The sequence below is a fragment of the Asterias amurensis genome, chromosome 19, assembly GCF_032118995.1.
Source record: "Asterias amurensis chromosome 19, ASM3211899v1".
In the NCBI taxonomy this organism is placed as follows: domain Eukaryota; kingdom Metazoa; phylum Echinodermata; class Asteroidea; order Forcipulatida; family Asteriidae; genus Asterias; species Asterias amurensis.
In genome coordinates, this window is record NC_092666.1 from 4,168,753 (window position 1) to 4,457,110 (window position 288,358).

At 39.5% G+C, this 288,358-nt stretch overlaps 14 protein-coding genes, 1 long non-coding RNA gene, 2 other non-coding genes and 1 pseudogene across 29 annotated transcripts in view; 9 read left to right on the plus strand and 9 right to left on the minus strand.

The window, feature by feature from the left end:
• Positions 1-4,827, minus strand: part of LOC139951244 (uncharacterized) — a 9,256-nt gene extending 4,429 nt beyond the window's left edge. Inside the window, exons 1-2 of the mRNA XM_071950025.1 lie at positions 4,682-4,827; positions 1,218-1,333 (exon numbers count right to left, since the gene is read on the minus strand). Coding sequence (XP_071806126.1) covers positions 1,218-1,333; positions 4,682-4,739 — 174 coding nt within the window. The 5' untranslated portion in view covers positions 4,740-4,827. The remainder of the gene's footprint in view (positions 1-1,217; positions 1,334-4,681) is intronic.
• An 8,431-nt stretch (positions 4,828-13,258) lies between these two features.
• LOC139951819 (gamma-aminobutyric acid type B receptor subunit 2-like) lies at positions 13,259-29,402 on the plus strand. The gene is made up of 18 exons (XM_071950885.1): positions 13,259-13,540; positions 16,145-16,163; positions 16,341-16,462; positions 18,616-18,783; positions 19,320-19,427; positions 20,387-20,455; positions 21,114-21,311; positions 21,700-21,930; positions 22,583-22,646; positions 22,748-22,828; positions 23,492-23,642; positions 24,271-24,403; positions 24,753-24,866; positions 25,507-25,629; positions 26,471-26,648; positions 27,331-27,494; positions 28,251-28,367; positions 29,330-29,402. Exons 1-18 carry the CDS (start codon positions 13,259-13,261, stop codon positions 29,378-29,380), a joined length of 2,373 nt encoding a protein of 790 aa, XP_071806986.1. The 3' UTR covers positions 29,381-29,402.
• A 3,109-nt stretch (positions 29,403-32,511) lies between these two features.
• On the minus strand, positions 32,512-33,459 carry LOC139951820 (galanin receptor 2b-like). Its single transcript, XM_071950886.1, has one exon. The coding sequence runs from the start codon at positions 33,457-33,459 to the stop codon at positions 32,512-32,514; it is 948 nt and encodes a 315-aa protein (XP_071806987.1).
• Positions 33,460-37,692: 4,233 nt separating this feature from the next.
• Positions 37,693-91,709, plus strand: LOC139951313 (DNA polymerase epsilon catalytic subunit A-like). The gene is made up of 49 exons (XM_071950139.1): positions 37,693-37,848; positions 39,074-39,200; positions 40,337-40,417; positions 41,791-41,928; positions 43,233-43,387; positions 44,038-44,173; positions 46,212-46,289; positions 47,830-47,937; positions 48,692-48,888; positions 50,087-50,206; positions 50,664-50,910; positions 51,615-51,827; positions 52,261-52,368; positions 54,720-54,848; positions 55,348-55,450; positions 56,328-56,474; positions 57,663-57,808; positions 58,908-59,056; positions 59,511-59,603; positions 60,899-61,043; positions 62,023-62,180; positions 64,420-64,615; positions 65,351-65,476; positions 66,290-66,481; positions 67,077-67,157; positions 67,580-67,702; positions 67,842-68,090; positions 69,574-69,780; positions 71,276-71,411; positions 71,656-71,752; positions 72,311-72,449; positions 73,016-73,122; positions 74,193-74,321; positions 75,354-75,435; positions 76,003-76,087; positions 77,185-77,345; positions 78,153-78,328; positions 78,957-79,071; positions 79,616-79,770; positions 80,940-81,029; positions 81,826-82,114; positions 83,141-83,254; positions 84,285-84,359; positions 85,129-85,328; positions 86,037-86,175; positions 87,191-87,405; positions 87,534-87,666; positions 88,618-88,727; positions 89,227-91,709. The coding sequence occupies exons 1-49, from the start codon at positions 37,793-37,795 to the stop codon at positions 89,297-89,299; spliced, it is 6,828 nt and encodes a 2,275-aa protein (XP_071806240.1). The 5' UTR covers positions 37,693-37,792; the 3' UTR covers positions 89,300-91,709.
• A 1,959-nt stretch (positions 91,710-93,668) lies between these two features.
• LOC139951407 (uncharacterized) lies at positions 93,669-97,848 on the plus strand. Its single transcript, XM_071950288.1, has 2 exons — positions 93,669-94,121; positions 95,847-97,848. Exon 2 carries the CDS (start codon positions 95,885-95,887, stop codon positions 97,328-97,330), a length of 1,446 nt encoding a protein of 481 aa, XP_071806389.1. The 5' UTR covers positions 93,669-94,121; positions 95,847-95,884; the 3' UTR covers positions 97,331-97,848.
• Positions 97,849-100,515: 2,667 nt separating this feature from the next.
• LOC139951425 (vitamin D3 receptor B-like) lies at positions 100,516-142,939 on the plus strand. Of its 4 annotated transcripts, XM_071950311.1 has the most exons (9): positions 100,516-100,642; positions 103,713-103,827; positions 125,458-125,517; positions 133,361-133,641; positions 133,799-134,073; positions 134,351-135,443; positions 137,901-138,131; positions 138,912-139,027; positions 141,918-142,939. In XM_071950311.1, exons 4-9 carry the CDS (start codon positions 133,374-133,376, stop codon positions 142,035-142,037), a joined length of 2,103 nt encoding a protein of 700 aa, XP_071806412.1. In that variant the 5' UTR covers positions 100,516-100,642; positions 103,713-103,827; positions 125,458-125,517; positions 133,361-133,373; the 3' UTR covers positions 142,038-142,939. The 4 variants fall into 4 exon arrangements, with proteins under 4 accessions (XP_071806412.1, XP_071806413.1, XP_071806411.1 ...); XM_071950312.1 differs by lacking the exon at positions 103,713-103,827 and having other exon boundaries at positions 100,547-100,642; XM_071950310.1 differs by lacking the exons at positions 100,516-100,642; positions 103,713-103,827; positions 125,458-125,517 and adding an exon at positions 127,019-127,113.
• On the minus strand, positions 142,826-142,898 carry Trnan-guu (transfer RNA asparagine (anticodon GUU)). Its single transcript has one exon. It is a non-coding gene; the product is annotated as a tRNA-Asn (tRNA).
• Positions 142,940-143,085: 146 nt separating the features above from the next.
• On the minus strand, positions 143,086-153,731 carry LOC139951451 (anaphase-promoting complex subunit 13-like). 2 transcript variants are annotated; one of them, XM_071950356.1, is made up of 4 exons: positions 153,605-153,731; positions 152,310-152,434; positions 151,129-151,278; positions 143,086-150,766 (listed from the first exon to the last, which is right to left on the minus strand). In XM_071950356.1, exons 2-3 carry the CDS (start codon positions 152,406-152,408, stop codon positions 151,150-151,152), a joined length of 228 nt encoding a protein of 75 aa, XP_071806457.1. In that variant the 5' UTR covers positions 152,409-152,434; positions 153,605-153,731; the 3' UTR covers positions 143,086-150,766; positions 151,129-151,149. The 2 variants fall into 2 exon arrangements, with proteins under 2 accessions (XP_071806457.1, XP_071806459.1); XM_071950358.1 differs by lacking the exon at positions 153,605-153,731 and adding an exon at positions 153,357-153,553.
• A 626-nt stretch (positions 153,732-154,357) lies between these two features.
• On the plus strand, positions 154,358-155,740 carry LOC139951583 (histone H2A-like). Its single transcript, XM_071950543.1, has one exon. The coding sequence runs from the start codon at positions 154,482-154,484 to the stop codon at positions 154,887-154,889; it is 408 nt and encodes a 135-aa protein (XP_071806644.1). The 5' UTR covers positions 154,358-154,481; the 3' UTR covers positions 154,890-155,740.
• Positions 155,417-165,284, minus strand: LOC139951582 (histone H4 transcription factor-like). The gene is made up of 10 exons (XM_071950542.1): positions 165,094-165,284; positions 164,147-164,371; positions 163,205-163,434; positions 162,195-162,303; positions 161,480-161,632; positions 160,917-160,994; positions 159,937-160,057; positions 159,031-159,166; positions 157,707-157,831; positions 155,417-157,579 (listed from the first exon to the last, which is right to left on the minus strand). Exons 2-10 carry the CDS (start codon positions 164,325-164,327, stop codon positions 157,147-157,149), a joined length of 1,566 nt encoding a protein of 521 aa, XP_071806643.1. The 5' UTR covers positions 164,328-164,371; positions 165,094-165,284; the 3' UTR covers positions 155,417-157,146.
• A 7,483-nt stretch (positions 165,285-172,767) lies between these two features.
• LOC139951409 (uncharacterized) lies at positions 172,768-197,393 on the minus strand. Of its 3 annotated transcripts, none has more exons than XM_071950291.1 (4): positions 197,301-197,393; positions 175,909-176,149; positions 174,811-174,903; positions 172,768-174,411 (listed from the first exon to the last, which is right to left on the minus strand). In XM_071950291.1, exons 2-4 carry the CDS (start codon positions 176,023-176,025, stop codon positions 174,187-174,189), a joined length of 435 nt encoding a protein of 144 aa, XP_071806392.1. In that variant the 5' UTR covers positions 176,026-176,149; positions 197,301-197,393; the 3' UTR covers positions 172,768-174,186. The 3 variants fall into 3 exon arrangements, with proteins under 3 accessions (XP_071806392.1, XP_071806394.1, XP_071806393.1); XM_071950293.1 differs by lacking the exon at positions 197,301-197,393 and adding an exon at positions 189,639-189,708; XM_071950292.1 differs by lacking the exon at positions 197,301-197,393 and adding an exon at positions 181,723-181,837.
• Positions 197,394-203,462: 6,069 nt separating this feature from the next.
• LOC139951657 (uncharacterized) lies at positions 203,463-226,957 on the plus strand. Its single transcript, XR_011787816.1, has 3 exons — positions 203,463-203,565; positions 204,166-204,335; positions 226,754-226,957. It is a non-coding gene; the product is annotated as an uncharacterized lncRNA (long non-coding RNA).
• On the minus strand, positions 204,976-205,048 carry Trnan-guu (transfer RNA asparagine (anticodon GUU)). The gene has a single exon. It is a non-coding gene; the product is annotated as a tRNA-Asn (tRNA).
• LOC139951656 (mitochondrial potassium channel ATP-binding subunit-like) lies at positions 205,421-232,235 on the minus strand. The gene is given in 17 exon segments (XM_071950632.1): positions 205,421-206,774; positions 207,283-207,371; positions 208,147-208,268; positions 209,411-209,483; positions 209,486-209,525; positions 220,984-221,055; positions 221,727-221,860; positions 222,755-222,827; positions 223,447-223,566; positions 223,876-224,054; positions 225,208-225,391; positions 226,294-226,510; positions 227,098-227,243; positions 227,796-227,951; positions 229,176-229,375; positions 229,898-230,049; positions 232,098-232,235. Coding segments are annotated over 17 exon segments (2,121 nt in total). The 5' UTR covers positions 232,184-232,235; the 3' UTR covers positions 205,421-206,696.
• Positions 218,042-219,508, plus strand: LOC139951794 (microfibril-associated glycoprotein 4 pseudogene; annotated as a pseudogene).
• Positions 232,236-232,578: 343 nt separating the features above from the next.
• Positions 232,579-234,925, plus strand: LOC139951250 (uncharacterized). The gene is made up of 2 exons (XM_071950041.1): positions 232,579-232,666; positions 234,210-234,925. The coding sequence occupies exon 2, from the start codon at positions 234,212-234,214 to the stop codon at positions 234,923-234,925; it is 714 nt and encodes a 237-aa protein (XP_071806142.1). The 5' UTR covers positions 232,579-232,666; positions 234,210-234,211.
• A 5,577-nt stretch (positions 234,926-240,502) lies between these two features.
• LOC139951249 (uncharacterized) lies at positions 240,503-245,855 on the minus strand. 3 transcript variants are annotated; one of them, XM_071950039.1, is made up of 6 exons: positions 245,283-245,855; positions 244,190-244,384; positions 243,046-243,238; positions 242,445-242,563; positions 241,356-241,551; positions 240,503-240,645 (listed from the first exon to the last, which is right to left on the minus strand). In XM_071950039.1, the coding sequence occupies exons 1-6, from the start codon at positions 245,289-245,291 to the stop codon at positions 240,506-240,508; spliced, it is 852 nt and encodes a 283-aa protein (XP_071806140.1). In that variant the 5' UTR covers positions 245,292-245,855; the 3' UTR covers positions 240,503-240,505. The 3 variants fall into 3 exon arrangements, with proteins under 3 accessions (XP_071806140.1, XP_071806141.1, XP_071806139.1); XM_071950040.1 differs by having other exon boundaries at positions 241,425-241,551; positions 244,184-244,384; XM_071950038.1 differs by having other exon boundaries at positions 244,184-244,384.
• On the plus strand, positions 244,887-281,368 carry LOC139951248 (ammonium transporter Rh type B-A-like). 5 transcript variants are annotated; one of them, XM_071950037.1, is made up of 13 exons: positions 244,887-244,911; positions 248,811-248,887; positions 253,644-253,846; positions 263,407-263,590; positions 272,154-272,304; positions 273,557-273,701; positions 274,533-274,696; positions 275,359-275,496; positions 275,964-276,097; positions 276,724-276,902; positions 277,220-277,293; positions 278,346-278,357; positions 279,274-281,368. In XM_071950037.1, exons 3-13 carry the CDS (start codon positions 253,648-253,650, stop codon positions 279,364-279,366), a joined length of 1,473 nt encoding a protein of 490 aa, XP_071806138.1. In that variant the 5' UTR covers positions 244,887-244,911; positions 248,811-248,887; positions 253,644-253,647; the 3' UTR covers positions 279,367-281,368. The 5 variants fall into 5 exon arrangements, with proteins under 5 accessions (XP_071806138.1, XP_071806135.1, XP_071806133.1 ...); XM_071950034.1 differs by lacking the exon at positions 244,887-244,911 and adding an exon at positions 246,039-246,056; XM_071950032.1 differs by lacking the exon at positions 244,887-244,911 and adding an exon at positions 247,069-247,412.
• Positions 281,369-288,358: the final 6,990 nt, after the last annotated feature.

Here is a 288,358-nt window from a genome sequence, read left to right on the forward strand (position 1 = left end):
TCGATCGCGCAACATTCGGCAACGAACATGCGCGATCAACCGATCGTGCGGGAATGGCTCGGCGCGATCGGCCGATTGTGCAGGAATGATTTTGCGCGATCGGCCGATTGTGCAGGAATGGTTATGAGTGATCGGCCGATTGTGCAGGAATGGTTTTGCGCGATCGGCCGATTGTGCAGGAATTGTTTGGCGCGATCGGCTGATGTTCAGGGGCCGAATTCACAAAGATGTAACATTGTTTGTAACTGCAAATCAATCGTAGTATGACGTCACTATATAAATCACTATGGTGATACTAAAAATTTGTCCTGCTATGAATTTTATTGCTTTGAGAAACTGCCCCAAGGAATAGTTTACCTGCACGATCGGTCGAACGCGCAAACCCATTCCTGCACGATCGGTAGATCGCGCAAAACTTTTCCTGCACGATCGGTTGATCGCGCAAAACTTTTCCTGCACGATCGGTTGATCGCGCAAAACTTTTCCTGCACTATCGGTCGATCGCGCAAACCCATTCCTGCACGATCGGTAGATCGCGCAAAGCCTTTCCTGCGCGATCCGCTGATAACGGGAAAAAATACTCGTAGCGCAATCGGTCAATCGCGCAAAGATGTCATTGCGCGATCGACCGATTGTTGCGCGATCGACCGATTGCTGCGCGACCAATTGATCATAATTTGATCGTTCAATAGCGCAGCGCGATCGGTTGATCGCGCAGATTGACCGATCGCGCCCAACAGCAACATTATGACAAACGGCTCCCTCTGAAGTAACGTATTTTTTTAGGAAGATGTAATTTCTCACTGAACTAATTAAACAATTTCAGGCTCCAAGTTTGATCGCTAGCTAGACCAGCATGCACCTCATTCAGCAGTTTGCGCGTGCGCAATGGGCATTTGCACAAAGATCCATATAAAACATGCACACTGCATCGTACAGAGGACCAAAAGTGCAGCTGCCAAACATCGCCTTGGACCAATCAAAACACACATATAAAGCTCACGTCACTGCACGGTTATGCAATGAAATCAATGTATCCAATGAAATCACTGGTTTTGTAAGACCAACACATTGTATTTAGGGGAGCAGCCAAACGTCACCTCGGACCAATCAAACCACATAGAAAGCTTACGTCACCGCACGTTTATCCAATGAAATCACTGGTTCTCTAAGGCCAACACATGCATTATAGGGGACCAGTCTAATAATAGGCTTACCTCAACACCAGCGTCGTTAACGGACCCTTGCAGAAGTGTAACTGTGTCAAGGCAATACGTACACGCCAACTGCTGCCCGTCACACACAGGCTTCTCTGCTAACTTGGTGCTGAGACCTAAATATCATAAAAGCAAAACAAACGAAGTATAAACATTTAAGGCAGTGGACACTATTGGTGATTACTCAAAATAATTATTAGCACAATTTTCCACGAATTTGATCTCGAGACCTCAGATTTAGAACTTGAGGTCTCGAAATCAAGCATCTGAAAGCACACAACTCCGTGTGACAAGGGTGTTTTTTTTTTCAATATTATCTCGCAACATGACGACCAATTGAGCTCATTTATGCATACGTTGAGATACAGAAACAAAGAAGACTGGTCTTTGACAATTACCAATAGTGTCCAGTGTCTTTAATACTGCAAACCATGACATTAATGACCGAATCACACTTTCTTGATTTGTGCGGTTCAAACTCACAGACGTTAAAAGAACGTTTACAGAATAGGTTAGAAAAAAGAAATCGTGAAGATCGCAGGTTTACATAAAACCTATATGGTTAAATGATGATGATAGTAGAAATCATCACTTGAAATATTTCTTTCTGAAATGTCATATTTCGATGAGAACTAAATAATCTAATTTCGCATTTGGAGTTGATCGCTCAGTGAGCGTTTTATTAATTTTTGTTTTGAAGCAGATGTCAGATGGCCGATCGATCTCAAACTTCTACTTAGGTTTGTATGCAGGGTGATAATTCTCATATTGCTTTATACAATCGAAAGCTGATATAGGCCTCTTTATAACCAAGTATGTTTTATTGCCATCAAAGCCATTGGACCCTTTCGGTACAGAAAGAAAAAAAAATGTTCACAGATTTACAAAATAATAATTTACAGGGTTTACAGAAGGTAATGGTGAAAGACTTCTCTTGAAATATTAGTCCATGAAATGCTTTACTTTTTGAGAAAACGGTAAAACAATATAAATTCTCGTTAACGAGAATTACGGATTTGTTATAAACACATGTCATGACACGGCGAAACGCGCGAAAACAGGAGTAAGTTTTCCCGTTATTTTCTCCCGACTCCGATGTCCGATTGAGCCTAGATTTCCACAGGTTTGTTATTTGATATAGAAGATGTGATACACGAAGTGTGGGCCTTGGACAATACTGTTTACCGAAAGGGTCCAATGGCTTTAATTAACATTAAATAAACAAATACAAGTGGGCACTTATCAGTACACCCGACGTTTAAAAAAAAACACGCGATTTGGTGCACCAAGTTTCCCTATATTAGCGCCCACGGACGGCAGCGCCCCGTTCCTTCACCCCCTATACAATAAAGTATACAGCACGGGTAGCGGCATATATAGCTCCACCACACGGGATCAGGTGATGGATACAACAGCGTACTCGGCGTATTGAGAAGCTTGGCGTAATAATTATTCATAACGTCATAATTATTCATATCGTTCGACTGCTTTTCGGCCAATCGGAAAGCGGGAAATCAGCCTGCACCACGCACGTTCGACCAGGGTCGCGTTTTCCCCAGAAACTATTTCTTTCATTGGTCAGTGATGAAGCAAAGCCAACTAAATCGAAACAGTTTATTGGTTAAGACCTCGAAATGACAAACATCCCTGCTTCGTTCTATATTATATACTCAATGACTACTCAAGTATTAAATCCTTTGTGGAATTTTAAAAGACTGCATTGTAGCTAGTCGAAGGTCGTATTTAGATTGCTGACATGCATAAGGGTAGCAAACAACAGACGATTTCGTCCATTTGTAAAGAGTTTAGCTTTTTGTCGCATAATATACTTAATAATAACCGTATTTATAACGCGCCCTTTGCCAAAGGATACAAAGTGCCAGGTATTATTACTGCAAGGAGTGGGGCGAATTTTTGAGATATAAGACCTAATCCTTAAGCATTATGTAATGGTTTACAAGGTGCTGTGGCGCAATATGCTGCCGATCCAGCCAGGAACACCGGGGCGAACCCATTCTCTTGTCGATAAGTGCACTGGGTTCTTTTACATGCGTTTACACAACACATGGGACCAACGCCTTTACGTCCCATCCGAAGGACGAAGCATTGGTTAAGTGTCTTGCTTAAGGACACAAGTGTCACGGCTGGGGATTCGAACCCACACTCTGATGTTGAGAAACACCAGAGTTTAAATTCGGTGCTCTTAACCGCTCGGCCACGACACTCCCTTTTCAAAACCAACACTGATAGTGGATACTGTCCTCGTTATCGCGCATTGGTGATTTTATTGCTGTGACATCTTTATAAAGGCACACTTGACACGTTTGGACTCATTGGTCATCGAGTTGCGCCAAGTTTGTGTTCTTTCAGATGCCTAAAAAGGCTTCAGCTGAAGTCTTTTATCATTTGAGTGATATTACCTCTTTCTAAAAAAAAACTAAAAAAGAAATACGTTACTTCAGAGGGGGCTGTTTCTCACAATGTTTTATACTACCAACAGCTCCCCATTCACTTGTTACCAAGTATAGTTTGTATGCTAACAACTATTTTGAGTAATTACCAATAGTGTCCAGTGCCTTTAATACAACAGTGCTCAACAATTGAAACATTTTTAAACATGTTGAACAAACAGAATTCAGAGCAAGTCCGGATGTACCCGCAAATTTTACATTTATTTTGAAAAGATTTCTTCCGACCTATTCAGCTTAAGAATTTATCAAACAACAAACTGTTGGGTGTTCAAATGAATGTATTCAAACTTCACACATTATAAAATGTTACCCGCAAATTTTCATTTAATTTTGAAAAAATTTCTTCCGACCTATTCAGCTTAAGAATTGATCGAACAACAAACTGTTGGGCGTTCGAATGAATGTATTGAAACTTCACACATTAAGTCGGATTTTCTTTTTCAAATTCAATTTGTTCCCCCATTCATACATTTCGGTTGCCTGCAGCAAGAACAAGCACCTTAAGTTCATGAAGTAAACTTGTTTGCAGTCTCTTCACCACCCTGGGGTTAATGGAGTTAGGGTGAACTTTCAACTGACGAACGCTAAAACAAGTTTCTTTTTATGGCAAGAAAGTTCTGGTTCGTTCTTGTTCAGAAGATTAAAAAACAAAAACTCCTGACTCCCTATTTAAAAACTATTTGGTAATTAAGTCAGCATGCACAATGTAAATTAGACATTTAAAATATTGAAACTAACTGCCCACACAAAACAAAGAACAAAACAAAAATATTCAGTCAATTGCTAGCTCATGACTCTTGTATGTCTATTTTTTGCGTCTTTGCCCTGTTTTCTTTTCTTTTTCGTAGTTAAATTTTGAACTAAAAGTTTGTGAATATTCAACTGACGAATGCAGTTGATCTCAAAATGGCTAAAAACGAAAAATATAGAAAGCAATCAATTTCAAGAACAAAATATCAACAAAATGAGAAAGAAATGATTGCATTCACTTACCCTTTCCATTAGCACCAAGAGCCAGAATTGCAATCGCGAACACTAGAGTCAAACCCATCTTGTTTTCTTGGAGTTACCTTTCTTGCAAGACAGAAGTGGGTAGAAGTTTTTGGTTGTTGGTTCTCTCGCAATCTGCGCGGCAAGGAGCTGCGCCTCAAGTTATTTATACGCTCAGATGTCTTTGTAAACATGTCAATCATTTCATAATTTTAAGTGGCGAAACGACGGTAGACCACGCCCCTCTGTAAATTGGACCAATCACAAGTGGCGAGACGACGGTAGACCACGCCCCCTCTGAAAAACCGGACCAATTATAAACGCCGGATTTTACCCAAGGCGCGGAACTGGTCTTGGAACGTGACTAACTATGGTGCAATTTGCGCAAGTGCCATTTTGTTATTAATGGCGACCATTGGGCACAATGACAATTGTTTGCTGTGGTCTTAGAGAAAAGGACGCTCTGACCTATTGTTGCATCAAGGAGTTCCTTGCTGAAACAGAAGTGGCAAGGACGCTTTCTGAAACGAATGGCATGGACGAATCCTAGCTCAACGAGAAAGGCTGTTCTCGGAACTTTCAAGGTTAACAAACAGGTTTTCAAAATTAATTAAGTATTGACAGGAAACCAGTGGAAACTTTTCTACATCGCTTTGTTTAGAACTTCCCTCAATACTCACCTAATGAGGACTGGATAAGAATTCACTTCTTTTAAAGTGTCCACATGTGCCTTGAGCATCTTTAAAGACACTGGACACTATTGGTAACTGTCAGAGACTAGCCCTCACAGTTGGTGTATCTCAACATATGCACACAAAAACAAACATGTGAAAATTTGAGCTCAATCGGTCATCGAAATTGCGAGACTATATAATGAAAGAAAAACACCCTTGTCACACGAAGTTGTACGCTTTGAGATGCTTAATTTCGATGCTTGAGTAAGGTTTTATGCTAATAATTATTTTGACTAATTACCAATAGTGTCCACTGCCTTTAAAGGCACTGGACACTACTGGTAACTACTCAAATTGTAAGCATACAAACTTACTTGTTAGTGATCAACTGAGAGCTGTTGATTGTGAGAAACGGCTCCCTCTGAAGTAACGTAGTTTTCGAGAAAGAATTGTAATTTTCCACTAAAATATTTGAATTTGATTTTGAGACCCCAAAATTAGATTTTGAGGTCTCGAAATCAAGCATCTGAAAGTACACAACTTCGTGTGAAAAGGGTGTTTTTTCTTCCATCATTGTTATCTCGCAGTTTCGACGACCAATTGAGTTCAAATTTTCACAGGTATGTCATTTTGTGCATATGTTGAGATACACCAAGTGAGAACACTGTTCTTTGACAGTTTATCAAAAGTGTCCAGTGTCTTTAAAAAGATGGGTACGGTCACATTATAAGTGGCAATTGTTATCTCTAGCGGCACACGCTAGATGTATATAGTGAGTGGTATAGTAACTCTGAAATGTTCTAGCTTGCACCAGAAACCATCTTATGTTTTATTTACAAGGGAACGATTTCACAAAGGTAACTTATGACTAGTCCTTGGAGTTATAACAAACTTAAGGCCAGTACCCGATATAAGATTAACTCTTTGCGAAGTCCACCCCATCAGGGCTCTGAAACTGTAGCACGGACCCCACGCCGTAACGGCTTTGCGTTCGCTCATATTCTTCCAGTAGAACTAGAAGTAAAATGCATGTGCTATACATGCAATTGAATCCTAGCTAGAAACGTGTTGCACACATTCGTGTGGTCTTTTTTATTACTAGAGTGAGAAATTACCCCTTTCTCAAAAACTACGTTACTTCAGGGGGAGCCGTTTCTCACAGTGATTTATACCATCAACAGCTCCCCATTTCTCGTTACCAAGTAAGTTTTGATGTTAACAATTATTATTAGACCAATAGTGTCTAGAGTCTTTAAACTGCCGCCCCTAGAGCGTGCAACGCTCTGCCGATGTGCACATTGATCTGTATGCACTGAGGCTCTACATGTGGTCTGTCCTTGTTTATAACAATAAAGTTTGTCCTTGTAGAATCACAAAGAGCGTAAAAAGATCGTATGATTTTTTTACCCGCCGGTCTTTGTCCCCTGTCCGCCCCCTGTCTGCCCCCTGTCTGCCCCGGCAAATAGGCATCCCAGGGAAAAGCAACCACTGCTCCGGAGAGAGTCCTTTTCACACCACTCCATTCACCGGGGTTTCCCCCATGGGAATAACGGCAAGCATTTCCCCCGTCTGCCCCTTGTCTGTCCCGGTCCCGGTCAATGGGCATATCCCGGGGAACCCTGCTCTGGAATAGGGATAAGCAGTTTAACGTTGGGGTATACTTTAACGTGCAGCCGGTGTCCCAAGAGATTCGCCTTTTTTTGGGGGGGGGGGATAGAATCTCCGGGGGAACAGAGGCCGTGTTCGAATTGGCGACTTTGGCTACAGCTACGGCTAGATCAGCGCGTCTGTCAGTGTTGAAGAATAGGCAGACGCGCGCGATCTAGCCGTAGCTGTAGCCTAGTCGCCAATTCGGACACGGCCAGAATCTCTTTGCAAACCGGAACCCCAAGGAATAGACCTTTGTCATGATGCCTCCATCTTGCTCATGTTCCTCATATCAATTAACAATAATGTATGCTATAGTAATCATGTTGCAAATAGAAACCAGACTATTTAGTTCTTCCAGCCTCGGTTTGGTAACAATGATATCAATGGGAGAAATTCAAGACGGCTGTACCGTGATGAAGGTCTATAAAGGACACAGTGTGAAGGTGTGCCGGGGTCAGATAACATTAGTCACGGGGCCTGTCCTGAGAAATAATGATTGTTTTTCACAGAACTCGCGAAAGTATTGAGTACAAGTGCTATTAAAACACATCGGTATGATACTATATATGGGTAAAACCAAAATTTACATTCTTTATCCCCGATGAAAAGTTACATTTATTAATATTCACGTTCAGTTTAGATAAAATTAAATTTACCGTATAAAAAGCAAATATAAGCTCGCCACTTTCATATGACAAAACCCACACTAGCTGGTTATTGCCGCACTTAAAGGGACACGTTACCTTCTATCGGTCGAGTTGGTCCATGCGTTAATTGAAACGGGTTTTTATTAATAAAATGCACGTGCTTGGAAAGATGTTTTAAAAGTAGAATATAAAGATCCACACAAACATGCCTCGAGTTTGCCTGGTTTTCCTTATACTTTGCGAACTAACACGGTCGGACATCTAAAGGAGTCAAAAACTTGACCCCACAAATTGGCCGATCGTGTTAGTTCACGACGTATAAGAAATACCATGCAGGTTCGAGGCAAATTTGTGTGGATCATAATATTCTAGTTTTAATAAAACATCTGTGCATTTTAAAACAAACGGTTTCAAACGCTTTTCTTAGACTAACTCAACCGATCCAAGGCAACGTGTCCTAATGTGTTTATTGGAAAGGATGCTCTTTTGAGTATTTTGTTTGTCATTATAATTTTTAAGGTGGGGGACCCCCGCTAAGATCCAGACACAAAACATTTCCAAGGTTGAATTTATAATCTGTTGGCGAGATAGACCATGGACAGACCTGGACGCTGGACAGTCGTCCCCATACTATGCCCATACTGTGGTTTGCCCGTACACAGGACAAATTTTTGCAGGATCTGCAGTCGATTTCACCAAACTCTTCCTAACTTAGGATTAATCTTAGGACTTATGATGAGTTAAGTTCCGTATTCAAAAGCGTTGGACACATTGAACCCACCCTAACTTAGGACGGGTTGCTCATCATATTAAACTCGAGATTAATCGATAATGGCGTTTCGTGAAATCGGCTGCTATGGATAGTCAATATTCTCAACGCTCTAATTAGAGCCAAGCGAGCAGAGAAGATGATGACGAAATTTCAGTTTTAGAAAACCCCAGAAAACTATTCAAGGTTAAACCAGGCAGTCTTAGGTATTGAAAATTCAATCTACATAGTGCCCCTGGTGGGATTCGAACCGGGGTCCCAGAGGTGGAAGGTGAAGCAAGACACCACTACGTACCCTACAACTGACTGTCTGCCTGTGATCTCATCCCAGCCTAAACGTGTAATCACGTCAGGCAACCAGACGAATCAATGCGAGTACCACACAGACAACACACCGGTTATTTGTTTCGCACCACTTATTTTAAAGGAACGGTCGAGTTGGTCTTTGAAAAGCGTTTGAAGCCGTTTTTTATAAAATGCAAATGGTTAGATAGATCATTTAAAAGTAGAATATGATAATCCACACAAACATGCCTTAAAATTGCACGGTTTTCCCTTTACGTCGCGAAGAAACACGGTCGGCCATTTTGTGGTGTCAAAATTTTGACTCCAAATCGTCCGATCCGAGGCAACGTGTTCCTATAACTACTGGATTTGTTATTATTAGGACCTATTTTCCTGATCTATACCATGGATTAGACGCGGCTTTCTGGATAATCACACGATCCTATTATTAATCCATGGTTTTGAAGCTCCTAAAAAATCCAATAATATTACGTAAGAACATAAGGTAAGAACCGGTCCTGCATAAAGGCCATGCATACAAAGGCCATGCAAAACTGTTTGAAGGTCAGCAAACAACAAGTTTTCCAAATTAAACTCGTACAGAACAACAGGCAGCCAGTGCAGACAACGTGTGCCATACCTAAAGTAACCAAACGTCACTGGACACTAAAATTGGGAATTACTCAAAATAAATTGTTAGCATAAAAATCTTACGAGGAATGAAGAGCTGTTAAAAGTATAAAACATTGTAAGAAACGGCTCCTCTGAAGTAAAGTAGTCTTTGAGAAAGAGGTAATTTCTCACTCAAATAGTAATCAAAGACTTCATCAGGCTAGGCATCTGAAAAGCGTACACATTTAACAAGGTTGTTTCTATTCCATTGTTCCCATTCAACTTCAATAACCAGGGCCCAATTTCATAGCGCTGCTAAGCACAAAAATATGCTAAGCATGAAATTTCTTGATAAAAACAGAGGATTACCAACCAAATTTCCACTTGTTGCATATATTGCTTGTTACTGGTATTCAGCTGTCAATTTGGTTGGTAATCCTGTTTTTATCAAGGTAGAAATGTCATGCTTAGCAAGTTTTTGAGCTTAGCAGCTCTATGAAATTGGGCCAAGTTGAGTCAAAATGTTCGGGATACAACAAGTGCGAATTGACCAGACGTGTTCGGTGCCTTTAAAGCGGTGGCTGGCGTGTGCAAATGGCATCAACCGGCGTGTAGAGGTGTCGGCCAAAACTTATTATAACCACTGTATTTTACTATTGGGATAATCTAATTAAAGGCACAAGGACGTCTGGTATAATTGTCAAAGACCAGTATTCTCATTTGGTGTATCTCAACATAATGCATAAAATAATAAACTTGTGAAAATTTTGACTCAATTGGTCATCGATGTTGAAAGGGAAAAATGAAAGAAAAAAAAACACCCTTGTTGAAGTAACTTTTGCGCTTTAAGATGCCTAAAAATGGCTTCAGGCCTGAAGACTTTTCTCAGATTCAAATAATTTGAGTGTTAAAAACTCTTTCTCAAAAACTACGTTACTTCTCACAATGTTTTACAATCAACACCTTTACAATAAATTGCTCGTAGGTTGTTATGCTAATAACTATTTTGGGTAATTATGAGTGTCTGTGCTTGTGCCGGCCTTTAGAAGGGACCGATTTTCCCACAACTGAGTTGATCCTTTTTTCTGTATGGTAACAATTTTGAGTTGTTTATTTGTTAAGATCCTATTACGCAACATCTGGGCCTTTTAAGAAAGGTAATTATGGAGCTTCGAAGGTCGACAAACAGTCAGCTTAACAAAATAACCACGTATAACGCACGCAATCATTGACGAATATAATGCGCGTCCTGTTCTATAAAACCTGCGTGTATAGCTTGGCCCCGCGGATATTTTGACAAATATTGCGCTTGCTGGGAGCAGGATATAAAACTAAACATGGTACTTTGGCTGGTGAACTTATTTTGCTAAGCACAATGTTGTTATGATAAGCTTATTTTTGTGCTTTAAGCAGTTTTAGAAAATTTGGCCAAATGCTAAACAATATATGTTGTGGCCAGTAACTTTATTTTGGTAAGCAAAATATGTTGTAGTGCCCAGCTTACTTGTGTGACACTATTGGTAATTACTCAAAATAATTATCATCACAAAACCTTTCTTTATTACCAGTAATGGGGAGAGGTTGATAGTATAAAACTTTGTGAGAAACAGCTCCCTCTGAAGTGCCATAGTTTTCGAGAAAGAAGTAATATTTTACGAACTTGATTTCGAGACCCCAAGTTTAGAACTTGAGGTCTCGAAATCAAGCATCAGAAAGCACACAACTTCGTTTGACAAGGGTGTTTTTTTTTCTTTCATTATTATCTCGCAACTTCTACAACCGATTGAGCTCAAATTTTCACAGGTTTGTTATTTTATGCATATGTTGAGATACACCAAGTGAGAAGACTGGTCTTTGACAATTACCAATAGTGTCCACTGTCTTTAAAGCAGCTCTATGAAATTGGGCCCAATGCTAAACTATATCTTTTGGCTATTAGTAACTTTATTCTGGTAAGCAAAATGTTGTTGTGCTAAGCTTATTTGTGTGCTTAAGCAGCTCTGTGAAATATGGCTCAGCAGTGCTAAACTTTACAATATATTTAGCACGCACGACGAACGCACAACCTAAGCGTCAAGGCAGCTTTGACCCTTCGCCTGAGGACGTGACAGATAGTTGTGTGCTTTCAGATGCTTGATTTCGAGACCTCAAAATCTAATTCTGAGGTCTCGAAATCAAATTCGTGGAAAATTACTTCTTTCTCGAAAACTACTTCTTTCTCGAAAACCACGTCAATTCAGAGGGAGCCGTTTCTCACAATGTTTTATACTATCAACCTCTCCCCATTACTCGTTACCAAGTAAGGTTTTATGATAATAATTTAATTATTTTGAGTTATTACCCAAAGTGTCCACTGCCTTTAATATAGGGGGTCGTGCTTAACATATGGGGGTGCCGCGTGCGCCTTGACTACAGGCTAAATATAGAGCAAGTTCGATCACAAGCTTAAGTTCCCCTGAAGACGATCATCGAAACATGGAGTCGTTAACCACCGATTCTTTTCAGAACCAACACTACCAAAAAGAAAGGGGAAACAAAGAGATATTCGCGTGGTGTTGCCGCACACCTCTCTTATAACTTATGATGAGACTGAAATAATCTGAAAATATGTATTATTATTCGGCAACATTTATTTCATACTGACTCAGGGTAATGGTACAATTCAATGATAACAGATAGCTAATTGAACAGTAAATAATTGGATTAAAGTCACCTGGAAATATAATATTTTTTTTCTTCAAACAGTAGAGTATATGTTTCTGAACAATAAAAATTTTTTTTGAGTAATTGTTTTTAATGATTTATATGTTTAAAAAAATAAATAAAGTTGTGTAGGGGTGACTCCGCCTACCCCTTTTGTGACGTCAATCGAGGCAGACTTTGCCTCGATCGAACATCGAACACACGTACGTGCAAGTACATTCAAGTCCTAGTCGTGAGTTTTACGTTCCGAAAAGGTGTTTTTGCATTTTTCCGGCAATGTCGACCAGGTGTATTGCTGCGGCAATACAACTAAAAATGGGGTCAGTTTGCAAAGTGGTCCGGTCCGACGTCTTTTCCAGCGCTGTGCAGCAAACACTTCGAGCCGTCGTGCTTCGAGAATCCAGAACCACATTTTGACATGCTAAAACAAGACGCCATCCTAAAATAAATTCAAATGTTTGACTCCCTAATATAAATGGCCGACCGTGTTAGTTCGCAAAGTAAAAGGAAAACCACAAAATTTCGAGGCAATTTTGTGTGGATCATTATATTCTACTTTTAAAATATCTTTCTAATCATATGCATTTTATAACAAACGGTTACAAACGCTTTTCAAAGACCAAATCGACCGATCCAAGGCAACGTGTTCCTTTAATAGTAAACTCTGCTCGTATGAAGCCAAGGGTTCCCAGAAAGGCAAATTTAATTGCCATACTAGCCAAGAACTAAATGATAGGGAGAAAACAAGGAAGGAAGTTTTAGGTGAGATGCAGGAGGAAATTTGATTTTTTTTACTAGTTCGACTATACAGACATTGGCTCAGAGGACTCAATAATTTTAAGCTACATCTCGTGCACGATTTCGTTCCCTTTTTTAGCGGACACACCCCGTTCCGAATTCAATCAGACATGTTTCCATCTGTTATGCCTACTTTGGGGTCTTTGTCTTCAAACATTTCTCTCTGTTTATCGTCTCCGATCGTGCTGTAAAATTTCGTGACATTACATGCATTTGCCATCCGATGTCCAATTAAAACAAACCACTCACTTTTGTTTTCGGCACATGGAGGTCTTCGCATATCAACAATACTCTGACCTTAATGCAACTGATCGTGCCGTCAACGAAACTCAACCTAATATAAAAGTTGAAGTCATTCTCTAAAATTATCAGTTGAAAAATGTGGAGCTTGAGTTCAAGTTTTACTGCTTTGTCCACTATGTTTTTATCGGTTTAAAGAAACATGAAAGGCTTTAAGAGATACGAACTCCGTGTTGCGTCGCTCATGCTGCTTGCTCTCTCCGCGGTGCTAACGACGCGTTTCACGGCAGCATCATCCAGCCACGGACCAAACGGGACAGTTAAAGATACCAACAACATCCATGATCTGTACATAGGAGGTTTCTTTTCGTTTCCTTCTTTAGACTACCAGCCTTTGGTGGCTCAGACGGCCATAGATCACATTAATAGCTTACAGGGAATCTTAGATGGCTATCATTTGGAGATGAGATGGAATTGGACTGGGGTAAGTCTATTTGTTGTGCCTCTTAACTTTTACTTCACGGTATCATTGTTTTAGCAAAACAGTTAATGAAATTAGTTGAAGCTTCAACGCAGTTAATCAAACACGGATTCGGCATGTTATACGTTGCCTAGAGGTTTAATAAGAGCACTGGGACGCAAGCTCTGGGGTTTCTGATCAGTAGAATGTGGGTTCGAGAGTCGTGACACTTGTGTCCTTAACACTTAGGTGTTAAAACCACTATTGCTTTGTCCTTCGGATGGGACGTAAAGCCGTTGATCCCGTGCGTTGTGCAATACACGTAAAAGATCACAGCAACACTTGTCGCTAAAAGAGAAGGGGTTCGCCCAGTGTAACTGGCAGTGGCTGATGGATGCGCCATAGCACCTTGTAAACCCTCCGATCCTCAAACCCTTGCATGCACGTCATCTTACGCGGCGACTGTGCCGCGCTCGCCATTTTGGTGTGGGCAAAGGTTTACGTATAAACGCCGTGTCGCCTAAAAAGCCGCTTCACTGAATAACGCACAGGAGTGCACCCCATGAAAAAAGGTGACTGAATCACGGGCCGAGCCTCATCAATAATTTGTAGACCCTCAACATTTTCTGTAAATAACAGACTAGTTAGAAGGCCAAAACTTTCAGGGATTGTTGAATGTAACTGACTCACAGTTTTGAGCTGTTTGGGTGAGCCAGGCCCCGACAAAATGGTCCGATTTTGTTCACAAGCGTAGGACCCCTTTCCCATGACGGCTGCTTCTGTGTTTCGAAGTAATCATCTCGGTGACGGTTTTTTTTCTTTGCGACGGCCGTAGCTCAGGGGGACCCCGGACTACCCCCATAACATAGAAAAATAAAAAACTGAAGTTCGGATTTCACTGCATTTTTGTGTTTTTGTTTTGAATGACTGAGGGACTTCTAAATATTTGTTGTGTATTTTTGAATATGTAACATTAAGCGTTGGTTGGATAGGACTTTATTTACTGGGGTGCACCCAAATTGACATTGGCCACCAAATTGGTGCATCCAACATTATTCTGATGATGACGTCAGGTGAATAGGGTCAATAACCTATCTTTATCAAGGGGTCAATAACCTAGATCTTTCTTTTAAAATGTATCTAAGCACTTAGTACCTTGTTAAGGTCTGTTACACACAGTGTGTAGTGGGTATTTGTTTTAATCATTCTAATAAATACAACAACCGATTAAGACTATTGATTTCGTATAGTGGTTTTGTCTGCGTGACAATGTGGATTAAGCATTTTAAAATAATAGGACTTTAGTTTTGATAAATTTCATTTTACTTGGTCTTTTAATCTGGACTATTCACTCTGTATTCAACAATGAGTGCCGCGTTTTGGCGACCCCAACCAGAAACATTGGTCATCGGCTGGGCGTTTTCGCGTGTTCGGTTAATTGAGCGCGGTGACGATGCTGTTCAGACGAACCGGTAACCGACTCGTTACGGGTCGGTTCCGGGCTTTGGTTGGGGTCACCAAAACGCACTCAATGACAACTCCTCAAAACGCTTGTCCCAGAGTGAAAATAATCACACACACACAAAACAACGCCATTTCAAAAGACAGTCATACAAACGGAAATAGACCTTCAAAATACGACCATAAAATTGTCAAAAGCTTTTCAACACACAGTCATATTAAAGACTGCCACAATTCCGTCGGGGTTATACTCAAAAGTAACAAACTCATTTAATTTCTCATTATTCCGAATGCATAGAATTCGGCCAAAGGACTTCGACTTTTGTCGACTGTGGAAATAGTATAATAAAGGGCTTGTGTACTTTTTGTACGACACGCAACACAAACGTACACAGATTTATACTAAACATACTCGGTTTAAAGATAATGATGGTAGTATACTATACATTGTTTTGTAAATAAAAGGCATCCCAGCCTACAATAGTTTGCTTAATAATGGGCCATCCATGCCCCCATACAGTTTTCAGTTTTGTAAAATATCATTGTTTGTATTTGTAGCATGACAACGGATTTACACGACTCTCCTGAAAACAATGTTCAGTGTTTTTCACTCGGTTTTTTACCTGAAAAACTTGCCAACTTATGCAGTTGAAACGGCTATACAGGTATCACAAACATCTGCAGTCATATAGTGAGTATAGGCCTATAAAGACTTTTTTTTACGGTGCAGCCATCTTGAATTTCTCCAATAAATTGATATCAATGTTACCAAACCGAGGCTGGAAGATCAAAATAGTCAGGTTCCTTTTTTCAAAATGATTATTAGCATGCGTTATTGTTATTCACTACGAGGAACAAGACCAAAAATAGAGGCAACAGGATAAAGGTCTGTAGGGATTTATGTCATGACCAAAAACTTGATCTACAAAAAGTGACAAATTTCAAGTGACATTAAATTGTCATTATTACGATTGTAGAACACCAGTCCAGCCCGAGGACTTTCAACTCTTATTTCTCACAAACTTTTGCAAAATTATGAAGCTGAATCTGCTACAGGTCACAAACATCTTTATCCACACTGAGTAGGATTTATCGCATGGCCAACATTATCTATACAAAATGTGACAAATTTTAAGTTACACTCATTTGTCATAATTCCGATTGTAGAATGCCAATCCAGCCCAAGGTCTTCCAACTCGTATTTCTCTACAATGCAGCTGAAACTGCTTCATGTAACAAACATCTTTATTCCTAATGGTAATAGGGATTTATCATGGCCAACAATTTGATCTACAAAAAGTGACAAATTTTAAGTAACATTCAGTTGTCATTATTCCAAATGTAGAATGCCAAACCAGCCCAGGACTTCGACTCTTACATACACTTGTAAATGCCGAACCTCCGATTGTCATGGCTTGGGGACCACTGTACTCCATTGAAGCTACGATATTGAATCAAGTTGCTGGGAGGTATAACCTTGTGCAGGTTAGTATATACACTGGCTTCCAATGGAAAAACGCATGTAATGGGAGACTTTCATGACGCTTGGTGGCAGCAGACCTACCAGGTAAAATCCATTGTTCTCACTAATGTGCGCACGCTCAGAACTACGTAAACAATGGACTTTTAAGTCTGCTGCCACCTAGCGCCTCAACGTCTCCCATTCAAAACTCTTCTAAATGTTTTTAAATGTTTGAATGGCATTGCTCCACCATGATTCTGTCTGATATGTTTTATCTCCGCCAAACCCACCGTCAAGGACTCTGTTCTTCTTCCGATAAAACTCGGCTTAACACTCATGAGTTCAGATTAACTTTATGGCAAACACGCCTTCTCACACTCAGCTGCTGAACTTTGGAACAATCTCCCAATTAATGTCCGTAAATCTTCTCGTAGTGTTACTTTTAAGAAAATATTTATCTTTCTTTAATAGTATAGATTAATAACTTGTATAGTAGATTAATGGCTTTATATTCTGCTGTCAGCTTCATGAAATTGTACACTGAATGTTTTCGATGTTGGCAAAGTTTGCACTATAGGCTATCAAATACTATAACGACAAATTACACAATTTCAACAAGAGAGAATTTTGTTTACTTTTCTCCTCTCACATAAGGACTCTATAATTTGAATATATGGTCATCACAAATTCATTTTCATTTCCCTTCATTTTTAAAATGTAGATAATTCAGCCCAGTCGTTTACGAATTAAAGGCAATTAATGTAAGCTAGGGTCCAAAGGTTACTTACTGGTCCTTGCTCTTTAAGCTTATTGTATATAAAGTAAAGGAGAGTTTTACACGTTTTTAATTTTACCTAGCAGTATAAGCCTCCAATTTTATTACTGCATTTAAACCTTGAAGTCGATTGTTCAAGTGTGAAGTGCTCAAGGGAACAGGAAGCCATTAACAAACACATGGTTACTGTAGCAACTTTGCTTTGTTTCTTTTACCTTGAAAGTTTCGGCTTTTCATCTATTTGGTTGATGTTTGTGACCGGTCGAAATTACAGAGAGTAAAAAAAAAGACCACATAAAAACGGCGATATCGGAAAAACAATATTAAACCATGTATGGCATGTTTAAGGCACCTAATTCATTGTGTAAAACGTCGAAGACCAGTTCTCACTTGGTGTATCCACAAAAAATAACAAATCTGCACAAATTTGGACCAATTTGGTCGTCGAAGTTGGACTATGGAGCAATAAGTGCTCCATGGTTGCAAACAGAATAATGAAAGAAAAAAACAACCTTACTGCCCAAAATGTGTGCTTTCAGATGCCTTTATATGGCTTTTAATATTTGAGTGGGAAATTACCTCTTCCTGAGCCGTTCCTCACAATTTGTTATACTTATATATCCATCTAAATGAAACCGGTGGCAACAAAATACTGTGATGACTTCGATCGTCGATTTTTATTTGGTACTAGCTGTGTATGGACCTTATTAACGTGACATCATATTAGTAGGGCGCCCTCATCTAGGGGTAAAAAGACGGTCGGTCATTGATCCATCCTGTGCGCACGCTGGTCCATTGTTTAAAGATTAAAGGAACACGTTGCCTTGGATCGGTCGAGTTGGTCTTTGAAAAGCGTTCTGTAACCGTTTATTGTAAAATGTATATGGTTAGAAAGATATTGTAAAAGTAGAATACAATGATCTACACAAGTATGCCTCGAAATTGCGTGGTTTTCTTTTTACCCTGTCGACTAACACGGTCGGCCATTTATGGGAGTCAAAATTTTTACTCCCATAAATGGCCGACCGTGATAGTTCCCGACGTAAAAGGAAAACCGTGCAATTTCGAGTGATACTTGTGTGGATCATTATATTCTACTTTTAAAATATCTTTCTAACCATGTGCATTTCATAACAAACGGTTTCAAACGCTTTTAATAGACCAACTCGTCCGATCCAAGGCAACGTGTTCCTTTAAAGATTAACAAATATTAAAAAAGAGGGTTCTATCAGAAGTAGTTTGTAGTTTATTGCTCCATGTTTGTACACACCTCACTGTATGTGGGGACAGAATATCTGGGGGACAGAATATCTGGGGGACAAAATCTCCTGCCACACCTGTAAAACCTTTAATTGCACCGTGGGCACTAACCTTGGTCATCTCGTTTCTTTCCTCACTGAGGTTGGCCTTGCAACCAGCGAAGCTTTATTGGATCGCTCTGTGTACCCATACACCGTCATGGCCCTTCACAGGGACCGGGAATTCAAGGTTGCACAGGTGGCTTTCTTCAAACGGGTCGGATGGCGAAGGGTGGCGTTTATCTACGAGGAAAGTGCAGCAGATCAAGAAGTAAGTAGCCTCAGAACAAACAAAAACGGGTGAAAAATGTAAGTTTGGCAATAGAATGTGAAGGAGAACTTCATTTAAAGGAACTGGAAAGAATTGGTAGGAAAAAAAACTCGTCTAAAGGCCATGCCACACGAGGCAATTTACTGGCAACCAGTTCCAGGCAATCTCCAAAAAGAAAATATTGAATGTTAATACATTTTTCTTAGTATTTTTCTTAGGAACACTGCACCTCCAAGTTGCCTGTAAAATTGCCTGGCGTCACAAGGCCCATAGATCACAGTTTCAAACAAAACTTACACAGTCATTCTAATGATGATAGTAGAAAACATCCCTTGAAATATTTCTATCCGAAAAAGTCATATTTGATAAGAAATAAATGAAAATAATTTCCCACATAGGCCTATGACTTACGGACTCGGAATCCCCAGTTATGGAAAACACTTTCTACTGAGGCTTGTGCACAAAAATACTGTACAGTTTACAGCGTACACACTTACTAGAATAACGACTAATTATTGAGTTTGGTTTAATTGCAGTACGTTGATCATTTCCGAAAGCTAGTGGAAGCTGCTGATGGGCAGATCGTTGCAGAAGAAGGAGTTGAAGATATGAATAATCTTGACTTTCATCTTCTCAATCTAAAGGTGCTCTTTCATTATTTTTAAATGAACGAAAACAAAAATCAATTTCAATTCAAACTCACATTTCTGACCATGCTTTATGAAAACAAATAAAAAGCCGTAGTCCCAGCCAATTTTCAATCCTTCCGCACGGGTAGTAGTTAATAAACAGGACAGTCCTTTTCAGAACTGAGAAGTCTCCAGAACATCCGATAAATCTACTCCGCGGTTACTAGCATAAAGACAGACAAAACTCTGCCTGGCAAGTAGATACACACATGGTGTTACCGCAAACCAAATACATTGATAGCTTACCATGCAATGCATCAAATCCTAAGAACAAAGCCAAACAATAATTTATAAAGACAGAGAATATATTTGTAAAGTCATCATCTAGAAGCCGAGGCTTGTGGGGAGATGCCTGATGGACAGACAAACATACACAGGAACAAGAACGTACAGACAATGAATGGAATGGACAGACAATCAGAAGAAACACAAAAATGATGAAGATATAACAATGATGAGAATAATAATATAAACAACAATAATGATACAATCCTGAATTGAGTACTATCAATAATAATAATAATATCGAAGTCTTATAGCGCACGTATCTACCAAATAAGGTACTCAAGGCGCCGAGTATATGCAAACTTTCAGAAAGATGTCTTTTTATTGAAGTAATGACTTCTGAGTGAATTATGTCGCACCATATAAGGGTTTTACAATGTGCTAGAGTACTAAGCAATAGTAAATTGAGAACGAGAAAACGATGTCAAATACTGGGAGAGGAGAGCTCCTAAAGCGCATTTAAATCGATCCACAACTTATCTTGAATCAACCATCAAGGCTTCGTACAAATATAAAAACCTCACTTTACTACTACTACAGACATAGCCATTACAGTTTCTTTTTATGAATGACGTTTACTTATTGATGCCACCGAACTTATCACCCGTTTGTTTGGTTTTCACTTTTAGCGCCAGGACGCAAGAATCATATTGTATTCATTCAACAGGGAGCGTCACTTTGTACAGCTGTTTTGTCAGGTAATGTAGGGGAGTTTTTTGAACGACCCTTTTTTATAGTTCTCACCAGTATAAGACCTATGCACGCACGCTCAGAGCCACATACATTAAGTTCTTAAAGATGCCAGATTTTTGGCCCCAAACATTAAAAAATAGAAGAGTATCACCCGCTCTATACGAACAAAAGTTTAACTTTTACTTTTAATGGTCAGGAACCATGACACAAATTTAAACCGTTTATTATAAAACACATAAGAATTGGCCACGTGATATATTGTCGGGATCCAGACAAAAACTAATTTTGAGCACTTTATTTCACTGCTACTAATAATTGGCGGACTTTTTCGAGCAATGGCTCAAATGAAAGCTTTTAACTTTCTCGACCCCCATCAAAATATCTATTGAATTTTAGATCAAAATTTTTGGGTCAAATCGGCCAAAAATCTGACATTGAATCTTTAATATTTATGTGCCCAGAGCCACGACAAAAGGACCGTTATGCCTGCTGTTGCCAGGGTCACAAAGGTCTCCCATTGCAAAGTTGTCTTTCCTTTGGAGTCACGATGCACGACTACATTACGAGAGAATGCTTGACATTCGTAGAGCACTTGAATTGGATGCACCGAACGGTAAACTCCCTTATTGTTTTAAAAAATCTTACTTTATTAACTTGAAATAGGCATATCTGGCTGGAATGTATGGAGCTAAGTACGTGTGGATCCGAAGGGTCGGGAAAACCTCTTGGTGGTTAGACGCTAAACCAGACGACCTAGAGCCATGTACGCAAGAACAGCTCAATACAGCCGCCAATTCCCAAATGGTTTTTGACGGCAACCAAAGACAGCCTACAGTTCTGGACTTGAACTTCAATGGAGTGGTACAGTACTTAACAAATTGCGTTTCAGAGTAGGTGTTCTGTCGTGACATCCTTAAGCAAGGCACTTAACAATGATGCTTCGTTCTGCGGATGGGACGTAAAGCCGTTGATGCCGTGTGTTGTGTATAGCGCACGTAAAAGAACACATTGCACTTTTCAAAGAGAGCCCCGCGGTGTTCCTTGTTTGAATGGCACCATATTGTGCCACAGCACATTGTAAACCAATACATGATGCTAAGTAAGGAGTGTCTCATTTATTTCAAACATAGTCCCACATACCTTGCAAGGAAATACTGAACGTTAAAAAGCCCCGAGCGTCACTGAGTGACAGATAAATAAGAAGCCATTATTGTTATTATTTATTCCCGCTTAACATTATTCTCTGCAGAAACCGTTGCCAGAACATTATGTTTACTACAATCAAAGCATTCATCCCGGTATCCTTGCACCCTACATCTATGACGGTATCATAGCCATAGCATTAGCTCTGAATGCTTCCATAGCTGACCTGCAGCATCTGGATCCTCCAAGACGACTCCAAGATTTCAGCTACTCCGATGACGAGATGGCTAGAGTCATCCTGAAGAACGCTGACAACCTCGACTTCACCGGATTACTGGTAAAAGTCCTCTTTTGTGTTTTCCATTCAAGAATATTGAGGAAGGTCGGAATAAAAAAATGTATAAAATAAGCAATAATCGTAACGTTGAGACCAATTTAAGAACTGACTCCGCGGTAGTACAGTAATCAAGATCCTATAAGCTAAAGTAGTAATAGTTAAAAAGCCGGGCAGTTCTTTTCAGAACTGAGAAGTCTCCCGAACCCCCGAACATCTACTCCGCGGTAGTAAAATAAAGAAAGACAGTTCTCTATAAGAACAAACTCTACCTGGCAAGTAGATACACACATGGTGTTACCGCAAACCAAATATACATATACAATTTTTGTTTTGCAAGTTCGCCCCAAGCAAGGCTAAAAGAAAAAGAGGAAATACTGGTAAATTCATTCGAAGTTGTTTTACAATATTTATTATAGGAAGAAACTGCCCGTCTCCAGGAGAAGACGAGCAGAGTGTACTGTTAGAAACGTCTTGACCAAACCATTTCTTTTCAGAGCCAAACACTCCCTCAAAAGAGAAGTATTACACGGTTGTACCCGCAAGTTCACTTTTACTGATAGTTTATTTTCATCCTTCACATCAAGGAAAGCTTCAAACATCACTTATTATTTACTTTAATTACCTCTAATCAAAACTTCAACCTTTTTCTCAGGGGCGAGTTCTGATAAAGGACGGCCAAAGACAGACGGAGAATATCTACGTGGAACAGGTTCACGGTGAGTTCAAAAAGAGACTTTGGGACACTAGGTGGCAGCAGACTTGTACCAAGTATGACGTTGCTGAATCTGGATTATTTTGTGTATTTTATTACATGCAGGGGACAAGTTTGAGAATGTCATGATTTACAAAGTACAGACACAAGAGTTTCAACCTGGAGGAACAGAGCTTATGTGGGCAGGTAAACAGTTGACAATGATGAAACGGCCGTGTTTATAGTTTGCTGTAAAAACAAAAAAAGTGGTGGTCGTTTACCCGCTGGATTTTTTACAACATAGACTGGTCCGCTGTCTCAAATAATTTTCCGATTGACTCATACACAAACGAGCCTTATTTATTATAGTCTGGTAACAATATTGATTGGCACACCTGGATCTAACATGCCTAACCTGTGCAGATATTCATGGGTCTGCTCCTGGAATGTTGAAACACAATATTTAGACCATCTGAAAGACTGTGGGTTTGCTATCAGCTTCTCTCAGTATATGACCAGTGTGTTGAGATAAGCATTGCCAGTTTTGCACCCTTTGCGCACTTGAAGGTTTTAAAATGTGTTCAAAGGAGATCACAGGTTTACTTGATGATTACACACATTATAATATGCACACGCAGCAACATACAGTAGAAAGTTCAGTTAACATGTGGTGTATGTGACTGACAAGCTACGTCACTACCGAGCAGACCAATCATAACGCAGAATTTGAAAGCTTACGTCACTGCAAGTATATCCATTTATTGGGCATGTAAGACCAGTGTCTGTCTTATGGGACAGTATCTGTGACTTTAACATCGCTTGCACCATTCGCACATTGACGGAATAACAGTCTTATGTTTATGTTTCCAGGAGGTCACATCCCAGTTGACGGTATTACTAGACGGACATTGATCCAGGAGATATCTTCAACAGCTCGTATCACGCTCTTCTCTCTCGCCTCACTCGGCTCTGTCATGGGGTTGACGTTCCTCTTCATCAACATCAAATACAAACATAAGAGGTAGTATAGTGGCTTGTTATGGCGCTCATACCCGTCACTCAGTGACGCTCAAGGTGCTTCAACATTCAGTATTTTCCTGCAAGGTGTGGGACCACGTGTTGAGTTATGAGATATATTCCTTTTACATAGCTCCATGTTATCATGGTTTACAAAGTGCTGTGGCGCAATATGCAGCCAAGCAAACCAGGAACCAGAAGATGTCTCTCCTTTGAAGATGTCTCTCCTTTGTAGACACACTGAAACGAGACACCGGCTTGACCAGCGCTGAGGAACTACGCTCCTGCATTCTGAACCGGAACATCTGGAGAAAAATCACTGAGCAGGCTCGAGCTTCTAGATGACGCTCGACTTGATCGATTGAAACCAGGAACACCGGGCAAACCCCTTTGTGATATTAGGTGCACTGGGTCATTTAACGTGCGTTGTGACACAACACACGGGACCAACGGCTGTATGTCCCATCCGAAGAACGAAGCATCATGGTGAAGTGTATTGCTTAAGGACACATGTGTCTGCTGTTAGGACCAGGACCCGGTAGACCGTATATTAGGTCAATGTCATTTTTAGGTAGCTGCTTCAGCATTTCACTTCGTTGTTTCAATTCCGTAGTTTTTTCTTTCAATTCCAGAGCCATCAAGATGTCGAGCCCTTCCCTGAGTAACCTGACTGTAGTCGGTTGTCTGCTTCTCTACGCATCGGTCTTTGCCTTAGGATGGGATAAGACAGACCTGCCTGACTCGGCCATCGTCATCAAGTGCCATGTAAGCAATCATGCAGTATTATAACTGTTCAAACTCTCACTTAATCAAACAAACTAAAGTCAGTTTCTGGTGATGACATCAAGACTTGTCTCTTTAGCTCCAAAAATGACGTGTCTTGCATATTATGATCACTATTATTAATCAAAACAATCTGAAGCTTTACCTTGAAACAAACCAATAGAGAGAAAACCGAGAGAGATACAGATTGAAAAACTATACTTTCGCCACCGCTTTGACTCCCTGGACCTACATGTCAATGAGGGCGCTATACACACAAAGATTATTTTGGCATGCACTATAACCACCCATAAAGCTGTTGATATTTCTCGATGATTCCTCGCTGTTTCAGGTCGAGAGGATGCTGATATCTCTTGGACTATCTCTTGCCTTTGGTTCTGTCTTCATGAAGACATATCGGATACACGCAATCTTCGCTGTCGCCGTCAAGAAGTTCAAACAAATTGTAAGAGGACATAACAACACATAGAAATAATGTAAAACAGAAACTGTTTTAGAGACAACGGCAAAACGTTCCCCCATTTTTTGTCATCGGCCTCTAAAAATATTATCCACTGAGTAGTAGATAGAAAGCAACCAATCGGGTTACGTATGATGAGCCTGAGCACAAAATGTTGCGAGAAAACAATGGAGTCTGCTGCCACCTAGTGTTTAAAGCTTGTCTATTAATGGTTGTACACTAGACACAATTCATCACAAGGCAGCGTTAACCTAGACTGGCCCCCTAAATTCCTTATCCGCGACAGGTATTGGTTCATGTATATATACACTATGACGTTAGATTTAACTGCAAATCTCCATAACCATGATGAAAAACCACGTGTAATAATGATGCGAGGTCGGGTGCAACGGCAGATCTCTGGCAGGTATTGGTTCATGTATACACATGTACGTCAGATTTAAATGCGAATCTCCGGAATCATGACAAAGGCCAGATGATTATGTTAGTGATGGGCTCAACGGCAGAACTCCGACGTAATTCACGTAATTCACGAGCCTCGAAGTGTGACGTCAGATGGTTCAGGCAAGTGACATTCCGTCTTGTACCTGATCGCTTTTCCAATCATTTATGTTCAATCACTCAGGATCTACCAGACTGGAAACTTATCAGCGGCGTGTTGATGATTTCTGTCATTGATTGCGTCATTTTCCTCCTTTGGATTACGTTGGACACGACGTACGTGAACCAAACATTCTTAGAGGCACAGGTAAGTTTGGCTGGAAGAGAGACTAGCGTGAAACCAGACTTTCTGTTACTTCTCACCCAATTACACTTTTTATGTGCTGAGTTGTAGACCATGAGCTGTTCCTCATGCAGGCTGTATTCCACATACTGTATCTCTTTGGAAACGACTCCCTGCCTGGTGCATCCCTCCATCCTACAATTAGACTGTTTAAAGAGGAATATCAAATCCTACCTTCAACTCCCATGAGTTATTTTCTCAACAAATATTGTTTCTTCTTAAACCCCCATACCAAGAGTGGCTTTTAGCCTTGTTTGGGGCGATCATGCATTTATATAAAAAAAATATTTAAAAAAATAAATGAAAAAACTGTGAGCTAGTTGGTGTGGTGTCCACACAAAACTTTATGGAGGAACTTTCAGGTTTAAAATTATGGGAAGAAAACCCCCACAGAATTATTCCAGGGAATACCAATGCAGTCAGGTATATGGACTGAAAACCCACTCCACTAGTGCCCCCGGTAGGATTCGAACCAGGGTCCAGAGGTGGAAGGCGAATAAAAATACTACCAAACGCTGACGTTAAGACGGTCCAGAAGCAACACTTGTTGTTCATGACATTTAACATATCAGACATAAACGCAAACAAACGAAGCCAACGTCCCTTGTTCGAAAACAAAGTCAAGGAAATGGTTTGCTGAATCCTTAAGACCAAAGTCCTAAATCAATACCAGTTTGGACGAGTACAACTCTGACACCATTTGCTGATGACATTTTAACAGCAGACACAACCAACCCCATAGTCCCTTGCTTGACAAAAAAGTCCTGTAGATTTGTTATCAATGCAGAATCATTCTTTAATACAGCTTGATATAACAGAGCCCGAGAAGGAAATATTCAACGTCCCTGTGGTAAGGTACTGCACAAGTGATCATGCGCAGTACTTCACAATGGCCCTCTACGGCTTGAAAGGTGTTCTGTTGACTTTTGGCCTCTTCTTAGCCTGGGAGACGAGAAACATTTGCATCTCACAGCTGAACGATAGTGAGTAGTCTTGAACTTATCATTCGAAAATACAATACATAAATCAAAAGGGAAACCGATATCCGACTAACTTAGTGTCAGTTGTAGAGTACAGGGTGAGATATAAAAAAAAATTAAATGACACTCAAAACCCCAGTGAAGCACAATTTAAACAAGCATTATTCCCGCTCATTAGAAAAAGACAAAAATATGAAACATATTGATAATTACTAAGAGAAGTTATGCCTGTTTAAGTGAAATGCTCATGTTTGTTCATGTGTCCATGCAGCTGTCAATGGATACGTTGCCTTGGATCGGTCGAGTTGGTCTTTGAAAAGCGTTAGTAACCGTTTGTTATGAAATGTATATAATTGGAAAGATATTTTAAAAGTAGAATATAATGATCCACACAAGTATCACTCGAAATAGCGTGGTTTTCCTTTTACCTCGACGACAAACACGGTCGGCCATATATGGGAGTAAAAATTTTACACACATTTTTCTATACATAAACAACTCGACCGATCCAACTTGTTCCCTAAATCTAATCATTTAAAGTAGAGGGTATAAAACAGTAACTTAAATCTTTTGTAAAGTATTCCGTGGATAGCTTGCAAAATTAGTACCTTATTTCAAACAGAATGATCATTTTCTTTTTTAATGTTCTCATGTTTTGTTGTTTCTCTCCAATCATCATTTTTAGGCAAGTACATCGCAGCCTCTGTGTACATTGTCTCACTGACCATCGCTCTGACCGTTCCAACGATGACCATACTGGGTGATGACGTCAACATGACGTATGTGATTCCCTCAGCAGCCATTGTGTTGGTAAACACAGTTGTGCTGTGCCTCAATTTCATACCAAAGGTATAGACTTAGTTTTTTTGTTCTTCCATTTTTAGTTTATAAACAAAATGGCTTCTAGACCCTCAAAGAAATTACTGTTGAAAATCATATGTTCTATTTTACTTTAAACAGAATAGTTTATCTTACATAAACTAGATTTAAGTAGATAGATTTTACGTGACAAATGCGAAATGGTAATCATCCATAAACAAAATTACTCAACTGTAGAAAAGTCACAATTAAATGACATTTCCAGTTGAATTTAAAAAAAACCAAATTGTGATACAACTTTGTTGAACAATGTTGATGACAATCCTATACTATCAACATTTTAATTTAAATTCTCTAATTGTATTGCCTGTGGGTCCACCGGCTGTATGAGTGGCAAATCAAGTTCAATAGATCACATTTGCACCGAGGATAACAAACATTAATTTTGGTTTTACCATTATACACTGATGTGTGCTAGCACTGTACACTCCGTACTTTCCAGAGCCATGTGGAAAAAACAGACGTTTAGTGGGATTCGAGTACTCCGGTACTTTCCAGAGCTATGTGGAAAAAAACAGACATCTGGTGGGATTCGAACCCGCAACCTTTGCAACTCTAGAGCAGTATCTTAGATATCTGAGATTGCCCAGTAGCTAGAGGCAGTTTAAATCCAGTGTAATTACAATTTACTCTGACCCCTGACCTAATGACCCCTGACCTAATGACCCCTGACCTGATGACCCCTGACCTGGTGACCCCTTCAGTTCGTTTTTAATTGTTTTACAGGTTTATCTGCTGGTAACTTTAGATGATCAAGGCATGCGTGTGAGTATGATTAATCCCCATGGTTACGGCAACACGTCAAAGAAGCAGGTTTCGGACCTACGATCAAAACTCGAAAAGGTAAAACAAACCCTCATAAGATAAACTTCGCGCAGCCTTTCTGCAGACTGTTAATTACAATTTTGCCAAAAGCTCTCTGCGATTTAAAATGGTAGGGACCTCTCTTTGAAACAATTTTCCCAATAATTTACAATTTGGTCAAACTTAGCAAATATTTCATTGAAACTACTGTAAAAGTCCCGTTATATGAGCCTTTCTTCATGCTGGGTCGTAAATCTGTCCTGTGCCACACCTTAATTACCAGGGCCCAGTTTAATAGAGCTGCTAAGCACAAAATTTTGCATAGCATAATATTTCTTCCTTGATAAAAACAGGATTACCAACCGAATTTCAATTTGTTGCATTTTCCTCGTTACTGGTATTCAGCTGTTGTTTGCTTTTCCTGAAAGTCACGATTGGTTGGCGACCCTGTTTTTATCAAGGAAGAAATTTCATGCTAAGCAATTTTTTGTGCTTAGCAGCTCTATGAAATTGGGCCAAGGGTTCATATTCAGCGCTCTGCTTACCGCTGAATTCTGCGCTTACGATCACGATTCCCCGCTTACATGCAAGCGCCGAATTTCTGTGCTAGCCTTATCAGCGTAAAAATGCCAAGCAACGTTGAGTATGCATGCGCAGAAGCCAAATTTCGCTGCTATAACCTGTAAACATGCTTGCCATAAGCGCCGATTCTGTGCTTAGGGTAAGCAGAGCCATGAAATCGGGCCCAGTGCTTACCAAATTAATGTTTGAATTGAACAAACAAGCAGTGTTCATTTTGGCTCCCTATACATTGTTTACCCTCCCCTTTTTCTGTGCACTTCACTGCTGAAATGTTTACACTTAATTTTAAAACTATCATTTAGCCTTTGAGAAAGATTCTGCTAGGGTGGAAACGCCAGGCCATTCACTTGTTTTGTGCAAAAACGATAATGCTAACAATTAGTCTCAATATTGTGTTTTTGTCTTATTATTTAATTCAGAGGCAGTATGAACTGCAGATGCTATGTGCAAGGCTATCCAAGTGTGACTGAATGAAATAATTGCTACACCAACACGAGTGCAACAATTTCCTTGAAATTTGAGGGTCGTAACTAAAAGACACATGCACAAGGAACTTAAAGCGAGAAATCTAAACTGTAATAATCACGCACATTATGTAATATGTATAATAAAGACTTTCTGGGATGATAGGTGGCCGCAGACTTAACACTAACAGGGTAAAGCCATTGTTCTCAGAATTATGCGCATGTTCAGAATAACATAATTCCATAAAAAATGGAAATCTACCCGGTATTACTATTAGTCTGCTGCCACCTAGCGTTGGAAAGTCTCCCATTAGGGTTTTAAAAGCACATGTACAATATATTTACTGGTCTGGTATTCAGCTAATCTTTTCATGAACAGCACGTTGTCTGCTTAATTTAAAAGCAACATATTAACTTAAGTAACTCTGCAAACATGGGCCCAGTGCTAAGGTGTTACTGCTAAGCATGCCAAGTGAATTACTAGCTTGTGCTGCTGTATGACCATGACCAAGGCTCATTTTCAAATGCCTCGCTGTCCCAACTTTAATGTACGTGGTTAACATGTATTTTATTATCTGATTCTGGCTATAAAAGTATTGTAACTCGGCAAAAAGGTGTCACGAGCGTTTACAGAGGTTTTGAAAGTTGTGTGGTACAAAAAACAAAGGAAACTGAACTGAAGTTATTGCTTACCAACGACCAGAAAATGTTGATATCAACGACCGAAAATGTATCGTTCCGAAAGAGGCCCAATTCTGAACGTTACATAATCTGCTCTACAGATACAATACATACTTCTAGAAACTATAAGGCTCGTTTCTAGAGGTACACTACATACACAACCGGACCAGTGACAGCCAAAACAACTTGGAATTTGAGGCTCACGCACGGCACGGCACGGGCGGGAAACTTCCATTTTTCTAGTTTCTAATAAATTCTAGGATAGGAAGTACGTTAGTCGTAACAAATTCAAGTGAAACTTACCGAATTCCCGCCCCAGGAACTTCCAGACGAGTCGAAGCTTCCTTCACCTCACTGTTTCCCTCGTATTCCCACAGCAAATGCCTCCACAGAATTTTTTTTGACAGTCCGTGCACTTTGAGTCTCATGGGGGCCGCCATCTTTAATGATCTGAAGCGAGATTCTCATATGAATTATTCATGTTATTTTGGTCACGTGTACGCATACGTCCCTGGATTTTAGCAAATTTGCATTGGGCGTGTCTTTATTACGAGTTCTCATTGGTTAAATAGTGACTTCGTTGTAAAAGAAGGCGTGATTCACCAACGGAGTGGGTGACGTCTCAACCTCGTCCCCTAGGGGGTGTGTCGATCAGTACGAAGTTGACATGACCGCTACGTTCAAATTGGAAACAATGTTGAAAATAAAGAAAACCATGAGGACGAGGTTGGTGACGTCGGGCTGTTTTTATCGGTGTGTGTGGAAGACGAGGGCGAGATAAGTGTTCATTAAAAACCATGTTATCAAAACATGAATTTAAAAGAATTATGTTTTGGTCGTTGTGATTTAGGTGAATAATCAGTGATATTTTGGGGGCCGTTCAAGTGCATATTTACATAGCAGCTTTTTTAATTTAAGCCCCGCCCCCCCCATCCCACAACAAAGATAAAATTATGTGTCAAGTACATGTTTTAAAAGTTCACCTATGAGGCATCCTTGGTTTCATTACCAGAAATATTACCGTATAATAAAAAAGGAGATGAAGCAGACCGTATTGTTTTAATCTTTGTGCTTTAATAGACAACAACAAAACCAGTGCAATATAATAATTAGATTCTGAAATTTAAAGATCGTGATTTGTTTAAATAATTGTTTATTTAATAGAGTTTAAAGGCACTGGACACTATTGGTCATAAAAGCAATGGAGAGCTGTTGATAGTATAACACATTGTGAGAAAAGGCTCCCTCTCAAGCAACCTAGTTTTTGAGAAAGTTGTTTTTTCTCACACACTCGAAATATTTGCATTTTATATATAAAAAATACTTCAACCCTGCAGCAGTTTGTAGGCAGCCGAAAAATTAAATTATGCGTCAAGTGTTTTTCTTTCATCTCAGTTACGATGACCATTATTGAGTCCAAGACTGGTCTTTCCAATTACCAATAATGTCCAGCGCCTTTAAGAAACACTTTAAAAGGCGGACAGGATAGTATAAAATATTGTGAGAAACAGCTCCCTCTGAAGTAACCTAGTTTTTGAAAAAAAGAGGTTAATTTCTCACCCACTCAAATGATTATTTGCATTTTGATAAAAGACTTCAGGCCTGAAGCAATTTGTAGGCATCTGAAACCCCACAAGTTAACGTGTGTGACAAAGGTGTTTTTCTTTCATTATCTCCTGCAAATAAGCCAAACTTTTCACAGGTTTATTATATCGTGCAAATGTTGGAATACACCAAGTGAGAAAACTGGTCTGGGACAATTACCAATAGTGTCTTGTGTCTTTAAGAAACACTTAGAAAGGCGGACAGGAAATAAGTATATTATTTCGCAACAGATCATGCTTTGTTTTAATAATTGTTTATCTATGAGAGATTAAAAGAACTTGACACTTGGTAATAATACACAAATTATAATATTTGCACAAAAAATTACTCCGGGTATCGGACAATGGGAAGCTGTTGATGGTATAGAACATTGTGAGAAACGGCTCACACTGATCGAAGTAACATAGTTTTTGAGAAAGTGGTAATTTCTCACCCACTCAAATATTACTTGCATCTGAAACGTTGTGAGAAACGGCTCCCTCTGAAATGCAGTTTTCTAGAAAGAAGTAATTTTCCACGAATTTGATTTCGAGACCTCAGATTTAGAATTCGAGGTCTCGCAATTAACCATCTAAACGCACACAACTTCGTGTGACAATGGAGGTTTTTTTTTCATTATTATCTCGCAACTTAGACGACCGATTGAACTCAAATTTCCACAGGTTTGTTATTTTATGCATATGTTGAGATACACCAAATGAGAAGGCTTGTCTTTGACAATTACCAATAGTGTCCAGGGTCTTTAACAATGACAGTTGTGACCTCACACGAAGTTGTAAACTCAATGGAACAGCTCATTTAGTTTGTATGTTTTTAGGCAATAAAGTTCCAGTTGAAAAGTCAAAAAGTCTTTATTCAGTGCCATTTGTTGTAATCAAAGTGTTATTGACATCTCGTCTGCCAAACAGCGCCCTCACCGCCTTTCTGAATTGTTTATACTTGATGGCGTAAATCAAGGGATTCAAACAGCCATTAACCGCAACCATGGCAACGGAGATGATATAAATAGTGGATGTAAAGTCAATATTCAAACCGAGGTTGAAAAGAAAGAAGATGGCTTCATTCGGTGTCCAACAGACGGTGAAAGTAATAAAGACGATCAGGAGGGTCTTAAAGGTGTTACGTCGGGCTCTCATCAGTGACTCCCTCTGGTCGTCGAGAAGGCGCCCACCAGAGACCGAAGCAGGTGCAGGTCCAATCCTCCCAGCTCCCTTCTTCAAGACGACCGAGATATGGATGTAGACAATCAGCATCACACTAACAGGTAGGAAGTACGTCACGGCAAACACAGCAACCCCGAGAACTTGTGGATTAGCTACAAGTTTCTGTTTACACTGACCATCCTCGAGGTAATAAATAAACAGGCCATAGCTGTGGAAGAGGAAACCCGCAACCCAAACACAAGTTATTGTTGCAGTAACGGTTTTCGCAGTTGCTAGATTCTGGTACTTGAAGGGGAATACAATTGCTAGGTATCGCTCCAAGGTAAGAGCCACTAGGTTGAAGGTGGATGTGATGAATAACCCCCACACGAAGTAGTTTGAGATCCACAGATTACACAGGAGAACTCCACCAACTCCAGAAGGGATGGGGTCTGGGATGGCTATCAAACTGCTGAGTAGAATCAAAAGCGATCCGAAGAAATCAATCACAGCTTGGTTGAAGATGAAGGCGTTCGTAATTGTGTGCATGAACTTGACTTTGGCTATCACTACGCACACCAGACAGTTACCACAGACGCCGAGAACGCCAACTGCAATACGGAAAATGTTGAGGGGTACGTTTTTTTCAACAGCCATGGTTTCCTCCAGGTGTCAAGGAAGATGCTGAATCATGGGAGCTTGAATTGTGTATCCCACTTCTGACACCGAATGGTATAGTAACTAGGTTTGAGATGTGTTTTAAGTTGCAAGACTGGAGACTTGTTTTAAAATAATGCACGGTGATTTATTAACAACTTGAGAACTCTGGTTGTGAGACTATTCACTAGATGTTGTGTCTAAAGCTTCTGAATAAAAATAGTGTGTAGACTTGTACCAGTCCTCTGTAGTATTATCAATACACCTCACGGAATCCTTTGAGCTGGTCTCAGTGACTCTTCTTTGCTCCTTCCATCTTATTTATAGGTTTGGTGAACAAAGCAGCAAATCAGCAAGCTCACGTCAGTGACTTTCTACTTTGTTTAAGATCTTTAGATGGACAAAACAGCCAACCAGAAAGCTTGGTCAGTGACTTCCCACTTTGTTTCGGCTAATCTCATTCCTAGGTTGGAATTGAACTTATCAATAATTTCGTTCAAGCTAATCTGATTCGTAGGTTTTATTTGACCAGACCAGCCAATCAGAAAGCTCTAAAATACCAACCTGAGTCGAAAGCAAGTCAGAGATGAAGTTCATTGAATTTCATCGACAGACGACGATTTCAAACAATACTCAAACACATGTTTTCTTTAAAACTTGATTTAAAAAAAGACACAATGAAGTTGAAATGTGATTGAATTTCAGTGCATAAACAAACTCTCCCAAAGGGAAAAAAATCAAATCAATTACTCATTACTTTTCAGATTGAAAGGGTTCTCTCCCTGTCAAACAATTTAGCTAGAAAGATAACAAAATCATTGTCAGGCTAGGTGTTGTAATCATTCACTTCGTGTAGTTGCGCCAGCACTTAAATTACACTATTGTGCATTTGTATTATAGAAGAACAAAAGTTGGCGCTTGTTAATTTCCACAGTGTTTATTTTGTATTTGAGTCCCAAAATGGCTGGCACTGCCAGGCCGTTGGTAAAATTAAAGGAACACTACCGACTGGTAGGAAACAAACTCGTCTAAGATCACAGATTTACATCAAACTTACACATTCATATGATGATGATACCTTTTATAATTTTTGTCTGAAATGTCATGTTGATGAGAAATAAATATAAAACTAGTTTCCCGTTTGAAGTTTTTAGCTCAGTGAGCGTTTTACTTGTTGTTTTAGATTGATGTCATGCAAAATGTGTTCTAAACAAAAATCGGTTTTTCACTATTTTCTTGTCACCCAGATGTCTGATTGATCTTAAACTTCTGCAGGTTTTGTCAGTTTTGTATATGGGTGAACAATTATGGTAAATCATATAACGAGCAACTGTTTGGTTAGCAAAAAAAAAAATAATACAATCCTGTAGTGTTCCTTTAAGCGAAAGGCATGCAGGAGGAAGGCTTTGTTTTTGAGAGAAAAACAACTTCTTCTTGTTCTTGTGTCTACTGCTCCAATGCTATACCCATTTTAAGTTGGTACACTGAATGGCAGTATATGTAGCCTAAGCAAGGGCCTAATTTCATAGAGTGGTATCAACTTTAAATTGTTATTTGTTTACACAACTATTGATTAAAAAAATGCTAAATAAAACAAAGAATCAAATCATCCTAGACACTAGCTGGGGCATGTAAAAACATAATTTTTTGTAAATAATAACTGAGAAATGGACATTCAACATTTGTAATTATAGCTTGGATGATATGAATATATAAATATTGTACTCCATATAGATATGATAAGTGGGAGGCTGACACGCCCATAAGGGCTAAATCTTTTATTATTTCCTAATGTAAACGTATTATTGTCCTACTGACCAATTTCATAGACCTGCTCTTTGACTTTGAGCAAAAGTAGCTAAGCACAACAACATTATGCTTACAAGAATGGTTGCCAGCCAAAATATTATAGTCCAATTAATATAAAATTTTTGACTGGTATCCTGCTCTGGGCTGTATGTATGCTGAGCTGAACTTTTTGCCTAAACGACTTACCAGCTTTACAAAATTGGGTCATGTTCATCATTATATTCTTATAATATGTCATTTTTATGGATAATGAAAAATTCATTTAACTTATCAATCATGCTTATTGGAATTTAAAGCCAATAAAAGGTACACTGGACACCTTTGTTAATTTGTCAAATACGAGTGTTCTCACCATGCTCACTGGGTGTATCCAAACATTAATACATTTACAACTAATCTGGAAAAACGTTTACTCAATTTGGTCATCGATCGATTCGAAGTTTAACTTTAATATATTATATTTATAATAATTAATAATAGAATAAAATATGAATAAAGTAAAGTAAAAAAAAAAACAAAAAAAACTACCCCTATATAACTATATCCTCTGCTTACCAGTTATCACGCTATTATGCCTTTTTCTTTGAATTGGGAAAAAAATAATGATGCCTTATATCAACCGATGCCCTAATTATCTTCATTTGTTAATACGAAGTGTGCAAACATGTATTAAAACTTGATGGACATTGAAATGTTCACACCACACACCGATCTTGGATGACTTCAAATGGCCCCATTTGTTTTGAGTTTTTCCTGTTTTCACGGCAAACGAGAAAGTATGGTTTCCCGGTGAAGCCATACATGGAAGAAACATCTGCAGTGACTACAAGTGTTCTTTGAGACTCTGTGTATGACTGTATAGCCAGCAGTTGCCTTCATTTTATTCAAAATATTTTTTTATTAAATTTTTTAAATTACCATGGTAACTTGCACAAAATAAAAAAAAATAAAAAAAATATAAAAAGTGTGAATAATTACTGGCTTCAAAATCTGATTTCTATTTATTTTTGTTCTATTTTTTTTCTTAATATTTATAATAAAGTATATACATAAACAGTGATAATTGAATCAACAAGCTGATGTTTAAATTTTGATATAAATAATAGTATTGATACGAGGGTTACAAAATAAAAATCTCCAAAAATATTAGAAAATGATATAAGGCACATGGGTTCTTTAAGCCTCGGTATTTTTTTTCAAGAATGCTCAGCAAAACATTCTGTCACATGATTTTGATCATCATGAATTGTGAATTGAAATAGCGTTTGATGAAACTTTTTCGGTGGGCAAATATTTTTATATGGCCTCAACATTATGACATATTTTTGTACCTTGTAGAAATGCCTAAAATACCAAACTTTTTGCATTTACAAGTGCAAATGACCAGTGGAGCCTTACATGTTTCTAAGTTTTTGTCAAAGAAGAGGAGACTCTTTGCTTGGCATATAAAACCACACAATTTTTATCTTGGGACTGTTTACATCGCGCACAGAGAGGTAAAAGATTTGCAACGATAATAGGGACACCGCGAAAACAGGACCTCCTACGGTTTCCGATGCCCTACTATAGGGCCACACGGGCTATGTTTATTGTTATTTCAGAGGGAGTCGTTTCAATATTAATACCACAACTCTCTCACTGCTCGTTACTTAGTAAGTTTTATGCCAATTCCGCACTCAGTCATGTCATTGTCACACTGTCAGTATTACACTAACATTTATTAATTATTTTGAGACTACAAAAACTACAAACCTCAAAAACTTGATGAACAAAAATGTGAACACTTCTCGAGTCTTTTTTAACTATCTTGAGTGGCGTAAATAATTCTTGGCAATCAAATTATACTCATGGAAAATAGTGCCCACATGTGTATTTTATGCCAACGCGTAAAGTTTTACAAACAAAATCTTACCGTATTTGCCGCCAAGTCGACCGAAATCACAAACTTTTGGAGAAAAGTTAGGGCGACCTCAAGAGAGACTTGAACTACTTTTAGATGAAACTATTATACGTGGAGGGGTGGCTGGAAATTATGTTGGTAATGTTAAGCACATAAAATGATGAACCATCTCATTGCTTCCTTTTCCCCAAGTTTTTTCTACTCATTCTTGTGTTCATTTTGGATAATAATTAAAGCTCAAAAGATTTCGGTAAAGACCACTCATCTCTTCAAAAAGACAGGAGCGTAAAGTTAAAAAACACACCCGTGGCCCAAATAGCGTCTCCACCGTCAGCCGTTTTCGAAACTACAGTCTGGCCATGGGCTTCTGCGTGAGCTCATACGCTTGACTGAAACGCATGTTTTGAATACTGATGCGGTTTCGAAAACGGCACACTCTCGACCGTAAAACTGGTCGCGCGCCCTCGCTTGGTGAAAGGATCGTGAGCGATATTGCGCATGCGTTCATGTGTTAGAGTCGACGGGTCGCGCCAAAACTGAATGGTTCCCGCGGAATAGAAATGCACCGATAAATACCAGATTTTGTATTTTTTTAGCGTAAGTGGAATCTTATAAAGTGACAGGATGGTTCTACAGAATAGTGGAAAATATAGAGCTGACAAAGATTCATCAGGACCGAGGTAAATATGTGTTAAAAATCGTATAAATGAGTTGACTTGTTTGACACTTTTCGTCACTCGTTTGTTCACACACACACAAAAAGTTGTTGACAATGACATGCCTGCACAGCAATGCAATGGTGTGGTGGTTGAGATTTGTTTACACTTTTCAAAGACGAAAGTTTTGTGCTGTAAAGTTTAGTGAACAGTCGGGGGAAATTCCTAAATTCTATATCCTGCCACCACTTTTTCATTCGTTATGATTGAAATGATGTGTATTTGTTTAACAAGAGATATTTTCGGGGTCAAAATTAGTGGAGAAGTTGTGCAATGTTTAGTAGTATTAGTAGGCCTAGTTAGTAGTTATAATAATTGTTGTTGTGTGGCACTGGCAGGATTGTTTTATAATGTGAAAGTCTTTCCAAATCCAATTATCTAAAATACTTACTAACTAGTCATGTGCTAGTGGTGACGGTTGCCATGGTTGTTCTGGTGAAATAATAATATGGCAATCATGTACTGCATATAGATAGCCATATCTATCTGTACTTCCTTCCATTTTTTTAATTTTGTCTTGTTTGTTGTGTGCAGGGGCTTAACTTAAAGCCATTGGACACTTCTGGTAAACAGTATTGTCCAAGGCCCACACTTCGTGTATCACAACTTATATAGTTCGTATATACTCAGCGCCTTGAGTACCTTGCTTGGTAGATACGTGCGCTATATAAATTATAAGACTTCGATATTATATATAAAATGGAAAACCTGTGAAAATTTAAGCTCAATCGGTCATCGGAGTCGGGAAAACCCACCCTTGTATCCGTACATTTCGCCGTTTCATGACATGTAAAATAAATCCGTAATTCTTGATAGACGATATCGAGAATTGATATTGTTTTACTGTTTTCTCAAAAAGTTAATGTTTTCAAAGAATAATATCTCAAGAGAAGTCTTTCACCACTACCTTCTGTAAACCCTGTAAGTTATTTGTAAATCTGTGAACTTTTTTTTTTCTTTTTCTGTACGGAAAGGGTCCAATGGCTTTAAACTTTGCCTTTGTCTTTGTTCTTTGGGTAAAGTTTTTTAGAAAATTATGTCTAATCTGATCCAAACCTCTTTGAAGTTATGCTGATCTTAGATTCTTAATAAAATTACATCTATAGTCATGTGTGGGTGTGTAGCCCGGTCTATTTTAACTAAAACAATACACCATTGTACTTATCATTTTTTCCCCACCATCTTACAGACCTGACGATTCCTCTGAAGCGCAACTCCAGAGGGCGATAATCAACGATGAGTTGGACGCACGGTTTGGTTTTGATCGTTACAAAGATCCTGCAGAAAGAGTGGGATGGCTCATCAATATGCACCCAGTAAGGACATTTTTTCACAATAATTTTTGTTTTTTTGGTATTCCCCTGGTCATTGCCCTCATGCCCCTTGAATTGTTGCAATTGAAATTTACTCATAGTGGTGCCCTTTATTAAAGAGAAAACACATTGGTGCCATCAATCAATGTCCTTTCAAGAATGGAACATCGGGGCTCAGGCCCATGTGTAAAGCTTGGTTCATATTTCCTGCGAATGAGGTACGAATTTTGACAACAAATAATTCACAACAGTTGAACTGTGCTCAACTCCTGCGAAACATTCGCTGACTACAAAAACAGCCATGTATTCGATTCACAGAGAGTATGATTATGAAGCGGGTTTTAGTCTGAGAGATGTCTGGGTGTCTTGTGGACACCCTGTTTTAAATTTGTTCGCCCTGTTTTAAAGACAGTGGACAACCAACACTATTGGTAATTGTCAAAGACTAGTCTTCACAGTTGGTTTATCTCAACATATGCATAAAATAACAAACCTGTGAAAATTTGAGCTCAATCGGTTGTCAAAGTTGCGAGATAATAATGAAGGAAAAAACACCCTTGTCACACGAAGTTGTGTGCTTTCTGATGCTTGATTTTGAGACCTCAAATTCTAAACTTGAGGTCTCGAAATCAAATTCGTGGAAAATTACTTCTTTCTCGAAAACTACATCACTTCAGGGGGAGCTGTTTCTCACAATGTATTGACAATAGTGTCCACTGCCTTTAAAGGCAGTTGGACACTATTGGTTTTGGTTATTACTCAAAATAAATGTTAGCATAAAAAGCAACGGAGAGCTGTTGATAGTATAAATCTCTGTGAGAAACGGCTCCCTCTAAAGTATAGTTTTTGAGAAAGAAATCATTTTCCACGAACTTGATTAATAAGAGAATTAGATTTTGAGATCCCGAAATCAACCATCTGAAAGCACACAACTTCAAGTGACAAGGGTGTTTTTTCTTCCACTATTATCTCGCAACTTTGACGACCAATTGAGTTCAAGTTTTCACAGGTTTGTTATTTTATGCATATGTTGAGATACACCAAGTGAGAAGACTGGTCTTTGGCAATTACCAAAGGTGTCCAGTGTCTTTATATTTGGACAACCGACATTCATTGGATTGCTTGTTTCTTATCTTCAGGCTGACATCTTAGATGAGAACAAGAAGCTGATCAGCGCAGTGGATTACTACTTCATTCAAGATGATGGTGCAAAATACAAGGTTAGTTTCTGTCTCATTACTCCATTGGGTCATGCTCTTGTTCTTCTGATTTTTATGGAAAGGTTTGCAGTAACACCATGTGATGACTAGGCCTGGGCGAATTATTAGAATATCCGGTTAATGGCGAATAGGTTTTCCTATCCGTAACCGCGAATGCCTTTTTTTTCTTAACCGGATATCCGCATAGGGCGTGAATAACTATTTACAAACCGGATAGTTCTGTAATTACAACCGAGTAACCGGATATTCTTTAATATCCAAATATCCGCGGACGTCGGGCGACAACTGATATGAATGTTTTGTCTGAATCCTTATGAAACTTCTATTAAGACAGCATAAAACAGCATAAATTAAGTATTTAACTATGCTCACCTCCGTGAAGAGTTAAAACAATGACATTTCTGACGTAGTTTGTTCAAAGATTACAAAAGTTTTCCTTCACGTAGAGTCAATCACGATCAAAAGAAAAAGCAAATCGCCATCTTTAAATTAGATCCGGTCATTTTTATGAATGAACCGAGTGACACTCTCTAAAACTAATATCAATCCGCCCATAAGATCTAATTCACAAACGAACAGCGCCCTCTAGCGGCAAAAAAATAAATAAAATAACAAAATTTCACTATTCGCCCAGCACTAGTGATGACTATCTCTAATGAGTTGGGGTGGTTCTGAAAAGAACTGAGGGATTCAATGTGTGTTGAATCTGTTTTCAACTAGTGGTTTAATCCCAACGAGGCCTGGTTCTTGATTATTATTACCACGAAGTCGAGGTAAATTATCAAGAACTAGGCCTCGTCAGGATTAAACCACTAGTTGAAAACCGATTCAACACACTTTGATTTACATTCATAAATACCTTTTCAGTAAAAAACCACAACACTTTTTGGTCAAAAAGTAAAATAAATGCAAAATTGCTCAATGATTTCTTTCAACACAACACCCCTCCTGCTATGAAATGGTAAGGCCCTCCACCGCCCTCGGGTAAACAACTCCTTATAAGGGAATGCTGTGGGCGTTGCGCATATCGTGATGTATCAAATCCTACTTCTGATTTTTGTTTTCTTTTCTATTACACTGTTTGTTTCTCTCACATCACTTTATTGGGGTATTATTCTTCCACTTACATTATATATACAAAATGATCAAAGGCGCAGAACACATGTTAAAAAGCACAGAGTAGACATAGAAAAAAGACTGGTCACCAGGCCAGTGCCCAAACAAAAGTATGGGGATACGTCTGTCCCGCCAACAGAGAACTAATAGTTACTTTTTACATAGGCTTATCCCTATGTCACGAGTTCTCATTGACTGATTTTGTTGTGTCTGTTTTCTTTGGTTTGTTTTGAACACCTAATTATTTTGATCTGCAGGTTTCCTTACCCTTCAAACCGTACTTTTATGTGGCAACTAAAGAAGGAACAGAACGAGAGGTTTCATCGTTTCTGTCCAGGCGATTTACAGGGACAATGGCATCCATAGAAACTGTCGCAAAGGAAGATCTTGATTTGGTGAGTTTTTTATTTTATTTTTTATTTTTTACTTTGATCTTCCCGTCAAGGGAACTCGGCAAACTCCCACAAGGGGATATAAACACCAAGCTGGCAAAAGCCAATCTCTCTGTGGTTCAACATCTATGATTATGAATTGCACAAATTAAGAAATTAAGATTCAGTAAGTTGATGACATTAGTTGACATTACCGTTCTAGTCATTGTGAGATTCGCAATTAGTTTGGTAGGGTTTAAACCCACAAAGTTGTGACTGCAAGTCCTGGGGTGGATTTCACAAAGGTAGTCCTAACTTAGGACTAGTCCTAGGCAATGCTAAGAAATAGGACCAGTCCCAAGTTAGGATGAGTTACTGGTCCTAACTTAGGACTGGTCCTATCTCTTAGCATTGCCTAGGACTAGTCCTAAGTTAGGACTACCTTTGTGAAATCCACCCCTGCAGTCTAACCACTGGACCACTGTGTCTTAGTTTGTAAAAGACGATTTTAAAATTAGGAAGGCGACAACATGAAGTTGGGCTCGAGGGTTTGTTGAGGTTTTCCAGGGTTAGGCCAATAAAGTTTATCACTAGAACCTTTCTCCTTAAAAAAAAAAGTTTTTTAAATTTGGCGGTTGCATGTTCCTTAATTTATGTCTGATCTACATCTGAATGTGTGTTGGAATACAGGCCTGATACTTCACGGAGGCGATTGCCTCCGTTGCCCCTGGTCATTGCCTTGGTGCCCTTGAAATGCTCCAGTAGAAATTTACAATTTTCTCATAGGGTGCCCTTTGCCAAAGAGAAAATGCCTTGGTGCCCTTGTCCTTTCAAAAACGAAGCATACAGCCCTGGGAATATATAGTAATAATATTGATAATTGTGCCTTCTTATATAGCGCACATGTCCGTCACTCAGTGACGCTCCTGGCGCTGTAACATCAGTATTTCCTGCAAGATGCGGGACTACGTTTGAATTATGAGACCTAATTCTGATAGCACCATGTAATGTTTTACAAGATGCTGTGGCGCATTTTGCTGCTGATCGGACCAGGAACACAGGGGCAAACCCCTTCTCTTTTTGATAAGTGCACTGGGTTCTTTTACCATACGTTACATAGCACATGGAACCAATGGCTTAACGTCCCATCCGAAGGACAAAGCAATGGTGAAGTGTCTTGCTTAAGGACACAAGTGTCATGGCTGGGGATTCAAACCCATACTCTCTTGATGAGATATACCTGGTTAGTCTGCAGCCACGTAGTGTCCCAAAGGCTTCCATTGATTTTCAAATATTGAAATTCTTGTCTTCTGTTACCATGGTTACAGCCCAATCACTTAGTCGGTCTGAAGAGGAAGTACATGAAGCTTTCGTTCGCCAGCACCAACGATCTCATGAAAGTCCGACGGAGTCTAATGCCGGCTGTCAAGAAGAATCAAGAACGGGAGAAGAACAGCGATTCTTACAGCTCAATGCTCTCAAGGTAAACTCAGTAAAATACAGTGCTAACACACATCGGTGTATGGGTAAAAACCAAAATTAGTATTCTTTATCCCTGATGCAAATTTAACCTCTGTTATCAGTAAATTTCATTAATTGCTGTCTTTTTTATTAATTAAATTATTACTACTTTATTACTATAGGGTTGGTGGAAAAACTAAGAGGGCCGCTAAAAAGTCCTATGGGAACATCTCCACGTTGTAAACCTATCGCCACCATGCTATAAACGTTGTGGGATATAAGTCAAGGGCTCAATTTGATAGAGCTGCTTAAGCAAACAATTTTGCTTATGCAAAAAAATCCTTGCTTGGTAAAATCAGATTACTGGCCAAGACTCCACTCATTTGTTATTCTAAGTAAACAAAAGCTAAATACCAGTCACAAGCAAAGTATATGGCATGACATGTTGGCCAGTAACATGTGTAAAATAAGCGAGCTATTTTTCGGCTTAAGGAAAGTTTTTGCTTAAGCAGCTCTATGAAATCGGCCCCAGGTGGGAACACACGGCAGAAATACACCAAAGCCAATCACGATAACTTTCTACCTGGCAGCGTATGAAAAACTCCAATTTGAAACTGGATTTACATAGGACCTACGCCTTAGTTTTTCAATGAATGTGACTTTTCGTTGCAGCCATCTGATGGGGGGAGACGACGGCTCGATGACTCATCAGAAGAAACTTGCCGATCAGATGGATAACCTCATTGATATACGAGAATATGACGTCCCGTATCACGTCCGCGTTGCCATCGACAGAAAGATACATGTGGTAGGTTGAGGTTTGACCCTTAAAGGCACTGGATGCTTTTGGTAATTACTCAAAATAACTGTTAGCATAACAATTTACTTTGTAACGAGTAATGGGAGCTGTTGATTAGGCCTGGGCGAATTATTCGAATATCCGGTTAATGGCGAATAGGTTTTCCTATCCGTAACCGCGAATGCCTTTTTTTTCTTAACCGGATATCCGCATAGGGCGCGAATACCTATTTACAAACCGGATAATTCTGTAATTACAACCGAGTAACCGGATATTCTTTAATATCCGAATATCCGCGGACGTCGGGCGACAACTGATATGAATATTTTGTCTGAATCCTTATGAAACTTCTATTAAGACAGCATAAAACAGCATATATTAAGTATTTAACTATGCTCACCTCCGTGAAGAGTTAAAACAATGACATTTCTGACGTAATTTGTTCAAAGATTACAAAAGTTTTCCTTCACGTAGAGTCAATCACGATCAAAAGAAAAAGCAAATCGCCATCTTTAAATTAGATCCGGTCATTTTTATGAATGAACCGAGTGACACTGTCTAAAACTAATATCAATCCGCCCATAAGATCTCATTCACAAACGAACAGCGCCCTCTAGCGGCAAAAAAAAAATATTTTTAATTTTTTTTTAATTTTATTTTTTTTAAATAGCGCCCTCTAGCGGCAAAAAAAAACTATTCGAATATCCGGTTAATTTCGGATAGTTGGCCAGCGGTATCCGAATAACAAAAATTCACTATTCGCCCAGCACTACTGTTGATGGTATAAAACATTGTGAGAATGGCTCCCTCTGAAGTAACTTAGTTTTCAAGAAAGAAGTAATTTTCCACTACAATATTTGAATTTGATTTTGAGTTCAAATTTTCACAGGTTTGTTATTTTGTGCATATGTTGAGATAAACTAAGTGAGAAGACCGGTCTTGTGTCCAGTGTCTTTAAAATAATTGTCACTGTTAGTACTTACTCAAAATAATTATTATCATAAAACCTTTCTTGGTTACGAGTAATGGGGAGAGGTTGATAGTATAAAACATTGTGAGAAACAGCTCCCTCTGAAGTGACGTAGTTTTCGAGAAAGAAGTAATTTTCCACGAATTTGATTCTGAGACCTCAAGTTTAGAATTTGATCTCTTGAAATCAAGCATATGAAAGCACACAACTTCGTGTGACAGGGGTGTGTTTTTCTTTCATAGTTATCTCTCCACTCCGACGACCAATCAAGCTCAAATTTTCAGAGCTTTGTTACTTTATGCATATGTTGAGATACACCAAGTGGGAAGACTGGTCTTTGACAATTCCTTAAAAGTGTCCACTATCTTTAAGAGTCCATAGCGACCGCAAGCATGTTGTACCGAAATGCTGAGAGTGGCGACAAAGGGCCACAATATATGGTCAATTTTTTCTAAAAAAGGAGGGTTGAAGAAAAGTTGTGGTACCAATTGGAAATGCCTCAATGTTTCCCACGTTAACATAGAAATGTACAACTCTAAAACCAAACCGTGTAATTATGTTTCTTGATTTTGGGGGTTGAACAAAGAATTGACTAGAGTGAGGTTTGAACCAATGACCTCCGGATTACCATGCCGGCGCTCTACCAACTGAGCTATCTAGCCCTCTATGGCGGTGTCCCTATTTTGTCAATATCTTTGTTCGGGGGTGCCAGTCAGAAGCCATACAACTGTTAACTGCTGTGTAGCCAGGGATCACACCCAAATTACGATACAACCTGGGAAGCGGCAGCCAGGGGATCACCTTAATGGGATGCGACTTTTTGTTTCAGATATCAATATAAACCACAAGGGAAACTGACTGGGTCAATTTTGAAATGATTTTTGGGGTTGAACAAAGAATTGAGTAGAGTGGGATTATGTTTCTTATTGATTTTCCTGAAATGATTCCTGAAAACAGCGGGGGCAAAAAATGAACAAGATAAGCAATACTGTGATACCTCAATAATGAGTTATATTGAACTATGAAGTGTGTGGAAATGTTCACCACTAACTTTTCTCTTTGTATTTTGATTGGAAGGGTCACTGGTACTCGGTACAGGGGCGTGGTTCAATGGCGCCCATCATTACTCAACGAGATGATCTACTTGAAAGACCGGTAAGTGTGAAGTAAAATCTATTTCATTTCATTTATTCTGGTTGTGAAGCCATTACCCAAGGACTCTCAAAAAAGTGAACTTGATCATTGTACTAGCCAACAATGGAGAGAAGACAGTTTCAGGAAGAAAGTTTCAGTTTTAGATGTGGTAAGAAAACCCTCGAGTCCAACCTCGTTCCCAGGGGTGATCGATCTCACCGCGCCTTTTTTTCCCAGCATGCCTTGCTCGATCATAACCCCTGGAATTGGCAATTAAATGAGCCATGAATGAGCGTAGATATTCATTATTCAATGTTTTCTACGCGCTCATGCATGTCTTTCGTCTTAAAGAATATTTTTGTTTTTGTTTTAAAAAAAAAATGTGTTTGTGTCATAAAAAACGCAGGCGTGATCAACATGCAAATATCTGAAAACTACGCACGCACGCACTTGACATGTAATACATAACCAATTTCCTGAGCCAATCAGCATTGTTTCCCAGTACATCCCTCCAAGTGACGAGAGGTATCGACACGGTGCGCTGCCCATGGTAGCGAGGCTGCCTTGAGTCAGGCATGGACTGAAAATCCAATCCACGTTTAGTGCCCCTGCAGGTTCCTGGGTGAAGAGAAGCAATTAAATAAAGTAAAGCATCTGGGGTTACAGTGTCACGGTCCGAGTGGTTAAGAGCTTCGAATTTAAGTTCTGATGCCTTATAAGTGAACTTAATCACTGTAGCTCCCAAGCCCGAGGAAACCTGTAAACAAGGGTGCTTGCTATGTATGGTGTCATGACCGAGTAGTTTAGAGCATCAAATTCTGATGCCAAGTCACCGGAGTGTGGGTTCGACTCCTGGTCGTGACACTTGCGTCCTTGAGCAAGATGCTTTACTACACAATAGCTTCTCTTAACCCAGGGGTATAAATGGGTACCTGCGAGGGTAGCAGTTAATATTGTGAATGAAAAAGCCTTCGGAGCGCCACAGCAGCTCGCGGCTGTATTCTCCCCCGTAGGGAGTTGAGAAAGTGTTATTGGCCCAATGACCAGGGGACTAAATGTGAAGCGCATTGATACAGTTTATTGTAAAATGCGCTATAAAAGAATTTGTTACTATTTTATCTTGCTCGAAGACACAAGTGTCACAACCAGGATTCAGACCCACACCCCAATGACTTCAGCCCGGTTCCTACTTCCAGCGTATGCGATAGCGAAGCGAGTTTTGGTGACGCAACAATCGGTACGCGCTCCATTTCCCTTTTGTGACGTAATGAAATTCGCGTGGCACAAAGCATTCGCAGGAATTATGAATCGGGCTTTGACCACCAGAACTTGAGTTTGATGCTCTAAACCAGTCAGCCATGACACCCTATACTAAGTTTGTTCAATCCGTGTTATTTGCTTATTCAATTCTGTCAATGTATCTAATGCAATAATTCCCACTTGCACATCACAGGGACTTAGTTCATCATGTTAAAAAGCTTGGAGAGAAATCTATTTTGTTTATTGTTGTTGGATCGTTTGTTTATTATTGTTTGAGTTTATTTATTGTTGTTGTTGACAGGATCCTGTTGTGTTGGCATTTGACATCGAGACAACAAAGCTGCCGTTGAAATTCCCAGACGCGGAGATTGACTCTATTATGATGATCTCGTACATGATTGACGCTCAGGTATGGATCCAGTTAAATTATAATTAAAATAATAATAGCAGCGCATTTTAGTAAAGAGCCTTTTCCAGCGGTTGCAAAGCACTACAACAAAACAAATGAAAATCACAGAAGAAACATTAAACAAACGAGTGAATTTTAAGATGCTTTTTAACTGGGAAACGGAATTCACATCGGCTAAATGATTGAGGTGACGATTTCCAGAGTGTAGGAGTAGTGCATGGGAACGGACAAAATAAATTATAATGCCCTGTAATTGTTTTGCTAAGCAATTTTCCCCTCAAGGTTACACATCAAATCCTGACACAACAGACCTTTATCACGCTGTCACAATCTTGTTAATGTTCCCTATTTCCAATAACAGTAATGAATGCTAACATTAATTGCGCATGGCACCAGACTATTATTTCGTCCAGCCTCAGTTTGATTACAATGAGTTGGAATGGAGTAAAATCAACATGACCCCATCATGATAAAGGTCTATACCACAGCAAGTTAATCCATATCAACTATTACATGTATCTGCAAGTCAATATTTTACACTGCAGTTAACGGTTGTATGGCTTCCGACTGGCTCCCCAAACCAAAGGATATTGACAAAATAGGGAGACACCCCCTCACCCCCCCCCCAACATAGCTCAGTTGGTAGAGCGCCCGCACGGTAACCCGGAGGTTGTTGGTTTGAGTCCCACTCTAGTCAAATTTTTTGTCCTCGACCCTACACTGTATATCAAGCCAATATTTTCTCCATTCACAGGGATTCCTGATCACAAACCGTGAAGTCGTCTCAGACGACGTGGAGGACTTTGAGTACACCCCTAAGCCCGAGTATGAAGGACCGTTCACTGTCTTCAACGAAGCGGATGAGGCTAGTCTACTCCAGCGATTCATGGATCATGTTCTGGAGGTCAAGCCTAACATCATCGTGACTTACAACGGAGACTGCTTTGATTGGTCAGTTTACAAATCAACTCTCGGTTTTTGAGGTCAAATCAATTCTTAATTTTGAGGTCAAATCCATTCTTAGTTTTTAGGTCAAATCAATTATTTGTTTTGAGGTCAGTTTCATCCTCTGTTTTGAGGTCAATTCATTCTCTGTTTTAAGGTCAACTACATTCTATGTATTGAGTATAATTTCATTGTCCAGTTCTATAAGGTCATTTATGGCAATTTCATACTCATAATATTCAACAAAATTATTCATGAAAAATGTTTATAAATTTGAAGAAAAAACCCCCAAAACCAATCAACAAATAAATGTTTTACTGAGAAAACGAATGCTTCTTTTTGCCAAACAAATACTATGGGAGACCAATCTTGATCAATGAACCCATTTACTATGAGCTTCAAAATATGCAAAGTCAACTTCATGAAATTAATGAGCAGACAATTGGTTTTTATCTTTACACTGATGTGTGTAAAGCTCTGTGTACTGTATTTTCCAGAGTTCTCTTCAAAACAAAAGTTTTCTTCAAATGTTGTTTCAGCTTACCTTTGCCAAGACATAAGCTGTCGGCCATTTTGTGTTACTCTAAGGTCAAACCAGCTTAAGGCTGTGTCCGAAATTGGGACTTCGGCTACAGCTATGGCTGGATCAGTGCGTCTGCCAGTGTTGAAGAAAAATCTTGGCCTAATAATAATAATAATAATAATAATAATAGACCTTTTTTTATACAATATAGAACTTTTCACGCCCGAGGGGTGTCTCAAAGCGCTTCCGACATTATTACCCCTGGTCACTGGGCCTTGAATCATTCCTTAAACCATCTCAGCTCCCTGGGGAGTATACAGCCTATGCGCAACATATGCGCTACTCGGCTAAACCAATCACAAGAACCATCTCTGCCCTCACAGGTACCCATTTACCCCTGGGTGGAGAGAAGCAATTATAGTTAAGTGTCTTGCTCAGGGACACAAGTGTCACGACCTGGATTCAAACCCACACTCTTCTGAACAGAAGCATCAGAGCTTGAGTTCGGTGCTCTTATTATCCACTCGGCCACGACACCCCATGGCCTGAGGCTTGGACGAAAAATAGTCAGAAACTTTGGTTGGTCCGAACACAATCTCATTTATTGTTAGCATTGAAGTCAGGGAACCATACGAATTGCCTTTCTGAAATGCTTGTTTTTTTTTTTAATTTCATTCACAGGCCGTTTGTCGAAGCTCGCTGTAAATTTCACAACATCAATATGTTCCGTGAGATTGGATTCCAGAAGGACTCTCAAGGCGAATATAAATCTAGACATTGCATTCACATGGATGCATACAGGTACAGTAATGAAGATCACTAGAGTAACAATATTGCTTATTGTCTGCTAAGCAGAAACTAGCAGAATACCAGTCACAAATTGTACATGTGACATGGTAGTTTGGCTGGTTGTGCTAAGCTACTTTTTGTGCTTAAGCAGCTCTATGAAATTGAGCCCTGATCTTATTGCTTAAAATACTTTTCTGAACTTCAAATTTGTTAAACTAGAATATTTATTCAGATGGGTGAAACTTGAGAGCAAATAGTATTCCTCTTTCCCTGATCTTATCACTTGACTCGTACATGCGTTTCAGACGGGCAAAACAGAGTCACAGGTCTAGTGCGACCAGTGGCTTCTAACTGTTTCAGATGCCAAACGTTTCATGTACTTAATTCAGAATTTTGGTTTGGCTCGACTGTCTGAAACGAGTGTTACTTTTCTAAACTCTAAAATGTTCAAACTTGACGCTTAATTCAGATGGGTGAAACGTGACAGCTACCTCCCAGTCGGTAGTCAGAACCTAAAAGCTGCCACCAAAGCCAAACTACGCTATGACCCCGTGGAACTAGACCCGGAGGAAATGTGCCGCATGGCGTCGGAGCAACCGGACGTCCTCGCTAACTATTCCGTGTCGGACGCTGTGGCTACTTACTACCTGTACATGAAATATGTTCATCCGTTTATCTTTGCCTTGTGTACGATCATCCCCATGGAACCGGACGAAGTAAGTGTTCGTTAAAAGATTAAAGGGTTTGGGTACTTTTTGTAACCCAAAACACAATGTCCACAGATTAACATTATACTTAAATATTTTGAAGATAATGCTAGCAGAAAGCTGCCCTTAAAATATTACTTGCTGAGGTGCTGTAATTTTAATCCTTTAAACATAAATATTTGATGGGTTAAAATTCTTAAATATATAAAAAAAATTCATTCTGCATTATTAACACAATTCACTTGGGCTATTTGACTCTGCTTACCACATGGAAATGTCATTGCTTATTCTTGGTTGTGCCATTGCGTTGGGAAGCCTTTCCCCTCGTCCTCTTTCCCCTTTTGGTACAGAAAAAAAAATTGAAAGTTCACAGATTTACAAATAACTTACAGGGTTTACAGAAGGTAACGGTGAAAGACTTCTCTTGAGGTATTATTCCATGGAATGCTTTACTTTTTGAGAAAACATTAATACAATATAAATTCTCGATATCGAGAATAACCGATTTATTTTAAACCCAAGTCATGACTTGGCGAAACGTGTGGAAATGAGGGTGGGTTTTCCCGTTATTTTCTCCTGATTCCAACATTTTCACAGGTTTGTTATTTTATATGTGATACACGAACTGTGGCCCTTGGACATTACTAATGACCGAAAGTCTCCACTGGCTTTAAATAAATGAATTAAAAAAAAAATTCTTGTCTCCCGTAAAGGTCCTGCGTAAAGGCTCCGGCACCTTATGTGAAGCTCTCCTCATGGTGCAAGCCTTCCACGCTAACATCGTCTTCCCAAACAAACAAGAAACTGTTTACAACAAGCTGACGAAAGATGGCCACCTCTTGGATATGGAGACGTATGTAGGGGGTCACGTTGAGGCTCTGGAGTCTGGGGTGTTCCGAAGTGATCTCCCTTGCAGATTCAGAATGGTACGTTTTTCCCTCTTTTTTGTTCTTTCATATCACTTACCAGAGTCCAATTTTGTTTAGCTGCTCAAGCAGTAACTAACAACTCTCTACTAAGCAGGATACAAGTTACAGTGTACATTCAAAAAATTGTTTTTAGCTGACTACCTTAATTATTCTGATAAACATAATTTTTGTTATGCAGCCCCCTTGGGCCCATAAAGTTGCTTAGACAAACGCACACAACTTCGTGTGAGAAGGGTGTTTTTTTCTTTCATTATTATCTCGCAAGTTCGATGATCGGTTGAGCTCAAATTTTCACAGGTTTGTCATTTTATGCATTAATGTTTAGATACACCAACTGCGAAGGCTATTCTTTGACAATTACCAATAGTGTCCACTGCCTTTAAGGTCTTTTAATTTTAAGAGTTTTAATGTCTGATTCTAAAACCTAAAGGTGCCTGAGGCTTTCCAGACGCTGATGGAGAATGTTGAACGAACGATGCAGCATGCCATCAAAGAAGAAGAGAAGGTACCTCTGGAGACTGTCACTAACTTTGATGAGGTAAGACAGGGGTTGCCCTTAACTTTTTTTTCAACTGGCCAGCAGGACCAGTTGGCTTGAATTTTCACTGGTCCGCCAGGTTTTTGACTGGTCCGTCAATTTTTTTTATATCAATTTTTTATGTCAATTTTTATATATTTTTTTTAACTAATAGTATACTGTTGTATACCAACTGCTCGATATCCGATCGTCGCTATTTCAAAATTCAACATGAATTGCAACGTCAACTTGACTGCACTGGAAGCCATACTTTATTTTTGTGTACCAAGTTATTGTGTTTGTAAGGGGGCTCTCTAATTTGAGAGTATTTTTTCTTTAAAAATTGAATAACAATAATATTGTTAAAATTAAATTAAAAACAGGTCAAATTATTTGTCAGAGCAAATTGGAAAATTTAACATGATCTTTATTTAGGTAGTTTTTTTTAGTCCACGGTTTATTGTAAGCACTCGACATCGAAGTATTCCCAAGTAAAAACCTTTTTTTATGGTAAAAAATTAGCGTTTTACTATACAAACAAAAAAAACTTAAAAACCGACTGTTAAAATATCATTAACTTTTTATGTATTGTCTTCAAATCAACGGTGGGGAGGGTTACGTACAATCGCTCAAGTTATTTTATCATGTATAAACACTGCCTATTATTGTTGTTCATAAACATTTTTAATACATCGTACCGATAATCAAAGTTCCCAAAATCTTCCCACGTTCGTCCTGAAAAAACCCCAACAAAAAGTAGACATCAAAATAGTTGCAACATTCATGAAGAAGCATATGAGTTTTACGGTATTTTTTCAATTATGTGTATGGAATGGTCGGTGCCAGCGTCTGTTTTGTGAACAAAGTTTTCATTTAAAAGCAGCAAAAACGACCGCGCCTTTGTTTAACCATGGAGGTTTTGCATTCTAGAACCAAAGTCTTTCTTGAAACCAACCCGCAAAAAAACCCTAACAACCACGCATTATATTTGACCAATAAAGTCATGGGGCAAAACTAGATCGCCACCAATCGCCCGCAAAAAAAACAAAAAAAAACAAAAAAAAACCAAAAACAAAACAATTAAGCAAAATCAGGACGGAAGAACCTTACTAAACACAATTAAATACTCCTTTTTGTTCATCCAGAGTATCCTAACTTGGTAATTTTTGTTGAATGAAGCCTGCCCGTCTCGCTCGTTTTTCGTAAACACGCTAGACTCTTATTCTCACACGGAAATCTGCGACCATGCTGCTGACAGAATGTGTTTTGCTTTGTGGTCTTTTGTCAAGGCGATTGCAGCTAGTTTTGTAAGCTATTGCGTACTTTCACCAAAAGAGGGCGTCTATTCTCACGCTATCGCTATCGAATATTCTGAAACGCCCTCTAGCGTTCAATGTTTCTTACACTTTTTGATACACGTGAACTAATACGAAGACTACAAGCCTTTGCGTTGCATGATGGGATTTTGCGCTGTGTGTGTACATGTGTATGGATGCGTGATCGTCGGAAGTTTGCCAGCGTTCAGCGGCACTTCGCGTGATTTTTTTACGTTTTATCCAAACCTTGAGTGAATGTTTTTAGGTTTTATTCGAGCCTAAAAATATTTAGAAAATAGCCATAGTTCTGTAGTACCGCTGCCGACATTTTTGACTGGTCAGCCGGACCAGTTGGCAAGGTGTTTCAGCTGGTCCGACGCGATTTCTACTGGCATTTGGCCAGCGGACCAGCGTTAAGGTCGAACCCTGGGTAAGAACGTGAAGAATTTATCCTTGTTAGAGAGATAGCAGGATGTTGTAGCCGAGCGGATAAGAGCACCAAACCCAAGCTCTGTTGTTTCTTTTCGGTAGAGTGTGGGTTCGAGTCCTGGACCCAATTTCATTGAGCTGCTAAGCACACAAATTTGCTTAGCATGAAATTTCTTCCTTGGTTATATTATGATTACATTGTTGCATATTGCTAGTTACTGGTATTCAGCTGTTGTTTGCTTTTACCTGAAAACCATGTAGAAATTTGGTTGGTAATCCTGGTTTATCAAGAAAGAAATTTTATGCTAAGCAATTTTTTGTGCGTAGCAGCTCTATGAAATTGGGCCCTGGTTGTGGCACTTAAGTTCTTAAGCAAGACACTTATTGCTTAATCTTAAAGCCAAAGGTCTCGCGTGTTGTGTAATGTATGTACAAGAACCCAGTGCACATATCGCAGAGAATGGGTTTGTTGCGTTGTTCCTGGTTTGATTGGCAGCATATTGCACCACAGCACCTAAGCTACTACATGGTGCTTTAAAGGAATAGGTCTTTGATACACTCCTGGGGTTTGATAAAACGCTTTATAAGAACCGAATAATAACATTATTATTATTGTTGTTCTTTTAGGTATGCGCAGACATCAAGGAGAAGTTAGCCGCTCTGCGAGACACACCGGCTAGATTGGAGAACCCCTGTATCTATCACTTGGACGTCGGCGCTATGTATCCTAACATTATTCTCACCAACAGACTGCAGGTATTTTAGGGATGTGATTCCTCTGATTTTTACTGGAACTCCCTTTTTTCTAAACCCCATGCTTAGCGACCGATTTTTTGCTTACTGGGCGATTTCCATTTCATAGCGCTGCTAACAGTAAGCACACGAAAAGGCATGCTAACCTTCCGGTGCTTGAAAATAAGCATGAAAAAAAATGACGTCACACTGCAAATTCATGGTAAACGCGCAATATGGCCGCCCAATTTTTCTGCTAATCTGTGAAATACACTTGCACCTTAGCAATTTTTTCTGCTACAGTAAGCACGCAGAGTGCTAGGCCCGGACCCTTCAAATCATTATACACAGTAAAATGCCGCTTCAAGAGCAAAGTTCAAGGCTCGAATCATGTCCTTTTCTTGAAGCCTGATTTCTCTTGAGGAGAGGAAATTGCTAATGGTGCCATGGTTTTATTTCGAGGCCTGAAGTGTAACCAAATTCGTCAGCGTGGTGTTCATTTTTGTTATTTCTGTATCAACAGCCTTCCGCTATGGTGAACGAGGTCACATGTGCAGGCTGTGATTTTAATAAGCCTGGAGCTCGTTGTCAACGCAAGCTACCGTGGATGTGGAGGGGAGATTTCCGTAAGTGACTTGCATTGTCTTAATTCCCAACCTTCCTCACCCACTATGCTGATGTCGCATGAGCACATGAGATAATTGTTTCTTATAATTCTTCAAGAATATCAGAAAGATACAACTATAGCCCTTTTCACACTACTGTATTCCTGGGGGAACCCTAGAGACTAGCCTTTTCACTTTTTACCCCTGAGTAGGGGTAAGCGATAAAACCCTGGGGTATTAGTCTTGAAACATGCAACATGAACCGTGTGGGTAGGGACCTAGATGGGACAGTGAAAATGCACCTGGTAATCGTGGGGTACAAACATTTAGGGGCCCCCCGAGGGGGCTTTCCAGGGCTGTTTTACACCAGGATAAGGGATACAGTGTGTAAAGGGCTTTAGAGACCTTGTCAAAGTTAGTCGAGGACCACCAGCGGAAAGTGTCGTCCAGGACACATTTTGTTTACCCCCCCCCCCTATTGTTAATTCACCTAGCTTGAAATTGGGTGTTGGCGAAACATGGGAGAAGTTTATAATGCCTGGGGTTACATTTGTTTACAAATCACAGAGACTTGGAATGCTATATTGTTGCAATATTTTCTGCCTAATTAGCTCTATGAAATTGTGCCCTGAGCCCAATTTCATATAGCTGCTAAGCACACCAATTTGCTAAGCATGAAATTTCTTTCTTGATAAAAGCAGGATTACCAACAAAATTTCTATTTGTTGCATATTGCTTGTTACTAGTAATCAGCTGTTGTTTGCTTATCCTGAAAATCGCATGGAAATGTTGTATAAATCAAGGAAGAAATTTCATGCTAAGCAGATTTTCGTGCTTAGCAGCTCTATGAAATTGGGCCCTGGTAAAGTTAACTGGTTCTCAATGCTTGTGATTCTAGTACCAGCAACCCGAGGTGAGTACCAGCGTATTAAGCAGCAGCTTGAGATGGAGAGAATTCCACCGGTGAATCCTGGCGAGCCTCCGAGAGTCTTCCACGAAATACCGAGAGAAGAACAAGCGGCCATGGAGAAGAAACGACTATCAGGTAAACTCCTAATGACTCTAGTTTAAAGCCATTGTACACTTTCGGTAAAAAAAAAAAAAAAGTTCACAGATTTACAAATAACTTACAGGGCTTACAGAAGTTAATGGTGAAAGACTTCTCTTGAAATATTGTTCCATGAAATGCTTTACTTTTTGAGAAAACATTATAATAATATCAATTCTCGATATCGAGAATTACAAATTTATTTTAAACACATGTCATGACACAGCGAAACGTGCGGAAACAAGGGTGGGTTTTCCCGTTATTTTCTACCAACTCCGATGACGGATTGAGCCTAAATTTTCACAGGTTTGTTGTTTTATATAGAAGTTGTTATACACGAAGTGTGGGCCTTGGACAATACTGTTTACTGAAAGTGTCCAATGGCTTTAAAGACACTGCGACCGATTTTACGAAACGCTAGGATTAATCCTATCTCGAGTTGGGACGAGTAACAGGATTGGTTCAATGCGTCCGTGGAAACGGAACTCAACTCGTCCTAAGTCCTAAGATTAATCCTAAAGTTAGAAAGAGTTTGGTAAAAAGCAGGATAGTTCTTTTCAGAGCTGTGAAGTCTCTTGAACTCCGAAAAATATCAGAATATAAGCAATAAAATTTTGTTTATAAGTACATAAATAAGGGAATCAATGTGTGTTGAAGAGGTTTTCAACTAGTGGTTAAACCCAACGAGGCCTGGTTCTTGATAATTTTACTGAGACGAGGTCAAGGTAAATTATCCAGAACCAGGCCTCGGCGGGTTTAAACCACTAGTTGAAAACCGATTCAACACACTTTGATTCCCATTCATAAATACCTTTTCGGTCAAAAAACATCAACATTTTTGGTCAAAAAGTAAAATAAATGCTTTGAACAACACCCCTCCAGCTATGAAATGGTAAGGCCCTCCACTGCCCTCAGGTAAACGACTCCTTATTAGGGAATGCTGTGCGCATTGCGCGTATTGTGTGATGTGGTACAACTGTCCCGGCCGTTGCTCTTGCCCAATAGGAATGAAGAAACTGTTTTATAAGCACAGGTGCAAGCTCGCGTGTCACGCCCATGTTTTTAACACTTTTTACTGGTCATAAACAAAGGTTTATACACACCCACGTGACGCGCTCTCCACCAATAGGAATAGTTAAACTGTCTGAGGTTTTTATGAAAATTTGTTTATTATTTGCTAATCAGATTATTGTCGGAAGGCGTACAAAAAGACAAAAGTTACTCGGACCGAAGAGAGAACTACGACAACTTGCCAAAGGGAGAACTCTTTCTACGTCGACACCGTCAGAGCTTTCCGAGACAGACGCTATGAATTCAAAGGATTACTCAAGGTATGATGGCAGAAGATGATTTGAGATTGATCATTCCACTTAAAAACTCTTCATCTTTTGAATGGTTTGAATCCGAGTCACACTTTGTTTTCAATACTATAATATGCCCTCATAAATGAGGGTCTCCCACATCCTGTATTTGTTTGTAAATCTTTTCTGTTTTATCAAATTTGTTTTCCCATTTTTGCCATCATTGTTTTGTCATCTGTTAGGGTTACTCTTTTTTAGCTGGTTTATTCCATAGTGGGGTTTCAATGTATAAGAGAGTTCCCCTTACACCCTGTGCATTTTTTAGTGTCTTTTAGTGGTTTATCTAATATTTATTTTTATTTATTGTCGTCTTCTACCCCGTGGAGGTGCAATTCTATGTATTTTGTCTGTGCAATTTTTATCAATATTTTTACCTTGTAATGCCACATTATTCAGCTTTGTGCTGCCAGTTGGTTTTTTAGTAAAAATGAATGAATGAATGAATGAACAAAAACGCTAACGATCACGGCGCAAAGAGAACGCATTCTATTGGTTGAATTGCTCCACGCAGAATATGCACACGCTCATTCAACCAATATAATGCATTCTCTTTGCGGTGTGATTGTTATCGTTTTCGTTTTCGCTGTAGTGTGACTCTGCCTTTAAGCCTGGCGATTAAATCACAATCATTTGTGAAATGACTTAAATGCGCTTATAAAAAAGCTCTTCTCTTCCAGTATTTGACATTGTTGGTTTCTCATTCTCATTTTACTATTGCTTAGTTGTCAGCAAATGCTTAAGTATTATTTCTGAATCTATTAATATTGGTATCATTATTGTTGTTTATATTGTTATTCTCATCGTTGTTGTCTTCATCATTTCTGTCTTGTTTTTAAAATTGTCTGTCCGTATGTTCTTGTTACTGTTTTTGTTATGCTTGTCTGTCCATCGGGCATATCACCACATCTCACCACAAGCCTCGGCTTGTTGATATTTTTATTATTAAAGCAGTGAGCGAGTTTGCTCTTTCCATTGTGGTTTTGTGAGTTAAAAAACCTTTTTAATGAAGGATGAATCAAATAAATAAAAAAGTTATGACTTTCAATGTTTATTAATTTTTGGTTTCTAGGTTTGGAAGAGGAAAGTTGCAGCAGCTATAGAGAAAGGCGACGCAGCGGAAATCAAGAGCGCTAAGAACACAGAGATTTTATACGACTCTCTACAACTTGCTCATAAATGTATCCTGAACTCGTTCTATGGCTACGTCATGAGAAAAGGGTAAATTTGTTTCCTTATTGAGTTTGATTTGACTGAAAGCTTACAAAGGTTTTTTAACGAGAACTCATGAGTTTGTGAGTGAAAACTTATTAGCTGTTTTTAATGAGAAGTTGTTTTACTGAAAACTTTTTGTTTTTTCTGAAAACTCAATAGGTGTTACATGACAAGTTGTGAGTTTATGACAGAAAATGCTTCAGATTTATACTGAAATCTCATGAGATTTTGACTGCAAATGTGTGAGTTTTTGATTGAAAACTACTGAGATTTTGAATGAAACCTTTTGATATTTTGACTGAAAATTTATGAGTTTTTGACTGAAAATTCAAGAATTTTGATTGAAAACTCCAGAGTTTTGATTGAAAGTTGATACAGCGGAGATCAAGATCTAATGAGATTTTGACTGAAAGCTTTTGTACTGAATCTTATGAGTTTTACTTCTGTTGATTCTTTTCAGCGCTCGTTGGTACTCCATGGAGATGGCAGGCATTGTATGTTACACAGGAGCGAGTATTATTACAAGAGCTCGGGAGATCGTCGAGCAGATTGGGTAAGATTTAGTATTGTCTTGAGTAAGTTTGGAGCGTGTTTTGGCCGAGTAGTCTAATAGTGGCTTCTTATATAGGGCGCATATCCGTCACTGAGAGTCGCTCAAGGCGCTTTAAACTGCAAGGGATATGGGACTACAAATGTACGTTGGAATTATGAGATCTTCTCCTTTAAAGGGATGCTGCAGTGAATTCAAATAAAACAGTTAATTTTGCTGTCATTTATTTCTGATATATGTATTGAACATCAATAAAATGTGTTTTGTTTATTCCTGACATATCTGACTTGCGTAATTATTGAATAAGTCATGCCCCCCCCCCTTTTGTGGATTGTTACCACCCCCTACCATCGACGTCACGTTGGGAATTGAAACATATCGTCGGCAAAAAGAGACTGGTCCCTAACTACACGCGCCTAGGTACCAGGCCACACAGTGCACACGTCTCTATATGCACACAGCCAGGGGGCCCGGCGGCTCGGGTTACCGACATGACGTCACGTTTATGCCAATGAAGGCTTCCCTTTAGGGGCAGGTTTAAAAATTCATGTTTAAATGAATAAAACAACACTGCAGCCACCCTTTAACATAGCACCATTTAATAGTTTACAAATTGCTGTGGCTTTAAACACTACCAATCAAACCAGGAACACCAGGGTCAACCCCTTCTCTTTTTGATAAAGTGCATTGGGTTCTTTTACGTGCATTACACAAAACACAGAACCAAAGGCTTTCTGTCCCATCTGAAGGACAAATAATCATGGTTAAGTGTCTTGCTTAAGGACAGGACTGGGACTCGAACCCACACTCTGCTGATCAGAAACACCAGAGTTTGAATCCGGTGCTCTAACACCTCTAGGCTATGACACACCTAGTCTTGGTTCAAGACTCTCCTGGATTTGTAACAAGAGAGCACGCTATCACCCCCAACGCGCTATCAACCACGAACCGCTATCACAGGAGAAACGCTATCACAGGAGAGTCTTGGCACATTCGCTAAATCTCCCCCCAAAATCGGGGGGAAACATAATGCGCGTGCGTAGGTTTCCCGCATAGCCCGCCCCTTTTGGGGGGGGGGGTAGATTTAACAAATGTGCCAAGAATCTCCTGTGATAGCGGTTCTCGGGTGATAGCGGTTCGTGGTTGATAGCGCGTTGGGGGTGATAGCGCGCCCTGTTGTGACAAATCCAGGAGAGTCTTGAACCAAGACTATGACACACCACATACATGTAGGGTGGATAACAACAAAACTGTTTCAAAGATATAACTCCTTTCTTGTTTTGTTGTTGTATTTGTAGTCGGCCATTAGAGTTGGACACTGATGGCATCTGGTGCGTTCTACCAGCGAGCTTTCCTGAGAATTACACCATCAAAACAACCAACCCTAAGAAACCTAAAGTCACTATCTCCTACCCAGGTGCAATGCTTAATATCATGGTTAAGGTAAGGAGGGAGTTATTTTAACTTTCAACCTCTTACCCATTAGGAACTTTTTTTTATTTGTGTTATAATGACAATGATCAGTTCTTAAAATTGTATGTAGAGATCGGTTAATTATGCTGCCCCCTCATTATGGAATGACTTACCGGATCAAATTAAACTTTCTCCCTCATAGCTTTGTTCAAAGTTCCCTCAAGACTCACCTAATGAGGACTGCATAAACATATTATATTGTTATACATTGGTTACAAACTGTGAAGTTTGATTGGTCGAGAACCAATCATGTGACGTGCAACAAAAATGCATGTTACATGGCTCGGGGGTCGGGTAACATGAAAAGTGATGTACACCGGTGTACATCACCTTGATCGTTCCCAGCGTCGGTCGATGTCCAGCGCTGTGTACGAAACAACTGCGGGTTCGAGGGAATTGTTTCTAGTCCGTCGTAATAATGTTTGAAGATGACAACAGAACTTCGAGAAGAGGAATAACAATTATTAAAAGGTATAACAAAACAATTGTTGCACGCTGTGACTGGGGTCCATTGGTTTTGTACACCCTCGAGGGGAAATGGCACCCTCGGCTTCGCCTCGGTGCCATGGACCCCGTCACAGCTGGCAACGATTGTATAATGTGTCAGTGTGCCATGAGCGACTTAAGATGGATACAGGCGCTTTATAATTGCTCATTCTAACCATTTTCACGTCCGTCAAACACAGGACTGTGATTTCTCTGTTTTTTAACCGGAAATCCATAATTTTTAAACTCGAGATCAAAATCATATCAAAATAAAGATAAAACCATATTGAACATGCAACATATGGATTTCAGACTAGGGCTTTCAAAACCAAAGATAAATTAACGTAAAAGCTCGCTCCGCACTCAGAAGCTTTAGCGCACACAAGCTTTTAGGCTTTTCTCTCATAGTTCAGTTTGTCACATCCTTGTCAATTTCATCGTCCATTTTTTATTTTGCACGTAGGATTTCTACACCAATGACCAGTACCAGGAGTTGGTTGATCCAGGAAATCTTACCTACTCACAGCGGAATGAAAACTCAATCTTCTTTGAGGTTGACGGACCGTACCTCGCAATGATCCTACCAGCCTCTAAGGAGGAAGGCAAGAAGCTGAAGAAAAGGTTGGGACACTTCCACATGAAGAGCTTACACACGTTTCAGACAAGGGCGCCAGAGTCGTGCTGAACCAAATAGATTAGGAGCGACTCTAGGTCGACCCAAAAACTTTTTGTTTCAGAAAGGCGAATTTAACATAATATTTACATTGGCTTGGCCCATTACAAGTTCGTTGCTAAAACCAAGGCGCTCCAGAGTCGTTCCGAATGACTGCAACAGTTCTTTCGACTTCTAGTGCATCCAGTGGCTTCTAACTGTTTCAGATGTCTAACTTTCATGTACTTAATTCAGAATTTGATTCGGTACGACTCTGGAGCGCCTGTCTGAAATGGGTGTAAGATTATCAAAGAGGCCCCTGTTTATGCGCTATATAAATGTCTTAAACAGAGTTCTGCCCACATTGGTCGGTTCCGGAAAACCCGCCTGGCACTCAGGATTCCCCAACCATCACTAAAAGAATTTCCTGTTTCTGACCGCCACAAATTTTTCCAAGGTTTAAAACTTGCAATTTCCTCTCAATGGTTGCCAACGAAATGTAAAATTGTTTTTTTTACCAGTAAAAATGGTATCCAAAGGCATTATTTTTGAGCAACTTCTTTGATTTGAGTCTAATTGTATGATCTACCATGTAACTGATCCATCTTGCAATGGTGTCCAGGGAAATATTTTTCCACCACTCGAGAAATCCTGGGCAGAACCTTGCTCATATTATTATTAAGATTGATTTTAACTGTCAATCACTTATTATTACTAGGCAACGTGCGATGTCATTATACAAATCAACATGGTTACTTAGACAACTTATCTTTAGATAAATCAATTTGCTTTGTGAAATGGAGCACAGAGATTGATTTCGCAAAGCGGTAAACAGGTAGGCACTGAAACCCGATCTAAATGCAAGGCCTCCGGTCTGAGGTTTGATTTGAAATGGGATCCACTGGCAGGCAAAGCCCAAATAGTAAATTTTGTTTGGCATACTTCTCGTCGTAGTATTTATCTTTATTTTTGGAAACTTATTCTAAGAAATAATCATCCATATCTGATTAATTTCACAGGTATGTTTCTGAAATCTTGCACATTTTGGTGAGCGTTTATTTCCACTACCAATACCCTCTTATTTTGTTAAATTGTTGTATACATCGCCTAACTTGGTATGTAAGAATTTTATTCTTAAAGTCTTGTGTTTTGTTTTCTTGTGAAATATTTGTATCTGCCTTTTGTAACTTTTTGATATTTGTGGTGCCTTTTAAATTTGTGTGGGCAATGTAATTTCTTCTTATTGGGTTCGAAACCCGAGCCGTGACACTTGTGTTCTTAAGCACGACTCTTACATAACCATTGCGTCGTCCTTCGGATGGGACGTTAAGAAGTTGGTCCCGTGTGTTGTGTAACGCACATAAAAGCACTTAGAAGGGGTTCACCCTGGTGTTCCTGGTTTGATTGGCTGCATATTGCGCCACAGCACCTTGTAAACCATTACATGGTGCTATGTTTAAGGAGTAGATAATTCAAAAACCCACAGTCCCACATACATGTACCTTGAAGGAAATACTGTATGTTTCAGCGCTTTGAGACGCCCTTCGGGTGTATATTTGAAGTGCTATTTGAATATCGACTATTATTATTATATAGGATTTGAGGCATTGAATGGTGAGGTAACAATGTATATTTGGTTTGCGATCCTATAAGCTAAAGTCCAGTCTAATTTCTATACCATCCGCCCTGGTAATAGTTAAAAAGCAGGACAGTTCTTTTCAGAACTGAGAAGTCTCCCGAACCTCCGATTATCTACTCCACGGCAGTAGAATAAAGCAAGACAGTTCCCTAAGAACAACTCTACCTGGCAAGTAGATACACACATGGTGTTACCGCAAACCAAATATACATTATTATTATTATTATTATTATTATTGGAAAATAATAAAGTGTCTTATTCCTTTTGTTTATTAACATGTATTACTTTGTTTGCAATACCTGCTGCAAAAACATGAGGATTCAAACTGCCTCTAGACACTAGGCAATCTCACTGGTCTAGTTGGTATGACACTGCTCTTGATACAAAGGTCGTGAGCTTGAATCCCACGCGAGTAATATGCCTATGATTTTTTTCACAGAACTTGGGTAAGTACCGAGTAAACAGTGCTACCACACATCGGTGTACATGGGTAAAAACCAAAATGAATATTCTTTATCCACAATGCAAATTTAACATCTATTAAATTATTTTGTCTTGTTTATCATCAGGTATGCCGTGTTCAACCATGACGGTTCCCTGGCCGAGTTGAAGGGTTTTGAAGTGAAGCGGAACGGTGAGCTCCAATTGATCAAGATCTTCCAGGCTTCGGTGTTTGAAGCCTTCCTTAAAGGTACTACGCTGGACGAGTGTTACGCCGCTGTCGCCAAGATTGCAGACTACTGGCTGGACGTGCTGTATAGCAGGGTGGGTCTCAAACTATGTATAAATCCTGTGATTACGATCCTATAAGCTAAAAAAGAAGTCCCATACCAGCCAATTTTCTATACCAGTCGCCCAGGTAGTACACACACATGTAGTTCAAAAGCAGGACAGTTCTTTTCAGAACTGAGAAGTCTCCCAAACACCCTATAAATCTACTCCGGAGTTGTAGAATAAAGAAAGACAGTTCGCTAAGAACAAACTCTACCTGGCAAGTAGATACACACATGGTGTTACCGCAAACCGAATATAATCCTGTGAAATTAGTTTGGTTTGCGGTAACACCATGTGTGTATCTACTTTCCAGGTAGAGTTTGTTCTTAGAGAATTGTCTTTCTTTATTCTACTACCGCGGAGTAGATTTATTGGATGTTCGGGAAACTTCTCAGTTCTGAAAGTATACCAATCTATAGTCGGGTGTCTTGCTGAAGGAGTGTCACAACGATGAGTCGAACCCACACCCTGCTGAACAGAAACCACTAGAGCTTTGGTTCGGTGCTCTTATCCATTCGACCACGGCACCCCACGAATTGTGTTAATCATACATTTTCTTTTCACATGCATTTTATTTTGTCAACTACAGAGTATAACATAGAAATGATTGCCTTTAGATACTGTCGTTTTTAAAATTTCTAAAATGATGCAAAGAGTTGCTAATCATGCTACTTGAATGGGATTTCAATACAAGTTTTCTATGTATTTTTTCAACTTTATATTTAGGCTGCAAACTTGCCCGACTCTGAGCTGTTTTTCCTTGTGTCGGAAAATCGCAGCATGTCTCGGAAACTGGAGGAGTACGGAGCGCAGAAATCCACATCCATCCGTACCGCTAAGAGACTAGCTGAGGTAATGAACAAGCACAAGGAGAAGATTTATGTCATTTTTCACAGGACTCGGGGGAGTTTACAGTGTATGGGTAAAAAAATAAAATTAGTATTGATTATCTCTTGTATTGTGCGGTACCGGCTGCCAAAATATAGGATTCGAACTGCGTCTAACTACCAGGCAGCTTCGGTAGTCTAGTTGATAAGACACTGCTCTAGAATTGTAAGGGTCGTGGGTTCGAATCCCACCCGAGTAATATGCCTGTGATATTATTTTACAGGACTAGTATACAGTGCTACACACATCGGTGTATAGGTAAAAAATCAAAATTAATATGTCATTGTTGTATGGGTAGTACTCGACTCGACACAATTGAAAGATATTTGTAATTATCAGTTTAAAATAAAAAAGCAGTGTTATTATTCTAAAACACAAGACCGTGGGACTTGTACAATTGACAGTTTACTGGCCGTAAAATCACTGGCCTTGACCCTGTGATCCAGTGTAAGTTTCGAGACCCGGGCCAATTTTCATTGCTCTGCTTACCATAAGCAAAGAATCAACGCTTACAGAAGCAGGTAATATCAGGCTTACATTAAGCGTATTTCAAAGGTTAGCAGGGAAATTTTGCTTGTGCGCATACGTACTCCACATTACTAGGTATTCTATGCTTACACAGCTAGCTAGCACAGAAATTTGGCGCTTGCACAATAAGCGGCGAATCATGAGCGTAAGCGCAGAATTTGGCCGTAAGCAGAGCCATGTAACTTGGCCCTGTTTGTACAGTCCAGTCACCCTACATAGAAATGTTAGCAGTTTTTGTGTCTTCCGTAGTTCCTTGGTGACCAGATGGTGAAGGACAAGGGATTGGCTTGTAAGTTCATCATCTCTAAGAAACCAGAAGGAGCTCCGGTGACAGAGAGGGCAATCCCGCTGGCCATCTTCCAGTCCGAGCCTAGCGTTATGAAACACTACTTGAAGAAATGGCTGAAAGATCCTCTTAGGACCAACTACGATATCCGAGGGGTGAGTTTGTTCGGATTATCTTCAAGTAAACCTTTTCAGTGCCAAACCATGTGCGATAATAATAGTGGCTTCTTATAAAGCGCATATCCGTCACTCAGTGACAATCAAGACGCTGTAACATACACTCAGTATTTCCTGCATGGTATGTGGGACTGCGTATGAGATTTGAGACCTACTCCTTCATGAACATAGCACCATGTCATGGTTTACAAGGTGCTGTCGCACAATAGGCAGCCAATCAAACCAATACAATGGGGGAAACCCCCTTCTCTTTTGGAAAAGTGCTTAGGGTTCTATTCCCTTTGTTACACAACATATGATCGATATTATATATTCTGAAAGCACCAAATCGTACATATTTGATGTTTTTATGTACTCAATCGTAGTTACATGTGATGACGAGAGAGCAATATCACTCAACAAATACTATTGGCTTCGGGATGTACCAAGTCAACACACATCAGCAGGGTGTGGGGAATTATTTAAATGATCTTCAAGTCTAGTTAATGAACACTTAAATTTTGTTTATTCCGACTCTCATTAAAATGAACCTAATTATTGTACTTGCCAATAACGCATTTATTTCATTTCACAGATTCTCGACTGGGAATACTACATCGAGCGCTTCAGTAGCTGCATACAAAAGATTATCACCATCCCAGCTGCTCTACAACAGGTAACGTGATTGGCTGAGAGATGTCACATGATTGTTCTCCTGCTCTCTGATTGGTTTACTATAGAGTTAAATAGAAATTTTATTAGTACAATCATTTAAAGTCAACAAGCATTGTGATTGGCTTATGGCTGTCACTAATGTGTTGCCATGGGACAGATTTTTTTTATTTGGCTTAACTAAGCTCATCGAGTCACAAGTGGTCCCATGATATAAAAAAAAAAAAAAAAAAACACTGCCAACATAGAGGGCGTTGGTTTTTAATCCAATTCTAGTCAATTCTTTGTTCAACCCCAAAAATCTTTTAAAAATGTACCCATTCAGTTTCCCTTGTGGTTTATATTGATTAAAAAAACCACAAACGCATTTTATCAATTCTAAGTTCAAACCCCTTTATAACCCTGCATTCTGATTGGTCCATCCAGGTAGCCAATCCCGTACCCAGAGTCCGACATCCTGAGTGGCTCCATAAGAAACTACTGGAGAAGAACGACGTCTTCAAGCAGAAGAAAATCAGCGAGATGTTTGCTCCTCTTCAGAAGAAACAGGTATGAATTCTACAAAATATCTAGAAAGGTTAAGGAGGATTATATCTCTGAAACAATCTTGCTCTTCTTCTTCGCCAAGCCTCATCCGCTAGTTTTTTTCAAGCAACTACTCAAAACTGACTTTTTTATCCTTTATCAGGTTGACGATGAGGAAGAAGCTCCTACCAACCCCGCCCCTGTCCCTGCCCCGATTGGCGACTTGGAAGACTACGGACAAAGTGGACCCAGTGGACCGAAACGTCCGATGGTGACAAAGAGGAAGAGGGGGCGTGGCTCCATGGAAGGGGAGAACCAAGGCGGCAAGTCAATGGCGGAGATCGAGGAGGAGGAGATGACCAAGTCATGGCAAGAAGTGCTGGGTCCTCAACCCACGATGGGAGATACAAAGGTAACCAGGAAAGACGTTGAGGAGTATAGAAACTTTATATAGGATTTGAGGCGTTGCATGGTGAGGTATCAATTGGTTTGCGGTAACACCATGTGTGTGTCTACTTCTTAGAGAACTGTCTTGCTTTATTCTACTGCAGGGCTTGGGGCCGATTTCACAAAGAGCTATGAAGATTTATCGTAACCGCAAATCGATGGACCCTTCCCATTAAATATGCTAATAACACTCACGCATGCGTACAGACCTTATTGGTGGCAAACGGCATAGAGTTATGCACTAAGCAGACGTGCAATCACGTCTGTGTCACGCAGCCACTAGTTGGTACAAAACAGCGTGATGTACCTTCATTTTGTCAACCAAAATGTTAGTGGGCAATAAACATGTTTCATGGGAAAGGTCTATTGTAGTTGCTTAGTAAAGTGTGATGTAACAATGTAAATCACCAAGGTGATACTGACAATTGTCTTACGATGGGGATTTTATTTCTTCGCTGAAATCGACCCCCGGATAAATAGGAAGAAACTAGGTTCAGCCAGAACAGCATACAGTTCCCATTGCTGCAACTGGTACATCCTCGGTCATTTCTTGCTTAGCAGAATTTTCTGCCCAATAGCTTCATGAAATCAGAACCATGTCAGAACTGTGTATTGAGAGAGTGGCGACAACTTGTGATTAGAAGCCATTTTCGGTCCAAAAGCTACATGTAAGCACACTGGGTACCAGACTAGACTGCACATTGGGTCATGCTGCATTTGGACCGAAAATGGCGCCATGCAACCATGTAACCAAAGAAAACTGGGCCCAATTTCATGGCTCTGCTAACCGCCGAATTCTACACCTACGCACACAAGCCAAAATTTCTTGCTAGGTTGATCACTCTAAATAAAGTATTTAAAGGCAGTGGACACTATTGGTAATTACTCAAAATAATTATGAGCATCAAACCTTAATTGGTAACGAGTAATGGGGAGCTGTTGATAGTATAAACCAATGTGAGAAACGGCTCCCTCTAAAGTGACCAGCCGTCGATTTCACGAAGAGTTAGGACTCGTCTTATCTTGAGTTAGGACGAGTAACTCGTCCTAACGTAGGATTAATCTTAAGGTCTGCATGCTACAGTGCAGGGTTGGGACTCATCCTAAGTTATAAGATTAATCCTAAGTTAGGAAGAGTTTTGTGAAAGAAGCAATTTTCCACGAATTTGACTTCGAGACCTCAGGTTTATAATTTGAGGTCTCGAAATCAAGCATATGAACGCACACAACTTCGTGTGACCAGGGTGTTTTTTCTTTCATTACTATCTCGCAACTTTGACGACCAATTCAGCTCAAATTTTCACAGGTTTGTTATTTTATGCAAATGTTGAGATACACCAAGTGAGAAGACTGGTCTTTGACAATTACCAATAGTGTCCACTGCCTTTAAGTCATTAGAATATTTTGCTTATACAAAACTCATTTCCTTTACCTTTTCTATACTACAGGAAGCAATGCAAGACTGGCTTGCCTACCATAAGAAGAAGTGGGCCCACCAAGCGCGGCAGAGAGCCGAGCGTCACAAGCGTCGTCGCGTTGACACTGACGACTTCTCTCGCAGTGGAGCCATCCGAGTTGGACCTTCAAATAGTCTCGGGCAGTTCCTGCGTCGAACAGCAAGGTCATTGCTGGATATGCCCTGGCAGATTATTCAGGTGAGAAAGATTCCCTTGTGGTTTATTACTTCTTAGTATCAACATTATCACAAGCATACAATCTGTTCGTTGGGAGGGAAGTGGTTAATGCCTGCTGTACGCTTTCGTTTTCTGTAAAAATAAGGGAATCAATGGGAGGTGAAGAGGTTTTCAACTAGTGGTTTAATCCCAACGAGGCCTGGTTCTTGATAATTTTACCGAGACGAAGTCGAGGTAAATTATCAAGAACTAGGCCTCGTCAGGTTTAAACCACTAGTTGAAAACCGATTCAACACACTTTGATTCCCATTCATAAATACCTTTTCAGTCAAAAACATTGTTTAATGATTTCTTTCAACACAACACCCCTCCAGCTATGAAATGGTAAAGCCCTCCGCCGCCCTTGGGTAAACAACTCCTTATAAGGGAATGCTGTGCGCGTCGCGTGTATCGCGTGATGTGGCACAACTGTTTCAGCCGTTGCTCTCGACCAATAGGAACGAAGAAACTGTCTTATAAGAACAGGTGCAAACCCATGTTTTAACACTTTTTACTGGTCATTAACAAAGGCTTATACACACCCACGTGACGCGCTCTCCACCAATAGGAATAGCAAAACTGTCTGAGGTATTTATGAATGTTGAACTATAAACTATAGCTTCTTGACCCTTTTCACACCATTAGATAGGATGCTTTATTTTTATTTTTTTACAGATGAGCTGCGTCTTGAATTTGGACGCAGGAAATTTTGACATTATATGTCAGTCTAACACGTGTACCTTCTTTATATGTTTCTTTTATCAGCTGTGCGCATAATAAACAGTGTTTGCATCTTACTCACATTCAAGTATCTCTTTGTCGAAAAGTGTGAAGAAAAAAAAACACATTTTCTGTGTACACTTTTAGGGGGTAGGGAGGGAGGGGTATGGCAAAAGTGTACGGTTTGTATGCTCGGAAAATGTTGATAATTGTGAATGGCACCTCAGATGCACTATAGCAGGTTGCATGACGCGTTATGTAGTGAACATTAAAGGAACGCGTTGCCTTGGATCGGTCGAGTTGGTCTTTGACAAGCGTCCTGGAACCGTTTGTTATAAAATCAATTTGGTTAGAAAGATGTTGTAAAAGTAGAATACAATGATCTACACAAATATGCCTCAAAATTGCGTGGTTTTCGTTTTACCTCGTCGACAAACACGGTCGGCCATTTATGGGAGTCAAAACTTTGACTCCCATAAATGGCCGACCGTGTTAGTTCGCGCTGTAAAATGTAATTTTGAGTGATACTTGTGTGGATCAATAATATATTCTACTTTTAAAACATGTTTCTAACCATATGCATTTCATAACAAACGGTTTCAAACGCTTTTCATAGACCAACTCGTCCGATCCAAGGCAACGTGTTCCTTTAATCTAAATGTGACCCGACAAGATTGGTCACATAAATATTTCCATGGCTTGTCACCAAATGTAAAGGCAAACTTGGCAAAGTTTCTTTGTTTCTTTCTTGCTGTAGATTGCAGAGACCGGCCATCCTGGTTTGTACAGATTGTGGTCATTAATCGGTAATGATCTTCACTGCATAAAGCTGCTGGTACCCCGCATCTTCTATGTCAACCAAAGACAACCCAAAGAGTCTAACGAAGGCCCAAGTAAGTTAACTAAGTCAAATTTGTATGGTATTTTCTTTCTGTGTAGTGTGGCGGAGGGTCAACCAAACATTTGTTATTTATTTGACAACATAAATTAAAGTCAAATTTTAAGGTATTTTCTTTTCTTTGTAGTGTGGCGAAAACTCAGCCAAGAATTTTGCATTTGTTTTATTTTAAAAACGGAAGTTATTGAAAACTTTAATTCAAGTCAAATTTTAAGGATGTTTCGTTTCTTTCTTTGTAGTGTGGCGTAAAGTAAATCGAGCCCTCCCTCGTTCCAACCCGTCTCTAAATCTTTATGAGTATGTCGTACCAGAAGACATCTTCCAAGAACACTCCAAGTAAGTTTTCAACTTATTTTGTTCAGTCTATTTTACATACATTGACCCAATTCACCTGACATCATCAGAATAATCCTGGATGCCCAATACTGGTGGGCAATGTCACTGTACATTATTCAGTGAAGTGCGCATTTTAGGTGACGCGGCGTTTACACTTAATTTAAACCAATTTACCATCAAAATGGTGAGCGTGACACAGTCGCAGCGAGTGACGTGCATGCAAGGGGTCAATACCCTGTGTTATTGTTAATGGACCCCCTACCCTACAATTAGTCCTATAATTCATTAACTAGCAGCAAATTACTGACAACATTTATAAGGTTAACAAGATGCTTTTGTTCCCTTACCAATGGACAGACAAACATTAAGTACAACCATGGTACATGTACAAACAAGGTACGGCAACATGGACAAATGAAGCAGTCATTAGTGTGAGACAAGACCAATAACTTACGATACCCTGGGTAAAGGATCTGAGCTCTTTAAGTAGTCAACAAAGTTTCTACGATACTACAGTTCATTATGCAGTAATTCCTTATTTTCTCAACCCCCCCCCAGTGAATTGAATGCAGACCTGTCAGCCCCTGAGATAGAGGGTGTGTACGAGACTCAAGTCCCATTGGAGTTTAGAGCCTTGATCAAGCTGGGCTGTATTTGTATGGTCAATAAAGATAACGCTAGATTCCTCGCTGGAAAGGTAAGGCAGCTACATTATTTCCACACAGTTAAATATTTCAATTCACCTCCTTTTGTTTATTAATTTGTTATTGTGTAGCCTGTACGTGGTTTTAGTGTCTGCTGTATTTGTTTGTGATTTTAATGTTGTTAGACCCGCAAACCAAAGTGAATTTCACTGTATACATGTATATACTTATTGTTGTATGTGACATTAAAACAGACTATTGACTATTGAATATTGACTTACTTTTATAAACAAAATACCAAATTACTAGGTAGCCAAGGACTCTTACACAAGTAAGCAAAATTATTGTACTAACCAAGAACCCAATGAAGAGAAGACAAGGAAGGAAGTTACAGTGTAAGATGTGTGAGGAAAACCCCATAGTATTATTCCAGGCTGTCAAGTTGGGACTGACAACCCAATCCACGTAATGCCCTGGTGTGATTCGCACCGGGGTCCCAGAGGTGGAAGGCAAGGCAAGACACCACTACACCGACCTGACCGCCCATTAAAAAGTTTGATTTGTTTCGATTATCATCATTTCCTCTCACTTTATTTCCTTGACCTTACCTTCATCACAGGAGTTGGAGACCTTTGACCTAGGTCAACTAGAGTTCAAGACATTAGCCCAGTTTTCATATCTACAGCCAGGGAGCCTGCGCAGGATTTACCTTTATCACAATGTGACGTGAGTAACGGCCTACAAATATTGGCATCAATTTGATAAAACGGGTCTAAATTTAAAGACAATGGACACTACTGGTAGTTGTCAAATACCAGTCTTCTACCTTGGTGTTCCTCAACATATATATAAAATATCCAACCTGTGAAAGTTTGAGCTCAATTGGTCGTCGAAGTTGTGAGATAATATAGAAAGAAAAAATACCCTTGTCACACGAAGTTGGGTGCTTTCAGAGAATTCAAAACCTCAAATTCTAAATCTGAGGTCTCGAAATCAAACTCGTGGAAAATTACTTCTTTCTTGAAAACTACGCCACTTCAGAGGGAGCCGTTTCTCACAATGTTCTGTACTACCAACCTCTCCCCATTACTCGTTACCGAGTAAGGTTTTATGCTGATAATTATTCTGATAATTACCAATAGTGTCCACTGCCTTTAAGATAATGTTGGACAGCCAGACACCCCTCCGGCTATAACACTATGACAGCCTCGTCTCTTTCTAAAAGTGACATGTCTGAAGGATAAACAATTGTTGGTGTGTCTTCCGCAAGAACACAAGTGTCAAGACATACCCGAACCAAAGGGGCGAGGACTCAAACCAACCTTCTACTCATTGAAGAGTCGAAGTTGCAAGATAATAATGAGAGAGTTTGGCTACTTTTTGTGCAACACAAAACACAAACAGATTTTACACTAAACCTACACAGTTTCAAGATTATGATGATAGGAAGCTTCCCTGAACACGTTAATTGCTGAGGCGCTGTAGTTTTTAAAAAATTAGTAAAACAATTTCACAAGAATAATGTTAGCATGTACAATGGATATACTTGACTCTCCTGAAAATATTGCTCTGTGATAGTCACTTGTTTTTTAAAAACTTGAAGACTACCTGAAACTGCTACAGAGAAATTGTATTACAGACATCTTCATTAACAGTTAGTGTGGATTCATGTCTTTGGCGATAACCTGATCAACCTGTTTCCAGTACGACGTTTATGTTTTCATTAATGTATTCAACTTCACAGTACTATATTTATGTTTACGGTAAGCATTTATTTTAATAATTTTTTCTTTCAGAGGATCGAAGGCCATGTTTGGTTTATTTTTCTCCAACTCTCCCAAAGCGGTGGTCTTTGCAGCCGACACCGTACGCACCAACCAGATGCCAAATCTCACCTCGATGTATCAAACAGAACGACAGGCAAAGTATGTTCAGCATTGAAGATACATGTACATCACTTGTAATACCATACGTTATTGTAGTATTTCTGGGAATGGCCAGAAACATTGGGGTTATTCTCTACTCTTTAACGATAAGTGTTCTGGATTCTTTTATATTTCTGATAATGAAACCAAGGTTGCCTCATAAGTGAACTTAAAGGAACACGTTGCCTTGGATCGGTCGAGTTGGTCTTTGAAAAGCGTTTGTGACCGTTTGTTATAAAAAAGGATATGGTTATAAAGATGATTTAAAAGTAGAATACAATGATCCACACAAATTTGCCTCGAAATTGCGTGGTTTTCCTTTAACTTTGCAAACTAACACGGTCGGCCATTTATGGGAGTCAAAAATTTGACTCCCATAAATGGCCCACCGTGTTAGCCGACGAGGTAAAAGGAAAACCACGCAATTTCGAGTGATACTTTTGTGGGTCATTATATTCTACTTTTAAAACATCTTTCCAATCATATGCATTTTATAACAAACGGTTACAAAACGCTTTTCAAAGACCAACTCGACCGATCCAAGGCAGCGTGTTCCTTTAATCGCTGTAGCTTGCAAGCCTGAGGAAACCTGTAAACAAGGGTGCTTGCTATGTATGGTGTCATGACCGAGTAGTTTAGAGCATCAAATTCAAGTTCCGGTGGTTAAGTCATCGGAGTGTGGGTTCGAATCCCGGTAATGTCACTCGTGACCTTGAGCATAAAACTCGACTACAATTGCTTCTCTTCACGTACCAAGGGGTATAAATGAGTACCTGCAAGGGTAGAGGTTGATTTTGTGTATGAAAAAGCCTTTAGAGCGCTACTGTTGCCCAGGTTGTATACTCCCCAGGGAGCTGAGAAATATTAAAGGCAGGCTGTTGGCCCAATGACCAGGGCACTAATGTAAAGCGCATTGAGACGTACGTTACTGTGAAATGTGCTATATAAGAATAAGTTGTTATTGTGTGACAAATGTTTGAATCTCTTTATACAATCATAGTTGTCAATGGCCATCGATGTTTGTTTTTTCAGGATTGCCAGAGGAACCGAGGAGGAATTATTGCCGCCAGATACTCACACCTTTGAAGTACAGGTGGAAAAAGACATGACAAAGGTAAGACAAATTTACTATAGAGCGGGATTTGAACCAGCAAATTCCGGATTAACGCTTAGCCCACATTTAATATGCAGATTAACTCTTCCTGATTTTGCAGAAAGATCCCTAAAAATAAACCAATCTTTCCACATTCCGGTTAACAAATTTGAAAATCTTCCAGATTATGGAAACTATTTCCTCACTATATATTTCTGGGATTGTAATATTTCTGGAGATTGATATATTTCTGGGGATTGATTCGAAATGTTGGATGTTAGTACTAAATAGTGAACGTCAACAAATTGTGTTGTTTCTGGGTGACGTCGCCACTTCGGGTTTATTGCATGCTCACGTATGACGTCTGCGAGCACTTACGTACCTGACGTGAAAAATGGTCACTTCACGTATGCTTAAAACGTGAGATATTAACGACACAATTTTCTGACGTTCACGCGGAACGTGCAGCTTAGTAAACCTCCCTTTTTATCTCCCTGATTGCAAGATGCAAATGTTGGCAGCTCTGTATAAAACAACCCTGACTTTACTAATGAGGTTACACTGTACACCTTATCTCAACTGTAACAGGTGTATAAAGCAATTAACCGTCTACTGTCTACATACAAAGACGAGAGAAAAGGTCCAACATTCATCGCTCTACAGTCTCCCATGGGTAGGTGTAGTTAATTCATTTAAATAGTTTTGTATGACACAAAAGTGTTACATTTAAAGGCAGTGGACAATATTGGTAATTGTCAAAGACCAGTCTTCTCACTTGGTGTATCTCAACATACGCACAAAATAACAAACCTGTGAAAATTTGAGCTCAATTGGTCGTCGTAGTTGCGAGATAACAATGAGAGAAAAAAACACCCTTGTCACACAAAGTTGTGTGCTTTCAGATGTATAATTTTGAGACCTCTGAGGTTTCGAAATCAAATTCGTGGAAAATTACTTCTTTCTCGAAAACTACGTCACTTCAGAGGGAGCCGTTTCTCACAACGTTTAATTCCTTCAACCTCTCCCCATTACTCGTTACCAAGTAAGGTTTTATGATATAAATTATTTTGAGTAATTACCAATAGTGTCCACTGCCTTTAACTTACAAGATTGGAAGATACTGATGGAAGAAAGCTTCCCTTAAAATATTCCTATTATTATCGTCTCAGTACCATGTACAAGGGATTCATGTGACTCCTAAAAACCATTGCTCTGTGATTTTCACTTTTTTTCTCAAATACTTGACGACTAATGAAGCTGAAACTTCTACAAGTAAATTATATTACATACATCTTTATGTACATTGAGTACAGATTCATGTCATGGCTACTGATCTAAAAAAGGTACCAAAAGAAACACTGATTGATTAGCTAATTGATTGATTAGCTAATTGATTGATTGATTGATTGATTGATTGATTGATTGATTGACTGATTGATTGATTGCATAGAGTTACAAAAGAACTAGAGGGCGCACAAGCCAAGATACACGCTCCTTTTCTAAGTTGCTAAAGCAGCATCGCATAGCGTTATCATAACGCACACACCATTTTGTACTTTGTGTTCAACGTGCATACAAAGTTCATCTTACAAAATGGTGGGCGTGTCTCCTTGTGGTCCCGTTGGGTTTGTGCACACAGCATCACCAGTAAACCCTCTAGTTCTTATATAGAACTGTATATGATTGATTGATTGATTGATTGATTGATTGATTTATTTGGGATGGATGTATTGACTAAACAAATATCTATTCTGATATTGATTGATTCAGGTAACACCGAGCTGACCAAACACATTCCGATACTTGGTGACTTCCCGGTAGTACGGCTACATGTAAATGAAAGTGAGAATCTATACAGTGTTCTGGATTGGCAGAGACAGGGTTCCAGACGGCTCCTTCAACACTACCTAAATGTGGATTACCTCCTACTGGTATGGCCTTCCTCCTTAATTTTTATTTTTTATTTTATGAGATCTGAGTCTCAGTTCGATTATAAAACAAATAACTTCCATCCTTCTTTGTTTTACCTCCACGTATGTGAGTTTACTTACTGGATCCCCCTACTCAGATGTCTCAAGGCTACAACATTTGCAAAACGCTTCTGCTTGTATCATAACTCGTACCAAAGTCCATGATCATAATATCTCTCCAAATTTGTATAACCTTCACTGGCTGCCTGTCCACTTTCAAATACGTAATATAATAATGCGTTAAACGTCAAGCTCCCACCTATCTGCAAGAACTTGTCGTTCCATATACACCAACTGTTAGGGTGGCATGGCTGGCTAGTGCGTAAAGTGCTCGCCTCTCACCAAGGTAACCCCGTTTCAATTCCCGGCTAGGGCCATATGTGAGTTGAGTTGTGCGTTGGTTCTCTGCTGTGCCACAAGGGTTTTCAAGACCATTCAGTTTTCCTCCCTCTGGAAAAATCAAACACTTTCGATCTTGGCTGTGCTCCGTGGTCATAATGGGTTGATGTGGCTGGCAGCCGAAGGTGCCCTTGCATGCCAGCGAACTATTTGTAGCCGCGCCCTTTGCAATTCAGCTCTTAGCTGCGAGTAAGGATGATTAGCTCCCCAATTTTTTATAAATTATTATAAATTATTATAACTCGACAACTTAGGTCAGCTACCCACAACATCATCATCTAAGGTTCTCCCACAGTCATGTAATGAGCACAGGTTCTCCTCTGTTAATATTTTAACTGTCAAACACTCACATTACTGTTTGATTTTCAGAGCTACCTTGAGCAGAGTCGTTATTTCCACATCCCCGTTGGGAACCTTCCGGAAGACACAGGAATCTTTGGTGCTGACTTATTCTACGCTCGGCATCTTCAGAAGCACAGCCATGTTATGTGGGTATCACCGACAGAGAGACCGGACTTGGGAGGGAGAGAAGCAGATGATAGCAGGTTGGTTCGTCCTTTGGAATATATGAAACACATTATTCAGAGTGAATGTTTTCTTGTCTGTAAAGTTGGAAGGGTTCTCTCTTATTAAGGGAAGGTATAAGTTTGCTAATCACTCTTAAAGGCAGTGGACACTATTGGTTGTTACTCAAAATAATTATTAACATAAAACTTTTCTTGGTGACGAGTAATGGGGAGAGGTTGATGATATAAAACACTGTGAGAAACGGCTCCCTCTGAAGTGCCATAGTTTTCGAGAAAGAAGTAATTTTCTATGAATTTGATTTCGAGACCTCAGATTCAGAACTTGAGGTCTCGAAATCAACCATCTAAACGGACACAACTTTGTGTGACAAGGGTGTTTTTTCTTTCATTATTATCTCGCAAGTATGATGAACGATTGAGCTCAAATTTTCACAGGTTTGTTATTTTATACATAGTCAAGATTTGCGCGTCAAGATTTCCATCGCGCGACCATCGCGCGACCGACTATAAACCGGCCTTAAAACTGCACGGTTTTGTGCCTGGTGCCCTGAGTGAGTTTTCGCTGGTAATTTTAGTGACATGGAATAAAAGTAAGTTTGTCTGTTGGTCACTCTGTTTGCTTGTCTGTGGTTTTCTTTCCGTGAAGGTTGGTAACCGAGTTTGAAGAGAGTTCTAGCATTGATGTGAACCAGTCGGGATGCTTTCGTACAATCTGCGTCGAGTTGGATATGGCTAGTCTTGCTGTCAATACCCTGCTTCAGGTACGATGATGATACTAAAATATTTAAAATTATGTAGATTCTAATTGATGGAAATTTGCATCGGGGATAAAGAATAATAATTTTGGGTTTTACCCATATACAGCGATGTGTGTTAGCACTGCATACACAGTACTTTGCCGAGTTCTTTTGGAAAAAACAGAGAAGCATATAAGTAGAATGGGATTTAAACATGCGACCTTTGCATCTAGAGCAGTGTCTTACCAACTCAACCACCTCGACTATCCTGTAGCTACTGGGCAATCTCAGTGGTCTAGTCGTTTAGACACTGCTCTAGAATTGCAAGGGTTGTGGGTTTGAATCCCACCTGAGTAACATGCCTGTGATTTTATTTCACAGAACTGTGGAAAGTACCGAGTATTTACAATGCTAACACACATCAGTGTAAATGGGTAAAACCAAAAATTAATTTTATAGGTTTTCACATTTATAAATGTAATCAGTTTCATTTCATTGGAATGTTGATTGATCTTTTGATCTCTATTGACCATCACTGATTATTCTATTGATCTTTATTGATTACCAGTCTCACCACATCAGCGAGATGGAGGGAAGTGCAGGGAGTATTGCGTTTGACGCCACACCCCAGGTTTCACTTGAAGATATGGTAACAGGGAATGCTGGTACAGCTACGTTGTTGTCAAGCTACGATGAAACCGCTCTCTGCTCCGTTGCATTCAGGTAGGTAGTACATTAGACTCCAAAGTTGCTTCTCCTTTCATGTTAATTACTTTGATTTATACAGCAGCCCTTTATGGGTCAATCAATCAATTAATCGTAACATTTTTATGGCGCCATACTCCAATGATCATTGCTCATGGCGCCGCACAGTACACTCTTGTACACATGTGAGATTTGAGTGACGTCTTAAAAGTCTGTATTGTACATAGAGTTATATATAAGAACTAGAGGGCGCACTGGCCTATATACACGCCCCGGCATGCGCGCAGGCGGCCATTTTCTAAGTTGACACAACAGCCATCTCACAGCGTGTGTTTGTGCGGCCATTTTGTAAGTTAAACAAACAGTATAGCGCGAGCATTCAATAAAAATACTCAAATGTGTATTTCATATCCAACACGCGTACAGAATGGCGCTTTTCATATTGTGCAAGCAGCATCACCAGTGCGCCCTCTAGTTCTTATATATAACTCTATGGTATTGTAGAGAATTGTCTGATTTTGTTAGAAAGACTGTTCTATATCCTGGAGGCCACAACAGTAAAGTAACAGTAAGAGCTGTCAGAACTGGAGCACAAGTTATGAGATGTTTTATGTACGGTCAGTAAGTTGGTCCAGGTATGCTGGACCACAGGAATTTAGACATCTGTGTACACAAGCATTTTTTTTTCTTCGCCTCGTTCGACTTGAGAGAGGGAGAGAGAGAGATACACAAGCAGCATGACTTTGGTTTCAATTCATAAAACTGAATACTTTGTTAAAGGCAATGGACAGTATTAATAATTGTCAAAGACTAGCCTTCACAGTTGGTGTACCTCAAAATATGCATAAAATGACAAACCTGTGAAAATTTGAGCTCAATTGGTCATTGAACTTGCGAGATAATAACAAAAGAAAAAAACACCATTGTTATGCAAAGTTGTGTGCATTTGGATGGTTGATTTCGAGACCGCAAGTTCTAAATCTGAGGTCTCGAAATCAAATTCGTGGAAAATTACTTCTTTCTCGAAAACTATGGCACTTCAAAGGGAGCCGTTTCTCACGATGTTTTATACCATCAACCTCTCCCCATTACTTGTCACCAAGTAAGGTTTTATGCTAATAATTACTTTGAGTAATTACCAAGTGTCCACTGCCTTTAAATATATACAAAATCTTTTTGTCTTTCAGAATTATGAAGAGCATGGTTCACGGCTGGCTGCGCGATGTGACAACATACAGCAATGTCTTTGCTGATCATCAGATCGTTCATTTCTATCGGTAAGTTTGGTTGGACTCCGGCCAATTAATAACTTGCACTATTGTTGAACTCTCTGAAAAGCCTTTCACAATCCCCCGGCCCAATCTCGTAACTCTTCTTATTGCCTAAGATAAGTTTCAAAATTTCTGCTGAAGAAATTATAGGTAGTGAACCAGTCCAGACTAGTTTAAACTAATTTACTCCGGTTCAGTTTAGTTCAGACTGGTTTACTCCAGTCCAGACTAGTTTGGACTAATTTACTCCGGTTCAGTTTAGTTCAGACTGGGGTACTCCAGTTCAGACTGGTTTACTCCAGTCCAGACTAGTTTGAACTAATTTACTCCAGTTCAGTTTAGTTCGGACTGGTTTACTCCAGTTCAGACTGGTTTAATTCAGTCCAGACTAGTTTGTATTAATTTACTCCGGTTCAGTTTAGTTCAGACTGGGGTACTCCAGTTCAGACTTATTTGGACTAATTTACTCTAGTTCAGACTAAACAACTCCCACTGTTGTTTTCAGTGCAAACAATTGAAGATTTTTCTTTCACTTCTAAATGGTCACATTTCCACTCACAGTTTCCTACGTAATAGTTATTTCAGATGGGATTCAAACTGGATTTGAATTTAGGATTCGAACTGCCTCTAGCTACCGGACACCTTAGTGGTCTAGTTGGTAAGAAACTGCTCTAGAATTGCAAAGGTCGTGGGTTCAAGTAATATGCCTGTTCATGTACAGTGCTTAAACACTTTCGTGAATATGGGTAAACCAAAATAAATACTATTTATCCCTGATGCAAATTTCCATCTATTATTTCAGATGGTTGCGTTCCCCGTCCTCCCTACTCTACGACCCCGCTCTAAGACGCACCCTCCACAACCTCATGAAGAAGATGTTCATGCTCCTTATTGCGGAGTTCAAACGCCTCGGTGCGACCATCGTCCACGCCAACTTCAACAGCGTGCTCCTCTGCACGAAGAAGCGTCGTGTGATTGACGGCGTGGCGTATGTAGATTATATCACCAACACAATAAAGTCGCGTGATCTGTTCCATGGGGTGGATCTTGCGTATAAGCAATGCTGGGAACTCTTATTGTGGTTGGACCCGGTAAGTTATAAAGTAAACAGGGAAGAGATTGTTCAGACCTTTGGCTGAATTCAGGCTTGTTATGTTGGCCTGGTGAAGAAAATCAGACAATACTCCCAGGTTGTATCGTAATTTGGGTGTGATCCCTGGCTACACGGCAGTTAACGGTTGTATGGCTTCTGACTGGCACCCCCGAACAAAGATATTGACAAAATAGGGACACCGCCAATATAGGGCTAGATAGTTCAGTTGGTAGAGTGCCGGCACGTTAATCCGGAGGTCGTTGGTTCGAATCCCACTCTAGTCAATTCTTTGTCAACCCCAAAAATCATTTACAACTTTACCCAGTCAGTTTCCCTTGTGGTTTTTATTAATAATATTTTTCCACACATAAATGTCTACTTCTCTACTGTTTCCAAAAGCTCCTTGGAATCTACAACCCAGGCGTTACCAAATGGTAGAAATGCCATCATTTCAACAAACCTTTGCATTTGTACCCAAGTTTCAGACTTTTTCGTTAGTAATGACTCTCACCCCTGAGTAAAGTCTTGGATGCAATAACGATATTAATAATCATACAGGTTTTCAACAAAACAGAAACACCACGCACCAATTTCATGAACCAACTTCCAAAGTTTTATTAATGTACCTCACTCGCATTTTAAATAGAGCCTAACTGGTTTTGTTTTTATCGTTTACACATTTAGCTGGTCCATTTTCATGTAATTTCTCTCGTGGTAACTGTTGTAACTTCTGTGTTTTTTAATTTTTTATTAAAAAATAGTTATTGTTTTTTCTTGGTGTTCCCTGATTTCGTTGTAGGTCTTTTTGTGGCCTTTGTGCCTTTAATTTAAATTTTAAACTTATTTATTCTAATAATTGTAATTCAAATTTAATTTGGCCTCTGGCTGTGACGTTTGAATTTGTTTTTAATAAACCAATAATAAACCAAACAAAATTCCAGTAATTTTAATGCCTGGCTCATTCAACTTCGTTTGAAAATGAATGCTTCGTTGAATATCAGTTTATATCTTGATTTATTTATAGACTAATCACGGCGGTGTCAAAGGTCGACTCCCAAAGTCTTTATTGAATGAGGAGTCACATGACCCAGATGGAGAGGATGAGTCTGAGAGTTTGACTCCGAATGGAGAAGATGAGGTAAGCACATAGAGATAATTCATATATATTAGAACGAGAGGGCGCACTGGCCTATATTTGAGCCCAGCGGCCATTTTCTAAGTTGACAAAACAACATCGCACAGCGTATGTTTAGGCAGCCCAGTGTGCAGCCATTTTGTAAGTTGACAAAACACGATCGCGTAGCATTATAAAACACAATCTCCAATTCAACGCGCGTACAAAGCCGCGCGCTTGTCTCCTTGTAGCCCCGTCGCGTTTGTGCAAGCAGCATCACCAGTGCGCCCTCTCGTTCTTATATATAACTCTATTGGTTAGCACAACAATACATTTAGCCCCATGCTTAGTGTTTCATCTTGGAGAGGGCAAGGCTATTTTCATTTTGCAAAAGGCACTTCCACGGGTTTCTATGGGAAACATTTGAAGGGGCACCAAGACCAGGGCAACAGAGTCCAATGACTGTGTAAGCCAAATACCATCCTCTTTTTCCTGTGTTTTTATTGTTTATTTTATATTTTGTTTGTGCAAGTCGCCAGACACACAAGGCCTGAAGGCCACTTCAAGGTGTGGGCTACAATTATTTTTTTCCAGAGGCCATTGCCACCTACTCCTAGGGCTGAAACAGGGTTATCCCTTTTACAGTCCATACGGATGTAGGCTTGGGTATCATCAGTCCGAAGCCTGGCCGGTAGAGCAGAAAGCACCACCTCCCCAATTTTATTGAATTGTCATTAAAAGTTGCATCCATCTCCTCTGATGCCACTTAAGTTCACATATAGTGTCTAAGTTAAATATCATACCTACTATCACTATACTTGTCAATGTCCATGTTAATCCATTTGTGTTTTTGTTTGTCTGGGCATGCCCCCCACAAGCTTTGGCTTTTCTGGTTATGCCCCATTTCCAATTCTCCTCAATAACTGTTGTGATTGTTATTTTGATTATTGGAATGGAAATGAATGTCTTGAAATGTAATTCCATGCCAGGAGGCCAATGATTTGTAAAAAATTTGTTATCATTTTTTCTTCTTTTCTCTTCACTTTTTTTTCAGAATGAGGAGGTTGAGATGAACTGGAATGTCATGAACTATTTGCCGACAGCCGCAGCGTGTCAGAACAACTTCAATGTAAGTTAGAACTCTCTCCTTTAGAAAGCACTAATTTCTGTATAATCACCGGCATCAATAACACTACACAAGCAACGTTTATCGGACAAGCAACTAGGCATGACACTCGCTCTCTCCATACTCCTGTAGCCGATTTCACTTGCGTAAGTCCACTTGCGCAACACGTACGGCGCAAGTTGCTCCATTAATGTTGCGCAAGTGGACTTACGCCGTAAAGTTTTGTGAAATCGGCTGCTGGACTTTAAGTCCCAACCTACAAAACCGTGTTGTAGAGGTAGAGCACTCATGCACACCTACCAACAGCAACTCTCCGATGACTTGGTGATGGTTGGTATTGGAATAAAGCAACTTCCCCTAGCCGTGCTCAACGTGCCGGACAATGGAAAAGAACAGTTAACAAAACAAACCGTACCAAAGAGGTGGAGCTCTTATGCACACCTACCAACAGCCCCTCTCTGATGACCTGGCGATGGTTGGTATTGGAATAAAGCAACTTCCCCTAGCCCTGCTCAATGTGCCGAACAATGGAAAAGAACAATTAACAAAACGAACTGTATCGTAAAAGTGTAGCACTTATGCGCATCTACCAACAGCAAGTCTCTGATGACCTGGGGATGGTTGGCAATGGAATAAAGCAATTTTACCAAGCCACTCAACATGCCGAATAATGGAAAAGAACAATTATTTGTAATACACAGCTTTTGGAATTTGCGTATTGCCTTTGAGAATGCAAAAAAATGTACTTTTTAATTTACCAATCTTTTTCCAGATGATAATAGCAGGGTACATCCTTGCCATCTATCGCAACGCTCAGGAGGAGCAGCGACATGCCACGCCCGGGGCCACACCCATCCGTCGCCGTGGCAACACTCAAGAATCACAGATGGTTCCAGACGAGACGACAACGCCCCGTGCTGTGACCTATGCACAGGGTCTGATTGATGGGGAACTGTCACAGCGTCTGTTTTCGTGAGTTCATATATTTTGACATACACCGGTCAACTTAGAAGACTAGTCTTTGTAAATTACCAATAGTGTCCAATGTCTTTAAAAGCCATTAGACACTTTCGGTACAGAAAAAAAATTAAAAGTTCACAGATTTACAAATAATTTACAGGGTTTACAGAAGGTAATGGTGAAAGACTTCTCTTGAAAAATTATTCAATGAAATGCTTTACTTTTTGAAAAAAACATTAAAACAATATCAATTCTTGATAGCGAGAATTACGGATTTATTTTAAACACATGTCATGACACGCCGAAACGTGCAGAAACAAGGGTGGGTTTTCCCGTTATTTTCTCCCGACTCCGATGACCGATTGAGCCTAAATTTTCACAGGTTTGTTGTTTTATATAAAAGTTGTGATACACAAAGTGTGGGCCCTGGACAATACTGTTTACCGAAAGGGCACAATGCCTTTAAGTGTACTGGACTCGAGCTCTAGTGTTTCTGATCAGCAGTGTCCTTAAACAAGTCACTTAATAACTTTTGCTTTGTACATCAGAGAGGATGACATAGTTGTCATCATTCTTTGTGCCATATGGATATGGGTAACATCATCAGGGAGCCCCCTACATGTAAATCATTGCAGCTCAGTCGCCTGCACGTGTACATGTACATCCCGATAATATGTGGAGATTGTGCAGTAATTCACCAGAACTTTCTTTTCTTTACAGAATTACGCAGAAAATCCAAAAGAAAGTGTCTGGAAAGCGAAGCTCTGGTCTAGACTCCTCGTCAGACTTTCCTCAGCTTCCAGGGTCTTATCTTCCGCTAAACAACCCAGCCCTGGAGTTTGTTAAGGCGGTCTGTAAGGTAAGAGGGCCAGCGACATGATTGGAGTTATTTTTGTATAAATCTTCACTCTTTGACATCTGTGTTTTGTCTGTATGTATGTAGCCTGCATGTTATGGCTTAATCTTGACTTGAAATTTGAGTTGTTGTACTCTCGTTAAAGCATTGCTGCTGTCCTGGAGAGTGTTGGGTCGCAAAATCCATTTGTGCTTTGTGCTTATGCTGTCAATATCGTGCTTAAAAGACAATGATATTGTCAATCTGTTCTGAGAGAGGTTGGAAGCTCCATCCCTCTTTAGTTCATCAACGTTCTGTCACATGAAACCTATCCAGCGTCAACTGAACTGGCCGCCCATCAGGTCCCGGATTGAATACAATTTCTCCGTCTCACCTTCAAATGCATTCACGGTCTAGCTCCTCCCTACCTATCTGAACTTATAACTATCATGCAACCATCCCGCTACTCCCTTTGCTCCTCTCGAGGCATCACGCTGAACCACCCATCTCCCAAGATGCTACCCACACTTGGTGTAGAGCCTTCACTACTGCCGCTCCCAATAAACTCCCACTATCTCTTGGTAATCAACAATCTGTCGATATGTTCAAAACACTGCTCAAAACTCACCTGATCTGTTTAACATATATCTCTGTCAAGCGCATTTGAACATGTACATGTGTATGGACAATTTATAAGTACATTATTAGTATTATTATTATTATAGCTGGCAATGCTTCTTTTTGGGACCCTTGCAGATTTGTTGCTGTGACTGCAGCCACTGTTAGTGTTCCAAAATCAAACAGCTCTTTGGAAAGGGCTATCCCAGTGCATACTGTCTGCAAATGCGATTAGAAATTTGACGTCACAAATTTGAAACAACTATTTCGCATCAGTTGAAACTGACTCAACTCCTGCGAAATTTTGCAGCGAAACAGCCCTGTTACGTCAAAACTCGCTGTGCCTTCACAGGAAGTATGAACCGAGCTTTCCATCATTAGAAGTTTGAAATTCAACTCCTGTTCTTTATCATTCTTGCAGATTTTATTACTTGACTCAGACGTTCACAACCAGGTGAATCGGCTCCAGCGTAATCTCCTTCGGCTGATCGGCACGGGGGAGTTCTCAGATGAGGCTCAGTGGCGCGATCCCTGCTTGTCCTACATCTTACCTGAGGTCATATGTCGTGTCTGCAATCACTGCCGAGACCTTGACCTCTGCCGCGATCCATTGCTTATCCAGGATGGCAATTCTGTGTAAGTTTTTTTCTGTGGTTTTTGCATATATATAACATATTCATCATCAGTGAGTTCCCACCATTGATATATTTTAATTTGCACGATATAATTGAATAAACCATTATTATTTTGATGATTCTCTGCAGCGCCTTATGGCAATGTGTCCAGTGCAATACAGATTACGATATCGTTACCATAGAGCAGTCATTAATTGAAGCGGTTCAAAGGTCATCGATGGCATACACGCTTCAAGATGTTATCTGCCCAAAATGCCAACAGGTATAACTCTCCCCCCACCCAAGGTGTCCCACCCCCATCCCACCTCTACGGTCAATCTTATTCACACATAAGAGTAAATATTCGTATAAATATATGAATAGTAAACTTGCGGGTATACAACCGCAAGTAAAATCTCTTTTGAAGGAGTGTTGACTAAAAGAGTCGGTTTGGTCTCGACGTTTCGAACAGTATACCCTGCTTGTCAAAAGGATAAGATTATACTGTTCGAAATGTCGAGACCGAACCGGCTCTTTTCAGAACCACCACGTCTTCAAAAGAGTTTTTACTCACGGTTGTACCCGCAAGTTTCCTATTCATATTCATAGTTACTCTTATTCTCCACACCATGCAAAGCTTCCAACACCATTTATTCACACATGCTTATGTGTTAAAGAGGGAGCCCCTTCCCCCACATGCTCCTACATGTATACTCTAAAAGCCCACTTCATACTCCCTGCGAATGTGAAGCGAACTTTGACCCCACCAGGGCTGTTTTTGCAGCTAATGTTCCCATTCATTCAAACTTACATTTACTTCCATTGTTTTTAAAGGAATAGCCAATGAACACAGCCATTTAATGAGGTAGAGAAAAACTAAATGAATGGAGTATGGAGGCATCATCTGGAAGCCAAGGCTTACTCAGGGATGCCTGGAGACAGACAGTAAACAGGGACAAAGACTGATAATAAACAGGGACAAGAACGTTTGGACAAGGTTCAACTGTTGCAAACTATTTGTTGTAAATTTTGTGGTGTAAAAATTTGCTTCACATTCCAGGAAGTATGAAGCAGTCTTTCCACACTATTTTCTTCTTGTAGTTATAGAAAGAAACAATTAAAAGGTTTAGGTTGAAAGAGTTGACAAGAGTGAACTTTTAATTCGGTTTGGGAGAGTGTTCCAGAAATGTCATCCCTGATGGAGTTCTAACTTTTGTCTTATATTTCTCTGCAGATCAAGATGCCCAATATGTCAACGTACTGTGAGTGTGCTGGTAACTTTGTGACTACGTTAACCGGCACAAGTTTCATCAACAAGATGAAGACGTTTAGCAACATAGCAAGGTAGACTTCTTTCTTGGCTTTTTGTTTTATAACTCACATTTTAGACAAGGGCTCTAGAGTTGAACTTAACCAAATTATTTATTAAGTACATGAAAAGTTTCACGTCTGAAACAGTTGGGAGCATTTTGATTTGCATTTGTTCAATAGTAAGAATATTTTCATTCGTTGAAAGATAGAATTTTCCATTCAACGCGGCTCCAGTCGTTTAAACAATTATTTACTGAACTGAACTAAACTAGCCTTAATTATATGTGACTGAACTCAACAGCACCTGCCTTTTTAACAAGAATAACACTAAACAGTAACAACCAAGAGAGGGCGCTATACAGAAAAGAGACTTTGCAAATTACTGATGCAGCCTCGTTGAAAAGAACATTCCATTTTTCAACTCATGAAAATATTTGCACCATTGCACACATAAACATTTATTATTCCTATTTTAACAAATGCACAGAACTTCTTTGCATCTCAAGATTGCTTACTATTTTTGTTTCCTCAGACATTACAAGATGCCTCTCCTCCAACATACAGTCGACTGGGTCATTCAGATGAATCCAGTTTCAGCTTGTTAAAACGTCTGGAAGAATCTACTGCCATCAGAGGGGTCTAGGTGCGACCCCGACCCCTACAAACCCTGTGGTTAATGAGTGTCTGTAACACCCCCCCCCTCCAGACAATAGACTGGGTCATTCAGATTAGTCCTATCTCAGCTTGTTAGAACATCTGGAATAATCTACTGCCATAACAGGGGGGACTGGTTGCTACCCGTGACCCTACAAACTCCTTGGCAAATGAGTCTCTGTAGCCCCTCCCCCCTCCCAGACAGTAGATGAATCCAGCCTCAGCTTGTTAGAACATCTAGAAGAATCTACTGCCATCACAGGGGGACTAGGTGCTACCCCAGTTGAGATAAATGGAACAGTCCAGTCTAGGATAACAATGACTTTGGTGAATGAGTCTCTTGAAGACATCACCACCCTCCACTGATGTGTTTTCTTCTTGAAACAAGGACAATCTTTAAGAGCATCATCACTTAATACGAAAAAGTTTTCTTTCCTGGAGGAGAATGGTACAAAATTCTTACCTAGAAGGAAATGGAACAGTCCTAAATTTCAATATTGTTTCAAATGTATTGGTCAGATTTTCTCTGAGGTATTACAGGATTGGTAGAGCTGACAAAACAGTGGCAGACAGTATTCATGCTTTGTGTGATCAACCCTCAGAGAAAATAGTGAAAAACCATGCTTAAAATAAAGGGAAGGTACACGTTTGGTAATTACTCAAAACAAATATTAACTTAAAAACTGACTTGGTAATGAGCATTGGGGAGCTGTTGATAGTATAAAACATTGTCAGAAACGGCTCCCTCTGAAGTAGCATAGATTTTAAAATAGAGGTAATTTCTCACTAAAATAATAAAAGACTTCTAGCTAGAAGTCTTTATTCCAATCTGAAAGCACACAAAATTCGTCCAACAAGGGTGTTTTTTCTTTCATCATTTTCTCCCAACTCCGATGACCAGTTGAGCTCAAATTTTCACAGGCTTGTTATTTAATGCATATGTTGAGATAAACCTAGTGAGAACACTGGTCTTTGACAATTACCAAAAGTGTACCTTCCCTTTAAGGTTCAGCATTCTAATTTTGTTATCTTTAAACATTTTTGAACAAAAGTGTATGAAGTAACTGAAAACTTATTGTACAGTAAAAAAAAAAAGTTAAAATAACTATGGGTAAAAACCAAAATTATTATTCTTTATCCCGGATGCAAATTTAACATCTATTGTATATCGTTGCGGTACCCGCTGCCAAAACATAGGATTTGAACTGCCTCTAGCTACCGGGCAACCTCGGTAGTCTAGTTGGTAAGACACTGCTCTAGAATTGCAAGGGTCGAGAGTTCTAATCCCACCCAAGTAATATGCCTGTGAGATTTGTTCACAGGACTTGGGATAGTACTGAGTATACAGTGCTAACTCACATCGGTGTATATGGGTAAAAACCAAAATGAATATTCTTTATCCCCGATGCAAATTTAACATCTATTATTTAAAAAAACTAGTTTGTATAATGCTATATAAAAAAGTGCTTTGAAAAAACTTTGTTTAAAGAAGAAAAAAAAATAATCAAATTAAACTTAACAAATTAAACCAACAGTCAATAAATTAAAAAATCTGTATTTGAACCCCGGCGAAACATTGAGGCCATCTTTAGAAAGATAAAACAAACTAAAAAGCCACATGCAAAACAAAAATTCAACTGGAATTGCCTGTCACACATAGCAAGGGTCAGAGCTGTTGACTCAGTAAACAACATTCAGTTAAAGTTAAATATATAAAATTGATAAAGACATTTAATTGTTTGATTTTTGATATTGGCAGGACCATATCATATTGACAATAAAAAGGTATGTCAGTCAATTAAGTATTTGTTGAAACTTGATGAAGGTTGGTTACAATTTTGAAAAGCATCATTTGTTTCCTATTTTGATTGTTATAATGGGTTTTTTTTTGTTGGGGGTGGGGAATGTCAAAATAGGCCATAGGTTAAAATCTCATTTTGTCTTTGTTTTTCAACCCAAAATTAAAATAACTGGTTGACAATTGTTGGTTTATCAAAACAAATACGCTAGTTGGGTTGTACTACTTCAGGATTTTTTTATTTCCCCCCCCCCCCCCCCTCTTTCCCTGCATTTAATTGTTTATTTGTGAGGGGGTGTCTAACCATGGAGGTAGAAATATATTGACCGGCATATTTTCTCTGTTTTTGTCAAACAAAAATTACATAATTTGCTCAATTGTTAATTATGTTGGACCTAAATTATATCATGTTATGTTTTCGCCTCTGTTACACCCAATATATTATGACTAAAATGTACTTTATTTGTTGCTGAGTTGTTCGGCATATATATTTGTATAGAAATGGTTACCATTTATTTTGGAAACCATACTTTGTTTTTTGAGAAGAAACAAGTTGAAAATGATTACCTGTGTATTGTCTGTATTTTATCATGTTTACGACTTGCTTACTGATGAATATTTATACATTTTTTGGAAGTGACCAGTTATTTTTCTGGTCGGGGCCCAATTTCACAGACCTGCTAAGCAAACAAATTTGCTTGGCATGAAATTTATTCCTTGATAAAAACAGGATTACCAACTAAATTTCCACGTGATTTTCAGGATAAGCAAACAACAGCTGAATACCAGTAACAAGCAATAATGCAAGAAAAGTTGGTTGGTAATCCTGTTTTTTTTTTAAAGGAAGAAATGTCATGCTTAGCAGCTCTAGGAAATTGGGCCCCAGTTTCATCCCCCAAAACTTGTGTCTGGAAAACGTTTTTGTCAGATACGTTTCTCAGATTGTGTATTAGGGTTTAAAGTTACTCTCTACCTCCATGCTTGGACATAACCGCTCTGGATTTTCGGCAGATATTACAAAAACGCTTGTTTTGGGTTTTTTTTTTTTTTTTTTCACTTGCTAGTTTAATTGGAATTCGGGTCATCTCGTACCCGAGTCAACTCGTACCCGAGTCAACTCGTACCCGAGTCAACTCGTACCCGAGTCAACTCGTACCCGAGTCAACTCGTACCCGAGTCAACTCGTACCCGAGTCAACTCGTACCCGAGTCAACTGTGTGGACCATAACTCTCACTTGATGTATCCCAACATAATGGATAAAATAACACCTCTGACAATTTAGGCTCCATTGGTCATGGAAGTGGGGAAGAAAATGATGAAATAAAAAAGTTTGTGCGCTTTCAGCTACGTAAAAGTCCAAAGTATTTTCATATTTAAGTGAGAAATTACCTCTTTCTCAAAGTACAGAACTACTTTACTTCAGCGGGAGCCGTTTCTCACAATGTTGGTTACTATCAACAACTCTCCATTACTTGTTACCAAGTAAGTTTTTATGTTAACAATTAATTTGAGTAAAAACCAATAGTGTCCAGTGGCCTAGTTGGAGTGTACTTGTAGGCGAGTTACACGGCTGTTGTAAATATATAAATATACAACACTTTGTTATTCAAATCAATTAAAGGTTATTTATCAGGATGCTGAGACCAAACCTTATCCGAAAGGAAAACACGCTATTGTTGGATTACAGATCGCCTTTATACCTCGGACAATGGTGGGCTTAGTGGAGGTATGTATGGAGCGCCCAATAACGATAAATAGTCCGACTGAAAAATCTGGTTCGTTTTGATATGCTGTATTTATAACGTAAACACACTTAAATATTTATATTAAAAAAATGCGATCACAATATAAAAAGTATGGTTATAACAAGTATGCAACTTTTTAACTGATACGCTGAATTCCTCTTCAAAAATGTGTCATAGAAAACTGAAACCCCTTGTACAAAAGTTAAATGTGATCGGCCTTTTCCTCTTTCTTTTTTTTATATTTATTTTTTTATTGGAAAGTTGAATGTCTGTTATTAGTAGGATTTGAAACTATGCATGGTGGGAGTGTAATTGGGTGAGGTTTGTGGTAACACCATGTGTAAATATTTGTTGAGTAGTTGGTGTTGTCTGAAAACTTCCTGAAGATGATCAGACGTACTGATGAAAACGTCACGGTTATCCAACGGTTCTTTTTAGAACCTACACTACCCAAAAGAGATGTTTACTACAATACAAACCAGCTTCACACTACAACAAGTGTTTTTTTTCTTTAATCTTGCAACTTCGGTGACCAATTGAGTCAACATTTTCACAGACTGTTATTGTATGCATATGTTGGGATACACCAAGTGAGTAGACTGGTCTTTGACAATTACCAAAGGTGTCCAGTGCCTTTAAAGTTTGTTTCCACTTTGCCCGCCATATCTCACCTTGTTCCCCATTCATAAAACCACCCCGTAGACGGTTGCTAGCCCCCGTTGCCTACGACGCTCAGCATGCGGGGTTCTTTGAGTCAATTGAACCCACTGCAGTATCAACACACAGCAAACATGTCATCTACATGATCCCAACTCTATGCAATAATATAACCATTTATCATAAAGTATATTTACCTAGCAGTTGACATCGGCTCGTGAAGTAACAGGTTGTATGAAAGGTCAAATTCTGCGGATGAAAATGATCGTTGTTTTGTAGCAACCACGGGGGAAATTCAGTCCGGAGGTTTTTGAATGACTTCTTTGTGATCGTAAACTCATCTACGGAAATTGAGTAAATTGGATGTTTTGTGATTGGGAGAAAACTATCCTGCGTAATAATTTAGGAAGCTGTTTAGAGAGTCTTTTTTTTGTGGAACGTTGTCGACACGCACTTAGCAACCTGGTCTGCGCAGTTTGTAACAACCCAAACCCTGAGTACTACGTGGGGAACTTCAGATTGGAATATTTGTTGCGGTGTTGTACGGGTGAAATGGAGTTCTACTTATATGGGTGAGTGTTAAGGGGTAGGGTTTCGGTATTTTATAAGCAGATAACTTTTGGACGAACATGAAAATAATGTGGGAAGAAACTATAAATACATAGCAAACTTGCGGTTGTGGAAATCCCTTTTGGTGGGTTTTGGCTCTGAAAAAAGAGCCGGTGTGGTCTCAACGTTTCGAACAGTACACTCTGCATGTCTTCAGGAAATGAAATATGTGCTTCCGAAAGTTATTTCCACTGCTGGGGTTATCAAACTTGTTGGTGTACGATCACTTCGTACCTACTTCGTTACCCTACGCCCAATTTCATAAAGCTTTTATAATATAAAAGGCAGTGTGATGAACACTATTGGTAATTTCTCAAAATAATTATTAGCACAAAACCTTACTTTGTTACAAGTTATTGAGAGACGGCTCCCTCTGAAGTGACGTAGTTTTCGAGAAAGAAGTAATTTTGAATTAGATTTTGAGGTATCGAAATCAAGCATCTGAAAGCACACAACTTCGTGTTTATTTCATTTTCTCGTAACTTCGACGACCAATTATGTTGAGCGCAAATTTTCACATGTTTGATATTTTTTGTGGCTATATTGAGATATACCAAGTGAGAAGACTAACTGTCTTTGACAATTTACCAACAGTGTCCAGTGTCTTTAAGCAGAAAAAGGCTGCTCAGTATATATGTTTCGCTGAAGAGTTGAGTTTGGGTACCAGTCGCAGCTGCAATGTAAACTACATGTATAATGGTTTTTCATGTTTTTGCTATGTAAAATATTTCTGTGCTTATAGCAAGTTTTTATGCTTACATGCTTTATGAAATTGTACCCATGACATTTTGGTACCTTTTGGTTAAGACGGACGTCAGACACTTCGTATACCTTTACCAGTTAAAATGTGCATAATCTTTTCCCAATGTTTCTGTAAGTGTCTTAGAGTTTCTCTTAAAATACTTGTATCAAGCCATTAAAACAAATGTATGTCAAACCATAGAGGAAGGACAGAGACCATGGAGAATTCCTCCATGGCGAAATTCCTCCATGGTCAAACAAACACTTCGTATACAACCTTGTGTGACTTTATAAGTGGGTTGAAAGGGTATTGCTTTTTAAAAACGGGGGGGGGGCACTTGTTATCCAACAAAAAGATGTTTGAAGTCGGGATTTTTAATATTATACTTATGGTCATGAAATAATTTTGCTTCAGACTGATAAGCAGAATTGATACTTCTAAGAGGCAGAAGGCGATTGCCTCTATGCCCCATGTCATTTGCCTCGGTGCCCTTGAAATGCTCCCGTAGAAAAATTCCTCATAGGGTACCCTTTTTACCAAAGGAAAACAATGCCTTGATGCATGCCCTGTCTAAAACAAAGCATACAGGCTTGTGCAAGTTTATACTTAAATGGGAAGGTTTGCGGTATGCGTAATGACTATCTCTAATGAGTTTGGGTGGTTCTGAAAAGAACCGTTGGTTTCAACTCGGTTTATACTGTGGAACTAAAAAGTGTCCCGAAAATCTGGTGCCGAAAATCTACTCCGTGGTAGATTTAAATATTATAGCAAGACAATTCTCTAAAGAAAAAATCTACCAGGTAAGTAGACACACACATGGTGTTACCGCAAAACCAAATTAATTTTTATAAATTGTTTTTAATACAAAACCTAACTTTTGTATTGTTTAATAGATGTTATGGGTAAAAACCAAAAATTAATATTTTGTATTGTTCTTTACATGCAGAAAATGCCCTGCCTAACTTCCTGAACTGAAAAGCAGTGATGCCTGCTCCACCGAGCAGTGTCATGTTGGATGTAGACACCATTTTGGGCATACACCGGCCCACCAAGAAACCCTCAAGCCTTAAAAAACCTCGTCAGCCCCCACCGCCAAAGTACATCAATAAGGAACGGGCCCTCGCCATCGCGAAGAAGTTCAAGATCTCTCAGATCGGAAAAGTCTCTGTGCGAGCCGGGAGGAATGGTGGTGACGACATCCCGAAAGTTAGTCTACAGTCCGAGAAAGTCCTTACGCGACGGATACTCCTCGACCGTGAAAAGGGGCTGGAGACGGCGAGGAATACTAAGGACAGCGCGGTCGGGAAGTGCATCCTCGGAAGAAACGATTACGAAACGAGGAGATTGGGTGTTGAGTTTGATCAGCTGAACGAGGATGTTGAGAGGCGGAAGTACCAGCTCCTGCGACGGAAAAGTGTGTTTGTTCAAAAACGTGGTTTGACGCTCACTCAAAACGGTATTGTGTTCGACTCGGCTGCTCCTTCTGGGGCTGTGCCAGGTTCACATCCCAGCAGACGCGCAAAACCTCTCCCGGATATTCAAGAACCAGACAGAAAGCTAAGGGATAAATCTCCCTCCTACATGCGCCCTCTAAGTTGCGATCGTACCAGGTCGACGGATTCACAAGTTGCTGAAGTAGAGAGGTTTCTAGCGAGCCCAACAATGCAGCAGTTCACTAAAGGCCCGGATGAAGATAGCACTTTGCTTGCCTTGCAGACGGTAAGCGAAGCCAACGACCTGGAAGCAGCATCCAACATGGCGCCTACTAATTCATCACCAACACGTCGGGTCAAACAACACGAAATGAAACATTCCGACCTCCCTGAAATTGCAGAGAGTGTCTCGTCTGATGGATCAGAACTTGATGTGTTTCACGACATAGATGATGACGCAAAGAAAGGGTTACCCAATTTCCCCATTACCAAACCCCTGAGTAGAAGTACGTCAGTTCAAATCACGGAGGCAGAAACTGATGATGTCAAGAGAAGACACTCGACCGCTTATTCGGGACTTCGGCGATCTGTCGGTAAATCCGAAAGCGACCGACCTGCTGGACCTGAATCGGCAACAGTTCGCCCGTCATCTCGCAAGCGTTCCCGTCGTACATCCTCAATTCGCTCAAGAACTCACTCGGGTTCCCGCCCAAAATCACACGGGAAATCCCGAAGTAAACGTGTGTCATTCTCGCAGAAGCCGAACCCTACCCGCTTCAATGTGTCAAGCCCCTCGAAGGACCCGAGGTTTACCGAACTCACTTCGAATCTCATACCCGATTCGGCGAAAGCTTTCGATCTTTACCGATCCATGGGTAGGTTGAGTGTATTGGACAAATTGCATAAGGAGACCGAGTCGAACGTTTCCGATGGACTTCGTACGAAAATGGAAAAGATCGGTCCGATTCGACCGGTCGGCAACATCAAAAGCATTTGATACTTTGTCGATAATTTTTGGAGCATAAACCGATAAGAAGGGCGCCCTCTTTCACTACTGTTGAACGGATTGTACGTCTTATTCTGCGATTCTACCTGAAACTTTATGACCGTTTATTTAATATCACACACACCTTTCTACCGAAAAAGTTTGAATTGTTCAGCGTCGGTTTCACATAAAGATCTAAGATAAATCTTAAAGAAACTTCACAGAATTGGTAAGAAAAAAAGAAAAAACATAAAACGTAACGGTCTAATGATGATGATACATTAGAAAACATCCCTTGAATATTTCTGTCTGAAATGACCAAGATGGCCGATTTATCTCAAACTTCTCAGTTTATGAATATAAAATGGTGAAATACATGAAGTAACTCTTTTATTGAAAAAAAAGTAATCAACATAGAGAATTATATTGTGACATCACACTTTGCTTAAAGGGACACGTTGCCTTGGATCGGACGAGTGGGTCTATTAAAAGCGTTTGAACCCGTTTGTTATGAAATGCATATGGTTAGAAAGATGTTTTAAAAGTAGAATATAATGATCCACACAAGTATCACTCGAAACTGCACGGTTTTCCTTTTACGTCGCGAACTATCCCGGTCGGCCATTTATGGGAGTCAAAATTTTGACTCCCATAAATGGCCGACCGTGTTAGTCGACAGGGTAAAAAGAAAACCACGCAATTTCGAGGCATATTTGTGTAGATCATTGTATTCTACTTTTACAATATCTTTCTAACCATACACATTTTACAACAAACGGTTACAGAACGATTTTCAAATACCAACTCGACCGATCCAAGGCAATGTGTTCCTTTAACAATAAAGGTGGATTATACCTGTGATATCCAAGTGCTTTGTGAAATCTGATTTGCCGTAAAAGTTGAAATTTTCTAACCTTTTGAAGTAATTCCAAGAGTTATTAAAATGGACTAATTTACTGTTTAAAAGTTGTCCCTTCCCATAAATTCTTTGTACGAGTTGATTACTCAACAGCAGACCAGAGTGTTTACTCTGCTGCACGAACACCTTCAAATAGTTTTAACACACACAGTATAAAACAATGATTATGGACATACAAAGTACAAAATAGAAAAAGTAGAAAACACGAAAGAAAAACTGGACATCCAATGAAAGCACCATGTTTCCTTTGGGGGTCCTTAACAAATGTAATAAAGGAACACGTTGGCTTGGATCGGACGAGTTGGTCTAAAAGAAGCTTTCGAAACCGTTTGTTATGAAATGCATTATGGGTAGAAAGATGTTTTAAAAGTAGAATATAATGACCCACACAAGTATCACTCAAAATTGCACGGTTTTCTTTTTACCTTGTCGACAAACACGGTTGGCCATTGGGAGTAAAAATTTTGACTCAAATTAAAACTAATGGCCGACCGTGTTAAGTGTACGAGGTAAAGAGAAAAACGCGCAGTTTCGAGGCATGTTTTTTTTAAAATCATTTTTATTATTCTACTTTTACAAAATCTTTCTACCATAGAATGTTTCTACTAACCATTATGCATTATAACAAACGGTTACAGAACGCTTTTCAAAGACCAACTCGACCGATCCATGGAGGTAGATTTCTACCTCCATGACTGGTCCATGGCAACGTGTTCCTTAAAGCCACTGGACACTATTGGTAATAATTACTCAAAATAATTATTAGCATAAAACCTTACTTGTTAACGAGTAATGGGGAGAGATTGATGGTATAAAACATTGTGAGAAGTGTCTCCCTCTGAAGTGCCATAGTTTTCGAGAAATGAGTAATTTTCCACGAATTTGATTTCGAGACCTTAGATTTAGAACTTGAGGTCTCGAAATCAACCATCTAAATGCACACATCTTCGTGTGACAAGGGTGTTTTTTTCTTTCATTAATATCTCGCAACTTCGACGACCAATTGAGCTTAAACTTTCACAGGTTTGTTATTTTATGCATGTTTAGATACACAATGTGAGAAGACTGGTCTTTGACAATTACCAATAGTGTACACTGCCTTTAAGGGCATAGGCCTAGATTGAGCTCTGTGATTTTCAGTCAGACGTATCCGCAACGTTTAAACAACCAAGCTTTATTTCCCACCATGACTTCAACTGCCTACCCATATCATCCCATCCCCAAATTTTAGATGAAGTGTCTTACAAACTTCAACAAGTTGAGGCACCAAACCTTTAACAGGGGCTGTACTTGGCCATCGCCGGGGAACGCTGATCTAGTTTCAGTAGTTCCCTGCGGAAGGCTACGGTATTATACCCGATGGGGACAATTAATAGTTCCCTGAAGAAGCTAAAAGACAGATTTCATCTTTGCTAAGGATTTGATAGATGTGTGTGGTCCGTAAAATTATGATCGAAACTATGCATAAGTGACAAAAATTCCATTGCGCTTCCTCCTCGTGATGACAAAATCTAAGCGGAATTAAATATTCCAAACCAGACCGTGCGCCCTCTTTATGACATGTATTCATGAGATTTGCAGTTGTATCCGATGTACATGTGATTACGTAAAGTCTTAAACTATGCATGTGCCGTTAAAGTTAAGGGGCGCCCTCTTTATTTGGGGTGACCGAGCTCGCTTGACCGCACTCACCCCTTCAGCACGCCCCCCCCCCCCCCAAAAAAAAAAAAAAAAAAAACTCAAACAACATCACCTTTTACGTCACATCATTCACACATGGACTGCATGACCTAGGGACTCCGACATACAAGTACATTTTTTGTGTATGTTTACATAAACCAATACCCGTCCCAATCCTTGCGGACAAGTACCTGGTGACCAGTCTACCTTTCATGCGGGGGACCGTTAAACTTAAAGGGCGCCCTCTGTATTTTGCGTGGCGGAGCTCGCTTGACCGCACTCATTCCCCTCCCCCCCCCCCCCCCCCCCCCCCTAATCACCTTTTACCTCCCATCACGTCTTCACATGGCCTGCATGAGATTAGGAATCCGACATTCGCGTGTTTATGTTTACATAAATAAACCAATAGGCCTACCCGTCCTATAATCCTTGCGGATACAGACCGGGACCTGAGCAAGCGGAACCGTTAAACTTAATAAAGGGCGCCCTCTTTATTTGGTGGCCGTGCTCACCCTCCTCCTCCCCACCCCCCCGCGTGTGTGTACATTGGATATGGATACATGCAGCATGCAGTCAGTGCATTATTAAAGGGAGGTGTGTTTGTCATGTGTTGGTCGGCACCGCGGCAGGTGTGATGTTCATGTTGGAATCGGATGATAATATTATTTGTCTCCAGAGATATCGACACAATTGTTGCATTTTGCTGAGATGTTTTCTGTGTATGGGTAAGCTGTTTTAATTATCCTGGTGTCATGTGTTTTTCAGTAGGATAACAGGAAAATTGTTCACAATCAAAAACTGAATGTTTTTTTTCTAATCATCTAATCCATTTTTTAACAATCAACACTTACACTTATGACTTATGGTGTGTTGACATTTTTAAAGTTTTGGTTTTAAGTTGCGGGGCCAATCCGCCATTAACAGTGCTCACTGCATGCACGACATTGGAGCAACGTCATATGTTTTCACACCCTTCATTGGTTGGTATTTTATTGAAATTTTCAATGAAAATCCAGAAGCTAGTATAATACAGTATGGCGTGCAAAATAAATCAAAAATATTATTCAATTACTACTTAACAAATTTAATTACATTTTTGTCCTAATAAGGCATTGTGGCTACTAGAACCCAGAAGCACGCACACTTCATAACAATCCGTTTTCCTCCATTTCAGACCAGTAATGTTTGGTTTCAGGAGATAAGAAACCAATCTATGATATTTTCTCTTTAATGTAGACTTAATATTTATTCCGCTTAAATCAGAATTTATTTACAGCTAGCCCACCTTGTTGAGCTGTAAATGGCTCCGCTTTTACTATCGGTCTCATCACTGTTGTTGAGACCAATGTTAAAAGCGGAGCCATTAACAGCTCAACAAGGTGGGCTAATTTACAGCATGCAGTTAATCCAAACAAAAAAATTCCGTCATTTTCATTTAAAATATTTAAATTTTTCCCATTATTGGCACACCATAGAATCCAAAATAGTAACCACCTCACTTGATCCATCTAGTGACTAAAGCAGAATGAAACTCAACCTAGCAGATAGTAATTTTGTTTTGAACTTTCGAGGTTGGTTGATGTTTCTTTTACTCATTTGAATGTTTGCATCATAATGCATTAAATATAGTGATTTGTACCAAAAATCAATCAGTTTATAAATGTTTGAGCATAACCAACGACAGGAAACTTTATTTTCAGCATGATTAAGCCTGATGAAAATACAGACTGTGAGTAAACAGCATAGCTTCTGTCACCGGTGCAGCTTGCACAATCTCGCGGTAAACGGGAATCAAAGTTGGGGTTCGAAAACATATGAGGGACGATAACGTATGTTGCTACGATATGTTCTTTTAAATAAATGCATTCATTTTGAACCTGGTTTGTCGCTACTCAGCGACTCGGATGTAGAATCCGAACTATCAAAATAGATGAGGTCCGCTAATTCATGAATTGTTTCCACTAAAAACTATTCATTTTGAGTGTGTGGGGTCATGGAGGTAGTAGGGTATAGTAAAGAAGACGATAGCGGAACGAACCTCATAGTTTTGTTTACAGTCACCATAGTTCCAGAAGTAGTTCGTCGCTGTCACGGCGGGTAAAACGTTAAAGGAACACGTTGCCTTGGATCGGTCGAGTTGGTCTTTGAAAAGCGTTTGTAACCGTTTTTTATAAAATGCATATGGGTAGAAAGATGTTGTAAAAGTAGAATACAATGATCCACACAAACATGCCTCGAAATTGCGTGGTTTTCCTTTTACCTTGTCGACTAACACGTCGGCCATTTATGGGGGTCAAAATTTTGACTCCCATAAATGGCCGACCATGTTAGTTCGCACAGTAGAAGGAAAACCACGCAATTTCGAGGCAAACTTGTGTGGATCATTGTATTCTACTTTTAAAACATCTTTCCAACCATATGCATTTTATAGAAAACGGTTACAAACGCTTTTGTTTTGACCAACTCGTCCGATCCAAGGCAACGTGTTCCTTTAACGTTGAACTTGAAAAAGAAATTAAATAAAATGGCCATCCACTGGATTGTCGTACGCACGGTAGCAGACCTTGTCCAAAATTCCAGCTCCAATGTTGTCTGAATGTGAGTCAATGTCAATAATGTCATTGCCAATGTCATGCTTTTGCTTGGACTGTCATGGCTGTATATTTTAAATTCAATTCAATTCAACATTTTAACATTTATTTTGGAAATGCCCTTGTTTTACAGTTTACACATTGCAGGCCCGTATGCTTCGTTTTTGAAAGGGCAAGGGCACTAAGGCATTTTCTCTTTGGCAAAGGGCACCCTATGAGGAAATTGTAAATTTCTACTGGAGCATTTCAAGGGCACCAAGGCAATGGCAAGGGGCAACGGAGGCAATCGCCTTCGTTGCCTCCGTGAAGTGTGAGGCCTGACATCGTCATTGGTGTTTGATTTAGCCCAGGTCTGGACTCCTCCGCTGCACATGGTGGCGGTTGCACCCCTAACTAAGTATATTCTTCCTCCATGGTTGCACTGTCAGAGGGCACGCAGCACGCAACATTCCTGGTTTGACTTCAACAGCACATGCACGCGCACGGACGCCATCTTTTAGGTCAGATATTTGACAGTGACGTCGGATTCAATACGGTCTATAGGCCTTCACTTTGTCCTTGGTACAGTACAGTGTCAGTGAGTCATAAATTATTTGAGACTTGCTGTTTAAGACACTGGCGGCAGCAGACATGTAGGCCTATGTAGCAGTCCTCTTTTATAGCGGCTCTGTGCGTGTGCGCGCATGCTCAGTACTGCGCGCGTTGGTCTGAGCACGTACATGTACACTACTGTGAATAAAAAAGGAGGCCGCCTCTCAAAAGGAAACTTGTGGGTGGGACGCTAAACATGTTTATTTTTTTACTCGGCCTTTACTGAATTCAGTTATGGTCTGCTGAACTTGAATGCCTGCATCATGTGCACTGACATGACTGCAATGCAACCTAGTTCTCACGATCAAATCTGACAATTATTTGAGGCATTGCATGGTGAGGTATTAATGTTTGGTTTGGGGTAACATCATGTGCTCAATCTACTTGCGAAACACACGCATCTACTCCCGAACCCGCACTACATGTTAGTTGAACAGAATCACAAGAGCTTTGAGTTCGGTGCTCTTATCCTCTCGGTCACGACGCCCTTCAAGTAGATCATCTAAACAAACAAACAAACAAACAGACAAACGGACAAACAAACAAGCAAACAACAGACAGAAAAACTGTTAGTGTTTTATAACATTCCTAATTCCTCTTTTTCACTCCTCAGCTCAAACACACTCGACTCAGCCACCATGACCATGCATGACGTTATGTATAATCAGTAGGCCTACTACATGTACAGATGTAATTCTACAAACACAAACACAAACACTTAACAAGAGGTAAGGGAGTTTTCTTTTTGTTTACTAATAAAGATTCTGGAATCGGTCTCCCCAGGTTTGTTGCGCTTTCGTCTTTCGCTTTCGTACAGGATCTATGCAATTGTTTTATTACACAGAAAAACAAAAGATGAGGAGGTTTTCCGTTTACTAATAAAGATTCTGGGGGTTGGTCCTCCTATGTTTGTTCAGTATTTGTCTTCACGATCAAGAGAAGAGTGCAACGAACGAACCTCTGTAAGGGGGGGGGGGCGTGGTGTGCACAATGTTCAGAAAACTCTGCTAATACAAAGGTTCTGGGGTGGGTCCTCCTAGGTTGGTTCCGAATCTGTCTTCACAAACCAAGAGAAGAATGGAGCGCACCTCTATTCAAGGAGTAAGACATTCGTCTTCACGAACAAGAGAAGAGTGCAATGAATGAACCTCTGTTCTAGGAGTAAGGGGGGCGTGACAAGCACAATTTTCAGAATACTCCGCTAATACAAAGATTCTGGGGTGTGTCCTCCTAGGTTTGTTCCGTTTTCGTCTCCACAAACCAAGAGAAGAACGGAACCTCAAAGCGCAAGGAGTGGGAGGTTGGGGGAGGGGAAGGGGGCGTGGCGCGCATGCAGACCACCCCGCCACTCAGGTGTAGCAGGTGCTTGATATGTGGTGCTCAACTTCCTGCTTACAACTTCTACAAATAGTTTTGGTGGACGCCGTAGCTGTAGCCAGGAAATTTGTTCGGGGTGTTTCTCGGTGTCGGGATATTCTGTAATTGATCCCAGTGATGATTGGTAGGCCTGGCCAGCTGTAGCTAGTGAGAGAGCTTTTTCTGCTGCTGCCTCCTGCCTGTTGAACGGTCTTCCTGTCCCCTTAAAAAAACGCTTGGACTCTTCTGTCTTCAAGAAGGGTCTAAAGACTCACATTTTCCAATCTGTAGCTGGTTATCACCAACACATCGGCAGGCCTGATACTTCACAGAGGCAACGGAGGCAATTGTCTTCGTTGCCCCGCCTTGGTGCCCTTGAAATACTCCAGTAGAAATTTACAATTTCCTCATAGGGTGCCCTTTGCCAAAGAGAAAATGCCTTGGTGCCCTTGCCCTTTCAAAAACGAAGCATACAGCCCTGCATCGGCCTTTTCTTTTCTGCGCCTTGCATCCTTTAATAATTTGCCTCTAATAATTCCAGTTATTATTAATACTGTAGTAGGCTATACTACTTGACTAGTCACGCCTCAAACATGTCGAATAGTTGCAACTGATGTTTGTCGCAGGCGCAATTTTGTAAAATTCACGCTGAAGGATTGAATTATTTGGCTACTAATGTCTGATTGTTCTTCATAAAGTAAATTGTTGTGAAAAGTCGTGAGCGACGCAATATTTGGTTCACCAAACAGGCATGACAGGAGGTCGTCGTGACTATTGTGACGTAGTCACGTCTCTTTTTGTAGTTAAGTCTGGGGTGTTTATTGTAATGTTTTTAGATACCCGAAACCATTAACGCTTTTCACTGAATTCACTGAATACGTGATATTGAAACGACATACATGTAGCCTAACTCCCTAATTGCAAGATGTAAATGTTGGCAACTCTGCATCGGTGTTTTGTCTAGGGACATGGCGAATGGTTAAATTTTATGGACACACATGTTAGCCAGGTTAGTGCACTTTTAAAGCTCTGAAACTGTTCAAGCATGGCCTACAGTATGGTCAGTATTCAGTAATTTAATTAGGAATTAATTAATTTATTTTGCAAATTCAGTGCATTTCGCATTGACAATGAAGGTCTGGGGGTTTACAGACTCTGTGCATACCAGAAATATGCAATGTGCAGATGTTTGGCGACTATTTCTGTTTGCAAAATTCTAAACTTCTGGAAAAATGACTTGGTAATTACATTAATGATTATGTCAGGCCTGATACTTCCTGGAGGCAACGAAATTTCCTCCATGCCCGTGGTCATTGCCTTGGTGCCATACATGTAGTTAAATGCTCTGACAGTAGAATTGTACAAGTTCCTCATGGGTACCCTTTTTTTAAAATGGCGTATACTACAAGCTGCTTGCCCCCTGGTACTTGACTTGGTGCCCTTGAAATGCTCCAGTACAATTTCCTCATGGGTACTCTTTACAAAGGAGAAAATGCCCTGGCCCTATTCAAAAATGGTGTGTACAATACAAGCTGCATGCCTTGGTGCCCTTGAAATGCTCCAGTAGAAACTTACAATTTCCTCATCATGGGTACCCTTTTTAAAGGAGAAAATGCCCTTGCACCTTCAAACATGTCAAAAATGGCGTATACGCACATGTACAAGCTGCATGCCCCCTGGTAATTGCCTTGGTGCCCTAGAAATGTTCCAGTAGAAACTTACAATGTCCTCATCATGGGTATCCTATACAAAGGAGAAAATGCCCTTGCCCTTTCAAAAATGACCCATACATGCCTGCATGCCCCCTGTTATGATTGCCTTGGTACCCTTGAAATGCTCCATTAGAAATGTGCAATTGCCTCATGTAGGGTGCCCTTTACAAAAGGAGAAAATGCCCAAGTATTGCCCTTTCAAAAATGGGCATACATGTACATGTACATGTACATGCCTGCATGCCCCCCTCGTACGATTGCCTTGGTACCCTTGAAATGCTCTCCAGTAAAATTTTACAATTTCCTCATAGGGTACTCTTTACAAAAGGAGAAAATGCCTTGGTGCCCTTGCCCTTTCAAAAATGATGCATACAGGCCTGCATGCCCCCTAGTCATTGCCTTGGTACCCTTGAAATGCTCCGGTAATGTCTGATGTAGGGTGCCCTTTACCAAGGAGAAAATGCCTCGAGTACATGTACCCAGGCCATTGCCCCTTCAAAAACGAAGCATAGAGGCCTGCTTACATACATTGTACGTTAATTTGGCTCGTTACACTGTACTTAAATTCATCACTCAGCGACGTTCAGGTTTAATTCATGGTGCTCCAACAATATAGTTCCTGGTCACTGGGCATTTTATTTGATGCCATATAAACCATTTCAGTTCCCTGTGGAGTACGTACACTGCTAATAATACATAGCGCAATCAATCACAAAATTACAGGGCTGGAAATGTACATGTTGTGAACGAGGAAAGTCTTTAAATTGTCTGTCACGGTGATAGCGTCCGACTTTCTCTTCGCATTTTTTTTTTTGCGACACTGGCGATATTCACTCGAGACTGCTGGCCCCCGACGAGGTACGGCTCTTGCGCTGTGCAGGGGCATATAAAACATTGCGGGAATTAGCTCCCTCTAAAGTAACGTAGTTTTTGAGAAAGAGCTACACGTAATGTAATGTAGTTAGTTTGTCACAAAAATCTCACACTGCTCAAAGTGAAGGGTGTAATTTCATCCGTGTCACCTTATTTCCTCGGTGTGGGTTTCACCTGTGAAATTGTGTCATGAGGAAAACTTGTAACAAAGTCTTCCTGTGGTTGGGAATTAATGTGTTTTTTGATGCTAATTTACATTGTATGTTGGTTTATGAAACTGTCATGGCTGGTTGGGTGTCTGGTTACACCTGGGTGAAATTTGCAACTCGACTCGTGTTTTTTTATTTTCAAGATTCTCATTTCGGCATATATTTTTTTGCGGCAGGTGCAATATAAAGCTTCTTTTTTGTAATTTGCCTATTTGTATCTTGTATCTTTCTCTCACTGTTTATTTTATTGTTTCTTTTATGCGCATTAGGCGCTTTACAAATGTATTATTATTATTATTATTATTATTATTATTATTATTATTATTAATATACACACGTAGTAAAATTCACGCTGAATCGATTGAAGTATTGTGTCACTGATGCCTGATTGTGTTTATATGTCAAGTCGTGAATAGTTGTGAGTGACACAATTAGTTCACCGAGCAGGTAGTCGCGTTAGTTTTTTTAGTAGTCGTAGCCGCATGGCTCAATAAGTAGTTGAAAAAAAACCCAGTAGCCGTGACTTGACTATGCAATCAATAGCCGCAACATCAACACTAGTCGCTCTAGTAGTACAGGCTTAATGCTGGTTATAGGGCATAGAGAAAGTTGTCCTTTCTCCATGTTAAGGGTGACCTGGGGCTTAATAGATTGTAGCACGGGGATGTTCTGCATTGTGTATCAGTTATTATTTAAGCAATCTTGACTTCAAAGTGTGATGTTGTGATATCACCCAGTGACAATGATCACACCCCTAGGGGCGAAGCAAAGCGCTCAATATTTTTTCCTGCGAGGCTTGTGGAGCTCATATTGAAGTACATGTATGAGACCTTTCCTCTATTAGCACTGTAAGGTGCTGTGGTAATATACAAATATTGACTGCTTCGAGTGCTATGGTTAAAACTATGACTCCCGAGGTGATCCCCGGAGCGTTCTATTTTCCCGAGGCGAAGCCGAGGGAAAATAGAACACTCCGGGGATCACCGAGGGAGTCATAGTTTAAACCATTGCACGAGTAAAAGCAGTCAATATTTGTTTTATAACACCCCAAACATTTCTAAATACTGTACAGACTTTACAGACCTGAATGCTACAATCCACGGACGACGCAAATACAGATTGCGAAAACTTTTACTGTGCTCTGCATGCAGTGTCATGTAATCCGAAATGGTTACAGACTATTAATTTATCATCCTCGTACACAACGGACGTCTGGGTACTGCACGCCGTGTGCTAGTCTTTCGGACTAGCGCACGGCAAACCGATGCGCTATCACACGGCCGTCGTCTAGCAAAACTAAGACATATCATGTGACGCGTTCTAAACCAATGAAAAGGCAGAATATTGGTAAGGGGTGTTATAATAATAATAATACCAAAACTTGTATAGCGCCCTATAATCATGTAAACATGCCCTAGGGCGCTGAACATGGAAAAATAATTATAACTAAAAAATAAGAAAATACGGAATTATAACAACAAGAGTAAACATTCTTAAAAACATTCAACAACAAACTTAATCAATAGAAATCCTGAAGTATTAAAAATGCAATTAGGTCTAAAATCTCAAATAAAAAACATTGTTACACATTGCAATCATTAATAGTAGGTTAAAAAAAAATACATGGATTATTGACAATTAAAAATTATTAAACCATTCAGTGAAAATATTCAATATGCAATTTGCAATTGGTGCAATATGCAACCGATCAGACCATGAACACCAGGTGAGCCCCCTTCCCTTTACGATAAGTCAAAGTCTGGTTTCTTTTATTCAAGCGTTACACAGCACAGGGGACCAACGGCTTTACGTCCCATCCCAAGAAGGATGTCACAGCAATAATGGTCATGTAAGTGTTTTGCTAAAGGACACAAGTGACAAGACTCTCGAACCCACACTCTGCTGATCAGAAACACCAGAGCTTGCTCTTGTCAGAGCTTGCTCTTGTCAGAGCTAGCTCTTGTCAGAGCTTGCTCTTGTCAGAGCTAGCTCTTGTCAGAGCTTGCTCTTGTCAGAGCTTGCTCTTGTCAGAGCTTGCTCTTGTCAGGTCAGAGCTTGCTCTTGTCAGAGCTTGCTCTTGTCAGAGTTTGCTCTTGTCAGAGCTTGCTCTTGTCAGAGCTTGCTCTCCGCCACGGACACCCTATAGCACTAAAAAAACGCACTCACTATGTGTGTTGTAACAAAGCAATTTCTATTCTGAAGTCAAGTCACATTTTTTTTTTGCTTTTAAAGTCAAGTCATAAGTCAGGAGTCAATTTTTCACAAGTCAAATCACAAACTTCACATAAGTTCTGCCGGATGACAAAGTGGCAAGAGCATGGTCTCGAAAACATTGGGCAGCATCGTTGAAAAATTGACAACACTGGGTACGTACTGTACTTTTTATCAGATTAGTGGCTATCTTTGTACATTTCTCCCTTCATGGCTGATACATTATAGACCTCTCCTTAGGGTGAGATTAAAAAAACATAAATTTCAGTACAAATAAAACAGGGATTTAGCGTCAAGTCTGCTGAGTTTCATTATTCAGCAACAATGGTCATGACTTGTTGTTACTGTGGTTACCCTTCAGTCATGCCAGGTCATTGACCAATAGATGAACTTCTACAAGGAAGGTTTATCCTAGAGGCTTAGTATCTGCTTTCATATTAGCGCTTATACATGTACAATGTATCGTCTCCCAGTGATATTCTAGGCACTTTAAAGGAACACGTTGCCTTGGGTTGGACGAGTTGGTCTATAAAAAGCATTTGTAACCCTTTTTTTTTATAAAATGCATATGGTTGGAAAGATGTTTTAAAAGTAGAATACAATGATCCACACAAGTTTGCCTCGAAATTGTGTGGTTTTCCTTTTACTGTGCGAATTTACACGATCGGCCATTTATGGCAGTAAAAAATTTGACTCCCATAAATGGCCGACCGTGTTAGTTGACGAGGTAAAAGGAAAACCACGCAATTTCGAGGCATGTTTGTGTGGATCTTTGTATTCTACTATTACAACATCTTTCTACCCATATATATGCATTTTATAAAAAACGGTTACAAACGCTTTTTAAAGACCAACTCGACCGATCCAAGGCAATGTGTTCCTTTAAAGGCAGTGGACACTAAAAATCAAATTCTGAGGTCTTAAAATCAAATTCAAATATTTTTTACTTCTTTCTCCAAAAACTACTTTAGCCTACTTCAAAGGGAGCCATTTCTCACAATGATTTATACTACTATACAACAGCCCTCCATTACTCGTTTAAATCAAGTACTTGTTTTTATGCTAACACTAACAGTGATTACCACTAGTGTTGTGCCTTTAACAATCAATTTTTTCCTGCAAGGTGAGATGGACTTTGTTTGAATTGTGTATGGTTTACAAGGTGCTGTGGCGCAATATGCTGCTAATTGGACCAGGAACACCGGGGCAGAGCTCTTCTTGTTTCAATAAGTGCACTTTTTGGGGTTTACGTCCGAAGGAAGAAGCATCATGGTTAAATGTCTTGCTTAAAATAACTAGCTGGGACTGGGACTGGAACCCGAACTCTGCTGGGCCCAATTTCATAGAGCTGCTTAGCACAACAATTTGCTAAGCATGAAATGTCTTCCTTGGTAAAAACGGGATTACCAACAAATTTTCTACATGATTTTCAGGATTATAAGCAAACAGCAGCTGAATACCAGTAACAAGCAATATGCAACAAATGGAAATTTGGTTGGTGCTTAGCAGCTCTATGAAATTGGGCCCTGATCAGAAACACCATAGCCTGGGTCCGGTGGTTTATAACCGCTCAGCTATCAGGCTATGACACACAAATACCACTGGGTTCAAAGAAGACGGGTATAGTAAAAAGATCTTGCTCAAGGACACACGTGTCATGACCAAGTCGAACCCATACCATGATTAAACCATCAGAACTTATTAAACGTGATGCTCTAGGTGGCTTGCTCGTGACTCCCTGTACACGATCAGTCATGTCAGTACAGTGACATAACATCATTCCATCATAATGCTTTTTAAACAGGTACTTACGGGAATGCTATTTAAACATGTTTATGACGTGTTTGTTTACCATTTAAAGGCAGTGGTAACTATCGGTAATATTTCAAATAATTATTAGCATAAAGCATTACTTGGTAACGAGTAATAGGGGGCTATTGATAGTATGAAACATTGTGAGATACGGCTCCCTCTGTAGTAACGTAGTTTTTGAGAAAGAAGTAATTTTCCACGAATTTTATTTCAGAGACCTTAGGATTAGATTTTGAGGTTTCGAAATCAAGCATCTGAAAGCACACAACTTCGTGTGACAAGGGTGTTTTTTTCTTTTATTATTATCTCGCAACTTAAACAACCAATTGAGCTCAACTTTTCACAGGGTTGTTATTTTATGCATATATGTTGAGATACACCAAGTGAGAAGACTGGTCTTGGACAATTACAATGTACCAATAGTGTTTAAAGGAACACGTTGCCTTGGATCGGTCGAGTTGGTCTTTTAAAAGTGTTTGAAACCGTTTGTTATGAAATGCATATGGTTAGAAAGATGTTTTAAAAGTAGAATATAATGATCCACACAAGTATCACTCAAAATTGCACGGTTTTCCTTTTACGTCACGAACTAACGCGGTCGGCCATTTATGGCAGTCAAAAATTTGACTCCCATAAATGGCCGACCGTGTTAGTCGACGAGGTAAAAGGAAAACCGTGCAGGAAAGTACATATTTAGGGGGATGAACACAATCCAATATTTTACCTTCAAAACAAGTTCACTGGAATACATAATTTCGGGTCATTGTCCGCATCAGCACTTTGTGTAAATTTGCACTCATCTGTAATGTGGAATATTCATCATGAAAAAAAAAAATCCACTGTAGGCAAATCCCTCTGAAAACAAAAACTGGTGCCGGAAATATTAACGGAACTCCTAAGGGGAGGTATCAAGGTTTACTGACGGTCATTGTAAATTACAGGTAGCTCGGTTTTAAAAAGCGGACAGTTTATTTTTGCTTTTCTTGAAGGGTTTTTGCTTCTAGCATTTGTGATGAAAAAACCCAAATCTACAGTACATGGTACAGTGTTTGTATCACCTTACTTTTAAAAATAACAAAAGGTTAAATTTTGTTGTCATTCATCAATTTGCTTTTAAAATTAATTTGACGCCTTACTCAGAAGTTCAGCTGTTGTAAAATGCTTCAGTACCAAATTGCAAAAATTCCTTTCTCAAATTTCCCTCTCTCAATTTTTGTTAATATTTCCTGAGAATAATATTTGCTTTCCAATGCCATTGACTTGTCCATCTGTCAGGCATTTCTTATAAGCCCTAGAACTGACATGGACAGTTGAACCGGAAATTAAACAGACATGACAGAAGGCTGATGCCGTGCAATGACCTCAGATGTCGTGGGGCAGATTTCATTGAGCTATTGATTGATATTTCTGATCAGCAGAAAACTTATTGCATTTTTTACAAATCTCAACACGTAATCACCTTCGTTGCCTCCATGAAGTAGCAGACCTGCTGTGTTTACCTGTAAGGTACCGTAATATAACCTGGGACTAGCTTTGAATTATGAGACCAGCTTTGATTTATGAGACAACTCCTTTAAGACTTGTACATAGCTCCCTTCTCCATGTTACCGTTTACAGGGTGGTGTGGCGCAATATGCAGCCATTCAAACTTAAAGGAACACTGGGGCGAATCACCTTCGATGCCTCCATAAAGTATCAGACCTGCAGTATTTACCTGTTAGGTACTGTAATAAAATGGAACTACATGTAGCTTTGATTTATGAAACCAACTCCTTTCACACTTGTACGTAGCTCCGTGTTACCATTTACAGGGTGCTGTGGCGCAATATGCAGCCAATCAAACTTTAAGGAACACAGGGGCGAACCCCTTCTCTGTTTGATAAGCGAGTGGGTCTTTTTTCGTGTACTTGCGAAACACAACAAGGGACCAACAGCTTATTACGTCCTATCAGAAGGATGAAGCATCATGGTTTCATTTCTCAAAAACAACAACGCCCAAGCAAGTAATACTTGTAAGGAAAGCCTTCTACTATCATTATCTTCAGAAACCATGTAAGTTTAAAGACAGTGGACACTATTGGTAATTGTCAAAGGCCAGTCTTTTCATTTGGTGTACCGTATGTATCTCAACATGTGCATAAAATAACAAACCTGTCAAAAATTGAGCTCAATTGTTGGTTGAAGTTGCGAGAATGATGCAGTACAAGTAGATTTTTCTGAGATGCTTGATTTCGAGACCTCAAATTCTAAATCTGAGGTCTCACAATCAATTTCGTGGAAAGTTATTTCTTTCTCAAATGATAGTACGTTACTTCAGAGGGTGCTGTCTCTCACAATACTATCAACCTGTCCCCATTACTCGTAACCAAGTAAGGTTTTTATTTTGCATAATTACCAATAGTGTCCAGCTGCCGTTAAAGGAACACGTTGCCTTGGATCGGACGAGTTGGTCTATGAAAAGCGCTTGAAACCGTTTGTTATGAAATGCATATTGGTTAGAAAGATGTTTTAAAAGTAGAATATAATGATCCACACAAGTATCACTCCAAATTGCACGGTTTTCATTTTACGTCGCGAACTAACACGGTCGGCCATTTATGGGAGTCAAAGTTTTGACTCCCATAAATGGCCGACGGTGTTTGTCGACCAGGTAAAACGAAAACCACGCAATTTCGAGGCATATTTGTGTAGATCATTGTATTCTACTTTTACAACATCTTTCTAACCATACCGATTTTATAACAAACGGTTACAAAACGCTTTTCAAAGACCAACTCGACTGATCCAAGGCAACGTGCTCCTTTAATGAGAAGAGGGTTGGTTTGAGTCCTCCTTGCCTCGTGGTTTGAGACATGTGTACACTTGTGTTATAGTGCCACATGTAGACACGTCGTCAATTACGTTTTTTAACACCAAATGTCAAAGAGAAAGAACACAGTCAAAAGATCATTCTACTTATTGCATGGCCCCCTAACTTAAAGGCAGTGGACATTATTGGTAATTACTCAAAATAATTACTGGCATAAAACCTCACTTGGTTATGAGTAATAGGGCGAGGTTGATAGTATAAAACATTGTGAGAAACAGCTCCATCTGATGTGACGTAGTTTTCAAGAAAGAAGTAATTTTCCATGAATTTGATTTCAAGACCTTGCGCAGCTTAGAATTTGAGGTCTCGAAATCAAGCATCTGAAAGCACACAACTTCGTGTGACAAGGGTGTTTTTTTCTTTCATTATTATCTCGCAACTTTGTCGACCGATTGAGTTCAAACTTTCACAGGTTTGTTATTTTATTTATGCATACGTTGAGATACACCAAGTGAGAAGACTGGTGTTTGACAATTACCAATAGTGTCCCAGGCCTGTATGCTTCGTTTTTGAAGGGGCAAGGGCACCAAGGCATTTTCTTTGGCAAAGGGCACCCTATGAGGAAATTGTAAATGTTTACTGGAGCATTTCAAGGGCACCAAGGCAATGGCAAGGGACAACGGAGGCAATCGCCTCCGTTGCCTCCGTGAAGTGTCAGGCCTGGTGTCCAGTGTCCAGTTTGGAAACCTTGCCCCACTTCAGCAATAATGGCAATAATTAAACACAAATCATTTTGTTGATCCCCTTGCCCTGGGTAGACTTCCAACAAAATTTGATTTATTCCCCACCACTAAAACTGGTCTAGACTACAAATACAACACTGTGAACAGTTTTTAGTAGCCCGAGGTTGAAATGTGGTGGTTGCTGGACCAAAACGATTTTCACTAGACAACTGAACACCTGGCTAGTGTTAAGGGTGAGCGCCGATTCCAGGGGGGGGGGGGCTCCAGTATTTTTGCTTTGTATCTGAAAAGGAATTCAAGAACTGAACTCTCTTTGTACGATTTGATTGAAAATTACTGTAGGCAGTAAAAAGGGTCATGTGAATAGTTTCCCAACTATGGGGGTCTGTAGCTACGTTCTAGCCTCTGTCTTTTTACCTATATTTTCCCGGTTTGTGCCCGTTTTTACTAGACAACTTACACCAGGCTAGTGAAAAGGGTTATTTTAGATTCAAAACTTTTGTACAATTTATTCTTTTTCGACATTTGAAAAGGAAAACCGTCTTCGGCAGTGGGGTCGTGGGGTGGGTCAAAATCCAGCTCTCGTACCCTTAGTGGAGCAGTGTTCGATAGACCATAATGGTTAATACTACTTTACATACAACAAAAACCTGTTAGGGTGAGCCTTGCATTCTTGGGGGGCGTTGGGGATGGGGGGACTCCGATATTTTTGCTTATTGTTCAAATCTGAAAAGGAAATTCAAGAACTGAACTCTCATTGTATCACTCAAAAGAAAATTACTGAGCCAGAAAAAAAGGGTAGCGTGCTAAGTCTGGATTGCTTTACTACAAACTGGAAGAATCAACTTGAAAAGTCAACGAAAAGAATCCTGCTTCACTAAGTTTTACATTTATTTAGATATTCACAAATGATATTGAGTTGTTCACAAATTATATTGTTCAGCACAAAGGTTAACACTCGGACAAATGTTAGCAGTGTGGCGCCACGTTGGCAGTGATGTGTGTTGTTTTGATCTCCCCTAAAATTTAATGGTATGGTCCAGCGCAGCAGCAGCTGACTAAAGCCGCGCAATTACATGTAGCCACTAGCGAGTAGCGTGCAAGTATTTTCTGCGGGTAGGGTTTTTGTGTAGAGAGCGTTGTAGTTTTGGTCGCACGCACTCAATTTTGATCCACCGCAGGAGTAGGATTAAAGCGGGATCTGATCGCCCTTGTGGATTAATGGGCGATCAAAAGTCTAGTGGGAACGCAAAGGGCGATCAGACCCCAAAATTTGCTCACAAAACATTATTATTTTGAAACCACTTCCGCTCCCCAAAAGGGGATCAATGTGCGATCCTATGCAAGTGGGAACGCGACCGCAATTTCACGCCTGCAACTCGTCTTGTTGCGGGATCACAATCTCGCAATTGTGGATCCAGTGGGAACGCGGTCACAGAGCTTCCAATATCAAAACCCTTGGTCAGTGGGCCATTTAATTCATTCCTTAAACCATCTTGGCTCCCTGGGGAGTACATGAACACAGCCTGTGCTGACAACTATATGTTGCGCCCTCGCTGGTACCCATTTACCCTTGGGTGGAGAGAAGGAATTATAGTGTATTGCTCAGGGACACAAGTGTCACGACTGGGACTTGAACCCACACTCTGCTGAACAGAAACACCAGAATTTGAGTTTGTTGCTCTAATCCGCTCAGCCAAGACACCCTAACATGTGTCTTGAGTGGGACTTGAACCCACACTCTGCTGAACAGAAACACCAGAATTTGAGTTTGTTGCTCTAATCCGCTCAGCCAAGACACCCTAACATGTGTCTTGAGTGGGACTTGAACCCACACTCTGCTGAACAGAAACACCAGAGTTTGAGTTTGTTGCTCCAATCCGCTCAGCCAAGACACCCTAACATGTGTCTTGAGTGGCACTTGAACCCACACTCTGCTGAACAGAAACACCAGAGTTTGAGTTTGTTGCTCTAATCCGCTCAGCCAAGACACCCTAACATGTGTCTTAAGTGGGACTTGAACCCACACTCTGCTGAACAGAAACACCAGAATTTGAGTTTGTTGCTCTAATCCGCTCAGCCAAGACACCCTAACATGTGTCTTGAGTGGGACTTGAACCCACACTCTGCTGAACAGAAACACCAGAGTTTGAGGTTGTTGCTCCAATCCGCTCAGCCAAGACACCCTAACATGTGTCTTGAGTGGCACTTGAACCCACACTCTGCTGAACAGAAACACCAGAATTTGAGTTTGTTGCTCTAATCCGCTCAGCCAAGACACCCTAACATGTGTCTTAAGTGGGACTTGAACCCACACTCTGCTGAACAGAAACACCAGAATTTGAGTTTGTTGCTCTAATCCGCTCAGCCAAGACACCCTAACATGTGTCTTGAGTGGAACTTGAACCCACACTCTGCTGAACAGAAACACCAGAATTTGAGTTTGGTGACCCTTTAACCGCTCGGCCATGACACGAAAACCCTCTTTTGGTAGCTGTTTAAGTGACTTCCTTTCTTAAGGGGTTGTCGCTCGACAACAATATCATGGTTGTATTACTTTGTACTGTGGGCTAAGGACAAAAATAAACTCAAGATCAATAAAAGAGCACTATAGTCTCAACCTCTGGGCCCAATTTCATAGAGCTGCTTAAGCACAAAATTTTGCTTAAGCAAAATAATCCTTGCTTAGTAAAATCAGATTACCAGCCAAGACTCAACTCAATTGTTATGCTAAGTAAACAGCAGCTAAATACCAGTCACAAGCAATGTATATTGCATGAAATTTTGGCTAGTAATAACATGTTTAAAACAAGCGACCTATTTTCGTGCTTAAGCAAATTTTTTGCTTAAGCAGCTCTATGAAATTGGCCCCTAGTGTTAAGTAGAGTGAGTGTTCGAGAGTCGTGACACCTGTGTCCTTTTAGAAGCTAGACACAATAACCATGATGCGTCATCCTTCGGATGGGACGTAAAACCATTGGTTCCATATGTTTTGTAAGCACATTAGAGAACCCACTGCACTTGTCGAAAACAAAAGAAAGGTTTGCCCCGGTGTTCTTAGTTTGACCTTTTAAACCATACATTATTCTATGTAAAAGAAGTACATTGTACACGTCTTATAATCCAATGTAGTCACATACCTTGCAGGCAAATACTAAATGTTTAAGCGCCTTGGATGAGCGTCACTGAGTGACAGATAATGCGTTCTTTAAGAAGCAATAATATTATTATCAGTCGAACTTGACAATGTCTAGAGCCTTGTCTCACCAAAGCACAATGAACTGCAGAAGAGTACATCAAGTTAAACATGACGCAGGATGTGGTACTGTTAATGAGGGATGTGAACCCTTAAAGCAATCGCACAACATTGGTAAACAGTATTGTCCAAAGGCCCAAACTTATGTATCACAACTTATAAAATAACAAACCTGTGAAAATTTAGGATCAATCGGAGTCAGGAGAAAATAACATTTCGTCATGTCATGACATGTGTCTAAAACAAATCCGTTATTCTCGACATAGAGAGTTGATAATTGTTTTAATGTTTTCTCAAAAAGGAAAGCATTTCATGGAATAATATTTCAAGGGAGGTCTTTCACCATTACCTTCTGCAAACCCTGTAAGTTATTTGTAAATCTGTGAACTTTTAATGTTTGTTCCGTTCAGAAAGTGTCCAATGGGGACCATGGACACACTATATTGTTATTACTTGGTAAACTGGTAAAGAGCAATGGAGAGCTGTTGTTGTAAATTATTGTGAGAAACTGCTCCCTCTGAAGTAACATAGTTTTTACGAAAGAGGTAATTTCACACTAAAAAAGACTTCAGGCCTGAAATCATCAACACACTAGTAGCTCGATGTACAATGCCTAGCTAGACATAACCCAGACTCACATTCCATGGCAGCATACATTTGTCTGCGGAGAGTTTTGCCCGTCAAATATTCCTCTCACTATCCGTCATTTTCGTGAATTAATGCAGCTCCAACTGTCAAATAATTCCCGTTTTCTCACAGTGTTGTCTGCTGCGGTGTGTACGAATACACATTCGCTTGCAAGACACAAGATGCAAGACGCATGAATTTTTTGTCATCGTATCTTGACTGCACAGCGTTGACACGCAAACGCAACGCAAGTTATGCGCGTCGTGCATCTTGCGGACACGCGGTAGGCTGTGAGAATACGATCAAAAACAGGTATTTTTTAACGTTGGGAGCTGCATTATTTCACAAAAATGATGAATATTTGACGAGCAAAAGACACTGCATAAGCTGCCATGGAATGTGAATCTGTTGAAATTATTTGCTTCTTGCAGCTAAGATTGGAGTTACGAAGCTTTGAAAGTTTTCCGCCTCAGAAACGGGCGCTAATTAGTCGGGATTCTGTATTGTGTACAGCACAGAGGAAGAGTCCTATACATGTTGACGATGTGACCTGTGACATCACATGTTTACAAAAGAGCACGATTTGTACACAGCCTAATGGAAGAAAATATATATCTTATATTTTATAAAGATTGCACTGTCTAATTCTTATCAATTTTTGATATGATAAATGGGGGCACATCTCAAAACTTGTCCAGCTTTTACTTTCATAGGCCCCTATAACTCTTGGATTTATGTGGAAATTATGACACAAAATGTCAACTTTCCCATATGACCTGTGCAGTATTGTGCCTGCCAGAATACTCAAAGAATGTACAACTGGTCACACAAAGTTCACGTGGTCTATGTATCTAAGGGCTAATAAGCTAGACAATGACATTTTTTTTAGTGTGATACTGAGATACATTGTGTCATCAGGCAATACCACTGAATGCAATCATTGCTAGCATTCATGCAAAGAAATCTTGATGAAAACAATACCTGTTTCGACTGCTACTGTCCCCAGAACAGCTAAAATTACACCACGGGTTATCTTTAAATTACTCTAATTTGTAAAGGCTTTGAAAAGTGGAAAATTAAACTCATGCGGAGAAATCACAGTTTAAAGGCCAGGACGCTATTGGTAATTACTCAAAATTACTTGGTACTTTGTAACGAGCAAAGGAGAGCTGTTGTCAGTCCGGAAACAATGACGAAACATTTGATTTTGTTTCCTGATCTTGAAACAATTGAAGAAAACCAAATAAAACAGATTTTTTTTTATAAAAACATGTATGTTTATGAGACATTTTATGCAAAAAATTACTAAAAGGGAAGAAATGTCAAACATAACTCATTTTTGGGTTATTTTTTTTTTCTTTTTACATTTACTTTTTTTGAGCAAAGACAATTTCAAATGGCTATATCTTGAGACTGCCACACCTCACCGCCAAGACGTTTTGAGGAAATATTAACCCATCTATTATGAAATGTTGCACATAGTGGCGTTGTCGTTACTTATCGTTACCTAAAGTTATGGATTGCCAAACATCACATGTTAAAGCGAGAAACAAGTATTTCCTGAAAAGGATACACTATTTCCAGACATTTACAATGTCTCTTAAATGTTACAAGGGTATTTTTCTTTCATTATTCTCTAGAAACTTCGAGTCCGAATTTCCACAGTTTTTTTTATGCGTACAGAATGTTTGGATACAATTTACTAAAGGTGTCCAGTACCTTTTATAACAACCAACAGGGAAAATGATGAGGAACAATGATCCACTCCCCACGTCATCCATTATTTTATTCATTTGGTTGCCATGGAAACCAAGGAGTAATTCCTGCGGGGAAGGTTCAGAGGGATGATGGCTCACAAACTGCATTACATGTACATTATCCCATCAAATAGAGTTGTTCATCAAATGTACATGTATTACTAAGGGAATCAATGTGTGGTGAAGAGGTTTTATTTATCAGTGGTTTAAACCGGCCAAGGCCTGATTCTTGATTATTTTACCTCTAGACATGCTAGAGACGAAGTCGAGGTAATTTTGTCAACAACCAAGCCTTGGCGGGTTTACACTACTACTATACTACAGGCCTGATATTTCACGGAGGCAACGAAGGCGATTGCCTCCGTGTCCACTGGTCATTGCCTTGGTGCCCTTGAAATGCTCCAGTACAAATTTGCAATTTCCTCATAGGGTGCCCTTTACCAAAAAGAAAATGCCTTGGTGCCCTTGCCCTTTCAAAAACGAAGCATACAGGCCTGATACTAGTAACTTTAAACCGATTCAACGCGCTTTGATTCCCATTCATTAATACCTTTACCTTCTTAAGGTTTAAAAAAAAGGTTTTACATGTAAGAGCAAGGGCACCGAGGCCTTTTCTCCTTGGTTAAAGGCAGTGGACATTATTGGTTCATGTAATTACTCAAAATAAATATTAGCATAAAACATTACCTGATAACAAATAATTGGGAGATGCTGATAGTATAAAACATTGTGAGAAACGGCTCCCTCTGAAGTAACAACTTCGCAATGAATTCGCAATGAATCTTTTGCAATAAAACTGTGTTCGACTACAGCCATGATGTCAAAATATGAACTGAAAATATGAACTGAGCTCTAACTTAAAAAAAATTACATTTTGAGAAAGGCAAAACAGAATTACTTGTTTTGCCATAAAAACGAATGAGGTTTAAAAAGAGGTAGGACAAGTTATATTCACATCAAAGTAGGCAGGCCCGAAACAGCACAAAGGCATTGCCTCCATGCCCCCTGGTCATTGCCTTGGTGCCCTTGAAATGCTACAGTACAAATTTACAATTTCCTCTTAGGGTGCCCTTTACCAGGGACAAAATGCCTTGGTGCCCTTGCCCTTTTAAAAACACAGCATACAGGCCTGAAGAAAATTATGTTGTTAAACACATTTACTTATTGTAAATTTAATATGGTCCTTGAAATGCCCCAGTAGAAATGTCTAATTTCCTAACAGGGTGCCCTTTACCAAAGTGAAAATGCCTTGTTTTTCTTTCCCTTTCAATAAAAGGAAGCATACAGGCCTGAGTATGCTTTTGAAATTATGAAAAAAACACCCTCAAATAACCCAAAAGTGATCTCTCGTGAGAAACCAAAATGTTTAAGGCTGTGTTGCAATGGATCGGGCAATGTCACTTGATTGGCGGAAGAAACTGTCATTATTTCATCATAGGAAATACAACGATGCCACTCTTAATTAGTGCCGTACATAGGCCCCTACCAAAATATTTGTTCAATGGTTGTTTCAAACAGTCAAGGCCTTGTGATTGCAGACAGGGTTTGAAGACAGTGATCGTGATGTGCGGCGTGTGTATCATTGTGCTCGTCTCATCAAGTAGCCACTTGGGTCCACGGAGTGAGTGAGTGTGAATCGGTTGCACATCAAACCGGGGTCCTACATGTACATGATGTATATTACAAAAGAGTCCACGGTTCGGGAAAGGTCTGCGCTTGGAAAACGTGTACAAAACCAATTGGAGTGTTGCAAAAAAGTACAAGTATTAACCAAAGAGGGACATTAGGAGGTCCATGGTTGCAGGCGTACATGTGTACAATACAAGCTCAGGTGAGTTAGTGTGAGTGAGTGAGTGAGTTTGTGTCCACATTGAATAATTCACAATGTTGATAAGTGTATAAGTTGCCATGTATACATGTAAGTTGCCATGATTATTTTGTGGTTTTTGTGAACAAATTTCAGCTGACACAGATCTAGAGAAAACAATGCATTTCGTTTGTGCTTTGTCACAGAAACCACAAGGGAAACTGACTGGGTAAATTTTGAAATGATTTTGGGGGTTGAACAAAGAATTGACTAGAGTGGGATTCGAACCAATGACCTCTGGATTAACGTGCCGGCGCTCATGGTTTCTAATGATATCTGAAACAAAAAGTCGCATCCCCTTAATAAGGTGATCCCCTGGCTGCCGCTTCCCAGGTTGTATCGTAACTTGGGTGTGATCCCTGGATACACGGCAGTTAACGGTTGTATGGCTTCTGACTGGCACCCCTGAACAAAGATATCGACAAAATAGGGACACCGCCAATATAGGGCTAGATAGCTCAGTTGGTAGAGTGCCGGCACGTTGTTCCGGAGGTCGTTGGTTAGAATCCCACTCTAGTCAATTCTTTGTCAACCCCAAAAATCATTTCAAATTTCAAATGACACAGAACTAGAGTTATTTAAAACAACTGCATTTTTGTTTGTGCTTTGTCCCAGAACAGTATTGGCAAAAAAATAGTTTTTACTAGACCACTATGGGCCCAATTTCATGGCACTGCTTACCGTCAAGCAAAGAGACAGCACTTGCAGAAGCAGGGAATTCAGTGTTCCATCAAGTGTGTTTCACAGGCTAGCAGGGATTTTTGACTTGTATACTAGGCATTCTACATGTAGTACGATACACAGCTACATCATGCATGCACATGTAGGGTTTACGATACACAGCTACATGCATGTAGAGCAGAAATTTCTTGAGTTTGCAGGGAATTTTTGCTTGTGCATACATTACGTTCGTTAGGCAATATTCTAGGTAGTACATGTACGTTACGCAGCTCTACATGTGGAGCAGAAATTTCACGCTTTAACATGGATTTTTTTCTTGTGCACGTACATGTACGTACGCTAATAGGCATTCTACGTAGTACGTTACACAGCTACATATAGTGGAGCAGAAATTTCAGGGGTTAGCATGGAATTTTTGCCAAGTGCACGTACACGTACTTACGTTACTCTGAGGCATTCTACGCTTCCACAGATAGAGCAGTCTGCACTTGCAGAAGCAGGGAATTCCGTGGGTCCGACAATTTTAAAAAGGGTTAAGGCTCGGTCACACAGGCCCCGATAACGAGAACGAAAACGATAACGATAAAAATGCACGCCCTCGATTGGTTGAATGAGCGTGGGCGTAATCTGCGGGGAGCAATTCAACCAATCGCGAACGTGCATTTTTATCGTTCTCGTTTTCGTTCTCGTTATCGGGCCTGTGTGACCGGGCCTTTAGCGGGGATTTTTGGCTTACTTGGCTCTACATTGCTAAGCACATTAGTACGTAAGTATTCGACGATTCCAAAGCAGAATTTTGGCGCTTGCCCTACTTCCAGCGGAAAATGGTGATCCTAAATGAAATTGGGCCCTGATTTTACCTTGTGGTTACAGATGTATTCCATGCATAATCCCTCCTATAATATATTAAAGGAAGTGGACACTATTGGTAATTGTCAAAGACAAGTCTTCTCACTTGTTGTATCTCAACATATGCATTAAATCACAAACCTGTGAAAATTTGAGCTCAATCGGTCATCGAACTTCCGAGATAAGAATGAAAGAAAAAATACCCTTGTCACACGAAGTTGTGTGCGTTTAGATAGTTGATTTCGAGACCTCAAGTTCTAAACTTGAGGTCTCGAAATCAAATTCTTGGAAAATTACTTCTTTCTCGAAAACGATGGCACTTCAGAGGGAGCCGTTTCTCACAATGTTTTATACCATCAACCTCTCCCCATTACTGGTCACCAAGAAAGGTTTTATGCTAATAATTATTTTGAGTGATTACCAATAGTGTCCACTGCCTTTAAATACAGTATACATGAACTGTGTTGGAAGGCCATACATTTATAATGAGTTGTCATCTAGGCATCGATAAAATACGAGAGAATTGAGGCCAGTTCAGTTGGCAAAGGCCAAATTTGAGGTTTTAGAGTGAAGTAGAGAATCGATAAAGGCACTGAACTCCCCCCTATTGGTAAATTACTCAAAATAATTATTAGCATAACATCTTACTTGGTAACGAGTAATGGGGAGAGGTTGATAGTATAAAACATTATGAGAAACGGCTCCCTCTGAAGTGGAGAAGGTTTCGAGAAAGAAGTAATTTTCCACGATTTGATTTTGAGATTATACCCGAGGGCCTACATGTAATTACATAGCTGGAGGGGCGTTGTGTTGAAAGCACCATTGAACAATTATAACTTTTGCATTTATTTTTTCTTTTGACCAAAAAGTGTTGATGTTTTTTTACCATAAAGGTATGAATGGCAATCAAAGTGTGTTGAATAAGTTGTAAACTAGTTGTTTAACCCCCCCCCCCTCCTCGACTTTGTCTCGGTAGAATTATCAAGAACAGCAGGTTAAAAACACCACATGTAGATGAAAGCTGAAACCCTCTTCACCACACATTGATGCCCTAGATAACCCTAACCCTAGCATCAGATAACAAAGGGTTATCAGGCCCAATTTCATCACTCTGCTTTTAAAAAGGTTTTTGTTACTTTTTGTTGCGACACAAAACACAAGTGTCCACAGATTTACATTAAACTTACACAGTTTGAAGATAATAGTGGTAGCAAACTTCCCTTGAAATATTCCAATGGGACTTTGCTTCTGTGGCATGCCGAAAGTTACAGAGTCTGGCTTTTGTGTAGGTCTACCGCGCGTTTCCACCTGGACTTATATTCCACGACGTTTGCATAGAATTTTACAGTGTGGTCGCGCTAAGGTTTACAGCGCGGAGCTTTTGCTATTGTACTCTTAGCGGCCCTGTAAATTTACCGTGGATGTGCAGAAGTATTCCGCAACCTCTCTTGGCTTGCTAGTTTTACATCACATCCGCGGTTAGTTGATAGACACACGTAGGTCGACAGTTAACCTTGCATATCCCCCATTGGATTGAATTTTATCATTCAACAGAAATTTTCAAGTGTGTTTGTTTGTTTTGTATTTTTTGCACAGATCATGCCCACGATGAGAACATCAGGAGAAAACTAATGGTCTGTGATTTCATTCCACAAGGTACGTACATTATAATAGGCCTATCAATAGATGTTTCTCTTAAAATAAACAATTGTCAAGGCCGCAAGAACACGGAATTCAAACTCTGGTGTTTCTGATCAGCAAAGCGTGGGTTCAAGTCCAAGTCGTGACACTGATGAGCGAGACACTTAAAAACCATTTCTTCGTCCTTTGGATGGGACATATAAGCCATTGGTCCTGTGTGTTGTGAAGTGCATGTAAAAGAACACATGCCATGCACCAGTGTTCCTGGCTCGATTGGCAGTATATTAATAATAATAATAATAACTTTCGATTTATATAGCGCCTAATAACTAACACTTAATTCTCTAAGCGCTTTACATTAGTGCCCTGGTCATAGGGCCAATAACATCCCTTTTTAATGTTTCTCAGCTCCCTTGGGAGTATACAACCTGGGCAACAGTTTATATCGCTCCAAAGGCTTTTTCATTCACAATATCAACCTCTACCCTCGCAGGTACCCATTTATTCCCCTGGGTGAAGAGAAGCAATTCTAGTAAAGTATCTTGCTCAAGGACACAAGTGTCACGACCGGGATTCGAACCCACACTCCGCTGAAAACGCACCAGAACTTGAATTCGATGCTCTTAACCACTCGACCATGACACTCTATATTGCGTCACACAGCACCTTGCAAACCATTACTTGCTGATGTAGTGTAAAAGTAGTTCTTAATTCGAGTGAGTCCCGCATACAATGTACATGTAGGCTACATCACCTTGTTGGAACACTGTACACACTGTGTATGTAAGCTAGCACACAAATATTGACTGCTTCGAGTGCTATGGTTTAAACTACGACTCCCGAGGTGATCCCCGGAGTTTCTATTTTCACCGAGGCGAAGCACTCTAAACCAATAAAAAGGCAGAATATTGGTAAGGGGTGTTATAAAAGCCACTATATATATGTAGTTCTTATCACAGCGCATCTCACATTACACCTCCTATAATGTGCTTTACATTAGTGCCCCATGGTCATTGGACCTAAAACATTCCTACATGTATTACAATCTTTCTCAGCTCCCTTGGGAGTATACAACCTGAGCAACCATAGTACTCCGAAGGCTTTTTCATACACAGTGTCAACCTCTGTCACAGGTGTACATTAGTTCCCATTTACATACCCCTGGGTGAAGATCGAGAAGCAATTCTAGTAAAGTATCTTGCTGTGTCACAACCAGGACCGGAACCCACACATTGACGACTTTAACCACCAGGGCCCAATTTCATAGAGCTGCTCAAGAACAAAACTATGCTTTTACCAGCCAAATCACATCGTACCATCTGTGATTGTTACACCTCGGTAACAAACTGTGAAGTTTGATTGATCGAGAACCAATCATGTGAGGGGCAACAAAAACGCATGTTACATGGCTCGACGGGCCGGGTAACATGAATAGTGATGTACATTGGGCCTGTCGGGGTGTGTACATCTCCTTGATCGTTCCCGGCGTTGGTCGATTTCCAGAACTGTGTACTAAACAACCGCGGGTTCGAGGGAATAGTTTCTTGTTTGCTGTGTCATGTTTGAAGAGGACGACAGAACTTCGAGAAGAGGAATAACAATTACACAAAGGTATAACAAAACAGTTGTTGCACGCTGTGACTGGGGTCCATGGGTTATGTACATCCCCTTGGGTGCCATTTTCCCTCTCGAGTGTACAAAACGCCATGGACCCCGGTGCAACAATTGTATACCGGTATCCTGCTCATATTTGCTTACATTAAATAATCACAGTTTGAAGATAATGTTATATAGCCTTAATATTACATATGCTGAGGTGCTGTAGTTTTTCAGAAATGAGTAAAACGAGTCACAAAAATTATTTAGCCTATTATACAAATTATTTTTGTGACATTTCTCATTTGCAACAGTTTTTTTTTAATGGATGCTTTTAACTATCAATATACATGTACTTAATCTCAAACTGTCAAACTGTGTCAAAGTTTGATGTAAACCTTTGTGCGCTGCATTATATTATGTAACAAAAAGTACTCAAACCAGTTAAGCAGCTCTATGAAATTGGGCCATGAACTTGGATTTGATTCTCTTAACCACTCCACCATGACACCCTTAGGCAACTGAGCCTTGACCAAGTTATTTGAACTTTGTGTTCGTATGCACCTGCTGCTTTGCACTCAGTCACGCTATTGTACGCACTGCTTTATTGTTTTTAAAAACATGGTATTATAACTATTGGCGCTGCATGCCCTACCCGCACATGAAGGGTGTTTTTTTATATAAGCACACAGCTGTGCAGTCTTTTTCAGTATGGAACAACTTTCGCACAACATTTTGGGGGGGTGAAACTGGGCCCCCATTGAAATGCAGTATAGTATGCAGTGCACTGGCAATGACTGGGGATGTAAGCTGTAACCTGTGGCATTCGGCAGTCAACTCAGATGTCATTCTTTGAATGAATTTGTTGCATTGAGCAGGCAAGTGACTTCATATTGGTGTTAAGCTTGGGCGATATCGATTCATTTTATACACGATATGTATATCGCCGACAATATAATTGCGATTAAATAAATTTGACATCATCAGTCTTCAAACTCCAAATGAAAGTTGTAGAAGAGACAGTCATAGCATAAGAGAGGTGTTCTGATGACCTACTCTTCTGGTTTAACTCCAAACCTATGGTGTGCAAGATGTCTCAGGAAATACATTGTGATATCGTGATATTTAATTGATATCGCAATATATCGCGATGTATCAATATGTTTTTCGATTAAAACCAAATTGATCTGAATAACAAAATCGTTTCCAAATTAATATTCGCGATATTCGATAATATCGTGATATCGCCCAAGCTTAATTGGTGTTGCATATATTGTTGAACTTGTAATTGGCAGTCAACTTTGTTGCATTTGGCAGAGTTCAGGGGGTCCCCACATACTAGCCAAGTCACCACTTCACTTTATGTGCGTATACTGTTGCATTCATGTAGCAGGGCAATTTGCTCAGTCCTAACATAGCAAACAACATGCCTGCACAAAGCAAAAGAAAATCCCTTCTTGAATTTTGTTGCATATAAACATTAAATGGTTTTAACTGTGTTGCATTCTGTATTTTGCAGGGTAGTCTATTGGGATGTGTTTGGCATGGTGCGTGTAGTATGTAGAGCGACGCTAACTGAGGCTTATACATGTATATTGGTTCACTGCTTTATTGGCGTTAAAGGCAGTGGACACTATTGTAATTATTCAAAATAATTTGTAGCATAAAACCTTACTTGCTGGTAACCAGTAATGGGGAGAGGTTGATAGTATACAAATATTGACTGCTTCGAGTGCTATGGTTAAAACTATGACTCCCGAGGTGATCCCCGGAGCGTTCTATTTTCCCGAGGCGAAGCCGAGGGAAAATAGAACGCTCCGGGGATCACCGAGGGAGTCATAGTTTTTAACCATTGCACGAGTAAAAGCAGTCAATATTTGTTTTATAACACCCCAAACATTTCTAAATACTGTACTATTATTATTAAGTTACAGACCTGAATGCTACAATCCACGGACGACGCGAATACAGATTGCAAACACTTTTGCTGAATGTGTTGCATGTCGTGTCGTGCAATCCGAAATGGTTACAGACTATTAATTTATCATCCTCGTACACGCAACGGACGTCTGGGTACTGCACGCCGTGTGCTAGTCTGTCGGACTAGCGCACGGCGCCGTGTGCCAGTCTTCGGACTAGCGCATGGCAAACCGACGCACTACCACACGGCTGTCGTCTAGCAAAACTAAGACGGGTCATGTGACGCGCTCTAAACCAAAGAGCAGGCAGAAGACTTGCCAGGGGTGTTATAATATAAAATATTGTGAGAAACGGCACCCTCTGAAGTGACGCACATGATGCAGTTTTTGAGAAATAAATAATTTTCCATGAATTTGTTTTTGAGACCTCAGATTTAGAGTTTGAGGTCTCGAAGTCAAGCATCTGATGACTAGCACACCACTTCGTGTGACAAGGGATCTTTCATTACTACTATCTCGCAACAAATTGAGCTCAAATTTTCTTAGGGTTGTTATTTTATGTATTCTATGTTGAGATACACCCAAGTTGACAACCAATGTGTCCAGTGTCTTTAAAATGGGTTGTTACTATTTGCAACAAATGCGCATGAACCATGCCTTAAGATACGCGCTACGCGTAACAAACAGCGCGGCGGGTAACATGAGTGATGCTAACTGGTGTACATGTACATCACCTTGATCGTTCCCACCGTTGGTCGATTTCCAGCGCTTAGTACCAAACGGCAGCGGGTTTGAGGGAACAGTGAATCTGAGTGGTTTCATATTTTTGGACAACTGTTCGTCTGCTTATTAAACTGTGCATACTCGTCGGAAGTTACGTTTGAAGATGACAACATACTTCGAGAAGAGTTATAATCATGTTACCAAGGTACATCAAAACATTTCTTGCGCGCTTTTTTGAGGGGTCCATGGGTTTTGTACACCCTCTGGGGCAAATGGCACCCGGCAGCTTCGCATCGGGTGCCATTTCCCCCCTCGGGTGTACAAAACGCCTTGTTATATACATGTACCTCGGTAACAAACTGTGAAGTTTGATTGGTCGAGAACCAATCATGTGACGCGCAACAAAAACGCATGTTACATGGCTCGACGGGCCGGGTAACATGAAAAGTGATGTACACCGGTGTACATCACCTTGATCGTTCCCGGCGTTGGTCGATTTCTAGCGCTGTGTACGAAACAACCGCGGGTTCGAGGGAATTGTTTCTTGTCCGTCTGCTTAACAATGGATCGCCATAATAATGTTTGAAGAGGACAGAACTTTGAGAAGAGGAATAACAATTATACAAAGGTTTAACAAAACAATTGTTGCATGCTGTGACTGGGGTCCATGGGTTTTGTACACTCTCGAGGGGAAATGGGCACCCTCGGCTTCGCTCTGGTGCCATTTCCCCCCTCGAGTGTACAAAACGCCATGGAACCCGGCACAGCGTGCAACAATTGTATAATGGATCCGGTCACAGCATGCAACATTTGTATAATGTTTTTTTTTTTTTTTTTGGGGGGGGGGGGCATGGAGGAGTCCTCCATGGGTGGGTTAAAGGGTCACAGCTGTGCGGTCTTTTCACTGTGAAACAAACTTTCGCACGTTATTTCTCTTTGTTAAACAGGGCACCCGCTGGGGAACATCTTTCATTGTTCAACTGGGTCGACCCCCCCCCCCCGCTGCAGAATTCATTTTAGAAAAGGGAACAATAGAACAGTCCCAATAGCAAGTTGCTTGCGATAGAACTAGTAAGTTTACAGGCCTACATTGTATGCTTCGCTTTTGAAATGGCACCCAATGAGTGAATCGTAAATTTCTGCTGATTAATGAATTACACAGCAACCTAAAAAATGTGCAAAATGTGTCAATTAAACCACTACTATTCAAATCTTCAGGCCTGTGAAGGGCACCCTATGAGGACATTTCAAGGGCATCAAGGCAATGACCAAGGGGCATGGTGGCAATTGCCTTAGTTGCCTTTGTGAATAAGTATCAGGCCTGTGTGCTTGCAAAAGACCTTGTGAGTTTGTACGCATTCAAAACATTCAAACCAGGAACCTATTACAACAGAGGATACGTACATGTAGGTTACCCAGAAAGTTGAAGGTCCCTTATGGAGTGGCATTATAGTAGGCCACTGCAGCGTTGCTGTATGATGATGTCATGAGCTATTAATAAACCACTTCAGTGAATCCTTCACCTGTCGTCGTTAAAGCCTAACGTGTTTCTGCTAAGCAGAAAGTTTTTAAGCAACATTTAAGGCTTCAGCAGCTCTATGAAATTGGGCCCTGGTGGTTACCCCCTGTACTGATTTGTATCAATCTGCACGTGCTGTATCTACAGTGTAAGGCAAAAACCAAAGATATGTTATGTTGGCGTAACAGGCCCCCAAAATAGGGTAGGTAGGTATGGATTTTTTATTTTTTTTTTTTCAGCAACGAAAATTACATTTTTTCTTTTTGTTTAACCTGGTAGTATGTATATATGATAGCAAAAGAAAACAAGGCTACACACAGCAAATAGTATATTTCTAAACTTTTAATTACATCTATTTTATTTTTATGTCTTTAATAGTTATTACTCATTAAATTTCTTCCATTAAAAAAAATTAAAATATCCAGAGTCGGCCATATTTTTAGGGTACATGTAGGTCTGGTTACGCCAACATACAGGTATCATTTTTTGTTATTTTGCCTAATCGTGTGAGCTACCCTGCACAGTTATTTAAAAATACATATGTAGGTACATGTATAAAAGTGTGAAACCACGTGATAATCTTAAAGGCAGTGGACACTGTTGGTAATTAATCAAAATAATTATCATCATCAAACCTTTTTTGATTACGTGTAATGGGGAGAGGTTGGTGGGATAAAACATTGGGTCGTATGAATAAAAAGTAGTATTTACTGACAAGTACTAGCAAAAAGTAAAAGCATAAACTTCCAAGTAGAAGCATTCAGTAAAAGCATCTTCTAAATTCCGTATGAATAAACCTATTCTTTTACTGCAAAGTATTCACTTAATGCTTTGGAGTAAATACTTCTGACATACCATGGCTGAATGGCTCTTAACAAAAGGTTTCCTTTGTATTAAAACTCCCATTCCATCTACGTACGCGCTCACACACACAGCCAAAGCAGCATTTGATTTAATAGAAACATAGAAATCTTCAAGTCAGCCATGAGGTTTTTATTCTGACAACATTTTGATGAAGACGACTCATCTGGACACACAGAATAAAAACGTTTTTGTTAAGCTTTTGAAACTTGGACAATGTTGGAGTGCATGACAGCGCTGTATAGAGAAGATGAGAGCTGGATATGAGCATAGCTATTTAAATTAAACTTACAAGTTTTAATAATAACACGAACAACATTCTATTGAAATGCATTTAATTGTTTAAATTCATTCATTTCTGAGTTGAAAAAATTCTTTATATCTTTTTAAAAAGCTTACTGTAATGATGCAAAACGGATTTTTTACAAACGGTTTTATTTTATCCTCAGCATATTTAAACAAGTTTGATTAAAAGCAGTTTGAGTTTGTGTGTATTGTTTCGGTTGTGAAACACTGTGTATGTGTCTATTTAATATTTCAGTGATGTCTTTCCTTTGGACTAAAACATTTATCCTGTGAGGAACATTCATAAACACTGTCATTTCTTCGGACGAGCCTTTTACTTCTGTGCCCAAGGTAGCTGTGGAGCTACCTTGAAAAATCACTAGTATTTACTTGCATTTTGTAGTATATTCTCCGTTTTATTCATATGGAAGTAAGTAAGTGCTAAAATTAAAAGAATTTACTTTTTGGTAGAAGTAGATACTTTTAGCATTTAAGTAAATACTTTTAAGTAACAGTTTTTACTTCCTTTTATTCATATGGGTGGTAGTAAATACTTCAAATTTTTAAGTAAAAGTAAGTACTACTTTTTATTCATACGACCCATTGTGTGAAACAGCTCCCTCTGAAGTGACGTAGTTTTTGAGAAAGATGATTTTCCACGAATTTGATTTTGAGACCACAAGTTTAGAATTCGAGGTCTCGAAATCAAGCATCAGAAAGCACACAACTTCGTGTGACAATGGTGTTGTTTTTTCTTCACTGTTATCTCGCAAATTCGACGACCGATTGAGCTCAAATTTTCACAGGTTTGTTCTTTTATGCATGTTGAGATATACATGAACTGTGAAGACTAGTCTTTGACAATTACCAATAGTGTCCACTGTCTTTAATTGAACCTTGTATTTGAAGAAACTGTATTTGAATTAAAAAAGACAATTTTTGTGTTTGTGAGCAGGGTGTTGACCAGAATGGCAGACGGTGGAAATGCATCCAATGATGAGAAAACGACGACCCCACCCATATGCGCCGTCTGCGGTGACCAAGCCAATGGCATGCACTACCGTGCCTTGACCTGCGAAGGATGTAAGACATTCTTCAGACGGAACGGGAGGAAGAGGGCCGATCTTAAGTGCGAGATGGGATCGAACGGGAAGTGTGTGATGGACTTGTACATGAGACGGCACTGTAGCGGCTGCAGAATGAAAAAGTGTCTGGAAGTCGGTATGCGGCTGGACAGTAAGTAGATCATTTATGGAACCGCAGTGGCTGTAGAATGCAACAAGTGTCTTGAAACTCTCAACATCTATTTAGTTAAACCAAAATTAATATTCTTTATCCCCGATGCAAATTTCCACCAATTAAATCTATTTAATTGTTCCCTCTTTTTCTTTAGGGTTATGGGACAAAGAGAGGATCAAAACACGAAAACCGATCGTCAAGAAACTCAAACCCAAAGGTGCTCCCGGTGAATCGAGTAACGCAGAAGTGCCTGGTGAGCCAACTTGCTCATCGAGTGTTTCAGGGACTCAAGAGGAAGCGCCTAGTGCGTCGACAGCAGCAGTGTACTCGACGTGTGACACTGAAAAAAAAGTTGAGTCTCATTTGCAGCTCGCTGCTAAGATGAAAGCAGCTTACTTGCAATCGCAAGAACTCGTTAAAAATGAAAAGGTATGGAGACAAGTACATCAGTCAGTCATTTTCATGTCGTAATTACAAAGTCATAGGCAATGATCTTCTAAGGAATGAAGCGAGCAATTGTACCAGAACCTCCTCGAAAGTTGTGTAAGAACAAAAAGCTGAACTTCATCAACAAAAGGACATCAAGATATACAAGCGATTGAGTAAATTTATGTCATTGATGTCAACATCTGTTTGTAATTTGATTGTATGTTTTTTCCCCATTCCAAATTAGACGCCAGATATTATTTTCCATTTATTTTCACAGTCGGACAAAGTTCCTGATATAATTCTGGACACGGTTGCAGCAGGAAAACTACCTCAGAATCCACCTCATCAGTCAACGCAAGGAAGAAGTAAAGAAAAACCAGAAACAAAACAAGAAGACAAACTCATTATGGATGTGGCTATAATTGATATCCAACAGAGGCCGCGAGAAAGGAGTTTCGCTTCAAACGCCAAAGGCAGGTTGGTCGGGAAACAGGGCAAGCATCTAGTCATCGAAGACGTCGTCAGTACAGAATTTATTCCAAGCCCAAACAGAGCCACCACCTCTGAAGTAACTAAAATGAACCCACCATTAGATCCGGAAGGATTGTCGCAGAAAAGCTGCGAGTTTCAAACTCAGATTGATAGACGACGGGGTTCAAGTGCCTCGTCCGAACTCAAATACCAAGAAGTTTTACCGCCCAGGGAGATGCTTCCTCTTAGTGGGAGGGCTCCCTCTCCACTTAAGAACTCCATGCAGAAGGATTTTGATGCATCAGAAAAATCTGATGCTTCTGTTCAACGGAAAAGGACCGTTTCGGATTCTTGTGCTCCAAGTTCAGGAGTTTGTGACGACCAATCGACAGAATATCTGACGCAGCAAGCCGCCTCCTCAGCCTCTCAAATGCCGCATACGTTAAAGAAATGCCATCCTAAGTTTTACAGATCTCAGTCGAATCTTAGTAGGAGCCCCGACTGCACAGGGCCGTCTGTATCCTTTGGGAATATCAAAACTTTGCCTAAAGATTCCTCGAGATCAAGTTCCGTAAATCTGGCGCTCGTTTCACCCGTCAAGAATGCAGACCGTCAGACTCAATCTACATGTACATCTTACGTTGCCAACGATCCGAGTCAAAGTGCCTCGAGGGAGAACCTTAAGGACGCAGGAACTTCTGGAACTTTTGGAAACTCTGTCTCTGCTGCTGCTTCCGCAGGTCTGAGTGAAATTGCTAAGAGCGTGGGTGTGGACCTGGCCGTCTTCAAGCACTTCATGGAGGTGATGATTTTGGTCTTGAAGAATATGACGATGTTTGCTAAGTGCCTTCAGGGCTTCAGCACTCTTACATGGGAAGATCAGGCTTCACTGGTGAAAGGTAAGCTGCAGGACCCATATGGGTAGAGCTGCTTAAGGACGATGGACACTATTGGTAATTGTTAACGACCAGATGTCTTACTCAGTGTATCTCAACATATGCATAAATAACAAACATGTGAAAACTTGAGCTCAATCGGTCGTCGAAGTTGCGAGTAAATAAAGTGGACACTATTGGTAATTACTCAAAATAATTATTAGCATAAAAACCTTACTTGGTAACAAGTAATGGGGAGAGGTTGAAGGTATAAAACATTGTGAGAGACGTCTCCCTCTGAAGTAACGTAGTTTTCAAGAAAGAAGTAATTTTCCATGAATTTGATTTCGAGACCTCATATTTAGAATTTAAGTCTCAAAATCAAGCATCTGAAAGCACACTACTTCATGTGACAAGGGTGTTTTTTTCTTTCATTATTATCTCGCAACTTCGACCACCAATTGAGCTCAAACTTTCACAGGTTTGTTATTTTGTGCAATGCTGAGATACACCAAGTGAGAAGACTGGCCTTTGACAATTACCAATAGTGTTCACTGTCTTTAAGGATAAGTGTTACTGGGATCTGTTTTGTGCATTACACAACGCACGAGACTTTACCGATGCTTTACTCTAATTGCTTTAAGGCAGTGGACACTATATGCATAAAATAACCAACCTGTGAAAATTTGAGCTCAATTGGTCGTCGAAGTTGCGAGATGATGATGAAAGAAAAAACACCCTTGTCACTTTCAGATGCTTGGTTTCGAGACCTGAAATTCTAAACTTGAGGTCTCAAAATCAAATTCGTGCAAAACTACTTCTTACTCGAAAACTATGGCACTTCAGAGGGAGCCGTTTCTCACAATGTTTTACACTATCAACCTCTCCCTATTACTTGTTGCCAAATAAGGTTTTATGCTAATAATTATTTTGAGTAACTACCAATAGTGTCCACTGCCTTTAAATACATGTTGGTTTAGAGGTTGGTATTGTGTATGAAAAAGCCACTGGAGCGCTACGGCAGCTCAGGGCTGTACACTCCCAGGGATCTGAGAAAGATTAAAGGCCTTTTTATTAGCCCAATAATAGGCACTAATGTAAAGCATTTTGAGATGGCTATTGTGTAAAGCGTTTAGTTTTATTAGCCTCATAAAACTGTTCAACTGTTGTGTGATTTTAATAGTGTTTGAGTGCAACCTCCGTTGTATAATTATTATAAGTTATCATACAACCACGTGTGGAATACAGAAAAATATAGCGCTTCTGCTGCCCATATCCAACGAGGCCGAACAAATTCGTCTTCCAGCCTCATTAAGTCAATGAGGTTAGGTTTTGTTTTTGTTTTTATTTTTGCACGCGCAGAGTTTAGAATATAATTTTTGCACTGACCGTATGCGGAGCGTGAAGCATTGACACTAACAATACAGAGTGCAATATAAAAACTGGGAGTACAGTTTATAGCTTTTTATTTCACACTCCGATTCGAGCATCTGATTGGCGGATTAGAGCATACTGAAAGATAAATATTTATATTGTTAACGTTGGCAGGAGTCTGGTTGTACACATCTTTCGATAACAGTTTTCATACTTTTGGATAACCTCGACAGCCCATCTCCTACTCAGGCCTGTATGCTTCGTTTTTCAAAACGCAAGGGCACCAAGGCATTTTCTCCTTGGTAAAGGGCACCCTATGAGGAAACATCAGGCCTGCCAACTTGTATTCATTTGTTTATATTGTCATGTCCAAAACGGATACTTCGGCAGACGCACTGATCTTCAATGACATTCCCAGCCATAACTCGTTGGGCCCCCTGCCCCCTTTCAATGTGACTGAGGTTCTCGTTGCCATTCTTCTGTGTTCCAGTCAACATTGAGCGGGGGATGGGGGGAGAGAATGATTATAGCCAGTTGGAAGTGTACAGGGGATGGTTTTATGTAGCATTAGGAATAGGTGGCCCAAGCATTTTGGCCGTGTGATATCAAACCGCATCGACCCTGCAAGGTTTTAAACGGCCGTTTAAGAACAAGTAGCTACTCTTTTATTCTCATTCATCAATGCCTTTTGGGTTAAAAGGAGTAACGAATAAGAAACTGTGTTAAACTTATCCAGTTCCAACGTATGCTTGAGCTCTGTACGTTCGTGTGTTGCATTGTCATGAATGACTGAGACGACCGTTTTCGTATCCGTTCTTGCAAGTATAGTCTTGGTTCAAGACGTTCTCGTGTTCCTTTAAGTACACTCGGCACGGCCAACTCACCGACAGCGCCCGCTTCGCCCATAACAAGAAAGGTCTTGTACCAAGACTAGCACGTAGTATCCGAAAACAACCGGTTATAAACAACGCTCCAGCTGGTCATTAACAACAGTTTAAACACCCTCATGTGACGCGCTCTCCACCAATAAGAATAGCGAAACTATCTGAGGTATTTATGAGTAAACAATTTAGTATTTCTCTTATTTTTTTTGTGTGTGTTTTAAAGGTGCTTACTTGGAGTTCTTAATTCTGACGTCTGCCGAGCTTTTCGACTTAAAGAGCAAGTCATTCGTCAGTGAGCTCGTGCCAGGGCAGGAATACACGCAGGATGTTGGGAGTATGGGGGGATTCGGTGAAGTCTTCAATAGTTGTGTATCGTTCTCGGAGAAGATGCACAAACTGGAGTTACGTCAGGAGGAGACCGCTCTGCTGTTTGCTATCTCTATAATGACGCCAGGTGAGTCAAGACATTAATAATAATTATAATAGTGACGATGACTACCGCAAGCTAGTCGAAACGTTGAGACTAATTTAAGAACTGACTCCGCGGTAGACCAGTTAATCACGATCCTATAAGCTAAAGAAGTAGTCCCACCCTATTTTCTATACCATCCGCCCGGGTAAAAGTTAAAAAGCAGGACAGTTCTTTTCAGGACTGTGAGAAGTCTCCCGAACCCTCAAACATATTCTCCACGGTAGTAGAATAAAGCAAGACAGTTCTAAAAGAAGAACTTTTTCCTGGCAAGGAGATACACACTTGGTGTTACTGCAAACCAAATATAATATACATTGATACCTCACCATGCAATGCCTCAAATCCTATAATAGTTTTTATACAGTGCAAATATTGCTGACGGACGTGACTGATATTTCCAACCGTCTGCGGCTGCTAGCGGATTCGTCGGCAACAATTGACGGCTACACATGATGATTGGCGGCAAATTTAAAATTGCAGTTCTCAGCTTAAAGTAGCTTGCCGTACCCCCCTATTCATCGTAGTGTGAGCTAGCCTTAAGATGTGATGCATTGGCAGGCGGTTTGATGAATCGTGCATATTCGTAAAAAGCTATGATTGATTGAGAGTCACTTTTCCATTGTTTAACATCAAAGATGGTGATACTTAACGTCAGGTGCAATCCATCTATTAGAGATCAACTATTCATTTCCTGACTATGTAATTATCACCATAGCAACACCACACTCATTCTCGATTATTACCTTGTTACCTTGGCAACAGATCGTCCTGACGTTCAAGACACTACTTCCATCTCGTCTGAGCAGCAGATATTGGTCGAGGCCCTACAGACTTGTCTGAAACACAATCACCCAGACCAAACCAACTTATTTCCTAAGGTATGTTTAAACCCCCCTCGTTGCGATACCCAGGAATTGGTTTTCTCAAAGCATTAAAAGCGCACTGGGCACTGTTGGTAATTGCTCAAAATAATTGTTAGCCTGAAAACTTACTTGGTAATAAAAATGGAGAGCTATTGAGAGTATAAAACATTGTGAGAAACTGCTCCCTCTGAAGAAACGTAGTTTTTTTGAGAAAGAGGTAATTTCTCACTCAAATGTTAGGCCTGAAGCCTTTTATTAGGCATCTCATCATTTTCTTCCATTATTCTCTTGCAACTTCGATGACCAATCCAGAGATACCAACATACACGATTTGGGCGTAGCAAATACGATTTCGAGCCGTGACTACGACGCTACAATAATACTCAATAAAACACGCTAAACAAGCCGCCCAATATAATTTTATTAAATCGTACGATACATGCAAACAACGAATAAACTATTAAGTGGAAATAAATATTGAGAAAAATATCCAAATAATTGTAACAGAAAAAAAAAAAAAACACTTTTAATTTTAGAACGCAGTGTTGAATAATAGCGGCGAATTCACTCGAACAATATACGTGTCTCGACGTAATGATTGTTGCGTGCCCTCTGATCCCCCGCTGGCTGGCCGGATGAGTATTTTTACGCTAGTGCATTGCTGCAAGATCGTACCCATTGATCTCTATTACACCATGGGGAATAGTGCACACGTGCGTGGGGAATTGAATGAGGTTGTGTGTGAGCTAACGAACGTGTCACAGTAACCTCATTCCTCATGTATCCACTATTATTGTGCCCATGCTGTCTGTACATGTACTTCATCGAAGTAAGAAGTAATGGCGACAAAAAAGGAGACCTTCTGAACAAAAATACCTTCAACTGAGTGGCCTGTGAGATCTAAGCTAGACAGTTTTCATGTTTTCTTACTAGTAATTGTAGCGCCGATGTCCAGACAATGCCCAAAATACGGATACGTATTTTTTGCCCAAAATCCGGACAGGTTTTTTTTTTTTCTTTTTCTCTCTCCCATTAGCTTGTTGTTGCATTTCTGACCATTAAAACAAAAACATTTAAGTAAGGCCACCCTTTGTTATGTTTTTTTTTTTTAAAACAAAGTCAGAAGATGAGGGATTTTTTTTTTTTCCCCAGATTTTTTTTTCACTGGCCATTATAAACATTTGTAGCTGTTCTGTTGGTGCATACAGAGGTAGTTGTTATTTCAGGACAATGCCTGAAAATGAGCTAATTAGCATTGTAGAGAGTAATAGAAAGATTGGTTTAGGGAGCCCAAGCCACGCTCGCCCTTAACTTTTGGGAGATGCTACTCTTTTTGAAAGTTCAATGTTGGCATCTCTGCCAATCCAGGTTTTTTTGTTATGCATATCTTGAGATACACCAAGTGAGGATGCTGGTCTTTGACAATTTACCAAAGGTGTCCAGTGCCTTTAAGACACTTTAAGATCCGTAAAGTGCAGTATAATGTGTTTTTTCCCCCACTTATTTGATGGTTGTGAAAGAGTCGTTGAGGGTTATTGACTTTGTACTTTTTCTTTAATGGGCTTGCCACGACTGTCTTGCCATTATGAGTATTGTTAGTAGCGTACTTGGCCTCTTTATTGAAAGGGTTTGGATACCTTTTGTAGGTTAAGTGTTGGGCCATGACATGAATCCCTACTCACTGTGAATGAAGATGTTTCAAATTCAATTTACCTGTAGAAGTTTTAGCTTTTTTAAAGGCAGTGGTAATTGTCAAAATCCAGTCTTCTAACTTGATGTATCTCAACATGTACATAAAAATAACAAACCTGTGAAAATTTGAGTTTGATTGGTCATCGGAGTTGCGTGATAACTATGAAGAAAAAAATACCCTTGTCACACATGGTCACACGAAGAAGTTGTGTACTTTCAGATGTGTCCACTGCTTTTAATAGTGGTCAAGTCTTATGAGAAAAAGAGAAAATCACAGGGGATTTTATTATTAACTCTACTGCCACTGAGTTGATGTTATTTATTAGGAAGGATGTGCCAACGTTAAAGACACTGGACACTATTGGTAGTTGTCAAAGACCAGTCTTCTCATTTGGTGTATCTCAACATATGCATAAAATAACAAACCTGTGAAAATTTGAGCTCAATTGGTTATGAGATTTGCGAGAGAATAATGAAAGAAAAAACACCTTGTTGCAAGTGTGCTTTCAGATGCTTGATTTGGAGACCTCAAAATCAAATTTTGAGGTCTTTGAAATCACATTAAAATATTTTAGTGAGAAGTTACCTCTTTCTCAAAAAATACATTACTTCAGAGGGAGCCATTTCTCACAATGTTTTATACTATCATTAGCTCTCCATTGCCATGATTGCTGGTTATCTAGGTTTTAGGCTAAGAATTATTTTGAGTAATTACCGTAACCCACATAGTATAGCGTCCTTGCTTTAAGTAAAAAATATTGTGGCATTTCAATGTCAAAACATTTTTGTTGAAAATTTCACCCCTGTTGGACTGTTTGTTTCTCAATACTGATATTTCTGACAAACAACCCATTTACAATGTAGCTTGACTGCATCTTAGGTCAAATAAAAAAGAAAGCATGTTTATGTGTTCATGCCTTTTGAAAAATGGCTACAGCTATTTTTCAAGAGATCGCTGAGATCGTTAAAATGTATCTTTTTTTTACACCATGCTTTTTGGAAAATTGGCCACCCAACATATTTTTAAAGACAACCAGCTCGACTAATTTTCAAAATGAATTGTTTTCATCGTAAAAAAAAAGGAGAAGAAAAATCGGCCTCTAAAAAGGAAGCAAGAGGAACGCTAAAAATGTTTTTATTTTTATCTGGCCTCATATGGTGTAATCGCAACGCCTCAAAACTTACATGATTTATATCTTTGTCACATCAACAGACCATAATGCTGCTGACGGACGTCCGAGACCTCACCGAGAAATACATGGAGGACATTATGAACCTAAAGCTGCAGGGAAAAGAGATTCTCCCTCTCCTCTGTGAAATGTTTAATTTATGATGAGATAGTCATCATCGGACGGAAGTCAATCTCGTCCCTACCTCAAGTCTGTAAGACGTCTCAACTGAAGGATCTTAAAGGCACTGGACACTATTGGTAAATACTCAAAATAATTATTAGCAAAAAACCTTACGTAATTACGAGTAATTGGGAGAGGTTGATGGTATAAAACAATGTGAGAAACGGCTCCCTAGTTTTCAAGAAAAAGTGATTTTCCACAAATTTGATTTCGAGACCTCAGATTTAGAATTTGAGGTCTCAAAATCAAGCATCTGAAAGCACACAACTTCGTGTGACCATGGTAGCACAAGGGTGTTTTTTCTTTCATTATCTTGCAACTTCAACGACCAACTGACATGATTGATGAACTCTAGTGGACACTATTGGTAATTACTCAAAATAATTTTTATCATAAAGACTGACTTGCCCAGGGCTTAGGTTTCTCAAACAAAGCATTTAAGATTCATCTTAAAGGCACTGGACACTACTGGTAATTGCTCAAAATAATTGTCAGCGTGGACTTACTTCCGTGGAGAGCTGTTGATAGTATCAAAAAAACACTGTGAGAAATGGCCCCTCTGAAGTACATGTACATGTACTATGTCGCAACTGAGAAAGAGGTAATATAATTGTGATTTGTATCTCATTGGGAGTTAGCATCTTGAGACATAGGCCTAGATTTCAAAGAAAATCAAGACCAGGTTTTCAGTTAACAAACATTTAATATAAACCACAAGGGAAACTGACTGGGTAAATTTTGAAATGATTTTTGGGGTTGAACAAAGAATTGGCTAGAGTCGGATTCGAACCAACGACCTCCGGATTAACGTGCCGGCGCTCTACCAACTGAGCTATCTAGCCCTATGTTGGCGGTGTCCCTATTTTGTCAATATCTTTGTTCGGGGTGTCAGTCAGAACGGTTGTATGGCTTCTGACTGGCACCCCCGAACAAAGATATTGACAAAATAGGGACACCGCCAACATAGTGCTAGATACATGTAGCTCAGTTGGTAGAGCGCCGGCACGTTAGGTCCGAAGGTCGTTGGTTCATATCCTACTCTAGTAATTTTTTTTTTTAACCTCCCAAAAAATATTTCACTTAAATTATTTTGGTAAAACATGTAGGAGCAACTAATTGAACCTTTTTAAACATTGATAAACATATCTTTTTGTATAGTGAATTTTAGAGTAGAAAGTTAATGTTAATGTACTTCACTGAAATCATAAATTGTGTATTATTGTTACGCACCAAGTGCACCAGTAGATAATAGACGTTTGCTTTTAATCTTTAAAAGATTTTAAAGAAAATTATATGGTCACCAATTTTACCAGAAATCATTATGTGTAAATAATCTGCTGTGGGTCCACGCAGTTAAATTTTCTTGTAGCAACCAAATGAACTGCATGCACAAGGAAGATAACCTTCTATACATTATTTTTCTAATGATGTCTTATGCTCCTCAAAAAAACATAAATGTCTATTGTTTTGGAACTGGTTGGGTTAGTAGATTTCAGTGTGCGACATTACTCGTAGCAAGGGTCAAAATTAAGTGTATGTTTATGGTAGTCAGCAGGGCTAGTAACCCAGAATGTTTAGTAGCCCAGAGGTCGATTTCACAAAGAGTTAGGACTAGTCCTGGGAGTTTTGGGCGGCATGGTTGGCTTGTGCGTAAAGCGCTCGCCTTTCACTAAGGTAACCCCAGTTCGATTCCCGGCCAGGGCCATAAAATGTGAGTTGAGTTGTGCGTTGGTTCTCTGCTGTGCCACAAGGGTATTCCAGACCATCCGATTTTCCTCCCTGGAGATCTTGGCTGTGCTCCGTGGTCATAATGGGTTGATGTGGCTGACAGCCAAAGGCACCCTTGCATGTCTACTTCTCGAACACAATGTAGCCGCGTCCTTCGCAATTCAGCTCTTAGCTGCGAGTGAGGATGATTATCCCTTAAAATTATATTATTATTATATTAAAAACCTGAGGCTAGTCCTTACTCGAGATAAAACTACCACGTAGTCTAACATGTAACTCTTTGTGAAATCCACTCCGAGTTTGTTCGCCTGTAAAACATAACATCTCGAGTCACGGCACAAATTTCTCACCGACAGTATTTCATTTAACAATACCATAAGCACCGCTCATTGTTGTTTGTGATGTTGATTGTTGCATTATATTTCCACTAGCCCACCTGGCTATCAAACTGGAAAAATAAGTAGCGGCCGTAGCTGGTAGTCTCGGGCTAGCGGGCTATGTCCATTTTCGACCCGTTTGGATAAAACTTGAACAAAGTTCCAGGCTTGAATTTTTTGTGGCTGAATCATTAATAAAGAGGCGTTGTTTCGTATATTACAAGGTGTGGATTGGAACCACAAACTTGCAAAGTATTATGAGTTAAGTTATTATGAATGGCATTGGCGCTACGCACAGTTGTAGATTTGTCTAATTAATATAATTGGTAAAAGTTTATATGGGCATTAAATGTTTACAGATATTTGTATTGGATTCGAACAACACTCCATCGAAAAGTGGTTTTTAACGGTAGACATAAAATGTCAAAATAAATAGTTTTTTTTGTTGAAATTTAGGACGGTTAATTGTCAGTTTTATCCATCTTTTCTTCCTTGGTGTAAGGAATTTTTTTAAGGATCTTTTTTTTACCACAAGCTTCGAGATGGCGTTGAGTCTGTAAATAACACCTTCAAGTGTGTTTTTGTGTTAAGGTCTTTGAAATTTTGGTAACATCAAGAAATTTAAATTTTGTTATTTTATTTCCATCAATGAATTAAGTTTTTAATACGTGCATAATATAATTGTAAGAATTTTGCCATTTGTTTTGTTTACATTTTTATTTTTTCAACAAATAAACTTGGTTTTACATTTTAACAAAATCCAAACTTTCAACATTATAAACTTCAATCCAGCAGCAGTGTGGCAAGTTGGTCTTGCAACTGTTCCAAATTCAACTCATAAACGGCGCGCCCTTCAGGTGCTTTAATATTCAGTGAGATTACCCTTGCATACAAGGTCTTTATGTACTTGTATGTAAGTTTTATGTCTTGCGCCTCAATCGGGTTAAGCCCTGTTCACACGACAGTAATTCAACAGGGGTCCTTTGCTAAATTTTAGCATGGTTGTAAAACGTAGCAATATTTGACAAGATTCGTCAAGGGACCTTGGACAGAACAAAATTGTTGTCCTTTCACACGAGGTACATTTTGTATGTGTGCAACCATGCTACAATTTAGCAGGGGACCCATGCTAATTTGCTCTCATGTGAAAGGGGCTTTAGACCACTTGACGCACAGTGTTTTTGTACAGAACGATGATACCTCATATAAAGAATTGTATCTACATGTTCAACAGTTTTGTGAAATCCTGTTGGTAGTTTTATTTCAACAAAAACCATTTGGGTGTTAGATTTGAATATTGAGATGGTACAATGATGTGCTTGATCACAAGTTACCATTTACATTTGAATTCCTTGGACTATTGAGACAGTTGCTATACGTCACATGATTAGGGCAAGCTTTTGCGCAGTAATGTAAGAGACGGTGACAACCCATACACAATTGTGAATGGATGTGTATGGCACAATAATAATAATTCATAAATACGCCAGACAGTTTCTCTACTCCTATTAGTGGAGAGCGCGTAACGTGGGTGTGCATAAACCTTTTGTTAATGACCGGTAAAAAGTGTTAATTCATGTGCGTGACACGCGACCTTGCACCTGTTCTTATAAGACAGTTTCTTCATTCCTATTGGCCGAGAGCAAAGGCTGAAACAGTTGTGCCACATCACGCGATACGCGCGACGCCCACAGCTTTCCCTTATAAGGAGTTGTTTACGCGAGGGCAGCAGAGGGCTCTACCATTTCATAGCTGGAGGGGTGTTGTGTTGAAAGAAATCATTTAACAATTATAATTTTTGCATTTATTTTACTTTTTGACCAAAAAGTGATGTTGTTTTTTACCGAAAAGGTATTTATGAATGGGAATCAAAGTGTGTTGAATCGGTTTTCAACTAGTGGTTTAAACCCGCCGAGGCCTGGTTCTTGATAATTTACCTCAACTGCGTCTCGGTAAATTATCAAGAACCAGGCCTCGTTGGGATTAAACCACTAGTTGAAAACCTCTTCACCACATATTGATTTTCTTTAATTTAATAATATAATATACATCACTTATAGAGCGCACAGTATCTGACAAAGAAAATGCCATTCAAGGGCGCCGGTTCGCAAAGTCAAAAGTCCACAATGGTACCAGGGTTTGCTCATCTAGAGGTTGCTATACAAAAGCTTGCCCAGATCCTTTTGACATATCAACTGTCTCTATAGTCTGATGAACTCAAATGTAAGCAGTACATTGTTTCTTGGGAGGTAAGTTTCCTAAAGCTTTATAACTTATTTGATAATGGCTTCTGACTGGCACCCCACCGAAGTCTGCCAACATAGAGCTAGAAAGCAAGTCGCGTCACCTGGCTCCTGCTTCCCAGGTTGTATCGTTAACTAGGGTGGGATCCCTGGCTACGCGGCAGTTAAAGACACTGGACACGTTGTGTACATTGTGACTAAAGCAAGTAATTGTACCAGACATTGTTCAAATCTAACTCGCAAATGGCCCATTATGTGCATTATGTGCACATTAATAATGTAGCCCCATATTTGCCAAGCCTTTTTTTGAATAACATCATCAATTTTATTTGTGTGTTTATAAATATTTATTGAACCATGTATCGAGCACTGTAAATATCAACACATGTGAACAGGTTTTAAACAATTGTGAATTATGAAAAACCTTTTGAAATTGTTTTGTCTTTTGAGTCAATGTATGCATACAATTAATTACGACATCATGGTTTGCACATTTGTAATTTGAAAGTTGTTCAAATCCATTCATGAAATTTTTTGAACTTGATTTGTTTTTGTCAATGTAAGTACAAAATTAATTATGACATGGTTTGTGAATTTACATTTGAAAAAGTAATTCAAATCCATTTAAAAGGAAATCCCCATAATCTGATTGTAGCGAGGACCACTCATTCAGGGCCAAATTTCATGTTATATCGTATGCAATGAATCGGGGCTTGCGGAAGCAGGGAATTCTTTGCTTATGTCAAGCGAATTTCATAGGTTAGTGGGAAATTGAGCTTCTGCGCATGGGTATTGTCCATACGCCCACAGTCCATACGCCCACACAGCTAGCGCAGAAATCTGGTGCCAAGCAGAGCCATGAAATTGGGCCCTGATGTTGTGCAGTCATCAGAGGTAGAGTCAAACTTTGGTAAGACCCTAAAAGGAAATTGTGTAATTTTTATCTGAAAATATTATTAAAACACCAAGTGTGTATCTACTTGCCAGGTAGAGTTTGTCAGTGGGGTTTGAGGCATTGCATGGTGAGGTACATGTATCAATATATATTTTGTTTACCAAAATGAAATTGTGTAATCTTTATCTGAAAATATTATTAAAACACCAAGTGTGTATCTACTTGCCAGGTAGAGTTTGACAGTGGGGTTTGAGGCATTGCATGGTGAGGTATCAATATATATTTTGTTTACCAAAATGAAATTGTGTAATCTTTATCTGAAAATATTATTAAAACACCAAGTGTGTATGTACTTGCCAGGTAGAGTTTGTCAGTGGGGTTTAAGGCATTGCATGGTGAGGTATCAATATATATTTTGTTTGCATTAAAGACACTGGACACTATTGGTAATTGTTAAAGACTAGCCTTCACAGTTGGTGTATCTCAACATATGCACAAAATAACAAACCTGTGAAAATTTGAGCTCAATCGGTTGTCGAAGTTGTGAGAAAAAAACACCCTTGTTACACGAAGTTGATGCTTGATTTCGAGACCTCAAATTCTAAACATGAGGTCTCGATTCAAATTCATGGACAATTACTTCTTACTATAATGTTTTATACTATCAACCCCTCCCCATTATTCGTTACCAATAAAGAATTTATGCTAATAATTATTTTGAGTAATTACCAATAGTGTCCACTGCCTTTAACACAATGTGTGTATCTACCTGCCAGGTAGAATATGACTTTCTGTGAACTTATCTTGCTTTATATTCTACTAACGTGGTAATGATGGTAAGTCTGACTGAACTATCTGTCGACCAATAAGAATTATTGAATCTTCACAACTCACAAGCATGACAAGGCGAGTATTGAAAATTCAAATTTCTATGATGTCTGTTTATGAATGCTGCAGCCTTGGCGACTTGCGCGGCTACCGTTTATCTCGGGAAACCATGCCGCCCCGACTACTACAAAAATAGTTGCGGCTACCTGTTTGGTGAACCAGTTGTGTTGCTTACAACTATTCATAACCAACTTGCGAAACACAATCAGACATCAGTGACAATCCTTCAATCCTTTCAGCGTGAATTTTACTGCATGTACATGTGTATATTTCTTCGCCGGCAAACATTTGCTACAATGCATCTTGGAAATTAAAAATTAGTCACGACTAGCGTCAAAGTCGCAATTAGTCGAGTAATAAGTTCCACTAGTCGCTCAGGCCTAGTGTACTTATGTTACCTAGATTAACATTGATGGGTTTGAAGTTCTTTATGAACATAATATCGCATTTTTATTTATATATTTTTCTGTTTACTTCGAAAGCAAACACTGTATTCATTTCAAACTTTCACTTATAACTTTTATTGTATCTTTAATGACAATGTTTCATGTTGCAACATTTAACAGGAAAACAAGCAAGAAATTCAGAATCCATTGTTACTTTGTCGTTTCAGATGAGAAAGATTGATTTATGCTCAGCAGAAACAGACCTTTTAAATTAGGGGTTGGTGTAAATTGTTAGGGCCTTGTCACATTAGCAATTTACAGGCAATTACAGGCATATAGGCCTGGTTTATTTCACCCGACTGCAGTTGGTTGCCTCCATAGAGAGAACGCTGAGCTTGACTGCCCCATGCGTCGTCTTTGGAGGCGGCTTATCGCACCTCGTGACACTTGAGCACAAAGACCAACACTACGTGGTTCTATTGGTCAATGTTCATGACGTCTACTGGATTGTCTCACTACAAAATTGCACACACAATGTCCCACTCGGCATTCTTCGCAGGGGTCGAAATTGCCACTAGCCCGCTAGCCCGGGACTACCAGATTTACAGCCGGGCTACTGATTTTTCCAGTTTAAAAGCCCGACGGGCTAGTGGAAAAATAATGCAAAAATCATCATCACAAACAATAAAGAACTATGTTATTGGTGTGTTGTAAAGTTTGAGCCGTGACGCGAGACATAATGTGTCTTTCGGGCTACCAAAATCTAATCAGGGCTACTAAAAATTATTGGTCACTAGCCCTGCTGACTACCATGGAAATACACTTAATTTCGACCCCTGCTTCGGGTCCTGTTTCTGTGGTTGCCTCTTAGTTGGCTGTAAAAATGTACTGGTGCGACAAAGCCCTCACACCCCCACTGATTGAAGAAAAAAGAAAAATCACTATAAGGGTACCTCGCTCTTTAAACTGTACAAAGTGCCTGTAAATTAAATGTGTGATGATATTACAAAAATGTATTGAGAGTTTCATGCTTATGGGTGGTATTATTAAGAGTATATTATACAATATTTATAAAATATATTTTTCAGAAAATACGACAAGTTTTGTTGGTTTCTTTAATAACGCGTCAGAAGAATGTTTTGTAATGTGCTTTTTTGGGGGTAAAATTTGTACTGTAATCACTATGGTAACGGTTGAAATAGGGGTGTTTATGAATAAAATGAAATGTTATTATTAAGGCATGCCCACCTAATCTATTGCTGTTGTACGACGCATTCCTCATTTAGTGCTTGGTAGTATTCTTGTTTGGCGATATCGCAACATGAATGACTGGAGAAGAGATATCCGTACCAGACAAACATTGTTCTAGATTAATAATTACTAATAAAACCAGCTCTTATATAGCGCAGATAAAAAAAAAATAATAATCAATGCGCTTTACACACAAACAATAGCAAATATAATACACTAGAATAAATAAGTTTTGAGGTTGCGTTTGAAAACAAAAACTGTTGGAGAGGATCTTATGTTATGTGGTAATGTGTTCCAGACAGTTGGCCCGAAAACACTGAACGATCCATCGCCTATCTGCCTGTTACTCTTTGGGATTGAAAGACGAGTAGCGTCCCGGCTCGATCGCACGCCTTCACTTGATGGTACATGGGTGGCAATGCAGTCTTTCAGGTAGACCGGCGACAGATCATTCAGAGCTTTGTAGATGTAGAGTAGTGTTTTGAACTTGATCCTTTTGTCAATTGGCAGCCGGTGTAGAGCGTTTAACAGAGGAGATGTGGAATGACGATTGGTAGACTTGCCCAGTGCACTTATCGTGGTTTGATTGTCTGCATATTGCGCCACAGCACCTGCTGTTATGTAAAAAAGGAGTAGGTTTCATACTTCAAACGTAGTAGTCCCAAATACCTTGAAGGAAAATACAGAGTGTTGAAGCGACAGATATGAGCGCTAAATAAAGAAGCCATTATTATTATTTTGCTTTGTGAACACTTTCAGTAACTGAGTCATTTTGTGTGGCCATGCTTCACAAAGGGAAATTGTTCAATGAGAGTGCATCCCAAATGATGACACGGTAGTTCTGTACAGACTAATTTGTATCTGGAATCCATCGGCTCCGATGCTCACAAACCATCTAGATGTAGCACCCACGAGAGAACAGTTGCACCATCAACGAGGTTCCTGAAAAAAATTACCGATCAAATAAAATTTAGGATAATTAAGTGAAATATAGTGTACACCCGTCAATTTCACAAAGAGTTAGGACTCGTCTTATCTGGAGTACGGATGAGTAAATTGTCCTAACTTAGGGTTAATCTTAAGGTCTGCTTGCTACAGTGCAGGGTTGGGACTCGTCCTAAGTCGTAAGATTAATCCTAAGTTAGGAAGAGAATTTTTCTAGTAAAATGACAAGCTAAATAAATGTTCCTGCTGGCCAGTGACTAAAACAAAGTTAAGGGCGAACCCTGAAAACCCATGCGCAATTTCAGTAAGACACAAATATTTTCTTAATTTTGGTTGTAACAACACAAACATGTACCTACTTATTGTTAAGTGATGACATCTCATGACCCCTGACCTGACCCCTGGGGGTCATGAAGGTTCTGCAAAGCGAGGTCTGTCCATTTTTCTTCTTGTTCTTTGATAGTCTCAGCTGACATACCATCATCTGCAAACACATCTGGAAGCTCAGCCTGTCGAGATCAATCAACAAAAATTAACTTTAATGAACTTGACTTTGCTTGTTTTTCAACAGAGAATTTTAGACTCCCCAGCAGTGTTGTAGCCACGGTGGGCGGTGCTGGGCGGGCCTGCCCAGGACTCACATTTTTTGCCCAGCACTCTGAGCAAAATACATTGTGCCGCCCAGCACAGATTTAAAATATTGTCCTCTTTGCATTGATTTGAGACACAGCTGATGGTGAGGAGAATCAAATGTCACAGAGAAAGAACACAATCAAAAGGCCATTCAACTTATTGCATGGCCCCATAACACAAACAGCAATAATGATCGCATAATTTAACACAGATAATTTTGTTGATCCCCTTGACCTGGGTAGACTTCCAAAAAAATTTGATTTATTCCCCACCACTAAAACTGGTCTAGCTACAACACTGCTCTCCATCTAGCTAATTTTTTTCATTTTGAAATATCCTGCATAGTCTTGGTTCAAGGCGCTCCTGTTGTTTATTATCTCACTACTCCTGCAACTTATTTCCATTGCTGATAAAGTCAACAATAGAGCGCGCTATCAACCACGAACAGCCATCATGCCCAGAACCGCTAGCACAGTGAGCGAACTCCCTCAGACATTAACGCAAATACTCGGTATGCGCGCTGTAGGCGTTGAATGAGGCGCATGCTGGTCTAGCTAGCGCTCAAGTTTGATCCCTAGCTTGACCAGCATGCACCTTATTCAACAGTTAGCGCTTGCACGATCGGTATTTTCCAAAAGGTCTATGGTGAGAGTCTTGAACCAAGGCTAACTTTTTAGATGAACAGCTGCTGGGACTCGAGCCTGGTTCATACTTCCTGCAAAAATGCGAATGCGATAGGAATGTTGACGTCACAAATTTGCAATGAATAATTTGCAGCAGTTGAGTTGAGCTCAACTATCTTGCAAATTCGCAGCCAAAACAGAGTTGTGTTGTCAAATGTACGTCAAATTTGCGTCACATTCACATTCGCAGGAAGTACATGTATGAACCAGGCATTATGACTTGCCTGAGGTACAGCAATATCATCGTGTGGCAGTTTGTCTTTCCTCCACGCATCATCAACAATGTCTAGAAGACGTCCGTCTGGAACATACTCAGAATCCATCTCTGGCTCTAGGTCTTGTTGCGAGTCTAAGATAAATGTAGAATTAAAAAAAAACGGTCAGATATTAACTTGTCAAAAGACAAACAGTTACTTATATAGCGTAATTCAGTACTGCAAGTACTCTCAATGCGCTTTAGAAAAAAGAAAAGAAAAAAAGGAGAAAGCAACAAGTAAACTAAACAGTATAAGATTAAAAAAGAAAAAAAAATTGAATCATACATATATAATTATGATATTTGATAGTCTCTCAGAACTTGTAGTAATGCAACAAAACTAACTAACCGAATAATAACTTTTTATGTTTACAGATTTTATTTTATTTGTATTTAAATTGAAGTAAATTCAAACACCCCCAACACAAGGGAAAAAGTAGAGATTCCATTTTGGTATTTTAATTTTTTTTAATTTTATTTACAACATGTAGCATATTTTTGAGTTTGTTCTTTTTCAGCTCAAAATCAAAACCACACTGTGAAGCTGAAGTACAAAAGAGTCAGGCCCTGCTCTTCTCTTGAAGTTGTTGCATTGTTATTGTTGTTCATCAACCCTGCTGGAGCCAATAAATTAATGTTCAACCATGGAGGAATAAATTAGAATCTAATTTATTCCTCCATGGTTCAACAAACCTTATTAAGACAATTCAATAGATAATAGAGAAAAGGTATTTGCTTGACAACATCGCCTACAACAATCGTTCTATATACTAACGCCAGGTTGTTCAATTCAAGTAAATGTGGCAGTGGAAAGAGGAATAATGAACCGCCGACAGAGGCAGCCAGCAGACCGCCCCCAACAACATTCCAACAATTGTCATCCGTGCAAAATGTTGAACGATTGAATTTGAAGACCATAGTCTTTTTTTTTTTTTTTAGATTGACAGATGTGCGACTGCGAGTGCGAAACATTCTTCCCCCATTGTTCTGTAATCACTGTATGCAGAAGAAATACCTCCCTTCCATTAAAACCCTGCCAAAGGAATTCCTGAAACTCCCAGCACACAATGGAGATCGAGACACGAACACAGTTCCAAGCATTTCAACTCCGGGTGCACCACGCAACTCACTCCGCTCTGCCCCGCCGTCCAAAGAGCGTAGGGAACGGTACAGAAACAACGTCAACGAACGCCGTAATAAAAGCCTCCTTTATATAACCTTACGTCGGTGTGGATATCAAAGAGCAGAAAGAAGACGACTTACCGAACAGACCGACTACAGGAAGTCACAACAATAAGGTAGGACATGGGATTTTGCTCCCTTTTTGAAAACTATTTTTGATAAAAACAATCGGAAATTGCACTTTATCAACCAGGGGAGTTTAGCGCCCTCAAGAGGCAAGTTATTGCTTTAGAATTTCTTTGGAGGAAGACTACACAACTATTCCTTTTTGTTTGCGATTATAATTTAATTGTGTACGATTGACACCATCTTGAAATGTAACAATTTATTGAGTTTCAAAGTTCAGTACTTTTGTGTAATATAATTGTTAATAATATTTTGTAGTTTTAGCATTTCCACACACCTCCCCGATATTATTTAATGTAGTAAATAGCGCCACCATTGAAACACGCCCCGAATTTGTTGAGTTGCAAATACTTTCTGGAACCTTGTTTGGCATGTTATTTGGACCCTCATTTCCCTTGAGTTGTTGTACGTACAGAGGAATAAATATTCTATTCCCCGTAGTTGTTGTATTTTCTATTCTTCTTAGCCAAACTATGAATAACTATAAATCATGAAATTTATAAAATAACAGCCCTGATCGCTGCTGTAAATACACGCCTCGAAAAAAAGACTACCATTTAATTCACTGGTAAACAGCGTAAGCTATTTCGTGACCAGATTTTGTGATGAAGTACCAGCTCTGGTGTGTGCTCCCGTGCCCCTCTGATTGATTGCGGACGTAGGAGTCGTAACAAATTCTTGTCTGATTGGTTGATCGATGCGCGGTTGTTTACAAAATCTTATTGGTCAGCAACGCAATACTTCCCGCGGTCTTTAGCAGGTATAAAAACCGAAGAATACATTCCTGCCTTTTAGTTTGTCTTACTTGACGAATCCTACAACAACTGTAATCATGACCGGACGTGGAAAAGGAGGAAAAGCCCGCTCCAAGGCCAAGAGCCGCTCTTCAAGAGCCGGGCTTCAGTTCCCCGTGGGCCGTGTCCACCGTTTCCTTCGCAAGGGAAACTATGCCCACCGAGTAGGAGCCGGTGCCCCGGTCTACTTGGCTGCCGTCATGGAGTACTTGGCCGCTGAGATCCTCGAGTTGGCCGGTAACGCCGCCCGTGACAACAAGAAGACGAGAATCAACCCCCGTCACTTGCAACTCGCCATCCGCAACGACGAAGAGTTGAACAAGCTTCTCAGTGGAGTCACCATCGCCCAGGGAGGTGTACTGCCCAACATCCAGGCTGTACTTCTGCCCAAGAAGAGCGCTGCTGCCAAGGCCGGCAAGAAGTCTTCGCAGTCCATGGAGTATTAAAGTTTCCAGTAAACTCAAAAAAACCGGCTCTTTTCAGAGCCAACACAAAAACAAAAGAGACGAAATGTACCATGTTTGTCGACTCGTTTCCTTGTGAATAACTTTCATTTAATAAAATTAGACAGGCGGTATTGATTGATTGTAATAAGTGATAAATAAAACATAGGCCTAACAATATAGCGTTGTAGTGTAGGAAATGTATCATTGTCAATTGCATGCACAGGCACAACAAATACTTCACGGAGGCATTAAAGGCAACTTCCCCCATCCATGCCCCTGCTCACGTGCCCTTGAAATGCTCCAATAGAAATTTACAATTTCCTCATAGGTGCCCATATGGTGCCTTTACAACTGGAGAACATGTCTTGTTGTCTGCGTGCATGTAATATTTTTTCAGGCATGTATCGTCCATCCTGGAAAAAAAATAATTTGCTTTAAAAAAAAAACAGCCCTACAAATGAGCATGTAGGCCTAGTTCTTATCTTGAACTAGGCCATACAAGTAATTTTTTTATTATTTTTAAACAGCAAACCCATAAACCAAGAAACAACTTGAACTTGCATATAATAATAAATGACAACTTAAATTTCAACTTTGTTTATTCTATTATGAATGAGAAACAAACCACACTTTATGGTATGTGGAAAATTATAAGAATACAAACAAAATACACAATAACTCAACATTACTAAATTAATATTATTACACTTGATTTTTGATGTACAATTCGGAAAACAATATCCAGTAGCATATTTATGGACATGTACATTATTCTGAGTTGTTGTTTTCAAAAGAGTTGCTTAAATTCTTCTGTCTGAGATTTAACAACTTTTTAAACTCTGTTTTTTTTTTAATAACAAAATACATTTTGTAAACATATCAATGTTAACACGTTAACAATATAGTAGAAAAGAAGTTGGGGCAGAGCCATACAAAAAATACTGAAACGAAATTAGTATTCCTTTTCATATCCCTGATGTAAATTTTAACATCTTTGAAAATAATTTAGGAAAATTAGAAAAAGAAACAAGAAGTGTGCGTTAATAGTTAACATACAGAAGTCTGTACATGTACTAGCATTCTTCCTCCACGGTACTATGGGGCCTTTGTCAAACTTAATCTCTCAAAGGCAAATGTTGCCTTTTGTTTTCAAAACCGTTCGACTGTTTTAAACCTATATTTATATATAAATGAAGATGTATACAATCAAACTAACCTGTGAACATTTTATTTCAAAAGGTGGTAGAATTTTTGAGTTAAAAACCGGAAATCTTGAGTTATGGTCAGCGCTGGAAGAATAATCCGCAATGGGGACACACAATCTGAGAAACGTTTCATGCAGAAATGTTTCTCAAATTAAAATGTTTTTTAATCTGTCTCTCTAAGCTATACCATATTCCTTTGAACCAAATGATGTTTCGAAAATGTTATACATTATGAACAGCTGCAGAGCTCTTTACCAAGTAGGTTTTTATGGTAATTAATATGTTTAGCAATTATCAGAAAGGGGGGAGATCTTGCAAGTTGCTTTAAAATACTAACCACATTTGGTCTATGGTCTAAACTTAAAAAGGTGGTAATTAATTGCCTCGCATTTCAAAGGACGGGTTCAACATATCTGTTCATTATGTTTACAAGTTAAATATTTGTGCCAAACTTAAATTAAACCATGATTTTTTTTTATGGCAAGTTACTCCTGTTTCAAAGTTGTTTAGTTATTAAAATATATATTAACAGAACATGGCACAATTTTTTTTCCCCCAACGTGACATGAACCTTGTTTTAATAAGATGTTCATGTTCATAAATTAAATGTTCATGTTTCTTCAAGACAAAAAGAAATTGACACCAAAATTGAGTCTCCAAAAGACCTTTTTAGTCAGCAGTCTTTCAAGTTGCAAACAAGTAGTGGCTTCGTCTCGGCCAAAGCAGAGTCTTTCTTCAAGTTTCCAAACTATTTTAATTCAGCCGCATGAAAAAATTTGTTCACTGTTGGCATGCATCATGCAGAGTTTGCTTAGAGGTGTGGCTCATCAGTTGATCTTATCTGATCAGCTAATCTGTCTTTTGAGATTATCTCCAATGGATATTTTCCATCTCTCATTTGCTAATCTCCTAGTCTCAAGTTCAAGTCTGCTGGTACTCTTTATTCACTCTGGGACCATCCACTACTAATTTCTAAATGGTGGGGGCGGATCAGTTGATCTTATCTGATTAGCTAATCTCTGTCTTTTGAGATAATCTCCTTCTCTCATCAGCTAATCTCCTAGTCTCAAGCTCAAGTCTGATGGTACAGTTTGTTCACTCTGGGACCATACACTACTAATTTCTAAATGGTTGGGCTCATCAGTTGATCTAATGTGATCTGCTAATCTTTCCGTCTGATCCGCTAATCTCCCAGTCTCATCAGCTAATCTTCTAGTCTCGCTCTCAAGTCGTTCGGTTACATCAGCTAGTCTGCACGTTTCATCGAGTAATCTCTGGTCATCAACTCTATCTGGAATGGTTGATTCTTCGTCCATGAAATCTTCATCCAAGTCTTCATTATTGTTTTCTATGGCAGTCATTTTTTCAACTGGGACGTCGTCAAGCTGCTCTTGCTGCTTCTCCTTTAAGATTTGCTCGGTGAGTTCCAGGGATTCGTAACGGACAGTCTGAAGGCGATATAGTCCATCGTCCTGCTTCTTGTATCTGAATCAAGATATTACATCAACCAATTAGAGTCAGCAATTCAACCATCCTAGGGGCCCATAGGGCTATATTTATGATTGTGTGATAACTTATTTAATTCAGATTCAGAGATAGATGAGTTTCATACCTGAAGCGGCTATGACCAGATGGCCATTTGAATTTGTGCTTCATCTTAAGATGTCTCGTTAACGTTGCTCCACATGAATAGCGAGTATTGCAAACATGACATTCATACGGTTGCTTCTTCTCATCCTTCAAGAGAAAACAAAAAAAATGAACTTTCAAAACTGCCATTACTATCAAGCTTCTTCATATGAGCCCACAAACCACAGGTCTCCTTTTAGGAAAACCAACAGAGCAGTGACTGACTCTACACTGAAACCTCTGAACCTCTATAAATAGGCCAACATCTTTCCTATTTCCTATGTCTCCTGCGATGACTAGAGCAAGTTAGTTCGAAATGTTGAGACCACTATGAGCTCACTCTGCGGTAGTGAAGTTAATAACGAGAAGTCCCCTTGATCCACTGAAGCTAAGGTAGTAGTCCTGGCCAATTTTCTACCTTCCGCCAAGGTAGTACTTATAAAGCAGGGCATTTCTTTCAGAACTGATATGTCTCCTGAATTCAGAAAATCTACTTGGTGGTAGAGTGAAAATATAAAGCAAGAAAAGTTTTTAAAAGAACATAATCTACATATGACTCTAATCCCATATTTGTATAGTTCCCAAAATGCCCTTTCTTTTGAGGTTTGGCTTTGAGCTGTGTCATGTAACTTAAATTTTGTGTCCTGAGTGGCTCATTGACAATTCATGTCAGATTTGATAAAACACCCCCCATGCCGTTTGCGATATTCACCCATAACACAACATTCTGCATTAAACAGGGATGTGATAGGCCATTTGAAAAAGAAAATCTGAACTGTGAGCGAGGGCGTAAAAGCTTGCTAGCGTGAAGCCCGCTAACATACATTTATCTTCGGTTTTGAAAGCCCTACTCTGTAATCTGGGTTGATCTTAATATTAATAATAATAATAATAACGAAGTCTTATATAACGCACGTATCTACCAAACAAGGTACTCAAGGCGCTGAGTAGATTATGGCAGTGATGAATTTTGAGACCCAATTATTTTGCACCTTATAATGGTTTACAAGGTGCTACGGCGCATACAACAGCCACAGCAAGGAACACCGGGGCGAACCCCTTCTCTTTTCGATAAGTGCACTGGGTTCTTTTACATGCGTCACACAACACATAGGACCAACGGCTTTACGTCCCATCCGAAGGACGAAGCAATGGTTAAGTGTCTTGCTTAAGGACACAAGTGTCACGGCTGGGGATTCGAACCCACACTCTGCTGATCAGAAACACCGAGAGTTTGAATTCGGTGATCTTAACCGCTCGGCCATGACACTTCCACAAACCCTAGTACATGCATGTGTTTGACTTACCCCATGATTCCTCATGACATGTTTTTTCATAGTAGACATAGTGCCCGCTGTGTAGCTACAATTAGGTTCGTCACAAATCATGATGTTGGTAGCGTGTGTTGTAACATGCCTCCGTAGAGCGCTGGTAGATTTACATCTGTAAAAGACAGATTCAAAATTAGTGGGGCCGCATGGCCGAGCACAGTTCAGAGCACCGAACGTAAGCTCTGTTTTTTTCATTCTAGCAGAGTGTGGGTTTGAGTTCCGGTCATGTCACTTTTGTGTCCTATGTGACACTGAACTACAATTGCTTCTCTCCACCGAGAGGTTAATTGGTTCTTGTGATTGATTTAGCCTAGAAGCGCATATTTGTTGCACTGGCTGTATGCTCTCAAGGGAGCTGAGATGGTTTATGGAATGAATTAAAATGGCCAAGTGACCGGGGTTGGAAGCGCTTTGAGAGTCCCTTCGGGAGTGAAAAAATCGCGACATAAAAGTAAATTATTATTATTATTACATTGACGGCAAGGCTCGATATTAACTCTGGACCGCAGACCCAAGCCAGTACTTTAAAGGGAAGGTACACGATTGGTGCTTGGCTAGAAGTCTTTTATTGTTTTAGTGAGAAATTACCTCTTTCTCAAAATCTACATGTGTGCTACTTCAGAGGGAGCAGTTTCTCACAATGTTTTATACTATCAAGAGCTCTCCAATGCTCATTACCAAGTCGGTTTTTAAGTTAATATTTGTTTTGAGTAATTACCAAACGTCTACCTTCCCTTTAAGCCAGTACTGCACAAGCCCGGTGGATTTTCATTTTTCAATTGACTTACAAAATACCTGATTTTGTAGTACCTGTGTTGAAAATGTGTTTTGAGCATCGGTGGATTAATGGTCAGAAAGTAGGAGGGTTGACTATGTGCTTACCTATGATCACATAGATCACATGAGTATGGTCTGTCCGACGAGTGCTTCCATTTGATATGTGATTTTAACATCGAGGGATTAATACATGTCATATCACACTTCGGACATTTGTAGTGATTTACTGCAGGAAAAAAGATAAACATGTATTAAAACACATAAAGAAATAGTATAACTAGATCTTACATGTACAATGTATATAGCGCATTTTACATTAATGTATCCTAGTATCAATGCACTTTACATTAGTGCCCTGTAGCATATTTCACGAAACGCTTGGATTAATCCGAGTTTAATAGAACGAGTAACTCATCCTAACTTAGGTTAGGATGAATGCATGGGTATGAGAATGCATTCTAACATATGTTGATACGGAACTTAACTCGTCCCAAGTCCTAAGATTAATAATAATAATAATAATAATAATAATAATAATTTGGGGGGCTAATCGTCCTTACTCGCAGCTAAGAGCTGAATTGCGAAGGACGTGGCTACAACGTGTTCGAGAAGCAGGCATGCAAGGGCGCATTCAGCTGCCAGCCACATCAACCCATTATGACCACGGAGCACAGCCAAGATCGAAAGTGTTTGATTTTTTCCTGAGGGAGGAAAACCGGATAGTCTGGAAAACCCTCGTGGCACAGCAGAGAACCAACGCACAAATCCACTCACATATGGCCCCGACCGGGAATCCAACCGGGGTCACCTTGGTGAGAGGCGAGCGCTTTATGCACAAGCCAACCGTGCCACCTATTAATCCTAAGTTATGAAGAGTTTGGTGAAATCGACAGCTGGTTTGTCTCAGCTTCCTGGGGAGTACACTGCCTTGAGCTGCCCTGGTGCTCCAAAGGTTTTTTTTCATACACAATAAATGTTGATGAATTGATATGAATTGAAGGTACCCATTTATAGTAAAATTATACCCCTGGGTAAAGAAGGTGTTGCTCATTTCAGAAGATGCGTTTCATTGACTTTATACTTACCATGATGTCTCATGTGGTCTCTTAGCAACCGCTCATTTGCAAATATCTTGGAGCAGTGAGAGCACTGGTAATTCTGTACTGAAGAAACAATGAAAATACACCAGCTTTTAGAACGCTATCAACCAATCATCTTTTAATTGACTTAAACCTTATTGCTTACTGTATGTGCTTGGAGTTATCAGGAATTTGTGCTTCCATTCATTTGGGGTTATTAGTCTTGATTTGAAGTGAGTTTGGAAATTCGCTTGAAAGGGCACAAGCCTGATGTTTTGTTTTTGAAAGGGCAAGGGCATCAAGGCAGTTCTCCTTGGTAAAGGGCATCTGTATGAGGAAATTGTACTTTTCTACTGGAACAACCTCAAGAGGCACCAAAGCAATAACCAATGGCAACCAAATGAATTTGCTAAGCAGTATTCCCTGCTTAGCAGCTCTATGAAATTGGGCTTCATTTGGGCACCAAGGCAATGGCAACAGAAACACATTTGCTAAGCAGTATTTTTTGCTTAGCAGCTTTATGAGATTGGGCTTAGTTTGAATTCTGTGATTCTGTTTGTAATACTTACGTTCTAAGGCCAGCTGTCTTGCTATGTGATCAATGAATTTCGCTCTGTTACTGAACAAACTTCCACAATCGTTGCATGCAAAGCGTTTCTCTTGTGTATGGCTTCGTAGATGCTCAGCTAACTTGTACTTAGTCTTAGTAATTGTTTCACATCCTACAAGACAAATTAACGGAAATTAGGTTGACCCTTGCGATAATACAGAACAGTCAGCGAATTACTTTTCAGGAAGATGATGCGTCTGAGTTAAGACCATCAGTCAATGATTGTGTATGACCTGAAAATAACTATGATTATGTAAAGACTGTCGATATCAGTTGCCATTTGAAAAAAATCTAGTAGCAAGAGTAGACAAATTCCAACTTCTGCGACGTGTTTCTGCCGGGTTTCAGGTTACTTACTTCTCAATCTTTACACTTCAATTTATATCAAACAACTAGTTACTAGTTATGGTAACTAGTTGTAAATACTAGTTACTAGTTATAGTTTTTTCTCAAACATTACCCTTTGTAAGCCAAAACTTCCAGAGAAAATTTAGCAAATTTAGAAAAAAATCACTGTAGTCTCGGTGAAACAAGACCACAACAGAGCCCTTTTCACAGCCAACACTCCGAGATTTTGTTCAGAGATTTACACCTAGTTACTAGTTAGTTTATAGTAACTAGTTAGTTATAGTTTAGTAGTTACTGGTTATTTTCGTCACAACCATTACACTAACCTTCCCATTGACATGGATATGTTTCCTGATTGTTGACCATGACTGGATCATCAACCATCCCATGGTTATCGGCGTGTCGATAGTAATGCTCTGCATTATCGGTAAAGAACTAAGGACAAACAAAAATACAAATCAACAACATTGAAAAGAGGTAAAGAGGGAACAATTTTAACCCAGCAGTTGTTTGAGTTAAAAAGTCAGATATTTTCGTACAGATTTTCAAAGCTAATGAAAGTGAAATCGTCACTGTTATACGATCTTTCGCACAGCCCACTCACACGCTCCTATCCTGTTTGCATTTTGGGAGTCAAAATTATATTCCTTGACTCCCAAAATGGTGGAAATGGTCGATGCGCATTGTTGGGAGGTTCTTTCTATAGAAATCTATAGACCCCCCTTGCTTAACACAAAACGCTAGGCTGTGAGGTCTCTCAGACAGAACACTTGAGAGTCTTGTATGCTTTGTTTTTGAAAGGGCAAGGACACCAAGGCATTTTCTACTTGGTAAAGGGCACCCTAATGAGAAAGTGTTTAATTTCTACTGGAACATTTCAAGGGCACCAAGGCAATGACCAGGGGGCCAAGTAGGCAATCACCTTTGTTGCCTCTGTGAGATCCAAGGGGTTTAAAGTTATATGTTTGGTTTGCAGTAACACCATGTGTATCTACTTGCTAGGTAGAGTTTGTTCTTAGAGAACAGTCTTGCTTTATTCTACTGCCGCAGAGTAGATTGTTTGGGTGTTTGGGAGACTTCTCAGTTCTGAAATAAACTGTCCTGCTTTTAATCGCTTTTAACAGGACAGTTCTTTTCTTTCAGAACTGAGAAGTCTCCCGAACACCCGAACAATCTACTCCGCGGTAGTAGAATAAAGAAAGACAGTTCTCTCAGAACAAACTCTACCTGACAAGTAGACACACACATGGTGTTATTGCAAACCAAATATATATTGATACCTCACCATGCAATGCCTCAAATCCTATATACGTAGGGTCTATAGTTGTTGTCTTACCTCGCAGTTGTTCCAGAAGCAGAGAAATCGTTGTGGAAGGTCAGGTATCATGTTTCTTGTCATGGAACCCAAGATGCAGTTACCAAAACTATTCCTCGATTGCTCCTGTAAAGCCCACCATTTGATCTTAGCATGATACGCGTGGAAGTATAGATGGCGGATCAACGTAACGATCCCATCTGTCGATGTGAACGTACATTCTGCCCATTTACAATGTAGCTCCTCAGTCTCTGTAAATAAAACATAATACACAGAACAAAACTATTATTCTCAAAGTTTTTAGAGAAGGAAAAAATGACAATAATCAATTTGTAGGATTTGAAACTTTGCATGGTGGAAGTATAACTGACAGAGGTTTGCGATAACACCATGGGAATATTTCTTTTGAGTAGTGTTGGTTATATGAGAAGAACCAGTGGTTAAAGACGCTCCGTATACGCGTAGGTTACGAACTCAACCTTACATGTGTTTATTGGCATACAAGGGGGTGAGTCGACGAGTCCTGCACTAGGAAGAAAGGACACGGTGGACGCTCAGCTTGGGTGCAGGATTCAGACAGACGTCCTCGTGGCCAGCTTGGGAGCTGGCCTCTCATGCCGGCATGCCTGACTGATTTATTATTATGTAACCAATCACCAATCACCACCCATGTACGTAATTATGTAGTGATACAATTATCGCAACTATTCTAGTCAACATTCATTGCTGTAGTAGTGCTACTTCACAGGGGCAATGAGGGCAATTGCCTCCATGTCCCCTCCTGGTCACTGCCTTGGTGCCCGTGAAATGCTAAATTTCCTGATAGGGTGCCCTTTATTATAGAGATGAAAATGACTTGGTGCCCTTGCCCTTTCAAAAATGTAACAAACAGGGCTGGCTGCTCCTTAGACCTACTACAAAAAAAGGACACCCTCGATACAAAAGTATCCAAATGTCACATACCTTCTGTTGATAGGACAATATCGTAGTTTTTGTAGTTTTCTGCATTAACACAAGTAGGCAATATCTTATTGACGTGGTCGTTAATGTGGGACAGAAACATCCCCATGCTGCTGTGCGTGATGGTGCAGTTGTCCCATTCACATCTTAATCGCATTGGTCGTTTCTTCAATCCGGGTCCCATGATTGGTTAGTTTTTTTTAATCCAATGTATCCGTCTCTGAACACCTGGAAAGAAATTTAGACCACAATTAATTATAAATACTTCGCTGAAAACTACATGTTAAATTTGTGAAGCAGCTAACTATTCGAACCTTGGCCTTGCTAACCTGGGGGCCAATTTCATTTAATAAAATTTGTAAAGCCTACTTTAAACTTAGTTAAGAATGTACGATATTGATATGATGGTTTAGGCCAACGACGTAGACAAAAGTTAAGCACAAAACTTTTTTTTGTCAGGAGTCAAGCACTGAAATTGCGATAACGTAACCCTCCTCCCGGCGCTACAGGAGGAGGGTTACGTTTAATCGCAACTGAACTAGCAGTAGCACTGCGAAGCATGCCTATATTTATTTTGTAACATGACACAGTCAACAATCCAACATCCATGCATTTGAGAATGAGAGTCATGATTTTTTGATTTATATGATTTATATTATTTTTTTATGATAATAAAAAAACCAAAACATTTAATGTAATTGTTGTAATAATGTAAGTTGTAATTCGATGCAAACAACAATTTAACAACACAAAATCAATCTCTGCATATATACTCAGGCTGAACTGAAATTACAGCCGGCTGTCGCTGTCAGTGTCAGTGTGACTGACAAGTGACAGCTCAGTGACACTACGCTACGAATACGATGTAAGTAGGCCTACGTACGGAAAGAAACATGCTAAATATTAAACAAGAAGTAACTGAAAAACAAACAAACTATCATGAAAACTACCGTTAAAAAAACTCAGGCCTGCCATTCATTCCTTTTTATATAGTCAGATCGTCCACCCTTCACACCATCGATGTCCTTCCAAGCCTGCTGCCTGTGCATGTGTGATAAATTGTAACTCTTTCATGAAGATTTTTTTCTTTTCTTTCTAAAAACTGTCATTTACAAAATCTTTGCAAATAATAACAGGCAACCGTTCGGATACGGAGTGTGCGGCGATAACAATATCAATAAGCTACGACAGATAACAGATCCGAAGAAATACTTCAGTTTTTCCGAAGAGGGCGCTGTTGACAAAGTGGATCAAAAACTTTTTCTTGGTCGAGTTGTTGACTAAGAAGATTTATGTGGCGCCGTTTATGACTTTATTACAACACCAATATATATAGAATGAAACCGATATATATAGGACGAAACGCAATTTATGTTCCAGTCATAATGATTTTTCAGAGCAAAGTATGTTAAGCAAAATAGCGCCATTTGATTGACAACTTCAAAGACTCTTTCCTCTAGTGATTTATACCCTCAAAAATTATTTAATAAGCCCCGCCTCTCCCCTACTTCGGTGTGTGTAACATAACATAACAATTAAAATTTATAAGGCGCAATTTCATCAAGATCATAGCTCACTAGGAAGAAATTAACTCGGAAAAAGGTGAGTCTTGAGAACTTTACGAAAAGCAGAAAGAGTAGTACACAACAACAACAACAACAACAACTCACTGTAAACACTTGTTGTAAAGGGAAGCACCAAGCAGCATTACCTGCCGCCTCATTTTTTAAACTTTTAATTATACAAAAGTAGATATTCAATTGACATACAATTATAGATTATCCTTATTAATTTGCTAATTCAGTGAATTAAGACAATAGTTATCTTGAATACAAATAATGGTTTTGGTCCCTCGTGGAGTTTTTAAGTTTGGCGCTATAAAGGCCAGCCATCGTGTGTTCAGTTCGCATAATGTTTTTGTATAAAGAGATAAACACATCAGCCACTGACACACTCATGAATGTAGTAGTTCAATGCTTTCAAGCGCCAACAAAAAATGGACCCTTCCCATGAAATTATGCTAATATTACATTCACGCATGTGTACAGACCCTGTTGGTTGGCAAACGCCATAGAGTTGTGCACTAAAAAGCAGACGCGCAATCGCGTCTGCGTCACGCACCCATTAGCCGTGTACAAAACAGCGCGATGTTCCCACATTAATTTTGCCAACCAAAACGTTAGTGCGCACGCGCTACGTGCATATACATATTAATTTTTTTTTTCATGGGAAGGGTGTATTAAAGGGACATTCGAAATCGACTACTTTAATTCTGGCGGGGGGGGGGTCGTCCATCCAATATCCGCTTTGAAAACAAAATCAGCTCGTCCGGCCAGCACTTGATGGCGTCCTCATAGGTCAAGGGAGATCTCGGTGTGGATGATCATTGTTTTCTTGGAAATTTGAGTCCATCAATAATGCTAATAATTATAGCAAGCAATAATTCAGTTAAAGGCTGTGGTAATTACTCAAAATAATTATTAGCATAAAACTTTACTTGGTAACGAGTAATGGGGAGCTAATGATAGTATAACACATTGTGAGAAACGGCTCCCTCTGAAGTGGAATAGTTTTTGAGAAAGAAGTAATTTTCTACGAATTTGATTTTTGAGACTTCAGATTTAGAAATATTGAGGTCACGAAATCAAGCATCTGAACGCACACAACTTCGTGTGACAAGGGTGTTTTTTCTTTCAATAATATCTCGCAACTTTGATGACCGATTAAGCTCAAATTTTCACAGGTTGGTTATGTTAGGCATACATTGAGATACAGCAAGTGAGAAGACTGGTCTTTGACAATTACCAATAGTGTCTAGATCCAGACTGTCTTTAAGAGTCACTGCATGCTCAAAGACGGTTTTTATGACCGGAAACCCACACTCAAGCCACCCGGTCACCCAAACGTTTGAGATGGTAAGTCACTACCCTTTGCCTGCATTTGATTTGTTAGCTGTTCCGACCTACCGTCGGAACAGGTATTGTTTTCGTCGAGATTTTTATTATTTTTATTAGCTGTTCCGACCTACCGTCGGAACAGGTATTGTTTTCGTCGAGATTTTTATTATTTTTATTATTATTATTATTATTATTATTATTCTTTGTTTCTCGCCAAAACCCCATTGCATTTGTACACGTTTTTTCTTTAAGCCTAATCTCCCAAACCATAGTACGAAAGAGTGAGTTTATTATACCAAATTGTAGCTTAGAACATAAGCTTTACTCTAAATGTAAAAAAAAATGAAAATCTTAATTAATTAACCACGTAATCTTCATTTGAATATAACTCGATGCAGTCGCTTCCATGTTATTGTTAAATATTCTCTTTGGTAAATGCCATACAGTATGTACCTATCATGAGTTGTGACTTCTTGAGATAAGTCTACGCGTTTGAATATAACTGGATGCAGTCACTTCCATGTTAATGTTAAACATTCTCTGTGGCAAATGCCATGCAGTATGTACCTATCATTAGTTGTGACTTCTTGAGAGGAGTCTACTGATTCTGTTTTCCTACCATCGTTCAGGACCCATAGCAATCTAACCGGCTTCCGGGCCCATATACTTTGCACGCGACAAAGTACGAAGATTTAGGGATTTCGTTCAAACGAACGTGCGTAATTGAATAGGGGTTTTTGACGACGACGACATACCATGGTGTCCACAGAATTACTTAAACTTAAACAATTTGAAGATAATGATTGTTGAAAGCTTCTCTTAAAATAATACTTGCTGTGGTGTTGTAGTTTTTGAGAAATGAGTGAAAAAATGTCACATTTAGACTCTGTCAGAGGTGGCGTCGTCCGAGACAAACGTGCGTGATTTAGATAGGCATATAATACTACATTTCAACCCTACCTAATAGTTATAGGCATTGGCAGTTCATATTTACTGACAATTTTCCCAAAATCATGAGACGAGAATTATTTCGCCGGATCATAATCCCCTTTGTTGATATATACACACATGTAAACACTTGTCGATTCATTGGCCCTTGTAGCGTAGTGGTCATCAGTCGTGACTTCGTATCTGATAGTTGCGAGTTCGAATCTCCGTATATCAATAATTTTTTTTAATCCCCCAAAACTAAAAAATATTTCTTTTTGTGATATTTAAGTTAGATTCTTATCTTTATATTGATAGTGTTGCCTTTTCTTTTTCTCAATTGTTAGCCCAACATAACCTGTGTGGATGCATGACACGATGATGTTTAAAAAACACAGTAAGCAGAAAATGGTGATCATAAGCGCAGAGTTTGGTGGTTAAGAGTTCTGTGAAATCAAGTCGTACTCGATCAAACATTAAACCACCGACCCCAAACATTTTTAAAAATTGTAATTAATTAACCACGTGACCCATATTTGCATATTTAATTGGGAAATCTATGTAGCACCATATCTCAAGAAGTACATGGCCGTTTAACAGAGTGTTTGTAGTTATTGACTCCTTGGGGCTTGGAGATTAGATTAAGTTTGAAAATCCGTGACCATAAGTGGGACCATATCTCAAGTACTGTACAACCGATTTTCAAACTTTTTCAGTTTTAGACCCCTTAGGCGTTAAAAATATACTTTGAAAAACCGTGACCTTAAGTTGACCTCTAATTCGGGGTCAACCGGAAGTGGGACCATATCTCAATAAGTACACGGCCGATTTTTAGACTGATGGTAATGTAGTTATAGACTCCTTGGGATTGGAGATAAATTGCAAAAACCTGTGACCTCAACTTGACCTCTACTTCTGGGTCAACCCAAAATGGGACAATTTCAATTTTCAACCTTTTTTCAGTTATAGACTCCTTTGGCATTGGAGATTAGCCTTAGGTTACTGTTACCCCATGTCGACCTCTACTACCGGGTCAACCGGAAGTGGCACCATAACTCAAGACACTATTCAACATGTTCAAACTTGTTTTCAGTTATATACTCCTTGGTCATTGTAGCACATAATCAAATCAAAAGAACACGGAACAGCTTTGTGTTTGTTCACAAACACCTAATGTCTAGTTATTATTATTATTATTCTTTGTTTCTCGCCAAAACCCCATTGCATTTGTACACGTTTTTTCTTTAAGCCTAATCTCCCAAACCATAATACGAAAGAGTGAGTTTATTATACCATATTGTAGCTTAGAACATAAGCTTTACTCTAAATGTAAAAAAAATTGAAAATCTTAATTAATTAACCACGTAATCTTCATTTGAATATAACTGGATGCAGTCGCTTCAATGTTATTGTTAAATATTCTCTTTGGTAAATGCCATACAGTATGTACCTATCATGAGTTGTGACTTCTTGAGATGAGTATACGCATTTGAATATAACTGGATGCAGTCGCTTCCATGTTATTGTTAAACATTCTCTATGGTAAATGCAATTCAGTATGTACCTATCATGAGTTGTGACTTCTTGAGAGAAGTCTACTCAAGTCTCCTTTTGTTGTTTTTCTCCTTACGTTCTGGACCACAGCGAATTCTCTTTTTATTCGTTTCCTAACCGAGTTCTGGACGTACACGAAGGCATAGGGTTTTCGTTTAACGAACGTGCGCAATTGAATAGGGGTTTTTGACGACGACGACACACCATCGTGTCCACACATTCTACCTCCATGTTTACACTAAACTTAAACAGTTTGAAGATAATGATAGTTGAAAGCTTCCCTTAACATATTACTTGCTGTGGTGTTGTAGTTTTTGAGAAATTAGTGAAAAGAATGTCAGCGTATGACTGGGACCGAGTTGGTTTGGGACCGAGTTGACCGGCTTCGTTTCAGGCGACGAGCGTGGACGACGAAAATAGAACGCCAGGGATTTTGAATCATTTACGGGTGAAGTCACCTTGTTTGCGCCGGGGACCATTTGTCTAAACTAATTCAAGTATTTCGCTTTCTTTTCGGAAATTATACCATGACATACAAAAACTCTTTGGCAGGAATACAAAAGCAGCGATTTTATTATGCTGACGTTTCTCTTGTGGTTGAGTGGGTCATTTGTATAAAGCTGCTTATAATAAATAGGCAAAACATTTTGCTTTATAAAAATGCATAAATTGAGCAGAATAGTGGCTTAATGTTATAGAGCTGCTTATATAATCAATAGGCAAAACATTTTGCTTTAAAATAAATTGCAGATCAGCAGAATACCTTGATTCACAACTTGTACTTGTATTTGCTGTGTTTAGCTGCTTTTTGTGTTTAAAAATCTTTAGTGTAGTTTGGTCCAGGGCCAATGGCTTTTAAAGGAAAGAATCGCAGCGCTTGCGTAATCATGGAATTGTGCTTACGCTAAGCGTATTTAACAGCTTAGCAGGGAATGTGTTCTTGAGCGTCACAATTCGCAATAAAAAAAGCTACAGTTGCCTATGTGCTCAAGTCCTGTAAAACTGAAAACAACAGTGACTTAAAAATTTGATTTGCAATCTCAGGATAATACCAGTGGTTTACTTACGTGCAAAAGTAGGCCGGGGCGACTAGTGTGCTTTAGTGTTAAAGTCGCGACTACAAATTATTATTTGAGTTACGACTACAAATTATTATTTGAGTCGCGACTACTATTTTTCTCTACTCTGTTATAATCGTGCTCAAACGTTGACTACAAAAATTGTCCCGACTACCTGTCCAGTGAAATACTGGTTGTGTTGCTTCTTACTATTCGCAACATATAATATAACGTGCGCTTGCAACACTTTGCGGCACAAGTCTTGAGAATCCGTAATTTATCGCGGCAAGCGTCCAAGTTGGGTTTGAGGGGCGATTAGTCGAGTTTGTAAATTTCACTAGTCACCCAGGCCTATCATGATGGGAACTTGCCTATTAAGGTTTTATCGCGAATTGCAAAATTTCAAGAGAGGGCGTTGCGAGCGCGAGTCGTACAAACTGCATAGTAACCGCCCCATATTCCTTCCCAAAATGCATTGCGGTTCTGAATCGCAATAAACCTTATGAAAAATCTTGTGCAAATGGGCCCAATGTCGTGCTCTGCTCTGGAAGCAAAGATTCAGTGCTTAGCAGAAGCAGTGAATTCTGCGCTTACGTCAAGCAAAATACACTGCTTAGCAGGGATTTCTTTTGTTTGTGTGCTTCCAAGCTCGCACATTTTATTCCGCGCATGCACATTAAGCCGAAAATGGTGATCGTAGGTGCAGAGTTTGGTGGTTACGAGTTCAGTAAAATCCACTCGAACAAGATCAAACATCAAACCACCAACCAAATACAAGGATTTTATCCTTAAGTAGTTTGTCACATGGCAATGGACTCTAAAGATACTAGCATGAACTCAAGAAACCAACCAAATTAAACAATCCTGAGTCAAATGCAAGTTTTTACATTATTCAACTAGGGACCACTTATCTTATATACCGCCCTCTATTGACAAGTGACTGAAAATCCTTGCAACACCATATCTCAAGGAGTGCAGGACCAATTTTTACACTGTAGTGAAGACTCCGTGGGGCATGGACATTAATTTTGAAAAACTGTGACATCAAGTTGACCTCTACTTCCAGGTCAACCGGAAGTGGGACCATATCTCAAGAGTTACACAACCGATTAAAAAAAATTCTTCAGTTTTAGACTCCTTAGGACTTAAAATTTGTTGGGAAAAACCGTGACCTCATTTTGACCTCTTCTTCCGTGTCAACTGGAAGTGGGACCATATCTCAAGTACTATTCAACCGATTTTAAAACTTTTTTTCAGTTTTAGACCCCTTGGGCATTGGAGATACCGTGACCCCATGTCGACCTCTACTTTGGGTCAACCGGAAGTGGCACCATAACTCAAGACACTATTCAACAATTTCAAACTTTTTTTCAGTTATAGGCTCCTTGGTCATTTTAGCACATAATCCAAGCAAAAGAACACGGAACAGCTTTGTGTTTGTTCACAAACACCTAATGTCTAGTTTTTGATTGTTTGCTTTCATGTCTGTACAAAACATACCGGACAAACCCACCAACAAGATGCCAGTTGAGAAGTCCAGAACAGGGCACTTGTTACCGTCTTCCTTGGAATCGGGGGGAGGGGGGGGGGGGGGCAGGGGTTCTGAGCAGGGGGTTGGAGGAGGTCTTGCCTACTTCCCCACCTCCTTCCCACAGTTATGGCTTGCCAACTTCTACCCTGTGCTTTTACACAGCGAAGGTGGGCATGTCACACTAACAATTACAGTGTGAACACTCTTCATCACCATAGGGCAGTGAAAATGCCGTGAAAAATATTGGGATGCCCTTTTAGTACACAAACTTCGGCGAAGCTTCTTTCCCCAGTGCGTGGACTACCATCTCAGACATTTTAATTAGGATGGTTGGCTATGTACAATTATTATTGCAAGTAAGAATTAATTTGACAATAATATCCCTTGTGCGAGTACAAAAACTCCCTAAGCACAATAGATTTGTCTTAGCAAACAGTTCCCCATCCAAAATTATATTAAGTTTGCATTAATTGTTGTGACTGGTGCCCCACTCATATTTTGCTTAAAGCAAAGAAATATTTTGTCAAGCAGTTTTTTTTCCTGCTAAACAGCTACAATATTGGTCCTAGTCCGATGACAGCCCCGGGGAGTTTCAGATATTTGTAGTGCCCTGAGTCTGAAGTCTGAAATGAATCGAGTCATGCAACCCATTACTACTCAGTTGTTATTTCTTTTCATACTTTTATATACAACCAACTTCTTTAGATATTAAACTCTACACTGTACATTTATTAAACCTCATGTTCATCTGGAAAAAAAACAATATTGTCCAAGTTTATCAATACCAATGGATGGAACAAAATACTGAGCCTTATCCATCCTTTACATAGAGGGCGCTTTTCTCAGATGCCCGCTCACGAGAGAAAATATTAATAACTAAAGTAAACGTATAATCACATTAGCACAGATTCCTCATTACACATAAAACTGTATCAAGGTAGTTTCTTCCTATACATATACAAAATGTAATGCCCAAATATCAATTTGGATTGATCATAATTATACATCTTTTGGCGGTGTTAGAGGAACACCAACACAAAATATTGGTCTGCCAACTTCTTGCCATATTTAGGGGGAGGTACACGATTGGTGATTACTCTATAAACATTAATGGCAATACAAATTACTTGGTTTTAAGAGCCTGCAGGGGTTCCATTGTATAAATCATTTTGAGAATTATTTCACTTTGAAGAAAATGTGTTGTGGAAAAAAACGAATAAGGTTTTAGTTTTTATCACCCCCAAATTTGCATTTGAGAAACGTTACTGTCAGATATATTTCTCGGATTGTTTACATTTTTTCTTCCATAACCGCTCGTTCCTGATTATGTCAAAAACGCAACCATTTTTTGTAATGACATTTTTACAGTTACATGTAGTTTTAACTGGATTTATAAACCAATCTAACGGTTAATGATGCAATCGTTGTGGAGTAAACAAAAAATTAACTAAAGTTACCACACTCTCACAATTGTTCTTTGATCATAAATAAAATAATAGCCAGTAGGCGGGACAATTCTTGTATGATTTAAGTTTATGTCGCCTGACCGAATCCCAAGACTGGTTTGACTAAAAACCAATGGACAAAGCAAGGAACACATAGGAACTGGCCTTCTTCTTGAAAGCAAAGTTAAAGTTCACCATCCAAAGTGTCAATTTCTTTATCCGTTTTGAAGCAACTTGTTGTAGCTTGATAGTGACAGAATCCCTGTTACAGCATTGAGTGGAGTCTATACCCCAACGCGGATGTACTCAAACTCCATTATAGTGGCTCCCTGAACGACTGACATGGTCGTGTTTCAAGTCGTCTTTCATGTGGTATAAAGTTCACAGTACACCAACAGGGGGTTCCATAAAGTCCGGCTTGAAAATAACGTAATCCATGCAACAGCTTTGAGTGGAGTCTATCCTAATGCGGATGACACGTACTTAAACTCCATTAGGCGGCTCACCCTGAACGCCTGATATAGTCTTGCTTCAAGTCGTCTTTCATGAGGTGTAAAGTAACAGCCTTGTGGAGTCTATTCCAACGCGGAGTCGTCTTTCATGTGGTATTAATACAGTACATCAATATTTCTTATGAGGGTTCCATAAAATCCGGTGGTGTTTGAGGGGCGGATAGATGTGGAGGTGACGGAACATCACAAGGTTCCGTTTCAACAACTTCATCAGGACATCCGGAACATCTCGGATTATCATAATAGGATGGATCAACTTGGCTGAGAATATCTCTACCTTCTTGGAGTAACATCTCTTCTCTTCTACGAAGTTCCTCGTTTGCGATTTGTAGCCGAATGATCTCCTATAAATTAGAAAATACCAAAGAATATGGGTCATTCAGGATTTACAGTTTACACGTCCATGGAAGGGTTAACCAGAAAGGGGGGGGGGGGCATGGGAACCGGGCACCCTCTGGAGGTACAAATAAAGTCCCCAAATGAATTGTCCGAGACATTAAGAATATCCCCTATATAGTCTTTGTCCTGAATGCCCGCATTCTATCTTATAGAAAAATATCTGGTTCACCGTGTTTGTAAAACAATAAGTATCACATGTCTTGGCGATGGCCCTGACATAATATTTACTAATTTAAAATTGTACTGCCAAATAAACACAAAAATAAATAAACTTCAAAGGTTTTCTGTATATTGTCTTTACATGATACATGTTTTTGTTTTCCTCCAATTAATTTACTACGTACGTTTTGGTTATGTGCATCTTCTTCTTTCTTCCGCTGTCTGCTCCGAGCTGAGGATTCTCGGTTCTTGTCTCTTTTAATTTCACTTTTCAAAACCTGAAGAATAAAACAAACAATTTAAAATACCCTTTAATCACTGGTGAGCAAGGACTACTCGACGTTTCAATCCATGTTCAGAATGTCTTCATCAAAGTAGAAGATAAAGATAAACCATTTTTTTTATACTTGATTGGAATAGTATTATCCGTCGATACTGAAAGTAATAAAGTGTATTGCTTGCGGTTTGTCCCGCTGGTAGACAATACAAACTGAGGAAATATTTCAGTATTGTTATTAAAAGCTACAAAGACGGCCCAGGGTCCAGTTTCATAAAGCTGCTTAGCAGAAAATGCTGCTTAAACAAGTTTCTTTGCTAAGCAAAAAGTGAGTGGGGCACTATAGCAGTCGAAACACTGTTATTAGGGATGTACAGAGTGGTGGATAATAGCCTATTTCGCTAAGCAAGGTTTTACTTAGCTTAGCAGGTTGTGTACTTAACTCATATGGCTCAAATTTATAGAGCTTCATTAGAAGAAAAGTTTGCTGAACCGGTTTCCGCTAAAAATAAATGAGCAGGATACCAGTCACAAACTGTACATGTACCATGGTAGTTTGGCTGGTAACCTTATTCTGATAAGCATAATTTTGCTGTGCTATGAAATATAGAGCTGCTAACGGTAAGCAAGTTTTCGTGCAGACAAATTTGTTAGGGCGTAAGCGTATTTCACTGGTTTGCATTGTGCGATCATTTTTTTTGTGCAGATAAAGCAACGGAAGGTTAGCATGCCTTTTAGTATGCTTACTTTTCGTCAGCATCTCTATGAAATAGAAATCACACAGTAAGCACAAAGTTGGCCGCTAAGCAGCTCTAGGTACCCCCCCCCCTTGAAAATAAAAACCCTCTACGATTCCAAGCACACAGTGAAGGCACAAGGAGGGGCGGGGGGGGGGGGGGTGGTTCCAAACCACCATGCCCTATACGTGTAACGAGTAACGTTCTTTTGTACTCCCCCCGTGAATGAAAAAAAAAAAAAAAAATTAAGTAAACAAATAAAACAATACCTTTTGTTCCTGCAGTGAGTTTGGTTTAATCGGCTCCATCATGGCTAGAAGCCCCCCGCCGGAACCACGCATTCCCCCGCTATGGGTGACGACTAAACCCGATACCATCAACTCCATTCGGACACCTTCTCAACCAAACTATCCAAACCGAAAATGGACGATGTGTCTTCTTGGAGAACAGTGAACAACAATTCAAGACTCAGAAGTGGGGAATTCCAGAACAACTGGCAGTCATGCGTCCCTGGAAAACGCATAAATTATGTTGATGGTAAGTACATACACACACTTCAGTGAAGATCTTTATGCCATTGTTTTATCATTGACTAAAATTATTGAAAGACAAAATCGATAATTATTGATTTTATGATTAAAATAACAATTCAATGGACAAATATTGAAATTACAAGGATTTTCCTGTGTACCTCATTTCTGAAATGAACACCATTACATCTGTCAACCTGAATTTTACTTTCCCTATTTCAGTGTTGCGTTTATTTATTTGCTATTTTGTTAGTTTAATTAAGACAAAGAATTTTTTTCTGTTGGCTTGTACGCACTAACACACCAGATTATGGAGTCCATATCATTATTTTACAAAAACAAAAACAATTCAACGACCCTAAAACAAAAAGGACATTGTTGGATGTTATCGACGCAGTTCCTTTAAACGCTGGGAATTCCCCACTTTCACGTGTACTGGAAATCCCCAAGTCTCTAACAGGCCTATGAAAAACTAAATTATGTTCCGCGTAATGGGACCTAGATATTAGGGGTCGTAGGCTGGACTTTTTATTTATATTTAAAGGCATCGGACACTATTGGTTACTTTTCAAAATAGATCTTAAGTTATGCATATTATGGGATACACCAGGTGATAAAATTAGTCTTTGACAATTTTCAAAGGTGTCCAGTGCCTTTAAAGGAAAGGTACGTTTGGTTATCACTCTTAAAGAAACACCGTTGCCTTGGATCGGACGAGTTGGTCTATAAAAAGCGGTTGAAACCATTTGTTATGAAATGCATATGGTTAGAAAGATGTTTTAAAAGTAGAATATAATGATCTACACAAGTATCACTCAAAATTGCACGGTTTTTCTTTTACCTCGTCAACTAACACGGTCAGCCATTATGGGAGTCAAAAATTTGACTCCCATAAATGGCCGACCGTGTTAGTCGACGAGGTAAAAAGAAAACACGCAATTTCGAGGCATATTTGTGTAGATCATTGTATTTACTTTGACAACATCTTTCCACCCATATGCATTTTACAACAAACGGTTACAGAACGCTTTTCAAAGACCAACTCGACCGACCCAAGGCAACGTGTTCCTTTAAAATTAATGACAATAAAGAGTTGCTTGGTAATAAGTACAGTAGCTTTCGACAGAGCATTTTGAAGGTCATTTCACTGTGAATTTATGTGGCTAAGAGGACAAATAATTTTATCCCCCAAAACTTGAATCTGAAAAATGTTACTCAGGTATTGTGTTTTTTAGTTACGGATTATTTTTGGCGATAACTCAAAAACCCTATCACCTTTTGGAATGATTGTTCACATATTATAGTTCCTATATGGTTGTATATTTGTATGATTTAAACAACTCGAACGGTTTCGAAAGCCACTGGACACAGGTACGGGTATACATCATTCCATATGGCAACATCTTTCTACATAGTGGTGTACAAGAGCTAAATATCTCAAAATGTCTCGACACATGATGACAATAACAGACACAATGTCAATTATTCTTATAAAACACGAAAATACATACGGGTAAACATCATGCCATATGGCAACATCTTTCTACATAGTGGTGTACAAGAGCTAAATATCTCAAAATGTCTCGACACATGATGACAATAACAGACACAATGTCAATTATTATTATAAAACACGAAAATACGGTAATTTTGAAAACCCTTAGTCTAATCATATTTATTAGTATTGATCAGCAGTTTGTACAGTCTAGTTTTAGTGTTTAAAAAAGACTGAGACTGAGAAAGAAGGTCAAGTACTATGGAAAAAAAAAACACGATTGATTCTTTAGGATCAACCGGATAACGCCAAACATTTTTTAATTTGTTAATGGCCTTGTTGCTGTCTGCTAGTTTGCCACAAGGGCAGGGTCGGTTGTGGGCGGGACGATTGTAGGGCCGGGTGTAGCGCTAGATGTGGCCATGAGCGTTTGACCCTGTTACCGGTATTCAGTAATTTAATTATATTCAATGCTCTGCCTTTTTTAAAGGTACTGGACACGAATTTTGTCAAGACCAGTATTTCAACTTGGTGTATCCCAAAGAATGCATAAAATAACAAACCTGTGAATTTTGTTGCTCAATTGGTTATCAAAGTTGGAAGAGAATGAAGATACAAAAACACCCTTGTTGCAAACTTTCAGATGCCTGATCTAAAAGGTTTCAAGCATGAAGTCTTTGAATGTACAAATATTCTTGAGTGAGTACCTCTTTCTCAAAAACTACACTTTCGAGGGAGTCGTTTCTCACAAGTGTTTTATACCATCAATGAGTTCTCCATTCATGCTTAATACATAACTATACGTTAACAGCTTTTTTTTTTTTTTAAGTCACCAATGTCGAGTTTATCTTGCTCTATGCTTTTGAAGTGCTATGGTCCGACTATGGATACATTTTCTAAGCGAACCACAGGGACATGTAAAGAAAGCAATTTCCGACAAAGAGTTTTGTCTGCAATTGGAGGATGATTCCATGATTGTGTATATCAATGGTTGTTTAAAATTTTAACAAGAATGGCGAAGTTTGAAAGTAAAATAAAAAAAAAAAAAAAAAACACGCTTCCCTTTTCTTTTCGGAACTTGGACGCAAACATAATTTTTTGTTTACATGTTTGGGGATTCCCATATCATGTGATATCGATCGAAGAGCCGCGTTCAGTACGTGCCTGTGGCCTCTATATAGTCATGCATTGCTCTGACGCAGGGAAATCCCTCATTAAAGGAACACGTTGCCTTGGATCGGACGAGTTGGTTTATAAAACAGCGTGTGTAACCGTTTGTTATAAAATGCATATGGTTGGAAAGATGTTGTAAAAGTAGAATACAATGATCCACACAAATTTGCCTCGAAATTGCGTGGTTTCCCTTTTACTATGCGAACAACACGGTCGGCCATAAATGGCCGACCGTGTAATTTGACGAGGTAAAAGGAAAACCGTACAATTTCGAGGTATGTTTGTGTGGATCATTGTATTCTACTTTTACATCTTTTCACCCATGTGCATTTTATAACAAACGGTTAAAAACGCTTTTCAAAGACCAACTCGACCGATCCAAGGCAACGTGTTCCTTTAATAATAACCATAAAATCATAATAGCGTCCTTTCTCTAAAGGTTAATGATGAATATCTAAGGCTGAATCTCTTAAAGGCACTGGTGCATCTTAAAATGTGTATATATTGTCCAGTGCATTTCAACCGTTGCGGTATCTGCTTTTAAAATAAAGGATTCGAACAGGTCTATCTCGGTTGTCTAAACATAATAATGAAAGAAAAAAACAACCTTGTTTACACGAAGTCGTGTGCTTTCAGATGCGAGATTTCGAGACCTCAAATTCTAAATCTAAGGTCTCGAAATCAAATTCGTGGAAAATTACTGCTTTAAATTACAATACTTCAGAGGGAGCCGTTTCTCACAATGTTTTATACTATCAACAGCTCTCCATTACTTGTAACCAAGTAAGTTGTTATGCTAAAAATTATTTTGAGTAGTTACCAATAGTGTCCACTGCCTTTAATTAATTTGAAAGGCCTTTGGTTCGACTCCCATAGAGTGATTTGCCTGTGGATTTTTTTTTATAACTCGGGAAAGTTCTGAGTATATACAGTGCTTATATATACATCGATGTAGAAACAAAATAATGTTTGTTTTGGGTTTTGAGATGTTCGGCCAAAAGCCGAAAAAACATATTGTGTAGTTTGTTTTTGTTGAATGTTTGTTTTTGCTTTGTTCACATTTTTATTTGAGCAATATATTGACCAATGAGGGCATACTTTCAGAGCTGCTTCAGAACAAAAAATAGCTATATAGGCGCAACAAATAGCTTACCAAAACATACCAGCCAAATTACCATGTCACAAAATGTACAATTTGTGACTGATCCTGCTCAGATCAGAAAGTTATTAAACAATATTTTCTGCTTACCAACCAATTAAGCATTGGTGAGAAGTACTCTCGTGTACAGATGTTTTGTAAGCAACGTTTTTCTATTATTATAAATCCTCCATGGTAGGACCAATGAAATTGAATTGTATTCAAATAAAAAGATATGCCTTATGGGGAGGGGGGGGGGGGGGGGGTTGCAAACGGCCTGATGGCCCAATTTCATAAGGCCTGTACGCACAAAAACTTGATAAGCCAAGAAAAGTATTGCTTAACAGAAACAGGGTATACCAGCCAAGTTTGTTTACAATTTGATGTGACTGGTGCACCGGTAAATTTTGTTTGGCAGTATTTTCTGCTAGACCGCTTTGGGACGTACACAGAACTAAACTCAAGCTGCTTAAAGGCAGTGGACACTATTGGTAATTGTCAAAGACTAGCCTTCAAGGTGGTGTATCTCAACATATGCATAAAATAACAAATCTGATGTGAAAATTTGAGCTCAATTGGTCATCGAACTTGCGTGATAATAATGAAAGAAAGAAAAAACACCCTTGTCACACGAAGTTGTTTTATGCCAATAATTATTTTGAGTATTTACCAATAGTGTCCACTGCCTTTAAAGGGAGGTTATACCTTCTTGATAGTTATTCAAAAATTATTGCCTGTAAAGACAGTTCCTTGGTAATACATCACTGCAGCTGTTGATCAGATATTATAGTAAAATATTTGAAAAAAACTATTCCCTTCCTCAAGACATGTTTGAAATTTGGACATCCTGTTGTATCTGTCATTTCCATGTAAAAATGGATTGTAATTAATTTCCAGCAAATTTGGACACGTTTTGTCTTTACCAAATCCTGGCTAAAACCTATCTTCTAACAATGTGGTAGATAAAGGGATGCAAAAACAATTTAATCTCAATCTGATAAACGTTCATCAGATTATCTTAGTACCAGATACTGTTCAGATCGTTGAAATTTATTGATTTATCGACTTAGTTTATTGATTTATTCAAACATCAAAAACACACAGCAACAAAAACTGAAAATGTATAATTTAAAAACATTAGGAAATCAATTAGGAAATGATTTATCGACTTAGTTTATTGATTTATTCAAACATCAAAAACACACAGCAACAAAAACTGAAAATGTATAATTTAAAAACATTAGGAAATCAATTAGAGACACAAAGCAAAAAGAAGCCTAGAGATTGCCCAAATCACCATCCAAAGGAGCAATTCATCGAGGTACATTAATAAGACATAAAGCAAGAAAATAAGGAAACATTTTAGAAAAAAAATGAATCATTAAAAAAAAATTGGCAACAAAAAAATGTATATGAGTTTTAAAAAATGTCGTACAGCTCATGGCTTATTTCGATATGTACATTCGAAATAAACTACTATTATTCAGTTGATTTCACTTTAAAAAAATGACCACTGACTTAAGTTTATTGACAAACAGATAATTTGAGTCAATGTAAATAGCAAAACAACAACGCTATTAAAAATATAAAATTATGACCGTTTTACACAAAAAGTTTCAAACTGCAGGCCATTTAATTGGATGTAAACATCACAAAAACAACGCTAGTTAAAAGTGATAACAAATTAATAATTATAAACATTTTATAAAAACAAACAAATACAGATTTAAAAAACCATAGGTCTTACCTTTAACGAAGGTTGACATCATAAAAACAAAAGGTTTCTCAAAAAACTAAAATGTTTTTAAAACAAATTGTCTGCGACATCAACATGACCCCTTGACTCAAGACTACACAACACCCTGTCCTAAAACACTGACTTCACAACTGAGCCTCCGAAAATCATGGATGCTATTACTTATATACAATTCCTGTGTTTCCTAACCATGTTATAATCGCTGGCATCAGTGTGTGTGATTGCACTCATTCCCAGGGATGCGCCGTGTTAGGACGTGGTATTGCGACATACCACTAAGCTACGAGGGCTCCCGCGTAAACTGTTGCAACTGACTTGCTTCAAGGGGACTTTCGATGAATAGTGGGGAACCCCCTTTTGGGTGATGTTAAAACAAAATAGGATGTACTTTTCTTAAAAGCAGTGGACACTCTTGTTGTCAAAGACTAGTTGGTGTATCTCAACATAAGCATAACATAACAAACCTGTGAAAATTTGAGCTCAATCGGTCATCGAACTTGCGAGATAATAATGGAAGAAAAAAACACCCTTGTCACACGAAGTTGTGTGCGTTTAGATGGTTGATTTCGAGACCTCAAGTTCTAAATTTGAGGTCTAGAAATCAAATACGTGGAAAATTACTTCTTTCTCGAAAACTATGGCACTTCAGAGGGAGCCGTTTTTCACAATGTTTCATACCATCAACCTCTCCCCATTACTCGTCACCAAGTAAGGTTTTGTGCTAATAGTATAATTTTGAGTAATTACCAATAGTGTTCACTGCCTTTAAAATCATGCGTTTGGGCACCCTAGCTGTATAAATTCACTCACTGTTCTGTTTTAAATAATGTTAAAGGAACACGTTGCCTTGGATCGGACGAGTTGGTCAAAACAAAAGCGTTTGTAACCGTTTTTTATAAAATGCATATGGTTGGAAAGATGTTTTAAAAGTAGAATACAATGATCCACACAAGTTTGTCTCGAAATTGCGTGGTTTTCCTTCTACTGTGCGAACTAACATGGTCGGCCATTTATGGGAGTCAAAATTTTGACCCCCATAAATGGCCGACGTGTTAGTCGACGAGGTAAAAGGAAAACCACTCAATTTCGAGGCATGTTTGTGTGGATCATTGTATTCTACTTTTACAACATCTTTCTACCCATATGCATTTTATAAAAAACGGTTACAAACGCTTTTCAAAGACCAACTCGACCGATCCAAGGCAACGTGTTCCTTTAATGTTGTTGTACAGTCTACTCTTGACTACAATTACCCTGCATATGGGTACTGTAATAATTACAAGTCGAATTATTTGGCAAAGTATACATTAATCTAGTTTTTGAAACCGTTCGATTATTTTAATTCTATATAAAAATAATGTAGATTTACAATAAAACTAACATGTGAATATTTTATTTCAAAAAAAATGTTACTGCAGTAACTTACGCTTCTCAGAGTCAAATTTTGGGGCATAACAATTTTTTTTTTAAACAATCTTCCAAGTGAAATGTTTCTCAAAATGATGTACGCTATCGGAAGCTGCTGTAAGCTTATTACCAAAATGTTGTTATTGTCTTTGTTCAGTGGTTAGACAGCAGGACTTGCCATTTCAAAGTTGTGGGTTCAAATCCTACCAAACTAACCGCTGATTTCACAATGACTATATGAATAAATATTTTCGTCTTGTTAACTGAATCACAATTTTGTTGAGTTGTGCAATTCATGATCAATATACATTTAACCAATGCCTTTGTATGCGAAAGATTGGCTGTTGCCAGCTTGGTGTTTATATCCCCTTGTTCGAATCCTACCACGATAACTGCTGATGTCACAATGACTTCTGAATATTTTCGTCTATTTTTTGATTTGTGAAATTCATAACCCTAAACGTTGAACCAGAATGAGATTGGCTGTTGCCGGCGCGGTGTTTATTTCCACCTTGTGGGAGTGTGCTGAGTTCCCTTGATGGGAAAACAAACACACAATCTGTTCATGTAATACAACATTCACATATAAATAAAAAAACGGAAATGATCTGTAAGTCGACTTCCGTGTGGGCTCTGCTGAATGTCACTAATAGTAATCATTATTGTTCTGGGCCAAATTTCATGGAGCGGTTTGAGCACAAAAAGAAGCTAAGCACAAAAACTTGCTTACCAGAATAAGGTTGCCATCCACCCTGCTTATTTCTGATGCTCAGCATAAAATTATATTCATTTTGGATTAACCCGTTTACACCAATGTGTGGTATAGCACTGTATACTTTTAAATTTCTCACGAGTTCTGTGAACAAATATTACTCGGTGAGATTCGAACCCACGACCTTGGCAATTCTAGATCAGTGTCATATCACCAGACTAGAATAAGGTTACCAGCCAAACGACCATGTCCCATGTACAATTTGTGACTGGTGGCCCATCCTGCTAATTTCTACTAAGCAGAAAATTGTTAAGCAACATTTGCTGCTTAAGATGCTCTATGAAATTAGGCCCCTGATTATAGTTTAGATTTACGTGTGGATAATACCAATGTCAACTATAACCCCCCCCCCCCGTCTCAAGTTGTGACAAGTTTAACAGCTTGCTTGGTGGACACAGAACTTTCTTGCGTTGAAAAAATGAACATTACAAGGTCATGTCAAGATAGACTTGTAAAAAGCGACCTCTACTATAGTGTTGCGCTTTGGAAGCAGATTTAGTTAGTCATGGTTGATGCTTTGTGAAATTGTTTTAAAGGCACTGGACACGTTTGGTAATTGTCAAAGAACAGTCTTCTCACCTGGTGTATCTCAACATACGCATAAAATAACAAACCTGTGAAAATTTGAGCTTGATCGGTCGTCGGAGTTGCAAGATATGAAAAAAACACCCTTGTCACACGAAGTTGTGTTCGTTTAGATGCTTAATTTCGAGACCTCAAATTCTAAATCTGAGGTCTCGAAATCAAATTTGTGGAAAATTACTTCTTTCTCGAAAACTACGTTACTTCAGAGGGAGCCGTTGCTCACAATGTTTTATACCATCAACCTCTCCCCATTACTCGTTACCAAGTGAGGTTTTATGTTTATAATTATTTTGCGAAATTACCAATAGTGTCCACTGCCTTTAAAGGCGCTGGCCATGTTTAGTAAGTCCGTGATGGGAATGTTGTGGCAAAGCTGCGTGAACGTTGAACCTTACAACAGCTGTCTTTGGTTGGTTTATTCGCGTCTATGCTGGATATTGCATATAAACTGGAATCCCCCAGACATAGAAATACAGATTGGTACCGTGGGTTTCAGGATAAGTTTATAATTGAAACATAAGCCTTGTGTTTCTTTGTAACATGCACTTTTTATTGGCACAAACATGGCTTGAAATTTCATCTTAAAAAAAAAAATAATAATGAACCATTTTTGTATAGCGCATATCACAATCACAGAGAAGTCTCTATATTATGCGCTTTGAGATGTGAAGTAAATACAAAAGCAACATTTAGTTGATACAGAAAGAAGTACTAAAAGGGAAAAGTCATTTTCATTTTGCAAAATGCACTTCCACCAACTAGGCAAAAATCAGGGCCCAATTGTGTAGAGCTCAGCATTAGCAGGAAGTATGAACCGCGGGCTTATCCTAAAACCAAAAACATCCACCCAGCTTTATTGAAACATAGAAGCCAAAAACAACAACAATATACAGTACATATTTACATGACTTATTCATGTTTGTTGTGTTGTCGTTTGCCTCCGAGAAAGACTCTGCCCGGGTCGAAACGTCAGGCTGTTGCTATTTGTCTGCATTATTAACCCTCGGTTCTTTTGGTTGGTAAGTTGTTTGCAACAGTAAACTCTATTTTCTCACTCGGTCATGTATTTAGATTTTGACGGTCATGGTTGTGGGCGACCTAATTGCCTAAACATGTCTATATTGTTCGACAATTGAAGCGCAACGAACCAGGACAACGACCGGAAGTTTGTCAACAGAAAACCAAGAAAAAATACCTATAGCTCCCCTTCCGTACAAACACAATTTAAAGGCACTGAACACTATTGGTATACTCAAAATAATTGTTATTGTAAAAACGTACTCGGTAATATAGCAACGGAGAGCTGTTGATATGAGAAACAGCTCTCTGAGGTAGTTTCACTCAAAGACCGTTTCAGCTGAAGCATTACATCTTAAAAGCACCCAATTTTGTGCGACAAGGGGTTTCTTTTCTTTTGTTTCTCTTGCAACTTCGATGGTCAATATTGGTTCCAAATTTTCACAGATTTGTTATTTTATGCATACGTTGGGATACACCAAGTGAGAATACTTTTTTATTCTTTTTATACAATTATTCACAAAATATATATAGGCCTACACAAAATATATATTTGTAACCATACACTGATGTCTGTTAGCATTGTCACAGTACTCCCCCGAGTCCTGTGAAAAAAATATCGCAAGCAAAGATGTTTCAAAACATTGAAATCAAATAAAATATACCAGAGACGGCATAATAAAGGACACAGGTTCACTACCCTCAACAATCTAAACATGGATGTTGTAAAACCAGTACCCTGACTTTCTCAGAACGCGGGGTTTTATAATTCAAATAAAATATTTACGGACTTATTGTTTGCAATACTCCTAGATTCTTAAAAAAGTCTGAAAGCCATTTCCTGAAAGTGTATTCAGCCATGTAAGGGCATTGTGAATGGAGGTTCAAGCCGTGTGCCCCCCCCCCCCCCCCCCAGGTCTAGGGTCTATTTCTCACATCTGGGATTTCCCCTTATCCAGAAATCAACCAGAAACTTATCATTATACATTAACCGATACATTTTTCATGTGCTTGTTAACATTGGCATGCTCCATTTGAAGTCTGTTAGACTTTCAGCCTGGTTGTTTTCGAAGAATATTGCTGTAGTTAACGCACATAATGTTTCAACTGTCATTGCTTTAGACGTTGTGTTGGTCAAAGTGTGTAGGTGAGCCAGAAGAAATTGAGTTCTTGCAGAAGTTGATTTTCTTGTTTTATCATGACGTTTCTTCAGCAGTGGATCTTTAGGTTTTTTTTCTCTGATGAACGTGATGTTTTTCTTCATCCGTGAAGTTTACTGCGCAACATTTTCATAATGTTTCAAGGTATTGTTAGCTTTCTTCATTTGCATGGATAATGTTGGATTTTTGTTTAAAGAACGCAATGAAGGATTGTTGCATGGCCATTGAGATACAAAATTATGTTGTGTGTAAGATTGACTTTGGTGGCGTAGAACATAATTATGTCAGTTTTCATTAGATAATATTTGGATGTTGTAGATTTTTTTTTTTCGTGGGGTACATTTTGGAACACTTAACAAACTATAGTAATGTTTTGTTCGCTCGTGTTTATTCATTTTTTTTTTCTTATTCAAATTCCTTAACTATGTAGTTCATGATTAGTTTTTGAATATTGATTATTACTATAAATTTTGTGGTCATATGATACTGGTTCTTTATAACGTTATTTCTTTTTAGTTTTTTTTTTAAATTCTATTTGTAGTGGCTGTATTTGAGTTTTTGTTGCTGTTTTTGTGGTAAAATTGTTTGCCAGTCATGGGCGTTCATGATTAGATACTTGAGCTCATCAGGGTACTATTTTAGGTTTAGCTTTTTAGGCATTTGGTTCACCTTTGTTATGGCCTAATTTTGTGAATGTCTAAATAAAAGCAATATTTCAATTTTTATCCAATTCGTGGCTTTTTGTAAATACGTTCACTTCTGATGTTGATTTGGTGCTATGTATTTCTGGATAGTAATAGGTGATGTTGTATGGAGCTTTAATTATTCCATCGTAGCATTTGCCTTTTTTTTTAGCTACGCCGCTGGATCCTAGATCCATGTTTATTAGATCGTATATATAGCCTATACAAAATATTTCATGTTGTTTACTATAAGTGGCTTATTCTTTGACTGTGTTCCATTTCAATTATATTTAACAATATGGTTTTGTGTTTTTGGTGTTTCGGGTGACTAACAGCGCCCCTGCAGACTTTGGATGGGCTTCATCATAGTTACCGTGACACACTGAACATTTCTTTTTTCGTAAACAGTTTTTGTTTACACCACTGATGAGAAAACTGTACAAAGTTCTTTGGGCAATTTAAAGGCAGTGGACACTATTGGTAATTACTCAAAATAATTATTAGCAATACTTGGTTGCGAGTAATGGGGGAGAAGTTGGTACTATAAAACATTGTGAGAAATGGCTCCCTCTGAAGTAACGTAGTTTTCGAGAAAGAGGTAATTTTATACAAATTTGATTTCGAAACCTCAGATTAAGATTTTGAGGTCACGAAATCAAGCATCTGAAAGAACACAACTTCGTGTGACAATGATGTGTTTTCTTTATTATTCTCACAACTTCGACGACCAATTGGGCTCAAATTTTCACAGGTTTGTTGTTTTATGCATTTTTATGTTGAGATACACCAAGTGAGACGACTGGTATTTGACAAAATACCAATAGTGTCCAGTGTCTTTAATGAGTCTTCATTAGAAATCAAAGAACTCAGTATTCCAGTCTGAAATTCTTAGTGGTTGTCTTCAGTTGGGGACATGTTTTGTCTTAATTTTTGTAAAAAAAAACCAAAACAAAACAAGCTTAAATATACACAACTTTCATAAATAAAACAGAGTTACTTATTGTGTTTTCAATGTACATTATTTATTTATACTACAGTGACCTATTTTACGTTTTCAAGATATTTTTTCCATTGTCTTTGTGTCATTACTGTACTGTAATAATATGTTTACCTTTTTTGTCTTTTTGAATAATATTTAGCGAGAAATGTATTTTTTTAATGCATTTTTGTGTTTGATTTTTATCCGAACATGAATCCTACTTGTGTGGTTGATTTCTGGTTTTAATTTAAAAGATTAAATAATTGTCAGTATCCTCAACTGACACTAATGGTTTGTTTTACATAATGGTTTCAAACACCTTGTTAATAATAACTTGAAGTTGGCTCAATATTGTCTCATGTCCTCCTCCCATAGACTCTATGTAGTTTTTAAATTGGGAAAACAAAATAAGCTGTTGCAAAAAACTTATCAACCAAAAAGACGGATGGTATAAATGCAAAAACTAGGTTTGATGGTCTAATTCTCGAAGGCTTGATGACAACCTTGTACATGTAACTTGTCAACTATTATAATATTATAATTGATCTGTGCTTTTTTATGTTTGCTGAAGTAAATGAAGCCTACACTTTTGGTTTTAAAAAACAGATACAGATGATAAGTAACGAACGTTGCTGCATACTAGCTTCGGACTCGGTAGCGAGCGTGATTTTTTTTTAACACTTAGTGGGGGCTCGTGCGATTTTGAACGGCGTGTTTTTGTCCGTGCGAGCCAGTGCTCTGCGGTCTCCGTGATGAAAAACAAAATGGCGGCCCACACAGTTGACAAAACTTACACTTCAACAGTTAAGACATTGTGACCTTGGCACATGCACACAACAACTTCAATTTCATCCCTAAATATAACAAAATACTGCCGAGAAAAATTCAAATAAAAGCAGTGGATTTCCTTTGGATTAAAATGCTTAACATGAAACTTCTTGAGGATTTTGTCTGCCACCGTTCGCCCCCGTCCGAACAAAGTTACGTCTTTTCATGTGAACTGATGGTGCAAAGTTTTCCCATTTTGGCTAGGCCTACAGTTATTTCTCTTTCCCCCATGAACTCATGGTTGACAAAAATACCATAAATTAACCCAAACTTGCTTTTTTAAAATTCCACTATTTTTGGTTGATGTATTTCTTGACCAATGTCGTACGTACAACGTTATGATTCGTGATTTCAAACTGGCTTTGGATATGAATACTATTATTATTTTCTACATAACTTTCAGCTGATAATATTTTGATTGATCAACTGTTAATTTCTGTTTTATTGGAGATCAACTTAAAATGTGACAAACTCACCTGAGGTAACGGGCAAATGAGACAACATGGACGCCGAGAGAGCACACCCCGCTTCATACCCCACACTAATCGGAAATGGCTATAATGGTTCACATGGGTTTAAAGGCAGTGGACACTATTGGTCATTACCCACAATAATTATTAGCATAAACACTTACTTGGTATACGAGCAATGGAGAGCTGTTGAGTAAAAGATTGTGAGAAACGGCTCCCTCTGAAGTAGTTTTTTGAGAAAGAGGTAATTTCTCACTCAAATACTAATTAAAAGGCTTCAGCTGACGCATTTTATTATGCATCCAAAAGCGCACAAAGTAGCAACAAGAGTGTTTTCTGTCATTATTGTCTTGCACATTTGATGACAGATTGAGCCAAAATGTTCACAGGTTTGTTATTTGATGCATGTTGGGATACACCAAGTGAGAATAGTGGTCTTTATAACAATTACCAAGCGTGTCCAGTGCCTTTAAGGTTGGGTGGCAACAACCCACGTAACCCACAAAAATACACTTACTATAATAATACAGCATGTGATAAACAACCAGCTGCATAAATCATTCCAAATCAAGTCATGTCATGTCCGCAATTTCAAAAACAATCAACCAATGTTGTTTTGAATTATCATCGTTTTATGAAGGAAGTCGGTGACGTGGCTGTGATAAATCATCGACTATTGACTAGGCTACTTCCCTGTATTGATTATTAATTATCGATAAGTATAGTAATCTTGATTTCGTATTTAAATCCCTAACTTATTGTCAAGTTTTGTTTTGTCTCGCTTAAAAATATTGTGTATTTTTTATATTTTAATATTTTGTATGTGCAAACTGAGCTTTAATGATTTTCATGCTGGCATGATGAATAAATAATTGAACTGAATTGTTTGTTTTATTGTATAACCACCTTTTGTAGAAGACAAAGGCAGGTACAACATACAATTCTTTAATGTAAAAATCATAAGTTTAGCCTCTCAAACACAAGTAGTTATGTCGTGGATCAAGTTTTGTTTTTTAAACTTCATCCATGGTTGATATGAGCAAAATAAACATACACAATTTTAGACTGATTTATTTTTGTTTTTGTCCTCTTCTGAAGGGAAGGTACGTGTTTAATTGTCAAAGACCAGTCTTCTCACTTGTTGTATCCCAACGTAAGCATAAAATAACAAACCTGTGAAAATTTGAGCTTAATTGGTAATCGAAGTTGCGAGAAAATGATTAGAAAAAAAAAACACCATTGCTGGACGAATAAAAGACTTCTGGTTAAAGAAGTCTTTCATTATTTTAGTTAGAAATTACCCCTTTCTCTAAATCTATGCTACATCAGAGGGAGACGTTTCTCACAATGTTTTAAACTCTCAACAGCTCTACAATGCTCGTTTGTCAGTATTTAAGTTAATATTTGTTTTGAGTAATTACCAAACGTGTACCTTCCCCTTTAAAATGTAGGCCTGTCATTTTTTAACTGTTCTGCTTCAAAGGGGATGGGGCATTTTTTAGAGGCCATTATTGAGAAATTATACTTGTGCAAACTGACACTCAAAACAAGGTAATTTTCACTTTGCGAAGGGTACTTCCATTTGAAAGTCTAAAAGGCAGTGGACACTATTGGTATTTACTCAAAATAATTATTAGCACAAAACCTCACTCGGTTACAAGTAATGGAGAGCTGTTGATAGTAAAAAAAACATTGTAAGAAACGGCCCCCCCCCCCCCTGAAGTGACGTAGTTTTCGAGAAAGACGTAATTTTCATCGAATTTGATTTCGAGAACTCAGATTTAGAATTTGAGGTCTCGAGATCAAGTATCTGAAAGCGCACAACTTCGTGTGACAAGGGTGTTTTTTTTTCTTTCATTATTATCTTTCAACTTTGATGACTGATTGAGCTCAAATTTTCACAGGTTTGTTATTGTATGCGTATGTGAGATACAGCAAGTGAGAAGACTGGTCTTTGACAATAGTAATCCCCAGTTTCTTTAAGAGTCATAGGAGAAACTTTTAGGGCCACCAAGGCTATAGGATCAGGTGCATCAGAGGGCATGGCCTTATGGACTCCAGTGGAAGTTCCTGGCCCGTTTTGGTGCCCCAAAATTAGGGAACGTAAAGTTGTTTTTTTAACAAGTAAAGTTGTTTTTGTGACTATATATTCTAATTATTGTTCACCTTCTCTATCACATCGTATGAAAAGCCGATGAAATGCTGTCAAACCAGATGATTAAAGGTTTGAACAGAGCTACGTATAGCCATCTCTCCCCGATTCTGCAGAAACTGAAAATGAACCAATCTGTCCATTTCCTGATGAACACATTTTGAACATCTCCCTGATATCAATGGAAACATTTTCCCTGGTGTGGTGAATGTGTTTCTAACTTACTCCCTGATTTTTGTACAACAAACTTTAACTCTTCCTGATTCTGCAGAAACTGAAAATAAACTAAATAATATGTCCATGTTCTGATGAACATGATTTAAAATCTCCCCGATAGGTTTCTAAACATCTCCCTGATTTTTGTACAAAATTCTCCGGAGCGAAATGACAAGATGCAAATGTTGGCAGCTAGTATAATTATTATGGATTTGGATGAAAAAGTGTACTTCCAAGTTAATTCAAAATAACTCACTTGAATGAAAGTACATAATTTTATTTTGATTTACAGGTTGCCAGCGAAGTTGTTTCGCGAGTGTTATGTCATTTTAATGAACATCTCAATTCTAGCTTTGAAACGATGGTCGGCTGATCGTCGTTTGAACCTGTCATTTTTTCTGACTTTTGAATTCCATAATTATTTGCTCGATCTCTTTTCAGCAAACACAGAAGGAAAAATATGTCAACAGTTCGTTTGAACCATGTTATATATTAAATTTTATCCTAAAATCCAGATTTTCTCGAACAATACAAGACAACTATCAACGATTTAATTCCCTCGAAGTCATTAGGTATGCATTTTGTTCCATAAGTGGATTTACATTTAATGTGATCTTAATTTATTGATACTAAACAAATTTCTCAAATTTAAACATTTTCGAACCTTAATTTAAATCTGGTGATCCTAACGTGGGCCCTCTGCCTTCATGCTACAAGCCAAAATGTTATATGATAGTTTGTATAATTGGCCAATTACAAACTTGAAGTAAACAAGTATTAAGGACATCTAATGTTCGGTATTTCGACCGTGATTTCCCCACCACGTGATGGGGTCTCGTGCTGTTATGAACGGCATGTGTTTGCTCCTGCTCTCCCTGCCTGGGAAACACACGAACACCAATAAACACCGAAATTGCAGCAAAGAGTCGTTTACAAACGTTTGGTTTTGTTCGAGATCATTAAAAATGAGAAAATCTCACCTGTTTATCCCGTTGTAAGGGTCGGAAAGGCTAGCGACGAGAGAACACACCCCATGTGCTTCGTACAAAAACCACATTAGAAAAGAAAATTATTGCTGTAGGAATTAATGTTGGCTGGCAACCGACCAACAGTAGCCCACACAAACAACTAACACCAGGAACGGTACCAAAAAGTATTAACAATCTGCTAAGCAGAAATGAGCAGGATACCAGTCACAACATGTGACATTGTAGTTTGGCTTGCAACCTGGTTAGCATATTAATTTAATTGAATACCGTTACGATTTTTCCAGTTTTCTCAGCAAGATAGACAAACTGTTTTCTGCCGAAACTTTCACATACTGTGACTTTTATTGCAACTCTTTTTCCAATTTATGAACATTTTGAAAACCTACATTGACAGAAAAACAAACCATTACCCGGATGGTATATAAGATTGTTAAGTATTTTTCATATTTAAGTTTAAGGCAGTGGACACTATTGGTATTAAAGGCAGTGGACACTATTGGTAATTGTCAAAGACTAGCCTTCACAGTTGGTGTATCTCAACATATGCATAAAATAACTAACCTGTGAAAATTTGAGCTCAATCGGTCATCAAAGTTGCGAGATAATAGTGAAATAAAAAACACCCTTGTCACACGAAGTTGTGTGCGTTTAGATGGTTGATTTCGAGACCTCAAGTTCTAAACTTGAGGTCTCGAAATCAAATTTGTGGAAAATTACTTCTTTCTCCAAAACTATGGCACTTCAGAGGGAGCTGTTTCTCACAGTGTTTTATACCACCAACCTCTCCCCATTACTTGTCACCTAGAAAGGTTTTATGCTAATAATTATTTTGAGTAATTACCAATAGTGTCCACTGCCTTTAAAGGAACACGTTGCCTTGGATCGGACGAGTTGGTCTATAAAAAGCGTTTGTAACCGTTTGTTATAAAATGCATTATGGTTGGAAAGATGTTTTAAAACTAGAACACAATGATCCACACAAATTTGCCTCGAAATTGCGTGGTTTTCCTTTTACTTTGCGAACAAACACGGTCGGCCATTTATGGGAGTTAAAAATTATTTGACTCCCATAAATGGCCGACCGTGATAGTCGACGAGGTAAAAGGAAAACCGTGGAACTTCGAGGCATGTTTGTGCGGATCATTGTATTCTACTTTTACATCTTTCTACCCATATGAATTTTATAACAAACGGTTACAAACGCTTTTCAAAGACCAACTCGACCGATCCAAGGCAACGTGATCCTTTAAAAATTACTCAAAATAATTATTAGCATAAAACCTTACTTGCCTGACGACTCAACGAGTAATGGAGAGCTGTTGATAGTATAAAACATTGTGAGAAACGGCTCCCTCTGAAGTAACGTAGTTTTTGAGAAAGAGGTAATTTTCCACTAACAAATATTTGAATTTGATTTCGAGACCTCAGAAATAGGGTGTTATTTCTTCCATTATTATCTCGCAACTTCGACGACCAATTGAGTTCAAAATTTTCACAGGTTTGTTATTTTGTGCATAGTTGAGTAATATACACCAAGTGAGAAGACTGGTTTTAGGCAATTACCAGTAGTGTACAGTGTCTAAGTGAGGCACGGAATATCATACTTTAATATCCCTTCCCTTTTCTCAACACTGTATTAACACTTTTTATAAAGGCAGCGAGGGAGACCCTCCCATTTATACTCCTGGATTAAGTGAAGCAAATTATGATTAAAATGATACAACCAAGGCCGGCCGCTCCAACACTGCAAGAACCGAGTCCACAGTGTCTATAAACTATCGCGACATGACACTTTGTGTACGCTTATAAATAGTAGTGTTAAAACAATGTTTATTGTTTAGGACATGAGTAACACAATGAAATCGCTCAGAAACAAAATCACGCCTTTCTCAGTGTGAAGCGATATTTGATCCATGGTGGGGTGTTTTCTTGCAGTGTTCTATCATCTCTGTGTGTACTTTCTGTGTGGTACCCTGACCCCTTTTTGGCGGAGGTCAAAGGTTAAATCAAAACACCTCCTCGGGCCCTGATTGTGTCTTTATTACTACGGAAGGGCAAAACTCTTAATACCTATAGACTTCAGGCCTATAAAGCATTTTAGCCATCTGAAAGCACACAAATTTGTGCAACAATGATGCTTTTCTTTCATTGTTTTCTTGTAACTTCGATGACTATTGAGTCCAAATATTTGCAGGTTTGTTATCTATGCAAATGATGTGATACACGTAGTTAGAACACTGGTCTTTGTTAATAGACCTTTACCACGGTGTTGCCATCTTGATTTTTACTCCATTCCAACTCTTTGTAACCAAACTGAGGCTAAATAATAGTCTGGTGCCATGTTTGCGCACTTAATGTTAGCATTCATTACTGTTCGGAAACAGGGAACATGGACAAGATGGTGACAGAGTGATAAAGGTCTATTACCAAAGGTATCCAAGTCCCATTTCCGCATTGCACTGCCATGCTGTAAACATTATATTTTTGCATGCTGGTCTCAGTTACATAAAACTGTTTAGCAGAAAGTACTGCTTAACAAATTTCTTTGCTAAGCAAAATGTAAACTTAATGTCATTGGGCTGGTAAACCTGTTTCTGTTAAGTACCACTAACAAATTTGCTGAACAAATTTCTTTGCTAAGCAAAATGTAAACTTAATGTCATTGGGCTGGTAACATGTTTCTGTTAAGTACTACTATTTTTGCTTAAGTTGTTGTGCTTATGAAATTTAGACCAGGTCTCAAACGTTATACTAGAACTGTTGAGTTGATCATGCCTAAAAGAAAGTTACAAGAGAGCTACACTTAGCAGCTTAAATAATACATTAAACTTGGCCCACTTCCTTTATGACAAAGAACTGCGCGCTTACTAAATTTCTAATACGGCTACAATACGCTTAAATATACGCTAAACCAATGAGAAATGGTTTAAGCAATATTTACTGCTAAGCAGCTCTGTGTAATTTGGACCTGCGTGGTTGGTGGCTGTGGTACAGGTACACGTCTGTACTTTTGGGGGATAAGAAATACCTAAACTTAACCACCACTGTAGTAGTCTAGCTGTAGTAGTCTCCTAAAGACGAGCAGAGTATACTGTTCGAAACGTCGAGACCGGCTCTTTTCAGAGCCAACACTCCTTCAAAAGAGATTTTATACATATACCCGCAATTTTACTATTTAGTATTTATAGTTACTTATAAGAAATACTATTCATGGAAAAAAAAAACAAATACGATTTGGTTGCCTAATCACCATATAAGTGAAACAGTCATATATTGTGTTTCTTACTTTGCCCATATACAGTTGCGCATCCATGCAACACCGAGATGTGGTTCTTAGGGAAAACTTGAGGGAGTACTTCGCTGTGCCTCAGCATAGCTCAGTTGGTCGAGCATCTGCCCGGAGTGTCAGGGTCTTGGGTCCGAATCCCAATGAGGACCATATGATTTTTTTCTCTCATCCAATATTCGTGGAAGACTGAGCTCAAAAACTGGACTACTGCCGTCTTCAGCCAGGCTTAATATGCAAAAGACCTGACATTACAACTGTTATACGGCTGTGAGGTAGGCATGGACTCTTACTCCCAAACTGGAAAAGCAGATGGTGCTACACAAGGCTATTAAGAACAGATCTAAACATTCCACTCAACATAATGACTAACAAAGTCCTATATGGGAACCTACCCAAGCTCTCAGCAAAAATCAGACAGAGAAGCATGCGTGTTGCTGGCCACTGCTACAGGAGCAAAGACGAACCAGTGTCCAATATTGTTCTGTGGACCCTATAAGCATGGGAGGAGGAAACCTGGTAGACCGCCGCTAAACTTACACTGACATTCTCAAAATCGACACGGGACTTGAATCAGCAGATTTCAAGTCAGCATTGTGGAAAAGAAAGGCTTGGGGAACCATCGTGATTCGAGGACATCACTCGACTTAAGCAAGCAAGCAAGCAATCAAGCAAGCAAAGTAAGCTTACAACTTGCACAGCACACGTTGACTGTCTTAAAATAAGCAGGGAATATTCCCCCAATTTATTTGTACGCAAGTTCGTTACAAACAAGGCTAAAAGCCTCTCTTGGAATGAGACTACAAGAAGAAATATTATTTATTGTGAAACAAAATCGGGGTAGGAATTGATATTCTTCTTAAAACAGTCTAGATCAGGAAAAATGCACCAGGCAGGAAGTTCCAAAGAGATGCTGTATGTCTACGTGGAAAAGGCTGCGGGATGGCTCCTTGATCTACACACATCTGGCCTCAACAACTTATTTAAAATGAGCTAGAATTAATTGTATAATTTGTAAATCCTACCTTGTCTTTCTTGCAGAGTTTTCAAGTCCAGGATGCCGGCAGAAAAAATCTGAGATGGAGATGGTACAGGCGCATCAGCGGATGTTTCAGATGCAGAGCGCTCACAAGTTTCAAGTATTCTCATAAAGTTGAGGTAAGGTCAGCTGTACACTTCTCTCTCAAGTTCATCTAGCTCTCGTTGTGAGGTCCGAACAGGGTAGCATCTCAAACCGAAATGATGCGAGCTAGTGCCACCTTATCACGAGCACCTAGAAATAATCCAGGTTTTGGGTTCCAGGTAGCCCAGGTGAGGGCGGTAGGGAGAAACTAACAATAGATTGAGAGCAAACAATAGATTGAAGGCCTACACAGAAACCTAATACCCCGTACTTACTGGGCGATTCCGTGCAATGTAAACGTGGCACCCTGACGCGTTATCAATAAAACAAACTTGTCTGGGGCAAGGGCTCTGATCATGTCGCCTAACCTGGAAATTCCCCGTATAGGGCAGTCAATGCGCGGAATACTGGGGCTGTGTTTTTACGGTAAAGTTCGAGTGTCGTAACGCCCATTTGGTGCATTTTCCAGTGATAAAAACCATAAAAGTATAACTCTTTCTTTTTCTTTTTTGCTGGAGTAAACTATACTACTCAGGTATGTGTAGATTGTTTACATCTTGATGTTGTAGGCCCACGTTATTTTTTTAATGGTTTTTACAACGGTTGTCTCGGTGCGTGCCTTAATAAATAACAAATGCATTGAAAACCATGTCTCTGTTTGTTCGTTTATTTAGTCTCTACTGTCCACAGGCTGAATACTACAAGCCTCAGCGCTTCAAATCGGCACCCATAGTGTTCCATTTCTTTGACTGTATAAACCTTACACTACTCTGTTTGCTACCACATCGTATAATGACTGTTTTTGACAGTATGGAAATAATTATGTGTGAATGGAATCAAATGTGCAGTGCACGGAGAAATGTCATTTTCAGTAAGTTATTGAACAGGTGTTCGTTTTATTAATGTTGTCTACATTTCTTGAGTTAATGTAATTCGGTCTTCCGGTCGGCCGTGGCATTGAGCGCTTTGTTAATTTGATAGTCAATCACACTTCCTGCAATAATATTACTATAGCCATAATATTATTTGAACATGAATTACAATTAAAAGTCCCTGGACACCTTTGATAATTGTCAAAGACAAATATTCTCACTTTTTGTGTTCCAGCATGCCAACATGCATAAAATGAAAAAACTGTGCAAATTTGGGTTCAGTTGGTCATCGAAGTTGCAAAATAATACGTAAAGAAAAAACACAATTTTGTGTGCTTTAAGATGCCTAAAAAGGCATGACCCGAAGGCCTTTAACATTTGAATGTGAATTACCCATTCCTTAAAAATAACTACGTTTTCAGAGACGGACGTTTCTCACGATATAGTATCAACAGCTCTCCATTGCTTGTCAGTTTTTATGCTAACAATTCAATTTTAGTAAATATACTAAAATTTAAGTAAATACTAAAAAGGACCAGTGCCTTTAAGCAAGTTGTGTTTGGATAGTGTCTGACTGATTTCTGATAGCTTCGACTGCAGACGTTCCCTTGACATTTTGTAACAACCAGCTTTGCTATGACTCCAATGTTAACTATGTTTTGAAGTTATGTTTTGAGTTAAAAAGGTCGTTCATCCGCTTTGACTGCTGCTTCTCAGGTTGTATCGTAAACTTGGGTGTGATTCCTGGCTTCACAGCAGTTAGCGGTAGTGTGCATTTTCTGAGTGGCACCCAGAAAAAAGGATAATTGCCAACACACGGCTGGATAGCCCAGTTGTTACAGCACCGGTACGTTAATCCGGAGGTCGTTTGTTCAAATCCCGCTCCAGCAACAATGTTTCTTTGTTTAAAACCCGATTATTGTGTTGTGAAATAAATTATTAAAGGCAGTGGACACTATTGGTAGTTATTCAAAATAATTATTAGCCTAAAACCTTTCTTGGTCGACGACCGATTGAACTCAAATTTTCACAAGTTTGTTTTATGCATATGTTGAGATACACCAAGTGAGAAAACTGGTCTTTGACACTAATACCAATAGTGTCCAGTGTCTTAAAATGAATCTATACTTCATAAGCAGTGGCTAAACAGTAAAGGGACACGGGAACCGATGTCAGTGTTCTCATTTTGATCTTTGCTGCCAGAGGCCAAATTAAGACAATTTTTACAGATAAGAGTGGTGTTTTTGGGTGGTAACCTTGTTCTGGTAAGCAATGTTTTGCAAAGCTGCTTTCTGTGCTCAGTAATATCGCCAGGTAAAAAAAAAAACCCAAAACCCCACCCAAAACAATACGATTCTACAAAATAAAATATTGCATTTTTTGTATGCACAGCGAAAATGCACTGTCGTAGTGCTTTTTAATGGGGATTTTTCTTCCTCTTCTAAACCCATTAAACCCTTATAAGGAAAACCAGGATTTTTCTTTTTTTAACTTGGCAAGACTAAAGTACAGAAAAAAGAATTGCCACCGGGGGCGTGTTACACGAAATCACCCGGGTTTTCTGTTTATCAAGGTTCTGATTTACTGGAATGGTATACCGTACAGTGCAATGTGCAAGCATGAGTAGGCAACAATTGGTTTTTATTTGAGGCCATGCGCTTCACTAAACAACACTGGAAATATTTTCGGTATTACACCTTTGTGTGGGTTAGGAAATTCTTTCATGGCTATTTCTTAGAGGTCATATAAAGAGCGGTTATTTTTAGTCTGAAAACCAAAACCACAACTTCTGTTGTTGTGCTACTGTTTTTTTTTAATTATATAATAATAGTCCAGTTTTATATATTTTTTATTCAAATGCACGCTTTGAAAATCTATAGTTTTACAATTGTATTACTCGTGTTACAACCACAAATTATTTATTAAAGGAACACGTTGCCTTGGATCGGACGAGTTGGTCTATTAAAAGCGTTTAAAACCGTTTGTTATGAAATGCATATGGTTAGAAAGATGTTTTAAAAGTAGAATATAATGATCCACACAAGTATCACTCGAAATTGCACGGTTTTCCTTTTACGTCGCGAACTATCATGGTCGGCCATTTATGGGAGTCAAAATTTTGACTCTCATAAATGGCCGACCGTGTTAGTCGATAGAGTAAAAAGAAAACCACGCAATTTCGAGGCATATTTATGTAGATCATTGTATTCTACTTTTACAATATCTTTCTAACCATATACATTTTACAACAAATGGTTACAGAACGATTTTCAAAGACCAACTCGACCGATCCAAGGCAACGTGTTCCTTTAACACCGTTTTACTCAGTTAATTTTACAGAGGCAATTTCTAAACTGTATTTTCAACAGTCACAACAAATGTAAACTGGTAACCCGTTTCCGTTAAGCAATAAATGCCTCATGCCTGTGCTAAGCAAGTTTGTGCTTTTACACGCTTTATGCAATTGGGCCAAGCTCTTTTGAAATTTGGCCTTGGATGGGCAACGGCAAATTGGGTGACGGGGACTTTCCAGCGAGCCTGCAAGCGCCACGCTGAGTTCACCGAATTGGACGAACGGCCTTGCACCTCGGTTTCTATAATTATAGCTCTTCACACTGTTATCATATTACTATTATGGGTTTGGTGGACTATACATACTGCAAATCATGTTCAGTGTTTGTGTTACCTTTGGTATTTTGTCCAGCTTACTAAACCAACAGACAATGTTCGAAGTCCAATGTGATAATCAAATTGCATTCATTCAAAAGTCATTAACCATGCTGATGTTAGTCTTAGTTCAAGACGCAAATTGTTGTTGTTTATTACGTGGTAGATGGCGCGCCCTCTTTCGGGGAGTGTGTTTAACAATGGGAGCGTCTTGGACTCAGACTATCCAGGAAGCGAGTTGGCAAGCACCGGGCGAATTCGACAAGTTTCAATGTGCCAAAGATTGTTTCCTTCCATTCTGTTAATGATTATTTTCCCCCAATGTTGAAATTGAACTTAACTCCAAACCATTTACATCCACGCCATTACTGCAGTAATGTAGCCAAAAGTTCAATTACAATGATTTTAAAACTAATACATTAAAAAATAACAATATTGACATGAAAGAAAACATGATAAAAACACCCAAACTAATAATGTATTAGCCTTCGAGAAAGACTTTGCTATAGTGTTGAAACGTGAGGCCATTAACTATTTTTTGCATTTACATTTTTGGTTGGTTGTTTGCAACAACCGATTCTTTTTCTTTTACAAAGTATTGCAGTAGTATATTGACCCCCCCCCGATTAACAGATCCGGTAACGCCCCTTAATCACCAGACTGGCTCCAAAACGAACCTTCAGGGCAAACGACCCTTTCTTCAGTAATCGTTGTTGCCGATAGATTACTGATTTCGTTGTACAGGTCCATTTCTGTTGAAACCTCCGCCCTATTTGCAAATCCAACGGTTTATTCAGAACAGGAAGCGGATCATGATGTCACAGAGAGAAGGGGAATCCCCTAAACCCCGGACAAGGGAATCCCCAGCAGTCAGTAATAAACGTACGCAACGGATGATGTGGTCTGTGATACTGAAGTGCGCCCTCTACATAGACCTTTTCGCAAATACCGGGGCGCGCGCGTAAAGCTTGGAATTAGGTGCATTGTGGTCTTGCTGGTATCCAAATTTGATCCATATATATCCCACAATGCACCTCATTCAACAGTCTGCGCTTGCGCGTTGGTATTTGCGATAAGGTCTATTATAGAGTGGCTTGGAAGGTACAGGTTTGGTAGTTACTGAAAACAAATACTAACTTAAAAACTGACTTGGTGACGAGCATTGGAGAGCTGTTGGTAGTTTGAAACATTGTGAGAAACGGCTCCCTCTGGAGTAGCATAGATTTTGAGAAAGAGGTAATTTCTCACTAAAATAATAAAAGACTTCTAGCCAGAAGTCTTTTATTCCTATCTGAAGGCACACAAATTCGTCCAACAACGGTGTTTTTTCTCTCATCATTTTCTCGCAACTTCTGGTCTTTGACAATGTACCAAACGTGTACCTTCCCTTAAAGGCAGTGATGGACACTATTGGTAATTACTCAAAATAATTATTAGCATAAAACCTTTCTCGGTGACGAGTAATGGGTAGAGGTTGATGGTATAAAACATTGTGAGAAACGGCTCCCTCTGAAGTGCCATAGTTTTTGAGAAAGAAGTAATTTTCCACAAATTTGATTTCGAGACCTTAGATTTAGAACTTGAGGTCTCGAAATCAACCATCTAAACGCACACAACTTCGTGTGACAAGGGTATTTTTTCTTTCATTATTATCTCGCAAGTTGATGACCGATTGAGCTCAAATTTTCACAGGTTTGTTATTGCATATGTTGAGATACACCAACTGTGAAGGCTAGTCTTTGACAATTACCAATAGTGTCCACTGGCTTTAATAGGGAGTTTTCGTTAAGACGTATCATTCTGCACAATGACGTTTGAAACGTCATCTGCTCACTCCGCCATGCGTCGGTTCTGAGGACGCCGGTCGTCTTTCCTTCAATTTCTCACAGTTTGCCACATGGTGGGACGAATCTCCGGGGGGGGGGGGGGATGCACTGCCACACTGGAAAGAGCCGAAGTTTCGAAAAGGCCCATGAAATGCAGTAGCCTGAACAACTGACATAACACTTTTCGGGTTCGAGTTTCGCCAGAGATTGGCCCTGATTAGGTATATCTGTCCCCCAGAGGCAATTTCTTTTTTTCTGTGAGTATATGGAATTCAATCCTCAAAAGTTTTCCTGATTTCTTTGTTTAAGGTTTCCCTTTTTTAAATCGAGTTAAGAAGAAAGAAAAATCCCCATTGAGAAGCACTACGAAATTGGCAATTTTGAGGTACAGCAATACAAATAGCCCCGGAGCCTCAAATGATTCTGTCTGTCATTCTGTCAAATCATGGAGGAAGAAAATTGATTATGGGAAAACAAGAAAGAAAGGTTGGAGGAGGTTGTTTTAAAAGAGGGCGTGCTCTCAATGAATCGAACTTGCTTGATGGAAATATTACTTCAATTTCCAACGATTACTAATTTTGCGTCTTCGTTCGGCACTCAATAATCTTTGGACAGGACCCGTGTGGCTAGTCTACACCTCACTAAACCGCACTCTTGAGGGCGGGATATTTTGCGAGTTTTTTTCAAATCACATGTGCGCCAGTAGCCAGATGAGATATACCCTTAAAACCACACCAAAATGCAGATTATTTGAGGGGGAAACACGTCAAGGGATGTTAGTACATAACCGAAACCAGCCGAGGTAAGTTCTAACTCTGAATGTTATTTGAGATTTTTGACTTTTGGTGAAAAGTTTAAATTAATGGATGTTTTAGCGGGTGAATTGAACCATCTGGTGTTGCGGTTATAGGCTGTTCCCCACGCAGATTGTGTCTCCCCGTCCCGTACGCAATGTGTTCGTCTGTACATCAAAATGGCCATCCTCAAGAGCTTTCCTGGTTTTATTTAGTAATCCCCTTTTTAATCGATCAAGATAAAAGATGAAACAACCCTGTTTTAAATAAGACAGTGGCAATATTTCTTCGTGTAGACAAACAAATATTTTGAAAAGTTTCTGTATGGCACCACCACTTTTTCATTCGATATGAGGATTTCCCGATATGAAATAATATAGTGTCTTATTTACCTCAATGAGGTATCCCTTTTTGAAAAATTGATTGAAAAAAGGACCTGGACTACCAATACACGGGGGGAAATTCTATTAAGATGTTCCCTTTCACAGACAAAGACTTGGACTGGGCAAAGATATGAAACTCTTGACAGTCTGACAGATGAAACCAGCCAGATAAATGAAATTGTATACAGTATTAACTAAAATTAACATGCTAATGACATTCAACAGTTATCACTCATTCGTTTGGAGCATGTTTCTGAGGACTGAGTGAAAGATGATGACATTTTGTGCGAATCTGGACAATGAGACCACCTCAGAATGACAGATTCCTAAACCATGCAGTTTCCTAAACCCATCAAGAACTTCTGTTTCATATCAAGATCAAGTCCAAGAAGTTTGTAAGTTAACCGTTTTCTTTTCTCTTGAATTATTGTTAATTTGGGTGCCCGGGCCGCTGTTACTTCATGGAGGCAATAAGCTTGGTGATTGCCTCAATGCCCCCTGGTCATTGCCTTGGTGCCCTTGAAATGCTACAATAGAAATTTACAATTTCCTCATAGGGTGCCCTTTACCAAGGAGAAAATGCATTGAAGCATACAGGCCTAGAGTTACCCATTCCATAAAGCCTGAATAAGCATAACAACTTGCTAAGCACAGAAATACATGTATATTGCTTTTACAGAAACTGGTTACCAGCCAAGATTCCATAAAGTTTACACTGTTGCAACTGATGCCCTACTCAATCTGTGCTTAGCAAAGAATTTTGCTGAGCAGTATTTCCTGCTTACAAATGACATCATGCCCAGGTATTGATCACACTTACATACTTAAACAAGAAACAGGCACTTGTACAGCAAAACAATTTGATACCCATAAATTGAAGGTTCTATGATAAAGGTTTGGTCAGTTAACCCCAAAAATTGTATCTAAACCTTTGATAATTACTCCAACTTTCTTCGTGTTTTTTCTTTCAATATAAACCACAAGGGAAACTGACTGGGTAAATTTGTAAATGTTTTTTGAGGTTGAACAAAGAATTGACTAGAGTGGGATTCGAACCAACGACCTCCGGATTAACAGGCCGGCGCTCTACCAACTGAGCTATCTAGCCCTATATTGGCGGTGTCCCTGTTTTTTCTTTCATTACTTTCTTCCAATGATCAACTGGGCCCAAATTTGCACAGGTTTGTTATTTTTGCATGAGTTGGGACATTAGTGAGAATACGTGTACTTGTGTTTGACGAGTATAAACCTGTCTTTAAATATATAACAGCTATTTTTTTAGATTTCAAAAGTTACTAGGTTTCATTTAAAAAAATCGCCAAGAATAGTATAGTCTGTTAGTTTCAACTGCCAAATTTGGTAGTTATAACCAACGAATTTTAAATTGAAATGAGTTACATGTCGACAATGTGAGAATGTTTTGATAAATATCATTTAAACATAAATCAATCAAAGACAATTTCAATTTACTTTTCCCAGTGCTTTATTCTTATTATCTCGGATAGCAATGGCATTTAGTTTATTTTAACGCAACATAAATTATACAACTTTATTTTGACCAAAATAAAAAAACTTATCTATGGGCAGTGTTAAAAGGAAAGCTATCATTGACTTGCCTAGTCTCTCCAAGATCAAAGATAGAGACAATTCCTTATACATGTAGGATGTCCTAGCCCAAGAATATCCCTGCCAAGTATGTCGCGGGCCAACAGTACCTACACGTAGGAAGGTCGGAAGGATGTTCTTACCCAAGTCTGTCCTAGCCTAAAATTGCCCTAGTCCCAGTCTGTCCTAGCCTAAACTGTTCTAGCCCAAGGAAGTACGGTCACAAGTATGTTTCATCCTGTGAATGTTCTAGACCAAGAGAGTGCTATAGGCCCAATCAGCCCAATCTAAACCCAATAATGTCCTAGCCCAAGAATGTCCAGCCAAAGATGTCCACCCAAGAATGTCCCAGGCCAATGTCATACCTTAGTCAGAAGGATGTTCTAGCCCAAGTCTGTCCTAGCCTAAAAATGCCCAAGCCCAAGTCCGTTCTAGCCTAAAATGTTCTAGCCCAAGGAAGTACTGATGCAAGTATGGTTCATTTCGTGAATGTTCTACACCAAGAATATCCCAGGCCAATGATACCTCAGCCATACCTTTAGTCAGAAGGATGTTCTAGCTTGCATTTTAAGTCTGTCCTAGCATAAAATGTCCAAGCCCAAGGAAGTACTGAAACAAGTATGTTTCATCCCATGAATGTTCTAGACCTTGAGTGTTATAGGCCCAATCAACCCAATAATGTCCTAGCCCAAGAAGGTCTAGCCCAAGAAGGTCTAGCCCAGGATGTCGCAGGCCAACGATACTTAGTCATACCTTATGCAGAAGGATGTTCTAGCCCAAGTCTGTCCTAGCCTACACTAATTTAGCCCAAGGAAGTACTGACATAAAGTATATTTCGTCCCATGAATGTTCTAGCCCAAGGGAGTGGTATACATGTAGGCCCAATCAGCTCAATGATGTTTAAGCCCAATAATGTCTAGCCACGGATGTCCAGCCTAGGATGTTGCAGGCCAATGATACCTTAGTCACATCTTAGGCGGAAAGATGTTTTAGCCCAAGTCTGTCCTAGCCTACAATTCCCCAGCCCTAAGAAGTACTGACACAAATATGTTAGATCCCATGATTATTCTAGACAAAGAGAGCGGTACAGTAACAGGCCTAATGTCTCAGCACAAGGACGTCCCAGTCTAAGGATGTCTCATTTCCCCGACTCATGTCTTTGCTGATTGTCCCTTTATAAGATCAGCATAGACACCGCCTTTCTTTAGCAGCTCTGCATGTGTTCCAATCTATGGAAAGACAAGTAGATGACAATTTTATTATAAATAACCTGCGGTATGAGATATATTATAGCGCCCTCTGTTGATTAGTGGTGTCCATGCCATGTGTTGTTGTGGATGGCATCCATCTTGTTTTGTTGTGAAGTAAATGAGAGGTTTTAATACATGAGTTCAGTCTGTCACTGTCATCAGTAATTGAAGTTGTAACAAATAATAATAATAGTGACTGGTTCTTCTCATATAGCGTATTTTTCAATAGCCGTATCAATGACTTTATATGAGTGACCTGGTCATTGGGCAAACATCTCAGCTTCATGGGGGGAGGGGGGTCACAGCACTGGGCTGCTGAGGCCCTTCAAAGGCTTTTTTAGACACAAAATCAAACTCTGATACCTGTTTTACTAGCAAAAACCAACTCTGTGATGTTTAACAGAATTTTCTGCTTAGCAGAAATAGGCAGGTTACCAGTCACAAGTTGTACATGTGACATGGTAAGCAGAAATACATTTTAACTTACCTCTTGAATACTTCCATGATTAAGTACAGCTATGAGATCAGCGTTTCTGATTGTACTCAGTCTATGTGCTATGACAAGAACTGTTCGTCCTACGTAGGAGAAGTAATGGATTGAAGAAGAAGTTACCTTAGCTTCAATAATACTAGCTTCTTATACAGAGATAATAGTACTAGGTTCCTATACAGCGCTTTGTCACGACAAGGGGTGTATCAAAGCGCTCAGTATTTTGTCCTGCAAGGTATAGTGTATGTGGAGCTACGCTTAGAAGTATGAGACCTATTCCTTTAAAGCACCGTGTAATGGTTTACAAGGTGCTGTGACACAATAGGCTGCCAATCAAACCATGAACACTGAAAAACTTTTCAATAAAGTGCACTGGGTTCTTGCACATGCGAAACACAACACATGTAACCAACGGCCTTACGTCCCATCCGAACGGACGAAGCAATGGTTAGGTGTCTTGCTTAAGGACATCAGTGCCACAACTGGGACTCGAAACCACAATCTGCTGTCAGAATACCAGAGTTTGAATTCAGTGCTCTTAACCACACAGCCACGACACTTCCACTTTGCAAAACAACTTGATTATCAGTGTTGGTAATATGGGGAAAACAGGAATAATATTCTCTATCCCTGATGCAAATTTTATATCAACTTCTGAAGAAAATATAAGCAAGAGTATGAGGGTTGGAAAATGTTATACCAGCTTTTCAAGGTTTCCAGATTTGGTAAAAGAGTCTCAAAAATTGCTGGAAATTTAAAAACTTAAAACACATTGTCCAAAAGATACCGAGACACAATTCCAACCAATGCCCTAAATTAGTATTAAACATAGTCAAAACATTTTTCTAATTTTCAACCTACCTTTTGAGACTTTGTCGATTGCTTCTTGGACGACTCTCTCAGACTCGGTGTCGAGGGCGCTGGTCGCCTCATCAAGAATCAGAATGGAGGGATTCTTAACAAGGGCTCGAGCAATTGCTATTCTGTTATAAGAAAATTACAAGATGGTTAACTGCTAAAAACAATCCAAAATGTCAAAGTAAAGGTACCATCATTGTTGAGGGAAATGTTCCAGGCCTAGAATTACACGAAGGCCACAAAGGCCATGTTCTGTTGCCCTGATTTTGCCTTAGTGCCCCTTTAAAAGGAACCCTTAGACTTAAAGAATTTCCAATGACATTGCCCTTTGTATAAATTTTTTTTTTGAGTGTGAACTCTTTCTCAAAAACTACGTTACTTCAGAGGGAGTCGTTTCTCACAATTTTGTTAACAGCTCTCCATTGCTCATTACAAAGTAAGGTTTTTGAGGTGTGTCATGAATAGAAGTTCTGGTGGTTAAAGGAACACGTTGCTTGGATCGGACGAGTTGGTCAAAACAAAAGCGTTTGTAACCGTTTTTTATAAAATGCATATGGTTGGAAAGATGTTTTAAAAGTAGAATACAATGATCCACACAAGTTTGCCTCGAAATTGCGTGGTTTCCTTCTACTGTGCGAACTAACATGGTCGGCCATTTATGGGAGTCAAAATTTTGACCCCCATAAATGGCCGACGTGTTAGTCGACGAGGTAAAAAGAAAACCACGCAATTTCGAGGCATGTTTGTGTGGATCATTGTATTCTACTTTTACAACATCTTTCTACCCATATGCATTTTATAAAAAAACGGTTACAAACGCTTTTCAAAGACCAACTCGACCGATCCAAGGCAACGTGTTCCTTTAAGTCATCATAGCGTGGGTTCCAATCCCAGTCATGGCACTTGTGTCCTTGAGCAAGATACTTTACAATAGTTGCTTCGCCTCACCCAGGGGTATAAATAGGTACCTGTGAGGGTAAGAGGATTATATTGTGTATGAGAAAGTCTTTGGAGCACTTTGTTGCCCAGGTTGTACAATGTACATCCGCACGTATCGCGTGATGTGGCACAACTGTTTCAGCCGTTGCTCTCGACCAATAGGAATGAAGAAACTGTCTTATAAGAAAAGGTGCAAACTGGCGTGTCACGCCGATGTTTTAACCCATTTTTGCTGGTCATGACCAAAGGTTTATACACACCCACGTGACGCGCTCTCCACCAATAGGAATAGCAAAACTGTCTGAGGTATTTATGAATAAACATTTACCTTTGCTTCTGTCCGCCCGATATTGTAACGCCACGCTCACCAAGGATTGTTTTGTACCCCTCTGGAAATCCAGAATGAAATCATGAGCATTGGCGAGAGCAGCTGCCTCATAAACCTTAAAGAAAACAAAATTTTGTTTTAGAATTATTAAACAAACATAAGTCATTTTCTTAAAGACAGTGGACACTATATTTTGGTAATCGGCTAAGACCAGTCTCCTCACTTGGCGAATCTCAACATTGCTAAAATAACAAACCTGTGAAAATTTGAGCACAATTTGTCATCGAAGTTGCGAGATAAGAATGAAAGAAAAAACACCCTTACCACCTAAAGTTGTGTGCATTCGGATCCTTGATTTCGTGACCTCAAATTCTAAATCCGAGGTCTCAAAATCAAATTTGAGGAAAATTACTTCTTTCTCGAAAACTATGCCAGTCTACTTCACTCTACTTACCGGTAGAGTCGAATTACTAATTTGCATATTCCCTATGCCGCGAGGCAGAATGCTAAGACTTTTACACACAATAGCGCCCTCCACCGTCCTACCCATAACGCCCCGCGACATGCCTGTCACGGAGTCGTCCTCTTTTCTCTTAGCCGCGAGTGGGTGAGGTTGTGTTTTAAATCTGTTTCACAGTTCAACCGTTATAACTAAACCTTTCCTCGCTAAGAGTGCTTATAAAGACTTGATAATTGTAGAGTTGTAGTTGTTGTTGTTGTAGTGAGTTGTGAAATAAACTATAGTTTGATTTCGTTGATAAATAATGAGTAGTGTTAAGAAACTGGGGAGGGCTTCGGCTGTCGCTACTGGGGTTACGTCCGTTTCACCGGGACAGTCGGAGCTCTCGGGGGGCTGCACCGGCGACACTCCGTCGCCCGGCTTGCAGCCCTCCAGCCGGCCCACGCAGCCTCTGTCGGCTACGTCGGCCGGATTACCCACCGATCAAAGAGGGGTTGCTTCCCGCTCCCCCTCTTCGGTCAGTGTGCGTGGGTCGACCCAGTCGAAGGTCAAACGCCCCGGCAAGGCCAAGAAAAACGGTGCCGGGGCAGCGACCAAGAGAGACAGGGCAAAAGGTGGCTCCGTTCCGAAGCGCACCGCCCACTCTCCCAGCACCGCCTCGGGGTCTCTGCAGCCGGAGGGCATCCCCCCTCCGCACGGCTCAGAATACCCGGCCCGCACCGACACCGTGGATTCCCCCACGACGGTTGGTGACGGCCTTTTGCGAGGTTTTAAGACCCACAAGGCACCTGCCCACGCCATAGGCTGTGGGGCGCTGGCCATGGGGAGAAGGATTATGGGTGCGGAGTCGGGTACCTGGGACTCCCCCGGGATACCCCACTCACAGGGCCCGCCCTCGTCTTCGGGTTTCACCCGTTGTTCGGGCATCCCTGTCACTCAAGTTTCCTCAGAGAGAGCCTCGGATTCGTCCCGTGAGCGGGTACCGAATAAGCGGCAGAGGTCCAGAAAAGACCGTCATCTTCGGTCGTCTGACGACTCCTCTCCTGACGGCCATAGGAAGCATCATCGGGGTAGCGAGCCGCTCTCCCGAGACGAATTCCTCACGGCTTTCCAAACCTTAGCGGCCTCAATATCCGGCCGGCGCGAGGTTCAGGAATTTTCCCAATTTTCGGGACCGTACACCCAGCCCGACCAATCCGGTCATGGCTGGGTGCGCCAGGATCGAGGCGGCGTGCCGTGCACGGTCAGCCGGCCACCGGCCTCCCCTCCCAGTCACCGTCCCACGGTCACCACACAGGAGGTTGCATGGGGTGTGATGGAACAGGGTGATGTGCGGTCACGCACGGGTGCATGTCCACAGTCCCAGACGGGGGATTAGCATACACCCCTCCGGATCCTTTGTATCCAATCGGGATGCAGAACACCATGATTTGTTAGACACAGCCCTGCCTTTGGGTCAACAATCAGTGAGTGTATCCGACCCCCCCCGGGTCCGGCGACTCGTCCCCGGAAGAGGACGAGTTGACCACGGCAGTTCAACGGCTTTCAATTGCCGAAACTGAATTGCGCCTTGTCCAAAGGGACATGGCCCGGGTGTTAGGTCTCCCCGCCGAGGAAGCGGGGGACGCCCCCGAGGAACGACGGTCCTTTTAAGAGAAGGACTGGCCCCGCTCCGAGGAGTGGGAATGTTTTCCCGGTGATGCCGCTAGACCGGGTATGCGCTGACCGCATCGAAGGCATCATGTCGGCATCCTCTTGACCGGCCTACCCCAAGCGGGCGGATTTATATTACCGATTTCCCCCCGGGGATTTCGATAAATATTTCTCGACCCCAGTCCTGCCGGACTCGGCGGCAGACAAGCTGACCGCAGACAGGGGGGCAACCTCTTCTAAACTTCCTTCGCCGACAAGGCGCGGGGGAAGTTGGAAGAAGCAGCCAGGAAGATAGACTCAGCATCACGCTTTGGCATGCGAACATCGTCTTTTTTGCTCCTTCTGTCCGAGTACCTCACGCTTGCCGGCGACGAGGACTCGGCAATCCCAGCGGACATGATGGTGGCGGCCCTCCACTGCCTGGATAATGGCCTGCGCACGGTCCTAGATCAGTTTACGAGGGTTTCCACCCTAGCAACATCTGCACGTTCTGTTCCTCCCGTCCGTCGGGGCTCGCAAACGACTTGATGCGCTCCCCCTAACGGGACGAGACCTGTTTGCAGGGAAATTCCAGGAGTCCATGGAGGCCGAAGCCAGACGCCTCAAGGCCACGGATAAAATCAACTTAAGGAAGCCGCGGACCTCTGTAGCGGCGGCAAGGAAAGGCAAACAAGCCTCCTTTGTGATTCCACGTAGGCGCCCACAGAGACCCGCCCGTGGCGGTTTTCGTGGGAACCAAGGACCACCGAACGCACGCACGCCGGCCCAAGGCCAACAGCGGGCCCAGCCGGGCCGTGGTTTTCGTGCGTCCGCCCCCCGGTATCCCGGGCGTGGCGGAAGTGACCTCCCGGTCTCCAGGCGACCTCCCGCCGACGGACCCGTGGGAGGCCGCCTTCAGGAATTTTTGGGGTCCTGGGCTCAGATCACGTCCGACAGATGGGTCCTCGAGACGATCGAGTACGGCTACGCACTCGAGTTCACGAGGACCCCCCCGTTGGACATGCTGGTTCGGCCAACGCCCACCCCGTCCGACCCTCTCAAGCGCCATGCCCTCGAAGGGGAGATCAGTTCCCTTCTCCTCAAGCGGGCAATACGCGTTGTCCCCGACCAGGGGACACGGACGGGGTTCATGTCCACTTTCTTCTTAGTTCCCAAGAAGGTGGCGGACGCTTGGCGGCCGATCCTGAATTTAAAGCCCCTAAACCGATTTATCAGAGGGGGCTAGCCCGCCCTTCGGCGGAACGGGTACAGAACTTACAGCAGTGCGTGGCCCTTTTCCTGGGGGCTACGGTGGCGCCAGCGGTAGCCTGGCTCAAGTTACTCGGTCTTATGGCCAGCATGGTAGACCTAGTAGATTTCTGCAGGCTGAGGATGAGACCTATCCAGCTCCATCTCCTCTCCTACTTTCGGCCCAGCCGTCATTCGGTCAACCTCCCGGTGCCTACCACGCCGTGGCTGACCCCCCACCTTCAATGGTGGGTGGAGGACGCCAACCTTACACGTGGTCGGGTGTTCCGCCCGCCCCGACCATCAGCGACCGTCGTCACCGACGCGTCTCTGTACGGCTGGGGGGCGACCCTCGACCCCCGCCAGATAGCGGGGGTGTGGGGCCCGGAACACCACTCGACCCACATCAATGTCCTGGAAATGCTGGCGGTCCGGAATGCCCTCCAGCATTTCCGGGCACAGCTAGTGGGGCAGGCCGTCCTGGTGCGCTCCGACAACGCTACAGTGGTAGCGTATATCAATCACCAGAGGGGCACCTGGTCGGCCCGGCTGTGTGCACTAGCGTGGGACCTGATCCACTGGTGCATACAGCAGGGGATCGCCCTGTCGGCGGTGTACATCTCGGAGAAGGAGAATGTCACGGCCGACGCTCTTTCCCGGGGCTGGATCGTCCCGACAGAATGGTCCCTCCGCCCCTGTGTGGCCCAGTCGCTCTTCCTGCTTATCGACCGACCTCATGTGGATCTGTTCGCCTCTCGGACGAACAATCAACTGCCGATCTACTGCGCCAGGGGCCCCGACCCCGGGGCATGGCGGATCGACGCTGACTATACGATGGGAGGGGCTGTTGGCATACGCCTACCTGCCCATCTCCCTCATTTCACGGGTGCTGACAAGGATCGAGCAGGACCACTGCAAAGTTCTCCTGATCGCCCCTTTTTGGCCCCGACAGCCCTGGTTCCCACGGCTGGTCAGGCTCCTGGTACACAGGCCGGTAGTTCTCCCACAGCGCCCGGACCTCATATACCAGCCCGGGTCCAGAGTAGTGCATCCGACTCCGAGGGACCTGCACCTGACATGCTGGGTGCTGTCACAAGATCCCTCAGAGCAGCGGGCCTTTCGAGACGGGCTGCGGAAGTTGCCGCCCGAAGAGTTTATGACTGCCGACTACGCCATTTCTTTAAATGGTGTAGGCGGCGAGCTATTCATCCCGCCGATACTTCTGTAGAGGAAGTCGGGGATTTCCTCCTATATCTTTTTGATAGCGGGCTGGCAACGGCCACGGTGAAAAATTACCGTTCGGCCATTGCTGCAGTCCACGGAGGATTCACCGACGGCTCGACAGTCTCAGATAACCAGGCGATTGGACAGCTGACTAAGGGGATGTTTATCACCCGTCCCCCGGTGCGCAAACTGGTCCCATCCTGGGACCTCTTTAGCGTGCTGTCAGCACTAAAAAAACCCCCTTTCGAGCCACTGAGTGGGGCCACGCTACTACATCTAACGATCAAGGTGGCCTTTTTGTTAGCGGTCGCTACGTCTCGCCGACGTAGCGAGCTGCACTCTCTTACGGTGGCGGCGGGGCACATCCGGTGGGAACCCGGAGGTGTCCGCCTGGTCCCTGCGGCGGGGTTTTTAGCCAAAAATCAATCCAGTGCTTTCGAACCCCCGGATATTTTTGTTCCCGACCTTAAAACCTTTTCGGCGGTCGCGGGGGACAAGCTTTGGTGCCCGGTACGGGCCCTAAAGTGGTACATCGATCGCACAAAGTCAATCCGAACCGGCCACGAACAGCTGTTCGTGTCCACGGTTCCACCATTCCGACCAGCGTCCCGCGATACAATCGCGCGTTGGATAGTCACAGCCATCCGCTCGGTGCCGGGCGGATGGCCAGCGTCCGATGGTCCAGTTCATGCCCACGAAGTACGGGGAGTGTCGGCCTCATGGGCTTTCTTTAAAGGGGTCTCCATGAGTGATATTACAGGGGCGGCCTCCTGGAAGAGCCCGTCCACGTTCTCTGACTGCTACCTGAAGGACGTTCTACAGGTGGATGGGAGAGCGGGTAGAGCGGTTTTACAGGCGGCCAGCCGAGCTGCAAAGCCAGGACAAGCTCCACCTCGGCAGTCACGTGTTTAGGTGAGTTTTTCCACGGTAATACAGTGCTAACAATACTTATAATGTTTTGTTCACCCGTGGGACGATACCCCCTGTACGTTTTGGGCATGGACCACTATCGGGCCTAGCGGCCGCGAAGCGTTCTCTGAATTTTGAGCGCGCCGGGGTCCTACGCCCCCCCCCCACTTAAGACATGCAGTAGCACCGCATATACCCACCGCCTTTCCTCGGTGCGAGTCTATGCAAATTAGTAATTCGACTCTACCGGTAAGTAGAGTGAAGTAGACTCCCCCCCCACAGTAGTGTGGATGGGGTCTACGAACGAATACTTACCGGTAGAGTATCCCTCCCTCCTTCCCCACATACTCGGTCCTTGGGTGCTTACATTTAGTAGGGCTCATCGAAAAGAGGACGACTCCGTGACGGGCATGTCGCGGGGCGTTATGGGTAGGACGGTGGAGGGCGCTATTGTGTGTAAAAGTTTTAGCATTCTGCCTCGCGGCATAGGGAATATGCAAATTAGTAATTCGACTCTACCGGTAAGTATTCGTTCGTAGACCCCATCCACACTACTGTGGGGGGGGGGGGATTTCACAGGGAGCCAATTCTCACCGTATTTTATACTATCAACTTCTCCCCATTGCTCAATACCAAGTAAGGTTTTATGCTAATGATTATTTTGACAAATTACCAATAGTGTCCACTGCCTTTAACAAGAAATTGCGCGTCAGTGCAACGTCACATTTCAGTTGAAATCAAGTTAAAATATACAAAAGTTTTTTTGTTTTTTTTAATCTAAATAACCAGAATCGGCTTTGAAATATTTAACTGGTATGAGCTGAAGAATCAGAGTGCCCTTTCACATCAAAATATTTCTCTGGAGAATTGTTACTGGTAAGAATTTTAGAATTGGTGAGCTTTCAGATGGAACTATTTGTACATTGGTACATGTATGAACTTTAGAATCAGTGAGCTTTTTGATGTACATATTTCTCTGGAAGGATTGGTACTGGTATGAACTTTAGAATCAGTGAGGCTTCATCCCAGATGGATATATTTCTCTGGAGGATTGGTACTGGTATGAACGTCAGAGTCGGTGAGTTTTCAGGTGGAAATATTTCTCTGGAGGATTGGTACTAGTATGAACTTTAGAATCAGTGAGTTTTCAGGTGGAAATATTTCTCTGGAGGATTGGTACTGGTATGAACTTCAGAATCAGTGAGTTTTCAGATGGAAATTTTTCTCTGGAGGATTGGTACTGGAATGAACTTTATAATCAGTGAGGCTTCATCCCAGATGGAAATATTTATCTGGAGGATTGGTACTGGAATGAACTTTAGAACTGTGAGTTTTCAGGTGGAAATATTTCTCTGGAGGATTGGTACTGGAATGAACTTTAGAATCAGTGAGGCTTCATCCCAGATGGAAATATTTCTCTGGAGGATTGGTACTGGTATAAACTACAGAATCAGTGAGTTTTCAGACGGAAATATTTCTTTGGAGGATTGGTATTGGTATGAACTTCAGAATCAGTGAGGCTTCAGTTTGAAATATTTTTCTGTTGGATTGGTACTGGTATGAACTTCAGAATCAGTGAGTTTTCAGATGGAAATATTTCTCTGGAGGATTGGTACTGGTATGAACTTCAGAATCAGTGAGTTTTCAGATGGAAATTTTTCTCTGGAGGATTGGTACTGGAATGAACTTTATAATCAGTGAGGCTTCATCCCAGATGGAAATATTTATCTGGAGGATTGGTACTGGAATGAACTTTAGAACTGTGAGTTTTCAGGTGGAAATATTTCTCTGGAGGATTGGTACTGGAATGAACTTTAGAATCAGTGAGGCTTCATCCCAGATGGAAATATTTCTCTGGAGGATTGGTACTGGTGTAAACTACAGAATCAGTGAGTTTTCAGACGGAAATATTTCTTTGGAGGATTGGTACTGGTATGAACTTCAGAATCAGTGAGGCTTCAGTTTGAAATATTTTTCTGTTGGATTGGTACTGGTATGAACTTCAGAATCAGTGAGTTTTCAGACGGAAATATTTATCTGGAGGATTGGTACTGGTATGAACTTCAGAATCAGTGAGTTTTCAGACGGAAATATTTCTCTGGAGGATTGGTACTGGAATGAACTTTATAATCAGTGAGTTTTCAGGTGGAAATATTTCTCTGGAGGATTGGTACTGGAATGAACTTTATAATCAGTGAGTTTTCAGGTGGAAATATTTCTCTGGAGGATTGGTACTGGTATGAAATTTAGATACGGTGAACTTCCAGATGAAAATATTTCTTTGATGAGAATCTGAGGGAGCTTTAGTGAGCTTTAGGATAAAACTTGCCCAAACCTTTTTATCTGTTCTTTGATTAAAATATTTACTAAGCATGTGGTTAGACTTTAACAATAGGCTTCAATGTAATGAAGCACAGCATGCAAATACATATTAGAATAATGAGATAATCAATGGAGGATACAATATCATTTTGGTTGAGGACAAAGCAATTACTAAGACAAAAACAGAAGGCGACTCAAATTAATATCGGTAATAAAACCATGGCAACTGGTGTAAACAAAGACAAAATCAATCAGTTTATAATTGTTTGTCTTTCGTATTTATGATTTTAACATTGAGCCTGTAGGTTATGTGACTGTACTTGAACAAATTATTTCATTTTTATTGGGGACAAACAATGACTTAGACAAAGGCAGACCAAAACCGCTATCGGAAAACCATGGCAAATGTTGTAAACAAAGAGAAAATCCATCAGTTTATAATTATTTGTCTTTGAGATTAACGATTTGAACCTTGACCTTCTAGCTCATTATAAATAAGTACTTGAGCAAATTATTTCATTTGGATAGAAAAGAGAAACTACAAAGACAAAAACAGAAGGCTGACAAAAACCACAATTTAAGCTAACCATGGCAACTGTTGTAAACAACAAGAAAATCAATCAGTTTATAATTGTTTGTCTCTGAGATTAACGATTTCAACATTGATCTTCTAGCTCATGTAATAAATTACATGAACAGATTCTCAATGCGAGTGTACTTAATGAGTTCCAAGTCTATTTTGTTGTCACATAACACCCGTTCCCACTGTCGAGTGAAGACAGACTCTCGGTACTGGTTATTGATGCCATCCAATAACTTTTAAACTCGGCATGAAAATGAAATCTGTTATTTTTATAACATCCATCATTGTAACTCTTATCATCCAACAATGCTACAGCGAGTGTGCTATTTGGTACACTCAAACATTTTACGCAGCAAGTAACCGTGCTTTGGTTAACCATGTGTTTAAATGGAAGAATGTATCATCTCCTGTGATCTGTGGGCGAGACTGCTCTATGGATCCACACTGTGCATCATTCAACTATTACACATGTAGCCATGTTTGTCAGTTGAGCAATGCTACCCAATCTCAAAGCCCTGATGACTTCATTGAGCTGCAAGGAGTTGCCTACTATGATGACAACTTGGAAACTCCTTCACTTTCAGCTCCAGACTCTGCACAAAATAGCAGTTGTCTGAAGTTATACCAGTCTGGTAGCTGTCAGAGTGGCATCTACACCATCTACCCTGCTGGCCTGACTGATGGGGTGAAGGTCTATTGTGATATGGAGACAGATGGAGGAGGCTGGATCGTGTTCCAGAGGAGACAAGATGGCTCAGTTGTCTTTTACCGCAAATGGGCAGAATACCAATCTGGGTTTGGTGATCTCTCCGCTGAGTTCTGGCTGGGTAATGACATCTTACGTAACCTTACTACGTCAGGACAATGGCAATTAATGGTAAATATGGCTGATTGGGACGGAAACACAGCTTGGGCCAGTTATGATGAGTTTGCTGTATCAGGTGATAAGTACACTCTCCTAGTTGGTTCCTACAATAATGACAGCTCAGTGCGTGATTCAATGGCGTATCAAAATGGCCAGTCATTCAGTACCAAGGATCAGGACAATGATAGCTACAATGGTGGAGACTGTGCACAACGTGATAAAGGAGGATGGTGGTTTAATGCCTGTTTTCATGCACACCTTAACGGCAGATGGTTCAACCAGAGTCAAGTGGAATGGGCACAAGGTTTACAATGGGCACTCTGGAAAGGCAACAACTACTCCTTGAAGAACTGCTCTATGAAAATACGGGAAGTCCTGTAAACTGAACATCACTTTCTGCAACAGAACACCACACTCTCAAGTCCTGTAAACTGAACACCACACTCTCAAGTCCTGTAAATTTAACACCGAACTCTGAAGTCCTGTAAACTGAACACCACACTCTGAAGTCCTGTAAGCTGAACACCACACTCTGAAGTCCTGTAAACCGAACACCACACTCTGAAGTCCGGTAAACAGATCACCACACTATCAAGTCCTGTAAACTGAACACCGTACTCTCAAGTCCTGTAAGCTGAACACCACACTCTCAAGTCCTGTAAGCTGAACACCACACTCTCAAGTCCTGTAAACTGAACACCACACTCTCAAGTCCTGTAAACTGAACACCACACTCTGAAGTCCTGTAAACTGAACACCACACTCTGAAGTCCTGTAAACTGAACACCAAACTCTGAGGTCCTGTAAACTGAACACCACACTCTGAAGTCCTGTAAACTGAACACCACACTCTGAAGTCCTGTAAACTGCACACCACACTCTCAAGTTATGTAAACTGAACACCACACTCTGAAGTCCTGTAAACTGAACACCACACTCTGAAGTCCTGTAAACTGAACAACACACTCTGAAGTCCTGTAAACTGAACACCACACTCTGAAGTCCTGTTGACTGAACACCACACTCCGAAGCCCTGTATACTAAACACCACACTCTGAAGTCCTGTAAACTGAACACCACACTCTGAAGTCCTGTAAACTGAACAACACACTCTGAAGTCCTGTAAACTGAACACCACACTCTGAAGTCCTGTAGACTAAACACCACACTCTGAAGTCCTGTAGACTAAACACCACACTGCGAAGTCCTGTAAACTGAACACCACACTCCGAAGTCCTGTAAACTGAATGCCACACTTTGAAGTCCTGTAAACTAAACACCACACTCTGAAGTCCTGTAAACTGAACACCACACTCTCAAGTCTTGTAAACTGAACGCCACACTCTGAAGTCCTGTAAACTAAACACCACACTCTAAAGTCTAGTAAACTGAACACCACACTCTCAAGTCTTGTAAACTGAACACTCCACTCCGAAGTTCTGTAAACGTTTGTCGTGTGAAAGTACCCAGACGTCCTTTCACTGACCTCTAACCCAATTAGTTGTTCATCTGTGTTTCTGAAACGCACGTAGGAATGTTACGTGTACAAAAATGATAAATACATTGTAGTCTGTTGGGCTGCGCCTTGGAAAAATAGAACGCTCCGGGGATCACCTCGGTGTCATAGTTTTAACCATAGCACTCGAAGCAGTCAATATTTGTATACTAGACTCCAGGGCCTATTAAAGACCTGCTCTACTATGGAAATTATGCAAAGTACTGTAAACTGACCAGTCAACACCAGTGATTTAGTTTTAAATTAGTAAGTAGGATTCTTTAGTAGAAATCAAACCGATTGACATGACATGTGTTTAAAATAAATCCGCAATTCTCGCTAATGTTTTCTCAAAAAGTAAAGCATTTCATGGAATAATATTTCAAGATAAGTCTTTCACCAAATTACCTTCTGTAAACCCTGTAAATTATTTGTAAATCTGTGAACTTTTACTTTGTTTTTTGTACCGAAAGTGTATAAACACCCTTGTCACACAAAGTCGTGTGCTTTCAGATGGTTGAGTTCGAGACCTCAAATTCTAAATCTGAGGTCTGGAAATCAAATAAGTGGAAAATTACTTCTTTCTCAAAAACTACGTTACTTCAAAGGGAGATGTTTCTCACAATGTTTCAGATTATCAACATCTCCCCATTACTCGTTACTAAGTAAGGTTTATGCTAATAACTATTTTGATTTACTACCATTAGTGTCTACTGCCTTTGAGAGCAACCGAGGATATATCGGGAACTTGAAGATGTAGTCTGGCCCTTTATACATTACAATCGAAACTGCCTGTTTGGTTGTATGGTACACAGGGTGCTTGATTAAGTCTTACCTCTTGATCCGATGCATCTGGGTTTCCATACCGGATATTTTCTATCACACTCGTTGCGAACAACACCGGCTCCTAAACAAATAAATAATAAATAATAACGATAACGATAACGATAACGATAACTATAACGATAACGATAATAATAATAAAGTTCTACATGTATAGGGCGTGTGTATCTACCAGCAAGGTACTCAAGGCGCTTACATGTAGTATATGTAAAATGTAGTGCTAAGTTGCGCATTAGGTTAACTTCATATCTTAACCCTCCTACTGTCTGACCGTTGAATATCAACCACTTAGGTTTTGAGTTATAGATACTATGCCATCTTACAAAATAATATCATGTGGTGACGGCATCTACACATGTACAAGGTCAACCCTCCTACTATATGACCAATCAATATCATCCACTGTGGTTTTAATTATACATAAACTATGACTGCCTGGAAAAAAAGTTATCATGTAGAAATGGCATCTACACAGTATAAGGTCAACCCTCCTACTGTCTGACCATTTATTATCATCCACTGTGGTTTTGAATATAACATAATATCAGAAATATAAGAAAGTAGTGAATGCATGTAATGTACACTGTACTTTGAAACATTATTTTTTATGCACAGTAGTGCCACACTACAAAATCTGCCTCGGTGAATTGTTTCAAAAAATGGTTGGGCAATTTGCTCCAAAAATGGTACAAAGAGTAGGAGGGTTGTCAAGTTACTACAAATTAAACAACTCACCTGATTAATGAAACCAATTGTCTGACCTCGTAGCTTACTGGGGTCAAGCTCATTAATATTCACGTTGTCAATAGTAACAGAGCCTTTAGTGACATCATAGAACCTTTCAAGTAAGGCAGCAATTGTAGATTTCCCTGTACAGCAGAAAAATAATAAATGTAAAGAAATTGTTAGTGACATTTTCCTGCAAATGTCCTATTATTTCATCAATAATAAGCTGAGAAGTCTTATTCCTTTACAAGAATCTTCCACTGATGATGTCTAGAACCTTCGATTGATATCCCACTGTGGCACTATGCCGATTGGGTTTTCAGTTCCTACCTAACTGTGTGGATTTTCCCTGGAACAATTCCCCCGAGGTTTCCCTCCCACATTTAAAACTGAAACTTCCTTCCTTGTCTTCTCTCTATTGGGTTCTTGGCTAGTCGAAACGTTGAGACCAATTTAAGAACCGACTCCGCGGTAGTACAGTTAATTACGATCCTATTAAGCTCAAGTAGTAGTCCCAGCCTATTTTCTATACCATCCGCTCGGGTAATAGTTAAAAAGCAGGACAGTTATTTTCAGAACTGGACGGTCTCCCGAACACCCGAACAATCTACTCCGCGGTAGTAGAATAAAAATAGACAGTTCTCTAAGAACAAACTCTAGATACACACATGGTGTTACAGCAAAACAAGTTCAAGAACCCTTGGCTTCTCTAGATTTAGTAATTGAAAAATTAAATTAACTCCCTACAAATATGTAGAGCCCAAAGCAATGGCGATCTATGCTTTGTTTTTCAAGGGCATCAAGGCATATTCCTCTTGGTAAAGGGCACCCTATGAGGAACCAACCATCAATTTCTGCTTGAGCATTATCAAGGGAACCAAGGCAATGACCAAGGGGCCACAGGGGGCCATCGTTGCCACCGTGAAGTATCAGGCCTGAATGGCATTCTACAGTTGTCCCTGCACTCAGATTCCTCTACACCCGAGGCTTTACATCTTTCAACATGCGAAGGCGCTGTTAGAGGTCATTGAACTTACCCCCTCCTGATGGACCACAGACAGCCACCACTTGTCCTGCTGGTATGTCTAACGTCAATCCCCTCAAAACAACCTTGTAACAAACAATGACAATAACATAACATTGGAATTAAAATTTATAAGGCGCTATTCCATCAAGATCATAGCGTACTAGAAGGCAACTAATCATGGAAAAAGTTGAGTCTTAAGGACTTTAAGAAATGTAGCTACGTAGAGTAACAGATTACCTTATGACAGTAGGAAGACTTTGTTCCAAATCATTGGCCCAGCTACACTGATAGCTTTTTGACCTAGAAATTTGTTTGCAGGGGGAACATTTAAGCGTTAAGTGTAACACTGCCATTTAAAGTGAACCTGCCTTTTTCTCTTTATCAATGCCTTTCAAATTTTTTTAACCTCACAAGAAATCTGTCTAAAATGCAATATCTTGCCTCTGCATTCCAGCTTAGGTTAAATGTAGGGAACGGTTTGTTAATTTTGTCACGTAGCCCAAGCATTTCGACTGAAGATACATGAAGCTCAGTTGGTAGAGAGCCAGAATGGGAGGTCGCAGGTCCAAGTCCCACTCAATTTGTTTTTATTCAACCCCAGTTATTTGAAAATAGTCTTGTATGAAACCTTTAAATGATATTACCGAAGCAGTCTAAAATTTCGAAGACAGTTTAAAAAATATTGCAGTAAATATTTGTCACCTGTTCAGGCCTCGTTGGGTAGCTGAATGTCACATCGTTGAACCTTACGTTGCCATAGAAACTGTGAAACGGAATGTGTTTACCTCCTTTCAGAGGAATCGTTGGCTCCAATTCTAGATACTGAAACACAAAAAAGTGTTGTTTTTTTTTAAGAAGATGTAGGTCTAACATAAAACGTCTGAAGTACAAGTAAGAAAGTCAAATGGCTAGACTGCTCCTTTGAATAGTTGGGGAAATGGCTTTCAGGCCACGTCACACTGCAGTGATAACAGAAACGATAATGATAGTAATGTAAACAGAACGCAATATAGTGGTTGAAGTGCTCCAAACAATATGTCCACGCTTAGTCAAGCAATCGAGGGCGTGAACTTTTAACATTCTCGTTTTTGTTCTCGTGATGTTTGTGACTGGGCCTTTACTCTCTCATACCTCAAAGACTCGAGCCCCAGCGCTGGTTCCTCTAATTGCCTGACCAAAGAGGATTGATATACTTGTTAGTGATCTCTGGATAGTTTGAGAAGCAACGAGGAAAGACATGAGTTGACCTGGTTTGATGTCACCACTGGCTAGTAGATAACCTCCACTGTAAATCACTCCCACAATAATCCCTGGGGAAAAAAAAGTACATGATGTAAATGCCTGACATAAATTTCAACCCAAGCAGAGTCTTTCTCGGAGGTCGAATCGAATGGCAACACAACACACATCAACAGGTAACTAAGTGTAACATAAGCAGTGAAGTGAAAATACATGAGTATCTTATTTCTACTACAGTTTATGTCCACTTTATGTTTGTCTGGTTTTGTTTCATTGTTTTGTTTTGTTTTGTCTTTTGTCTTTTTTTTTTTTGCTTGTTCTTTATTGTTTACTTTAGTCTATTTTTGTTTGTTTAAGGCATTCCGTTTATAAGCTTCGGCTTCCTGGGTAATGCCTCCACGTATTAGTTTATTGTATCTATTGTTTTGTTTTCTTATTAAGTGATTACCCTTTGTGGAAATAAATGTTCGTTAAATTGAATTGAATTGAGATAGAGACAAAGCTCTTTTGGAGTTATTAAAAACGTAAGGCTAGTGCTATGTTGGGATGAGTAACTGGTCCTACATTTTGTAAATCGAGATAAGACAAGTCTTAACTCTTGGTGGAATCCACACCTGGATTTTAGAATAACTAGCCAGATCTTAGACGGGGATGTGCCAAAAACCGTTCACTGCTAGCCGGGGACATTGAGCTAGATGTCTGGGTGGAACAGAAAACTTGTAAGACTATAGTCTTTGATTCAGCCATGAATAGACCTTTCAATCTCAATATGTTTACTACTACTAGCATCACTAGTCTCCAATTCAGCTGCATAGTATAGACTTCTCAATATCAAGTAGAATAGGATCAATGCAATTTCCCTAAGAGCTAGGTTACTTAGTCCTTAAAAGAGACCAATACCAAGACCTAGTCTTTCATTCAGCCGTCTGGAATTCTCTATACAATCCGAGTATATTACTTACTAGCATTAGTCTCCACTGCAGCCGGTTATAGACTTCACACTACCAGTAGAATAGTATCAATGCCATTTCCCTAAGAGCTAGGTTACTGAGCCCTTGAAAGAGACCAATACCAAGACCTAGTCTTTCATTCAGCCATCTGCATTTCTCTTTTCAGTCTCAGTTTATTGATTACTAGCATCACTAGTCTCCACTACAGCCGTACATGTTTATATACTTCACACTATACATGTAGTACATGTAGAAAAGTATCAATGCCATTTACCATTAAGAGCTAGGTTACTGAGCCCTTGAAAGAGACCAATACCAAAACCTAGTCTTTCATTCAGCCGTCTGGATTTCTCGATCTCGTCGCAGTACAGCTCTAGCTCCTTTTCTTCCATTGCAAACGATCGTACTGTTCTCATGTTTCCTAACGCTTCATCTGCAACCGAGGTTCCCATAGCAACCTGTAAATACAGACAAGTGAAGGATAGAGTTTGTTATAACCCAAAACAACATTATCTTTTAGAGCTTCAGTAATGATTTTTTGAGTTTCACCACAAAGACTTAGAAACAACAGCGGGTTTGTTTACATTGATTTACTTGGGTCATTAAACTTAGAGGAGCAGTTAATCTGCCAGTCATTAGTACCACTGGTTTAAATTCAAAGCAAGGCCACTTGGTCAATGAATTACATGAGGTCTTCAGGTGTGAGTTGCCAGATGAAAAGGATGTTTTATTCTAGCCTCTTTCCTAATGGAGCTTTCCCCTAATTAAACACAAAAACTTAGAAAATACACAGAGATATCAGGTGTGAGTTGCCAGATGAAAATGATGTTTTATTCTGGCCTCTTTCTTAATGGAGCTTTCTCCTAATAAAACACAAGACCTTAGAAAATACACAGAGATATCAGGTGTGAGTTGCCAGATGAAAAGGATGTTTTATTCTAGCCTCTTTCCTAATGGAGCTTTCCCCTCATAAAACACAAGAACTTAGAAAATACACAGATATAACAGGTGTGAGTTGCCAGTTTAAATTGGATGTTTTATTCCAGCCTCTTTCTTAATGGAGCTTTCCCTAATGAAACACAAGAGATAACATGTGTGAGTCGCCAGTTGAAAATTATGTTTTATTTTGATTTCTTTCTTGATGGAGTTTCCCCTAATGGAAAAACATGACCTCAGAAAATACTCACATGTTGTTTAATTTCAGTTCATTTTGTTGGTTTCGAAGCTAGGGACTCACAGAAAAGTGAACTTAATCATACAATACTAGTAAAGAATTCAATGAAGAGAAGACAAGGAAGGAATTCCTCTCACTCGATCAGTGACTGTAGAAACAAGAACTCATAAAATAGGGCCTACTGACCTGTTCTTGGACCTGTCGTGATAACGATCTCAGTGAAGCCCCGATGAAAGTCCCGACGATAACAACTCCTGGTACGACTGCTATGAGTAGAAGAGTCAACTTTGGAGACAAGACGTACATAGCAACACTAGCACCAAGGACTTGAGTTACGCCTCGTAGACCCTGTGCTACACAAAGCTTGAAGGCGCTTTTGAAATCTTGAACGTCCGCTGATAATCTGAGATGATTAAAAAAGAAAGTTTGGAGAATGCTGAGGTCAAAGGTCATTCATGTTTACTATGCAGGCCCTATATGTTAGCTATAGACATGGAGCATCATGTTACTCTAAGCAACAATGGTAGTCAAAGCCATAACAGTTTGGGTATAGCCTTGAATTCAAATAAAACAAACCTTGGTCAGGATTTTTAAAATCTTTTTTTAATCATCAATTCCATGTCTTTGTTCTCACTATCCAAAACAGATTCTTGTTGAGAAAGACCACATCAATACAAGATTTGAGATGGGAAACATCCAAAAACTGAGGCGTTTGAAAAGAAAGACAAAACTGAGGAAACAAGGTTGATTATTTTGATTTTGTTACACTTGATGATTCAACAATGTCCAAAACAAAATTCTTCCAGAATAGCAGGATAGATTTTTTCTGAAGTTTTACTCATGCTTCAAAATAACCGAAATACCTTCAGGGGACTAACCTGTTGATTAGTTCACCCGTATGATGGGTGTCAAAAAATGCTATATCTTGTCTCAAGAGGGTGGCAAACACTGCATGCTTCAAAATAATAAAAATACCTACATGAGACTAACCTGTTGATTAGTTCACCTGTATGATGCGTGTCAAAAAACGCTATATCTTGTCTCAAGAGGGCGGCAAACAACGCTTCTCTCATCCTCACTGCAGTGCGTTCACCAACAGCAGACAAGAGCGAGATGTAACTACAGGTACAAAGCGCCTAAACAAATAAAATGTTGGTAATGACCAAAACAAATTACTTGAAGAGTTTGAATCTCAAAACATGCTTTAAATGCAATGAACACTGTAGATAGCCATACTCAAAATTATCGATTACTTGGTAACCTGTAATGGATAGCTGTTGATAAAATAAAACATAGTGAGAAACAGCTCCCTCTGAAGTAATGTAGCTCACTCAAATATTAAAAGACTTTGAGCTTCATCAAGCCTTTTGTTATTCATCTGAAAGCACACAGATTTGTGCAATACAAGGGTGTTTTTTCTTTCATAATTCTCTTGCAACTTCAGTGACTGTTTGAGTCAAAATTTTCACAGGTTTGTTACTTTATGCATATGTTGAGATACACCTAGTGGAAATACTAGTTTTTGACAATTACCAGCATGTCCAGTGATTTTAAGGAAATTAAATCAATGAGAATTGAGGTTGCCTGAGGGCAAGTTGGCCTAGGGAGGTAGGGTAAAGTTTGGGGGATGTCTCTTCTATCTTCTTGAAATTCCTTTGTCGCTAAAGAAAGTAATCATTCTACGCTACCTGCAGGCAGTACGCAGCGATAAGCTTCAACGCCGGACCTCGTATCTCACTCATATAGTTCCCATATTGCTTTGCAGCTGCCTCTGCTACAACTTGGACCATATCTCCGAGTAAGACTGGGATCTGAACGTTGATCAATGCAGCAGCTAATGCACTCTGCAAGAGGAAAATCAATGAATACAATTTGGTAATGATACATGTAGCTGTAAAAGCAAGCTTACACACAAGTGTATCAAACTCAAATTTTGTCAGTCTGTTGGTCAAGTCACGAATGTGTGGGTACGAATCCTGCTTAAACACAAAAAAGTAGTGAAGCATAATAACACTTTGATGACCAGAATTTAAGGTTACGAATCCAATGAACTACCATATTGTCACATGTCAAATTTGTGACTACGGTGTCCTGCTTATTTCTGCTAAGCAGACAATTGTTAAGCAACATCTTAACTTTAGCAGCTCTATAAAATTGGGCCCTGGTCCTGACCAACAGTGTCCCAGAGGGCTCCCACAGTAATTGCTGTGGTGCCTTGTGCTTTTGTCGTGGTGCCCTCTGTTAGGTTCCAATAGAACATTGTCTCCATAGAGACCTGTGTCCTTAACAGGAGAGGAAAAACTGCTGTGTCCCTTCAAGAGTGAAAGTTGAGGCCTGGGGATCCTTTAAAACAAGACAAATTATTGTTGCAACACCAAGGAGTAAGGACTCTTAGCTTTAAGATTGTTGTCGTGATTGATGCACTTATTGGTAGTCTTAGTGCAAGTTATTAATTGTTATTATCATTCAACATGCACATTACTATATAAAGATAGCCGACACTGTTGGGCCATTGTCTTGCACCAAGACTAACTTATTGGTTGCCGGTGTCGCATACTCCTAAGTAGTCGACATAAATAAACTTTACAGAAGTGTGTTGATAAGCTAGCGACAATTTTGTTCTGTGATACAACCCAAACAAGGTTAATACACCTTTTGTTAAATTCTTCCTTAAAAGTTCTTTCCTGGTGAGAATATAAAACAAACAAACATGTGGGGTGTCGTGGCCGAGTGGATAAGAGCACCGAACTCAAGCTCTGATGGTTCTGTTCAGCAGAGTGTGGGTTCGAATCCTGGTCGTGAAACTTGTGTCTCTGAGCAGGGCACTTAACTATAATTGCTTCTCTCCACCCAGGGGTAATGGGTACCTGTGAGGGCAGAGATGGTTCTTGTGATTGGTTTAGCCATGTAGCGCATATAATTGTCGCACAGGCTGTATACTCCCCAGGGAGCTGAGATGGTTTACAGTGACCAGGGGTAATAATGTCGGAAGCGCTTTAAGACACCCCGTGAAAAAGTGCTATATAAAAACCGTGCATTATTATTATTACTAAACAAAACCTACTTACAACAACAGCAGCAACTAAGTACCAAAAATCTGGCCAAAGCAGTTTCAGAAACTTTCTCTTTTTGAAGCGAGGCTGTTTCAGATCCTCTGCATATTTGCCGTCTTTATCCAAGATACGAGAACTTCCTTTGGTTCTGATCTTACACTCCGCTACCACACCCCACAGGCTCCAACTTAGACTGCCACCCAGGAGCACCAAACCTGGAATTAGGTAGAAGAATACAAGACACTAGACTCAGTTATGCAGCAACATTTTTGTCAGGTCTCCCGTATCCTTCATAGGATTATAAAAGTTGTAGCAAAAAGTGACCAGACTAATTTTTACTTCTAGCCTCACTTTGGAGGTGCAGTTGCGTCTTACGGAGGAAGTGATATATGTGTTTCAATTTGATAATATTTTTAATTTTTTACGAACATTTATCACTTTTTTTTTCAGTAAAAAGAATTATAGGGAATAAAACAGACCCAGTTACTGGGGCACTGTACACCTTTATCTCTTGAAATTTGTCATTATTGTCATACTGTAATAGCGCCCCAGATACTTTTTGTAAGTCAACCGCGAAACCTCAATTTTCTATGATGGTCACACTGAACCCTAACCCTACCGAGCTAGTATGACCGAGAATGACAAAATGAAGGGCAAAAAGGGGTACAGCGCCCCTAGTAAATGGGTCTTGTAGTAATGTACTCGTAGTTAACTAGGAGTACTAGGAATGCAAATACCTCTGGAAACTTGTGGGATGATCTTTGAGGCATTTCTATCTTTTGGGCAGCGTGGTTGTCTCGTTATAGCGTTGTATAACCTTAGAACTCGTTGACTGGAGATGGTTGGAGATTTGGAGCATTGGACAGTCCCAACTGAAATAAACAAGGATCTAAAATATAGAAACATCAAAAGACATTGTCATAATCACATCACATCAATGTTTATACTTAAAAAGTTGCAAATCAGTGAAATTGGAATGAGATCATTCTGAATAACACACTACGGAATCGGAACTGACTGGGTAAAATCAAATTTAATTCTGGCTGGGTACCAATCCATTTAGTTGTGATAACGGAACACTCCTCCTCTTGGCCGTTGGGAGGAGGGTTACGTTATCGCAACTACAATCCATTGCACTGTTAACAACATTCCCTTTACAAAAACAACCCATTAATAAGGTTTATCACAGATAGCAAAATATCAAGAGAGGGCGCTGTTGAACCCACACAGAGACATAGGCCATGTGTGCGCACGTCGTGCAAGACAACATTACATACACCGCATGGTTGAATGCCCCTTCTGCCTACCCATAATGCATTGCGGTTCTCAACACAATCGCGATACCTTATTATCAATATCAGAAGGATATAAGAATTCTTACATGAAACTAAAGAAGTGACAGCAATTGTAATTGAGCAAATCTATAAGAATTCTTTAGTAGATAGCATGTGACATTCAACGAACATTATTATGTTATAATTATTGACGAAATGAAATACTCATCAGATTATCAGAAATCACACCCGGCCTTTTGCTTTTAATGAACTCTTTTTATACTTATCAATATCATGCTTATTTTTATACTTTTTTATAGCCAACCATTAACCAAATACTAATATTATTATAGGCCCCCCTACCTAGCAATAGTAAAAACAGCATTTATCGTAGGAGGTCCTGTTTTCGAGGTGTCCCTAATATCGTGGCAAATCTTTTACCTCTCTGTGCGTGATGTAAACAGTCCCAAGATAAAAATTGTGTGGTTTTATTCGCCAAGCAAAGAGTCTCCTCTTCTTTGACCAAAACTTAGAAACACGTAAGGCTCCACTGGTCATTTGCACTTGTAAATGCAAAAAGTTTGGTATTTTAGGCATTTCTACAAGGTACACAAATATGTCATAATGTTGAGGCCATATAGAAATATTTGCCCACCAAAAAAATTTCATCAAACGCTATTTCAATTCACAATTCATGATGATCAAAATCATGTGACTGAATGTTTTGCTGAGCATTCTTGAAAAAAAATACCGAGGCTTAAAGAAGCCTGTGCCTTATATCATTTTCTAATATTTTTGGAGATTTTTATTTTGTAACCCTCGTATCAACACTATTATTTATATTAACATTTAAACATCAGCTTGTTGATTCAATTATCACTGTTTATTTATACGCTTTATTATAAATATTAAGAAAAAAAATTGAAAAAAAATAAATAGAAATCAGATTTTGAAGCCAGTAATTATTCACACTTTTTATATATATATATATATATATTTTTTTTTGCAAGTTACCATGGTAATTTTAAAAATTTAATAAAAAAATATTTTGAATAAAATGAAGGCAACTGCTGGCTGTAGAGTCATACACAGAGTCTCAAAGAACACTTGTAGTCACTGCAGATGTTTCTTCCGTGTATGGCTTCACCGGGAAACCATACTTTCTCGTTTGCCGTGAAAACAGGAAAAACTCAAAACAAATGGGGCCAGTTGAAGTCATCCAAGATCGGTGTGTGGTGTGAACATTTCAATGTCCATCAAGTTTTAATACATGTTTGCGTACTTCGTGTTAACAAATGAAGATAATTAGGGCATCGGTTGATATATGGCATCATTATTTTTTTCCCAATTCAAAGAAAAAGGCATAATAGCGTGATAACTGGTAAGCAGAGGATAACTGAATTAATTTAAAGTTGATTCAAAGTTGAAAGTCCCATTCCCTCCTTCTTCCCTTCAACAACGCCTAATTGTCTCCAAAATACGGCAGGCCAAGTTACATATTATTTTGCATAACAATAAGAACGTTCCATTTTATAAAAACTTTTTTTTTTTGTAAGCTGTTTTGTTGAACATGGTGAAAGTCTCACGCCTCGAGTCCTAGTCGACTTTTGAATGAATAACTTTACCAAAAGGTTATACAATTTAGGAATTGTTTGTACGTTACCTTGTGTTTGAAGATCGGAACATGCGTGGTGTCATTTGCATTTTTAGGGCATGCCTGCTGGCAGCGCAAAATGACAAAATTGTCATTGTTTTAAATTTTAATAAACCCCACTCCCACTGCCGAATGAACCCAACTTGTTTTCTGCTACAAACTCTCCGCTAAGTTAGTAGGGCGCCCTCTACCGATATCTTTGCTGTTTTTCTGCGTCCACTTCAAAATTTGGTTGAAATACCACTCAAAAACCTTAAGTTCCCATGGCAAAGTCGTTTTTAACACGTACTAGGTCCTTACTTGTATAATAAATGATGCATGTTTATTTATTTATTATTTATTTGGATTAAGGGGGGGGGGGGGGGGGGGGGGTGGGGGTTGACAATTTTGCCCTGGTCTTTGTTTGCCTCGTGAGGGCGCGCTGCAGCTACTAGTCTACCCCGACGTCTTGGACAGCGATAACGCGCTTGCATTATGAAGGTATCCGACTACACTGCTAAACATCGGAACGCTATGGTTTGGTTTGCTACTCGGAAGTTGTCATTTTCTCACTTTTTGGTTGATTTTACACGATAAAGGTAAGTTAACAATAAGGGCAGTGGTATGTAGTTCATAATTTAGTGTGTTGGTTTGATTAAAGAGCTGGCCACACGAAATCCCCGTTTTCAAATGGCCTAGCCCTAGGCCTAGCGAGAGAGCCGAAATATCGTGCTCTGCTGTGCCGCCGCGCCTTCACACCTACGGTCTTGCTCTATGCATGCCCACGGTGTGTACTCCCTCTCTCTCCCCCCCCCCCCCCCCGCCTCCTATGTGTGTGCACTGCACTGGCAAGCAGGAAATCACTGTGTTTTTCTTTGTGAGTGTGGATCCATTTCTAGATCCGCCTTCCCACATTGAACCATGGAGGTAATCCTACCTCCATGATTGAACATGATCATGTATGTATCGTCAATCGTCCAGCTGCTTTCTTATCACTTATCACTTATCACTGTTTACTCTCATTCATAATGTTGGCACTGTCCTTACTCTATGGTTGGCACCTCTCCTGTCTTACCATGCTTAATCTTCCTTTTATGTACAAGATTCCAAGAAATATTCATTGTCTGATTATTGAATGTTCAATATTTAATTTAATTTTTAATGTATCAATGAATCATTCATTACATTTAAACATGTACAAATTCATTCACCCTTTGTTTTACAATCAATTACCAATGTTCATTGTGGTAGTAAAAAAAAAGTACATTACCATAAGCTGGCAACAACATTTCATTGTAGTAGACATGTTATTGATGTGCATATGCCTACTAGTACTACTAGTCTATTTAATAATTTATTAATAATTATATAAAAAAAAAACGTTTTTTGTTGTCACAAAGACCCGAGACAAAAGTTATTACTAAATAATATTTTGGGAGCTCAGACTCGGGCAGTCGGTCACTTTGTACCCAAGTCACTTCGTACCCAAGTCACTTCGTACCCAAGTCACTTTGTACCCAAGTCACTTCGTACCCAAGTCACTTCGTACCCAAGCCACTTCGTACCCAAGTCACTTCATACCCAAGCCACTTCGTACCAAAGTCACTACGAACCCCAAGTCACTTCGTACCCAAGCCACTTCATACCCGAGTCACTTCGTACCGAAGCCACTTCGTACCCAAGTCACTTCGTACCCAAGCCACTTCATACCCAAGCCACTTCGTACCCAAGTCACTTCGTACCCAAGCCACTTCGTACCCAAGTCACTTCGTACCCAAGCCACTTCATACCCAAGCCACTTCGTACCCAAGTCACTTCGTACCCAAGCCACTTCGAAACGACTTGGGTATGAAGTGACTTGGGTACGAATATGAAGTAATTTGGGTACAAAGTGACCAACATCAATCACTCAATATAGTGAGGAAACTACTGGTTATAGCCCTGTTAATGGTCAAGAGGAAAATGTGGAAAACACACATACTGAGGGTGGTGGGAAAGCTAATCTTGACCCAGAATGAAAATTTAAATCCCCTTTTTGACTGAGAGACAGTAGTTAAGTCATCCTTTGCAAATTTACTTGAATATTGTAAAGATTTTTTAGCACAAACTTGAAGTAACAACCGTTACTTTCTTTCTTTGCAGTTATGGAGGATCAGAACTTGGAAAATATCGTAGTCATACTGAATGACAAGGTCGACGCTTCGGGGGAACCTATTATACCCAAGAACTCGCTGCACTGCACCTTCTGCAACTGGAAGTTTTCAAGTAAACAAAATCTCAAGCGCCATGTGAAAGAGCAACACCTTGGGTTTCGCTTTCCCTGTAATAAATGTGAGGCTGAGTTCGGACGTAAGGAAGACATCATCAAACACTATTCTGTCTACCACAGTGATGATCTTCAGGAAATACGCTATATAAAACAAGTACCGATGGTAGCGGAGGATGGACAAGTCAAGCCACGAGTTAAAGCCCCAGGGGTGATCAAAATCCCACCAAAGAAAATTAAGAAGGAAGTCTTAAAGGTGCAAACTCCGATCCAACGACCGAGAAGAAATAGAAATCCTAAAGAGCCACAGACGAAAGTTGTGAGCTCACCAGCCAAGACAACGCAGTCACCAGCTAAGACAGTTGTGTTACCAGCTAGTAGCAGGGAATGTATCGACACTGGTACCTCGTCAGAGCCGGAACGAGTAGTCATTGCCTTGGATCCTGTTACTCAGTTTAGACTTGAACGAGTCATAGCGGATCGAGTAAACATGATCACTGAGAACGTTGTCATCGAGACTCTGAGTGAAGGTGGGAATGTCACGAAGCGAGAGAAAATTGAGAGGAAGTATCATTTAAATCCGTTATCATGAGTTATGAGTTTTATAACTACTCAGACTACATGTAGTTACTCAGACTCGTCAGAATATTTCATTATTTTGGTTGTGAAGCCAAGGACTCTCAGAAAAGCGATGAAGAAAAAAACCAAAGGAAGTTTCAGTTTTAGATGGGGGGAAGAAAAACCCTAGAAAATTCATTCCAGGGAAAACCCACACAATCTGGTAGAGACTGAAAAACCAATCCACGTAGTGCCTAGCCTAGTTGTGCCCCAATGTGATTCGAACAGGGTTGGTATCTAGGACCCAATGTCATAGAGACTGCTTAATGGATTTGGGTACTTTTTGTAACACAAAACACAATGTCCACAGATTTACATTAAACTTACACCGTTTGAAGATAATGATAGTACTTGTTGAGGTGCTGTAGTTTTTAAAAAATTAGTAAAACAATGTCTTAAAATATATTTTTTTACTTGCTAAAATAATTTTCGTCTCATGATCATCGAGACGAAAGTTATTTTCATGACATTGTTTCTCAAAAACTACAGCACATCGGCAAGTAATATTTTCAGGGAAGCTTTCCACTGTCATTAATTTCAAACGGTGTAATTTGTTTAATCATTGAGGGTAATTTTTTGGACATTGTTGTCGCGTTGCCGCATGTTTAAGTCTGTCCAGGTGGCTGACATGCCTCACAACCTGCATACAGCTGATTAGCTTCTCCTTGCTGTTTACTCCTGCGTCTTCAATCAGGGTCTTGAGCATGGTCTTGGTGGGTCTTCCCGGACTGGTCTGCCGTGGGTGGGCTCCCACACCAAGACTTATTTGAGTATTGTGTTAAAATTATCTGCTATTAGTTTATTGTGGTACATTTAATATTTTGGCTGGTAATGTTATTCTGGTAAGCATGATTTTGTTGTGCTAAGCTCATTTTCCTGCCTGAGCAGCTTTATGAAATCGGGCCCAGATAGAATGGCGGATTTGTGATATGATGTGGGAAGGTTTGTAGTAAAAATACACATTAGATTTTGAAATTTTGTTCAAAAATTGGTCTTTTTCAAAAGTGTTCGAATCCACAAAATGAAATTACTAACAGTTTTCTAGTAATGTTTTTTGTTGTAGATTTTTTATAAATAGCAAAACAGATCCAGACTATTTAGCCAGGCCTGGAATTATAGGCTACTGGTTTTGGCTTCGGTGCCCCTCCAAAAGTTTCCCATCTTTAAGATTTTCCAATGGAAGTGCATTTTGCAAAATAAAAAAAGGCCTTGCCCTTTTAAAGATGAAATTCCAGGCCTGATGTACACCCAATGTTTTAATTTCTTTCTTTTTTAAACTTGAATCGAAATATAATTTTCAACTGAAATGTACATTCATGTATTTTGGGGGATGTTGAGAGAATCATGGTAAACAAATTACACATAGTTGTTTTTTAATCTCTTTTTTTTTTAGTTAAATGCACTGGATACTATTGGTAATTTTATTAATCAAAATAATTGTTTGCATAAAAACTTACTTTGTAACGATTCAGAAATGGGGAGCTGTTGTGTCCCTGTAAAGTTTTTGAGAAAGAATTATTTCTCACTTCGGCCACCCCAAAAAATACCAGTTGATCGTCCCTGCCCGCATATTTTTTGGGGCCGCATCCTTGTTTTACTATACGTTTACACGTGTAGCCTTCCGTTTCATAAAACAATATTAGTGAATGCCTTCATGTTTCAGATACCAGCACATCTTTTTAGTATTGTTAGCACGGGTTCTCATGCAAGTAGATATAAAATAAGTTTGCGGTGTTTCAAACTGAAGGAGTTGTGGCCTTTTTAATTTAAAATACTAAGCGGCCATCTTGGAAAGAAAAAAAAAGGCCCTCATCCTACTCTTTTTTGAAAAATTTGGACTTAAATATTTGAATTGAAATCGAGACCTTAGCTCAGGTCCCGAATTTAAGCATCTAAAAGCACACACCTTTTAAGACAAGGGTGTTTTGTCTTCCATTATACTCTCGCAACTTGCACCCAAGTAACATGACTGAGTTACGTTTTCACAGGTCTGACATTATTTTATGCGTAATGTGGAGAACATTACATGTAAGTGAGAAGACTGGTCTTTGACAATTACCAAAGGTGTCCAGTGCCTTTAAGAGAACATTGCATTAAGATTACAGACAGAAAATTTCAACCCTCCTACTATGTGACAGCTGCCTAATTTCATGGCTAGTCTCCTAACCGCCAAATACTTGGCTTACGATCACCATTCTCTGCTTGCACACAACGCCCAATTTTGTAGAATGCCTAATAGAAAGCTTGCGTTGAACAACAAGGAGTATTCATGGGCACAAGCCAGAATTCTTTTGGTAAGCAGAGCCATGAAATTGGTCATAGATGTCATTTGGTTTGAATTTGTCTGCTCAGTCAACCCTCCTACAGTTAGACCATTCATTATTCACCCACTATGGTTTTGAATGGTAAACTATGCTAGCATGCAGTATGTGGTGAATGCATCTACACAGTCAACCCTCCTACTGTCTGACCATTCAATATCACCCACTGGGGTCTTGAATAGTAAACTATGTGATCCTGCGAGTGCGATGCGATATCATGCATCCACACTGTACACAGTACTCGGTCAACCCTCCTACTGTACGACCTATCAATACCATCCACTGTGGTTTTGAATGATAGATAGACTATTTCAGCTGCAATACGATGGTGAATGCATCCACACAGTTCACAGTCAACCCTCCTACAGTTTGACCGCTTAATATCATCCACTGATTTTGAATGATAAATTATGCCAGCCTGCAATTATCATGTGGTGAATGCATCCCACACAGTGCAGTCAACCCTCTTACTGTCTGCCCATTAAATATCACCCACTCTGGTCTTGAATGATAGATAAACTATGCAGTCTGCAATATGATAACATGTGGCTAATAATGCATCCACAGTAAAGTTAAGGCCGTGGATGAAACGACGACTTCGGTTAAAGCTACGTATAGATCAGCGCGTCTACCAGTGTTGAAGAATGGCAGACGCGGGCGATCTAGCCGTAGCTGTAGCCGAAGTCGATGTTTCAGACACGGCCTGAACCTCATACTGTCTGACCATTCAGTATCACCGGCTAGAAATTAAATTGAGCCCAGGACACTTGCAACTAAAAATTTTATTATAATTCTGATTTAATTTAAAACATCATATTATGTAAAACGTTACATAGATTTTCTTTTTAGTTTCATAACTTGTTCCAAGACTGATATAAATTTTTCTACTTTTTCATTTAAAGATGAATACATACATTTGACGTGTTAATTTCTGTGTATATTCACCTTTACAACATTTTGTAAATAATAAAGTTATGCTCAACATTCTCTAAATCTATATTATGCTTTGGATTTAAAGGTTTTTTTTGTTTCCTTGTGTGCTGTTCCTTGTCCTAGGACAGGTTCCAGACATGTATGCCTTGTTTTTTGAAAGGTCAGGGGCACCAAGGCATTTTCTCCTTGGTACATGTTAAAGGCAGTGGACACTATTGGTAATTACTCAAAGTAATTATTAGCATAAAACCTTACTTGGTAACAAGTAATGGGGAGAGGTTGATAGTATATAACATTGTGATAAAAGACTCCCTCTGAAGCAAAGTAGTTTTTTGAGAAAGAAGCGATTTTCCACAAATTTGATTTCGAGACCTCAGAATTAGAATTTGAGGTCCCGAAATCAAGCATCTGAAAGCACACAACTTCGTGTGACAAGGGTGTTTTTTCTATCATTTTATTATCTCGCAACATTTTTAGCTCAAATTTTCACAGATTTGTTTATGTTATGCATAATTATGTTGAGATACACCAAGTGAGAAGACTGGTCTTTGACAATTACCAATAGAGTCCAGTGTCTTTTAAGATGATAATATACAACATTTGAACTTGTTAATTTCCGTGTACATATTTACCTCTAAAGAAAAAACATTTTGTAAATAAAAAAGTTATGCAGAACATTCTCCAAATATATAGTGTTTATATTTTTGATTAAGGTGTTGTTTGTTTCCTTGTGTGCTGTTCTTGTACATTTCTACTGCATTATATCAAGGGCACCAAGGCAATGTGCCCAGCCTGCAGTATGATATCATGTGACGATTGCGTCTAAACAGCAAACAGTCAACCCTCCTACTATCTGACCATTCAATGACATCCAATGTGGTTTTGAGTAACCCTGACCTGCATTATGTTAACATGTAGTGAATACATCTATAACACTATACACAGTACTCTCAACCCTCCTACTGTTTAACCATTCAATATCATCCAGGGTAGTTTTTAAAGGCAGTGGACACTTTTGGCAATTACTCAAAATAATTATTAGCATAAAACCTTACTTGGGAATGAGTAATGGGGAGCTGTTGATAGTATAAAACATTGTGAGAAACGGCTCCCTCCAAAGTAGCGTAGTTTACGAGAAAGAAGTAATTTCCACAAATTTTATTTCAAGACCTGCAGAATTAGATTTTGAGGTCTCGACATCAAGCATCTAAAAGCATACAGCTTCGTGTGACGAGGGTGTTTTTTTAATTTTTATTTTCAAATAACTTGAACAAATATTCACCAGATAATAACAATTATTATATCAACTTTCTATTGTTTATTTCTTTCTGGTAGTGAAACCAAGGATGACTCATAAACAGAAACTTCCTCGCTGTAGCTTGCAAGCCTGAGAAATCTCCAAGCTAGGGTACTCGCTATGTGAAACAGAAACACAGGGGTTAACCCTTACTCCTCCAAGGTAAGTGTTTTTGTTTCTTTTAAAGGCAGTGGACACTATTGGTAATTACTCAAAATATTTATTAGCATAAAACCTTTCTTGGTTATGAGTAATGGGGAGAGGTTGATGGTATAATACACTGAGAATCAGCTCCCTCTGAAGTGATGTAGTTTTCTAGACGGAAGTAATTTTCCACGAATTTGATTTTGACACCACAGATTTAGAATTTTAGGTCTCAAAATCAAACATCTGAAAGCACGCAACTATTTGTGACAAGGGTAATTTTTCTTTCAATTATATCTCGCAACTTTGTTGACCGATTGAGCTCGAATTTTCACAGGTTTGTTATTTTATGCATGTTGAGATACACCAAGTGAGAAGACTGGTCTTTGACAATTACCAATAGTGTCCAGTGTCCTTTAAGTACACTGTCAATTCTACTAGAACACTTAATGCCCCATCTGGGCCCACTTTCATAAAGCCTGTAAGCACAAAAACTTGCTAAGCAAAGAAAAGTATTGCAGAAGTAGGTTATCAGCCAAAATTACAGTAAGCTCACATTGTCGTCTGGTGCCTGCTCAGTTTTTGCTTAGCAAAGCAACTTGTCAAGCAGTATTTTCTGCTTAACAGCTTTATGAAATTGGCCCCTGAATGACGAAGCAATAATGATTTTTGCTCAAAGACGCAAGTGCCAAATTACTGAGTCCTTGAGCAAAAATCTTTACCATTGATCAATATTTCTACCCTTTTGTTTTACTGGCTTCCACTTATAAAATTGTAAAGTTTAGGTTTTGGTAAAGTGTTTAGGATAGGTAAGCTCAGATGATTAAAATCTGGCACTGTTGTGCTGGCTCTTGTTTTCTTACGCTACTTTGTCCGCACCAGACATTTGCATATCTAAAGTCAAGCGTCTTCTTCGAATCACCATCTCTTCTTTACATTTTTGTGAGATAACACTTCTGACGACACATTCGCTGACTCCAAATCGCTCTGTCACTTTAGCTACACAAAGAGAAAAAAAAATACATAATTGAGAATTCCTACAGAAAATCATAATTATTAACCCAGTAATGCACCCCTTGAACTTGCCATTGGTTGATCACTGGCCATTGACCGAAGCAATTGGTGTTACGACCGCAAAAACGCACCCCTTGACAACTGCATGTAGCGCCCTCTATAGTTTCGCAGCTTACTGTGCATCACATTCTTTGTGGATTAGCCCTTTTATCAAAATACAAAGTTCTTGTTAAGCAAAGCACTGTTAAGGAGAGGCTCTGCTTATAGTGGGTACATTCTGTAGTCCTGAATCTCATTTCTGCTTTGTGTTTCTTTATCTGCTGTCCTCTTAAACAAAATTCCTGTTTAACATCGATCCTGTTATAAAGAGGTTTCGCTTCTAAAGAATACAGTCTGAAGTCACAAAACTAATTTCTGCTTTGTGTTTCTTTGTTTTGCTGCTCTCATATAACAATGTTGCTCAGTGTTATAAGAGGTTATTCTGCCAGCGCCCTTGTATAATGAGAGGCAACTGTATAAGAATAACTTTAATGATCACAGAACATATATAAATTTTGGTAGACCCCACGACCTTATCAATTCTAGATCATTGTCCTTCTTACCTAGACCACCGAGATTGCCCGGTAGCTAGAGGCTGTTTGAAAGAATTAGATACCTATTAGATCACAGAATCTGTCAATAAATTTTTTACTAACCGACAATGGTCTTGACAATTGACGGATCTAGCTGAGCCTTGGTCAGGGTCTTGGACTTCCCTCCTTTACCTGTCAATGTACTCCTCGCCAAGGTGTCCCGACCAAACCATTTCATTAGCATTTTCTTTGTGACTGTACCGGGCGTAGCTTTTGAGCTGTGGTTCTTGTGTCGTTTTTGTTTGCCTTCGCGATGTCCCTGTAGAGTTTGAAAATGGTGAGAGTGTTCTATTTGGAGAACTAGAATTTAGGCCAAGTAAAACAATCATGTTGCTAGGTATAGTAAAAAATTGGTGAGAAAGGTTCTTGTTATTTGGTATTTTTCAGACCTGGACAGTCATCTTTGAGAAGGGAAGGCCATTTTATTTTGGAAAGGGCACTTTTGTTGTAAAATTCTACAGACTTTCCTTGCCTTGAATTAAACCCACAGCACCAATAGCATTTGCCGTGGTGCCCTGTGCTTTTGCTGTTTTGCCCTTTGGAAAGTTTGAATACAAATTTACATTTTCCTCATAGAAGTGCCCCTTATTACCAGAGACAAATTCCTTTGCCCCTTTAAGAACAAAGTTCGAGGCTTAGAAGTTCCTCTTTGAGACCATTTGATTGCCAAAGTGTACTTTCATTGGAGAATCTTAAAGACAGTGGACACTATTGGTAACTACTCAAAATAATTATTAGCATAAAACCTTTTTTGGTGACGAGTAGTGGGGAGAGGTTGATGGTATAAAACATTGTGAGAAACGGCTCCCTCTGAAGCGCAATAGTTTTCGAGAAAGAAGTAATTTTCCACGAATTTGATTTTGAGACCTCAAGTTTAGAACTTGAGGTCTCGAAATCAACCATCTAAACGCACACAACTTCGTGTGATAAGGGTGTTTTTTCTTTCATTCTTATCTCGCAAGTTCGATGACCGATTGAGCTCAAATTTTCACAGGTTTGTTATTTTATGATATTATGTTGAGATACACCAACTGTAAAGGCTAGTCTTTGACAATTAACAATAGTGTCCAGAGGCTGAAAACCAAGTTTCTTGGGAAACTTTTGAAGGGGCACCAAGGCAACAGAGACGGTAACAAGAACATAATATCTTACCCCACGTTGTTTGTGTGATGAACCTTGTTTGGATGGCGTATTTAAGCCACCCGAATGTGTTTTACATGTACATGTGTTGAGCTCTTCACGGAACGTCCTACGAATGACATGAGGGATACCTAAACAATGACAACAACAACATAAACAAATATCTTATAACATTGATAATAATGGTAATAATACTTGATGGCTTATTTTATAGCGCGCATGTCCGTCACTTGGTGATGCTCAAGGCGCTTTAAAATACAGTATTTTCCTGCAAGGTATAGGTGGGACTACGTTTTGAATTATGAGACCTACTCCCTTCACACAGCACCATTTAATGGTTTACAAGGTGCTGTGGCGCAATATGCAGCCAATCAAACCAGGAACACCGGGATGAACCCCTTCTCTTTTCGATAAGTGCATTGGGTTCTTTTATGTGCAATACAAAACACACGCGACCAACGGCTTTAAGTCCCATCTGAAGGATGAAGCAATGGTCAAGTGTCTTGCTTAAGGACACAGGTGTCATGACTGGGACTCGAACCCACACTCTGCTGATCAGAAACACAAGAGGTTCAGTCCGATGCTCTTAGCCTCGACAAGCCACCAAGTTTACCTTGCTGGAGATGCGAGTTCAGCTCGCGGAGTTGCGTAACTTCCCACTTTGTCCGAGTTAGCTCCTCCTCCAGACTGGCTATCCTTTCCAGTAGCTGGACCTGACTTACTGCGGTAACCAGTGAAGAATCACCTTCTGAGCTGCTGGATGGTGTGTCGGATACCGTCATTGTTTGACGCTTACGTGGCGGAACCTTGGAAAAAACAATAATAATAGCAATAAGATTTGAGGCATTGCATGGTGAGGTATCAATGTATGTTTGGTTAGTGATAACACCATCATGACCATGTGTGTATCTACTTGCCAAGTAGAGTTTGTTCTAAGAGAACTGTCTTGATTTATTCTACTGCCGCGGAGTAGATAATCGGAGGTCTACTTTCTATACCAGCCGCCATGGTAATAGTTAATAAGCAGGACAGTTCTTGTCAGAACTGAGAAGTCTCCCGAACCTACGATTATCTTCTCTACGGCAGTAGAATAAAGCAAGACAGTTCTCTAAGAACAAACTCTACCTGGCAAGTAGAAAGACACATGGTGTTACCACAAACCAAACATACAATTGTAATAAGTTCTTATATAGCGCATTTAACAACAACGGTATCAATATGCTCTATAGAAGCCTATTAGCGCCCTGGTCATTGGGCCAATGACATTTTTGAATCTTTTTCCCCAGTTTATAACCCTTTCAGGCTTCAAAATAACCGACGGCACCCACAGCAATTGCCGTGGTGCCCTGTGCTTGGGCTACGGTGCTCTCTGAAAGTTTTTCTTTCATATTTACTGTGTCCGCATCAAAGTGCCCTTAACCAGAGGGAAATTGGGGCACTTCTATGGAGAAAATATTGGGTTTTGGCAAAGGGCACCACAGCAAATGCACAGAGCATGACGACAATTGCTGTGGGTAAAATGTGGGTAATTTTGCGGCCTTGACTAATATACAATTTAATTGATGTTAAATTTGCATCGAGGGTAAAAAATATTAATTTTAATTTTACCCTTACAGCAATGTGTAATATGCCTGTTATTTTCTATCACAGAATTCGGGACAGTACTGAGTACACAGTGCTTGTAACAAACTTTGGTGTTAGAGTAAAATAAAAAGTACAATTATTTGCAATTATTTGCTGCAGTGATTTACTTTTACCCCGTAGTATTTCAAATCAGAACTAGCCACATCTTCCGCCGTTTGGTTATTGACCTCAACTTGAGGCATGTTTAGCCTCACAAGGTTTCCCCGAGGTACTAGAAATTGTCCGTCTACGGAGGGTTGAGCCTCAACTTGCCTCCCGACTTCTACTCCGGATGTCAGGGGTTGAATCTTAACTATAAATTCTTGATTCTGGAAGAGAAAAAAAGTATCTTGTGTCATATTTTACCAGTTCTGGTAGCCCTGGTAGGATGTCAGTCAGTGCCACTGCAACAGAGGAGTCCAACCTGGGCTACAATTCTGGTAATTATATCAATAATAATACTGTCACTGGGTTCTTATTGAGCATCAGGCTCATGTTGCGAGTCGAAACTATAACTTCAATGACGTTGGGCTAATTTTTCACAGTGGTCCAAAAGTTAGACCTGCAATTGCAAGTTATGGGTTCGAACCCCCAAGCTTTTTAGGAGAATAAGTATCGTTGTCTTGTTTCAGAACCACTCCATGATTAGTGCAATTCATAATCAATTGACGTTTAACCAATTTTTTATAGGAGAGGTTGGCTGTTGCCAGATTGGTGTTTATTATTCCCCTTGCTTGTCACACTTGTGCCTGTTACGTAGGAGTTTGCGGAGTTCCCTTGACTGGAAGATCAGCTAATTTCAGGGGTGAGAGTCATTACTAACAAAAAAGTCTGAAACTTGGATATAAATTCAAAGGTATGTTGAAATGATGGCATTTCTACCGTTTGGTAACCCCTAGGGTTATAGATCCTAAGGAGCTTTTGGAAACAGTATCCAAAGCACTAGAGAACTTGTATACAAAAATGAGAAGGATTTCTTTATTTGTGGAAACAAATATTGTCTGATAGTCTTCACCAGGTCGACATAAAAAGTCTGAATTCAACCAAAAGTCTGAACAATCTCATCCTTGTAATTTCTAACTAAACGATCAAACAAACAATTTAACAACAGCAAACATCCAGTGGAGGCACAGTGCATGTTTAAGGATACTTTTTACAAAGGGAATGACAGTTCAAATCTAACATTCTTTAGTTAGTTTATATTGATTTATAAAAATGTACACTCACATGAGTCATTTAAGAATCCAGACCTTGAACAAAGTGTCGTTACTGTTTACTCTGCTGTAATTCGTTTCCAAATCATGTACATGTCATGTATAATTATTGTAAACAACAAAATGTACATGTACGTAGTACTAGTAGAGGTTGGTACGTTGTAGAATCTCCACGAACTTTTACTTGAGCTCAGCATACATGTCCAATATAGTAGGAATACAATGCACAAGATGTCAACTTCTTCAATAACTGCGGTGAAATAGATAAGTCATAGAGTAAGGACTCCTAAGATAAACCATCAAGCATGGATAAACAGTCACTGATCAGTAACTTGTCATTTTCATAGAGTTATGAATATGAGTGGGCAGAACAACAGTAACAAAGTTCACCCAAACAAACTGGCTTATAGTTCCGTTGCTTTTCCGGCAGCCGCACACGAACAGTCTTCCGATGAAGGTATAAAGCTGGCTTGATTAATTCGGAATTTGAACCCACAGCACTCGATTGTGATCAAACCATCAGTGAATTTTGTGCCGCAGAGAATGTAAACAGCTGCAGGAACCACCATAATTTTGACACCGTGTTTTTTGGGGGGTAAAATAAATAATCACCGCTAAACATGAAGGGCGCCCCCAAGAGCTTGTTTTAAGGCGTTTCGGGGGGATGGATCTTGGCGGATGCCGTAAGGTCGTGCTGGGTTCGAACTCCTTATGCTTGTAATTTTGTCTCACAGAACTCGGGGAAGGAAGCCCCTAGAATACAGTGCTAACACACATTGTTGTAATGGTAAATCAAAACTAATATTGGTTCCCCCCGGTGCAAATTTAACATCTCATCGGTGTCATTATTACTAGTAATAGTAATTTGAAGGGTGGAACTGGATGTTGCATATTAAGTATGACTGTGTTAGCAAGTTATGTAATTTGCTCTGACATCGCTCTATGGTTGCTCTCACCAAGTTACGCTTAATAAAGTAAAACAATACCAGCAAAAATAACAAGTAGGCGTAGGTGTTGTCATGAAACCTTTTCCGGTCGTTATAGGGGCCTACCTGCAAAATTGCACGTTGCTCGTGTGTACTGACATCGACACTTTTTGGCAAGTAAAGGCCTAGAATGGGCTAAAAAAAAAAAGTTCGAAGCAATCAAAGATTTATATATTCTATATACTTGTACCTGAAAGTCATCCCATTGAATTAATAGTCAACTACACCATGTATAATTCTTGTATCACTTTACTAAAGTTGTATAGTTTACCTGGTGGTAAATCGATTTAGGAATTTAGCCGTGGCATCCTTGCTCTATACATGTTCACATTGTGCAAAAAGCTTCAAGCATCACACATAATGTACAGGCGGGACCTTTTGCAATCCACGGCTTCGGCTTTGGATTCGGCATCGGGCTCTGTTTTCTCGTCTGAAGCCCTGAACGCGTTTGCAAAAGAAGCACGCGCAATTACAGCGGCGGTGCCAAGCTAGCCTGAGCCGAGTCCGAAGCCGTAGCCGTTCGAAAAGCGCCATGGAAGCCTTGAGCGGATCATTGAGGCGTGTATATTTTATACCGCATTATCTCAAGGGCACCAAGGCAATTACCAATAACAATAATGCACAATCAAAACCGCACAAATCTAGTTCATTATTACGTAACATATTTGCTTAATGGTCCATGAGAACGAATATCCGTGTGATAGGCCCCTATCAGTTATCGCTGATTATGAACGGTGTACTTATTTACCATAATCATACTTGCTACTTTATAAGCTGGTTTGCTGCCCATTAAACCATCCTCAGTTTGCCACGACATAAACGCGTGAATATATTGTAGGGCGATAAGAAAGGGCTCTTTGTTGTGACTCGGTCTCCTTACATTCTTCACAGCACATGTTTCACAGTGTACATGTACAGAACATGGGATCTGTGCGAGCTCAGGGCACCCAATTATAAGGACAGCATTGAATAACAAGGGCAACGACCGATGAAGTACTAGTCGAGTGGTTTGAGTTTCCCTGATCCTCCCCTGGTTTGCTCTGGAACTCATAACGACCGCTTCATGGACTGATGAATAACAATACAATAATATTTACAGTTCAATTCAAGCAATTCCTATTATAGCTGTATGTTACTAAAACAACATGGCATCAGAGGTGAGTAATTTCATGCTAACAAATTAATTGTACCTCTTTTTATACAAGCAAAAGCAGCAACACTATGATGTGAAGATGTCACACATAATCATGTCAACTTTCAAGATTTGATTTTTCGCATTTTAGTTCACCCGTGTGCAGTGTAGCAAATTGGTACCATGGATGGAAGGTCGACTGTAACCTGCGACTTTATTTTGTTTACGATAAAGCCTCATCAGTGTCGGATCTCCTGTGTGAGCATCGAGGTGTGAGGCACATTTACACCCAATGCTTCGTTTTTTTGATAGGGCATGGTGCACAAGGCACGGGGTATTATGAGGAAATTGTAAATATTCCCTGGATCATTCCAAGGGCACTAAGGCAAAAGCCAGGGGCATGTAGGTAGTCGCCTTCATGCTCCATGTGAGGGCGAGGGTGGCCTGAATTTAGACCGAAACTTAGCGTTAAAATGACGAAGTTCACTATAATATCCTGACTGTGTGGTTGAAATCACACCGTCACTTAAGAAAGTTTGATTAAAAAATATGATAACTAAATTTGAGCACTGTTTTCACACAGACTGCTTTCCTTTTTGCTGACGTTAGGCCTACTTGAATTGTGTGCCATTCGTGTTCTTAGTGAGTAATTTATTCCTCCCATGATCCTAAAGCTTCTATGTTTGTTCTCTACCTCAAATTTGCAACTATGTCTATTCTTCTTTTTTGTTTTCCATGGTTTACCGTTTCCTTCTATCAAGCTATGTTCCCACATGGAGGCCATTTTGAATCAATTCATCCGCAGGTGTGGTCACACTTACCATGGACAGTTTGAATACTTGAGGTTCATCAAGTTTTTTAACACGCGCCCTCTTGTGTCAATTAGCTGACAATTCATTAAACTTCTGCACTTCTTGACTTGACCCGATCCCACGTCCTAAATAATAAAATATTATAACCATCAACAGCATTTATTCAGCGCAATATGGATCACATATTTCGCAATGCGTCTCCGCAAGGATGCGGACAGGTACTGTTTTTTGTAAACACATGTAGTCCTAGGACTCCTACGTCAGATTTAACTGCGATCTCGAGGCATATGCTTCACAACGTATGATGCTCAATTCCGCGCTCTCGTGGTTGAGTTCGTCCAATGTGAAAGGGGAAGAGGGAGTGAGAAGACTGGTCTTTGACAATGGGAGACTTTGAAACACTAGGTGGCAGCAGACTTGCCAGGTAAATGTCTATTGTTTACGTAGTTATGAGTCTGCGCACATTACAGAGACGATGGATTTTACCTGGTAAGTCTGCTGCCACCAAGCGTCCCGAAAGTCTCCCATTACCAAAAGTGTCCACTGTGTCTTTAATAATTACTTTGATATAATTGAAGTAAATGTTGAGTTTGTATGTTTTATTGGAACAGCGAGTCAGTGAGCAGTCATGCGCGTTCCAACCGCTAAACGATGGCAGCAACTCCGGCAGGTCACGTGACAACAAAGGGTAAGCCAACATTTAACCACAACATTTAGTTTTATTCAAAATTGTTCACTTGATTTTTAGGTGGTTTTTATTCAATAATCATGGAATAATTAAGTTAGATGTGGACGCGTAGCGTATTTTAGGTGAAATAACCGTTACACCAAAACGTAACACTTGCTCATAATAATTGCAAAGCAGAGCCAAGAGGGCCAAATAATGTGTAACATTTTAAGGGTCTTCAAATTTCTGGAATAATGATTGAAGTTTTTGGATGACTTTTGGGACGCTTAGGTGTCAGCAGAAAATCTCCTCGTGTGATTTTGCCGAGTTCCTTGACGGGAAGATCGTCTTAAAGGGAAGGTACACGTTTCGGTAATTGTCAAAGACACGTCTTCTCACTTGGTGTATCCCAACATAAGCATTAAATAACAAGCCTGTGAAAATTTCAGCTAAGGTTGTCGAAGTTGCCAGAAAATGATGACGAATTGTTGGACGAATTTGTGTGCTTTCAGATAGGAATAAAAGACTTGTGAGAAATTACCTCTTTCTCAAAATCAATGCTATTTCAGAGGGAGCCGTTTCTCACAATGTTTTATACTATCAACAGCTCTCCAATGCTCGTTACCAAGTCAGTTTTTAAGTTAATTTGTTTTGAGTTATTACCAAACGTGTACCTTGTTCCCTTTAACAAACAAAATTAATGAACCTTTGAATAATCGGGCAAATAATACGCCAAATGGTATAGGGATCCACAAATTTTCTATTATAATACAGAATCCATCGATATAAAACTTGAAGGAGCAAGATGATTACAGACAAAACTTGTTGTTCTGCGGGTACCATTTTCAGAACAGCGCCATCTGTTGGTGGTTTTGGATTAGGGATGTGTAATAGGTGTAATAAGGCTGATTAAACAGAAAGACCGAATTAGTGTTAAAGACACTGGCCACTATTGGTAATTGTCAAAGACCAGTCTTCTCAAGTGGTGTATATCAACATATGCCTATGAATAAAAATAACAAACCTGGGAAAATTTGAGCTATTTGGTCATTGAAGTTGCGAGAAAATAATGAGAGCAAAAACACCCTTGTTGGACGAATTTGTGTGCTTTCAGATAGGAATAAAAGACTTCTGGCTCGAAGTATTTTATTATTTTAGTGAGAAATTACCTCTTTCTCACAATGTTTTATGCTATCAACAGCTCTCCAATTCGTTACCAAGTCAGTTTTTAAGTTTATATTTGTTTTGAGTAACTACCAAACGTGTACCTCCCCTTAAAGGCAGTGGACACTATTGGTAATTGTCAAAGACTAGCCTTCACAGTTGGTGTATCTCAACATATGCATAAAATAACAAACCTGCGAAAATTTGAGCTCAATTGGTCATCGAACTTGCGAGATAATAATGAAAGAAAAAACACCCTTGTCACACGAAGTTGTGTGCGACACTGTGCGTTTAGATGGTTGATTTCGAGACCTCAAGTTCTGAATCTGAGGTCTCGAAATCAAATTCGTGGAAAATTACTTCTTTCTCGAAAACTATGACACTTCAGAGGGAGCCGTTTCTCACAATGTTTTATACTATAAACCTCTCCCCATTACTCGTTATCAAGAAAGGTTTTATGCTGATAAGTATTTTGAGTAACTACCGAATGCGTCCACTGCCTTTAAGCAGGTCTCGGAACGTTTACGAGAAACTTCTATTTTTAGCAATTCGTTTCATTTCTGTTGAGTTCTGCATTATCCGTCTTATGGTTGGGCTAAAGCCATCCTCCTACGGGAAGGATTTTGACCCAAGTAAGATTAAGAATAATCTGGGTCGATTCAAGAACAAAAAGGGTTTAAGGGAATTTTGATCTATGGTTCTTCTAAGGTTTCCCAAGACATAGAAACGTATTTTGGAGGGTGGGGACACAAAGTAAAGAAACACTCAACATTTACAAGTAAAATTGTAGCGGCCTGCTTATGGCTTCCAACATAGTTGCCATGTCATACATGTATATGTGCCGATTTTCACCGCACCAACAAGCTTAGGTGCCAGATTACCTCCGTAATAATGCACGTAGTTGTTGCCGTAGGCCAGGTGTGTTGAAACTATAATGTGTTTATTTTTGTTACTAAGCAACTCCCTTTTTTCATTGATGTCGATGAACTGTGTCAACTTTATCCTCACTAAATCCTTCAAACCATACAACATCATCTCGTGTTAAGCTGGATATATTTTTTGTTACAAAGGCTGTTTCTGTACCTGGCCTACACTAAACTAAGCTAAGCCTTATACCTGTCAGAATACTCTAGGGAATATTATCTTTGGAAACTGCGTCATTTATACAGAGATCAGATTTTCTCAAAAGCAACAGATTAAAGGCACTTGATACTTTTGGTGATTGTCAGAGACCATTACGTGTATTCTCACGTCGGATCTTAACGGAAAAAAACATCCCCGCGGTCCCACCCCCTCACTTGGTTATAATAACCAACATGGCGGATATATTAAACTGACATGGGCCCCCACCCGTACACCTTGTAAACCTATCATGTCAACATTCTTAAAATGTCACTGAATTGGACAGCGCCATCATTTATTTATCATTACATAAATGCATACAATATCAAATCTGGGAACATTTTTTACTCAATATTGGTCATCGAAGTTGCACGATTATAAAAGAAAAACACCCTTGTTTTTTCTGCACAAAATTCATGTGCTTCTAGATGACTGAGTGAGGCTTCAGGCACTGTACGTTTATTAATAGGAGACTTTGGGACGCTAGGTGGCAGCAGACTTACCAGGTCAATTTCCATTGTTTACGTAGGTATGAGCATGCGCACATTACCGAGAACAATGGATTTTACCTGATAAGTCAGCTGCCACCAAGCATGCCAAAATTCTCCCATTGTCAAAGACCAGTGTCCTCACTTGGTGTATCCCATCATAAGCAAAAAATAACAAGTCTGTGAAAATTTGGGCTCAATTGGTCATCAAAGTTGCGAGAAAATGATGAAAGAAAAAACACCCTTGTTGGACGAATTTGTGTGCTTTCAGATAGGAAAAAAGACTTCTAGCTAGAATGTTTGTATTATTTTAGTGAGAAATTACCTCTTTCTCAAAAACTGCGTTACTTCAGATGGAGTCGTTTCCCACAATGTTTTATACTAACAATGCTCGTTACCAAGTCAGTTTTTAAGTTGCTATTTGTTTTGAGTAATTACCAAACGTGTACCTTCCTTTTAAGTCTTTCTCAGATTTGAAATGTGAGAAATTGCCTCTTTTTCATCATTTTGTATAAACCGTCGGGCATTCGCGAACAGACACGAATCCAGTGCCAGGCCCGATACATCACACGGAGCAAAAGGCGCCCCCTATAGCTTGGTCATTGCCAACTACTGTGGTAGTACATTTCCCCCCGCATACGGTGCCCTTTACCAAGGGAAAAAAATGCCTTGGTGCTCGGTGCTCTTGCCCTTTGAAAAACGAAGCATTTATATAGGCCTGTCAGTACATGATTCGTTTCTCAGATTCGAAAGGTTTGGGTAGCGAAACATTATCAAAAGCACACTATTATTTTGAAGAGACTCTATTCTAAATACTATCAACAGCTGCAGTTTATCTCACAAATATATCCTTAAGACCAAAATGTCTCACATCCTCTTCAGTCTCATGACGATGACTAGAGCAAAGTAGCCTCGTAACATTGAGATCAATTTAAAGACACTGGACACCCTTGGTAATTGTCAAAGATCAGTCTTGTTCTCACTTGGTGTGTCTCGACACATGTATAAAATAACAAACCTGTGAAAATGTGAGCTCAATTGGTCGTCGAAGTTGCGAGATAACAATGAAAGAAAAAAAAAACACCCTTGTCACAAGAAGTTGTGTGTTTACAGATGCTTGGTTTCGAGACCTCAAATTTTAAATGTGAGGTATCGTAATCAAATTCATGGAAAATACCTTCTTTCTTGAAAACTGAGAAGTCTCCTGAATTCCGCAAAATCTACTCTGTGGTAGTATGTACGTCTCCCAAATCCCATAATAAAGTTGTGTATGATTCCTACCTTCAAAACTATTTGCAACGTCACTTATAATTGTTTAAAACTTTTTATTTATGTGTAAAAAGTGTCTCATGTTATGAAAATGCTATGACCGCTGCACGGACCCTGGGAAAATCCCAACAATGAAATTTGCTGAGCCTCGACACACCTCAGTCTATAGTAATATTGGTATGGCCTTTGTGTAACTAGGTAAGCCACACCTCCAAATTAAGCGAATCAAAGATCACATGTTAGACCAATGCACCAATCAGAGTCTCGCATGAGACGCGCCCCTAAACTTCCCGGACCACTCCATTACATCAATAGTGGTGTTATTACAAAGAAAAAACTTATGCAAGCTCTAGTTTGATTAGTAATCAAATAAATGGATAAACAAGTTTGATCATTAAACATTGAGTTATCAAGGTGTTATCAAAGACTATAAAATAAAACAATTTATTTCAGGTCCCCCTTAGTATTATTTTTTCACTCACCCCCCTTTTAAAGTGGTACGAACAACACCCTGCAGTCACGCTGTACGGCTATTTGCTAACATAAGTATTTTATGTAAAAAGATTACACTACTAGTACACTGGAACTTGACTTGCCCTCAGTTGCATAGCGAGCCCTCCGCACACCCCAAACATTTTTCAGTCAGAGTCGACTTGAAAAACAGTCACACTCAAACCAAATCCACAAGTAAATTAATCTCACAATATTTCGTTTGAAATATTATTTCTCCGAAGGAAAATGGCTTGGACAAGAGGGAAATTGACCGTAGTTCTACTGGCTTTCCAGCTAGTGTTTCTTGTGCTATTTGGACTTTTCGTGGAGTATCATCCCACAGCGGACGCCAGGACCAAGAAGGGGGGTGAAACGGAAGGAGGGCACGGAGAGGGTGAAGCAAACCTCGCTGGATTCACTAACCCCATTGATTTGTACTACCCAAGTAAGCAAAATTTACCTTTCATTTTTAAATTGATCTGAAATTTCTGTTACGTAAAAATCATATTAATTTTCGGGGTTTTATTACAGTTGCTTGCAGTGTAAGTAACTTATTTACTCTACCATATAAACCAACAACCCTGTAGAAGTTTGAGATCGATCGGCCATCTGGGTCACGAGAAAATAGTGAAGAACCGATTACACTTTGCATTACTCCGATTCAAAATCTGACATTTTCAGACAGAAATATTTCAAGGGACGTTTTCTACTATCATCATCATCATTAGACCGTGTAACTGTTAGTGTTATCTAAATTATGAAATGTTCCTTTAAAGGCAGCGGACACTATTGGTAATTACTCAAAATAATTATTAGCATAAAACCTATCTTGGTGACGAGTAATGGGGAGACGTTGATGGTATAAAACAATGTGAGAAACGGCTCCCTCTGAAGTGCCATAATTTTCGAGAAAGAAGCAATTTTCGAGAAAGAAGCAATTTTCCACGAATTTGATTTCGAGACCTCAAGTTTAGAACTTGAGGTTTCGAAATCAACCATCTAAACGCACACAACTTCGTGTGACAAGTGTGATTTTTTCTTTCATTATTTTCTCGCAACTTTGGTGACCGATTGAGCTTAAGTTTTCACAGGTTGGTTATTTTATGCATATGTTGAGATACACCAGCTGTGAAGGCTAGTCTTTGACAATTACCAATAGTGTCCACTGCCTTTAAAGAGCTATATTACAAGACTGAAAAGAATTCCCCAACGTCAGAAGGCAGCTAAAAACTGAGCATTGTTGCAATAATAACTTTGTAAAAACAACTGTGTAAAAATGACTGTGTAAACATGACTGTGTAAACATGACTGTGTATAGAGGTTCAACAAATGTCAAAAGGTTATATATATATTTATTGCCCAGATATTTTTATCAAAAATGCTCAAATATTATTCTACCAAGACTGCAATTATAATTGTCTTGTTCTCTCTGTATGCTTCTATTGTGATTTAACTGAGTTAACAATATATGGTGAATGGATTTCCTATACAAGGTCAGACGAACATAAAAGCCAATTTTTTCTTTTATATTGTAAATGTGTTTGGAGAGGCGATGTGGGGTAAAATTATGCCACTCTTTGACAATGGACAAATGGAATAATTAGTTTAGGGTCCCTTTTCCGACCTCCGAAAATGGCATTTTGTTTGCGGACTTAGAAGAAAAAAATAGATAGCCAGTAAAGGTTTGTACAGCTGCAAGATATATCAGTTTTGAAGGTAGATAAAGGTCACAAACGAGAGTTGTTTACGTTTCTACGTCTAAAATAAGAATAATACACTTGTTAAAAGATGTTAAGGGAGCACGTATCTATTTAACCGCCCGAGGGCTAGGCCGAAACGGGCCGAATCTGGCGGTTTGCCGATCAACAAAAGAAATGACTGGTGTCATGAATAATCCGCATATCAGGGGTTAAAGGTGCTCACCTTTGCTCATTAAACCTTCACAACCTCAACACAATGGTGTTGGGTCTGGATGGGCCAGGGCACTAACAATAGGCTCGACGGGTCCTTTGTCAAGTGGCTGACAATTAAGGGATTATAGGATTACTGCCTGCAACTACAGACTGAATAAGCTGGAAAGACTTCGCTCCCAACGTTTAGCCAACAGCCGTATCTACCTCCTTTTCAAATTGACATATGTAGTCAGCATCTGATATCAAAGCTTAATATAATCGTTTAGTTTGAACATACTCATTAAAACAACTGATTAAAACAAATTCGAATAAATACTTAGAAGTAAATCTTCACTAGAATCTGTCGTCGGTTTGCTCACAACAATGTCTTCACAGGTCGTATGCCAGACGTGTTGGTACGTCTGCGTGCGTGATACAATATAAGGAACCATGCAAAAGTGCGCCCTCTTGTTTGAATAAATATTTTTTTCTGTACCATGCAGCCTAAGCCAAGTGTTCGTTTATTTCAAAGACATGTATCTAGAAATGATTATACGTTAGTAAACTTGTGTCAGTACACAATATAGATAGTGCGATAAAAGTATTTATATCTGACTAAATTTATCGTGTAAGCTGAATAAAATATTGAGTAATACATTAAGGTTGTTGTAAGTTTTTTCCCTGTTGGGCTTAATTTTGCTGTCGTCAATGAAGTAGGCGTGATGAGCAAAAAAAAAAAAAAAAAAAAAAAAAAGAATGAACACAGCCCGTTTAAATCGTGCAACACCATAATTTAAAGAAACAATTTGTCAGTTGTGGAATGTAAACATGGCTGAATCCACAATTTATTTTGGGATTATAAATGGAGATTAGGTATTTTAGGGAGAAATATTTGTATTCTTCTTTGGTCCTGTGCCGTTAAACTGTAAGTCCATCCTTAAATTCGTATTCATCTCTGCACCACCAAAGATGTCCAATCAAGGGTTAGTACAATTTTTATTGATGCATGGGTATTGTTTGTTAATGTTTATACCAAATAATTTAAACACGAGTTATATGATCATGCCTGTCTGAAATATTATCACGCAACGACAAGCTGAAAGGGGCATGTTATGTGCATGTTATAGACACTTAAATAGGCACTCTGGTGTTCTCACTTGGTTTATCCTAACATATTTTTGTCAGCTGTTCAGTTTTTAACTGCTTGTAGCTGGTTTATTCCATAGTGGGGTTTCCATGTATAAGAGAGTTCCCTCAACAACCTGTGCATTTTTTTAGTGTCTTTTAGTGGTTTATCTAATATAAATTTTTATTTGTTGTCGTCTTCTTTTATAATGTTCCTATGTACCCCGTGGTGGTGCAATCTTTGTGTATTTTATCTCTGCAATTTTTATCAATATTTTTACCTTGTAATGCCACATTATTCAGCTTCGTGCTGCCAGTTTTTTTAGTTTTTTGTTTAAAGTGAATGAATGAATGAAATCCATAAAATAACAAACCTGTGAAAATCCAGGCTCAATTAGTCATCGAAATTGCAATAAAATAATGAAAGAAGCATCACCCATATTGCACAAATTTGTGTGCTTTCAGATGCCCGAGAAAGGCTGCAGGCCTGAAGTCTTTCTCAGATTCAAATATTTTGTAGTTAGAAATTACCTTTTTTTCTTAAAAACTACGTTACTTCAGAGGGAGCCGTTTCTTACAATGTTTCACTATCAACAGCCCTCCGTTGCTCGCTAGTAAGTAAGTTTCTATGCTTGTTATGTTGAGTAACTTTACCAAACGTGTCCGGTACCTTTAACCAAAGCATGACCCTGTGGGTTTTTGGCATGCCTGCATACGCCAATGTACCACGCATATTTTCGAGGGGAGGGGAGCACGCTACGTGCTAGGCCATGGACGGTGACTGCATTGGTCCAACAACCATGTGTTCTGGAAAACCTTTACTTCTGATTTGCACGCTAGGGTATTAACTTATGGTCGGGGCGGGGCAGGGTTAGGGGGTTATGGAAACAGCACTGTTGTGGAATCATATGGGTGTACATAATCACCCTTTGACACCGTGTGTTTGTACCATTAGATTAAATTACAGCGGTTTAAAAAAAATATATATATATGCTTGCAGACAATAAAAATATCAAATGTGCAATCAAGTGTATAGGCCTTTTACGTGAATTACAGTAGAAGTTTGTATATATGCACTTGCAGAGCATGTTTAAAGGTTTTATACAGGATTGGCGAACGTACAAACAAGTCGTACAGAGAGTTTTCACACCACTGTACCTTTTTTTTTGGGGGGGGGGGCGCGGGGTGTGTTTTATTAAAGGTTTTAGAAGGGTTGGTAGAGTGTTCAAAATATTCATGTGGCAGACAGTATTCATGATTTGTGTGATCAACCATAAACATAAAATTATAAACCTGTGAAATATTGTGTTTAACCTGTTGTGAGAATCAGAATCTGGAGAAAGTAGTGAAAACATGATGTTCAATGTTCAGCTTGCAACCACATTGTTCTTAGAGGACGTTGCCTTGGATCGGTCAAATTTGTGTGGATCATTGTATTCTACTTTTAAATCATCTTTCTACCCATACGCATTTTATAACAAACAGTTACAAACCCTTGTTATATACCAACTCGTCCGATCCAAGGCAACGTGTTCCTTTAATTTTTGTTTTGGGGCTTCAAGTACGCCCCAATACACACAAATATACGCCTCGAAATTGCGTGGTTTTAATTTTACATCGTAGACTAACACGGTCGGCCATTTACCGGAGTCAAATTTTAAATGGCCGACCGTGTTAGTTCGCAAAGTAAAAGGAAAACCACGCAATATCGTGGCAATCTTGAGTAGATTATTGTATTCTACTTTTACATTATCTTTCTAACCGTGTGTTATATATATAACAAACGATTTTCATAGACCAACTCGTCCGATCCATGGCAACGTGTCACTTTAAACACCTCAGCTTTTGCATTGTATTTCCAAGAATGTTCGTTGAAAACCAGGACTAGAAATTCACCAACCAGTAACTTTAGAACCCAAAACTCACAACATACCAACACGTTCTCTATTTTTTTCAATGTTTGCTTGCCATATAAAATAACACGACCATCTGTCTAGCTTAGCTTCTACTACGGATAGCTTTTGTGCTATGGTTTGTAAAAAGCAGAGTAGTTTTGGAGGGTCTTTATTGGCTGTACAAGGTACTCTATTTGTAGGCTCTAAATGGCAGGAGAACTTCATGCCTCATTTCACTTGGTTTTGTGCACTACAAATTTCACATAGATGGTTGGATCTTTTACAATGATGGCAACGTGTAGGCGAATGTACTTTTTTTAAAATTGTTATTTTGAGAGCTTACATTTTTGAACAACTGTTATCCTCAAAATAAACTGTCACTTTATAATGTACCCGAAAAGTTTGTTTATCCTAAGGCCGTGTCCGAAACGACGACTTCGGTTACAGCTACGTCTAGATCAGCGCGTCTACCAGTGTTGAAGAATAGGCAGACGCGGGCGATCTAGCCGTAGCTGTAGCCGAAGTCGCCGTTTCGGACACGGCCTATCTCTCAAATGAAAGGTTGTTGTTGTTGTAGTTGTTGTTGTTGTTGTTGTTGTTGTTGTTGATGATGTTATTGTCGTCGTCGTTGCTGTCGTTTTTTGTAGTGGCCAATGTCCTTTTTACATGGGTCGCTTAAAAATCGATACTCAAAGCTACCGGTACCGTGCATTAACTTTACACAATAATTATCCATATAGGTTTGTGCTATTTTTTGCTTATCATCAATGGTAGCCATGTTTGCTGGTTCATCATCAGATATACCTGTATGCTAATTTGCCTACACAATACTCGAGTGGATTGAGATATGATTATCATTTTCCAAATCAAACTTTTATATTAATAATATCAGAACAAGTATTGAACTTTGGAATTTAGTTTAGACTAGAGACGTTGTGTATTATACACTGTGTCTGTTAAAAATGTATCAACATAAAATATATCACAATTTATAATATACTGTGTTTTGTTATGAGTGATTACACTACATGAAAATACACCTAAGAATTCACCTTCAATATTGTTGACAATATGTTTACTTGTTTGTTCACTTGTTTGTTTACTTGTTTGTTTTAAGTCCCCATTGTTTACATTTATAATTGCGTCAATTTAAAGTCTGGGTGTATAAATACAGGCTTCGAAATAACCAAGGTCACATGCAACAATTGCTATTACATAAGGTGCCAATTGTGATTGTGCTGTTGTGCCCCTTGCTTTTGCTTTAGTGCCCCGTGCTTTTGCTGTGGTGCCCTGTGCTTTTGCTTTGGTGCCCCTTGCTTTTGCTGGCATGGAGCCCAGGCTTTTGCTGTGGTGCCCCGTGTTTGTCGGTGGTGCCCTGTGTTTTGCTGTGGTGCCCTATGCTTTTGCTGTGGAGCCCTGTGTTGTGCTGTAGTGCCCCGTGCCTTTGCTGTGCCCCGTGCTTTTTTGGTGGTGCCCTGTGCTTTTGCTGTGGTGCCCCGTGTTTTGTTGTGGTGCCCTGTGCTTTTATTGTGGTGCCCTGTGCTTTTGCTGTGGCGCCATGTTGGTCTGGTGCCCCGTGCTTTTGTTGTGGTGACCCGTGCTTTTTGGTGGTGCCCTGTGCTTTTACTGTGGCGCCATGTGCCTTTGCTGTATGTTTGCTGTGGTGCCCCGTGTTTTGCTGTGGTTTCCCGTGCTTTTATTGTGGTGCCTTGTGCTTTTGCTGTATGTTTGCCGTGGTGCCCCGTGTTTTGCTGTGGTGCCCCGTGCTTATATTGTGGTGCCTTGTGCTTTTGCTGTGGTGCCCCGTGTTTTGTTGTGGTGCCCTGTGCTTTTATTGTGGTGCCCTGTGCTTTTGCTGTGGCGCCATGTTGGTCTGGTGCCCCGTGTTTTTGTTGTGGTGACCCGTGCTTTTTGGTGGTGCCCTGTGCTTTTAGTGTGGCGCCATGTGCCTTTGCTGTATGTTTGCTGTGGTGCCCCGTGTTTTGCTGTGGTGTCCCGTGCTTTTATTGTGGTGCCTTGTGCTTTTGCTGTATGTTTGCTGTGGTGCCCCGTGTTTTGCTGTGGTGCCCCGTGCTTATATTGTGGTGCCTTGTGCTTTTGCTGTGGTGCCCCATGCTTTTATTGTGGTGCCCTGTGCTTTTGCTGTGGTGCCGTGTTGGTCTGGTGTTCCGTGCTTTTGTTGTGGTGCCCTATACTTTGTCTGGCATGTCCTGTGCACGGGTCCTGTACATATTTGACATGTTCCTGAAATAAGTGCAGCCCCTTACAAGAGAAAAATATTTTCAATTGCTTTAAAGGCAGTGGACACTATTGGTAATTGTCAAAGACTAGCCTTCACAGTTGGTGTATCTCAGCATATCCATAAAATTTGAGCTCAATCGGTCATCGAACTTGCGAGATAATAGTTAAAGGAAAAAACACCCTTGTCAAACGAAGCTGTGTGCGTTAAGACGGTTGATTTCGAGACCTCAAGTTCTAAAGCTGAGGTCTCGAAATCAAATTCGTGGAAAATTACTTCTTTCTCGAAAGCTATGGCACTTCAGATCGAGCCGTTTCTCACAATGTTTTATACCATCAACCTCTCCCCATTACTCGTCACCAAGAAAGGTTTTATGCTAATAAATATTTTGAGTAATTACCAATAGTGTCCACTGCCTTTAAAAAAAATTCTCACCGCTTTCTACCAGGCCTGGTTCACAATACAGAACCGCCTAAAGTAAAATCCTTGAGGTAAAATTGAAACGAAACCCGACTTTTTGTCATGACAAATGGCCTTTAGTGAAACCTTGACGTTCCCAAGAGCCTTTTTCTGTCGACAATAGACGAAACGCACTTGTGGAGTACACACAAGTTTCAAAAAAATTTTTTTTCATTTGTTTGTGTTAAGAATACTTTGAGTGGCGTGACATTGCGTGTAAATAATTTATTGCCTCTAGGATTCTACACGCACGTATGTTTTGGTTGGGTGCGTAGTATAGAATAACTGAGCGCCCATGTTTGGATTTTGAACTCCATTCACACACCCTTTTTTTCAGCGAGAAGAAATGATAATCACCATTAGTAAAATGTTTACAAGTTTGAGATATTTATACAAAAATAGGGATAATAGTTGTGGATGAATGCACATCATAGGCCGACTATAATTGGGTCATGTTTGGCACTTGAATTTCATGCACAAACTTTGGTAGCGAGAAATATTAAAGGAACACGTTGCCTTGGATCGGTCGAGTTGGTCTATAAAAAAGCGTTTGTAACCGTTTGTTATAAAATGTATATGGTTAGAAAGATGTTGTAAAAGAATAATATAATGATCTACACAAATATGCCTCGAAATTGCCTGATATTCCTTTAATCTCGTCGACTAACACGGTCGGCCATTTCTGCGAGTCAAGTTTTTGACTCCCATAAATGGCCAACCTTGTTCGTTCGCAAAGTAAAAGGAAAACCACGCAATTTCGAGGCAAATTTGTGTGGATCATTATATTCTTCTTTTTAATTATCTATCTAACCATTTGCATTTAAAAACAACGGTTTCAAACGCTTTTCAACGACCAACTCGTCCGATCCAAGGCAACGTGTTCCTTTAATCAATTTGTGAAATGTTTATGATTTTGTTGAAAATGTATACAACAGGCCTATACAAAGAATAATTTTGTGAACAGGATTCAATGTAAAGCAATGCTCTGTGATAAAATAATAATATTCAATGTGAGACTTTTAGGACGCTTGGTGGCAGCAGACTTACCAGGTAAAATCCATTGTTCTCGGTAAAGTGCGCCTGCTCAGAACTACGTAAACAATGGAAATTTACCTGGTAAGTCTGCTGCCACCTAGTGTTCCAAAGTCTCCCATTGACCTTGAGTATACAGAGTCGCATGTTATAGCGACATGTGTGTCCTTCAGCAAGGCACTTTATCATTATTGCTTCTCTCCACCCAGGAGTACAAATGCGTACCGGCGAGAGTTGATTAGTAACCTGCTATGTACTGACATCCTGACCAGGGAAATAGAGACTCATTCGCTTATAATGCAAGGGAAACTGGATATAATTACCAGCCCGATGAGCCATATTGGCTCGAGACACACTTTACTTTCCTGAAGCGTTATTATGCATCTGTAAGCACACAAAATAATGCAACAAGGGTGTTTTAACTTTCATCATTCTCTTGCAAGTTCGATGACCAATAGAGCCAAAACTTCCACAGTTTAATTTGTATTTTATGCATATGTTAGGATACATCAAGTGAGAATATTGGTCTTTGACCCTTTAGCCCTATGCTTTAAGTCACACAGTTTAAAATTGAGCGATATTTACGAGGAATTTGCGTAAAGCACCCTGTTTTCTGCATCTTATAAATGTGTGGTCCGGCCCAACCTGACTTAGCAATGCGCCTGGCTAGCTTAAACTGCTCAATTAAATATATTCTTCTTCACGTCGTTATTGATTGTGGATAATTATTTCCCATTACGAAACAGTTAAATACATGTCAATATGTTGGGTTATTACCCGCTAAGGTCTCAACAATAAACTCATGTTATCTTGTTAAACAGTTAATTGCAAGGAAGTCAAGTCGGGCGTGAAGTAAGCGGGGTACACATTCTTAGTGCAAATGCTTTTTAAATACCGCTTAAAACCCTGGAAAGCTGCTTACGGGTGCGTTCGTTTAGCTTCCCTGGGTCGACCCCGGACTGCCCCGGTACGTACGAATAGCTTTGACGGGGCTCACCCGGGTCAGCCCTCAGTGCTCTGCTTGTGGAGTGGGTCACTTGGGGGTGACCTGAGGTGCATGCCGTCACCACGAGAGGGCGAGTGTGATCGTTCGATTAGCTCTTCTTGTCAGGGGCTCACCCGGGTGAGCACCGCGGGGTAGACCCAGGGAAGCTAAACGAACGCACCCATTTCTACCTCCATGGCTAGACCAGCATGCACCTCAATCAACAGTTAAAGCGCATGCGCAATTGGTATTTGCGAAAAGGTCTGTTGTTCTCGATACATGCTCAGAACTACGTAAACAATGGAAGTTTAACTGAGTCTGCTGCCACCTAGCGTTCTAATGACTCTCAATGTAATCTTCTTCTTTATTCATTATCAGTGTTCCAAGATGTGCACGTCATGATGTTTATTGGATTCGGCTTTCTGATGACTTTTCTGAAACGCTATGGTTACGGAGCTGTTGGTTTAAACTTTCTTCTTGCCGCGTTTATTCTGGAATGGTCAACTCTGATGAGGGGTTTCCTCGAAATGGAAGGAGGGAAAATCCACATCAGCATTAATACGTAAGTATCGATTATTCACAGCAATACAAATTGGTGTGTCGGTAATCGACAAATACGAATTTTAAATGTTCTGTGAAATGTATCCGTTTTTGAAAGACAAAAATGACCAATATCCCTTAAAGTAACATAACTAACAAAAAATGCTGGCAGTGTAATCACTTTATATTATACGTAAACTGACAAACCTGTAGAAGTTTGTGATTGATCGACCATCTGGCTCACGAGAAAAACAGTGAAACTGATTACACAATGTTCATGATTAAAACGCTCACTGAGACAAACCCCAAACGTGAAATTATTGTTATTTATTTCTCATCAAATAAGAAATTTCAGACAAAAATATTTCAAGGATATTTTCTACTATCATCATCAATAGATCGAGTAAGTCTTATGTAATTCTGTGATCTGATACGAAATTTTTCTTACCATCTCTGTAATGTTTCTTTAAACCCAAAACCGGTTTAAGAAATAAAAGTGCAGTAAACTTGCGGGTACAACCATGTTTATATATCTTTTGGGATTAGTGTTGGCTCCGAATAGAGCCGGTGAGGTTTCGACGTTTCGATCAATAAACTCTGCTCGTCTTCAGGAGAAGAGTGTCGAAACAAATTGCCCTAAATCCCTTTAACCATAAACCGGTTTAGAAGTAACTTTGTAGTAAACTTGCGGGTACAGTCATGTTTAAATATCTTTTGGTGGGTGTGTTGGCTCTGAAAAGAGTCGGTGTGGTTTCGACGTTTCGGTCAGTATACTCTGCTCGTCTTCAGGAGAAGAGTGTAGAAATAAATGCTGGTTTAGAAATAACTTTGTTGTAAACTTGCGGGTAAGTCATGTTTAAATATTTGATGTGGGTGTGTTGCCTCTGAAAAGAGCCGGTGATGTTTCGACGTTTCGATCAGTATACTCTGCTCGTCTTCAGGAGAAGAGTGTAGAAACAAATGCCGGCTTAGAAGTAACTTTGTAGTAAACTTGCAGGTACAGTCGTGTCTACATGTTGGTGTGTTGGCTCTGAAAAGAGCCGGTGTAGTTTCGACGTTTCAATCAGTATACTCTGCTCGTCTTCAGTACTTACATTATCCCGAAGACGAGCAGAGACCACACTGGTTCTTATTATGTTTTTTATAGAAAATATGAATATGAAGTTATCTCTTTCTTTGGAAAATTAATGGTGGGTTACCATCATAGTAAAACCGCCTGGTCGAGGGTGTTGACCAACACCCCCACCCTCCCCCATTTTTGCTCACGGCATGCCTGTGAAACGTATTATGCCTGTTAAAGTTTACTGATACCCTTTTGACAATGTGGCAACATGGACCATGACAAGCTGTTGAAATAATCCCACTTTTTATTGAAAGGAACGCAATAAATTATTGGCCCAAATTTTGCGCACGGACTGTCTGGACAAATTCATTTTGCCTGTTAAAGCACACTCACAACAGGTTTGACCTTTTGACAATGACAAAATGGTCCTTGGCCGGCTTTGTGAAATAATCCACACTTTTTGTTGAAGGACACGCGAGAATTGGCACCAATATAAATTTAGGTCGGGCTGCTGGTTTGATGGAGTTAAACTTATACAACGCACAATGAACGAAAGGATGTTATCTGTGAACGTTTTGGCTTTGATTTTAATCTGTTCTGAAGCTGGAATTTATTTTCATAGAGCTGCTTTCCTTCTTTTCTTCTCTTACAAATTTGATGACCAATTATTGAGCCCAAATTTTTAACACCCCAGTTTTTGCAGTGCATTTGTTTCGATTTATTCGTTTATTTTGGTGTTTAGGTTGTTCCCTTTTGGGTCTCGGGTTTTATTAAACACCTGACACAAAAATCTGTTTCTAAATTCTAGGTGGAGAATTGAAATAATTCCACCCGTAGTTTGTGGCGTTATATGAAGCCGACCTACCCCGGGGGGATAGGCCTCCCTGAACTTTGACTTTGTGATGGAAACCAAAACAATTTCAACGAAATGGAGCGATGATTTATACAAATCATTCAACCACCCCGTGAATTGTTGAAAACCCTGTGGAGTTGCGCTATATGAGTTACTAAAGGTTGGGGTCACCATCAGGGCCCAATTTCATAGAGCTGCTAAGCACAACAATATGCTTAGCATAACATGTCTGTCTCAAAAAAAAAACACCAGGATTAACAACCATATTTCCACGTGATTTTCAGTATGAGCAAACAACAGCTGAATACCAGTAACAAGCAGTATGCAACAAATGGAAATTTGGTTGGTAACCTGTTTTTATCAAGGAAGAATACTCATGCTAAGCAAATTTTTGTGCTTAGCAGCTCTATGAAACTCGGGGCCCATGGCCCAATTAATAGAGCCACTAAGCACACAAAGTAACTGAGCACAACAAAATTATGCTTACCAAAGGTTATCATACTAAACTACCATGTCACATCTACAATTTGTGAATGATATCCTGCTTAAATCTGCTTAGCAGGCAACTGTTTAGCAATATTTGCAGCTCTATGGATATGACCCCAGAAACGTTGACTGAAACAAAATGGCCACCGAGAAGTAAACAATCGTTGTCTTTAAAAGGTTGTGGTAAATATTTATTCTATTGCAGCATTGTCAGAACCCTAAGTTGCTAGACCTCACAGGTGGAGTAATTGAGTTACGAGCGCTGCAAACGAGGGTCCCGTGCGATTTCATAACATCGAGAGTTATGTTATCGCAAGTGTTTTTAAAATATACTACATTTTATGTGACTTAATTGATTTCAATGAAATTGATTTATTTTATTCCTTTTTAACTGTAAGGTTTTTGTTTTAACTCAAACCTCGTGCTTGTAGACTTTTGTCGATGCAGTAGGCCTAACCAAATGAGGGACGTATGTTTACATGTGTGCGTGCGCGTGTCGTGTGAATGCTCGCTAAAAAATCGCACGCGGTAAAGGTGACAGACGGCCGGCGCCCTTAACCAGGGACCCTCGTTTGCAGCGCTCGTGTGAAAGGGGCTTTAGGGGCAGGATTGATCAATCTTACACGAAGCCACAAAGTTATCACACAAACAGGTCGCAATGATCACCAGAAGCCCATAGGAATTGCATGGAATTATCCTTTGATTTGTTGATTTAAAAGCTCGACTTCGTTTTTATTAGCGGGCGGACTACTCCATAAATTATACCACCGAAAATAACTTTGAGAATGCATTAGTGTACATTTCTTATTGAAGAGACTGTGTCATCTTGATCATCATGTACAGTCAGCATAAATGCCTGCTTTTATCATAACCAGACAACCCCTTTAGTGGTTTGAATATCAACCCAGTAACTTAAAGGCAGTGGACACCTTTGGTAATTGTCAAATACATGTACCAGTATTCTCAAGCTTAAATACGTTATCATTTGCCGGGGGCTATAGGCCGTTTAGAGAGTGGCACCCCACCGCACTCCTTCGCAAAGGTTTGGTTTGGAGACTCATGTTATTGTTGGCAATATTATTTCGTTGTCATGGTAACCAGTTCACACCCATCAACGCATACTGATCATAAGTTGCCCCTCACAGCGTGACCTTGGCTTGTTCGTGTGTAACAAAAGCTGGTTTCAATTTAGATTTGGGCGTCGTGCGTATAGTTTTCTCTATAATAATAATAAGATGACGCACTTAGAGTACATATAATACAATATTTAACACGAGCTGATGTAGGCTCAGAAGTTGGTCTAATATATATTGTTCACTGAAGATGACCACAGCAGGCTGGTCGAAACGTTGGGGGCAGTCAATAAGTTTAAATACAATATATACCCTAACAATGGCCGCCATCAACATGAAAGCGCGTGTCAGGTAGAGTGGTCCCCTGTTATTGTACATTGACATGTATTGTTTTTTTTTATTATACTGCATAGGCAACACATTTAAGTCAGAATAGACTGCGAATCTTCAGAACATAAAGGCATGGTTAACTTTAGAATGGTTGCCAAGTTGCCTATCTTGTGAAAGGATAACTGTAAACACTGTAATACTTTCCATACATGACTTTTGAGAATATTCTTCTAAAACAGGAGATCAGACAGTCCATGCTCAAAACACGGGACCCTGCTATTGCTGCCGTATGAACAGGGCTTTTACTGTCCTCGTTTTTTTAGGTCATCTGTAAACCTTGACATTGTACGCCAAATGTGAACCTTTGGGACCTTTATCTGAAGTTGTTGACCTTTCATTCCCACGCGTGTTAAGGTCACATAACTCCGGCCAATCTGTCAGATAACCAGCTCACAAAAACAAATCTTCCAAAAGATTTATTACAATTTTTGTACCTGTTCAATAAACTGCTGACTCTCTAAAAAAAAAAAAAAAAAAAAAAACCTTCACTGGTTTTTTTTGGTGGTGTCAAAACAGTGATCACGTGGCCGAAAACCCACAAAACCATTCATTTCATCCAGAGTCTATAAACTTGATTGATTGCCGGGCCCTGCAGTTACGTGAGGCTTCTGGTTTGTGCAAATATTCCTCAAAATTGACAAATGAAATTCCAGAGTTGGATTTAACCTTGCCAAGATGGGGGCAAGGTTAAAGGATGACGGGTAAAATATTCTAAGAAAACAACTTATTTCTAAAACTTTTTGTAAAGCCCTTCGGGCATGAATGTTTTCAAATATACGCTAAAGCAAACATTTGCTAATTGACGTAATCAGGGCTGTATGCTTCGTTTTTGAAAGGGCAAGGGGACCAAGGCATTTCCTTTTTGGTAAAGGGCACCTTATGTGGAAATTGCAAGTTTGTACTGGAGCATTTCAAGGGCACCAAGGCAATGACCAGGTGACACAGAGGCAATCGCCTTCGTTGCCTCCGTGAAGTATCAGGCCTGCATAATTATTGTGTAATTATTTCCCCACCCTCATTGATTTTCCCATTATTGTTGCCCTATCGGACGTAATGTGACACGTCCAAACAGAAAAGCAACTTCTTTCTAAAAGATGCAAGAATTTTGTTAAGCCCCACGCGCGGGCATGAATTTGTTCAAATAATATTAACAATAAAGGCGCTCCACTGATACAATGACATATTTATGGCGTATTTATTCCCCGTCCCCATTCATATTTCCATTTTGTTCTCATGATATGTGGCACCTTAATTGATTTGACACTTGACACTTTTGCAGTGCATCAGCAAAGGGAATATTCTCCGTGCGGTGGTATTGGCGCTCAGCCAATTCAGGGAAAAAGGGTTAACATACTTTCCCAACTTAAATATGTAAACCTAATGTTTTTCATCTTTATAAAAATAACAAATCACTAAAAAGTAAAAACATCACCGCTTAGATCCACAAGTCCACGATCAATTACTGTACACCAGGGCCCAATTTCATAGAGCTGCTTAAGCACAATCCTGGCTTAATAAAATGGGAGACTTTAAGACGCTAGGTGGCAGCAGACTTACCAGGTAAATTTCCATAGACCTTTTCGCAAATACTGGGGCGCGCGCGTAAAGCTTGGAATTAGGTGCATTGTGGTCTAGCTGATTACAAATTTGATTCATATATATCCCACAATGCACCTCATTCAACAGTCTGCGCTTGCGCATTTGTATTTGCGATAAGGTCTATTGTTTACAACGGATGTTACCTGGTAAGTCTGCTGCCACCAAGCGTCCCAAAAGTCTCCCATTAGATTACCGGCCAAGACTCAATTGTTATGCTAAAGTAAACAACAGCTACATATCAGTCACAAGCAATGTATTTGCCAATAACATGTGTAAAATAAGCCAGCTATTTTCTTGCTTCAGCATTTTTTTTTTGCTTATAGGCAGCTCTATGAAATTGGCCCCACTGTTGAAAGCGCATTCGTGGACAATCATATTTTGCACATAATCCTGTAAACTAACATATTTATTGGACAACTTTTCCAAATTTCTTTGATTTAGTCACTAAATGCTCAACAGTCCCAACCTTCATGTAATCCAAAATATAACTGTACAATTATATTCTGTCAGTAAGTAGGGAAATGGCTGTCAAAATGGTGTCCACATTTTAACCACCCTGTATACTATAATTACATGTATAGCAAAATAAGTTCTCAAAATTAAATTTTAAATTTACCACCTAATTTAAATATGCAAAATTGTGGCACTTCTGGGTTGAAGCTCTAGGTCAAATTTTGGTTATGTCGTCAATAACCACCAATAAACAAGAATCAACAATAAAACAAACTTTTGCAATTAGTGTGACTCTAATAACGTACCCAGCAAGTAACATATACTCAGATGTAAGGTTAACGCCGCATGTGTAAGGACTATCTCTAAATGAGTTGGGATGGTACTGAAAAGAACCATTGGTTTCAACTCGACGTTTCGACCAGTTGCTCTAATTGTCTTCTGGAGAAAGCATGTAATGTTTACCGCAACTAAAATAGACATCGATGCCTCACCATGCAACGCCTTTAAAGGCACTGTACACTATTGGTAATTGTCAAAGACCAGTCTCCTCACTTGGTGTATCTCAACATATGCATAAAAATACAAACCCATGAAAATTTGAGCTCAATCGGTCATCGAAGATGTGTGCTTTCAGATGCTTGATTTCGAGACCTCAAATTCTAAATCTGAGGTCTCGAAACCAAATTTGTGGAAAATTACTTCCTTCTCGAAAACTATGTTACTTCAGAGGGAGCCGTTTCTCACACTGTTTTGTACTATCAACAGCTCCCCATTCCTCATAATCAAGTAGGTTTTTATGCTAATAATTATTTTGAGTAATTACCAATATGGTCCACTGCCTTTAATACATGTATGTATCGCTGCAATGGCTTGTTGTTAAGAAAGCTGACTTTGGAATCATATACCTAAATCCAACGTAACAATAAAACCCTTCAAGTTTTGAATAGTCTATGGAAAAAGCGACGGTTGCTTTCAAAGCAACAGGTGGTACTCAAAGTGGGGGGAAATGATACATAACAGCAGAAAAATCAGAGCTTTCATTGGCTTTTGATGTCAACAGTGATTTATATTTTTTGGTGTGTGGTAAAATAACTTCATACGCCAAATTTGAGGCGTTAATCCCTGTGATAGAAAATAAGTCCACTTTGAGAGCGGGGGGAACGAACTTTCTGCACCAACCCACAGCAAATCAACATATTTGATGTACATGAACATACCTAAACACAATGCAAACGGCTGATGGTCAAACTAAACGCGTCATAGTAAAAACTGTTATTATTTGGCGCGTTTAGTTTGACGCATCAGCCGTTTCTTTGTATTTAGAAAGCGTTTAAAAGGTCCTCAGTACATCAAAGTTTGCTAAACACGGTGTTTAAGTTTGTTGTTTAAACCACTGCTTTACAACACAACTCATAATACACTGTTAAGTGTTTAACCTAAACCATTGGACGCGTTCGAAATCTGTTACAGAACCTAAATACTCGTTTTTACAGTGTAGGATTGGTAGTTCACAGTCGTAAGAAAAGAACCCAGAATACTTATATCTTGAAAGAGAGAGATTGTGGTGCTTAGGGCTAAAACACAACGTTTTTTTGAAAATCAAATATGGTTGGAAAGATGTTTAAAAAGTAGAATACAACATTATTCAAACGAGCTACACTTAGGAGGTATCCTTACCTTGGTCTTATAGAGAAATGCAAAAGACCCCAGAACACTAAGGAAGAGCCAGGGGGTTAACCCCAGAGGTTTCAGAAAGCAGGCATTTTACAGTTTTCTCCCAGGCTTGCTAGCTTTACACTTAAGAGGCATCATTTGTCTCAATACCAGAAATGTAAAAAAAAAAAAAAAATTGGGTCTCAGAATTCATCACTGCAATAACCTATCTTTCTGAAAGTTTGTATACTATACTCAGCGCCTTGAGCATTTGTTTTGTAGATACGTGCGCATAAAACTTTGATATTATAACATACCATGTTTTAAAGGCATTGGACACTATTGGTAATGATTCAAAATAATTATCAGCATAAAAACGTGCGTGGTAACGGGTAATGGGGTTTCTGCTGTTATATACCATTTCCCCCCACTTTGAGAACCACCTGTTGTGATTTTTTGAAAGCAACCGTCGCTTTCCCATAAACAATTCAAAACTTGGAGGGTTTTGTTTGGTTGGATTTCACGCATCAAAGGATGGAGCACTCACTAGATATGATTCCAAATTCAACTTTCTTAACAAAACCATTGCAGCGATTTATTAAAGGCAGTGGACATTATTGGTAAATACTCAAAAGAATTATTAGCATAAAATTTTGATTACGAGGAATGGAGACCTCTTGATAGTATAAAATATTGTGAGAAACGGCTCCCTCTAAAGTAACGTAGTTTTTGAGAAAGAAGTAGTTTTCCACGAATTTGATTTTGAGACCGCAGATTAAGAATTTGAGGTCTCGAAATCAAGCATCTGAAAGCACACAACCTCGAGTGACAGGGGTGGTTTTTCTGTCGTTATTATCTCGCAACTTCGATAACCGATTGAGCTCAAATTTTCACAGGTTTGTTATTTTATGCATATGTTGAGATACAGCAGAAGAGAAGACTGGTCGTTGACAATTACTTATAGTGTCCACTGCCATTAACAAAAATGTCTCAACTGGTCTGACTACCTTTTCAGAATGTTACTGGCTGACTTCACTTCTGCGATTGTCCTGATCTCCTTCGGAGCAGTTCTTGGGAAGACATCCCCAACTCAACTTCTTATCATGGCCTTCTTCGAGGTCATCCTTGCTGTTGTTAATGAGTACATTGGACTAACCATATTTGGGGTGAGAATTGTTTGTGTGTATAACAAACTGTGTGTAATTTTTAAAGTCACCTGAAAGTGGTATTTTTTCAAAACAAAGCTGTTGTCACCAAAATATGTGTTTTGAACAACTAGCTAAGGTTTTTAACATATAGTTTTCTTGTTATTTACAAATTTTAAAATAATCCAGACCGAAGAGGGCGCTGTTCGTGACGTCAATTGAGGCGCGATGAATCGCATGCAGTGCTAGCACAAGATAGTGACGCTTTGCGCCAGCTAAAAACATGGCATAAAAGTTGAAACATTATATGATTTTTTGGTCACGTTATTAGACTCGCTCCTTTTGGTTCGTTACGTCTTTTAGGTACCTTTAATACGACTTCCCCACCAGTTGGACAAATTGTTGGGATGGCGTCATGTTTTAGAAGATAACTTTTCTCTTCCTGTCAAAATGTGTAGTGTATTCCGGAAGTGTTTGCTGCACAGCGCTGAAAAGACGTCGGAACGGACCACATGTTTAGTTGTTTTGCTGCACCCAGCAGCAATACACCTGGTCGAAATTGTCGGAAAAAATTAATGCAAGACTTGTTTTCATTTTTTTTTTTTCGAAACGTACAAACTCACGACTAGGGCTTTAATGTACTTGCACGTACGTGTGTTCGATGTTCGATCGAGGCAAAATCGAGGCAAAATCGTTAAAAACAATTACTCAAAAAATTATTTTATTGTTCAGGAACATTATATACTCTAATGTTTGAAGAAAAAAATATATATATTTCCAGGTGACTCTAAAGAGCTGCTGATAGTATGATTCAAAACCACGACCTTGCAATTCAAGAGCAGTGTCTTATACCAACTAGACCAAAACCACAAGAGTATTACTTCACTTTAAAGGAACACGTTGCCTTGTATCGGTCGAGTTGGTCATTGAAAAGCGTTTGTAACCGTTTTTTATAAAATGCATATGGGTAAAAAGATGCTGTAAAAGTAGAATACAATGATCCACACAAACATGCCTCGAAATTGCACGGTTTTCTTTTTACCTCGTCGACTAAACACGGTCAGCCATTTAAGGGGGGTCAAATATGGCCGACCGTGTTAGTTATTGTATTCTACTTTTAAATTATCTTTCCAACCATATGCATTTTATAACAAACGGTTACAAACGCTTTTTTATAGACCAACTCGTCCGAACCAAGGCAACGTGTTCCTTTAAGATGAATGGTTCTTTCGTGAAATTTGAAAGCTAAGTTTTATCTTCACTGTATATACAGGCCGTTGATGTTGGGGGTTCCATGTTCGTCCATGTCTTTGGGGCTTACTTCGGCTTGGCTGTGGCACGTGTCTTGGCTAGAGATGCTAATGAAGATAATGGCAAAGAGGGCGCTACTTACCACTCCGACATCTTCTCTCTAATTGGTAAGTTATAGATGCTGTGACGTCATGGTTAAAGCTTGCTTGGGGCCGACTTCACATAGCAATACAATTATTCATCGCTAGACAAATTTGCCAGTATTACCATAGTGATTTTTATTAAGGGAATAAAAGGGTAGCGACGAGTTCTCAAACTGGCTTTTAAAACCGACAGGGTCGTGGCCGTGCGATAAAGGCCCGAGCTGAATGCGACATTGAGCTCTAGTTTTCACAGGTTTGTTATTTTATGCATAATGTTCAGATACACCAAGTGAGAATACTGGTCTTTGACAATGTTACCAATAGTTAGTGCCCAGTGTCTTTAAAAAGGCCTTGTCACACGAGGCATCTTCAAGAGGCAACCAACTGCAGTGCATGCCACAGTACCACTTTGGTAGAACATGAGTCATTTCTCAAATAATGTCTTACGATCCCCAAATAATAAAAAACTGTAACAAAAATGTTTACACCAACGACTGACAAAACCAGATAAATGTTCTTAGCAACACACTATAAGCAACAGTCGTAGCGTGGCTGTAACCAATGGTCATGCGCATAGTTCAAAGAAACAATGGGTCGACCCCGTTGTGTGACGGTTTTTTTTCCAGGACGAACGTGTGCAGATAAATACCCACGATTGTCCTGGAAAAAAAACCGCCACACACCGGGGTCGACCCAGGGGAGCTAAACGAACGCACCCAGTGATTTTACCTGGCAAGTCTGCTGCCACCTGGCGTTCCCAAAATCTTTCTTTCTTTGACAACAACTTTTATCTTCAATCTGCCTCTCTTTCTTGACCTAATTCACTTTCTGTTTTCTTAAAAATGTTTACTATAGGTACGATTTTCCTGTGGATATTTTGGCCGAGTTTTAACAGCGCCCTGGCCTTGGAGGATGGGCGTCACCGAGCCGTGCTTAACACGTACTTCTCCCTGGCTGCATGCTGCGTCACAACCTTCGCTATATCTACACTGCTCAATAAGGACGGCAAAGTGGAAATGGTTAGTCCGTGAAAGAAAAACACAGGGAGGTTGCAGGGAAATTAAGACTGGTGTTTATCTGGGTAAACTTTCTGTATCATGTTACCACTTTTTCACAAATTTTTACAAAAGGGAATAATATCGACTGAGTAAGTTGGATACTATTTTAAGTAGAAAATGGTTAGTCGGTGAAAAAAGGGAGATGACAGGAAAATTATGACTGGGGTTTATCTGGGTAATCTTTCTGTATCATGTTACCACTTTTTCACAAATATTTATTTAAAGGAATAATATCGCATATGAGTAAATTAGATACTATTTTATTTCTTTCAGTCAATTCTTTGTTCAACCCCAAAAATCAAAAAAACTATTTTATTTCATAACGAATGAAAAGTTGTTGCATGGCAGGCAGGATACGGAAACTTGTTCGTTATCCAGCTAAACTATGTCACAGTACAATTTGTGAATGGTATCTTGCTCATTTTAGCTCAGCAATATTTTCTGCTTGAGCAGATCTATTTGGGAAGTAACACCAAAAATTACGCAAATTCGGTAAGGTTTGGTGGTTTCCCAGTTAGCCACAAAGTTTGATTTGCAGGGGGATGGGCGACGGAAACCTAAAAACCTTCAATGATTTACTGTTACCACTTATGTTTCTTGTGATATTTGTCTTCGCGGTTTAGGTGCATATTCAGAACGCAACGCTAGCTGGAGGCGTAGCCGTTGGTACCTCAGCTGATATGATGATCCACCCGTGGGGAGCTCTACTCATTGGCATCATGGCCGCCATCTTGTCTACTTTCGGATACAAGTACATTCAGGTATCTACATCATAGTAAAATACAAATTCACTCGCATAGTCATAGTCCAAAGGCCTACTCTCTTAATGTAAAAGAGTGAAAATTTCACTCTCACGTCCGAGTGGTGTCAGTTTCGCTCTTTTTAGAGTGAAAGTCAATCTGTGTCACTCTTTTTGAGTGAGATTTAAACAAACTTCTCTCAGTCGAGTTGAAAGTACCCGTCTTTCATTCCAAAAAGAGTTGTTGCCGTAATTATGACTTTTTATTATTATATCACACAAGGTCCAGTGATTAGACTGCAGGACTGCAACCTTAACTTGTACGTTCGAATCTGAGGATTTTACAATGACTAGAACAAGTATTGTCGCATAGGTACTGAGTCACATTTTCTTGATTTGTGCAACTCATATTCAAATAAATGATCAAATAAATATATTTTAAGCAGAAAAATAGTGATTTAAACTAAATTGTAAAATTATATTTTCCAGCCTTTCCTAGCCGATAAGCTGAAACTACACGATACTTGTGGTGTGCATAATCTACATGGTATGCCAGGGATCTTAGCAGCTCTGGCTGGCGCAGTGGCTGCAGCTATGGCTACAACAGAGCTCTATGGAGACAAGTAAGTCAAAAGGATACTTTTAGGACGCTAGGTGGCGCCAGACTTGCCGACTATTTAAATCCGTTAATCACGCCGCACTGTTTTCCCCAGCCTGAACATCCGAAGTCACACCTCGAGCCTACGTCAATCCCCGTCCATAATCACCTTTCACCTACATTCGTTTCACATGGAGATTCACAGTCAAATCATATGTATATGTATTAAACAAATGCACTGCATGTAGACGACTGAAAGTGCACCTGCCAAACATCACCTCGGACCAATCAAAACACTGATATCGAAAACTTACGTCACTACGCGTTTATCCAATGAAATCGTAGCCAATGGAGTTGTAAATACTGGTTCTGTAAAGCCAATACCTGTCTTTATCCCTGCCATAAATACACGGGACCTGACTATTTAATACCGAACTAAATAATTTGTGACTATAAATGGGATACTTTTGAAGACGCTAGGTGGCGCCTGTAGACGTCACCCAAACAAAAAAGTGAACTCCTAAAGTATCGTCTACCATTAGGCCTATCTCAAATAAGGCTACTGAAGTTTATGAAGTCTGAGTTATATACATTTCTTTTCTTTTAACCGCTGCTTATTATTCCTGACCTCCTTTTCTCATCACTCTATAGTCTGTACGGGATTTTCGGCGCCCGTGCACCAGGGAAGCATGAGATGGATACCAACTCAACATTGATTGGCGATGGCAGCGTATTGGTTGAATCTCGGTCAGCTGGTGAGCAAGCTGCTTTCCAATTGGCTGCTCTAGGGGTGACTCTTGTCATTGCTATCGTAGGTGGCGCCCTCACAGGTACGTTGTAAAAATATGAGTTTTATTTTAATATTATTATTATATAATGGTGACTTTTGGGGACACTTGGTGGCAGCAGACTAACCAGGTAAAATTACTGTTCTTGGTAATGTGAGTTACTCAGAACTAAACAATGGAACTTTACCTGGTGAGTTTGCTGCCAATTAGCAGAATTTGAAGAATTTGATTCTTAAACCAGTGTAAGTTTTTACTACAAGCTAAACTTCAGAAGATAAGCTAGTAAATGCATTGTTACTTTCAAGAATTACTATGGCAACAGTGTTGATTACACCAAATTTTATGCAAATTTATTGCAGGTCTCGTTTTGAAGCTTCCGTTCTGGAATGAACCAGAAGATGAGGATCTTTTTGAGGACAAACCATTCTGGGATGTAAGTACGGTCCGTATTCCTTCCTTCCCATCAGGGCCCAATTTCATAGAGCTGCTTTATGCACAAAATTTTGCTTAAGCAAAAAAGCCCTTGCTTAGTAAAATCAGATTACCGGCCAAAACTCCACTCAATTATTATGCGAAGTAAACAACAGCTAAGTCCCAGGCAATGTATATGGCATGACATTTTTGCCAGAAATATGTGAAAAATAAGCGAGCTGTGCTTAAGTAGTTCTAAATGACCCAACTTCATAGAGCTGCTTAAGGTAAAAAAGTAGCTAAGCTCAATAAAAATTTGCTTACCGCAATCAGGTTAGCAGCCAAAATATCATGTTATATGTAGAATCAGTGACTGGTATCCTGCTCATTTCTGCTTAGCAGAATTTTTTTAAGCAGTATTCAGTGCATAAGCAGCTCTGTGAAATTGGTCCCTGTTGTAGTATTTATTTGCATGTTTGCATTGAAGCTTCCCAAAATGAAATGCTAGTAGCAGATCAATGGGGGGTGTTCCTCCTGAAATTCAGGGTTGGCTTTGCAGTGATTTAATTGGTCAATGCATCTGCTAGTGCCATATTGTCAAACGAGGCAACTTTTACAGACAACTTGGAGGCAACCAACTGCAGTGCTGCAGTGCTGCAGTGCATGCTACAGGACCACTTTGGAAGCACATGGGTCATTTTTCAAACAATGTCTTGCGATTCTCAAGAAAATTATGAGAACATTAAAATGTGAATTGATTTTCTTCTTGGAGATTAGCTGGAAGTGATAGATTATATATTGCTTCGTGTGACATAGTCCATGTACCATTCTGTCTAATGTTCGTTTTTGAAGACCAACTTTAAAAGCAAATCACTACAGGTTTTAGTCATTGTGTTGTGTTTTCTGGCTTATCTGTTTACTTAATGGTAGCTATAGCTAACTCACTCTAGTTTCTTGCAGACGTTTAAGTAGATTTTAGTGGCGGTGTGTCTTATTGTTGTTGTTCTACTAACTGTCCTTCTTCTAACAATGTCTGTTTGTTGACTTCCCTACCACGTGATATCCAATGTAAAGGTCAATGCACCAGTAAGTATATTTTGAAATATTGCTCATTGTTTTTCAATTTTTTGCTTTAAATTTTCTTTTCAAAGAGGGTAAAGTCTTCACTTGTTTATAGGCAGATGAAGCCAAAGCCGAAGCTGAAGTCGTCAGCATGTTCAGAATTTTAAGCACGATAATTGAAGCTAGCTAGTCGAAACGTTGAGACCAATTAAGAACTCACTCCGCGGTAATGAAGTTGATAAAGAGAGGTCCCCTCGATCCACTAAAAGTTTAAGTTGTCCCATTCGATTTTCTATACCTTCCGCCCAGGTAGTAGTTAAAGACAATAGACACTATTGGTAATTGTCAAATACCAGTCTTCTCACTTGGTGTATCTCAACATATGCATCAATTAACAAACCTGTGAGAATTATGAGCTCAATTGGTCGTCGAAGTTGCGAGATAATAATGAAAGAACAAACACCCTTGTCACACAAAGTTGTGTGCTTTCAGATGCTCGATTTCGAGACCTCAAATCCTAAATCTGAGGTCTCGAAATCAAATTCGTGGAAAATTACTTCTTTCTCGAAAACTACGTTACTTCAGAGGGAGCTGTTTCTTACAATGTTTTATACTATCAACCTCTCCCATTACTCGCAATCAAGAAAGGTTTTATGATAACAATTGTTGCTAATAAAACAGTTGCTGGAATTTAAGCACTTCATGTAAAAAACCTCCATATACAAAAATTGAGAGACCTGTAGAAGTTGGAGATCAATCGGGTCACAAGAAAATAGCAAAAACCCGATTACATGTACACATTTTGCCGTGTAATTTGTATTACGAGTTTGTTTCTTACAAATTTTGGAATATTCCTTTAACACCATGCTCATCAGAAACCAACCGCTTCCATATTGAACTATGTAAACTCTGACATGTTGAATCATTTCATACCATACAGGAGGTCGAGTACCATGACGTCCCAATGAATGACAAGCATGTTGCTGCTGAACACTACAGAGTCAAACCCGGAACGGCCGATGCACCAGTCTAATTAGGTAGTGTGGTGATCACATGACAGCTGGTGAGCCAATAGCAGCAGCAATTGGTATTTGGTTTCTTCTCGAGAAAAAAACAACCCAACAAAAAACTCTTCTTTTTTAATTTACAGCAAGAATTTCTTTCTGAAATCCGGTCTTGATACTATTGTTTATAAAACTCAATCTAAATAATCATGATGTTCACTAACTACGTTAACAATGAAAAACCTCAAACTATTTATTCTTTGTTTTGTTTTATCAAACATAATCACCTAATATAGTCCTACTCAACCTTGGAGGTGCAAACACAATTTTTAGCTCGTGGCTAATATTCAACAATTTATGAGGGGGGAAAAATGCTATAAATGATATTTTCTTTTTGAATTTGCATTTTAACATCTTCGAAACCGCCGAAGCTCTGGGACCAATTTCATATGGCTTGTAAGCAACAAAAAAAACCTTGCTAAGCACAGCAAAGTATGACTTAATAAAAACAGTTTTCCCGCCTAAATTACATCAGGTTTACATTGTCTTGATCTGTGCCCCATTCAATTATTTCCAAGCAAAACAACAAGTCAAGAAGTATTTTCTGCTGAACAGCTTTATGAAGTTGGGCCTGTTGTGACATGTTTTCAAAGGGTGGGGGGGAGGGATTTAAAGCCCCAAAACATCTTCAGAGTTGTTAGTGCGTTTTCACTTTTTTCTTTTTTTTATATTCAGTTATAGTAGCAGTACCTTATCTCAAGGTATAATTATTAGAATCTTGCTGCATGTATTTTATGTATTCAGGTCTGGTTTATGAGTTGCAACCATTTTTGGGGTTATGTATTCGACATCTTTAAAGGCAGTGGACACTATTTATATTGGTAATTACTCAAAAAAACGAGTTATAGGGAGCTGTTGATAGTATAAAACATTGTGTAACAAGGGTGTTTTTTTTCTTTCATTATTATCTCGCAACTTCGACGACCAATTGAGCTCAAATTTTCACAGGTTTGTTATTTTATGCATATGTTGAGATACACCAAGTGAGAAGACTGGTCTTTGACAATTACCAATAGTGTCCAGTGTCTTTAACCCCCCTCGCCTTATAACATTATTATTAATGTTTTTATCTACATGTAATCTGTTTATAATAATCTTGTATAGTGGGTTTATTTTGAGGTGAAAAAAACAACAACAACAATACACTCAGACCTATATAACGTCTTGGTATGACGGTATCATTTTAATTTCGGGTAATTTAAGCGTGACTTATTTTTAGGGGTCAAAAACCCAGAGTTTGTGTAACTTGACCCAGGCCATGGTCAGGTGGATTGCTATTCCTGATTATATTTTACCAGTTCTGCTTATGTTATGAACATAGATTTGCGTTGTTGTATTCGTATGATATCGTGTAGCACTTTATATTATGTGTGATTCTATTCGAGCCATATTGAGGCATTTGGACGTTGGTGGCGGCAGACTATTACTTTGCACAGAGTCGTATTATGATGTTGAGAGAGTTGCGATTAGAACCTTTTTTAGGTCAAAAAATGCTTTGACGACTACAGGCAGCCAGACTAGTCTGCCCATTGGGTTGAAGTAAATGTTGAAATACTGCAGTATTTCAGTATACTGATGACAATCTCAAACAAAAGAATAAGTTTTGTACAAGTCTGTTGTAGTTGTATTGTAAACCATGAGTAAATTCAGCTTGTGGATGCGATTCATGTTCTTTTTGTTAAACCATTTTGAAACGACATGACATGAAAACAAATCTATGTTTCAATTAATAATGGACAATACTCATCTGACGTCATCGTGACATCATCGGTCCCTTAATAATTATGTTTTATCGCTATATTATTGAATTAACTTTTGTCTTTAACATGTGTGTGAATCAGCATCATATAGTTTGTGTAACTACTGTTTTTTAAACCAGTAATACGTGTCATTATTATGGTTTATTGTGGTTGAAGTATGTACATTGTGCACTCGGTGGTTTAGTATTAAGAATAAATCATTTGAAATGGTCTCCTACATGTGATTTTATTTGTAATTCTTCTGTACAAAGTTTCCTGTAAGCTATTTCGTTGATAAAAATGTATTTCTTTTATAGATAATAAACTTTACCCACCCTAGCAAAAAGCAAACAGCAAAACTAAAACATCAATTCTGTTTAAACATGCACCGTAGTAAACACTTAAACTTGTTATAGGAGTTTCGAAAAACAACCCAAAATCATTGTTCTTTAAACCCCTATGCCTTATCATTACACCTGCAATTGTATGAACGTTGATGGCGCCCTGCGTAACACCTGTTGTTATTAACTTCACTGTTGCGTAACAGAGAAACTTTTACGTGCGTGAAATTGTTAAGATTCTTTTGCGCGCATTGAATGCACAACACGCCATTTTGTGCTTAAAAAACACAACACAACAACGAACACATGGACGGAAACTTGAGTGAACTGCTGAGGTTTTCTGAGCAGTTTTCCCCTGAATTGAGGGAGTACGACAGACTGGGATGCAGCAAGGAACAAGGAAGTTTTAACTACAGTGTAAGGTAGGAAAGGTTTTGTATTTTGTTGTATTTTGAAACGAGAACATGAGTAAAAATTGTATCGTTTTGTGAAAAAAATGTCGTCTGCGCTGCATTAACATGCACTAGCTAGCGGCGTTGCGTGCACTGTGTTAAGAAAACAATTCCTGGAATTAGTTGCAAATGCACTGTTGCTCCTGGCTTTTTGCCCCTGCAAAAAGTTTCCAATATACAGTACTTTTAAATTGTTAAGTGCCATTTGCTAAATGAAAAGTATGGCCTTACCATCTCAAAAAGATGAAATTCCAGACATACATTTTATGCCGTATACTGTGCGCGGTATGCACAACATGTCAATTTGTGTTGACCTACATTGAACATGTACCTCAACTGCTCGATTAATAAACTTACTATAATATACCTTGCAGGAACATAACATAAGCAGCCTACAGTACCACTCTGAACTAGAGTGTTTAATTTGTTCGGTGAAAGTACATGATTTAGTGGAGACGGAATTAAACTGTAAAATAATTCTTCAAGAAATTGCTGTTCTTCTTTACTGCGATAGCGCCATCTTGTGGTGGGTTTGGGTTTTGGGGGGTTGTCTGTTGTGACCATTGCTACCATGTCGATGTAAATTAACCGCTATTGTCGAACTATAAAAGCATTGAAAAAGTCATAGCTTGTAAAAACCATGACCATGTACGTTAATAATTTGAAAGTCTTTTTGAATGAAGTACTTATTGGTTGATTTATTTGTTGACAAATTTATCGTCAAAACAAAAAGACCTTTTATAAAATGACAACAAATAATTTAAAAATCAAAACCCAAAACAGTATTTGAATGACTGGGACCCTCGCTCCAGACAATAACTATTTGTCTATGTTCAACCTCCATGAAAGTGTTTTCAAATAATAATAAGCCTATTTTGAGAGCTTATTAGAGACTTCTGCCGAGGCTTTAAATGCTATATAAATACAGTTATTACTATTTTTCTTATTTGTGTGATTTAGGAAAGCTCGTAATTTTAACAACCCTCTATCAGTATTAATTCCCCCATCAATGTCAAAAGACTTTCAAGAATAGCATCTTGACATTTTACTGTCCAGCTCAAAAACCGAATTATCTTCCTTCTAATCTAAGCTGTCATTATTCTACCGGCCTCCGTAGATTAAAACCCAGCAAGGTTAACCCTAAATGGCATTGCCGCTGACTGTTAAAACCCTCTAAGGGACAAACCCATACATTCGAATGTCATATTGATAAAATAAAAAGTAAAAATAACAATATGTATTCCCTACCTCCCCCTTGACTATTCGAATGTCATATTGGAAAAAAAAAAAATTGTATTCCCCGTTCCCTTTGTATTTTTTGTTTTTGTATAAAGCCTTGTAAGGCACTTACATTACCCCCCCCCCCCCAATATAATTCCGATTTTTTTTTTGGTTTACTGATTTGAGTCTTTTTGCTTGTAATACCATAAAAAATAATAATCCCTTTGATGTTCGTTTCAACAAACTTGGGAAAGTACAGAACATGCTCAGTAGGCACACCGGTGTAGTAAGGATAAAACCAAACAATATAACCATCAAACTCAATTCAGCCACGGCTGCTTCGAGTGATTTTTATTATTCTGATAATAAAATTAATATGGTTGCCCTGTTCCATAGATCTCAGGATCTTCATGTCGTGAATGTTTTCACGAATAGACGGGCAATCTCGAAAATCTGATATTGTTTCAGAATAATCTGTGATTGTTTGAGAATAATCTGTGATGGGTTCGAAATGACCTGAAATGTGTTCAGAATTATCTGGACTGGGGTCAGAATTGTATACCTATCTCTAGCTACTGGGACAGGCAGTCTCGGTGGTCTAGTTGGCAATACACTGCCTTAGAAGTGCAAAGGTCGTGGGTTCGAATCCCACCCGAGTAATATGACTGTGATTTTGTTTTTACAGAGCTAGGGAAAGTACCGAGTATACAGTGCTTGCACACATTAGTGTATGGGTAAAACCAAAAATTGATATTCGTTATCCCTGTGCAAATATTCAACATCTGTTATACCTGACACAGGTTTAGATTTTATAAGAAATCGGGTCCAAATGATCTGAAGCGGTGTCAGAATGACCTGGGATATGGTCATTTGTTTGACCCTCTGTAGGTCATATCTCGCAATCTGGGGCCATGGGTCATCGTGCTGACCTACATTCCAAGCATAAAATATAATCGATCGTAAACCTAAGTCAAGCAATCATCAGTATATACTCAATGAATCCATCAGACCCAACCAAACCACAACAACAAACACTGCTAGAATGTTAAGAGGTAATGAGGTCACCATTAATGACGTCAAGACTGACGTCAGTGCTAATTTGATTATCGATTACTGAATTTGTTGACTTATTATTTTGTTGTGTCGGACTCTGTTCCCTGTCTTCGACTGTCCTTCAACGAAACGAATCAATGTTTTGTCAAACTTAAACCAAAGCGAAAAGCGTATCGTTCCTTTGCCCGCACATCTGCAATATTAGTAATATTGACAGTTGATTTAAATCTTTTTACAGAGTAAACGGATGGTTGGATTTCATCAAATAAACCAACGTTTGCCAATTGTACCTTTATAATTGTTTATTTATTTTAGTTCCATGTTTACTTCAAAATGGGAAGGATTGTTATTTCAATCTGCCACAATTCACAGAATAACATAACATGCATATAGTAACCAAATTGACAGGTACATGATGTAAAAGGAAAATATTCTGAGACCCCTGAAAAAAATGAAATTTTGAGGGCAAAAAATATGGTAAAAATGTTGATTTTGCAAGTTCTAAAAACATACTCTAATGCACGTTCTAAAAGGGTGAAATTTATAGCAATATTTTTTTTTGTCTCAAGTAAAGCCAAGGATGATACTTTGTAGTGATGTAAAAGGTTTTATGAAATATTTTTGTTTTTTGGTGGGGTGGAGTTGTAAATATTAACTAAAAAAACAGTTTTCATACCCTAAGATCGGCCTAAAGTGGCCTAAACACAAATGAACTGTTACCATGGCAACGTGTTATATTATGATTTGAATGGTAAATGTTGTTTATTTAGACCCCAAGTCCCTACCATCCACAAAGTATAAGAAAAATATTCCTTTTTTTTACCGTGGACACGTATGTCGATATTATGTGAAAAGACCCTTAAAAAGGCATTTTTCACGTTTTGGGGAAAACAGTCTAGTTTTGAGGCAGTACTGTCACAACAGGATACAATTTCCCAATGTTTTGACACCAGATATGGAAAGATCAATGTTGGCCCTAATGACAGCCGAAAGGAAAATTTTCTGAGACCCCTGGCAAGTTGACATTTTGGGGTCCAAAAATAGGGTAAAAAGGCCAATTTTGCAAGTTCTAAAAACATACTGTAATGCATGATGCAAAAATAGCACATGGGTGATATTTAAAGCAATAGTTTTTTTTCTCAAGGAAGGCCAAGGATGATACTTTGTAGTGATATAAAAGGTTTTTTGAAATAATGTTGCATTTTGGTGGGGTGGAGTTAAATATGAGCTAAAAACCAGTTTTTCAGACCCCCAAATCGGCCTAAAATGCCCAAAAAACAAAATGAGCCGTAACCATGGCAACGGGCTATAAATAGAATTGAAAATGCAATTTTGTTTACTTGCACCCCAAGGCCCTTCCACCCACAAAGTATAAAAAAAAATCATTTTTTGACCGTGAGCAACTATGTCAATTATTTACCTGAACTGACTCTTAAAGGAACACGTTGCCTTGGATCGGACGAGTTGGTCAAAACAAAAGCGTGCGAACTAACATGGTCGGCCATTTATGGGAGTCAAAATTTTGACCCCCATAAATGACCGACGTGTTAGTCGACAAGGTAAAAGGAAAACCACGCAATTTCGAGGCATGTTTGTGTGGATTATTGTATTCTACTTTTACAACATCTTTCTACCCATATGCATTTGATAAAAAACGGTTACAAACGCTTTTCAAAGACCAACTCGACCGATCCAAGGCAACGTGTTCCTTTAATAACAATAATAACAACAGCAACAATAGCGTTTCCTTCTTCACCATAAAGAAGACCTAAATTCTTTAAGACACAAATGCAACTCTTATAACCCTTTGATTAAATTCCTCGGCAAAACATTTATTCCATCAACCATTTTAAAAAGATTTCAGCAATTAGGCTGTTCTCGATGATAATTAGACTCCCCCTGGGACACACACAAACGACGCATATCCAACGGGTGTACGTGAGATGCATTAACTCATTATTATTATTGCAAGTCAGGATAATTCCCTTTTTTTTCACTCGTTGAAGTATACGTATGTAGTTGCGTGGGTTTGCATTATTGTATAACTGTTGCGGGGTTAATGTTGAAGCCAGTGACAGAAATTTAATACCAAATGCTCGGCGCTAGAAGTGACAGTTTTTTTTCGCGAGGCTTTTGTTTATTTTTTCAGTGGGGATTTGGGGACTTCTAGAGTATAGAATTTCAATTGATGTTGTTCATATAGGGGAATCTTATTAGGTTTTATTCGCATACAATTGAGTTCAGGATGAAGCGAAAGGAAATATAGTCTGGCTCCATATACCCTTTAAGGCAACGACACCATTGGTAATTACTCCAAATATTTATAATAATACCAAAACTTGTATAGCGCCCTAATCATGTGTAAACATGCTCTAGGGCGTTGAACATCGAAAAATAGACAAACTAAAACATAAGAAAATACTGAATTATAACAACGGGAGTAAACATTCTTAAAAACATTCAACAACAAACTTAATCAATAGAAAACCTAAAGTATTAAAAAGCAATTAGGTCTAAAATCTCAAATGCAAAACACTGTCACACATTGCAAGCATTAATAGTAGGCTAAAAAAAAAAAACACATGGATTATTGACAATTAAAAATCACTAAACCATTCAGTGAAAATATTCAACTTTAAATAGATGAGTTTTCAGTGCGCTCTTAAATTTGTTCAGTTCTGTTAAGTCTCTTAGGGATGTGGGCAGAGAGTTCCAGAGTGTAGCAGCCACCTTTCCAAACTGCCTATCACCATATGTGGCAGTTTTAGTGAGAGGTACTCTTAAAGAGGTAGTGCGTTCAGACCTCAATGACCTGCCTGGTCTGTATTTGTCGATCAGGTCACAGATGTACGCAGGTGATCCTCCATTCAGAGCATTGAAAGTGTGCACGATCACTTTGTACTCGAGACGACGCTTTACCGGCAACCAGTGTAACTCGATTAGGACAGGGGTTTATAATATATATCTTTATTTTGGTAACGAGTAAAGGGGAGCTGTTGATGGTATAAAACACATTAGAAACGGCTCCCTCTGAAGTGGAGTAGTTTTCGAGAAAGAAGTAATTTTACACGAATTTGATTTCGAGACCTCAGATTTAGAATTTGGGATCTCGAAATCTATTTTCTTGCATTATTATCTCGCAACTTCGACGACCGATTGAACTTGTCGAATACAGGGAATTTGAACAGAGCCTATTGCTGATTGCATTCACTTGTAGGGTTTACATTTGTTAGCTTCAATCCAGTGTGCTAAGTACTGTTTTGGTGGTTAGGCTAAATCCACTACCTTTGTGTTTATAAGTTTTCAAATTTTAGTTAGTGCCCCAAAATGGCCTTTTATGTGGAGTTAATGTTGGGATTCACCAAATGAGGGTACTGGTATTTAATGATATAAAAAGTAAACTCTGTCTGTATTTTAGAACTAAATGTTAAATTGTTAAAAGCAATTTTGAGAAAACATTGCATCTGTTAATGATTTTGGTTTTAGAAAAGAACTAAAAACGACCCCGCTCAAAACACGTACTGCTTGAAGATTTAATTGGGTAGTAGAATTGTACGCAAACGACTGTGGAAAGTCGATTGATCATTACCATTATCCAACAACAATTCCATGAAATGATTTTTAAGAAAACTCTACTTTTGATACAAGTATTCGTATGAAACAGCATTTTACAAACCCTTTTACACAAGGTCACCCACCCTCTTGTAAGATGACCAAAACCAATTTTGCATCACTCACAAAACCCAAGTCATGGTAATTTGAGGGGACATTTTCACAAGCGGGCCGGGCGACAAAGGCCTGCGGTCTATAAGCGTCATGGTGCCCGCCTGCTCCGTCGGAGCTCACGTTAGCAATTCAGATTTCTCGGCCTCTCGAGGCGAGGTTTATCGACCCGTGCCATCTGCATGTCATCTGGATGCCATGTTCGCAGAAAACTGCCCCACATACGGAAGTTCTTGTCCCCACAAAATATCTGATCGGTCTATTTTCTTGTTTGCCTTCTGGGGAAAGCTTTGTGGTCAGAAGGGACGTGTAAAATTAGTTACTGCTATTTTTCAAACACTTGTCAAATCAACTAGTTGTGGTTTTCACTAAGGGAATCAATGTGTGGTGAAGAGGTTTTCAACTAGTAGTTTAAACCCGCGCCGAGACGAA

Excerpts from the sequence above, each read along its gene's own strand:
- LOC139951583 (XM_071950543.1), top strand. The coding sequence starts at position 154,482 with ATGACCGGACGTGGAAAAGGAGGAAAAGCCCGCTCCAAGGCCAAGAGC.
- LOC139951407 (XM_071950288.1), top strand. The coding sequence starts at position 95,885 with ATGCCTGCTCCACCGAGCAGTGTCATGTTGGATGTAGACACCATTTTG.
- LOC139951425 (XM_071950310.1), top strand. The coding sequence starts at position 127,061 with ATGTTTGAAGAGGACGACAGAACTTCGAGAAGAGGAATAACAATTACA. Across the intron at positions 133,642-133,798 it reads AGTCGGTATGCGGCTGGACA|GGTTATGGGACAAAGAGAGG; the intron begins GTAAGTAGATCA and ends CTTTTTCTTTAG. Across the intron at positions 138,132-138,911 it reads TATCTCTATAATGACGCCAG|ATCGTCCTGACGTTCAAGAC; the intron begins GTGAGTCAAGAC and ends CCTTGGCAACAG.
- LOC139951313 (XM_071950139.1), top strand. The coding sequence starts at position 37,793 with ATGGTTCTACAGAATAGTGGAAAATATAGAGCTGACAAAGATTCATCA. Across the intron at positions 48,889-50,086 it reads AACGGAGACTGCTTTGATTG|GCCGTTTGTCGAAGCTCGCT; the intron begins GTCAGTTTACAA and ends TTTCATTCACAG. Across the intron at positions 71,753-72,310 it reads ATCTTCCAAGAACACTCCAA|TGAATTGAATGCAGACCTGT; the intron begins GTAAGTTTTCAA and ends ACCCCCCCCCAG.
- LOC139951248 (XM_071950032.1), top strand. Across the intron at positions 253,847-263,406 it reads CATTGATTTGTACTACCCAA|TGTTCCAAGATGTGCACGTC; the intron begins GTAAGCAAAATT and ends ATTCATTATCAG. Across the intron at positions 273,702-274,532 it reads CGACATCTTCTCTCTAATTG|GTACGATTTTCCTGTGGATA; the intron begins GTAAGTTATAGA and ends TGTTTACTATAG.
- LOC139951819 (XM_071950885.1), top strand. The coding sequence starts at position 13,259 with ATGAAAGGCTTTAAGAGATACGAACTCCGTGTTGCGTCGCTCATGCTG. Across the intron at positions 23,643-24,270 it reads ATCAAATACAAACATAAGAG|AGCCATCAAGATGTCGAGCC; the intron begins GTAGTATAGTGG and ends TTTCAATTCCAG. Across the intron at positions 26,649-27,330 it reads CATCTCACAGCTGAACGATA|GCAAGTACATCGCAGCCTCT; the intron begins GTGAGTAGTCTT and ends CATCATTTTTAG.
- LOC139951409 (XM_071950291.1), bottom strand. The coding sequence starts at position 176,025 with ATGGAGTTGATGGTATCGGGTTTAGTCGTCACCCATAGCGGGGGAATG. Across the intron at positions 174,904-175,908 it reads ACTCACTGCAGGAACAAAAG|GTTTTGAAAAGTGAAATTAA; the intron begins GTATTGTTTTAT and ends TTTATTCTTCAG. Across the intron at positions 174,412-174,810 it reads AAGATGCACATAACCAAAAC|GAGATCATTCGGCTACAAAT; the intron begins GTACGTAGTAAA and ends TCTAATTTATAG.
- LOC139951250 (XM_071950041.1), top strand. The coding sequence starts at position 234,212 with ATGGAGGATCAGAACTTGGAAAATATCGTAGTCATACTGAATGACAAG.
- LOC139951820 (XM_071950886.1), bottom strand. The coding sequence starts at position 33,459 with ATGGCTGTTGAAAAAAACGTACCCCTCAACATTTTCCGTATTGCAGTT.
- LOC139951582 (XM_071950542.1), bottom strand. The coding sequence starts at position 164,327 with ATGGGACCCGGATTGAAGAAACGACCAATGCGATTAAGATGTGAATGG. Across the intron at positions 163,435-164,146 it reads TATTGTCCTATCAACAGAAG|AGACTGAGGAGCTACATTGT; the intron begins GTATGTGACATT and ends TTTTATTTACAG. Across the intron at positions 162,304-163,204 it reads GCTTCTGGAACAACTGCGAG|TTCTTTACCGATAATGCAGA; the intron begins GTAAGACAACAA and ends GTTTGTCCTTAG.
- LOC139951451 (XM_071950356.1), bottom strand. The coding sequence starts at position 152,408 with ATGGATTCTGAGTATGTTCCAGACGGACGTCTTCTAGACATTGTTGAT. Across the intron at positions 151,279-152,309 it reads ATGATATTGCTGTACCTCAG|GCTGAGCTTCCAGATGTGTT; the intron begins GCAAGTCATAAT and ends TGATCTCGACAG.
- LOC139951249 (XM_071950038.1), bottom strand. Across the intron at positions 243,239-244,183 it reads TGAAATACTACGGGGTAAAA|GTTCCGCCACGTAAGCGTCA; the intron begins GTAAATCACTGC and ends GTTTTTTCCAAG. Across the intron at positions 241,552-242,444 it reads CATCACACAAACAACGTGGG|GGACATCGCGAAGGCAAACA; the intron begins GTAAGATATTAT and ends CAAACTCTACAG.